The following is a 288,358-nucleotide window of genomic DNA, read 5'->3' on the forward strand; positions in this document are numbered from 1 at the left end:
CTGCCGTTTTCAGGCAGGGGTTGGCCAACCTTCCTCCTTGTAGGAAGCAGACTTTTCTCTATTTAGTCCTACCGTTTCTAGGCTGGAAAATAGACCCTTAAATGACCCAATGCTTCTGGTTACTTTCTTTCAGACAGCTCGGGATATCCCCATGCATCGCTCCCTAAGGAGCACATCCAGGGATATTCCGGGTCGGAAGAGGGGGTGGTTTTAGTTGGTAGGCGGCTGGTCATGGGGGGCATGCGGGACGCACGGGCCATACTGTGGTTGGTGCGCCCTAGCGTGTTCTCCTTTCCTGTCCGAGTCCAACGGTACTAGGAACACCTTCCCTAGTCTGCTAAGAGCGTTCCACAGTCCACAAAAAAAAATTAGACCTATATTGACAAATACGGTGGATATAAGACCTGACACCTCTAAAACGAGACGACAATTATAAATAATAGAGATGAAAATACTTCGACGAATATCAGGGAAAATCTCTTGGACAGGGAGAGAAGCGAAAACATAAGAAGAGCATACAATGTAGAAGACATAAATTGATACTAAAAAAACGGAAACAGGAGTGAAACGAACACAGTAGAATGGCAGAAGAGACGATAGTACGAATAGCACGAGACAAGTCCCCAAATGGACGAAGAAAGTATTGACAGACCAAGAAAAAAAGTGGTGCGATATTTTAAACAATTTAGGAGGCTAATATTGAAGAAGAAACAGGCTTTAGAGTCTACATGCAAGAAGGAAGAAGAGGAAGTTGTTTTCAGTCACAATGTTATAAATACAATACAAATAACTACATTCTGCCTTGTAGAACTTTTAACACCAATTATATATTATAGTTATCTAATTATTAAAAAGTTTCCTTTTTAATTTGCTTGTTAGTGGTAAAAATAACTCATTAACTCTTCTTTAGATAATTTTTGCTTCATTAAGTGTTTTTAAACGTTTGTTTTCTAAACACTTAAATGAAATAAGCTAACAAGGACTCGTATGAATATTATAAGCTCCACTTCATAAGAAAGTAATTCTGTTCAGAATGGCTTTCACTGTATACATCGTCTGTGTCATTGCAATGGCAAGTCTTGTAGGTAAGAATAATTATTTATGAGAATCTAGTATGTAATTATCTATAAAATAATATTGATATACGTCATTCACATTTTTTAATTTGTACCGAGCCTTGAATTTGCCCCTAATTTTTAGGCTTAGAAATAAAAAAAGCGACCATGATGGGTGAATGGTAAATTTTATTCATTCTTTATATTTTCAAGGTCGCTGAATCCGAATATGAAGTTTATTTTTATCTAGAGTTGGTGGAACATAATGCGAAAAATTAATTTTGATGATTTTTCATATTTACTTCGCTGTATCTTTGGTCACGGTAAATATTTCCTATTGAAAGTCTTACTGTGTCATTTTTAAGGTATTTAGACAACAACGAGCTTTGTCCAAAATGTTGGAACACATCAAAAGAGGAGTTGTTAATTTTTAAATATTTTGTCGCCAGATTTCGTTCGTTTCATGTTTAGTTAAAAAAGTTGAATAACAATGTTTTACTTAAGTTTATAATTTTTTCCAACACAGAAATATAATATAACTGGTGAAGATGGTTTATGGAAAATTTCAAGTCAAAATATGCAATACGAAAAAAGTTATGTGAATTTATATACGAGTGGCACTGCTCCAAAAAACTCTTATTTCTCGAGATACTGACCACGGTGTGGTGAATAGCTAATTTTGGTCAAACTTTATGTTTTTAATGGTGCTGCTCCGTTTCCTTTCTACAAAACATTTTATTCTTTGTACCCTATATTTTAACATACACTTAATTAAAAAGCTAAATTTCACATTTTGCCACTCAACTTTTGCGATTAAACTTTGGAGTTCAGGAATCTGCAGCTTTTAATTTAAACAATTCATAACTTTTATTAGAATAACACAGAAAGACTCAAACAGGTTCCATTATCTTCATTATTTGTATAAAGTATTGTTCTACTTACTTGAAAAATTCCAGAAAAAATATTAACATGGAACAGAGTTGTAGCGAGTTAAAGGCAGAAAAAAAGTGATTTCATTTTTTTTTTATTTGTAGGGCATAATTGCGATTTTGCCAATGTTCCAAAGTTCCAATGATTTTAAAATTCAAAATAAACCTAATTTTGGTATTGAGCACAATCAAAAATATACAGAATGAGCAAAATTTGCCATTCACCACACCGCACCATGGTCATCACACCACACAGTATCTAGAGCAGTGGTGCTCAGACTTACACTGCATGGGATCTATCACATAAACTGCAAGCGTCCAGCAATCGACTGCCAGTAAAAAAATTTTTTTTGAAAATAAAAAACTTTATTGCACGTTTCACTTTGATAAAAAGTTGTAACTACCGATAGTTATAATTAAAGTCATGTTTTTCATCTTAATTTTATTTTAATGTTGATGCATGGCACTGCATATCCTCCATAAGTTTTTTCATATAATGGTACGTAATTACCGAGGACCAAATGTAAGCATGATGAGAGATGTTTGTCAGCCGATTCGTCATCAGGGCTTTTCATTCCGGGTGGAATGTTTGCCGCTCTTACTAAGAGCTCACTGATTCGCTTATTGCGGTGAATCACTCCGCATTCCACTTATTCATTTTGATATGTTTCTCCAGTTTCTCACTTCCAGAATTTTGATATCTCTCATGGGTCTTTCGGTTTCTGGTTTCTCTGTATGTGTCCCATCCATCTTAGTCTCTTCTTCTCATTAATTCTTCTTCTTGCAGTACCGTCTCCTATCGGAGGTTGGCTACCATCACAGCAATCTTAACTTGTTGGCTGCAGCTCTGAACAACTGTATTGAACTGCACCCATACCACTCTCTTAAATTTCGCAACCAGGAAATCCTCCTACGTCCCACATTTCTCTATCCCGAGATTTTTCCTTGGATGATGTCTTAGCAGAGAGTACTTTTCTCCTCTCATTATGTGGCCTAGATATTCCAGTTTTTTTTTGTCTCTTAGTTCATGGTGCATTCTTCTTCTCATTTCTCGGTTGTCCATTCTTATTGGGCCCATAATCCGTCTGAGGATTTTCCTTTCGAATATTCTCAATTTTTCTTCATCTGCGTACGTAACTACTGGTCTGATTACAACTCTGTATATTTTCAGTTTTGTATTTCTGGATAACTTCTTGTCCGTCATTATCCTATGATATCTCCAGTGTGTTTTGCTGCCTGCTAGTATTCGCTCCGTTATTTCTTCACTTCTCTGATTTTGACCATTTACTTCTACTCCCAAATATTTTAATTGTTGAATTATTTCAAAAGTGTAGTTTTCTATTTTGATTTATCTCATCCTGTTATCTTCTCTTCGAGAGCAGATTAGATATTTTGTTTTTCCTTCGTTAATTTCTAGACCTCTTTTCCGTGCTTCCTTTGACAGGATTGTTACGGCTTCTTTTATTCTTTCATTGTCTCTTCCCATAAGAACTATATTATCTGCATATGCAACTATTTGTGTTAAGGAGTGGGCTATAGTTCATTTAATTTTGCTGGCCTTGACTGTACTTTCTACTGGTCAGCTGATTACGCTACTTTAATTTCACTACGTATATTTGGAAAAATGCAGACTCACACAAGTACGTTGATGCAAAGAATGCTGTGAGCTGCAGATATACTTGCCTCAAAGATGAATATTTGTCAGACGATATAAAAAAACAAAATGTCGTATTGGTCGCTGTGGACTTAAGGTATATATCCGAAATTATTTTCAGTGTCTCATTTTGGACGGAAATGATCTCCGTTTTGAAATTAATGGATATTTCAGTGACAAATTTTCCACGTATTCACAAGAAAATGGATTAGACATGAATGTTACGATATTTGTCAGTTTTTTAAAATCAGTCTTTCAAACTTGCTATGAATTTTTTGCAGCTCCGCGATCGACTTCAAAAACTTTAGCGATCGACCGATAGATCGCGATCGACCCTTTAAGCACCGCTGATCTAGAGAAATATGCTTTTTTGGGGTGTGCCGCTCGTTTATAAAGTGACATAACTTTTTCCCTGTTGCATATTTTGACTTAAAGTTTTCCGAAAAACTTCTTTATGAACTATGTTTCACTGCTGTGTTCGTTAAAATTATAAACTAAAAAGTTTGTCATTCAACTTTTTTAAGTATAATGAAACTAACGTAATAGGACGACAAAATTTTTAAAATGTGTAAAAATTAACAACTCTTTAGACAAAGCTCGTTGTTATCTAAATACTTCAAAGATAACGCAGTAAAATTTTAAAATGAAAATTTTAAAAAGAAAATTTTTACAGCGACCAAAGATACGGCGACGTAAATATGAAAAATTAACAAAATTTATTTTTCGCATTATTGCATAAAATTTAATTATTGAACATGTTACACCAACTCTAGATAAAAATAAACTTCATATTCAGATTCAGCGACCACGAAAACATAAAGAATCACCAAAATTGGGCATTCACTTTAAAGTTGATTTTCGTGGTCGGTATATCGTAATTTTAGGGGTTGCTGCCGCTCGCCTACTATATTTTGTGTGATTTTTACCTTCTGTTTTATTTGTATATTAAGCATTATATATGAAAATTTAAATATAATTTAATCTGCGAAATTGTATTAATACTAAACTAGACTGGCTAATTAGCTATGCCAAGACCATAAAGAAAGAAGAACTTCTGTTTTGTTCAATTTATAAACGTATTGGGTGGAATACACTTATAGAATAAAATTACTTCTGATCTTGTTTTAAAAGATTAATAACGCTGAGACCCGTCAAATATTATAAAATATGTACCTATATAGATTTTCTCTATTTAGATATAAATTTAAATCTACAGGGTGATTCACGCAAGCCTAGCATAATCCATAAGCTTTATTTTTAATGGGACACCCTGTATATTTTTATATTTCTAAAAGCTGCTTAACAACCTGACTTCAACGAACTATATCATGTACATAGTTTGCTATATGAATAATACAGGCTGAAATTTTAAAATTATAATGTATGGAAACCACTTCTGGGATAAAAATTTTTGTGTCCTTATTTTAGAAACTTATAAACAACGCTAGGACATGTGAACTTTTAAATTCAAATATGCACCATCTAAACAATAATTTAAATATACAGGGTGGTTCACTCAAGTCCAGCATATCCCATGGTCGTTATTCTTAATACAAAACGCTGTAATATATTTTTTTTGTGTTTTTGGCGTAGACTTTTAGTCATACCGCCAGACTCAACATGGTAGAAATGGTTGTCACCTGTATATTTTTAGCCTTGTAGAAGCTGCTTAACAACCTCATCTCACAAAAGTATAATATGTAGGGTATATTATGACTAATGCAGGGTGACATTTTAAAATAATGTATAATTTTCGTCATGTTAAATACCTACATAAAACTTCAAAATTAATAATTTTTCACATTTTAAATGATGGTTTTATTTTTTAAATTAGTTACATAAAGATATACATTTTCTAAATTAAGTGTCAATATATTGGGTTTTGAAAGTCTTGACAAAATTTGTAAATAATTTTAAAATCTAACCGTCATTTATTCATAAATGACCCTACATAATATACCTTTTTGAGATAAAGTAGTAAAGTATCTTCTAGTGACATAAACATATACAGGGTGATTCATTAAAACCAAAGATCATGGACTATGCTATACTTGCTTGCATCACCATAATGTATAGGTATTTAAATTTATGTTTATAAAGTGTCCGTTTGAATTTAAAATTGACGTGTCTCCGTATTGTTTACAATTTTACAAAATAAGGACAAACAATATAGACAAGGCGAAAACGGCGGGTTCGAAGGGAAAAATATTCCCATGAGATTTTTTTGCATAATCACATTCGTGAGAGATCCCAGAATAAGGTTCAAGAAGTCGCCCAAGTGGAAAGTGGGCCAATTTTTTTTTAACAATTTTTTTTTAATCAAATTGCAAGCATCAATATTTTTGGCCCGAACAATTTTTTCTTTAATTTTTTGGACCATTCTGGACAAAAAAGGTCTCTTATAATTTTTCTCTAAAGTTGATCGTTTTCGACTTATAAGCAATTTAAAATTGAAAAAAACGAAAAATGGCGATTTTCAAGGTTTAATAACTCGGTTAAAAGTTATTATTATGAAAGTCAATATATGACTAAATCAAAGTTTGAAGCCCCCCTACAAGATTCTGAAGAAATTTTTGTCATTATTTTATTACTAAGCTGTTATTTTTAAGTAATAATAATAAGCGCCATGCACGTGTGCCGGGCTGTAAATGCTGAGTGCGAGAGAGAGGCTATTCCAGCAGTCCAATTGTGCATCTTACTCGCACTCACATTTACAGCAGTGTCAATACGATAAAACCACTCATTGTTATTAATTAAAAATAACAGCTTAGTAGTAAATTAATGACACATATTTCTTCAGGATCATGTAACGGCGACTTTAAACTTTGATTTAGTCACTTTCTGACTTTGAAAATAATAATTTTTGACCGAGTTATTAAGCCTTAAAAATGGCCATTTTCGCGTTTTTCAAATTTTAACTTGCTTATAACTCGAAAAAGATCAACTTTAGAGAAAAATTATAAGAGACCTTTTTTGTCCACAATGGTCCAAAAAACCTAAAAAAACATTAGTCCGGGCCAAACAATTGATTTTTGCAATTTGATTAAAAAAAATTGTTAAAAAAAATTGGCCCACTTTTCTCGTGGGCGACTTCTTGAACCTTATTCTGGGATGTCTCACGAATGTGATTATGCAAAAATATCTCATGGGAATATTTTTCCCAACGAACCCGCCGTTTCCGCCTTGTCTAATATAAGGACACAAATTCCATGAGTTGTTTCCATTTCCATACTTAATAATTTCAAAATTTTACCCCGTAATATTCATAATGCATATTGTACATGATATACTCCATTGAAATCAGGTTATTTAACAGCTTTTAAAAATATAAAAATATGCAGAGTGTTCCATTAAAATAAAGCTTACGGACTGCTATGCTGGAATGAATCATCTTGTATATTGAAATTTATATTTAAAAAGTGCACATTTATTATTATAAAAATCGACGGGTCTCAGCGTACTGTATAATTTTTTGAAACAAGGACACAAATTATTTTATTCCAAAAGTGCCTTCCACACTATATAAAGAACTTCGTTGACATCTGTCTTCATTTTCTGACTGTCTCTTATTAGTATTCCTCTTGTTGTTTTGGTGCCACCTACTAAAAAGGTTGACTGTATATTTTCTGGATAAACTGTGTACTAGTTCTTTCCATTTCATTCAATTTCTTGTTCTATTTTTAATTTTTTACCCCATTTTTGTCCAATATTGCTGTATTCGTTAGTTGTAGTTTTTCAGCTATTATCTTTTCTTCCGCTCTTTCTTTTTCCCTTTGGGTGGTATTCAATTGCTTATCCTGCTATAGTAGTTTGATCTTTCCTCAAAGTATAAACAATACATTTCTTTTTTTCCCATGACTGTAGTAGATTTGTTTGGATAAATTTCTCTTCTTGCAGTACCGTCTCCTATTGCAGGTTGGCTACCATCACAGCAATTTAACTTTGTTGGCTGCAGCTATGAACAATTGTATTGAAATGCACTCGTACCACTCCCTTAAATTTCGCAACCAGAAAATCCTTCTACGTTCCACATTTCTCTTTCCCGAGATTTTTCCTTAGATTATGAGCCTTAGCAGGGAGTACTTTTCCCCTCTCATCATGTGGCCTAGATGTTCCAGTTTTCTCGTTTGTATTGTTTTTATGACTTCGCATTCCTTCCCCATCTTTAGCAAAACCTCTTGATTTGTTACTCTATCTCTCCGTGGTATTTTCCACATCCTCCTTTAGCACCACATCTCGAATGCCTCAATGTGTTTAATGTTTATCGTTTTAAGTGTCCAAGCTTCCATGCCGTACAACAGGACAGAGAAAATATAGCACCTTAACATTCTCTTTCTTAATTTTAAATTTATGTCCCTAGGAGCATAGGAACTTTTTCATTTTGACAAATTAATGATTGTCTCGCTATTTCTATTCGCCTCTTAATTTCTCTTGTCTGGTCATTAGTATCAGTGAACCAAACTCCTAAATATTTGTAGGACATAACTCTTTCCACTTGCTACGCCAATGGTAGCTAACAATTTCTACTTTCATAAAACTTGTGCCGGGGAAAACTCTATTTTCTCGCCAACCCCTTGGTAATGCATAGTCATTACAATTACAATTTTAAGTACATAGTCAGTATCAATTTGTTGTCCAGAAAAGTTGAACATCGATTTAGTTTAGAGGTTTAGACGCAAATCTCTCGCGTATTTGTAGTGAAAAAGTATCTTGTTACTATACGACCAGTCTCTTTTCGACAAATTTCTTGTATCAGAGTTTTCAACTCTCTCGTATTTAGTATAGTTATTGTGTGTATGCATAGCTTAAAGTTTAAAAGCTACATGTTTTGCAAATCAACAATATTAATCAAGTTTATTAATACTAGGAAAAAATCATTAGTTCATGTGTCATAATTAGTGACATTTAAATTCTAACAGTGCCCTCGTGTGGCGTTTCACAAACTAGTATAAATTGGACAGTAATTCTAACCGTTTATAATAAGAAATTTATGCAAAAACTTTGACCAGAGCTTGACTAGTTATAACAGCAAAGTTAGTCATTAAGTTATAAACCTAAATCGTAAAAATCATAAAAAACCAAATTGATGTTATCAACATCAACAAACGGTTTAGAAATTCTGCCACCTCAACAAAAACATGTCCACGCGGATGTCTTCTCAGATCATAGTCGGTAAGTGCAAATATCAACATACGACTCAAAATAATTCATAATGAAATGAGGCCAAAGACAGATATAAAACTACTAAAAGAAAATCACATCCAGGAAAAAGTAAATACAGAGATTAATAAGAATTTTGCGAAAATAGTTGAAGATGCTCCTAGTGGCATAAAGAACAATGGAACGAAATGAAGACATCTATTACCACACTTTCGCATAAATATTTAAATTCAAAAGAGAAAAGGAACAAGATTGGATGACAGATAAAATATTGCAGATGATGGAAGAGCGAAGAAAATTAAAAGGTACAAAAATGACAACGAATACAAAAAATTGCTTAAGAGTATACTAAGGGAAATATATGTATAACAGCACTGCAGGCCTCAGGGGCCCGTGGCTTGAAATTTTTCAACTATCTTTCTCCACTTTACTCTGTCCAGGGCAGGTGCCTTCCAGTTTACAACGCTTGCTATTTGTAGATCCTCTTTGGCTGCTTCCAGCTACTTTTTCCGCGGTAAACCCCTCCTTCTTGTTCCCTCACCGCTTAACAATATACTCTTCGCCCATCGGTCCCCTGACATCCTTTTCATTCCATTCTTTCTCCATTCATTCTCTACCACTTTCACATCACCGAAAATCTTCCTCAGCACACTCCGTGCCCATCTTTCCAATGCATTTTCTTCTCTCTAATTCAGAACCCAACATTCACTATTATAAATTACTGTAGGTTGTATCAACGTATTATAAAACCGCAATTTTGCTGCTCTTGATATAAGACTACTTTTTAGAAGTACTATGCTAGTACAAGAAGAATATGCTCAATGCTCCAACTGCTCGTCTTCCCTTCGCAATTCTTTTTTCATTTCCTCGCACTTCATCTCCTTTCTGTGTTACAGTCTCCCATAGGTATTCAAATTCTTTTAATTTCTCGAAATAATATTCTTTTACATCGTTATCTATTCTAATTTTCAAAACCTGTTCTTCATTTAATGTATCTCCCATTTATTAGTATGCTTAGTTTTTCTTTTAAAAGGTTTAACATTCCGAGCAGTTCTCTTTCTGTTCTTGTTATCAATACTATGTCGTCTGCAAATGCAAGTACCTGAGTTCTTCCATCATGGATCGTACCTTGCGTTCTGATCCGCTCTCCCTGAGAAATGCCTCTAATACTCTAATACACAATTGAAAAGGACAGTTGATAAAGGGCTCCCTGCATCAAACCCCTTCGCACTTTGAACTTTTCTGAGAGGCTACTCTCCAGTGCTACTCGATTTTCTATTCTCTCCAGTGTCATTTTCACCAGTTTGACCAACTTCTTCGGTATCCCAATAATTAACCGAAGTGCATGATAAAGACGTTTCCTTACGATTGTATCATATGCCTGCTTGAAGTCTATAAATAGGACCTTCATATTTACCTGTTGTTCGAAGGTACCGCTCTGTAACATCATTAGCATGAAAATCTGATCGATGGTAGATCTTCCTTTCTTAAAACCACCTTGATATTCTCCTACCTGCATACTAACATATCTGTCTAATTATTCTCTTATAACCTTGGCAAGGATTTTATAAATTACATCAAGCCAAGCGATACCTCTGTAACTTTCACATTGAGATTTATCTCCCTTTTTAAATATCGGGCATATTCTGACTCCATTGTCTCGGCATTTCTTCCTGATCCCATATCAGCTTTAGTATGCTACATATCTGGACCTCGGAGGTAAACTACACTGTGTCGACATGGCGTTGTTTTGTTTTTATTCTTTTAATTCACTCAGCTCTCCAAGAGCTTTCTAGTAAGGATGGGAAAAACCTACCGGTTTTAACCGAAAACCGGTTTTTTACTTCGCAATAACCGGTTTTACCGGTTGTTTTTTTTTGTCCCGGTTATAACCAGTTTTTTATTTTTAAAGTAAAAACCGGTTATTAGGTTTTTACGGTGATTAGGATTGGGTTAGGTATTATTTTGGATCCCAATCATAACTATTATTCTTAAGTAATTATTCCAAACAAAATCATAATTCAAATTAAATTTTATTTTATAAATACAGAAGCAAACTGAAAGTGGAAACTAACATCCGCCAGAAACAATTAAGTTTTGTTATAACATTTCGTTGGAAAGGTATTTGTAATCATAATATTTACATAAGAAGTGATCTGGTTGAAGTAGACGCAAAACATCATCTATTTTTCTCACTTGACTCTTGACATTGAAAGTGGGTGAATGACTTTTTCTGATTACCAAAAATAATGTTCTGACTGTGAATATCGAATTACCGATTACGAATACGAATCTCCAAGGATTTCCCTTTCACGTTTTCAAAACGATACACCCATACAGGAAGTATTAAATGAGTTAAAATGTAGGCACCTATAATACAAAAATATACAAACGTGTTAAAAGAAATACATGATAAATTTTTTTGATGGTAGTAAAAATAAAAGATAAATTGCATTATCCAATTTATTTTTAAGTAAAATATTTATGTTGATATTATTTTTTTTAAATCCCATTTAAAAGAGACTGGGAAATTTTTTATAAATTGAAATGGTTTTGTTATATTGTATATTATTGCAATATTTATATAATAATCTTACGCTATATTATATTTAATAATAATCAATAAATATATAATAATAATAAAATAAAAAATAAATAAAATAATTAATAAAATAAAATGGTTTTATTAAAAATTGTGTTCTATTTATATTGATATTGATGTTCTTTCGATAGTACTAATTTTGATTATATTGATATCGAATATCGAGTCTAGTGGAGTATCGCAAACTAAAGTGCATTGTAAATGTAACATTGTAACCTATTAGATTAAAAAAACCGAAAACCGGTTTTTTCAAAAACCGGTTTTTTGGCCGGTTATAACCGCCAGGTTAAACCGTCAGCAAAAAAAACCGGTATAACCGAAAACCGGTGTTTTGTCAAAAACCGCCATCCCTACTTTCTAGAGGTATACTACATTTGGTATTAATGACCACGAAAACGGAATTACCGAAAAAATAGAACACTATGTTCAAATAATTTGAGAGGTAAAAAGCGCCGTGTAAACTTGGGTGTTTTTACCTCATTTAATTACTAACTGAGTGTTGATCGCAAACAACACTATGTTGACTTAGTGCGCTGAGCACCTAGCGGCAAACTGGTCATAGATAACTATTCTTCTGAACAGAAATAAATCTCTTTGTTTTCATCTATTCTTTTTCTATAGTTACCTAGTTGTTTTTATAAAAATCATGGTTATTAATACATTGTAATAAACATGCAACAAATATTTTGTACCTTCTCTTAAAAATTGGTGTTTCTATTTCGAATGGTATTATTCTAATTATACATATAGTTTCAAAAGTTATGTATCACTTAAAATTATGCTAAATTTTAAGTGATGTAGAGAGTGTATACTACGGATAAAACAGAATATGTTTAGATTTTTATCAAATGTTAGCGTTTAGTGAAGCGTTTTAAAGAATTTTTTAACCTACTTTTATTTTTTTTTATAATACTGCTTCATAATTTTACAACACTATATTTTTCGGCAAACTTTTGTAAATTTAAACCAGACTTTTCACTTTCTCAGCTATTATAATATTTTTATTATGTTTCTTAACGACAAAGGTTTGTTATTTTACGACATCCTTTCTTCGTGTTCGCCGACACCAACCCTTATGCAGGGTATTTTTAATCTCATTATAGATAAATACGAAGTAATAAAATAGTATTGGGTATTTCGCAATACTGGATATTATCAACAAGTACCCATACAAAAATATTTTGGCCGATAGTGACTGATAAATTTATATAAAATGAGTTTTAAAAACAATGAGATTATTTGGCCGCGTTAATTACCTAGGAAGTATACTGAACACGACAGAAGGAGCAGAGGAGGATATCCAGAAACGAATTGGCAGAGCACAGACAGCATGCTATGTTAAATATTATATGGAAATATAATGAGATAAAACTGGACACCAAAGTAAAAATCTTCAATAGTAATGTAAAGGCAGTACTACTATACGGATCACAATCTTGGAGAATAACAAAAAACACAACACTGGAAAGATTCAATCCTTCATCAATAAATTTTTACGAAAATTTCTAAGAATATTTTGGCCCAACACGATCACAAACTCAGACTTATAGAAAAAAACGAAGCAAGAAGCAATACATAAAAAATAAGAAAGAGAAGATGAAAATGGGTAGGCCATACTCTGCGAAAACCAGGCACAGACATAACAAAACAAACATTGGAATTCCAACCTCCAGGAAAACTCAAACAGGGGAGGCCGATAAATACATGGAAGAAAACAATTATTAAAGAAGCAGAAAACGTCGGCCTAACCTGGAAAAGAGAAAAAGCACAAGATCGGCAAAAATGGAGAATGACAGTAGATGCCCTATATTCCAGTGGGAAGGAAGAGGATAAATAAGTAAGTAATGACAACATTTAAATGCCCACTACGACATAAAATCGAAATTGATGGAAAAATAATAAAGAAGGACGCAAAGCTTAGATATCTAAGAAGAGACATAACTAGTTACGGAGATGTTGAAGAAAAAGCACGACAACAACACTTAAAGGCAAGTAAAGCGGCGGAACATCTTAATGACACAATTTGAAGGAACAAACACCTAAGACAAGAGACAAGACACAAGAGCAACAATCTATAATGCAGCAATTAGACCTATATTGACAAACACGGCGGAGATAAGATTTGACACCTCTAAAACGAGACGACTATTATAAACAATAGAGATGAAAATACTTCGCCGAATATCAACGTTCGACTTTCGACTTCTTAGCGTTTAGTGAAGCGTTTTAAAGAATTCTTCAACTTACTTTTATTTTTTTTTATAATACAGTTCATAATTTTACAACGCTATATTTTTCGGCAAACTTTTGTAAATTTAAACCAGACTTTTCACTTTCTCAGCTATTATAATATTTTTATTATGTTTCTTAGCGACACAGGTTTCTTATTTTACGACATCCTTTCTTCGTGTTCGCCGACACCAACCCTTATGCAGGTTATTTTTATTCTCATTTTAGACAAATACGAAGTAATAAAATAGTATTGGGTATTTCGCAATACTGGATATTATCAACAAGTACCCATACAAAAATATTTTGGCCGATAGTAACTGATAAATTTCTATAAAATGAGTTTTAAAAACAATGAGATTATTTGGCCGCGTTAATTACCTAGGAAGTATACTGAACACGACAGAAGGAGCAGAGGAGGATATCCAGACACGAATTGGCAGAGCACAGACAGCATGCTATGTTAAATATTATATGGATATATAATGAGATAAAACTGGACACCAAAGTAAGAAAAAATCTTCAATAGTAATGTAAAGGCAGTACTACTATACGGATCACAAACTTGGAGAATAACAAAAAACACAACACTGGAAAGATTCAAACCTTCATCAATAAATTTTTACGAAAAGTTCTAAGAATATTTTGGCCCAACACAATCATAAACTCAGACTTATAGAAAAAAACGAAGCAAGAACCAATACATAAAAAAATAAGAAAGAGAAGATGGAAATGGGTGGGCCATACTCTGCGAAAACCAGGCACAGACATAACAAAACAAACATTGGAATTCCAACCTCCAGGAAAACTCAAACAGGGGAGGCCGATAAATGCATGGAAGGAAACAGTTATTAAAGAAGCAGAAAACGTCGGCCTAACCTGGAAAAGAGAAAAAGCAAAAGATCGGCAAAAATGGAGAATGACAGTAGATGCCCTATGTTCCAGTGGGAACGAGGAGGATAAATAAGTAAGTAATGACAACATTTAAATGCCCACTACGACATAAAATCGAAATTGATGGAAAAATAATAAAGAATGACGCAAAGCTTAGATATCTAAGAAGAGACATAACTAGTTACGGAGATATTGAAGAAAAAGCACGACAGCACTTAAAAGCAAGTAAAGGGGCGGAACCTCTTAATGACACAATTTGAAAGAACCAACACCTAAGACAAGAGACAAGACACAAGAGCAAGGATCTATAATGCAGCAATTAGACCTGTATTGACAAACACGGCTTAGATAAGACTTGACACCTCTAAAACGACACGACTATTAAAAACAATAGAGATGAAAATACTTCGCCGAATATCAACGTTCGACTTTCGACTTCTTAGCGTTTATTGAAGCGTTTTAAAGAATTCTTCAACTTACTTTTATTTTTTTTTATAATACAGCTTCATAATTTTACAACACTATATTTTTCGGCAAACTTTTGTAAATTTAAACCAGACTTTTCACTTTCTCAGCTATTATAATATTTTTATTATGTTTCTTAGCGACACAGGTTTCTTATTTTACGACATCCTTTCTTCGTGTTCGCCGACACCAACCCTTATGCAGGTTATTTTTAATCTCATTTTAGATAAATACGAAGTAATGAAATAATATTGGGTATTTCGCAATACTGGGTATTATCAACAAGTACCCATAAAAAAATAATTTGGCCGATAGTAACTGGTAAATTTCTATAAAATGGGTTTTAAAAATTATGAGATTATTTGGCCGCGTCCGTATTATATAAATGGCCGTTAGTACAGATTGCCGATTTTGACAGGTGGCCGTTAACACAGGTTTTAATATATTAATATTTAACTAAAATAAACATTTGTTTCATGAGAAGTACCTAGCTATTTTTTGCGCTTAAATACCTTTAAATTCAATAAATATTTTATAAGTTTAGATCAAACCTATCAGAGGTAAACTGCACCATGTCACTGTAAATTACCATTAATAACAGTAATTAGGGCAAATTTTAACGTTTCATTAGTTGGATTGTACAAATTAGTTATATGTTATAATTAAAATACGATCGCATTGTTTTTCAGAGCGAAAGGTACCTAATTATGGGAAATATAAGATTTTTAAAATACTCAAACGGCCCTACTAAAAAGTTGCTTAAAGTGACATAGTGTAGTTTACCTCCAAGGTCCAGATATTCTCTCTTCTAATATTTTACCTCCGTGTTTAATTATTTCTCCACTAATGTCGTTAATACCCGCACTCTTGTTATTCTTTATGCTTCTTAAAACTTCCATTATTTTCTCGTCTGTCGGCGGCTCCACTACATCCTCTGGGTTGTAGTTTTCTTGTATCACTTCCATCTGAACCTCGTCATTACCTTTCTGTCTCTCATTTAGCAGTTCCTCAAAATGCTCTCTCCATCTATCCAGTTTTTCTTCCTTGTCGCCTATTAGGTGCCCCTTTTTGCTTTTGTAAAATTTTTGTCCTCTTGAATATTGTTCTTTACTTCTTTTTGCTTCTTGGTAGAAATTTCTAATGTACTTATTGATATATTGTTGCTCAATATCTACAAAATTTTAACTCATGTGTTCCCGATTTTAAGAACCTAATTCTAAGCAAAAATTGTTCTATATTTTTTTTTTTTCGAAAACTCAATACTTTTTGAGTTATTCGTGGTTGAAAATTGGCCATTTTCATTGAAATATAACACCTTTTCAAACGGTTTTTGCGAATACCTTAAAAACAATGCATCTAACTAAAAAAATTATATAAAACATTTTTGTAGCTCATAAAAAAAACAAAGATATTCGTTCCTGCTTCAATTTTCTAGTTATAACACAAAGAGAGATATGGTAGGTAAAAAGAGTTTGTTTTTTTGTGCATGTTCAAATCAGTGTATTCAACTTGAAATAACAGAGAAACGGTCGATTTTAAGTGTATAATGCTACCAATACCTTTTATTGTGCTTGAAAAGTCCTTTCAAATAAGCAATATTAAATGTCGATTACATTCAAACTAAGCGGGATATGCTGCAAAAAATTGATGACTAACGAATTTAAAAAAAAAATTGAGAAGTGTATTTAACTCATTATCCACAATAATTTAAATGCATCGTTTTCCTTCGACAATACATTTTACTACAGTGTTATTTTTATGTTCAAAAAGTTGAGCAGGTTTAAAATGAATGGTTTTTGAAAAAATAAGATCAAATTATAGAGCGCATATTTAAATTTTCTTAAAAATCTTCTTTTTCTCCATGTTACTCGAAAATGATAAGAGATACTGTTATAAAAACTAAACTCAAAATGTTTACCTAGAAGAAACCTACATTTTTGTATGGCATCTTTTTTTTTGCATTTCTTATCATTTTCGAGTTACATGGAGAAATAAGAAGATTTTTATGAAAATTTAAAAATTCGCTCAATAATTTGATCTTATTTTTTTCAAAAATCATTCATTTTAAACCCGCCCAACTTTTTGAACATAAAAAGAACACTATAGTAAAATTTATTGTAGAAGGAAAACGATGCGCGATGCATTTAAATTCTTGTGGATGAGGGGTTAAACATACTTCTCATTTTTCTCTTAAAATACGTTAGTCATCCAATTTTTTACAGTTTATCTAGCACAGTTTGAATATAATCGACATTTAATATTTCTTATTTTAAAGGTCTTTTCAAGCACAAAAAAAGTTATTGGTAGCATTATACACCTAAAATCGACCGTTTCTCTGTTATTTCAAGTTAAATACACTGATTTGAGCATGCACCAAGAAAACAAGTTTTTTCACTTACCATATCTCTTTTTGTGTTATAACTAAAAGATTCATAGAGGAAAGAATCTCTTTGTTATTTTATAAGCTACTAAAATGTTTAATATTGTTTTTTTTAGTTAGATGCATAGTTTTTAAAGTATTCGCAAAAAACCGTTTGAAAAGGTGTTATGTTTCAATGAAAATGGCCAATTTTCAACCAGGAATAACTCAAAAAGTATTGAGTTTTCGAAAAAAAATTATAGAACAGTTTTTGCCTAGTATTAGGTTCTCTAGCAACTTCCGTAGTTATTTAAGCAAAAATTTTCCACCCCCGAGAAGGGGTGGGAACCGCCCCCAAGACAAAAGCACACATCGGCATAGGGTAAACTTTGTTTCTTGGGCTATTCCCTACTTACTGTGAAAATATCACGTAAACCGATATAGTAGGATGGAATTCGGAGCCACATACCCCCATTGACTGCCCTATAATATGAGAACGGGGTTCTATTCTCGTTATAACTTTACCACGCTGAGGGACTGGGACGTGAATTATAAATTGTAAAATTTCGTCATCTTTCTTTCTCAGCATCCGTTATGGCTTGCGTTTTTAAAAGCCTCGGAGGTGTGACCAGAGGATGCTTTCATTGTTTTTAATCTGGTAGGATATAAAATGGTATTTTCAATATTATTTTAACTGATGTTTGATAAAAAACTTAAACACTTTTCTGGCAGATGTCGCTAGGCATCCCTGCCATTTCGTTCGTTACAGTTCGTGACTGCACACCGGGGGTTATTCTGGTTCACTCAGATAGAGCTGCATATGTACCTCCTAATGAGATACTAATAACTCTCGAAACTGGTAGAGACACTTGCAGTGCTATCTGATTAAACTAAAATATAATGCGGCTTTAGTTTCGTATTACAACGAAATTTTAAATCGTTTATACATTTTTAATTTTCATTTTTACTCTAATAGGAGTACGGAGAAACATTCTCGTTGGAAATTAACCACGCTGAGCAGATGGGACTTAATTATTGTAAAATCCCTCAGCTTCCGTTCTCAGCATCCGTTATGGCATGCAGTTTTAGATGTCTCGGAGATGTGATCAGGGAACGGTTTTATTGTTTTTAATCTCGTAGGATGCCAAATGGTATTTTTACTATTATTTTATGTCCCTTTAGATTAAAATTTTTTTTCTAGCAGATATCGCTAGGGCATTCCTGCCATTTCGTTATTTGCAGTTCGTGACTGCCTGCCGGGGATTACTCTGGTTCACTCAGAGAAAGCTGCATATGTGCCTCAATGCGGCTGTGGGTTCCTATTTCAACGAAATTTGAAAATGTTAATCCATTATTTTTCATACTTACTTTAATAAGAATATGGAGATCCATTCTCGTTGTAACTTTACTACGCTGAACAGATAAAAGGGACATAATTTACAAATTGTAAAATTTCCTCATCTTCCTTTCTCAGCATCCTTAATCTTGCAGTTTTAAAATTTTCGGAGATGTGACCAGGCACTTTGTAACAAAATAGATGTGTGCTTTGAAGGGGGTAGTTTAATTAGTTACTAAAGTTTTATAAAGGTAGGCTAGCTGGATGTCATAAGACTTTGTCAGTGGGACTCAGGATAGGATCAGGCCGAATTTGCACGGCCGAGATAAGACGGTACCTTATGAAGTAAGTACTGGAGTGTTCAAGAAAATAACTTTAAATAAGCAGGGATGAAAAGAAAGAGAACTACTGACCGAGAAGATATTCAGAAGAACGGTTTAGGGCGCCAGGGAAATATTAAATAGATATTTCGCTGAGTGACTTATACTACTGCACCTAACTACTACTTTTATATAGATACTAGAAATGGTAGGATAATAAAACATATAAGTATGTACAACCAAATTTAATCAAATATACCTATACCTCTATATACAAATTTATACAATCTACCCAGTACCTATTCCGTACACTAGAAGAGTACGCTCCTGTCGACAATGAGCTTTACAGTGAAAAATAAAACAAAAATTTAATTAATTAGACCAAGACAGTTATTTGGAATTACAAGTTATGTACCTGAATAAAAATATAATATTGATATCGGTCACAGTATCGGTTGACTATTTCGTATCTGACCTAAAGGGATAAACCTAAGTACAATATCTAATAAGTGAAATGAATGTTATGAAACAAGGAAATAAACCAAAGTCTATTGTGCACAATAATTTTGCAGATTATTTATGTTATTTATTCAAAAGTTATTGACAAAAAATTTAAAGTTGGGAAAATATTATTAAAAGAATTGATATGCAAATTTAATTATATAAAAAAAAACCTGTCACTACTCCAGGAGTGAGAGCCTAGATCCTCGCACCCTGACGGCCAAGCTGATGGTGGGTAAGACCAGTTAATTTCCAGTTTCCCCAACGCTGGGGGGGGGGGGGGAATACTTGTCGGCACAAAGGAGGTGAGGTACACGCCTAGTACAGTAAAATCAATACGCATTCCATTTATCCAAAACCATTAATAGATTAATCCAAAACTCGACCAAAAAAATTTCCAAAATTATTATTTTTCCATTAAAAAAAATTAATCAAAATTGTGACTCAATTTTCTTCTTCTTCTCCAATGACCGGTGATCCTGTAAAAACAACGAAACTCCTCCTAAATTTCACCAAAACCAAAACCCAACTTCTAACTTAATTTATTCTAAAAAAAAAAAAAAAAATTCCAACATAAATTATATTCTAAAGTCACCGGTCATTGGAAAGTACAGCTTTACCGAAGGCTTCAAAGGGAGTGCCAAGTGAAAGTCTTTGACATTGTCAAATGAGTGCCGCAGACATTCCTTGACAGATTGCCAACTTACCAATTTCAATGTTAACAGATATTCCATCAAGTCGTACCCAAAATTAACGCAACACCTCAAACAACTAGCGGCATGTTTGGTTGCATACTATTAAGTTCTATCTGACTAATATTCGGACTTGCATATATCGTAACGATGAACTTATCGTTACAACTTGTTGCAATATTTTTATTCTTATTTGGTGGGTTATAAAATAGTATTTTAAATGTTATTTTTGGTGCTATTAGATTAAAAGCTTAAAATTTTTTCTAACAGTTGTCGCTAGGGGATCCCGGCCATTTCGTTAGTTGCAGTTCAGGACTGCACAACGGGGGTAATTTTGATTCACATTTACTGAACTTTATCACGCTGAGCAGGTGGGACGTTAATTTTAAATTGTAAAATTCCTTCATCTTCCTTGCTCAACCTCGGAGGTATGACCAGAGAATGGTTCGAATGTTTTTAATCTGCTAGGACAGAGGTCAGCAACGTTTTTAATGTATCTAAAGAGTGAAATACTGAATTAAAAATTCATGGCGGGCGCCAACTATTTTTTGATCTAACAAATCTATATAAAAAAATATGCTTATTTATAATGTTCATTTATTAATTTTAAAACGTATGTTTTGAATTTGTTGTCTAAATTAACAATAGTTTAAGGGCACACTAAAATTTATTGAAGGGCGCAGTGGCGCCCGCGAGCGCTGCGTTTCCGATCTCTTTGCTAGGATATAAACTGACATTTTCAGTATTATTTTATGTTACTACTATTAGATTAGAAACATACTTTTTTCTAGCAGATGTCGCTAGGACCACCCTGCCATTTCGTTGGTTGAAGTTTGTGACTGTACGCCGCTGGTTATTTTGGTTTACTTAGAGAGAGCTACATATGTGCCTCCTGGTGAGTACTAATAAGTTTTGAACCCGGTAGAGGTACCTGCGGTGATTTCTGATTGAATTAAAATATAATGCTGCTGTACTTTCGTAGTGCAACGAAATGTGAAAGTGTATATTCACTTTATATTGTAATATTGTTGTTGAATAAAGCATCTTCTACAGAGGTGTAACAATATAGCTGACGGTCAATCTATTTCCAGATTCCGATTACTTTAGTGACTTAAGCGGTGAAGAAGATGGTGAATTTCTGTCTAAAAATACAAAGACTATGTTGGGTGTTGATGAGGTTAATGCTGGCGAAGTCTTGTCCGGAAACAAAACTAGAGGTACAGGTAATTCTAAATGGATTCTTATAAATAAAGGTCCCGTTAGACGTAGTAAAAGTTTACCCAATAATTATGTAATCGAAACGAAAAGCAACCGAGGGTAAGTAATATACATAATTATTATATAAAACCATTGTTTAGTTGCAACCTAAGATTTTCCAGAATATTAACGAATTGCTCTAGTCTGGTGTCATTTTTTTAACAACTTCGGCAGTTTGCCATACAACCAGTTCCATGACCTTTATTTCTTTGCGTCACAATATAAGAAATTTGGCCTGACGCTGGTGGGATGTCCCTACCGATTTAGTATCATAGTAACAAACAACAAACCCTCCAGGAGCGGATTCGCTAAAACTAAGGGGAAAGGAACAAAATGCAAAATCTAGACGCCTGTCAAAATTTTCAATGTGTTTTAAGTGTAATCATTTTTTTCGAATCCTGAGAAAACTAATATGTAAGTATTTTTGAAAAAGTTAAACGCAGAATGAAAAGTTACTTTATTACCGAGGGCCCAAAGTCCCTTGGAACGAATTAGAGTTTCCGTGGCCAAAATTAAAAGTTTCTTTTGAATGAGATATTTGAAATTAAAAATCACACTAAATTTTCTCTTAGTTTTTCACTTTGAAACTTATTAAAATAAACATTATAGAAGTTTTCAGGGACTTTCGGCCCTCGGTAATAACGTAACGGCTTAAATCATAAAGTTCGTACCCATCCCCTAAACAAAAAAGTTCAAGTTTTCAAGTAGATATAATATTTTAATGGGGTTGGAATAATAAATATAAATTTAAATATCATACCATTATATTTATTACGTATGTATATCTATCTATGTAGTTATAGGTATATTATTATCTACAATAAAATAAGAGAAATGAACAAATTAAAGAAATTAAGGAAAATAATGATAATAACAGTAAAATACTAAAAGCAGAATTAACAGTAAAAGATTAAAAAATTTTAATACGAAGCATTGTCTAGAAATTTTAATTTTAATAATTTATTTGGATTGGCAGGTAACGAGCCAGTTCTGTAAATAATATAATGTCCGGCCCTAGTAAGCTGTTCCAAAACTATTGCCACCCGTTGCAAAGATAATAAAGGGGTTAGTAACATTAACTATTTATTATGATACTAAATCGGTAGGGACATCCACCAGCGTTAGGCCAAATTTCTTATATTGTGACGCAAAGTGTACATTACGGCGCGTCCGCATTGGTAAATTTTTCGTGCGTACCAGCTGCTCGTCAAAAATATTTGCGTGCTCTAAGTAAACTGTGCTAGTGTGGACGTGTTCGTCGCATAAACTGAACACAAGAATTTTCGACGCACATAACGCACACGCTCCATCGGTTATCGTTTTCGAGCGAAGATAAGATGATCTGAGCACAAAGATCTTATACATATAGATTTGCCCAACTCCGAAAAATAGCGTAACGCGGAGCAGTTCGGTTCGGTGGTCTATCTATCTCTCTCTACTGGCGCTTATCTTTCTCTCTCTAGCATATGATGGCTGCCGCCTCTGTGTAACTGTCGTTTCATTACTCCCACCTCTTGGTAGATACGCCCACACTCGCACGACAGACAAAGATAGCTGGACCACCGTACTTGATATCGATGTTACATTCCGATGCATTGTTTAGAATATCCCTAGCCAGATCTATTCTTGACATATCTCTGTCCTCACTGGTAAAAAGGGCCTAGCCGGGTAAGATGATGAAAAGTGCCCCCAACTCGATTCGAATTCCATATAGGTCACCGTTTAGCATATATAGTGAAACTAACTTTCTTAAATTTTTAGCCCTCTAGGTGGTCATGTGACCCACCTAGAGCCTAATTAGGGTTTCTATGGTTTTAGTTTTTGTCTGAGCCGCATCGAGAAATAGCGAAAAATTTTGAATAAAAGAGTTGTAATATTTAAAAAGTTCTGTCCGAAATTTTTTTTAAATTTTTGGCGGGAAATTAAAATTTTAGAACGATTTAAAAATTTTAAATGAATATAAAACAATAAATAAGACATTAGTTTTCACGAAAAAAATATATAACGTGTATTTTTGCATAATGTTTCACACTGAATTTTTTCAAATTTTTAAAATTGGTGAAACGTACCTTTAAAAATAAAAAACCGTATTTTTTCGGTTTTTTTTGGACAATTTTATACATGTTTTTTAAAAAAGGCAACACCGTCACTAGAATAGGTAAAAAACTGAAAAGTAATTGGGGTTTGCCTAATAAAAAAATTTTGTAAAGCCATCCATTTTCAAGATAGAGTGCGTTGAAGAAAACAAAATTTTACACATTTTTTACGATTTTTCGGAAAATACTGGCAACATTGTAATAAAATTTGGCGAGTTTTAAGAGGCAGTTGTTGTGCATTTTTTGACATACAATTAAGAATTTTATATTTATCATTGGCGTGCACAGGGGTAATGGTCTGAACTTTTTAAAGAAAAAAGCTAGTACGCCACTGACATATTCCAAATTATCAATCGTTTTTTAATTTCTCATTCAATTTGTGGAGAAAAAATCTATCTTTCAATTTTTTCACACGACGCGCCATTTTTGTTCAAAAAATAAAACATCTAAACCCTTTCACAATATTCGAACTTCTATGAATTAAATACTACTATTAGTAGTTTTTTTCTCTGATTTAGGCCTTGGTTTAGAACTAGAACCTTTAGCCACGTAATTGTATAGCTTATCACTAACTCAGGTGTAATGTGTAGTGTGTGTGTTGAGTAAGTGTCTTGTTACTTTGCAAAGTCGACAAAATTGTCTTTGCAAAGAGACGCTAATTGTATCCGAACGGCTGCTATTAGTAGTTTCTACATCTACATAAGCTCGTACATCCATTACAAAAATTAATTCGAATACTTTGGAAGCGTTAAGATATTTTATTTTTTGCAGCAAAACGGCGCCTCGTATGAAAGAATGAGAAGATAGTTTTTTTTATCGCAAATTGAACGATGATTTCAAAAATGATTTTTAATTTGAAATATGTCAGTGGTGTACTATCTTTTTTTTTTTGAAAAGTTCAGACCATTACCCCTAAGCGCCCCAATGATGAATATTAAATCCTTAATTGTATATCAAAGCATTCACAATAACTACCCCTTAAAACCCGCCAAGTTTTATTACAATGTTGCCAGTAGTTTCGGCAAAATCGTAAAAAATGTGTAAAATTTTGTTTTCTTCAACTTGTCTCCAGTATCTTGAAACTGGATGGCGTTACAACAAATTTTTATTAAACAAACCCCAATTATTTTTCAGTTTTTTACCTAATCCAGTGACGGTGTTACCTTTTTTTGAAAAATATGTATAAAATTGTGTCAAAAAACCAAAAAAATGCGGTTTTTATGTTTAAAGGTTTTCACCAATATTAAAAATTAAAAAAAATTCCGGGTGAAGCATTATGCAAAAATACACGTTATATATTTTTTCCTAAAACCGAATGTCTTAGTTATTTTTTATACTCATTTAAAATGTTAAAATCGTTGTAAAATTTTAATTTCCCGCCAAAAATTAAAAAAAAATCGGACAGAATTTTTAAAGATTTCAACTTTTTTATTTAAAGTTTTTCGCTAGTTTTCGATGCGGCTGAGATAAAAAATAAAAACATAAAGACCCTAATTAGGCTCTAGGTGGGTCACATGACCACCTAGGAGGCAAAAAATTCCAGAAAGTTAGTTTCACTATATGTATATGCTAAACGGTGACCTATATGGAATTAGAATCGAGTTGGGGGAACTTTTCATTCTCTTCCCCGGCTAGGGCCTTTGCGACGAACCATTAGTTTAACCCCTATCCGGGCAAGATGGGTCCAACAGGTCCGAGACGCTAATTATTTTATCATAAACTGTTAAAAAAAATTTATTAAGCTTTATGCATCACTGAATTTGTTTAGAAGTATGTTTCCTTCAACATAGTCATGAGCTATTCAAAATACTCATTATCGTTTTTGAAATTATTGCGTCGAAAGAATTTTGTCACGTAAAGGGGCAACACGGGCCCGTCGAACCCTATTTGTATTTATACCTAAAAAAAATCTTTGTTACAGAAGTTAATCTGGCAGTCAGGTAATGTTTTCTTGGATTATCTAAACGACTTTTATGATTCCGGAAATCCACTAATAAAGTCTAAACCTGTAACAAAAAATGTAAACATCTCTTTGATGTAAACGTTAAAGAAATGCTTACAATAGGTGTTATACAAAAATGAATTTTAAAAACTGATAATTATTATTATTGGAATGCAATAATATTGTTAGGTAGGTACCTATACATATTTTAAAATAAATAATGCATCTGCTATCAATCGTTTGATATCGATGTTAGTGTCGACAACTAAGCTCCTAAAATTATATTGAATTACAGTGAAAGTAGATATTGCTAATAAAATGTCCCGAAAATCATTATTAGCTGCAGAACTGCAAGATATTGCTAATATTTTATGGGATCTCGATGATGAAGAATCCGCTGAAGTAGGTGGAATTAAAAGTGACTCTGAAATTCAAGATAATTCTTCGGAAGCAAGTGAAGAGAATGTTCATCAAGTAGTATTGAGTGATAATAAAGAAGAAATGTGTAATTTTTGAAACTAAGGATGGAATTAACCGGAAGAGTCAACAACAACCGACAGGACGTATATAATATTGCGACATAATAAAAAGCAAAGTGCACAAAGCCCCTGGTCAAAATGTAGATAATCCTGTTAATTCCTTTTGTTTGTTTGTGGACGAAAAAATTGTGAACGAAATAGTAAAGTATACAAATGAAGAAGCCGAAAGGGTCCTGCAGATAGAGAACTGGAAATATTGCGACTCTACAGAGCGATATGCCTTTATTGGACTACTACTAACTGCAGGGCACCTGAGGGCAAACATTAATCATGTAGATATACTTTGGGTAACTTTTATGGACCTACTATATTTAAAGCTACCATGGGGTTAAAACGACTCAAAAATTTGCTGAGATTTGTTCGATTTGACGATAAGGACACGAGGTATGAACGAAGAAGGAACGACAAATTAGCAGCAATAAGCGATAAGTCAAACAAAACTTTCAGAAATATTATTTACCAGGAAAAAAGATAATGGTAGATAAGCAACTTGTTACGTATCGAGGTAGGTGTCCTTTCAAGCAATGTATGCCTTCAAAGCCATTTAAGTATGGCATGAAAATATGGCAAATCCTTCAGTTAGATAGCACCCTCAAAGTAGACCGTATACTATAGTAGCACATTTTATTAATCTAGACAATTTAAATTTAACTTTAGTAAAAAATAAAAAAAGAATATTAGAAATATATGGGTAAATAAGAATAGTACATTCACGAACAGTGGTGGGCCCAACGGACCCGAGTTGCCCGCTTACCTAAGTAAAATGCATTGCCCGGATTAAGGTTAATGGGCACGATAAATTAACCAATGCGAACGCGCCATTAGGCGGAGTAAAAAGTTTTACTGCTTTTCACTATGTATATGGCTTAAATGAATTATTTGAAATCGATTAGACTTAAATAAATAAATTTAAAGTTGGAAAATCAATAAAACCCTTAATAAAAAGTAAGGAAAATATTTATAAAAAAAATGAGGATGTACGACGCTATTCTGAAACCAATGTTTTCTATGAGCGCGCAAAAATGTCTACTTTTCCGCACGCGCTTCTTTGGAAAGTTTTACTTTTCCGCATTACTTTTCGGAATTATTTTCCGCCCTAATTTTCCGCACTGAATTTAGATATTTTAATACGGCCTTAAAATAATTATAATACATGCAATAAACTAATATTTAGATATTATTTACTAATTTATTTAAAATGTATCTTATTGTGTTCAAGTTTTAACGCGACAATTCGATGAAATAAAATTATTTCGACGTAATATTCAAAAGTCAAATCAGTAGACTTTTTGTAATAAAAGTAACATGTATGTAAACCTGTATTGCCCCAGTTCCCAATCTATATTTTCACAACTGTAGTAGTTAGTGCTAGGTTTGTTCTAGTTTGTTCTGTAATTTTGAAGTTTGTTCTAAAAAAATAAATGATTTATTGAAAAAAATATGTGGCATTTTAACTTTACATAAACTTGTACGGCCCAGTTGAAAACAAAAGAGGCTGGAGGTAGAACAAACCTAGCACTAAGTGGTTATATGTTTGAATATTTCGGAAAGTTTTTGTTTTCGAGTGGGCAGTACAAGTTTATGTAAAGTTAAAATGCCACATATTTTTTTCAATAACTCTTTTATTTTTTTAGAACAAACTTTAAAATCACAGAACAAACCCAGCACTAATTGCTACAGTTGTGAAAAGATATATTGGGAACTGGGGCAATGCGGGTTTACATACTAGTCCAGAGAAATAAGATTTTTCTCGTGATACATCCCCCTCCAGGCCGAAACCAAATTTTTTGAGTAGTATGGACATCTATATTAAAAACCTATATGTTTCCTGCAGCCGATTTTGATGATATACATAGTTATAAACAAATGAAAATCAAAAAACGCTAAATTTTCGCTTTTTTCGTCTATTACTAAAAAGTGAAGCATTTTAAACGAATTTGAGAGTAACAAACTAATAAACCATATAAAAAACTTCAATATGGCGTTCACTGCATATCTATATCCTTATTTGTTGCTTAGAAAATTGCAAAATAAATCATAAATTTTGAGATTTTATAATTGTTCATAACTTATGTAAAAATTAAGTTAGAACTTTCTTGTTTCACATAATGCTGAGACTTCTGGTGCTTAAATTATATTCTAAATTTCAAAGTAATTGGTCAAATAGTTTAAAAGTTATTTAATTTGTTTTTCCCAAATTAATGTTTTTTGCGACACTATAAGTCAGAGAACGATGAGGTTATAGTAATACTTCTTACATTTTATGAAAGAAGAAGATTTATGCTATTAACTTAATTTAAAAAAAATGACAAAAAATAATTTTAAATAGTGTAAAATTATTTTGCAAGAACATGTCGATTTTTTGCTTATAAACAATTAAAATAACTTTTTAACCGTTACCTGTAGAAAAATTATTTTTCCATATTTAGAAGGACTGAATTTTTATACACATTCATAAAGAAAAACAATTGTCCTAGCACAATTAGGGACGAAGTTAGCACCCTTCATTTTTAATTCACAGCAGCTTTGTTTTTAACAACTAAAAAATAAAATTAGCCGCATTTGAAAGATCATACTTCAAAGTTTTAACTTACCAAGTATACAAAAGATTTACTTTCAAGGAAATCGTCCACAAAGTTTAAAAATGTGGCCCTTAAAATCGGCCGGCGTTGAAACTTAGGATAGCGATGAGAGGGGGGAAGGAGCTGTTAACTGTATCTCTGGTTCTCGATTATTTATTTCGTTGTTTCTTTTTTTAATTTGTATGTACTTTTTACGTACATTACGAATAGGCGGTATTTAAATAAACTAATTGTTATATACACCATCAAATTTGTTTAAACAATTTTTTTTCAATTTTTTAAATAATATTTGATGTAACTTTTATTGTAAAATGCACATATTAGTTATACAGGGCGTAACAAAAATACAGGGACAGGGATAAATTAAATCACATTCTGGGATCAAAAATAGATCGATTGGACCTAACTTACCTTAATACAAATGTGCACATAAAAAAAGTTATAGCCCTTTGAAGTTACAAAATGAAAATCGATTTTTTCCAATATATCGAAAACTATTAGAGATTTTTTATTGAAAATGGACTCATTCTTATGACAGGAACATAAAGAAAAACTATAGTGAAATTTGTGCATCCCATACAAATTTTATGGGGGTTTTGTTCCCTTAAACCCCCCAAACTTTTGTGTACGTTCCAATTAAATTATTATTGTGGTACCATTACTTAAACTCACTGTTTTAAAACTTTTTTTGCTTTTTAGTATTTTTTCGATAAGGCAGTTTTTATCGAGTTGCGGCTTCTTTTTTAATATGTTTACATAAAAATTTTATGGGGGTTTTATTCCTTTACACCCCCCAAATGTTTGTGAACGTTCCAATTAAATTATTATTGCGGTGCCATTAGTTAAACACAATGTTTCTAAAACTTTTTTGTCTCTTAGTATTTTTTCGATAAGGCACCTTTTATCAAGATGTGGCTTCTTTTTTAATATGGTTCAAAATATGCCTAAAAATGTAAATTATAAATAAATTTTCATACGATTACCAAGTCTCCATAATCGTACTTAACCATATTTACAAATATGTGGTGGATTTGACTAATATTCAGAATATCTCAATAAAAACTGACTTTTCGAAAAAGTACTGAGAGGCAAAAAAGTTTTAAAAACATTGTGTTTAACTAATGGTACCCCAAAAATAATTTAATTGGAACGTACACAAAAGTTTGAACGTACACAAAAAGAAACCCTATAAAATTTTTATGGGGTGTCAAAATTTTACTATAATTTTTTTGTAAGATGCTCCTGCCATAAAAATACCACATGTCTATTTTCAATAAAAAATCTCGCGGAATTTTCGATATATTGGACAAAATCGATTTTCATTTTGTAACTTCAAAGGGCTGTAACTTTTTTTATGTGCATATTTATACAAAGGTAAGTTAGGTTCAATCGAACTATTTTTGGTCCCAGAATATGCGATTAAATTTATGACCTGTATTTTTGTACACCCTGTAATTGTTATACACTAATCCTATTCAATTATTCCTAAATCTAACATTGGCTTAAATATTGAATTAAAAATAAAAAATCTCAAATAAACTACATTTTATTTATTGATGAACATGCTACTAGATATAAACGAAAAATGAAATGTAACAAAATTAGAGAGAGGATACAAAGAACAAAATTATTTTCAGAAATTTTCTACAATATTATTATAATTGTATCTCACAAGATTGAAAGTTATAATTTTAAGATTGCAAAAAAACAAAAATTAAGATATTTCATATATTTTGGTATTATAACAAGACTATTAAAATAAAATTAAAGGAGATTTATTTAGGAATACTTGTATTTTTATGAAAAACGTAACAATTATCAGTTACCTATTTATTATAAGTTATTGTAAAGTCAAGTGCATATGATCCAATCCTATGATTGCCAACAAAATCATCCTAAAAATATCGTAAAAGAATTTCCAAAAATTGTTTACACAATTTACATAGTTATTTAAATAACCACTTTATTAACAAAAAACATATCCGTAACGTACGCAAAGAGTACATACAGGTTAAAAAAAGAAACTCCAAAATAGATAATAGAGAAAGATAGAGGTTTTGGTTATCGAAGTCCATAAACTATTTATTCCGATGGGTGAGTTGCGGAATTTAATTAAAAATGGATATAATAAAACAAACGGTAATTTTATTTTTGCAACGAAAATGTGTTCGTTTAGGTCTCTCGGAGAGGGTCGCGTCGGTATGTGTGAATGGTTCGCATGCTGCGTAGTGACTAAAGAAAGCAACCACAAACGATGATCATGTTTGTATTCCTTTTCCCCTGACCAGATGATCACATAAATCACTATCAAGTCTGGCGTCTACTTTTACGGTTTTTAAGAAAAACAATTTCGAATGCATAGCTAGCTGTTGACACATTAACTGTCTGATAAAATACTTAATTAATGAGGGTGCAGTTTGTTGCCGCATAGACGAACAACAGATGTCACAGGGTAAGGCCATAACCTTCGTATTTGAATATGCAGTTTGAATGACTAACGTTGTTTTGTTTTTGAGAAAAAATATTAAAATTATAATTAGCAAAAATAGTAATTAAAGCGTATCGCTATATATTTATATCTCTGTACTAACAAGTACTCGGTGCAACCAGTTTTGCAAGAGCAGATAGTTTATTTTAATAAAATACCTGCTATAAAGATATGCCATGGGCAGGGGGGGCGTGGCCCCCCTAGCTTTTCGGGTGCTATTAACTATATATGGTTATCCAAAGTATACAAAATATAATGTGCAACATCTTCACGTCTGCCCCCCCTGAAAATTTTTATATGGGCGCCCGTGTATAAAGAAGATCTGTTAATCGGATTGATACTAACGGTTCTTAGCTTAATTTCCAACCCCAATCAATTACGTTTATCTCTTGTTTGGTGGTTCTGTAACTTCAGTTTTTCATTCATCTAATAGCATGTTTACCAAAAAATAGTGTACCAAAATCTCATTTGAGATTTTCTGATTTCCATAGACCAATACTATTTTTAGAAACAATTGAATGGGATAATTTGTTTTTTCATATTTTAAATTATTACTAAGTTTAATAAAAAACTATGTATTATTATATTATTCATAAATATTCATGTTTTGTGATTAAAATTACTTAAAATATTATAAAAAAAATTGTTTAAACAAATTTGATGGTGTATATAACAATTAATTTATTTAAACAATGCATACTCTTACTGTACGCAAAAAGTACATACAAATTAAAAAAAGAAACGTCGAAATCCATAGGCGAGAACAAGAGATACAGCTAATAGTTCCTTCCCCCTTCTCATCGATCTCCCAAGTTTCAAAACCGGCCGATTTTAAGGCTCACATTTTGAAGCTTTGTGTAAGATTTGTTTGTAAGTATATATTTTTTATATTTGGTACATTAAAGCTCTGAAGTATGTTCTTTCAAATGTGACTGATCTGATTTCGTAATTGTTATAAAGAAAGCTGCTGTGACTTAAAAAAGGGGAGGGGGCAACTTCATCCCTAATTGTCCTAAAACAATTTTTTCTTTTTTTAAATTTGTATAAAAATTTAGTCATTCTAAATATGAGAAAATAATTTTTCTACGGGTAATGGTTAAAAAGTTATTCTAATTGATTATAAGCAAAAAATCGACATGTTCTTGCAAAATAATTTTGCGATACTTAGAATTATTTTTTGTCATTTTTTTTAAATTAAATTATTAGCATAAATCATCTTCCTTCATAAACTATCCAAACTATTACTGTGATTTCATCATTTTCTGACTTAGAGTGTTGCAAAAAAAATTAATTTGGGATAAACAAATTAAATAACTTTTAAACTATTTGACCAATTGTTATGAAATATAGTGCATAATTTAAGCACCAGAAGTCCCAGCATTCCATGTAATAAAAAGGTTCTAAGTTAATTTTTACATAACTTATGAATATTTATAAAAACTCAAAATTTATGAATTATTTTGCAATTTTCTAAGCAACCAATAAGGATAGACATATTCGGAGGACACCATATTGAAGTTTTTTATAGAATAGAATAGAAATATGCTTTATTGTCACTGAAAATACAAATTTTATGGACAAAGCTTAATTAAAATCAGAAAAAAATAAATAAATAATATCTAACAATAACAATAACAAATACAATTTTCTGAAATTTGATAAATCGTCAATATAAAAAAAATATACATAAATACAAAATATAAGTTAATAAAGTAAAGAAAAAAAAACAAAATCGATATATACTTATACGATTTATAAGTTTCTCACTCTCAAATTTGTTTAAAGTGCTTAACTTTTTGGATATAGACGAAAAAAGCTAAAATTTACCGTTTTTTATCTTCATTTATTTATAACTATGTATATCATCAAAATCGGCTGCAGGAAACATATAGGTTATTAATATAGATGTCCATACTACTCAAAAAATTTGGTTTCGGCCTGGAGGGGGTTGTGTCACCAACATGATATTTTTTTTCCTTATTTCTCTGAACTATACATAAAAGTAACAAATAGAGGTTTTGAATCGTAGTCATGGAAACCAAGATCGTCGTCATGCTAACCAATTATATTGAAAGTTTGGTTTTGACAACCTTGTCGAAGTAATAATTTGTGTATGTATTTTCATATTAAGAAGATCGGTACGTATTTTCGGCTGCAATGCTAATCAAATGGGGATTCATTTTTTTCAAATCCTGAGAAAACTAATAAGTACTTTTGAAAAATTTAAACGCAGAATGAAAGATTTAGTTACAGGGGTGAAAAACTAAGAGAAAATTTAGTGTGATTTTTAATTTCAAATATATCATTCAAAATAAACTTTTTATTTATTCTAAGGGACTTTCGGCCCTCAGTAATAATTTAGTCTTTCATTCTGCGTTTAAATTTTTCAAAAATATTTATTGGTTTTTTCAGGATTCGAAAAAAATGAACACAATGCCGTGGTAATATTTTCCAAATCTATCTTTGTCTTACAACGCACTCAGCCGAATATAATATTGTCAGCATATATTGTCAGTCAGACACTGACAATCAGTGACAATTTTAAATATTTGACATTGCATCGGGAATATGTTGAGTTATTGATTAAATATTATTGATATATAGTGTATTTGATAAATAATTGATTTAAGACGTGAACTTAATAAAAAGTTATTTATTGTGTATTATTTGTGGAAGATCCAAACAGAGAATACATCAGGATAATATATTCTGTGATCCAAGTATTTTGTTGTTAAAGATGTTCAAAATTGTAAGCGTTCCATAACAATATATTATTAAAAAATCACTTTAACACTTTTCCTCTTTTCTCGATTGAGTATTAGTCTTTGTTGTACAAATAAATTATTACAATCACTGAATACATAGTTAGTGAAAAAATTATCACATTTATTAACTGAATTAATAATTTGCAATTATAAAAATAACAGTTATCCAAGAACGTTCAAAACCCATCTCTTTAAATTAATGATGACATTTTCAAGTGGAATGACATTCTAGTAATGTTTACATATCCATACAAGTGTGAATTTTACTACACGTAATTTGCCGTGTAAAGACAAAAAAAGTAGGGATACAAGTAAAATATTTGCGAATTATGTACCCATAGCCTTAATTCAATTAATTGATTAGGATTGGGTCATTTATTAAACGCTCGTAGAAAAAGTATTGTTCCTAACTCTTGCGGAAATTCTATTTTCTTCACTCGACTGCTTGCCGAACTCCGCTTCGCGTCGTCCGACTACAGACTGTTGTTTTTTATAACTTTGTTAATTTTTATTATCTTGTAAATGGAAGGGAATACAGATTTGATATTTTGCAGTTAGGCATAACCGCTGTATAACTTTACACACCTATCAAAAGAGCTATCAAAATACGGTGTTACCATTTAAGAAAATCAACGATGACTTCATATCTCTGAATTGGGCACCATGAATATGTTATTATTGCACGCAAAAAAATTCGATTTGAAATAATAATCGACAGGTCTGACTATTTTTCAAAGAACAATTAGTATTTGAACTATTGAACTTTTCTGTCACACAATACACCATTCGCTTCTTTCCACTTCATCCATACAGCCCTAATTCTACTGCTTGCATCTCCATCTATTTCTCCATTACTCTGTAATACCGATCCCAGGTACTTAAAACTATTGCTTTTTACAATAAGTTCACCATCCAAAGATACCATTTTATTTGTAGTAACTCCATCTTTAAATGAACGTTCCAAATACACTGTGTTTGTCCTACTTTGAATAGTATTAACAGGATTTAAATAATAATGGAATAATAATGTCCCAATCTTAAAAAAATGTGTTTTATCTAATATTATTAGTAGGGGAGTGCATATAGATTTTCACTTCGGAAAAAATCAAACAAGATAGAACTTTTTGTAATTTGATTAAAAAATGTTTAATAAACAACATCAAAAAGTTCTGCTCGAGAAGTGGGTGCTTCATTTTTTATTAAACAAATGAACTGCGAAACTAAATGTTTTTTTAAATAACTCCGAAAATATAAACTTTAGAAAAAAACTGACATGACCATCGAAAAATTCAGAAAATTTTACAAAAAAAAACCTTATATAAAGAATTTTCTAAAATTAAATCTGTATCTTCTATAACTTTTTATTTATAACGCTAAAGTCACCCTTCTCACAAACATTGGCGCACTGTAAACTAGCGTTCGGAGAAGTGCACGGTTGAGTTATTTTAATGTAATCTACATCAAACTAAACTAAAATTTTTTATTTCATTAGTAGTTCCACAATGACACAAAATCTAGGCATCGGATAATAAAAAGTTTATTTGAAGAAAGTGTATTTTTTTGTTCTTCTTAATGGCGGTACAGGCTCGTTTTTTAATATTGTATTTAATTACAGAGTAATCTCCACATATTAACATATTTTTTAAATTGGGCTCTGTACCGCCATTCTTCATTATATTACGAATACGGGTGACAAATATCTCGAAAAAATATTCAAAATTACAGCCGCAATCTTGGAACGCGTTTTCGCTACCTGTTGATCGCTACTGTTTCCTCTTAAGGCGGTATTACTCAAGTTTGAACAGATTTATTACAATTTAATAGGTGCTTTTTTAAAGATTGAGATATAATATTTAAAATGCACTAACCTATTTAACTCTAGAAATGGAATAATCTCTTTCTTTTTGAGAAAATTAAGAAATATAACAAAAATGTAATACAAAAACCGAAAATTACCAGCTAAAAAAATGTTTATACAAAGTGATCAAAACTTTTTTCTGTAAAACTTACTTAAAAAACATTTTTAATAATAAGCGTCAACAATAATAATAGTTCAAGAAAAATTTTTTTAGCACTTATACAGTATGTCTGCGTAACTTAAAACCTATTAATAACTTTTTTTATTATCAGTTTTACGAAAAAAGTTATTCTTTATGTTGTTCTGAAGCTATTTCCTTGTGGCATTTTAATGATTAATTATTTATATGGGAAATAAGCCACAATTAAAATGAAAAAAAATAATTTTATTAACGTTTCGACGCCCAAATCGGGTGCCGTTGTCAAAATACAAAATATTACTGATTTTTGTAATTTTAATTTTATTTTAATTGTAATTTAATATTAAAGTAATATTTTGTATTTTGACAACGGCACCCGATTTGGGCGTCGAAACGTTAATAAAATTAACATATAAATAATTAATCAAGTTATTCTTTATAAAATACTCTGCAACGTATATAATCTAAGATGCCACTATTAAATATCAAATTTTATGAATTTTATACGATGTATGTCAAAAAGTATGAAATTCACTTAAGAGTAAAGTAACTTTATATTTCACAATATCAAAAATTTTTATTAAGGAATTGTTGTTTCTAAATGAAAAATATGTTTCAGTGTTTAATTACATCCTTCTAATTAAAATATTGTCAATAATAAAGGCACTTCACTCTTAAGAAAAATTCAATATTTTTTACATACCTCGTATAAAATTGAAAAAGTTTGATATCTGATGATTGCATCATAGATTTTAGACCAGATAGAGCATTTTACGAAGAATACTTTTTTTTCGTAAAATTGATAATAAAATAGTTATCATACATACTTTTAATAAAATAAACGATGATTGGTGTCCGTAGCCTAATTTGAGAAAAAAATGACTTTTTTTTTTTAATTAGAATGATGTAATTGTATACTTAAACATAGTTTTTAATTTCAAACCACTTTTCCTAATAGCATTTTTTTTAATTCTGGAATAAAAAGGTACTTTACTCTTTAACGGAATTCATATTTTTGATACAACTCATATAAAATTGATAAAATCTGATATCTGATGGTTAAGTTTTAGATTTTTGACTATCCAGAGCATTTTATGAAGAATAACTTTTTTTCGTAAAATCGATAATAAAAAGGTGGTTTTCCATGTGGTTCCTAGCTACGCAAACATACTGTATGTATAAGAGCATCTGTATAAGAATTTTCAAATTGTAATGCCATATTCGGGTTCAGCATATTGAAAAACAAAATAAAAACATATTTGATCAAACTAAAATGATGAATTCAACTATATCATTAAACTTATTTATACAAAACAATTGTTATTGTTTGAACAATATTAATAAACAATTAGCGGCCAAATCTGCGAGTAGAACTTTTTTACTTTAACATGTATATAAACTAACAAAACAAGTGTTAGAAAAATATAAGCCTGTTTAAATTATTCCGAAACAATGCATGTTTTCGTTCTAATTGCACTCACCTATACGCTCTGAGCTTCGCTGGTGTCGCTCCTAGCGATTACTAATTCAACTTTCACCGGTAATTTTTAAATTTATTATTTAATTGTTATTGCTTATTATTTACAACGCTAAAAAGTAATTAAATTGTAATAGATTGATTTTGCTAATCATTTTGACGTTGTATTGATGAAATATTAATTTCTTACTTCGGATACTTTCACAATTATCGTGTAGATGGCGCTAAGATTAATAGATTAATTTATAATTACATATTCATCATCATCAACCCGTACGCGTCCACTGCTGGACATAGGTCTCCCTCAGCTCTTTCCATTCATCTCTATTTTGTGCGGCTTGCATCCAGTTACCGACAACATGTTTCAAATCATCGGCCCATCTGGTTAGTGGGCGTCCTCTGCTCCGTAGTGCTTCTTCTCGCGGCCTCCACTCGACAATACGTTTTGTCCATCGGTTGTCTGGCAATCTGGCGACGTGTCCTGCCCAATTCCACTTAAGCGACGCGATTTTTTCGACAGCGTCTGTTGTTTTTGTTCTACGGCGTATTTCTTCGTTTGGGATTCGGTCTCTCAGGGAGACACCCAACATCTGGCGCTCCATAGCCCTCTGAGTTACGCGAATCTTGTTCACTACCTTTTTTGTTAGTGTTAATGTTTCGGCTCCATAAGTGAGTACAGGCAACACACATTGGTCAAAGATTTTCCTTTTGAGGCATATGGGCAAGTCCGATTTAAATACATAGTTAAGTTTACCAATTACATATTACAGAACATTAAAAAAACGTAAATTCAGTATTTAAAACGTAAGTATATTTAATGTAAAAATATATACCACAGCTTTGACCAACTAATATTTTTTTATAATTAATGTTTTTAATTTTAATTTTAAATTAATCATTTTGACATTTATGTCAAATTTCCGGTAAACGTTTACAGACTTGCCACTACTGGCGCTCGCGAATTTATAAATATCCCCTCTACGCACAAGCTCACAGCGTGTAGGTACAAATTATTTATTTCATTTACCATGGACTCACACAGGCAACTTATAGTCTAGGGTAATAAGGTTTTTTCAATGACACTCGAGCAGCCAGGGTAATGAAGCGTTTTTTCGACAGGCAACAACTATAAGAGCAAATTGTAACTATTTACTGCGTAGGATCTGGTGGCCATTTTATTTATAAACAATTAAGTGTCAAAAAATGACATTTTTCCCTTTTTTTAAAATCAATGGAAAACAGTGAAACGTATGGTCTTTTTAGTACAAATATCTTTGAGATTATGGAAAAAGCTTTAAAATGACGTATTACAAAGTTTGATATACTCATTTATTGTTAATATAATTGCGAAAAAGTTCGGAATTGAAAAAAAAATAATTTCGCAATATCTGTTATAAAAATTAGTATACAGCTTTGAAATATTTGTCATATTATAAGGGTTCCTTGGCGCTTAATATGTGATAAAAATTTCAAAGCGATTTATTCAATTGTTTAAATTTTATTCAAATTGTGTATCCCAGAGAGCATTTTTTGCAATAACGTAACTCAGAAAAAATGACGTTAGAACCATTCCACAGTTGTCGAATGAAAAACATGATCTATATTTTCAACTTGGTTTAAAAAAGGCGAATAAAAAATGCATTTATTAGTAATAAATACTTATGCAAAAGTCTCGTAGATCTTTCCTTATAACATTTTTATTTTGTTATATAAGAAATTACATATATTTATTACAATTTATAATCAATTATGATAAAAATATCATTACTTGGTAGGTGTGCACTTAAAACAGGGTAAAAAAGTTAATTTTTTTGGAAAAAGTTATTCAAAAAGTTTATAAGGAAATATTTACGATACTTTTGCATAATTATTTATTATTAATACATGCATTTTTTATTCGCTTTTTTAAACCAACTTGAAAATATAGCTCATGCTCTTCCATTTGAAACCTGTGGAATGGTTCCAACGTCATTTTTTTCCGACTTATGTTATTGCAAAAAAATGCTCTCTGAGATAAACAATTCGAATAAAATTTAAACAATTGAATGAATCGCTTTGAAATTTTTATCACATATTAAGCACCAAAGGACCCTCAATTGACAAAACCTGTACACTATGTAATTTTTACAACAGTTATTGCGAAAATAATTTTTTTGCAATTCCGACCTTTTTTTGCAATTATATTAACAATAAATGAGTATATCAAACTTTGTAAAATATGTCATTTTAAAGCTTTTTCCATAATCTCCAAGATATTTGTACTAAAAATCATAAGTTTCACTGTTTTCCATTGATTTGGAAAAAAAGAAAAAATGCCATTTTTTGACAGTCAATTGTTTATAAACAAAAATGGCCGCCAAATCCTACGCAGGAAATAGTTACTTTATTCCGATAGGTATTACCTGTCGAAAAAACGCTTCAGTACCCTGGCTGCTGAAGTGTCACGAACAGGGTATATTTTTGTCTTATGACCCTGGCCTATTATTCAACATTTGATTTTAGACGAGGCAATAAAGAACTGAACCTCCGAAAAAAAAAGCGACAAGACGGATCTCTTTTTTATTATTATTATAATAACGCATAAACCACTCAGGGTCATTTAGGTTAATGTAACAATAATTTATAATATAAACAATGTATATACTGATGTGATCTTGATTATTGATATGAGATAATATTCTTATATGTTACTTAATTTAATCAATGTATTAATACTAATCTAATTAATTAACCAGATCACATATCAATATGTTTTCAATCTCAGGGCGAATTATAAATTAATTACTTACTTCCGTGGCTTCTAAATATTTCTTAATGGTTCCTAATCGGGATAGAAAAGAAAAGAGTAAAAAAAATACACATATGGGTTACAATTATAATCAAAATATTTTTTATTTTATTTAAAAGGCAATCAATGCTTAATATTTGCTATTTCTTATTATTCTTAAACATAACATTTACAAATGGGAATCTTATTTCCTTTTGGTTTTCAATTGAAAGTTTTTATTAACATTTAACTATTAGGAGTTATTAGGAACAACTCTATTTAAGTTTGATGAAGCTTTTCTGATATTATTGATTATGTTATTCAATTTTTTATATGGAATTTAATACGAAAAACCCATACATTCATGTCCAAACAAATGAGACTGACATTTTCCTGGTGAACTGAAAATGTCCTCACACAAGACCCTTTCCTGCTATCCTTGGCTGCGATCAAACCTCGTCCTGGCTTCCAGTGATGTTCTCCTTTGAAAAACTAGCTCGAATAGCTCTCGTTCCTGCTTTTGTCGTGATGCTGTGTTCTACCTTTTTCGAAACTGCTATCAGCTACCGGGACACTCTGGGCTCAAGGAGGTTCTTTTACTCTCGACCTGGCCTACTTCTCGTTCCACGATAGATACTCCACACTCACGGAACTACACCGGCTTTCTCATTCCTCGAACACTACCGTCTACTACTCGACTTCACTTCTCGACAGCTCAAAACATTCTGCTCTCACTTTGTCATCCATTCCCCTACTTTCTAAATATCCCTTCCAGATTCACAAATCAATCTTCCACCACCAACTCTCATTCGTAATATTCCTCAAAACCAATTTTTAATCTTTCTAAATATGCTTAATGGATTTCAAAAGAAAATATTTAATTCCCATTCTAAAATACTTTCTAACTATTTACAAATTTTAATGACCTATTCTCTCTTTCAAATGAGTCTTATTTAGCATAGGCTAATGATCGAAACCTTCCGCGAAAAACGATAATGAATTATCATCTATTTCACTGAGTTTTATTTAGCGTAGGCTAATGATCGACCTTCCGAGAAGAACGATAATGGTACGCGTCATTCACTTTGTTTATCTAAGCACATTGTTCCGAGTTTCGTACGCTTATTCTAATCACTTCTTAAAATTACATATAACAATTTGTTGTATACAGGTTGTTTTAAATTTATATGCCCGTGGTTGAGAAAATTGAAAATATTTTATATTAAATTGAATTTTGTTTATAATTATCAAAATTTAATTTTCATATCAAATAGAAATATAACAATACATAATATAAGTTAATAATGATATTATGTGTGTTACAATGTGGGTTTTAGATCTTTTGAAGTATTTGACAGTCTTTAAGGTACGAAAATATTTTTTTAGTATCTATATTTTCTTCTAGGGCATCTTTTAGAGAGTCGGGTAGGTTATACTTCCGTAGTTCACTGTTATATTTGGGACACTGTATTAAAAGATGTTTTACCGTTAAATCACTGTTGCACACTTCACACACTGGTTTATTTTTGCGTTGTAGTTAATAGTCATGAGTGAGGGATGGGAAAAACCTACCGGTTTAAACCTAAAACCGGTTCTTTTACTTCGCAATAACCGGTTTTACCGGTTGTTTTTTGTCTCGGTTATAACCGGTTTTTTCTTTTTAAAGTACCTTCAATACCTCTCAGTAACTTTAAAAAGAAAAAACCAGTTATTAGGTGTTTACGGTGATTAGGATTAGGTTAGGTATTATTTTGGATACCAATCATAATTATTGTTCTCAAGTAATTACTCCAAACAAAACTATAATTCAATTTTTTTTATTTTATAAAATACAGAAGCAAACTAAAAGTGCACTCTCACATCAGCCAGAAACAATTATTAAGTTTTATTATAATATTTCCTTGAAAAGATATTTGTAATCATAATATTTACATAAAAAGTGATCTGGTTGAATTAGAAGCAAACATCATCTAATTTTCACACTTAACTCTTGACATTGAAAGTATGTGATTGACTTTTTCTGATTACCAAAAATAATGCTCTGAATATGAATATCGAATTACTGATTACGAATACGAATCTCCAAGAATTTCGCTACGTTTTCAAAACGATACACTCATACAGGAAGTATTAAATGAGTTAAAATGTACCTGTTCTACAAATATACAAACATGTTAAAAGTAATACATGTTCTTTCGATAGTATTCATTTTGATCATATTGATATCGAGTCGAATGGAGTATCGCAAACTAAAGTGTATTGTAAATGTAACTTTGTAACATATTTGATTTAAAAAACCGAAAACCGGTTTTTCTAAAAACCGTTTTTTTTGGCCGCTTATAACCGCCAAGTTAAACCGTAAGCAAAAAAAAACCGGTATAACCGAAAACCGGTGTTTTTTCAAAAACCGCCGTTCCTAGTCATGAGTAAATCTTGTATGGCCGATACGGAGACGGGTAAGTATAGTATTTTTACTACAAAAGCGATATTACGTAGGTCAAAATTTTTGATGTAAGAGAAATGTCAAAACATTAGAATGTGACTTTTCATTATTGCCATGTTTATTATAAACATGGCAATAATGAACAGTCATATTCTAATGTTTTGACAGTTCTGTTACGTCAAAAATTTTGACCTACGTAATATCGCTTTTGTAGTAAAAATACTATATCACTTGTTCTCTTCTGTCTTTTATTTTTGGTTTCCAAAGATGTGGATGTTTGTTGACTTCGTATAGTTTTGATGGGGTGTTGTTCCAAATTTGTTACCATTTTTGAATTATTTTTTGTTTTAAGAGTGGTTTTGAATCATTTTGTACCAATTTGTTACTTTCTTCGGACACAGTGTTAGTTGAGGCCCTTTTAGCTAATTTATCTACAACTTCATTACCTTCAATTCCGGCATCAGAAGGCACCCATAAAAAGTGAATTTGGATGTTTTTATTTGAAATGTTTTTAAGTTACTTTTTAATCAAGTACTAGGGGGTTGTCACAATATAATTAGTTGTAGTGTTAGGTTAGTGAGGATAATGAACTTAAGAATCTGTGATTATTATGCACTTTTCTCTGTTTTTGTTTTGTATTAACCATATAGACCGGGGAGTATCGTCACCCCCGCTAGCGAAATTATTCCGATCCGATTTTTTTGCACAAACTTACTCAAAAAAAGTCCTTATAACATATCCACAGGGTGCCGGGCGGTGCCGTGGTCGAAAAACTGTTTAAACAATTTTTTCAATAAATTTACAAATATAGTTTTTGCATTTCGATTAATATTTTTGAGATAATTTGGGTCATTCTGAGCAAAAAAGTCTCTTGTCATTTTTCCCTATAATTAAAATCATTAAAAATGATTAGTATAAAATTCAAAAATTGATCAAATCAAGTTTCAAACCCCTTCTTCAAGGTTCTGAAGAGACTTTTGTCATTGTTTTATTACAAAGCTGTTATTTTTCATTATTAACAATTAGCGCTATAGTCCAACTGTATCGTTGCTCCCGTTAGCGAAATTATTTAGATTAGATTTTTTTGCACAGACTTACTCAAAAAGAGGTCCTTATAACACATCCACAGGTGCGGTGCGGTGTCGTGGTCGAAAATGTGTTTAAACAATTTTTTTTAACAAATTCACAAAAATAATTTTCTCATTGCAAACGATTTTTTTTAGATAATTTGGATTATTCTGAGAAAAAAAGGTCTCTTGTGATTTTTCTCTAAAATTGATTGTTGTCGAGTATATGGCCATTTTCACATTTTTCAAATTTTAAATCGCGTATAACTCGACAACAATCAATTTTAGAGAAAAATCACAGGAGACATTTTTTGCTCAGATTGTCCCAAATTATCTTAAAAATAATTTGTTCGAAATGAAAAAATTATTTTGTGAATTTGTTTAAAAAAATTGTTTAAACAATTTTTCGAACACGGCAGCGCCCGGTACCCTGTGGATATGTTATAAGAACGTTTTTTTGAGTAAGTTTGTAAAAAAAAATCTAATCGGAATAATTTCACTAGCGGGAGCGACGATATATCCTGGACTATAGCGCTAATTGTTAATAATTAAAAATAACAGCTTTGTAATAAAATAATGACAAAAATCTCTTCAGGATCTTGAAGAAGGGGTTTGAAACTTGATTTGGTTACTTATTTAATTTTATAATAATAATTTTTAATCGATTTATTAAGCCATGAGTATGGCCATTTTCGCATTTTTCAAATTTTTAATCGCATATAACTCGACAACAATCAATTTTAGAGAAAAATGACAAGAGCCCTTTTTTTCTCAGAATGACCCAAATTATCTAAAAAAATGTGCGAAATGAAAAAATTATTTTCGTGAATTTGTTTAAAAAAAATGTTTAAATTTTTCGACCACGGCACCGCCCGTCACCCTGTGTATATGTTATAAGGACCTCTTTTTGAGTAAGTTGGTGCAAAAAAATCGTATCGGAATAATTTCGCTAGTGGGGGCGACGATACTGTCCGGTCTAATAGGGCTTTTAGGATTGCGAATAATTCAGCCGAAAAATAGTGGTAGTTGGCGGCAACTTGAAACTTCAGGAGTCTTCAGTAAAAATTGCCGCTCCAACTCTGTCTTCATTTTTTGACGCATCGGTGTATACGTTGTAGGTATTATCGCCGTATCTATTTAATAGTGTTTTATGTGCTTTTGTTTTATGACGATTGATGATATCTTTTTCTTAGGTTTGTTAGACTGATATCGATAATAGGAAGAGGTATTGTCCATGGTACAGGGATCTGGATTGCAGAGGTATCGTAAGTTTTTGGAAATTGGAAGTTTAATTTGGATAAGTATAATTGTATACGGAAGTAAAAAGGATGATCAATTTGATGTGATTATTGAAATTTATTTGTAAATCGATCACTGAAAGCGTTATGCAGTACTGGATTATTAAGGTGTGATAACACTGCAACTGCGTAAGATAGGCTCAGATATTGTCTTCTAAAACAAATAGGAACTTCTCTAGTTTCCCAATAGAGACTTTGAATAGGACTTGTATAGTGAGCGCCTAAACAAATACGTAGACAAGTATTTTGGATAGTATCTAGTGACTTTAAATGGGTTTTTTGGAAGAATTACAGACAATGGATCCATAATCGAGTTTTGATCTAATTTATTATGGATTTGTAAATAAGTATTAAACTTAAATAATCAGCACCCCAGTTTCTGTAGGCAAGTGATCGTAGTCAATTTATACCACCAGGTAGCCAGGATTTTTTTAGATGTTAAATGTGTATCTTCCAAGTTAACTTTTTATCAAAAGTCATACCTAAAAATCTGATTTCTTCTACATAATCGAGTTTTTGTCCGTTTAGATATAATTCTTTTATTTGGATTTGATTTCTATTTGAAAAACAGATTGCTTTTTTTAAGTGTTAAACTGAAGACCATTTGTGGCTGACCATTTTTCAATATGTGTTAATGCTTTTTGAATATGATTGTGAATTATTGTTGTTATGTTTTCCTCTACAAAAAATAACTAGGTCATCAGAGTACTGGGTTTTCAATCTGTGTTAAGATCGAATTAGTTGCTACTAAGAATAAAGTTGTGCTTAAGTTTGATCCTTCTGGATCCATTTTGTTGAATTTTTGTTTGAGAATATGTTCCGTCAACTCGAACTTGAAATTGTCTGTTTTGAAGAAAGTTTGAAATGTATTTTAATATGTTACCCCTTATTAACCAGTTGCTGAGAGCTTTAATGATTTTAATATTTCCAAACTGTGTCATAGGCTTTGTTTATATCAAAAAATATTCCAACACAGTGCTGTTTTATTGCGAATGCTTCGTGAATTTCTGATTCTAAATCAACAAGGTTGTCTAAAGTTAAGCGATGTTTTCGGAAACCACATTGTTCTGGAATAATTAATTTGTTTAATTCTAAGTACCACATAAGCCTGTTTTTTATTATATTTTCTAATAACTTACCTATGCTACATGTGAATGAATATCGGTCGGCATGTCTGTGGATCTGATTTTGATTTAGTTGGTTTTGGAATAGGTATTATGATTGAGTTTTTCCATGACTTTGGAAACACGTTCCTGGCAGGGCCGGATTTAAGGGAGGGCAGGCTGGGCAGCTGCCCGGGGCCCCCACATTCCGTGGGCCCCCACAAAATCCCAAACATAAAAAATTCAGCACATTATTCACATAAAATAATTTTTGTTTTATGAAAACATGATTATTTATATCAAAAATAATTTTTTATTTATCGTTATCTTGACTTGGCACTACGCCACTGAGTATAATAACATTGATCAAAACATTGCTTACTCCACATTTACAAAGTTTGAACTTAAATTTGTGCCAAACTTGCCTCCTACGCCTACAATAATTTATTTGTCTTCTAAATCATATTCTACATCATGCATATTTTTTAAATAGAGTAGAGCGTCGATTATCCGAACTAATTGGGGGACAGGGGTGTTCGGAAAATCAATTTTTTCGGATAATCGAGCTTTATTGATATAACAATACTATTTATCCGCAGGCGAATGAAAGCCTTATTTACATACAGCTTTACATAATTACATACATCCGTGTATATCTTTAGTGACAAATAGGATAGAAATTAAACAAAAAGTACTGTATGTGCAACAAAATGGAGATTTTTTAACCATTAAAAAATCTTCAATTTTCTTCTGCCGAAGCAATCCTACCCGTTTACGAGCGGCTGCGTTACGTATTTTTTAAGCATGTGTCTGGCAAAGCATTTCAGAATGGATTAAAAAATATGAAAGTTGATTTTCGGTCTCAGTTTGGCATCACAAATTATATGCAACAAAGCTAAAACTCTCTGGGATCTAGGGAGGAGAAATAGGTTCTCCCCGGGATCTTTTTTGAGTAAACCGCTTATACACAGCATCATCTAAATCTCTGTTTAAGGCAAGTTTTATCGTATTACGGTTTGTAAATCCGTCAGAAGAATTAATTACAAGTTCACCTCTCTCTAACCGTTTGTTAATATCTTGTTTATTTTTTATAGAAAAAACAATACGCTTACGTTTAGGCATTTTTAATTGAGTTTTTACACGACAAGTCGGGAGTTCGGATAAGCGGTCGTTCGGTTGATCGACGTTCGGATAATCGACGCTCTACTTTACCCTTTTTGCATGGATTGCAAAATAATCAGAACATAATCAAGTGGAATTCAGTCTTTTTTGTTGTCATAATTTGGTTACGAGTTTGACCTTAAATTATCCCGTTGACCAAAATTGTGGTATAAGCAAATCTGAAAATCTGGCGCTAAACCACTTATTTGTTTTGTGACTTTGTGACTTTGTTGCTACTGGCAGAAAGAATAATAATTGTCAGCTGTAATACAATTTACGATAATCTAGTAAAACAGCAATATTACTCACCTGTTTGTATTATTTCGTCCTGTTACCCCTGTTGAAAAAGGTAAGTTTTTACTTTATTTTTGTGATAGCCTAGAAGTTTTCTATCTAGTATTTGGAGGTTTGGGGACTTTTAAAATATAACAATTTAAATAAAGTCATGCTACTCATACAAACATGGTCAGGCCAGGCGGGAAAATATTTAAGTTGTACATTGGATTTTTAACTGTTAAATATAATTGGGATACAAGTTTAAATGCTAATTTCTAAAATCATTCAAAAGGTCCGTATTAAATAAAATTGTGCTGTGTGCTCTCATTGTTACTGGTACCTATAATATTCCATTGACTCACGGTTTTTCTGAAAATTTTAAAGAACCGCTAGAATTGACATGAAATTTGGCATACACATAAATAATAACATGTCAAAGAAGAAAATTGAATTTTGCCGATTTGTGCTTTTGCCCTGGAGGTGAGTTTCACCCCTTCTCGGGAGTGAAAAAATATAAGTTCAAAATAAGTCCGGAAATGGATAAACTGACGAATTTTAAGCAACTTTTGTCCTATAGCATTTTTTCACAAGTTAATACTTATGTAGTGTTATTATTTTAGTTATTCATCATCATCAGTAGCTCGACAATCATTTTCGGTCCTGGCTTGTTCTAGGATTTTCCGCCATTCTGTTTTGTTTCCTGCTTTGTTTTTCCAGTTGGTAATCTTAAGTGTTTTCAGATCTTGTTCCACTTGTATTTTATCGAAAAAATATTTTTATCAAAAATATAAGTGTAGCTTATGCTTATGAATAAGTGAAAAAAATGGTGTATGTATGAATTCTAGACAGCAAGTCCAGCCTCGCTGTCTCTAACTACAGTGGAGAGTGATCATTCTCAAAACTAAAGTTAATTAAAAATCGCCTTCGGTCTATGATGGGCCAAGAGCGTTTCATCTCTCTATAATGAGCATTAAACACGATGTCTTAAAGGAACTAAATAGCTATGTCAGACATAATTAAGGAATTTTCAATTCAAAAATCTAAAAAATACCCAGACTTTAACCATACATTTTACAATATTTATTTTTAATATTTTACCGTAACAAGTTACACCTCTTGTATTTTTATTATTTAAAAATATATTTATAAATGTAAATCAACATTTTTTTTTTAATTTTTAAAAGGGAAAATTCCATACTTGGCTGTATAACAACAATTTTTTAAGGCGTAGGAGGGTCCCACACCAATTCTGCCCAGGGGCCCCCACACCAATTCTGCCCAGGGGCCCCCACACCAATTCTGCCCAGGGGCCCCACTGCCTTAAATTCGGCTCTGGTTCCTGGATAGTATTATGTTATAAATTTTGAATAGATATTCTTTAGCTTGAGGGCGTAAATTTTTAACAAAAATATAAACGGTATATTATCGGGCCCAGGACAAGTTTTCTTACCATTCTGAAGTATATTTTCTAATTCTTCATCTCTTATAGGTATATGTAGATTGTTGTTATTCTGGTCGTAATATTCTATAAGTTTCTCTTTTTCTTTATTTCGATACTGAAGAAATTGGTGGTATAATTTAAGTTACTTGAGTTATATTCATAAGTAGATGCTAGTAGGTTGGATATTTCTCCTGGGCTTTTATAAATGATGTTATTTTGAGTTAAAAAGTTGATTGATATATGAGGTTTCGATCTAGACATTTTGTTGACTTTTTCCCATATGGTTGTTATAGGGGTTGAACTATCTATTGTGGTAGCATATTTTTTTCCAAAAGTCGCGTTTGGCTTTTTTAATAGTGTACCTAGTAACTGCTCTTAATTTTTTAAATTCAATACATTTTTCTTGAGTTTTGTGTCGTTTGAATTTATTAAAAGCTTTTTTCGATTGATTTAATGCTTCTTTGCAATCATGATTCCACCAAGGTAACGACCGATGTTTGTGATCGTAATTAATTGTTCCAACATTTTTATTTGCAGATTCTGTGATTAGGTTTGTTAAAGAATGTACTATTTTGTCTATATCTACATTTTAATTTAAATTTTGCAGATCATTTTCAACATATTTTGAAATTCTGTCCAATTTGCACCTTTTAAGTTCCATTTGGTTCTTGTGGGGTTGTTGATTGTGGTTCATTACTTATTATGAAAGTCAGGCAAATATTCAGGCTGAAAAGAAAGATATATGCGCATATATATGCATATTATGCATATTATTTATGTCAAATATGAATGTATATGCAGTTAAAATAAGAATGTATACCTTTTTTATTCAGTTGCAATGCGAAGGCAAAACAATCTTACTTTTCAATTAGAATACGGAGCGCAGTCCAGTCCTCTGAATCGCGAGTTTCGGTTCTTATTACTTATGTCAAATATGCATGTATATGGATGTATTATTTTTGTCAAATATGCATGTACTTATGTAGATAATATTTTAAGTATGAAAGTTGCTGTAGAACTATTTTATTTTTGACCAATTCTGTCAAAAGTGTAAGTAGTTCGGAAGAATCTACTGGCTTCAATTCAGCAAAATTTTCTGCATAAAACATTGCAGCCTCTAATCAAGTTCTCATCTAGTAACAATAGGTTTTGGTGGAAGAGGAAGATTCGGCAAATGTTCTTTATACAACTGATATCTTATAGGTGCTTTAAGAAATATTTTGTTCATATTTGAATTAAAATTATTAGTCCATTGAAATGTTACATGTAGTGTGCATTTCTTAGAGGAGTCAATTTTATTTTTTTAATGTGTAGGGGGGTTTAGTAGAAGCTTAAGATCAAGTTTTTCGGGTTGAGGCCCTTGTCCCCCGGCCGCCATCTTAGAAAAAGAGGTGCAAAGGGCTTTCGCGCTGTAACTCGTAAACTAGCTACCCTACAGAAAATTTAATTTCCTTTTGGAGTTTATAACTTTTTTTACGTTCATTTCACAATAAAATAACATCATAGCGATTTTGTAGAGGATTTTTCACTAAACAATTTTCATTATAAAGTTGTTTAATTTTATTTATTATCTAGGTTTTACAGCGCTCCAAACTTGACCAGATTCTCGAATTCTCGTAGAAAAATAATGCTTTTATATTAGACGAGCGGCATTAACCGTTATGCCAACCACGTCAAATTTAAGGTAAATGATCAATTTTGGTCTATTTTTATGTTCTCGAGGACGCTGAATCCGAATATGAAGTTTATTTTTATCTAAAGTTGGTGGAACATATTAAAAAAATAAATTTTATACAAAAATGCCAAAAATCCATTTTGATGATTTTTCAAATTTACCTCGCTGTATTTTTGGTCGCTGTAAATATTTCCTTTTAAAAATTTTACTGTGTCATCTTTGAGGTATGTAGATAACAATGAAATTTGTCCAAAATGTTTAAACACATTAAAAAAGGAGTTGTTAATTTATTAACATTTTGTCATCATATTTCGTTAGTTTCATGTTACCTAAAAAAGTTGAGTGACAAACTTTTTAGTTTATAATTTTAACCAACACAAGAATAAAATATAGTTCATAAAGAAGTTTTTTGGAAAATTTTAAGTCAAAATATATAATAGTAAAAAAGTTATGTTACAAGCGGCACACCCCAAAAAACGCTTATATCTCGAGATCCTGACCACGGTGTAATGAATGGCTAATTCTTATCATACTTTATGATTTTGATATCAAAAATGTTTTTTTTGCTCTGCTTAAGAATTTTGCATTTTGCGGTTGCGTCATTCCTCTTATAAGTTTTATAGTGGGAAGAAAGGTCAAAAACAGATTAATAATAGCATAGGAATGTTAAAATCATAATAAATTGTATGAATATAATATATATATATATATATATATATATATATATATATATATATATATATATATATATATATATATATATATATATATGTATATATATATATATATATATATATATATATATATATGTATATATATATATTTATATATAAAGTAGTTTGGTAATATTGACTGATACTTTATATAATAGTTTTGTTTTGGGGTTGCAGTCACTTATTTTTTAGGGGCAGGATAAGTAAAACTCTTTGTTATTATCGAGCTTTCGCAAAATTTATTTGCTTTTTCAAGATAAGCTAAAATAAGTATATGATAAATACAATGAAATTAGAGATAAAGTACATTGTATATAAAATATAATAAATAATATAATATAAAATATAATACTAGTTTTTAACAACTTCAAATAAACAGATATTGGTATTCTTTTTGACATTACTTGAAATGTCTTTCTGGCATTAGTCAAATTTAAAACTAAATTAAATCAGATCTTTCCTTATATTTTTTTTTACAAATTGAAACATTGTTATTTGGATTATATAAAATAGAAATTTATATACATTATGTTTTGTAAAAAGGTTTACTTTATGGAATAACCTCAAGTTGTAAGTTTTTTATGCTTTTATATACAATGTACTTTATATCCAATTTCATTGTATTTATCATATACTTATTTTAGCTTATCTTGAAAAAGCAAATAAATTTTGCGAAAGCTCGATAATAACAAAGAGTTTTACTTATCCTGCCCCTAAAAAATAAGTGACTGCAACCCCAAAACAAAACTATTATATTTATATATATATATATATATATATATATATATATATATATAGAAAATTAAGCCTAACTTTTGTTTTTATTATATCCCTATGAGCATTCGAGAATCTGGTCAAGTTTGGAGCGCTGTAAAACCTATATAAATAAATAGAATTAAACAACTTTATAGTGGAAATTGTTCGCTGAAAAACCCTCTACAAAATTACTATAATGTTATTTTTTTATAAAATGAACTGAAAAAAAGTTAACATCCAAAAGGAAACTTGTTAAAAAAATTTACAAATTTTTGGTTATATTTTTTTTGTTGGTCACTTGGCGTAAAAAGTAATAGAAACAAAATTGTGGAAAATTTAATTTTCTGCATTTTATGTTTAACTAGATTTTCCGTAGGGTTGGTAGTTTACGAGATATAGCGCGAAACCCCTTCGCACCCCATTTCCAAAATGGCGACCGGGGGACAAGGATGGCGACGCCAAAAACTTGAACTTAAGCTTCTACTGATCTCCCCTACACACTAAAGAAATAAAATTGACTCCTCTAAGAAATGCAAGGTACGGCCTAAAAAATGTAACATTTTAATGGTCTATATTAACAAGAGGAAATTTATTTCTAATTTCTTCTTCGACCCTATTTAAACCATGTTCTAGGCAAGTTGCATGAACTAAACATGGATAAAAAATTTCAAATCGTTTCCTAATAACCATGTAAGGTACAGCATCTGAAAGAAAAAGAAAAATTTTTGATTGGGAACAGCTAAAAGAAAAAAAATGCTAAACTGTCTTGCAAAAACCTTAAAACTGTCTAGTGCGTTGGTTTTATCCAACTGCTTGAAAGTAAGTAAATGAGATTTACAAGCTTGCTAATTTTTAAGAGATCCGATTAATAAATGTGCGATGTAACATTCAGAAGAATCAATTGTTTCATCCACGCATACATAAAAATAATTGTCTCCTATATCTAATTTTATTTTACTCAGTACGGCAGAATATACCGACAGAATCGACCTCGTTTCTTCTTAAGCTTATTTCACTTGGAATATTCCATTTGCAGTATTTTCCAAGAAACATTCGAAAATTTTCGTTTGATAATTTGGACAAAGATATATTTTAGCTTAACAATGCTTCGAACAAATCATGGTTAAATGTTTTTTGCTCACTTGATTTCCGATTAGTTGATTTTAAGAATCTAGATACCGAATCTTGCTTTTTCTCTCCCGATCCTAATTTCTTTTTTTTTTTGTAAACCCCCAAGTAATGAGTTTTGACTAATTTGCTAATCAATTTGCCGAAAACACCAGGAGACGAGGTAAAGGGTAGGTACGCTAGGAACCAGATACTCCGGAGGTCACTTCCGACGTCATATTCGTTTACAGCGACCCCAAAAACAACCAAATAATGATTTTTGACTAATTTTTAATGAATTTGCCGAAAACTTCAGAAGACGAGGTAAACAGTAGGTATCCTGGGCACCAGGTATTCCGTAGATCACTGCCATCGTCATATTCGTTTTCAGCGACCCCAAAAACATCCGAGTAACAAAATTGAACTTATTTCCGCCGATAATTGACGAGCTCTAAATTTTTTATTGTTTGTTTGAGATGCATTATAAGAATACATTTTATTTATGCAGTTTCTCAATATTACCTTATAACTGGGGGGGTCACAAAGTTTCCTGGCGTATTCACAAATCAAATTCAAAAAGAATTATTAAGATACATCATGTCGTTTTTATTTTCCGAAGTAAGGCCGATTTTAGTGCTTTATTGCCTCGCTTATTTATATTTTTGTTAATAGATTTTAAATTTATACATTTTTTAGATTTATTTGGGCCCTCAAGTCAGAATCATGTAAGGGTATAAATGAAATAGAATTAATTAAGAAACCAGAACAATTAAGAAAGCGTCATTTGTTTTACTTCGACAATACCAGTAAAAAGAATACAAGAATTTACGCCCAACAGTGTAATCAGCAGTGTCTTTACATTGACGAACTATATGAAGTGAAATTCGGCAAGAATTGTGACAGCCAAAATAATAAATTATTTGATGTAATTTCGTCTTAATTCAAATTAAAATTTTTAATTTTTGGTATGTACTAATAATTAAAAATCATAAAATAAATATATGAGTGTATTATTATTAGATAACTTTTGTTGTATTATTTTTTCATATGAAACTACTACATCAAAGATTACACAAAAAATGTGAATGGGACATCAGTGATTCTCAGTTTGGGTTTAGGCAAGGTTTGGGAACAAGAGAAGCAATAGTAGCAACACAGGTGTTGGTCCAAAATTGCTACGATCAGAGGAAGGACGTATTCCTGTGCTTTCTAGACTACGAGAAAGCGTTTGATCGTGTCCAACATCACAAGTTAATGCAGCTCCTAAAGAAGGTTGATATAGACCATAAGACATAAGATGAATTGAAAACTTGTACTAGTATCAGGCAGCACAGTTAAAAATAGACAATTCTATATCCAAATCCATACATATAAGAAGGGGTGTTCGGCAGGGATGTGTGCTTTCCCCTCTTTTATTTAACAATTATTCGGAAGCCATATTTCAAGAGTCTTTGGAAGATGCAGAGATGGGAATCACAATGAATGGAGTATTGATCAACAACATGCGATATGCTGATGATGCTGTCTTAATTTGCGACAACATAGCAGATCTTCAACAACTTGTCAATATAATCGGAGAATACAGTAAGCGAATGGGATTAGAGATTAATACCAAAAAGACCAAATTCATGACCATCTCCAGAAACTTGGATACATTTGAAAACTCCACCATAACACTGAATACTAAATCCATTGAGAGAGTGAGCAAATTCAAATACCTAGGAACGTGGCTTTTTGAAGACTGGGCATCGGACAGGGAAGTAAAATGTCGCATTCAGCAAGCTCGACAAGCTTTCGTAAAATTCAGAAAAGTACTGACCTGCTCAGAGTTCGACCTTACACTGAGACTAAGGTTTACTAAATGCTACATGTGGTCGGTGCTGTTATATGGCATAGAGGGCTGGACACTCAAAACGAGGGATATAAACAGATTAGAAGCTTTCGAAATGTGGCTTTATTGCCGTATCCTAAAGATACCATGGACGGCGAAAGTCACAAATGTGGATGTCCTTAAAAGAATCAACCAAGAACGTCAGCTTTTCGAAAACATCAAGAAAAGAAAAACGGCGTATTTGGGTCACATCATGCGAAACGAAAAATACCAGTTCCTTCAACTTATAATCCAGGGTAAAACTGAAGGCAAGAAAGGAATAGGACGCAAGAAAATGTACAGCAATTACAGTCATGTCGGAATTCATCGTTGATAATAGTATAACTTCTTTATTTTTCTTCGGTACCTAGGAGAACATCGATATTTTTTCATCCAAATGCGAATCCAAATCCGAATCCAAAAACACTAGAGTAGGTATACATCTCTCGATTTATTTGGAGCCATCACACTTAGACTGTACCTAAGGTGTATTTTTCTTCAAGTGCCAACTAAGTTAAGTTCCATGAAACTAAGTGTTTGGCAAGATGTACTGTTTTAAAATATTTTTTGTCCATGGCAATATTTCTACCACTATCCTAATACGCGGCTGCAAGTACCTTTATCGCTCTTTCTCCTTGATTTTTCTCTTAAACGTTACTTATTTTGCCTGCGTAAATGATGCCATGCAAGGAATACGCATTTTCAATTTCAAACGAAACCATTTCAATTGCATAAATAATGAAAAGCATTGAAAAAATGAGAGGGGGGCACCAGGGATCCCGGTTATGTGAAAACGTTGGTAAAGTTTGGTGGGCACACAAGGGTTAAATGTGATTTATCTTGTAAAAATGTTTTGATTACCGTCGCAAAAAAATAATATCTAATATCATTGCTGAAGAAAGCAGGCGCGAAATCTAGGGCCAATGCTTTTTAAATACATTTGGTTTTTCGAATCATGGGAAAACTAATAAATATTTCTGAAAAATTTTAACGTAGAATGAAAGATTAGATTATTACCGGGCGCCAGCCCCCTAGAATAATCAAAAATTTTTTTCGAATGAGATATTTGAAATTAAAAACCACACTAAGTTTTCTCTTCTTTTTCACCCTTATAACTTATTAAAATTAACATTAGAGAAGATTTCAGAGACTTATGCCCCTCCGTAATAATGTACCTAATGTAAAAAATGTAAAATTTTCATTCTGAATTTAAATTTTTCAAAAATATTTATTAGTTTCTCAGAATTTGAAAAAAAATGACTGCGTTTGAAAAGCATTGGGCCAAAAGTTGGCGATTACGCTCTTAATATTCATATAGATCGTACAGGTAGAATAAAGTTGAAGACTAAAGTATATTTGGCTAGATACGAATATAATAATATGGATATAAACTGCTCGTCAAAAGTTAGGGATATAGAAAATTATGCTCATTTTCATAATTGATTATTTCTTTTTTTTTTAGTATTTACACAGTTGTGCAAACGTTTACAAACTTCTTTTTGGTACTTATACCGGGTGGAAGAGGAGAAATGGTTTTCTTATGTTAAGGTTGAGACACCCTGTAGGAAGGACGAGGTACAAATATAAGTATACATCACAAACAAATAGTAGTCTGATGTTCTGTGAACATTTTGTTTTTTTGAATGTTCCTGATATCTTTGTATATGTATATAAGCTGTACACTCCCGTGGAAGTTATAGCTATTTTGCACTTTAATGATCCGTTAAGACATGGGGGATCAGTCCACTTTTCTTCTAATCTGTCTCTTCAAAGCTTCTGGTATATCTTCATTTCCTTCAGTACTTTTCTCCTCTCATTTCGGTTCTCAGTCTTTTTTTCCAGTTTCGAATTCCCATAACTCTTAAGTCGTTTTCAACTTGCTGTTTCCATCTTGCTTTTGGTCTGCCTCGTGCTCTTGTCTCAGGGGGTATCCAGTTGGTAATAACTAATGGAATTATCTTCACTTTTTCTACTTATATGACCATACCACCTTATTCTTGGTGCTTTTGCTTCTTTCACTATGTTTTCTCCTTCCATCCATTGTTCTATTTCGTAGTTCATCCAGGGTCTTTTTTCGTTTTCATTTATTACTTTTGGTCCCAGAATTTTGCGCATTATTTTTCTTTCAAATTCATACTTTCAGCTGTTCATCTTCTTTTAACGTTAGGGTGTTGGTTTCTATGGCATACATTACCACTGGCCTTATGGTAGTCTTATATATTTGCATCTTTGTATTTCTGCTTAATTTTTTATCTTTTATTATTTTTTTATTTTTGTGGTAAGCTCTATTTCCTGCTTGTAGTTTCTGTTTCAGGTCTATTCTTCCATTATCTCTACTAGTCATCCTTCCCAAATATTTGAATGTATCTACTTCCTCAAATGTGTAATTATCTATTATCAATTGTGTTAGTCTTGTTTTGTTGAATCTGCTTGCGTTCATGTACTTTGTTTTTTCCATATTTATGTCTAGTCATCTTCTTTTTGCCCATTTTTCTATTTCAGAGAATGACTTAATTAATGATATTTTGTCCCGGGCTATTATAAAGATTTCATCTGCATAACCTACTATTTGTACTGCATTTTTATTAATTATTCCGTTATTTGTTGCTTCTTCTATTGCACAATCTAGAGATGTAATGAATAACTCAGTTGACAGGGCATCCCCTTGTCTGACTCCGTTTTGGACCCTGTTCTTCTCCGTTGTCTTTTGACTTAAATCTATTACTGCTTGTGCCTCTTTCATTGTCATTTTTATCAACTGTATTAATTTGTCTGGTATTTTATACGTGTTAGATCTTCTATTAGTTTTCCTCTTTTTAGTTTATCGAAGGCCTGTTTAAAATCCACAAAAAGCATATGCAGTTCCATGTTGTGTTCATATGCTTTTTCCATGATTTGTCTTATTATGTGAATAGCGTCTATCGTCGATTTTTCTTTTCTGAATCCATATTGGTAATTTCCTATGATTTTTTCAGTATGCTTTGCTAGTCTGTTCTTTATTATTCCCGTCATGACCTTATATGTCACATTTACCAAGGTGATTCCTCTATAGTTTTTGCATTTGTTTTGGTCTCCATTTTTGGTTATCGTTATAATTATTCCCGTTTTCCAGTCTTCTGGCATTCTTTCCTCTTTCCAAATCGTTACAATTAATTCATGTATTTTTCTAGTTAAAGCTTCTCCACCATATTTGATGAGTTCTCAGTTTATGATGTCATAAACCGCTGCTTTTTTGTTCTTGATCTTCTTGATACTTTCTGCTACTTCCTCGTATGTAGGTTTCTTGTATTCCTCCGCGTCCTGTCTTATCCTTATTATGTCTCCTTCCTGTGTCATCTTACCTGTTGCTTTATATAATTCCTCGAAATGTCTTATCCAAATGTCTTCTTCTATGGCTACCATCGGTTTTGGTTTTTTCCTAATTTTGAGTAATTATATAGTGGTTTAGAACTATTTCTCGTGTCTTCTCTTTCGATGTCCATCATTATTTCTTCTAAGATTCTTTTCTTTTTCATGTTTGCTTTGCTATTGTCCTTGCTCTCCTATATGTTTCCATATCTTCTGCTGTTCCTGAGTTTATCCATTTCAATCTGGCTTTATTGTTTCTTTCTATTTGTTCTCTACGTTCCTGGTCAAACCATTCATTTCTTCTGATGTTTCTTATTCTGCCAATTTCTGTATCCGCTGCCTTTTCTATGGCTTCTTTAATTCGTTTCCATTGTTCTTCTATTTCTTGTTCTTCGTGTTGTATTCCTCTTTTACGTTCTTCTTTGTATCTATCTTTTATTTCAACCTCCTCCAGTTTTTGTGTGTTCCATTTCTTTTTCGCTACTCTTGTTTCTTTTGGTTTTGCCTTAGTTTTGCATTTTGCAATCACCAGGAAGTGGTCTGAGTCTATGTTCGCTCCTCTATATGATCGTACATCATTTATTGACTTCGCTTGTTTTTTTCTTGATCAGAATGTAATCGATTTGGTTTCCGGTATTAGCTCCAGGTCTTAACCATGTTATTTGGTGTATATCTTCCTGATATCTTTAGAGGCAAGAAAAGTAGACGGTTTTATATTTTAAAATGCCTTTTAACCGAAACAAAAGTTTGAGACATCTTGTAGGGACGAAAAGGTACAAAGTTGCGTATACTTCGATACTATGTTGTAGTCTCGTATTTTGCGAATATTTTATTTGTTTAATTGCTCTGATATATTTAATAATAAAGAAACTAGATGGTTTTACTTTTAATGTGTGTTTAACTGAAGACATGCGATATGTGAGGAAGTCATGTCTTATCATACTACTAAGATGAATTTATTCCTTACATATATTTCGACCGGAATACAGTGTTTAAAGAAAAAAAATTCGTGTATTGTACCCCTTGCTATTTAAAGAGCCTCGACCTAGACACCAAATCCGTACTTATTTTTAAGGAAATTCCACCCTAAAACATCACAGAGCCTTTACTAAAAAATCCCGTCTCTCTTATCTTGCGCTATACATACCGCTTACCTGGTCGACAAATCACTCTTAGAGATGTCGATAATAACTGTTGACCTTATGTGCCTTTCTGTTTTTAAAGCTTTGTTAGATGTTATTTTTTATTGTTAATTAATATTGTTTCAGTTAAAACACATGTTAAACAGTAAAACGAGATATCTTCTTTGTTTCAAAAGATATCAGGGACATTAAAAAAACAGAATGTTCACAAAACATAAGACTTTAATAAGATTCCGATGTATACCAACAGTTGTACCTCATCCTCCCTATAGGGTGTCACAAATTTAACATAAGAAATACATTTATTTTCTTCCACCCGGTATAAGTACAAAAAAGATGTATGAGAAAACCTTTGCACAACTGTGTAAACACTAAAGGAAATCTAAAATAATAAAAAAAATTAGCGGAATCTGTTAATCTGTTCACGAAAAAATCAACTATGAATATAAGTTTTTGACGAGCAGGTTATTTTATAAATACCTAATATATAATAATATATGGACCGTTCATTCTTATTAGAGTATAGGTTGACAAATACTATGAGCTCTTTTAATCCATTTCACGCGGTGGATTAGTCTGCAGTTTCCTTTGGGTCGTCGTCCATAGGTTGTGATTTTTTTTGCCTTCTTTACTATCCTCCTTCACTCTTTTTGGTCCTGAATTTTGTCTCTCCAGTTTGCAATTTACATCTTTGCCATATCGTCTAGCAGTTGAACTTCCCATCTTATTTTTGATCTTGTTTTTGGTATTTTTTTACTGGTTTCCAGTTCATTATCTTCCTGATCGGTTCTTCTACCCCTCTTCTTTGTGTATGACCAAATCATCTGAGCCTTTGTGCTTTAATGAATTTCATTATATCTTCTCCTTCAGTTATATTTATTATTTCCTGGTTCATAACCTTTCTATATTCCCCTGTTTCTATCTTTACTTGGCCATGTATTCTTCTCTTTTCTTCGTCTTTTTTCGTAAGGCACATTACTTCTGCTCCATAGGCTATCACTGGTATAATTGCTGCTGTATATATTTTTGATTTTTTTTTGCTCAGGTTTTGTCCTTGAGTAGTCGGTGATATTTTAAATATACTCTATTACCTGCTTTAATTCTTTCGTTTATCTCTATAGGTACTCCTTCCGTTTTTGCCGTCCATCATCACCCCCAGGTATTTGAAGCAATCTACTCTCTGGAATGTATTTTCACCTATTTTTATTTTTGTTATTCTGTTTACATTGTCTCTTGTGCTTATACGGTGTTCTGTTTTATTCTAATTGATTAATAATCCTCTCGTCTTTGCGTCTCTTACCAGAGTTAAAAGTGCCTCTTCTAGTCTTTTTTTAGCTCGTGCTGCCAGTCCCAAGTCATCCGCATATCCTATGATCTGTGTTGAGCTTTGAATAATTGTCTCTTTTAGCCATGTGTCCCTAATAACTCCTTCTAGAGCGATATTAAATAGTGTCGTTGACAGACTGTCTCCTTGTCTTACCCCAAGTTCTATTTTGATATCGTTTGTATCTCCCTCATTTGTTTTAACTTTTGCTGATGGGTCTTTCATTGTCATTCTAGTTAGTCTTATTAATTTTGCCGGTATCTCCAATTTTTTGTCCTTTAATAATTGTTGTCTCTATATGCTGTCGAAGGCCTGTTCGAAGTCGATGAAGAGTATGTGTAATTCTATGTCATGTTCATAGCTTCTTTCAATTGTTTGTGTTAGTACGTGTATTGCATCTTTTGTTAATCTTCCTTTTCTAAAGCCCTGTTGGTATGGTCCTATATTATTTTCGGTGTATTGATTTAGTCGGTTTCTTATAATTGTGGTCAATATCTTATACGGTGTATTTAGTAGCATAATTGTTCTGTAGTTGCAGCACTTAGTTGGATTCCCTTCCGTAAAAATTGGTGCGATATATCCGTTTCTTCTTCTATGGGCACGCTTCGTCCTTTCAAATTGTAACCATTAACTTATGCATTGGCTTCGTGAGCTCCTCTCCTCCGTTGATGATCAGTTCGTTGTTGATTTCATCTGGCCCTGGCGTTTTGCTTACTTTTAGTTGTTTTAATACCTCCATAAATTCCTGATAAGTAGGTGCGCCTTCCTCTTCATTTCTGTTATCTCTTATATCATCGTCCTCTGAATCTGCCTTGTTATTGTTTCTATATAGGTCCGTGAAATGTTTTTCCCAATCTCCTTTGTTTATTTTTGTGACGTTTTTTGGTACTGTATTGTTGTTTTATTTATTTGCACAATTTCTTGTTGTCTTTATTATTCGTTTCTTATTCTTGCATTTGTTCAGAGATCCATGTGTTTTCTTTATTCTATAGAGTTTCAATGCTTCTTGTTTTTCTTTTCTATATTGGTCCAGTAGTTCCTGTTCGGCACTCTGTAGCCATTTGTTTCTTGCGAGGTGCTTCAGTTGGCTTTTTTGATGACATTCCTCATCAAACAGTTCTTTCGATTCTTTGTTTTTTGAAATCCTATTCTTTCTTCTGCTGTCTCTATTATGCTGTTCTTTATGTTTTTCCATTCCTCTTCTATTTCTCTGTTCTCGTACAGTATTTCTCATGATCATTTTTCAGTGCGTAACAAATGATAGGAAAAAGGGTAAGTCCGTGATAATACACATTTTTGACATTTATTCTAACATGACATTTTAGTTAAATCTGACAGTTGTCACATTTTATTTTCAATTTGGAATAAAAACAAATCAAAAGTGTTTCTTGCATTTATAAAATGGTATTTTCTTTGATTTGTATAGTCTTATAAATTATACAGATTATATTTGTAATATTATTATCTAATTAAAAAAAAATTATTTTTTTATTATGGCGCCATCTATCGACAACTAGAATAACTAGAATAAATGTTATAAAAATGTCACCGACGAAATGTAATCACCGACGTGCCTTTTTTTCTGTCACATACAATTTAATGCGTTAGAAAGAAAACGAAAAACTGTGACGCACTGAAAGATGATCATGAGAAATACTGTACCTACCCAGTTTCTGTTCTAGTTGTTCTGTATTGTTGCTTTGTTTCTTGCGTTTTCAGTTTATATATTCTATATTCCAATTTCAGTTTCTATATTCCCATTCCTCCTTTTTTCTTCCTTACGGTTATTTGATTTGATTATTTTCATCTTGAGTGTTGCTATCAACAATATGTGATCTAATACCTAATAATACCTATAATCTAAATTAAACAAAAAACTGCCAAACTGTAACAAATATAGCCCATTTATAATACCAAAATCGTATTAGTAACTTAAATTTTTAATTTTATATTAAGGGTGACGCTGACGCTAATTAAAGAAAAATATTGGCATGTTATACTAAGAAGCAATAGGCAGAATAACTGATTTAGGTACCTCTTAAGAATTTATGGATTTCATAGGCATTATTTTCAACGAAGGACTACTAGAGATTCAAAAAGCAAATAAATTTTGTTTGTGCTTATAAATGAAAGCAATGTGGCACTTCATTTCTCATCTGCTTATTATTAATATTTAAAATATTTACAAAAAAAGCTTGCTCAAAAAGAAATTTTTTACAAATATTACATGCCTAAAGTTAATTCTAAGTAACACGTCACCCTTAGCCTCACATCACTTTAAGATTTTTTTGACACTTACTTCCCGACGGAATTTTTAACTTCGCCTTATTTTTTGGTCATAACTGTTTAAAATAAGCGAAAAGCGTAGTTTATTTCCAACGATTCTTTAGAGTAACTATAAATCTTATGGTGTATTTAACACACAATCGTTTGAATTACATTTGAAGTATTAAACTTATTTATTCTTACTCCGTGGCGTTACAACCCTTCGTGGGTTTTAGCCGACTCGACAACATGCCTCCACTGTTTTCTGTCTTGAGCCACCTCCATCCAATTCTCCACGCCCATAGTGTTTAGCTCTCCAGCTATACATATTATCTCGCGGTGCCGCCCAAAATCCCGACAGCCAAAATCCCGACAGCCAAAATACCGAGGGTCAAAACACCGACACGCCAGAATCCCGACACGCCAGAATCCCGACAGGCCAAAATCCCGACATGCAACAATCCGCGCATAAGCAAAAATCCCGACAACTACATTTTGAATATTTATTGTTTCCTTTTCAAATGCAATACCAAATCATATTATAAAGTATGTGTTATAAAAGAAAAAATTATTAAAGACTTTATTTTATAATATAAAAGCTATAAATACTGAAATGGAAGGTTGTAAGTGACATGATAATATCTTTGATTATACAGAGTTAGGATAAAGTATGGAACCAAGCAAATATGAATAAAGTATGAACCAAGCAAAAGAACAATATTTTTATGAAACTTTGCATGCAAGTACAGTGACGCAAAAGGCATCTGATGCCATATTTTTTGTTACTACTCCACTTCCGGTTTCACCGGAAATACCCTTAACTTATTTACTTTAAATGGGACACCCTCTATATTTTGCAGATTTTAAAAGAACTTGTTATCTTTAATTCATACATACCAAGTTTGGAAGAAAAAACTATTAAAACAAGAAATAAATCTCTTTGCAGTTAAAAAATAGGTTAATTTATTTACGTTCGACCAATGATATTATAAATAAAAAAAGTACTTTCAAATGTTGAAAATGCTTGCCGTTCACCTCCTGACAACGTGCAGATCTATAAATAAATTCGTGAGTATCTTTCTGCAAGATTTCTCCACGTATTAGTTCCCATTCATCAATTATTCTTTGTCTCAAATCCTGCAAGCATGTTAGTCGCCTAACGTAAACACGTGATTTTAGATAACCCCAAAGAAAAAATCTAACGAGTTGAGGTCCGGAGAACGAGCGGGCCACTCTATGAATCCTCTACGCCCAATCAAATGATTTAGATTATTTCATTCATAGGAGATTCTGACCAATAGAAAGCTACATAAATCTAAATTAAACTGATAATATTTTTGATAGTTGCCCGTCGTCAAGCATATTACGTCAGATACCCTTCGTTGCTACGAAAAAATACATTCAGTGACATTAATGACAAATGTTTTAAAAATTATAAAATTGATGACTTTCAACCGTCAAATACATATTTATAACAACTATGTGTTTAATTGTACTAATTTGTAATTACATAAATAAATTACAATAAAATTTTGGTTTTGAACAGTTTTATTCATGAAATAATCGCAACAAATTACACTCGATCTCTAAAATGAATATAGAATTTCTAAAACTCAATAATTTTAGAGCTCTTGTGCAATTACTACTGATAATTTACCTCCAAAAAATTAAAATTCACCATAACCGATTTATTATTAATATTTCAAGACAATTTTTTCACTTAAATGAACTATTTGTAATACAACTTATTTCTGTTAATTAGTTTAGTAACGGTTTTACCTACTATATTAAATTCAAATAAGTCATGCAGTGCACGTAAACAACAATTTTAGTCTACAGTATAGATAGTACTCATTTATTTCCTACTCTCATTTATTTCCTACTACGTTGTATTAATACAAAAAATTACATATCTAGACACTTTTAACAAATTTTTTCTTCCAAATATGGTATGTATGAATTAAAAATAATCAGTTCTTTTAAAATCTGCAAAAATATACAGGGTGTCCCATTTAAATTAAATAAGTTATTTCCTCTTTTTAAATAGGGTATTTCCTCTAAAACCGGAAGTACAGTAGTAACAAAAAATATTGCATCAGATGCCCTTTGCGTCACTGTACTTGCATGCAAAGCAGGACCGCCGCCAGAAAAAATTTAGGGGGGGGGGGTCAAAATCTTTAAGTTGCTTTTCTATTCTAGAAATGAAATAACAAGGAAAATTTATATTTTAAGAATCAAATATAATACAAAAAAAGATTAATCGGTAAATAAAAACTGTAATCTCCTTCGATATTGACCAAATTTATCAATAACCTTGTTTTATCTTAAGCTGTAATTATCTAGGGCGGGTCCGCGCACCCTCCCTGACCCCCCTTGCCGGCGGCCCTGATGCAAAGTTTCATAAATATTGTTCTTTTCGTTTCAAAGATATTTTCTTGGTTCCATTCTTTACCCCAACCCAGTATATGTACATATTTATATTATTGGACTATACAGGGTGTAACAAAAATACAGGTCATAAATTAAAGTACATATTCTAGGACCAAAAATAGTTCGAATTAACCTAACTTACTTTAGTACAAATATGCACATAAAAAAAGTTACAGCCCTTTGAAGTTACAAAATGAAAATAGATTTTCTCGAATATATCGAAAACTATTAGAGATTTTTTATTGAAAATAAACATGTGTCATTTTTATGGCAGGAACACCTTAAAGAAAAATTATAGTGAAATTTGTGCACCCCCTAAAAATTTTATGGGGTTTTGTTCCATTAAACCCCCCCAAACTTTTGTGTACGTGCTAATTAAATTATTATTGTGGTAGCATTAGTTAAACTCAATATTTTCAAAACTTTTTTGCCTCTTATTATTTTTTCGATAAGGCAGTTTTTATCGAGATGCGGCTTCTTTTTTAATTAGCTTACATACAAAATTTATGGGAGTTTTGTGCCTTTAAACCCCCCAAATGCCTGTGTACGTTCCAATTCAACTATTACTGCGGTACCATTAGTTAAACACAGTGTTTTTAAAACTTTTTTGCCTCTTTGTATTTTTCCGATAAGGCCCCCTTTAGCGAGATGTGGCTTCTTTTTTAATATGGTTCAAAATAGACCTAAAAATATAAATCATAATTAAATTTTCATATTATTACCAAGTTTCCATAATCGTACTTAACCATATACAAATATGTGGTGGATTTGACAAATATTCAACATATCTCGATAAAAACTGACTTTTCGAAAAAGTACTGACAGGCAAAAAATTTTTAAAACATAGTGTTTAACTAACGGTACTACAATAATAATTAAATTGGAACGTACACAAAAGTTTGGGGGGGTTTAAAGAACAAAACCCCCATAAAATTTTTAAGGGGTGTCCAAATTTCACTATAATTTTTTCTTAAGATACTACTGCCATAAGAATGCCACATGTCCATTTTCAATAAAAACTCTCTAATAGTTTTCGATTTATTGGAAAAAATCGATTTTTATTTTGTAATTCAAAGGGCTGTAACTTTTTTTATGTGCACATTTGTACTAAGGTAAGTTAGGTTCAGTCGAACTATTTTTGGTCCCAAAATATGTGATTAAATTTATGACCTGTATTTTAGTTACACCCTGTATATTGGCAAAAAAATAATTTAATTCATATACCCATGTTAGAAATTTTATTTAGAAAATTAGTTCATATTAAATGGTAAATACTTTTGTAACTTTTATTTGAAACATTTTTTCGAATTATGGATAAATGGCGCTATAATCGGAAAAAACGGTTGTTGGAAATGGAAAATTAAATTAAAAATGGAAAGTCCCCACCTCACTAAAATGAAAATTGTACCTAACTTTTTTGGGTTTAAAACCTACTCTTCACAACCCAATAGGTCCCCAAAGCGCTCGAGTGACTGCACATTTAGCATACTTTCCTCCTCTACTATAATAAATGATATGTAACCGAACATTTTTTTAAGAAATCTACTTTAACATTTAGGATATAAGGGTACCCGAATTTAGTGGTATGTACTTAAAAGTGCCGTCGGGAGACTAAGGGTTCGAAACTATTTAGTCACACCATGAAAATATGGGACAGGATAATTTTTGATAGACGGATACGTGAAGAAACTGAAAATATCCGATAACCAATTTGGCTTTATGCAGGGCAGATTAATCACAAATTGCAATTTTCATTACAAGGCACTTAATGGAAAATACTGGAATAAAGAAACAAACTCTCATATTATTATGGTCTTCATTTATCTTGAGAAAGCGATAGAGTTCCTCGAGAGATTCTGTGGTGGGCACTAAATAAGAAAGGAGTCCCCGGTAAATATGTAAAGATTGTGAGAGATATGTAAAGGTTGTGAGAGATATGTATGAGGGAATAACAACTAGTGTTACGACAAGTGTGAGAGAGACTGATCAATTTCACGTGAAAGTAGGATTACAAAAATCGGTGCAATGCAAAATACACATATAGATGGCTTAGTGTGAAAACCTCGTATCTCATTAAATTACAATTTTTTACAGGAGAAGCAAAAAACTGATTTTCTGCATAATATAACCTAAAAACAAAAATTACGTTACGTATGTTTAATTCGAGCACATTGAGACAAATATCTGATATTGGCACAGAGCTAAAACTGTTAAATGTTGCTATTAAATTGTAAATACAAATATTAACTATGAAAAGCACGTAAATATCCTTGCAATATATAGAGCCTTTGCTCAAGTAACTATGATAACCTCGTATATCTTAATACACGTGTTTTTCATCTCAAATGAGGTTGTGTTTATTATTATTTACAAGGTTTGCATGTTTCATAGCTTATTGCACACCTGCAAATACTAGGTTGATACAATACAAATCTTTTGATTTAAGGTTCATAAAATGTTCCTTTATGCCGGACTACCTTTTGTTGTTCACAAAAAACATTTCTGCAAGTCGAATCTCTCAAACAAACACTCCAAATTAAGCACCAAATTCTTGGTTATAAATATATGTGGTATTCACACTAAATCAAAAGAGCAATAATTGATATACGTGGTTTCTTTTTTCGGCTGTAGAAAATATTCTAGTGTATTTGGAATTTTTCTAACAGTTGTAAATCGTGAGATACAAGGTTTTCAAAGTAAAACCACCAAAATGTCATTTTCGAAAAAAAATGAGATAAGAGGTTTTCACACTAAACCATCGATATACTACATAATATATATATATATATATATATATATATATATATATATATATATATATATATATATATATATATATAAAACTAATAAAATACATTATTTACTCTAAAATCCGCTTTTTTATAGACTGGAAAAGCTTATAAAATCAAAAACTCTAACAGGGACAATCACCAATAATTGACAATGACCAAAGCAAATTAAGAAAAATTACGTGAGAGAAAAATACTTCGGAATATCTTCGGTCCTCAATTCAATATGACCGCACTCTAGGTAAAGAGTAAGGATGATTATAAACATAAAGGATTTTATAATGAACTGTGTTGTTAAAGGAGATGAAATCTCAACAACTAAGGCGAACATATAATATATATACTGCATAATTTGGAGTGATTTGTTCATGTATAATAAGAATTTGTATAAATTAAAGAATACAGAAGTCGTCATTTTTTAATTTATCTGTACCAATAATGTTTAAATAAAAAATTATATTTTATAATTATTATTATCAAATGAATTTTCCTATCTCCGAGTCCAGTAAATCAGCGCTGTTGATAATAACAGAAATTGTTATAATTATAACAATAAATAATAAATTTCCGCACAAAAGATAACAAAACCCTGTAAATCTGGTGACAGTGGGTGTTAAAAAATTGATTAGAATGGTAAATTCTGATCTTCTTTTCCTGTGTAATCAAAATTATAAATAGCCAAATAATATGATTTTTGTTTAGTAAATCACAATGATTTCATCTATTGTAGTTCTTCTCATACTCGTTTACTCGAGTGAATATGTTGTGTCAGAAAAAGTAAGTTGTTTCTTTTATTAATCTATTTTTTAAATTCCTTTTTGTTATTAATGCTCTTCAAATGGCTTAATAGATTCTATCATTCTACAGGTATTATATTATTACTGTTTTGTTATATTTTTGAAATAACTGTTACTCTAATAGCATATTTTCTTGGAAACATATTACTATCTATGTCATCCTCATTTTAATACTTGTAGATTGTATAATTTACTTACTTACTTATCCTTGGATATACACAGCATATTCTGTTGGCCGTGAACCACAGCCCAATCCCAATCGTCCTTTTTTCTTGTCATATAATCTTCTTTAGTGAGGTCTCTTTCTTCCATTGATGTTTTTATTTGATTTTTAGTTTTCTTTTTTCGATTTCATCATTAGTGTCTCTTTCATATTCATCAGTTCTCTAACTCGTTCATTACTTACATTACTTTTTCTATTAGTGCTCATTTTGTTAGTTTTTTGTTTAATTTCATACTTAATTCTCTTCTGGTATTCTCATCTTTAAGTTTAGCATAGTATATTGTTGGATCTGGTTTGCGTATCCTCATATTAGTGATTTTCATTTTTATTTCTGCCAAGAGAAGGATATGGTCTGATGGGTTTTAGCTATTGATGATCCAAATCTTTTGTTAATCATTATGTAATCGATATGGTTTCGAACTATACTCTCGGGGCGGTTCACTGAGGATTTACATGCGTATAAGCGTCTAGGTGGTAGCTTGAACCAGGTATTAGATATTTTTATATCTTCCTCTTGGCAAAATTGATATAGTCGTTCGCCTCAGTCATTTCTCTCTTCCCGGCTGTACGGGCCTACTAAATTGTCGTCTCTACCTCTCCCTATCTTGGCATTAAAGTCTCCCATTATGAGGTTTACTTCATGTCTTTTAACGTTACTAAGCAGTTGTTTAAGTTCTGCGTAGATCATTTCTATATCTTCTTCTGTTGAGTCCGATGTTGGGGCAAAAACCTGAATTATGTTGATATTGACTGCACTGTCTTTCAGTTTGAGTAAGGCTATACGGTCTGAGAGTGAGAAGAACTATATTACCGATGCAGATAATTTGCTCGTGATTATTATACCTACTCCCTTTCTGTGGTTTTTATCCTGGTGTCCAGAATAGTACTGCCCCTTCGACAGCACACCTTCCTACATCTGACCACCATATTTCTGCTGTCCCAAGACATCTATCTTCAATCTCTTTACTTCTTGGATTACGTTAATCAGCTTCCCAGCTTCATACAAACTTTGCACGTTCCATGTTCCGATCTTTATTTTATTTCGTAAGTTCAATTAGGTTAGGCCAACGATTCTAAACTTGTGGGGCGCGCCCCCCTAGGGGGGCGCGCTTTTAGTAATGGGGGGGCGTGAGCATATTAAAAAATACACCAACATCATTAACTAAATTACTAAAATCAAAATAAAACAATTTCTGACAAAATAAAATATAAAATACACATGAACACTGAATAGGAGTTATGTATAATCAAAAAGAGCACTTAATACTAAAAAGTAAGATTTTACTGTTTTTTGTCAAAATTATTAAACGAGGGGGGCGCGGTGAAAATAATTATGGAAGATTGGGTCGCAAATGGTAAAAGGTTGAGAAACGCTGGGTTAGGCTTTTATCATTTAACTGTGTTCCCCCGGAGATCCGATTGGGGAACTGTTTATAGCTCCGGAAAATTTATAATTAAATGACGTCATTGTGATTCTCTTGGGATAATAAATAATGAAGGTGGTATCCCGTTGCCTTCCTTCATGCCATTTCTTGGCTTGAGTTTGGGCCGCCCACTCTGGATGCAGACGTTACAGTTTCACTATATCTAGTTACCCTCACTTAGTTTATCCTGCAGACCAATGCAGTTGCCCGGGGTGTGGCACGTGGAGCCGTAAGTGAAAGTAAGGTGTCTTGCGAGGACCAGTTATCAAGAACCATCTCCTGTCTATGACACTCGATGTGGTCGTTCCGATAAAAGGTACTACCTCTGCAACACAACCCCTCTTTCCAGTCAATACAACCCTACATCCCCTTTTTCCCCCAAATTCTCTTAACCAGTCTCTGAATATCTTCAATATTTTTGGCTAAAACTACAGTGACATCCGCATATCTAATGTTGTTAATGGGAACTCCGTTCACCTTTACTCCAGCTGTTTCACACTCAAGGGCTTTTTAGGATCTCTTTCGAATAGGCATTAAAGAGAACAGGCGACATTACTCATCCCTGCCTCACCCCACGTCTAATTTCAATTTCCTCTGAGAGCTGTTCGTTAACACGTACTTTTGCTCGGTGCTTATTAGTATATAGTGTTCGTAAGAGTAAATATGTTAAATTTATTAGGAGTATAGTAACTTTTATATAGTTTTATTAAAGCAATTATATTTCTCACTTCCTCATTTGTCATCTATTCCACAAATGCCATCTATTTTATTTTCTTTGTAGTTTTATATATATTAAAAATTCACTCCAATTTTTTCTAGTTATCTGTTGCTGCCCCTGCCGATGTCAAATTCACAAAACTATTGGACGTTAAGTTTGAAAGTAGAACCAGTTCTTTGAGGAATGATTTTGGAAGGTTTCTCTATCCTCAAACTGAAGATATCGATTTAGGTAAAGTTTGTGTTTGCTGTTGGAAAGAACATAAATTTGCGTTTTTTTCATTAAAAATTTATAAAATTTTATTGCTACTCGTCTTATCTAATGCAAAATATTCTTAGATTGTGCACACCTGAAGCAGTAAAATTTTACAATAGAGATATTATTACCACTCAGCTAATGCGCTACAATAGTCTTCAAAATAATTATTTAAACTATTTAAGCTTTTTTGGTAATGACTGATGACTTTTTTTGATAATGGCTGGATTAATTTGGCCAATTTTTACTAATGTATGAATTGTTTTTCACAAAAACAGTAATGAAATTGTTTTAGGAACGAAAGAAGAATATTGGCAAGTTCCTTTAAAGTTGTCGTTTGGGATAGATAGGCAAAATAGCATTCAAGAATACGAAAAGACCATTTTAAATGTGTTTGACCAATGTAAATATTTGGTAGGTAGAAGTCAAATACCGTTATGTCGTTTGAATCCAGTTGAGAAAAATTCAGAAAATAATCATCCAAGGAGTTGCAGAGAAATTCTAGAAGCTGGTGAGCCACCATTTTTTCATATTCATATTTTTCATATTTAATTCATATTTAATTGATTTATTAGGTACAGCAAATACTAGTCTAAGAGCTAGTGAACTCTCCAAGTAACCGTCTTCCTGTAAGGCTAGAAATTTGTATAGTGATAATTCATAGCACACCAAGGCTAAAAACCATGACCTGGCAGGCATTAGCCCTGCACGTGTATCTACCAGGTAAATGAAAAAGTGCGTAGTTTAGGGGCAAAATAAACTTTCTCCTGTAATGTTTAAATTTAAGTATGTGTTTCAGTAAGTCATTTAGAAGAAATGTGTACAATGACAGGCGATTCTGAAAAGCATAACACCCTGGCAGGCGAGGGGAAAAATTAGGGTTTTTCCTAAAATTATTTTTTTTGCATCGAACAAAGTTTTTATATGTTTTTTAAATCGTTCCAAACAGAAAAGGTCTTTAGAGACTTTTTTCTTAGGATAATAGTTTTGGACATATATGTATAAGCGATTAAAAATTTAAAAATTGCGAAATCGGCCATTTTTAACCCTGAATCGGACATTAAACTGAAAATTTCAATGTTGCCAAGGTAGGTAGATATTCTCTAAACATCGATTGATGAAATCCCGAACAGTTTCTTGCAATGCAATATCGAAAACCCCTTTGTTTTTTATTTGCTAATCAAGCGGACGCGACACTGTAGTATATTCATAAATTCATTATCTCGAGAATGGGCAAATTTGAACAGAAATCCTTAGGCAGGTCGATTTTTTTTTGAAATTAGGAATTTTTGGCATCTATATAATAGTAATGACGTCATCCATCAGGGCGTGATGACGTAATCGATTATTTTTGAATGGAAGTAGAGGTTGTGTGAGAACTCATTTGAAATGTTGTTTAATTCTCTATTCAGTTTTATAAATATTAACATAATTATTTCTACAGGGTGTACAATTTTTTTTTTATTAAATTAATTTACACAAAAGAAGAAACTTTTTTGCACAACTTTTGTAAATATTTATGTTAACGTTTATATTACTGAGTAGAGAATTATGTATAACCTTTCAAATTTTCCCATTCTCGAGATAATGAATTTATGCAAAGTCAAACGTCCTTACTTATATTACAGTGTCGCGCCCGCTTATTAGCAATTAAAAAGAAAGGGCTTTTCGATTTTGTATTGCAAAAAACTCTTCGGGATTTCATCAATAGATGTTTAAAGAATATCTACCTACCTTAGCAACATTGAAATTTTCAGTTAAATTCCCGATTCAGGGATAAAAATGGCCGATTTCGCAATTTTTTAATTTTTATTCGCTTATATGTCAAAAACTATTAACCCTTAACTACAGACATCCCAATATTATCACGTAACTACAGACTCCCGGTATTTTTTACCGGTCACTATAAAATAGAGTCAAAATATAAAGTTAATAATAAAAAACAAAAACGTTTTGCATTATGTGTTTTTATGGAGTCTCTAGATATGGGAAAAATGGTAAAATGAGTGATTTTAATAATATAATACAAGATTTTTGAAGAATAATCTATTAAACCAGAATTTTGGTAACATTTTTGGTCTATTGAAACAAACGGCCATAAATGCTATGGACAAAAATTTAAACTTTTTTTTAACAAACAAACGTAACAAAGAATCACAAAGGAAATATAAAACAGCATCCACGAAAATTTTTACATCCATGAAAAAAAATCTGCAAGGGGTAAAATTGTAATAAAATTAAACGGCAATTCCATTTTTGCAAAGTGGCCTCAAAATTTTTATCTTCAAATTTAACCTTCATTGAAGGTCCAGGATGTCTTCCACAGTCCATTTCTTTACTTTTTCCCCAAAAACACAAAAAAATAATGTAAACATTTCAGATTTACAAATATAGTACGCATATAAAAATACTCCCTTAACACAGACATCCGGTAATTTTTACCGGTTAAGATTTTTGATGTGTACCAGAAAAGAAAATATTGACAATACACAATACACGCTTTGACTAGCATTGTTATACAAACTGCCCGAGAGGTACAGAGACACATGAACTTGTAAGTTGTGAGGTTACCACGAAATCCACATTTTGGGAACGCCCGCCGGTAAAAAATACCGGATGTCTGTAGTTAAGGGTTAACCTAAGAAAAAAGTCACTAAAGAATTTTCTGTTTGGAATGATTCATAAAACCTAAAAAAAACTTTGTTCGATGGAAAATAAATAATTTTAGGAAAACACCCTAATCTTTCCCGTCGCCTGGCAACGTCTTATGCTGTTCAGAATCGCCTGTCATTGTACACATTTCTTCTAAATGTCTTACTCAAACATGGCATACTGTAGTTTAAACTTTACGGGAGAAAATTTATTTTACCCCCGAAACTATGCACTTTTCGATTCACTTGGTAGATACACGTGCAGGGCTGATGCCTGCCAGGTCATGGTTTTTAGCCTTGGTGTGCTATGAATTATCACTATACAAATTTGTAGCCTTACAGGAAGACCGTTACTCGGAATGTTCACTAGCTCTTAGACTATAATTTCAGCTGTGTCTCTCTCGACATTGTTATTTGCTTTATTTAATTTGCAGAACTGAATATTTTATATTTATGACCAGTTTCACCAACGAGAAATAGTAGTTTATTGTATGAATAAAGTTATTGCACCAATAAACTGACATTTCTCCATTTTACCGTTGATTGAAATATTACACTGGTATTACATTGAAATTATTGAAATATTATTGAAATATTACACCAGTGTAATATTTCAATCAACGATTTTACTAAGGTCAAGTAAGACTTATTTTATTTATTTATCAAATAAATATTTACTCTTCGAATAAACTGGCAAGTTTATCTAGGTGAAACTATTTATAAGAAAGCAGATTCATCAGTTTAACTACACATTGTCAAAATTATAATGAAACAAAATAAAAATAATACGTACGTCTAATAAATTTTATTCGACAAATAAATATTCATTAGTTTATTTGTTTTTGGTGAAACCAGATATTAGTAGAATTAATGAGGATTCCTATAAATATTAATATTTAGGAAACAATAAATCTGGTGTATACCAAATTAAACCACGTACCAGTAGCAAACAATTCGCTGTACTGTGTGATATGGAAACTAAGGGTGGTGGCTGGACTCATATTCAAAAGAGATTTGACGGATCACAGGACTTTTATCTACCTTGGAGAGATTACAAATTCGGCTTTGGTGACCTAGTGGGTGAATTTTGGATTGGACTTGAAAATATTTATCACATGACAGGTAAGGCTTAATATAAGATCACCTGCACATGAAAGTTATCAACTATGTTACTATATGCTGGTAACTAGACTATTATAAAACTTGGTCTACTTTACACATGAATACAATGTAGGTAAAAATGAGTAACGCACACAACTACAAAAAAAACTGATACGAATATTACGTGGCGCAATACTTGTTAAGGTACCAAGGGTATTATAAGGATAATAACGCTTGAGGTCAATGGTGTATTTACCGAGGGCCTTCGGCCCGAGGGTAATACGTTGACCGAAAGCGTTATTATTATAATACCCATGGTGCCTACAACGTTTAATGTCCGACTAAATTTTTCTTTATATGCGAAAAATTTGAATGAATTTTGAATTAATTAGTTTTCAAATAAGTACATTTACCAGTAACAGTAGTAACGTAATTGTGATAACCATAGTTTTACTTAGGTTGATATTTGTCAACTTGACTATATCTAAGTCGTTATTTAAATCTTATGAATAAGTGCGTTATTATTTTGAAAAATAACCCCCTAGGGCGTTATATCGTATTTAACAGACTTCGAAATAATGTTATTATTTGTCAAATAATACAGGGTGATTGATTAGTGGGGTAAATAAAGCTCAATAGATCTGCTATAGTAATAGATAGCAATAAAAGTTAATAACAAAAATTGTAGCAGCTTCACATTACATAATTAGTTAGAATGCTACAGGGTGTTCCATAACACAGTGGCAGACCAAACCATGTTTTTTTTTAAGTGGAACACCCTATATTCTATTTTATATTCGAAATCCTGGTAACTTCTCCATCACAAAAATATAAAAGTTTGTTATGTTTTACAGGGTATTTACAAAGTTATATCCAGTTTTATATGAAAATCGTAACAAGTTCAACTTCCTGTATTAATAAAAATAAGCAAAATAGCAATGGTTGTTTAATGCCATATTTTTTATTTTTTGTTAAAATTTTCAAAAATTATTGACATTGCTAATTTTCTCTATATCAAATACAGGGTGAGTCAACACGCTAGTACATTATTTTCTCAGTAATTTTAAATGGAACACACTGTATTTTATATCACTATTGAAAAGTACCATTACCGTACCTTTATTTTTTTATAACATTCCCTATATCCAAATTTATCAGTTTTCGAGATATTTTCATTTTTCTGAGGAAATTTTAAGTATCTAAATTTATCAAAATTTTAAGTAAGCCATGACTGAATTGGCAATTGACGATTACTGATTATTAATCCGGTAATCAATATAACAATGTAGCAAATAAAGAAAAAAAATAATTTATTAGTAATACATTTTACAAAAAAAACACAACCACAACATGCAACATTTTTGAAACAATTAAAGACCACGTTTGTGTGTAAATGTAACAAAGAAAGAAAGAAAAATAATTTATTCGTAATAAATTTAAACAACACACACAAATACAAAATACAACATTTTGTGAAGACAATTAAACACTACTTTTGTATGTAAATGTAACAATGTAACAAATAAAGAACAAAAATAATTTATCAGTAACACATTTTGTAAAAAAACATGTTTGAAAAAATTTAAAGCAACTTTTAATAAAATATTTTTAATATTTAATTACATAAGGTGTTCAAAATTACCTCCTAACACATTTATGCACGCTTAAAAATAATCATTGAGTGAGCTACTTACACTACGAAGAATTTGTAAATTAATACATCGAAATACACTTTATATTCTATTTTTCATCTCATCCCTTTTGGTTGGTGGTATTATATAATCTTCATTATTAAGGTAACCCCAAAAAATCAGTCCAGTTTATTAAAATCTGGTGATCTGGGTGGCCACGCTACTGGTCCATTGAAAAATGAAAATATCTCGAAAACTAATAAATTTAGACAGAGCGCATGTTATCTAAAAATTAAAGTAAGAATGGTACTTTTCAATGGTGATATAAAATACAGGGTGTTCGATTTAAAATTACTGAGAAAATAATGTACTTGCGTTTTGACTCAATGCACAAAAAAATATGGCATCAATAAACCATTGCTGTTGTGCGTATTCTTATTTATACAGGTAGTCGAACTTGTTACGATTTTCATATAAAATTGGTTATAACTTTGTAAATACCCTGTATAACATAACAAACCTTTATATTTTTGTGATGGAGAAGTTAACAGGATTTCGAATATAAAATAAAATATAGGGTGTTCCATTTAAAAAAACAAAATTTGGTCTGCCACTGTGTTATCGAACACCCTGTAACACGCAAATTAATTTTGTAATGTGAAGCTCAAATTTGGCTACAATTTTTGTTATTAACTCTTATTACTATCTGTTACTATAGCGGATCTATTGAGCTTTACCTCACTAATCAATTACCCTGTATACCAGTTGAATAATAACAATATTTTCATCTATTTAAAAAAATGGAAATTTCACTACTTTAAGAAGGAACATTTGACTCATTGGAATTATCAAGGAAAATAAAATAATAGTTTTATTTTGAAAAAATTTCCATAATACCTGATAAAGAAGTACAACGCGCCACAAAAAATACCTTTAATAAAGTTTGCGGTTTTAGGAACTTTTGTGGCGCGTTTTACTGAAATTTAGCAAATATTATTGAAAAATCTTTTAAAACAAAACTAAAATTATATTTTTTATTAAAATGAAAATACATTTTCGCACCACGTAATATCCATATTAACTCTTTTGTAGGTAGGATAGTGTGTGCGCCACTCACTTTTACCGCGTTCAGCGGTTTTGTATTCTTGTATCAGGAGTTTTCAAAGTTTTTTTTTATAAATTATATGTATGAACTGGAATGTGATGTTTGTCTATTAGACGTTAAGCACTCTAAACTACTACACTAAACATGTGATGGGACAAACCGAGTTCACATCCTAGCAATCCCAATATTTTTTAAATTTTTTTGTGTACACTAGATATTTTTAAATTCGGAATAGATGAAAAAAATATACTGGGATGCCTAGTAAATGAGCTCGGATTGCCGATCACAAGTTGCAGTCACAAACAGTAGCGATCAACCGGTAGCAACAAACGCGTTCCAAGATTGCGGCTCTAATTTTGAATATTTTATCGAGATATTTGGCACACATATTCGTAATATAATAAAGAATGGCGGTACAGAGCCCAATTTTGGAAATATGTTAGTATGTGGAAATTACTCTATAAATAAATAAAATATTGAGAAAAGGAGCCTGTACCGCCATTAAGAAAGACAAAAAAATACAATTTCTTCAAATAAACTTTTTTATCCTGTGCCTAGATTTTGTGTCACATTGGAACTACTGAAAATCGATTTTTTTTATAACAAGAAATCGAACGTCACTGACTTGGCAACATTTCGCGCCTATGTGTATAAAAATTATTAGGTTTGTTCTAGCATCAGTTTCAAACGGTTTGAAACCATCAGCGAATAGTGGACCAGCAGCGCGAGTAGAGGGGATAGCACTGGTGACTGTATTATGTTCTCTCACTGACCAACTGTTTGCTGACTGTTTTTGACTAGTTTGACTGTTTGCTAGAACAAACCTATTGTTTTTGATAGTATAAACGTCACTGTCAGTGTCGAATTACCGACGCACTGTTGCTTCACTTTTGAAAGTTCGCAGAACTTTCGCAATCTTGGACCTCGTTTGTTGCTACCCGTTGATCGCTACTGTGTGCTCTTAAGTGTATTATAATTTTGGAGCTCGATAACTTGTAGACTAATATTAGTTTTGTACTTTAAACTATAATTTCCATAAATAATCACGCATTTGAAAGGTATTGATAAGTAGTATCTAATCTTAACCAAAGATAAAATATTATATCTGAAGGAATTGCGTAATTTCTTGAGTTTTAAAAACCGTTATTCCTCATATGATATGGATTTGATCACGTTTATGACGCCTATAAACTTAAAAATTTCAATTTTCCAGATATAAGATATATACGTTTATGACTCGTCTGGTATACTCCTGCAAACGCTCAGTTATTGGCGTAATTCGTAGGTTGAAATTTTGAGTAATTGTCGAAAAAACAAAATTTCCAAAGTTCAATTTTTCAGTTTTTCGGCTACACTGGGCCGTGTTTATATCTGATCCTGACCACTTGGCACCGTTTGAAATCTGAACTCAAGTGATACCGATTTGGTGTATTTGCTGTTTTCCCGTCTCTTTTTGAACCTGAGATACATTTACTAAAATGATATGCCCTATTTTACCTACCCAGTCATAGTATAGCTAAAAGCTAAACCTAAGTCAAAAGTCAAAAACTACACCGGTTCTAAATTGGTCTGATTCCCTCTCTAAACATCAGATCGGTGCAACATTTCCGCAAGCATCTAAACATACCCACGAATATTTTCCCCTTTTTAAATAGAAATTGGATCAAATTTCTGAGCTCGGTAACTTTTGAACGGTATAACCCATTTTCAACATTAGACATGCGTTGGAAAGGTAAAGATGAATGCTACTAGAATCCGCAGAGATCGGAATTAAATTTTGGGAAAATTTTTGGAACGAGACCGAAAAACAGACTCCAAATGAAGAGGACTGTAAAATCCACACCCTCGCACCAAAATGCATGGGCGAATATTTTCGTAAATTTTAAGATGGAATTTGGCCCATTTCTCAACTCAGTTAGATTTAGAAAATCGAAAACTTCGCGTATTATATAGTGTCGCATGTAGGGGCAGTTAAAACTCCAGGAGTTGACGTACACGCTGGGCACCAGCTTCGCCTACACGATGTTTCTGTTAAGCGATCTCAAAAACCCTTGTGTATGATAATTGAACTTATTTCCATGATTATGTCTCGAGTTGTAAATTATTATTTTTTAAACGCTTTGATATCGTCGACCTAATGTGAAAAGTGCATAAGTCCAAAATACCTGATTTTTCAGAAGAGACAAAAAACTACCTGTGCATAACTCCACTTGTACAAAACCAAATATAATGTGAAAATTACACAAGTCCATTTTAGTAATCAATTTGTTTAATTGTCAAACAATATGTTGTGTCAAGTTAACCTGTACCCTGTAGGTCTTCTTCTTCACGTGTCATCTCCGGGACGGAGGTTCGCAAACATCATGGCTATTTTGATCTTAGATGCTGCTGCTCTAAACAGTTCGGTTGATGTGCATCCGTACCATTCCCTCAAGTTACGCAACCACGAAATTCGTCTCCTTCCTACACTTCTCTTGCCCTGGATTTTCCCCTGTATAATCAACTAAAGCATGTTGTATCTCTCATTACGCATAACATGCCCCAGGTACTGCAGCTTTCGTGTCTTGATGTTTTCCAATATTTCCAGTCTTTTGTTGACTCTTCTCATGACTTCGTTGTTTTTTGTATGCTCGGTCCATGATATCTTCAGGATTCTTCTATACACCCACAGTTCAAATGCTTCCAACTTTTTAGTAGTCGATGCGTTAAGAGTCCATGCTTCTATTCCGTAAAGCAGAGTCGAGAAAATGTAACACCTTGCCAGCCTAATTCTCAAGTCTAATTTCAGTTCTCTTGCACAAAGTACCTTTCTCATTTTATTGAAGTTTGTTCTTGCTTTCTCTATTCGAACTTTGATTTCTTTGGAGTAATCGTTTGTGTGATTAATTATTGTGCCAATTTAGTTATAGTTTTCTACTTGTTCTAAAGTTTTACCCTTAATTGTCAGGCTTTCATCATTATTTTGGGTTTTTGGTATCCTCATAAATTTAGTTTTCTTGATGTTTATTGATAATCCATATTCTTCTCCATACTCAACTATCTTGTTCATTAGTTTTTGGAGGTCTTTAAGGTTGTCTGCTATTATGATAGTATCGTCCGCATATCTAATGTTGTTAATTGGCGTTCCATTTACCTTTAGTCCTGCTGTTTCTCCCTCTAGAGCTCTTTTCATAATTTCTTCAGAGTATGCATTGAATAGTGGTGACAATACTCACCCCTGTCGCACTCCTCTTTTAATTTCGAACTCTTCTGATGTGTGTTCGTTAATGCGTATGTGTGCTTGCTGTTTATAATATAGATTTGTTATAATTCGAAGGTCATTGTATTGTATTTGTTTTGCTTTGAGGACGTCCATTAGTTGTTTGTGGCGTACTATATCGAAAGCCTTGTTGTAATCTATGAAACAGACGTACATATCCTATCCTGGTTCACGTCCAAGCATCTCTGGATTAGTACGTTGAAGGCAAAGAGAGCTTCACGGGTACCTACGCCTCTACGGAATCCAAATTGCGTTTCTTCAATATCCATATCAAGTGTTTGGTAAATGCGTTTATGAATGATCTTTAAAAACATTTTAAGTGTGTGAGACATCAAGCTTATGGTACGGTGGTCGGTGCATTCTGTAGCATCTTTCTTTTTTGGGTGACAAATAAATACATAAAATCCTTTATAAAAGGTATATTTGTTAAAATCCCTATACAGGGCTACATCAAAGACAGAACTAGTTTTCAATCGGTTGACCGATCATCATCAGTGCAATCTTAGAATCTACATGCAAGCCACCAAAGTAAAAATAACAGGGTAAAAACCCTTTACAATTGATACGTCATCGGAACATATGACTAAGATGTGAATTATAACATGGATGATTAAGATATCCAATGTTTTTCGCCCGAGGTACCAATGAGCTCTATCTGACAAGTTCACATCATGACTGTATGGAAGCAAGCCTTGCTTCCATACAGTCATGATGTGAACTTGTCAGATAGAGCTCATTGGTACCTCGGGCGAAAAACATTGGATATCTTAATCATCCATGTTATAATTCACATCTTAGTCATATTTTCCGATGACGGATCAATTGTAAAGGGTTTTTACCCTGTTATTTTTACTTTGGTGGCTTGCATGTAGATTCTAAGATTGCACTGATGATGATCGGTCAACCGATTGAAAACTAGTTCTGTCTTTGATGTAGCCCTGTATAGGGATTTTAACAAATATACCTTTTATAAAGGATTTTATGTTTTTGTAATGGTATACAGCCAACTACAGGAAATTTTCCTCGTGGATTTGACAAATAAATGTTGAGGTCAACCATTCATTGGGTATGTTACCCGACTGATAAATTTCATTAAATAGCTTTACGAGGACATCTATGTACTCATTTTCTATTATTTTAAGAATATCAATAGGCAGTTGATCTGGCCCCGGGCTTTTTCCGTTACTGGTGTTGTTTAGTACATACAATATTTCTTCCTTTGTAATTTCTACACTTGTTTTCCTGTTTTCGAAAGATATGTCTTGTAGGTTTCCTCTTTCGTCGTCGAAAAGCTCTTCCATATATTTTTCCATCGTTTTAGCTTTTCGTCAGTCGTTAGAATAGTGTTTCCATTTTTGTCTAAAAGAGTTGTGTTGTAGTTTCTTTTTTGCAGCCCTGCCATTTCTTTAACCTTTCTATTCAGGTTGAATAGATCGTATTTGTTCTGAAGATCTTCTATCTCTTTACATTTTTCCTCATAGTAAGTTTGTTTTGTCTCTCCTATCTTTTTTCTGATTTCATTGTTAATTATTTTGTAATTGTGATTGTCTTTGTTCTTGGCTTGTCTTCGTTGGTCCATCATGCCAAGTATTTCGTTGGTCATCCAGCTGTCTCTCTTTCTTATCGGTTCTTTGAATATCTCTTTGCATGGAACAAGTAGGCAGTTTTTTAGTGTTTCCCATTGATGGTTTACCTCGTAGTTGTTAGTATCTAATTTATCCAAGTTTTCGTATATATTCTGTTGAAGTTTGTTTTGTATATCAACTTCTTTCAGTTTGCTAACATCTATATTTGGAGTTCTTTGGGGTTTTCTAATACGTTTAAGCTTAAACGTGACATTAGCGATTAGTGGGTTATGGTCTGATGTGACATCTGCTCCTGGATATGTTTTAACGGATTTGATGGTATTACGATATCTCCCTTTAATCAGTATATTATCGATTTGGTTTCTTACCACTTTTCGGTTTATCTGCTGGTGAGCGCCATGTATATAACCGTCTCAAAGGTAATTTAAAGAACGTGTTTGTGATTATTAGATTTTGTTCTTGGCAGAATTGTATTAGACGATCACCTCTATCGTTACGTTCTTCTAGTCCTTGATCTCCCATTATTGTTCCAGCACTTCCCTTGCCGATTTTTGCATTAAAATCGCCCATAACTACCGTGATTTCCCTGCTCTTTGTCATTTTCAGTGCATCTTCAATTTGTTGGTAGAATGTTTCTACTGCATCTTCTGTTGCATCCGTCGTTGGTGCATATACTTGAATCAAATTTAGTGTCGTGTGTGATGTCCTTATTTGTAGTAGCATCACTCTTTCTGAGATTGGGACAAAACCCTCTATTGACTTGTTGACTTCTGTATCGACAATAATTGCTACTCCACGTCTATGTTGGTTGTCAGTGTTTCCCGAATAATATAAGGTACCGGTTTTAGTCGAAATGCATCCTGAGTTAGGTCACCATGTTTCGCTTACTCCTAGTATATTTATTTTCAGTCTTCTCATTTCTTGGAGGATGTTATGCATTTTACCCGGCTGATACATGCTTTTGAATACCCTGTAGGTATTCACCCGTTAACAGTGAAAAGACTTATTATTGTATAAACATGCAGACAACCAGAGCAGACTTGTGGAGCTTGTGCAGGTTTCATTTGGTTTTCAACATTAATGGACTTATGCAGATTTCATCTTCAAAATTTTAGCAAAATCTAGTCAACTAAATTACAAGAAAACAGTGCAGTATATAGCTTTTGGATAATGCTAACAGTTACCATCAAAAGTCTAAAATTAAATATTTTGGACTTATGAATTTTTCATATAACGCCGACAAGATACACTTTGGAAAATACATTTTCCGCCTACAGCAATGTAATTTTCATCTGTCACTCATGCCAATTATTGGTCAACTTTTTTTCTGAAACTCTCCCGAATTGAATGCAAAACGTTTCATAACGATCCGTCTTACCTTAAAAAGTTGAGGTGTAACTAATGCTTTATTTATTCCCCTAGTATGAACGTTTGTAATTTAATTTAATGTAAATTTGTAGCATTCGATAGAAACGAACTTCTTATTGAAGTAACAGACACGGACAAAAATATTAGTTATGCACAATATTCTACGTTTTCAATTGGCTGCGAAAAAGATGGCTACCCGCTCAAGGAACTTACTGGATACTCAGGAAATGCAGGGGACGGCTTAAAATACCATATCAATGCAAAGTTTTCAACGCTGGATGTGGATCAAGATACAAATGGCGGACATTGTGCACAAGAATATGGTAAATGTATTTTTGTTTTTCTTAAATAGAAATGTTGGAATATATTGGTAATTTTGTGAGTTGTGAAAAAGTTTATGTTATGTATTTAAGTTTGGTTACCAAATGAATTTTGAAATCTAAGAAAATTGAAAAAAATAGGTGAAAATGATATTCAATATTTAAAAAAGCATAAAAAATCGTGTATTTTTTCTGGTTGGTATTGGTTATCGTGGCAAACATTTCTCTATGTTCAGGTGTACGCATGGGTTCTTCAAAGTCTAGTTCTTCAAAGATCTTGCTTAGTTTGTTTTATTATACAGCTAGGATAGTTTTTTCTGTCAATCAACTGAGGAATGTGGTACTTGTTCTAACATGGCCGATAACACAAATAGTTGGTTCTTTTTGTATATAAATGAGTTGTTTTTCTATATTTATTTGACTCAGAAATTTTCTGTTTGGTCTTTATGCAGTCCAACGTCCAACCAATTTTTTAATTTCTATAATACACCCACGTTCTAAATATGTCTTACGAAGCCATACTCTTTATCATTAATATCCACGTTTCAAATCCATAGAGAAATTTTATAAATTTCAGTCTGCGTTTTATATCGTCCATGTGAATTTGATGTCGAATTCGATATTCGATAATCCTATACAAATTATATTTACAACAGATTCACAAATTTTAATAATCAGTTTGATAGTTTTGTGTAAAGTTTGAGTCCACTTGTTTTAAAGGAAACATCTGCTACTCTTGTGTTGTTTTCGTTATTGCTAAGTTATAATGTTTTTAACAAAAATATTCAGAAATTAATGACTCATTCATTTTTACCATCGTCATTCTCTTCACCTTTAGGTATATGCGGGGTCGACACATTTAATTATTACATTTCTCCATAAGATTCTATCTTGAGTCACACCAAGATCAACCCCCTTTAACGATGTGTCCTACTTAAGCTTCTCTTGCATGATCTTGTTCTCCTATGTCATCCAAAAACCGGCAGATAAGCAATTTTTCATGTTGAGTACTAGTCTTTAAATTGTTGTACATCTTCTTTGTTTTTGTCAGCAGGTACTAATATACTGTTTCTCGATTCATGTAGCTTTTATTCTTCTTGCATAATTCTATTAAATGAACCTGTTACCTTACTTGCTTCTGTCTACCTTAATGCTGCCCACATATTCCCAGGAATATCAACTGGTCTTCCAGATAAACCGTTCTTTATTTTAGAAACTACGTAAAACAACACGTGAAAACGCGTTTGTTATTTTGGTGACCATGTCTCCGTTAACTCATCTGGTTTTCTGTCAAATTTTTTTATTTAATAAACGGTTAAATTGCTTTTCCATCTATTTTTCACATACTTTTTGTAAAATAGTATTTGATGACTTATATCTCGGACTCCGATTAAAAATCTGATTAAAATTATTACTTTCTTTGTCCTATACTTGGCTATTTTATATACTTTTGTTTTCACCTTCCCTGGTATCAAGTTATTTGTATAAATCGTATACGCTTCGACTTTAGTTCTTTCTCCTGCTATTTTCACTTCACTTGCTTTTGATGACTGTAAAATTGGTAGATCTGTGCCCGACCTCTTTTATTGCCTCTGTTTATACAGGGTGTTTCATTAATAATCCATATAGTAACTGGAGAAACATTAGCACAAAATACGAAGATTTTAACACTTAAATAGAATATGGTTCCTAACTGAGTTACAGGGTGTTTTATTTAAAAATTTAAAAATTATTTTTGCTCAGCATTTTAAACCTATTCGACGTATCCTTTTCATACTTGGCAGAAAGTATAGGTACTGTACAAACTACTAAATTATGTTAAACAGACGTTTCTGTCTATTACCAGAGGCGTACGACGGGGAAAAGTGAATGGTTAACCCTTTCCAAATTCTACGCCACTGGCGGACTTGCTATTTTAGTTCAATTTTTGTATTCTCCAATACTTTATATGAAAATAATATACCCCTCATTCGTAACGATAAAGTCATTAGTTTTCGAGATCTTTGAAGTTAAAATGAAACGACACGGTTATTTTGATTAATGTATTGTGTCGCTTAATTTTTAATTTCAAATATCTCGAAAACTAATTATTTTATCGTTACGAATGAAGAGCATATATTATTTACATAAAAAGTATTGAAAAATCAAAAAATTACACTAAAATAGCAATTTCGTCAGTGGCGTAGAATTTGGGAAGGGTTAACCAGCCCCTATCCCCTGTCGTATGCCTCTGGTAGTAGCTAGAAACGTTTATATATCTTAATTTAGTATGGTGTACAGTACCTACACTTTCTGTCAAGTATTATAAGGATACGCCAATATAAGGATAACCACATTTTATTTAAGTGTTTTAGGTTAAATCTTCGTATTTTGTGCTCAGGTTTCTTCAATTACTATATGGACAATGTATTATTATTAATGAAACACCCTGTATAATTTCTCTTTTTTCTTTTATTTTTTTTTTTAACTAAATTTGACCGCCACCGGCCTTTTTGTCTCAAACTTCTTTCCAGACGTTTTTCCACGTATTTAAATGGCAGTACTGATACTGGTCTCTTTCCACCAGATGACATTAGGACTTCATTCCAGATTTCAAAACATTTTTTCCACTATTCTTGCCCTGAATAAACCATCTTTCTCATTTTTTTAACACACACAATACTGTATGTTTTGACCAGCACAAGCAACTTGTTGGCTTACTGTCTAACTATAACTGTTATCATGCAATCCATACTTCACGTTTGTGTTCTTTTCTTGTCATGCAATAATCTAGATGTGAGGGATTTTGTCCACTCTGTACGTAGTATGTTAAGTTTCTCTCGTTTAAAGTAATATACAGTGGGAAAATTAAATATTACCCATGAAAGATCACACCAATCATTCATTTTGTATTTGCTGTCTTTTTCTATAAATAACAAACGTTCGAATCAGACCGAAGAAATAATAGGTCTGGATCCAGCGTATGAAAAAAAAGTTGATTAATAGCAAGCTGAAAATTTGTTAATAGCTTAACCCATTCATGCCCAGCGTTGCGTTTTCGCAACAGTTGACATAGCCCACTATGGCGTCATCTTTTGGAAAATGACATGACTTATTCGGGCGGTCAAGGTTCAGATTTATTTCACAACAGTTTCCTATGTATGTTTTAGTGGGAATTGGTCGCAAAGTTTAGGTTTCTATTAACAGATGGTGTATTGAAAGTGGTAGGTTAACTTTGACTTCTGTAAACACATGTTTTTAGTTAGTAGTAAGTCGTTTGTGTATAAATTAACTGGATAAAAATTTGGGTTTTGATAGCAACGTACTGTTAAATCATTGAAGAGGATATATCTATCAGGTAAGTGCTATTATTTTATCTGTGTTAGTTGGTACAACTGCCCAATTATCAGTGTTGCGTTTTCGCGACACTGGGCACAAGGCATATTATTAGTACAAAAAATCATTTTTGTTCTAGAAGGTGGAAATAAGATGTCAAATCAACTTGGCTCGACCAGTTTCGGTCGTACTAGTAATAATAGTCGTCCTAAAAAAATTTATACGAATCAAGAGCACATAAAATTATGTCCATGCTGGAAGAATCGAATCTTATGGAGTCGGCTTCCAGTGCAGATGTTTTCCTAGCACCTCCTGACCCCACTGAATTGACTGATGAAAACAGTGGAAATGAATACTGTGGAGGAACATTCAATAACCTAAACAAAAATATGTTGGATGCGGAATCAGAAGCTGTAATTCATCAAGAAGAAGAAAGAAGGATCGATGAAGAAAATATAAATCTATATGAAAAAGAGGCCGATCTTCAAAGAGTGACGCAAGTTCAGGAAGAAAAAGATACGGAAGAGATTGAGATGGAAATAGAAATAGAGACGCAAAATGAAGAAAATCAAGACATTCAAGTGGCATCTATTCGTGCAAAAAGTGTAACTCTCCTACCACGGAAATGGATTCAGGGAGATTTACCAGATGAAAATTCCCTTTATTTGGACATTGAAAATAAAAAAAAAACTGAATGGAACACATACGTTCCTTCATTTTATTCACGACCACTCACTCCTTTACAGATCTTTGATTTTTTTTTCAATGAAGAGCTTTTAACAAATATTGTAAAGGAGACAGTTCGTTATGCTCTTCAAAAAGGTACTACTTTAGAATTTGGAGTAGACGAGTTAAAAGCCTTTATAGGGATTTTACTAGTTAGTGGGTACAGCACGAATCCAAGAAGACGCATGTACTGGGAAGAATCTGATGACGTTAAAAATATACTGATTTCAAGTAATATGCGTCGTAACCGATTTGAAACCATTATAAGATTCCTCCATTTTAACGATAACCTAAACATAGATCGTTCAGACAAAACATACAAAATTTCTCCGTATCTTGAAAGCCTCCGCAAATCATTTACAGAATACACTGTATGTGAAACCGAATCTAGCGTGGACGAGGCCATGATACCATACTATGGGCGTCATGGTACGAAACAACACATAAAGGCAAGCCCATACGCTTTGGATATAAATCGTGGTGTTGGAATCAGAAATCTGGTTACCTCATAGATTTCAATATTTATCAAGGATCCAAGGGAAAACCCAATGAATACAAAAAAGAATTTGGCCTTGGAAGTGGAATAATATTGCAGTTTGCTAACTTATTCCTAAAATACAATGCGATAGGGTTATGCCTCATTGCTTATATGCTGATAATTATTTTACCTCTATGAAACTAATTGACTTTTTAACATCGAAGGGAATAGGTTACGTAGGAACCATACAATCAAATAGAACAGGAAAGTGTCCATTCAGTGAAACGTTCAAAAAATCTATACCTGGAATTTACGAAAATTGGTACGACGAGAAAAATAAGGTGCTTTTATGTAGGTGGAATGACAACAGCATAGTTACTTTGGCATCGAATTACCATAAAACGACGCCAGTTTATCAAGCGAACAGATACTCCTTTGCCCAAAGCAAAAAAATCAAAGTAACACAACCACATCTTATTCGGGCTTATAACGAAAATATGGGAGGAACTGATCGGATGGATCAAAATGTTGCCTATTACAGAACAAAAATATAAGATCCAAGAAATGGTATTGGCCTTTATTTATCTGGGGTCTTGATGTCTCCATACAGAATGCTTTGTTAATTTACCGTAGAATGAGACAAATTATCCCTGAACAACCCGAAATGGATTTGCTGCAGTTTCGTCGAAATATAGCCAAAACCTTGTTGACGATGTTCGGAACTCCTCCAAGAAGACCTGGTCCATCTCAATCTTCCATAAACAACATTACACAAGTTGTTCGATTCGACAACATCGGCCATCTTATTTCTACCCAAGAAAAAGGAACCCGATGCGTCTGTTGTCACTCAACAACCAATAAAAAATGTACTAAATGTAAGACTGCATTACATGAAAAATGTTTTATTAAATTTCATAGCAATACGCAATAATTTTTTTATATTATTTTCATGTCAGTTTATTTAAAACGCTTTTATATGATTTAATAAAATATTCCAAACAACGTATTATTAAAAAAAAATTTTACATCCTAACTGCCCAGTGTTGCGTTTTCGCAACAGCCAATTGTCAGGAAAGAAGAAGTTTTTCATTTTTTAAACATATATTTTTGTTAATTTTGTGACTTTTAGAACATAAATTTTTCAAAAATTAAAAAAAAAATAAGCATAAATAGTTCTGGGCATTAATGGGTTAAGGGTGTCTAGTCGGACAAACTTTGATATATGCGAACACTGGAACAGGAGAAGTTTTAATTGTGGAACAGGTTAAAAATTTGGAACGGTCAGACCACGAAAACGGCACATGTATTTCAGCCTCCATTCAGCTCCTAATTAGTCCAGAGAAACAAGATTTTTCTCGTGACACATCCCCCTTCAGGCCGAAACCAAATTTTTTGAGTAGTATAGACATCTATATTAATAATCTTTATGTTTCCTGTAGCCGATTTTTTTTTTGTTTTGATTCTGGCCTTGGTTCAGAACCTTTAGCCACGTAACTACATATAAAATTATTATTCGTTCATAAGTATAAAATTGCCCAGTAGCCGATTTTGATGATATACATAGTTATAAACAAATGAAGATCAAACAACGGTAAATTTTCGCTTTTTTCCTCTGTAACCAAAAAGTTAAGCATTTTAAACAAATTTGACAGTAAGAAACTTATATATCGTCTAAAAATTTTATAATATGGCGTTCGCTGAACATGTCTATCCCTATTGGTTGTTTAGAAAATTGCAAAATAAATCATAAATTTTGAGTTTTTATAAATATTCATAACTTATGTAAATATTAACTTAGAATCTTCTTATTACACGAATTGCTGAGACTTCTGGTGCTTAAATTATATTTTAAATTTCAAAGTAATTGGTCAAATAGTTTAAAAGTTATTTAATTTGTTTATCCCAAATGAATTTTATTTGCAACGCTATAAGTCAGAAAATTATGAGGTTACAGTAAAACTTCTGACAGTTTATAGAAGAAGAACATTTATACTATTGACTTAATTAAAAAAATGGCAAAAAGTAATTTTAAACAGTGTAAAACTATTTTGCAAAAATACGTCGATTTTTTGCTTACTTATAAACAATTAGAATAACTTTTTAACCGTTACCCGTAAAAAAATTATTTTTTAATATTTGGAAAAACTGAATTTTTATACACATTTAGAAAGAAAAACAATTGTCCTAGGACAATTGGGGACGAAGTTAGCCCCCCCTTTTTGTAATTCACATGTTTTTGTAAAATAATTTTGCAGTATTTAGAATTATTTTTTGTCATTTTTTTTAATTAAATTAATAGTATTCCGATGGGTGAGTTGCCGGAATTTAATTGAAATAAATGTAATAAAACGACCAAGAAATAATGTGTACAAACGAACGGTTATTTATTGTTGGAACGAAAATGTGTTTAGGTCTCTCGGAGAGAGTCCAGCCGGTGCGTGTTTACCGTTCGCATGCTGAGTAGTGACTAAAAAAAACAACCACAAACGATGATAATGTTTGTGTTCCTTTCCCCTTGACCTGACCAGATGAGCAAATAAATCACTAAGTCTGGCGTCTACTTTTACAGTTTTAAGAAAAACAATTTTCTCTAATGCATAGGGAGCTGTTGACACACTGTCTGATAAAATACTTAATTAATGAGGGTGCAGTTTGTTGCCCGCATAGACGAACAACAGATGTCACAGGGTAAGGCCATGTCTTTCTTAACCTTCGTATTTGAATATGCAGTTCGAATGACTAACGTTGTTTTTTTTTGAGAAAAAATATTAAAATTAAAATTAGCAAAAATAGTAATTAAAGCGTATCGCTATAATAGTATAAATTAAATTAATAGTATAAATCTTCTTCTTTCATAAACTATCCAAAATATTAGTGTAACTTCATCACTTTCTGACTTATAGCGTTGCAAAAAAATTAATTTGACATAAATAAAATAAATACCTTTTAAACTATTTGACCAATTGCTTTGAAATATAGGGTTTCATTTAAGCACCAGAATTCCCAGCATTCCGTGTAATAAGAACGTTTTTAGTTAATTTTTACATAAGTTATGAATATTTATAAAAACTCAAAATTTATGATTTATTTTATAATTTTCTAAGCAACCAATAAGGATAGACAAATTCAGCGAACGCCATATTGAAGTTTTTTATACGGTTTATGAGTTTCTCACTCTCAAATTTGTTTAAATTACTTAACTTTTTGGTTATAGACGAAAGCGAAAATTTACCGTTTTTTGATCTTCATTTGTTTATAACTATGTATATCATCAAAATCGGCTGCAGGAAACATATGTATAGGTTATTAATATAGATGTCCATATTACTCAAAAAATTTGGTTTCGGCCTGGAGGGGGTTGTGTCACCAAAATGATATTTTTTTTTCCTCATTTCTCTGAACTAAATATCCCATCTTAAATTGGCCCACATGTGCATTGAAATCTCCTAATATTATCACTTTCTCTATGATCTACATGTACGGGGGGGGGGGAGGATCAGTTTTCTGAAGGGGGATAAAATCTAATCGAGGGCTTACTTTGCTTGCGGAACATTTTACTTCAGGAGATCCCATCATTTCTGTTTGATTTTTATTACATTTTTGATAATCCTACAAACATTTTCGGACATTTAATGTCTGAATACATTTTTATTTACAAAAACTTTACCATAAGTTAAAAGTAGAATTTTTTCAAAAATGAATTTCTTCGCTTTGGGAACGATATATTTTATTTATTTTTGTTTCACCTAAAACTTCCTTAACGGAGGTTAAGATATTAGACATAAATTTTGCCCAGATTGCCTCCACTCCACCACTTTCTGTGATATAATAATGTAGTGTCATGAACAAAAATATGGAATATTTTGAAATTATCATGTGCAGTGATTTGTTTTGTGTTGCAATCCCTAAGCCTTCTCAGTGTCATAGGAATAGTATTTTTCTGAGTATTTTCCTATAGTATTTTCCTTTTCGGAAGGCGATGTTTTAAAGTATCATATAAATGCTGGATTATTCTTCTTGTGGTGCTGTGGTGATGCTTTAGTGGAGGTTATCGACTACACTGACAGATCTGTCTCTGTCCAATGTGACTGTAAACAAAAATATTGAATCAAGGCCGGTCCAGTCCCTAATGTTTCTAAGCCATGAAATCTAGCGCCTACGGGGACCCCGTTTTCCTTCAATCCTACCCTGGATGATAGTTGCGCGAGGCGTTACTTTTCTTTTCTCAGTATGTGTCCCAGGTAGCTAACTTTTCTAACTCTGATAATCTTTAGCAGCTCCCTATCTGTGCCTATTCTCCTCTTCTCCTCAGAACATTTTGTGGAGTATTCTGTGGTTTGTGCAGGGTATTTTCAAAATTATTCCATAAAGCCAGAGTTCTAAGGCTTCTAACGTATGAATCAGATTTATGTTGAGTATCCACACCCAGGCTTTCGTTCCATACGAAAGTATTGACCATATATTATAGCAATGCAGAAAACGACTTCTTTTTCTTTAGGTGCCATCTCCGCTACGGAGGTTGGCAATCATCATAGCTATTTTAAGTATTGAGACAGTAGCTCTAAATAGTTGTTTTGAGCTGCATCTAAACCATTCTCTCAGGTTCTTCAGCCATGAAATTCGTCTTCTTCCGATGCTTCTTCTGCCATCTATCTTTCCTTGCATTATGAGTCGCAGGATGCCATACTTCTCGCCCCGCATCACATGTCCGAGATACTGTAGTTTCCTTTCTTTAATTGTAAGTTCAACTTCCTTCTCTTTACCTATTCTTCTCAGTACTTCGTTGTTCGTAACTCTATCTACCCAGGAAACCCTCATAATTCTTCTATAGGTCCACATTACAAAGGCGTTAAGTCGTCTCATTGTCTCTACATTTAACGTCCATGATTCCACTCCATAGTATAGTACACTGTATACTTAACATTTTGTTAGGCATACTTTAAGAGCTAATGTTAACCCTATATTGCATAGCGTTGCTTTAAGGCAACACCAAAATTAACTTCCGTTAGAAAACTAACCTTCAATTATTAAGTGAATTTAAACTGCATATTTTGTTCTGAAAGATACATTATATCTATATAATCGCGCAAACTTCTACGTCATTATGTCAAGACAAGTTTTCGCGCCAAAAGTTCGCGGGCATTGCCAGTCGTGTGTTATAAGCAAGAGGTAAAAGATCTTTTAACTTGTTTTCTTGTTGTACACCATTTTTGAACGTAAAATTGGCTGCTTTTTGTAATACGCTTATGTGAGGGAAATAATTCTTAGTAATTTTATAATTCTGGACCTCGGAGGTAAACTACACTATGTCGACATGGCGTTTTTCTGAACAAGTTTTTTTAATCCACTAGTTTTATTAGTTAAATTATAGAAATTGATTATATATTATCATTAAAATATAGACATATTGTCTGTCATACAAGTATGGCATATATCAGATTTTTATTACCATTCTAAGTGCTCTAAACTTTGTTGCAAACACACGCTAAACACAGTTGCTCGAAATGACATAGTGTAGTTTACCTCCGAGGTCCAGAATTGTAAATATAAAATAAGAATCACAAATCAAGTTGTAAACAGGTGTTTCTTTGAGGCAACTTTATGCACTTGAATCATGGAACTATCTGAAGTTAGTGTAAATCGATTCTGTGGAAATCGGAGTAACAGAAATGAAAATGTTGTTATAAGACCAGTGCCAGATGATTTTGATGACAGTAAAACAAATCCTGCTTGTATAAAACCTATTTTTGTAAAACAAAAATTGCATTACCTGTTCCGAAGTGGAAAGGTAATGTATCTACGACAAATGAAATAAAAAAAACCAATAGAATACTTTACTAAATTTTTTGATGGCGAGTTGATTGGAACTCTAATAGAGCAGTCAAATTTACATAGAATTCAACAAAGTCCAAATAAGCCACTTGGTGTAACAAAAAATGAAATTGAACAATTTATTGGTATGTCATGCAACATGTCTACCTATATATAAACTACCACAACAACCAATGTTTTGGAATCCAAAAACGAAGATTACCCAAGTAGCCGATGTAATGTCTGTGAATTAATTTGAGGCTATAAAAAAATTACTATTGGCGACAATACTAGAGAACCATCTAAATAATCTCCAGATTATGACTATTTATAAAAAAATAAGACCGTTGATCACTAAAGTGAACGAAGTATGTTCTACAATTCCCCTTCGAGGGTTCTTGTCAATAGATTAACAAATTATTCCTTTCAAAGGACGAAGCAGTATAAAGCAGTGTAATCCAAAAAACACCGAATATGTGGTGATACAAAATTTTTGTTTCATCTGAATAATGTAGTTTAATTGCATATTGTTGCTTACAGTACACATTCCGAATTTTCCAAAAAAGGGGGCCAACTCAAAAATTAAATTAGGGGAACATTTACGTTCATAATTAAAGCCATGAAAATGAAAAAAATAGTTTTAGTTTGCATATTTAAAATTCATGCAATATAGGGTTAAATCTTTGCTACATAGGACCTTTTTCATTTTCATAAAATTAGAACGTGCTTTTTCGATTCTGACTTTGATTTCTGCAGTGTAGTCATTATTTTCTGTTATAAATGTTCCTGGTAAGTGTACTTTTTTACTCTTTCAATCTGTTGGCCCTCTACAATTAAGATTTCGTTAGTATTATGGTTGTTTTTACTAATTTTCATAAACTTCGTCTTTTTGATATTAAGGGAGAGTCCGCACTCCCTACTACACCTTACTATTTTACTCATGAGTCTTTGCAGGTCTAAACTGTCGGCTATTATTACTATATCATGCACATATCTGATGCACAAAACATGCACAAAAAATAAATGTTTTGAGTGAACTTTACATTTTATGTATTTAATTTTTATATTTTGTAGAAGGGGCTTGGTGGTATGTATCTTGCCATTACAGCAACCTTAATGGAAAACATATGACAGTAGTACTTCCTGATGCATACAAAGCACATGGTCTTGATTGGCATCCTCTGAAAAACGCACACGTAAATTTGGCTGGTTCCAGAATGATGAACAGACCAGTTGGAGAATAAATAGATATTAGATAGTAAAAGAATATGTATATTACCAAATGTATCCCTCTGTGTAAAAAAATATTTTAGTATAATTCTTATGCATTTTTAGTTGTTTTATTTTACCTAATACACCTTTGCAATATTGAAATACAAATACAGAGTGGGCCAAACAAAAGTATCCACCTCGATATTTGGCAGTATTTATTAAATTTTAAGAAAATAAAAAACACGTCAATTTTTGGTCTAAGGGAGACACATTTTTACGGTACAAACATCTGTCATTTGTCCACTCCCTTCCTTCCACTTCCCCCACCACTTATTTTTAAATAGAGAATAGGGGTCGTGTGATAGCTCATTTGAAAGGTTATTCAATTCTCTATCCACTAATATCAACATTGACATAAACATTTATACAGGGTGTCCAAAAAAATTATTTTGAATTTAATTAATTGACATAAAAAGAAGAATATATGTAATTTATTTAATTCAAAATATATTTTACTGCTGTCACAAAACAGAAAAAAATATTTTTTGATAAATAGACACTGTTTTTCGCTCAATTTAAATGTTCAAGCTTCCACCCATTTGTCTCTTGGTTGGTTGAATATTGAATTTAAGCAAGAAACAATGTTTATTTATCAAATAAACATTTTTTATGTTTTCTGTCAGCAGTAGAATGTTTTTTGAGTTAAATAAATTACATACATTCTTCTTTTTGTGTTAATTAATTTTATTAAAAATAATTTTTCTTTGACACTGTATAAATGTTTATGTCAATGTTTATATTACTAAATAGAGCATTGAATAACCTTGCAAATGAGCTATCACACGACCCCTGTTCCCTATTTAAAAATACGGGTGTAGTATTATAATATCACTGTACAAAAAGATGATTTTATTGAAAGTTAATAACCAAATTAAATAATATAATCGTTCGCGCATGATCGAGGCCGCACGTGATGTTGAAATAGTTTATTCTATATAAAAGTGAATGTCCCATGATATAGATATTATTATTGTACTCAGTATTTAGTTAATGTAAGGTAGGTCGTTACTGTTTAATGTGAACAACTTGTTATGGTTAGTTATTGATGGAGTTGATTGTAAATATAATGCATCTGAACCAAGAAAGAGAGTTTTAATTAATTTGGACCTAGAAGGCATTAACATCACACATTTTCTTACATGGCGACCTCTGCGAAATAGGCTTTTGTGAGCAGTAAGATGGCAACAACAAATTGGAAATAGCGGCGGAAAATGGACCAGGACCCAGAAACTGAACAGAAACCCAGTGAAAAAGACACAAGTGTTAAAATGTAAGTAAGAAATTTAGTATATCTTTATTAAAAATGCTTCCCTCGTTTTTTATATATTGAACATTGAATATTTGAACATTGGAATTCGATAGCAAGAGTTTTATTGAATTTTGAACTTTTATTGAATTTATTTGAAAATTTGTATTTAATTGCGATTTTTTGGTATGGTTATTTTTAAATTTTTTTAAGAATATCTATCGAATTTTGAAATATGAACCGATTTTGAATATTTTTATCTAAGTTTTGCATATGCTATTATTAAATTTTTGTCGGATATGTATACTATTATTGAATTTTTAGCCAGTCGTTTCATTATTGATCTTTTAGATACATTTTCATCGATTTTGTATTAAATTTTAAACCTGAATTAATAATTTTTTGTGTGATAAAAAATGATATATTATAAATGATTTTTTTAATGATTAGTGCTGACATACATTGATATAAAAGCTTTAAGACAAACATTGCTATAAGCAAGTGTCATATTTTTAACGAACCGACCTGATGAGTCGAGATAAGGAATTTGGAGAAGAACTCTTCAGATTAGAAGAAGAACTGACAATATAAGCTGAATATTATGAGGCCATTTAAGACAATAAGAAACCCCCTGCTCTTGTCAAATTAGGAAGGTACTAAGGGATTAATAGAAGCTTAAAAGCTTATTAGAGACCCACTCTGTGTTTTGAAGGGTACCTACCTACCTATTTTATTCATGATTATTCGTGATTAAACAACGGATTCAAACCGAGGGATTGAGGTTGTAATATATGTAGAAAAATTTGATCTATGCAACGAAGTTATACCCGCTTTTATTTAGGTAAAATGGAGAGGTTTCGTGTCTAGTATTGAGTATTATGATTTTATATGGAATATGTAGAAGAATTGGAACTGTCATCTCGAGTAAAGCCACTTTGATTAGTCGAACGTAGGCATTGAGGGATAGGTAAAGGAAGTGATTATTATGATGTTATATTATGAAATGATATATTGATAATTAAATGACAAATGATTGTTATATGAAAATGAACTATGTACACTGTAGAAGTGCTATTATATGAAGAAAAATAAAGAAATATATAGTTGTAGTACGAGACAACAAGAAGAAGAGAAAAAATAGGGAATTTTTAGTAAAATATGTGGGAAAATTGGAAGAAGAGACATAAAAATTGTCAGAAAACAAGCAAAATTAAGAAGATACTAGTCAAATAAGTAGCTAATTATTTAATTATATTTAAGAATTAAGCTTAAATTTTTTTTAATCTCTAAAGTAACATAAATTATAAATGACTTAAATTTTAAATGTAGATAATGAATTCAGGTTAAATTTTCGCGAAAAATAATGGAAGTGTTTGAATTAAGGTTAGACAATATCTTACACTGTTAGTTACCTTAGTGTTAGTATTAGAAAAAAAAGAACCCTTAAAGAAATTTTCTTTAAACTTGATATGATGAGAGAAATAGATTCAAAATATTATATAATTATTCACTGCTTATATGACGTAAATTAGTGTAGTACAATAAAAAGACTAAAGACTAGGTTAAAAATTAAGATAAGTTTTAGTTTAAGTTTTATTCATTGTTTTACGAAAGTAAATTAGTAAACGAAAAAAGACTAAAAGACACGAAGGAATAGTACGTGATTTAGTGACAATTATTTCTAGTTTTATAAAATACCAGTTTAGTATAGGGAAAATATGAACTTTTGTGTATAATAGGATTTTTGTTAAGTGTCTGATAACCGCCAATATAGGACCTTAACTATATAAGTGATATAAGGTCTATCTTCTAAAAGGCGATGATGGATATATTTTATTTTTAAACACAAAGAGAAATATATAATTTTAACAAAGGGGAGAGATGTAATATTATAATATCACCCTCTACAAAAATATGTTTTATTGAAAGTTAATCACCAAAGTAAATAATATATTCGTTCGCCCATGACCGAGGCCGCGCGTGATGTTGAAATAGTTTATTCTATATAAAAGTGAATGTCCCATGATATAGATAATATTATTGTACTCAATATTTAGTTAATGTAAGGTAGGTCGTTACTGTTATATGCAAATAGGTTGTTATGGTTAGTCATTGATGGAGTTGATTGTAAATATAATGCATCTGAACCAAGAAAGAGAGTTTTAATTAATTTGGACCTAGAAGGCACTAACATCACACAATTCCTTACACGGGGTGGGGGAAGTGGAAGGGAGGGAGTTGACAAATGACAGATATTTGTACCGTAAAAATGTGTCCCCCTTGGATCAAAAATGGACCTGTTTTTTTATTTTCTTAAAATCTAATAAATACTGCCAAATATCGAGGTGGATAATTTTGTTTGGCCCACTCTGTATATCTAAATGAGTGTCGACAACGATTCAAGTAAACTGTTTACATAGATATAAAAATACCAAACGGGAGACGCTTAGGAAAATATTCCAACAACGCATATCAGTTTACCCATATGAATCGTTATCATTGTGTACTCTAATACAGAGTATGGGGTAAAACAAAATGAAAATAAATGGTTTCGTTTTGAAAAACCTAAACCATTTGAGATTTGCCGATGATGTTACGCGAACAGCAAAAGTCAGAGAAGAATTGAAGGAAATGCTATTAGACCTAAATACCAAAGCAAAAGAAATAGGATTCAATATGAATCTAGCGAAAACTAAATATCTAACCAACAAATCTCTAGATATATCTGAGAATATTACTCTGGAAAATAATAAGATATAAAAGGTTAAATCATATTATACAGAGAGCGTCTGGAATTTGGAATAAATTCAATATCTCAAATACTAATTGTTTTTTTGAAAAATGCTCAGACCCGTCGATTATTATTTCAAATTGTCCTTTTTGAAATACAATAAAAATGTATACTGTAATGTAAATATTGGGTGTCCCAATACGTCATCGTTGATTTTCTTAAATGGCAACACTGTTATTTTGATAGCTATTTTGATAGGGTGTGTAAAGTTATACATAACTGATACGAGATAATAAAAAATAACAAAGTTAAGTCTGTAATTTGGAATAAATTGAATAATTCAAATACTAATTGTATTTTTGAAAAATGCTCAGACAAAAGTGTACCAAAACCAAACAAGTTCTAAAGTCTTTCTTCTGTTTACTCACAACGATCAAACTTAGAGATATATACTCACACAATAAAGTTAGAAAGGAATAAAAAAGTTGTACTTAGAGTAAATAACGAGACAATCAAATGCGTGTGCATAAACAACATTAGCCAGGAATAGAATAGGCCAGAACACATTACAGTATATCGTCGTCCTAATCTGTAAACTGCGTAACTCCACAATTCTCTGAAAATGAGTTATTACGGCCATCTATCCATCATCTAGGTACTGTTTTAGGCCCTTTATTGTTTTCAATATATATAAATGATCTAGCGGCAATGAAAATAAATGGAAAGATTATTTGTTTTGCTGACGACACAGTTATACTTTACACTAGTAATTCTTGGAATGAACTTGAAACTTTGGCAGAAACAGAAACTGTAAAGGTTCTAGATTGGCTAAGTAGGAAACTACTGACAGTTAATACAGACAAAACTTACTTTATACCATTTTCAATATATAAAAATAATTTACCCGAATTCATGGAATTAAATCTAAACTATAATAAGGCGTACATTAAAATAAATAGGAAAGAATACATAAAATATTTAGGCGTTTATATAGATTGTCACTTGAAATAGAATATACATATTGATATGGTATGTAAAACTCTAAGAAAGATACTATACAGATTTAGATATCTCAGCAACATTCTTGATTTATCTTACTTAAAGGTGGTATACTATTCCTTAATAGAATCACGTCTTAGATATGCCATTATAGCATGGGGTGGAACATATTCCTCACATTTGATTGAACTCGAAATACTTCAAAGGAGATTTTTAAAAATAATAATAACTTTTGTGTATTCTAAACTCGCTTATATTCATCAGAACTTCTTTATCAGCAAGCTGGTGTTTTTAAAATTAGACAGTTATATTTTTTTATTAAACATAATTTTGCATACATACAAAAATAAACAAATATTGAAATCGATAGATCATAATTACGACACTAGAAGAAAACTTCATGACTATGTAAAAATTATTAGAAATTTTAAATCAATTGGTAAACATAATTTCACATACTATGCTCCTAAAATATTTAATTATTTACCCGAAATTTATACAATATATTTGAGAAAAATAAACTCTTTAAACATGATTAAATCCATTTTTAAAATATTTATTAAGAACACTGGAACTGAATTTTTGAATGCGATCTTTAATTAAATTTATAATATAACTACTAGTATACATATAATATATTTGTTATGCATTATGAGTTGTTATGCGTTATGTATTGTTAATTTTTAATATTTGTTATGCGTTTTTGTATTGTTAATGTTTAATATTTAAATAATGTAATCCCTGAACACAACCTCTGGTTCTTCAGGGAATTTCTTCTTTTGGTTTATTTACTATTTATTTATATGTGAAAATATTTAACTTAAAATTAATTTGTGATTATGTTAGTGTTGAATTATTCTATTATAATATTGTTATAATATATGAGAGCATAATGAGAAGTAAATAAACATCCAGATTTAGCCATACGGCTCACACTCCCTCTAAGGGGAAAATTGACTCATCCCAGATACCTACGGTATCAAAAGGATTGAGCTCTGGTGGGACTCTTTCGGTGTTATCGAGCCCTAGGTGACTTGGTATGCAGGTGTATCTCCCAAAAAGTTTCGTACACATCTGGCCGTTGCGAGTAGTACTGCTTTCTGCATGGTCTTATAAAGATGTTCATTAAGACCAGCTTTTTTATGCTTTCGAGGAGGGTCTTCGGAATGACTCCAGTAGTAGACATAATAATCGGTATCGTCTGGGTACTTTGAATTCTCCATTGTCTCCGTATTTGAATTTCCAGATCTCTGTACTTAACGATCTTTTCAGTAAATTTAGTACGTAGATTATTGTTGTTAGGAATCGCCACATCAATGAGGGTTGTTTGTCTCGTTAATTTATTGACTAGTACGAGATCTGGTCTATTATGCGCCACTGTTTGGTCTGTGAGAACAGTGCGGCCCCAGTATAGCTTGTAGTTGCCATCCTCAAGCATACTCTCAGGGACGTATTGATAATATGGGAGATGGTCGGTTTGTAGAAGTCCCAGCTTGATAGCTATCTCCTGATGAAGGATTTTTCCCACTGCGTCATGCCGTTCCTTGTACTCAGTTGCAACAAATGCCTGGCAGCCTCCTGTAAGATGTTGGATGGTTTCTTGGGCTTGACATCCATATCGGCATCTGTCGTTTTGAACATGAGGGTCTTTGATAATATATTTCAGGTAATTTCTGGTTGGTATAACCTGATCCTGAACGGCTAGTAATGAACCCTCCGTTTCAGGGAACATCTTTCCTGATATCAACCAGTAGTTCGACGCTATATTGTCGACATAATCTTGGCTGACCTCATTGGGATGTCGCCCGTGCAGAGGTTTACCTCCAGGCGCGCACTTTTTCGTCCTTAGTAAGGTGGTTTATGCGCAGTTCTGCTTCCCTCAGTTTTATCGGTGTTGTGTCATCTACTGCGCAGATAGCGCGATGTAGAGTAGATGTTTCAGCCTGCATCTGAAAATAAGGTCTTAAATTAGCAATTTGTTTGTCTATTTGCTCACTTATATCCATAAGTCCTCTTCCTCCTAAATTCCGCGGTAATGTCGTTCTTTCTACTGCACTTTTTGGATGGTGGTTTTGTGCCTTTGTGAGGTGCGTTCTTACTTTTCGCTGAAGATTTTCTATGTCCGTTTTTGTCCACTTAACAATGCCAAATGAATAGCTAAGCGCGGAACATGCGTAGGTGTTTAGTGTCTTAAACAAATTTCTACTATTAAGGTGTGAGCGAAGCAGCTGTTTTACTCTTCGTATAAACTCAGTAGTTTTCTCTGTTTTCATTTGTTTATGGTTAATTCCCCGCGCTTGCTTTACTCCAAGATATTTATACATATCCTTTTCACCCATGGCCTCGATGTTCTGGCCATTTTGCATATCGAATCCTCCGGGCTGTACTTTTCCTTTGACTATATTTAAAATACGGCACTTGTCTAATCCGAAGTGCATGCTAATATCATTAGAAAAAGTTTCTACAGTTTTTAGCATCTCATCGAGTTGGTTTCGAGTGGAAGCCATTAATTTCAAATCATCCATATACAATAAATGATTAAGCTTCGCCACCACATTGTTGTTATTTTTGATGCTAAAACCTGCGTCTGTGGAGTTCAATAGCTGAGATAGTGGGTTCATAGCTAGACAGAACCACAGTGGACTCAACGAATCTCCTTGAAACAGGCCCCGGCTGATTGCGGTATTTTCAGTTTCGATGTTACTTTCACCAGGTATTTGAAGGTGAATTCTAGTCTTCCACTCCGTCATTATATGCTCTAAAAAGGTCACTATATTATCATCGACTTTATATATTCTCAATATATCTATAAGCCATTCATGCGGCACTGAATCAAAGGCCTTCTTGTAATCAATGAAGGCAGTAAAAAGATTCCTCTTTTTGGAATATGCCTGGTTAGAAATCACTGAGTCGATGATGAGTTGTTCTTTGCAACCCATGGAACCCTTAGCGCATCCTTAGCGCAAATAAACATTATTATTATTGTTATTATTATTATCTGTTTCAAAAAGTCGCTACTTATCGTTCAAAAAAGGACGCACGTGCATATTTTTACCAGATGAGTTAACAGCGACGTTTTCATATACACCGTATCTCCCTTGCCGCCAAATTTAGTTTGAAAACTATGTAACTCCCTAGTTTGTCATACCACACGATTGACCTAACTATCACTGTTTAGAAAGCGAAATTTTCAAGAAAAAGTTGGTGGTAAGTAATATTTAAAAAAAAAACTAAAACGAGATAGTTTCCTAGGTTGGCTGTATACATAAATAAACTCTAACATCGAAGTAAAACAACTTCTAAGTATTAGCTACCTATAATTTAATAAAATGCTAAAAAATCCCATAGGATTGTATAAAATATGTTCAGAACGAACGGACCTATCAGTCCATCATCAGTGAACTCGTATACTTGCTAATTAGCTCCAGAACCAAACAATGGTAACAATTATCATTCATTATACATTATAAAGTAGTAAAATTGAAATGGCTTAACGCCAGTGATACCCACTAACACCTGGTGTCCACTAACATCGGCGTTAAGCCATTTCAATTTTACTACTTTAGAATGTAGATTGAATTATCATTATAAGCATTTTTTGGTTCTGGGACTAGTTAGCAAGTATACGAGTTCACTGATGATGATCTGATAGGTCCGAAAATTTTCGCTCTGAACATATTTTATGCAAACCCATGGGATTTTTTAGCATTTTATTAAATTATAGCTACTACTTAGTTAGTGTTTTCTTCGATGTTAGAGTTTAATATTAAATTATACAAAAATGTTAGTGATATGTTTTGTGTATCCATGAAATATTCCGTTTTACCGTGAAATATCTTTTAAAATGGGAATACGTAGTATTTGCATTAGTCGTATTTAAAGAAATAGTATTTTGTGTCTCCTGTAAAATTTGGATAAATGGAGTTACGCAGTTTACAGATTAGGTCGACGATATACAGTAAAGTATAATAATACAGCAAAACCTTTAATTTTGAAAGAGTTTAACGTTTCATATTTATCTACTGGATCAATAATTACTGCTGCTTATAAATGTATCAATATAGTATTAAAAAAAATTATATATTCTCAAAATCGCTTTTCCTATGGACTGAAAAAGCCTATAAAATCGAAAACTCCAACAATTGTGGACTATAGAATCAAAACCTCCATTTTGTGAAATTATTCTGGAGAATAAAAAAAGATTAAAAATGTAAATTTCCCAAAAATTTTCCGGCGTTTCTTAGTCAAAGTGATATCAACAAATGTCGTAAAATGGCACACTCATTTAGTATAATGCCAGTTTTCTACATGCCCCTTACATCTTCAGTTTGTACTTTTAATTCGGATTTAGCAGATTTTCATTTAGCCCACATAATATTGCTCATTTTTAACTGCTTTTAGGCGCAATTAATGCACTAAAAGTAGGTACTGGACCATTTTGATAGGGAAACATACAAAATATACAAGAAAAATAAGTACTTATTGTTCACAAAACTATAGATATAGTAGGGGTTGATTCTAGGTTAATATTTCAGTGGTATTTTGAAGGGGATTTAGAAAGTTTTGAGCCGAACCCTTATTCCTGTAGATTAGTAGATATTTGAATTTTGAAACTGTGTAAAAAAAGGAAAACGAAAAATTTAGGATTTAGCAGGTGTTGATTCTGATCAGCTCAAGTACAATAACCAATAATTGACAGTGACCAAAGAAATTGGTAATTAATTAAGAAAGCTTCAAATTAAATGAAAGAAAGATACTTCTGGTCCTTAACACGATATGGCCAGAATCTCGTATACACTAAGAATGAATACAAAACTAAAAGGACTTTATAATAAAAATCAAAGGATAACTATGTTATGAAAGACTGTATAATTTCGAGCGATTTGTCTGTATAGTAATAATTATGATTCGTTGAAATTATTGTTATTAAGGTACCAAGGGTATTATTAGGATAATAATAACGCTTTAGGTCAATGATGTATACAACGAGGGCCTTTGGCCCGTGGGATATACGTTGACCGAAAGCGTTATTATTTATAATAACGCTTATTACTTATTATAAAGGTATTATTATTAAGTTATTACTTATAATAACGAAGGCACCCGTGGTACCGTCAACGTTTAATGTTCGACTAAATTATTCTTTATATGCAAAAAATTTGAATGAATTGTGAATTAATAGGTTTGTTCTAGAATCAGTTTCAAACGGTTTGAAACCATCAGCGAATAGTCGACCAGCGCGAGTAGAGGGGATAGCACTGGTGACTCTATTATGTTCTCTCACTGACTAACTGTTTGCTGACGGTTTCTGACTAGTTTGACTGTTTGCTAGAATAAACCTATTAAAGAGTTTTCAAATAGTAAGTACATTTACCAGCAATAGTCGTAACGTAATTGTGGTAACCATAGTTTTTCTTAGGTTGTTATTTGTCAACTTGACAGTATTTAACTAGTTATTTAAATTTAATACGTTATTTTTCAAAATAACGCCCTAGGGCATTATTAACTGACTTATAGATAATAAATTTATATTAATATTAAAACAAATTTTGTTAAATAATATACCAGTCGGATATTAATGAATAAAAGAGTCGTGATATTTTTAAATTATCAAATTTTTTTAAATAAAAAATGATAGTTTATAATTACTTATCTAGAAGTTCAGTAAATCAGCGCTGTTGATAATTACAAAATTGTTATAATTATAACACTATATAATAATTTCCGCTTAAAAGATATCAAAACCCTAGAAATCTGGTGACAGTGGGTGTTAAATAGATTAAAGTGGTAAATTGGGATCTTCTTTTCCTGTGTAATCAAAATTATAAATAGCCAAATAATATGATTTTTGTTTAGTTCGTCACAATGATTTCGTCTATACTTCTTCTCATACTTGTTTACTCGAGTGAATGTATTGTGTCAGAAAAAGTAAGTTAGTTTTTTTTATTAAAATTATTAACGAGAGTTAATAATACTAATATTGAATATTATATATCCATGATTAAACGTATTTTTATTTAATTTGTTAATTCACGTTATTAGACCACTATAATGTTAGTAAACGACATTATTATTGGTTTGTATTTTGTATATAAATTTATTTTTTATTAGTGCTCCTCAAACAGCTTAGTATCTACATATATTCGAGCATCATACCTGTATTATATTATTGTAACTGTTTTATTCTATTTTTGAAAAAAAAAATTGTCCTGTTTTCCGTTTACCACATAGTTTATGTGGTGAGACCGCTCCGGTCTGGAAACATTTCTGATTCGGTTTCTTTGTGGCTTCCTATTCAAAAATGTCCCCTTTAAACAAATCTGAAGGGTGCCGGGCGGAATTTTTGGGCAGAAATTGTTTAAACAATTTTTTTAAACAAATACAAAAGATCACGTTTTTTTGCACCGGAACATATATTTTTGAGTTTTGTCGGTGATTCTGAACAAGAAAGGTATCTTATAAATTTTCTCAAAAATTGATAGTTTTCGAGTTATACGCGATTTAAAATCTGAAAAATGCGAAAATGCGCATTTTCGAGACTTAAAAACTCATATTCAAGTTAGTATTTTTGAGGTTTCCAGATACTTAAATTGAAGACTAAATATTCAGCTTCCAGATTCTGAAGAGTGATCGCGCCTAACATTAATTTATACCGTTGTTTTTTAATTGTTAAATATGCGTGTTTATCCGATTTTATTGCCGGTACGGCGCGCTCCGTTTCAAAAATCTCCTATTTTCCTCCGAAAAATATTTTTTCTAGATTCTTTGGGACATTCTAAATAAAACAAGTTTCTTGACATTTTTCTCAAAAGTTAATAGTTTTAAAGTTATAAGTGATTTTAAATCCGAAAATGCGTTTTTTGTCATTTTTCGAATTTTCAATCGCTTATAACTTAAAAACTAATAACTTTTGAGAAAAATGTCGAGAAACTTATTTTATTTAGAATGTCCCAAAGAATCTAAAAAAAATATTTTTCGGATGAAAATAGGAGATTTTTGAAACGGAGCGCGCCGCACCGGCAATAAAATCGGATAAACACGCATATTTAACAATTAAAAAACAACGGTATAAATTGAAGTTAGACGCGATCACTCTTCAGAATCTTGAAGCTGAATGTTCAGTTTTCAATCTAAGTATCTGGAAACCTCAAAGATACTAATTTAAATATGAGTTTTTAAGCCTCGAAAATGCGTATTTTCTCATTTTTCAAATTTTAAATCGCCTTTAAATCCAAAACAATCAATTTCTGAGAAAAATTACAAGATACCTTTCTTGTTTAGATTGACCCAAAAAATTTAAAAATATATGTTTCAGAACAAAAAAGCATGATCTTTTGTATTTGTCTAAAAAAATTGTTTAAACAATTTCTGCCCAAAAATTCCGCCCGGCACCCTTCAGATTTGTTTAAAGGGGACAGTTTTGAATAGGAATCCACAAAGAAACCGAATCAAAAAGTTTTTTCAGACGGTAGCGGTCTCACCACATGGACTAACATCCCAATCGCCAATTCTTCTTGTCAAATAGATCTTGAGTAAGGTCCCTTTCTTTCATTGCAGATTTTCTTTGTGTGTTCCACTATAATCTAGGACGTCGATTTTTCTTCTCCCATTTGGTTTCCAGTTCCAACTTCTTAGCAGTGTTCTTATCTTGTCCATTCTTCGCTACCAGGGATATTTTCTTATTTCAATGTCATCATTTAGTCTCTCCTTTACATTCATTAGTTCTCTAATTGAGGTATGCTCATCTGCAATTGAGGTCTAATTATTGAGGCAGGTGTGATGTTAAATTGTATAATACTTTGTTCTCCAATACATAATTAGTTTAATTGCATTTATATTGTTTTCCGTTCTTTAACTAGTCACCCATGCCTCTTATCCTTACAGTGAATCATTTTCCACAATATTTCCTTAAATATTTGCCGTTTAGTATTGCTTCAAACATATTCGCTCCATGTAATCGAGTGTAATTTTCGGGTTACGGTTGATACCTTTTTGTTTTATAAATTACTAGCTGACCCGGCAGACTTCGTACTGCCTCAATAGATAAAAACAAACTGTTGTATACAATAAACTTCAAGTAAACAAAAGGAATTCGTAATTAATAAACAAAAAATGCTCGATGTAAGTGAGGTTTTATTATTATTTTTAATGAATTACACATAAATATTATGTTTGAAGTAATAAAGTTTAGTTAGAAGTAATAAAATAAAATTTTGTAGTGCAACAGTTACAATCTTAAATTTGTTTATAATGAATATAACAGCTTTATTGTATCTACATTCAAAACAATCCTGTATTTGTGATTGGGTTCCGGGTGGTTCCAACTCTATAAGTGTTGATTAAATAAAATTAAATTAAATTAAAATTACGTGAAATTGAATAAAAGTAAATCAAAATATCACAAAATAATCACTTAAAAATTCCAAAACTGGAAAGGCAAATGGACCCGATGAGGTTCCTACTGAATTACTAAAGCTCTTGAATGATGAATCAATAGGTATAATATTGCACTTATTTAACACAGTGTACAATACTGGTATTATACCTCAAGAGTGGCTGCTGTCTACATTCGTTATACTGCCAAAGAAATCCAATGCAAAAGAATGTTCAGAACATCGAACAATATCTTTAATGAGCCATCTACTAAAGATATTTCTAAAAATCATCCACAACCGAGTTTATCAAAAGTTGGAGTCAGATATTAGTAATACACAGATGGGGTTCAGAAAAGGACTAGGTACTCGAGAAGCTCTCTTCGGTTTGAATGTTCTTACACAAAGATGCCTAGACGTTAATCAAGAAGTACATGCATGTACTATCGATTTTGAAAAAGCGTTTGACAGAGTACGCCACGATAGGCTAAGAGACATTCTTGAAAGAAAAGACATAGATAATAAAGATCTGAGAATAATTCTCAACTAATATTGGAATCAGAAAGCTAACATCAAAATAGAAAACGAAATATCAAAAGCAATAGAAATACGTAGAGGAGTAAGACGGGGATGCATTTTGTCAGCACTGCTATTTAGTGTATATAGTGAAAGCATCTGTCAGGAAGCCCTTTTGCAAGCAAATGAAGGAATCGTAATCAATGGAGAGGTTGTAAATAATATTCGATACGCAGACGACACTGTACTAGTTGCAAGAACAGTAGAAGAATTACAACGATTACTTACAAACATAAATATTGCTTGCAACAATTATGGCATAAACATTAATATCAAAAAAACCAAGTATATGGTCTTCAGTAAAATCATGACACAACCAGCACATATTAGTATAAACGGCATTCCAATTGAAAAAGTATCAAGTTATAAATACTTGGGAACTTTAATAAACGAAACTGGAGACAAAAACAATAAAATAAAAAGACGTATCGAAATTGCCAGGGCCACCTTCATAAAGATGATAAAATTCTTCTGCAACAGAGATATAAGCATCCCTCTACGATTAAGAATGCTAAGAGGCTACGTATTTAACACGCCATTATACGGTGTAGAGGCCTGGACTCTCAAACAGAACAACATAAAAAATATTGAAATTTTCGAGATGTGGTGCTACCATCGAATACTGAAGATAAGTTGGGTTGAAGGAATCACAAATCTTGAAGTAATACGAAGGATAGGAAGAGACCCAGAAATTTTGTTAACGATAAAACGAAGAAAACTCGAGTATTTGGGTCACCTGATGAGAGGTCGTAAATACGCATTACTTCAAAATATAATGCAAGGAAAAATAGAAGGAAAACGGAATCCAGGCCGTAGAAGAATGTCGTGGATGCGGAATTTGAGAGAGTGGTTTGGCTGCACCACTAATGAACTTTTTAGGTCAGCTGTAAACAAAGTCAGGGTAGCCTTGATGATTTCCAATCTCCGATAGGAGTGGCACAAGAAGAAGAAGAAATCAAAATAAATAAAACTGAATAAAATTAAATAAAATTTAATAAATTGAAATAAAATAAAAAAAATAAATGGAATTAAAAAATGAAGTAAAGTAAAATAGACGAAAATAAATAAAATACTTAAATTAAATAAAATTAAATAAAATTAAACAAAATTAATTAAAATTAAATAAAATTTTATAATTTGCTGCTTGTTCTTTTCGTGTGCTCAGAATTTTCTCCTGCTTACGGTTCGTCAGAAAAGTTCCGTTTAGAGATATTTTTTGAAAATTTCGCAAAATTAAAAAATTCATCATATTTTTCCCAATTTGAGTCCCAAAGTTAAACTGTTCCACTTCTTTTCCATAAAATTTGTCGCTCGTTCTTCTGCTGTCATCAGAATATTTCTACGGCTTAAGATATTGTATTTCGGATTGAGATAGAGATAACTGATTGAGGTAGAGGAAAAAATTAGTACGGTTCCGCTCGGAATTCATTAAGGAGTCTACCTACTTAATTTCGTATTTTTCACGTCATTATTGTGAGAAGGAGGGCGTCATGGGCAACCCCCTTATGACGTACGGATATGAAATATAGATAACAACCAACTCCCAGTCCGGTCGAATATACCTGCCAATTTTCATAACAATCACATGGTATGGTAACACACACTGCAACCGTAGAATTTTAAAATAAAGATGTAAAATATTTAAATGGCTATTAAAAAATAACGGTCTGAGATATAAAATTGAAAATTTAGAATTGTATGTATGTTTTGGTTCTACATGTCACAAAATTAGTAAAAAACGGTTTTTCCAATAATTAAAAAAATAAATAAGGGGGACAAGCTCCCTTATGACGTACGGGTATGAAACTCCATATTATCCTATTCCCAGTCCGTTTGAATATACGTGTAAAATTTCATAAAAATCTGTTCAGTCGTTCTGGACTTATAAATGGTGTAACTAACATAACTCTACTTTTTTTTTTATACATATATAGATATCCGTTTATATTTTTATGTATATATAGATATCCGTTTTATCAGATCCCGGATTTGTTAAAGTTACCTCCAAGTATTTATATTCAGTTGTTTGTTTTATGAAATTATTATTTATCCTCAGGTCTTAAAGTTTATATTAGTTGGCGATAGACAGTATTCTTGTCGAAGTCCTTTATTAACTTTAAACAGTTAAAAGTAGCATAACCGATTTTAATTCTACATTCATTTTATTTATTGTAAAGTTATTTGACGGCATTTATGTAGGTGCTTAAATTAAGACACGAAATAGAAGTCAATTTTCAGGAAGTAGAGATTGTCAAAAATTCACTCAAAAAAAAAGTCACCAGGACCAGATGGAATAACCAACGAGCTTCTAAAATACGGAGGAGAACGGAGGATATACATGATAAAACTTATACAAGAACTAAAATTCTACTGCAAGATACCAGACCTATGGAGAAACGGCATGATGGTACCATTGTTCAAGAAAGGAGACAAAGAAGACCCCAAGAATTATAGAGTAATAAATCTACTGAACCGCATTTAAGCTAACCACCAAACTCCTAACCAACAAAATCAATATCATAACAACTTTATAAGATGAACAACAAGGATTCTGTTTCGAAAGATCCTGCGTAGACGCCGTATTTGTACTAAGACAAATCACAGAAAAGGCCATCGAGTACAATAAACCAGCATCTCTGTGTTTTATAGACATCCAATTCGAAAACATCTTACGCTTACTGTATAGAAGAAACATATCAATCACTATTATACAAACCATCGAAAACATCTACTTCCATATTCGAATACAGGCAAAGATAAATGAGAAACTAACACAGTTTATACTAGTACAAAGCGGAATCAGACAAGGTGACTCGTTAAGCTCACTGCTCTTTAATATAATAATGGACGAAATAATAGAAGCAGTACGTAAAGGTCATGGTTACCGAAAGGGGAACAAAGAAATCCAAATACATAGTATGTTATGCAGACGACGCCGCATTAATCGCAGAGACAGAAGACCATCTCCATCTCCAAGGATTAACACACATCTTTAATATAACAGATAAAAATACAATATGATATCAGCAGAAAAATCCAAATGTATGACAACATCCTAATGAACCTGGATCCCACGTACCAAAAAAAAGTTTATTAATAGCAAGCTGAAAGTTTGTTAATAGCTTAACGGTGTCTAGTCGGACAAAATTTGATGTATGGGAGCACTGGAACAGGGGAAATTTTAATTGTGGAATAGGTTAAATATTTGTAACGCCAGACTACCAAAACGTTCAATGTATTTTGTCGGACAGAAGTTCCAATTGATTTGTTACCATTTCATTAAACTCTCATGCAAAAATCAGACTGGTGTTTATCACCAACTGGGCATTTTAGTGAGTGGAATACGAAGAATATGTCAAATTACAGGAATCATCTTGGTTAGTAATAGCAGTCTGAGTTTTGCATGAGATTTTAATGAAAGAGTAACAAATCAATTAAATGTTCTGTCCGACAAAATACATGGTATCTTTTCTTATAAGCTGACGTTACAAATTTTTAAACTGTTCCAAAATTAAAACTTCCCTTGTTCCTGTGTTACCATACATCAAAGTTTGTCCGACTAGACACCGTTAATCTATTAACAAATATTCAGCTAGCTATTTATAATAGTTATTTATGAAATAGTTCGTGAAGTAAGCTTTTTGCGAACGCACGCGATTTTTAGAGCACGAGCGACAACGAAGCGAGTGTTATACATCGCGTAAGTTCAGAAAAAGTACTTCGCGCACAGTTTCATACAATATTTTATCTACGATAAACAAATAAAAAAACTGTAACTCTTCGTCACTGGAATTCATTTCTATTCTAAAATTTTTAGAACTTTGACATTTAAAAATCCTAACTACTTTCAAACCACAAAACTGTCAAAAATTTTGTTGTAAGTCATTGCCCATAATATTGTCATCACCATGACAACGCGAAATTTAAGAATATTTGATTATATGAAAGTGTGCCAAAAAACCCACTGAAAGTGTGCGAATAAGTAAATCCCATTTAAAATATATTCTTATTTCACGCACTGCTATTAGTCTGGGCTGATTATCGGAGAATAGGCCATTTTTGGGAAAAGTTATTTACCAGCAATTTTATTGCTGAAATCGAAACTTATGATTGTATATATTAATAATATAGATATGCAAAGTCCGCAGATGGTGTGCTACTTTTTTTTATAAACAAAATGGCGCCCGAAAATAGCGTTTTTTTTTTCAATTTTTGCTCTATAACTCCAAAGATTTTAACTTTAGACAAAACACCCAAATAAAAATTCACCGCAATTAAATTCTGCATAGATACGTGTTTTTTCCGATTTACTTCGACGAAAACTTTCCCCGGAAAAAGCGGGGTTTTTCAACAAAATCTTTAATTTTCAACTAAACTTTTAGGTAAGTAGTTGTTAATCAATAATTAAATAACTTGGTAACGTAAAAGCCCTTTCCGAATATATTATAATTCCAGAAGCCGATGAAAATTTAATGAAAAGTTTAGCAACAATTGAAATGTTAATTAAAAATTTACGGCCGCTATAATAACGACAATAATTATGATGCATAAGACTAACTATGATTTTTTCATAAAAAGACATTATACCTATCTAATATACTTTACGGAATTGAAATTAGACTACTTAAGCGGCCTCAGGAATATTTTAAAATTATAAACAATTTTTTCGCTTATAAACAAATAGAATCTCTCGGGAAATGTTAAACTAAATTAAATTGTGAAAACGGTATTCGAAAGACAGTGGCAGGACGCTTCTTTTAAAAGAAAAAACGTTTAATTATAACGAGTGGTTCCTGAGACACAACCGGTCAAAGTTGACCGAAATTTACGGCAAAGATATAAACAATAGGATCATAATTTTCAAACCATCACCTTTTTGTTTTTGTCCTCTTTCTCCGCACCAATTTTAATATCTTTAAAATCCTCATAACATATATTATTATAATAAAAACTTTCGATAATACGTGTGAAAATTGCCAAAAATAGCAAAATTCCAATCAAAAATTAGGTTGGAGAAAATGTAACCCTCAAAGTTCAAAATCGGTATACGTTAAAAAAAATGCATTTTCTCGGCTTCCCATGGAGCAATTTCCTTCATTCTTTTTTTGTTCCCAAGTAACTCGAGTAGAGCCATCGAGCTAACGCATTATTAAATGTCAAACTTGCTTTTTTTTTGTTTTAATAAATTAATTTATTTATTATAACACAATATTTTAATTTGTTTAAATAAAAATTGTTTAAATAATTATACAGCTTTCAAATGAGAATATTTATGTTTTTAACTTTAAAAGGTACACTTGTAGTAAGTTTATCTAAAAAAAGCCTACAACTGGAAAAAATATGTAATTTTCTGTTCTTATAAATAAATTAATCTATTATAACAAAACAAAAGCAAGTTTGACATTTAATAATGCGTTAGTTCGATGGCTCTACTCGAGTTATTATGGAACAAAAAAAGAATGAACGAAATTGTTCTATGGGAAGCCGAGAAAATGCATTTTGTTAACGTATACCGATTTTGAACTTTGAGTGTTACATTTTCTCCAACCTAATTTTTGATTGGAATTTTGCTATTTTTGGCAATTTTCACACGTATTATCGATAGTTTTTATTATAATAATATATGTTATGAGGATTTTAAAGATATGAAAATTGGTGTTGAGAAAGAGGACAAAAATAAAAAGGTGATGGTTTGAAAATTATGATCCTATTGTTTATATCTTTGCCGTAAAATCCGGTCAATTTTGACCGGTTGTATCTCAGGAACCGCTCGTCATAATTAAACGTTTTTTCTTTTAACCCTGCTGTCCCGTTCGAGTCAACTACACAAATGTACTGTTCGGGTCAATATGACCCAACTATGGTTTACCCTCCTTAATCGAAATAAAATAAGCTAATGGCAATAAATAAAACTTTATTAACAAGAAACTATAGATAATTAAACAAAAATTATGTTTTTAATGTAAATTAGACCTTATTAACAAAAATAAAAGTTAGGTATTTTTAAACGCTTTTATTTAGTTCAATAGTTTGCGTCAAATTTTTAGACGTTAATGTGACTGCCTTTTCTTCAATGCAAATGAATGACAATTTGCAGACATATGCATTCACGGGAACAATACACGAATAGTCAATAAAAAATTTATGTTTATTAATTGTTTAAATAAAAAAAAAAAAGATTTTAATGGAAAACGCTTAAATTCTCTTGTTTTTTACAATGTAAAAGCTTGAAACTTTGAAACGTTGAAACTTTTACGGATTGTATAGCTAATGATATGAACAATACATAATTTCACTTTTTACGTTAATTGTTTACGTTATGCTTCATTAATAAACAATAAAGTTTCAAATTTTTTGCCGATTCCGACTACTTTTCATGTTAGTACATCATGTTTTATACATATCTTAATAAACATGACGATATATTTTAATGTTTGAAAAGTGTAATACTAAAAAGTAAAAAATAAAAAAATATGAAAAAAATTTTTTTTAAGTAACGCTTTTCTTTAGTTGCGAGTGACTTGAATTAAAAATATTAAAAAACAATAAACTAAAAAGCAAAAAATAAAAAAAATTGAAAAAATCTAACACATTCGTTAAAGAAAAGCGTGGGGCAAAAACCGTTTATTCGATGAACACGCGCCACGCTTTTCTTTGACGGATGTGTTAGATTTTTTAAATTCTTTTTGATTTTTTGCTTGTTAGTTGATTTTTTTATAATATTTTTAATTCAAGTCACTCGTAACTATAGAAAAACGTTTCTTAAAAAATTTTTTTTCATATTTCTTTATTTTCTTTCAAAAAAGCCTAGTAACAAATATCTACGAAAATTTAATTCAGTTTACAACTGGGACAGTAATAAAAAGAATGGATTTTACAAATATGTTTATGATATATACAACATAATAATTAGTGTTGTTTTTGTTTTTAGGGCAAGCGTATCCACTGCTCACTTATTGGAATAATTGTAATCTAAAATAATTTGGGGCTTTTTCGTTTGATGAAAATGACGTATGATGCATCGATTCATGATGCAAAGTACTCATAAGAACAACATTTTTATTATGTTTAGGAATATTGTCAACAACAGTGGTATCTTGCGTGAAGCAATAAAGACGAGCTATGAACTTCTTTATTCGCGATTTTTGCTATAAGCTCCGGTTTATTTTATCTATAGTCCCCGGCATTGTATCTACTTTGTTTTAGAAGAAATTGTCCTAAATTTTACGATGTAAAAAAGTTATTACACGTAATATTGTGGCCTTCCAAATCACTACTCAAGTCACACATCACATGCATTCCTGTATAGATCTGCAATTTTAGAGCATAAGAAGTTTTACTGTTCATAATTACATAAAACCCAAACTTTTGTGCCATATTTCGCTGGCTTGCTTGGAATGTACCATTTGAAGGGAGAGCGGCCTCTAAAGGCAACTAGTTGCTTATCGACAGCAACATTTTCATCAGGGTTAAAATATTTTGGTACATTTCCTACGTCTCCTCTCCTGTCTAGTAGTTTTGTTATTAAAACGTATTATTTGCAAACTTTTTGTAAATATATCAAACGACATTGTTGATTGAAATATACTACGACCCTTTTCTTCATTCCACAAACTTTTAGTTGATTCACCATGGGACTTATAAACCCTTATAATGTATGCATGGAAACCAACTTTATTCATGTCTTTCCAGTTGGTTATAAAGACATGCTGTTCGTCCATGTCCGTTATATTTATAATTTGGTTTGCAACCTCGTCCAGCTATACTACAGTTTATTTTAAAAGTTCCAGCTTGCAGAAACCTGTTTTTATTTACAAACGGATCCGGCTGACAAACACACAGGTACTGTCAATATAGAGTACTGCCAACTAAACACACATACACAGGTAATTTTTAACGGTTTAAATACGCGGGTCATATTGACCCGAACGTACTCTAGGTAACAATTTCATTTTTATCAAAAAAATCAGGAAGTTGATTGTATATCTCATATGCAATTGAAAGACCTCATATTAGGTAATAAAGTCACGAAACACCAAATCGTTACGCCGCGTAATAATTTGTAAAATAAGAAATAAATTATTTTTTGGGTCAAATAGACCCGAACAGGACAGCAGGGTTAAAAGAAGCGTCCTGCCGCTGTGTTTCGAATACCGTCTTCACAATTTAATTTTGTTCAATATTTCCCGAGATATTCTATTTGTTTATAAACCAAAAAATTGTTTATAATTTTAAAATATTCCTGAGGCCGCTTAAATCGTCCAATTTCAATTCTGTAGAGTACATTAGATAGGTATAGTGTCTTTTTATAAAAAACCATAGTTATTCTTATGCATCATAATTATTGTCGTTATTATAGCGACCGTAAATTTTTAATTAACATTTTAATTGTTGCTAAACTGTTCATTCAATTTCCATAGACTTCTGGAATTGTAATATATACGGAAAGGGTTTTTACGTCACCAAGTTATTTAATTATTGATTAACAACTACTTATCTAAAAGTTTAGTTGAAAATTAAAGATTTTGTTGGAAAACCCGCTTTTTCCGGGGAAAATTTTCGTCGAAGTAAATCGGAAAAAACAAGTCTCTATGTAGAATTTAATTGCGGTGAATTTTTATTTGGGTCTTTTTGGTCTAAAGTTAAAATCTTTGGAGTTATAGAGCAAAAATTGAAAAAAACACGATTTTCGGGCACCATTTTGTTTATAAAATATGTAGCACACTATCTGCGGACTTTGCATATCTCTATTATTAATACATACAATAATAAGATTCGATTCCAGCAATAAAATTGCTGGTAAATAACTTTTCCTTGTATTTTGCTAATTAGCCCAGAGTACATCTATAATGACGGTTTTCACAAACTAAAAACTTATACATAATATGACATAGAGTAGATAAATTTTTTTTGGTACGCGTAATCCATGCCTAATGGGTACATATTTGAAATGTAAATACAGTAACGTTTTTTAAAACTTTATTAGGGCAATTTTATTGCTAAGTACCTCATTTCTAATATAATCTAAAACTTCTACTACATTTTATTTCATTTAGAAATTCATTCTTTTTTTCTAGTTATCTGCTGGTGCCCTTGCCGATGTAAAATTCACAAAACTATTGGACGTTAAGTTTGAAAGTAGAACCAGCTCATTGAGGAATGATTTTGGAAGATTTCTCTATCCTCAAACTGAAGATATTAATTTAGGTATACATTTTATTTGCTTTTTCAAAAAATATATACCTTCATTATTATTATTATGCTGCCGTGCTAGGCCCAAAGGCGGTAACTAACATTTCACAAAATGGTGGCAAAATCGATTTCAAAATTGAGTGCTAAAATTTTGGCCCGTAAGGGATTTATGGACTAGCTAATAGTTTTTATGCATGGATATATGCCCCAGTTTATTAAGGGAACCATTAATTATATTTTAAAACAAAGTTTTATATAAAAAGAGGTAGATACCGCTAAAACGTTTTATCAAATCTTACTATAAAACTAAGCCTATTAGCGGTATGTGGTTTACAGTTGTGATTGATATGAAATAAAAAGCTTTTCTGTGTATTACAGTTTATTAAATTGAAAGAATTAAAGTACTATTAAATGTTATTATTTTGTTGAGCTACAATACGACAACAACAAATTGACAATATTTAGGTGTAGTTATATCTGTTTCTTTCAAGAGTCAATAAATACATATTGGTTCAGTAATATTAATGTTTTATTTGTGATTCAATATAGACAATTTAATAGACCACCAAACAACATAATTTGTGTCTGGTACATATACAAAACCTATTTAGTATTACAATACAATGGTATTACCTCATAATTAACATTTTTTATAAAATCTTTTATAGTGCATCTAATAATTTGGGCAGAACTGTACTTATACTAAACAGAATTCGTTCAGATTGTTATAGATGTTTAAACATCTGCTGAAGCGTTTTAAAGCATTCTTCAACTGTGAATGTGATTGTAAACCATACTTTTGACTTTCTCAGCTATTTTTATTTTGTTTCTTAGCGACAAAGGTTTGCTATTTTACGACAGGCCTGAGTTATTATAGAGCTTCAAAATTTTTATGATCGCCGACACCTGCCATATTATTGGGTATTTCACAATATTATATTTGGGAAAATACCATAATTTACAGTAATTAGGGCAAATTTTAACATTTTATTAGTTGTATTCTACAAACTAGTTATATGTTATGATTAAAATATGATGACCATTGTCTTTTAGACCGAAAAATACCTAATTATGGGATATATAATATTTTTGAAATATGCAAACAAATTTTTGGATTATTATCCAGGTACCTGACGCATTCTTAGAAAATTTATAAAGAAATAAAACCAGCATTTTTGTATAAAACTTACGTAAAGAATTCTCAAAAGATTAAATAAAGATATCCCAAATCTACAATCCCGTATCTATAATAGCATTGTATAACTAGACTACTAGACACTATCTAGTTAAACAATGATATTAGCTTGTATTTAAACAAAAAAAAAATGCAATCAATGGGACTGCTAATTCTAATCCCATGTACGACCAACAAAGGGTTTAAACATACAGAAAACTGAAACAAACCTTGAAACAAAGTATGAAACAAACCTTGCGCCTGCATAGGCTGAACATAGTTTTTTTTCACCTCTTGTAATTGCTTTACAATAAATTTTTCTCTTTCTACAATATTGTCTTCAGTGGTATCACCTCGTGGTTCACAACTCTTACTCGACTCTACTTGATTTTCTAAAAAAACATAATACCTATTTTAAGTCTCTATTTCTAAAAATGTTTGTGGACAGCGTGTGGATATATTATTAAGTTTTTAAAACCTAATTAAAAAAAGACATATTTTTTAAATATGAAAATCTCTTACTGCCTAATTCAAGATATAAAAAATCATCCACTTGGGGCAGATTCATATTGTTTAGGACAACACAATGTGGTTAATTCTTGAAATATTATAAACAAAAATGAAAATACATTTCAATAAATATAATAAACTCGAAAATTTCTTACCATCCTCGCTAATTATTTCTTTTACTAACTATCTAATGCCATCCCCTCTTTGTGAACACACACACAAAACTCTTTTAACTAACACAATAATTTATTGTAAAATTAGGCCGAATTTACTTTGTAATACTAAGGCGATTTGGCGGTTTCTAAATGTAGGCGTAGATTTCTTGAAAGTAGATTAGCGGTAAGTGCAATATGCTAAGGTATATGGACGGCAACTGTAGCAGATACCGTCAAAACGCCATAGTATTTAACATTTGCCGCCAAATGGCTTAGTATTTTAACTGAAAAATGTAGATACCGCTAACAAAATTGCAATTTTATTTAAAATATAATGCTTCTACAACTCCAAAAACTTTATAAATATATACTAAATACCCTATTTTAGCTAAAAATACAAACATCTCATTTTCGATAAAAAATCAGTTCCCGCCTTTGGGCTTAGCACGGTAGTATGAGTTTTCTTTCAATTATCTAAACTTTATTTATATATTTACCTATAATTAAAACATTTTTCTTCTTACTCTTCTTCGGGGCCTATCCGTTCCGGATGTTGGCGATCAGCATGGCTGTCCTAACTTTTTTTGCAACTATTCGAAATATTCTGATTGTAAATGTATTACAAAATTTTTTTAAAGCACTCTTGGGAGTGCCGACAGAAGTTAAAACTTCTTATATGTAGTATATAAATTACGAGAAGGCTTTTTCCCCATCCAAATAAAAGTGCTATACCTATATTATATACGCGTTGAGTACGTTGCTGTTGCTGTATATATTGGTACCAAGATATATGTAACTCTTTACCCTATCATTTGGTTGTTGATAAACTAAATCCCGTGTATTTTTTAGTATTTGGCGCTTACTAATTACAATTACCATGTACTTTGTTTTTTTAACCCTGCATTGGTCGCTAGGTAAATTGTTACGCGAGTGGTCGCGCGTGAGATTTTCTCTCACATATCCAACTTTTGCCTTTCTTTAGAACATTTTATAAGATGAGGTTTTATCAACGATAAAGCCATTTGCTTTAAAAAAGACACGACGTTTTTCTGTTTTATTATTATCATTATACAGTGCTAGTCAAAAGTCCGTACCCCCCCTCGTATCTTTTGAACGGTTATAGCTATAATAGTGAAATTTGGAGGGAGGAAATAAACGGACGTAAGCTTCTTAACTAGTCATGACAGGTGACGTAACAGTGACAGATGACTTTACAGCGCCACTGTGACAGATAATTTTAAATGGGACCTTGTGGCAAGTGATAGCTCGTTTGAAAGGTATTGAAAATACCTATTCAGTCATACTAATTTCGTTTGAGTTTAAGCTAAATTTGATGAATAAATTAAATAAATATAAAATTGTAGTTTCGCATTTAATTTAAAAAATTCAAAATTCCGCCAATGATTACTTGTCAAAAAGGTTGACGTTGACGTAAAAACTACTAGATAATTGAAAAACGTCATCTTTTTGACAAAAAAACCCATAGACGGACATTTGAATTTTTATTAATTAAATGCGAAAGTACAATATTATGTTTATTTAATTTTTTCACCAAAATCAAAATCAACTTAAACCCAAAAAAAAATAGTATAACTGAATAGGTATTTTTAATACCTTTAAAATGAAGTATCACTTGTCATAAAGTCCTATTTAAAATTATCGGTCACAGTGGCTCTGTAACGTCATCTGTCACTATTACGCCACCTGTCATGACTAGTTAAGAAGCTTACCTCCGTTTATTTCCTCCCTCCAAATTTCACTATTATAGGTATAACCGATCAAAAGATACGAGGGGGGTACGGACTTTTGACTAGCACTGTATAAAATGTGACTATTGATGTCGCCAATATTTAACATTGAAAAATATATGGTAAGTGAAAATCTACAACTAACCCGTGAAACAGAATATAAGATTTTCATATCATCGACCACATCCACGGCGCCTTTTATTACATCACAAAAGGATATTATTTCAGGTTTTAAGGGGAAAAATAAAATTAATTTTTATACACAGTTGGTGACGCCGGTGGTCGCTTGATGAGAGAATCTCTTACATGAAACGCACTGACTCAACAATATGGTGATACTAAGTAAGCTGAGTCACTATCTGAGCGGACGAGTCTATTAGATTGTCGAGGGAGGATAGCTAGGAGACTAGAAAGAACTACAGCGCGTATATTTTCTCAGAAAAAAAGTTGTGCGCAATTTTCTGAAACCGTGAGAGAAAATCTCATATAGCGACCACTGGCGGGTTAAGTGAATACCTGTTAGAGCTCAGTAGGCCTGTATGTTGTTAAACGGACTCGTAAGAAATCTCATCCGTGACCAAGACCCGTGTAGTAACCTTGCAGTATATTACAGTAATATCCATAAAATATTGCAAAACCGCCAAATTTTAAAGAACCGCTTGAATTGACATTAAATTCGGCATACACCAAATACATGCTGCCAAATATGCTGTGTATGTCAAATATACCAAAGAAAAATAGTGATATTGTGCCGATGTATGATTTAACCTGGAGGTGAGTTTTACCCCTTCTCGGGGCTGAAAAAATATACGTTCATAATATAACTCCGGAAATGGATAAACGGGCCAATTCTAAGCAACTTTTGTTTTAAAGCATCCTTTCACTTAGTTAAGACTTTTCGAGTTATTCTACAAATGAATGTGTCCATTTTTCAACAAAAAACTAATTTTTAGACGGTGTTTTGTAAATAACCCAAAAACAACTATTTTATTGCATAGTTTTTAAAAAATTAAAATAAATGGTGTATGTGTTATATAGTCAAAGCCCGAATTTCAGGCACTCCTAGATCTGACTAGGCAATCCTCAGGTTTGACTGACGGCCTTAGTCAAAGCCCGAAATAAATTACAGTTTCGGCTTTTGACTAGTCAAACCTAGGAGAGACTAACTTGGTCAGGCAAAGGTCGAAATTTAATTTTATGAAATCGGGGTTTGACTAGTCAAACCCCGATTAGCTATGTTGTAATTTGTTAGATTAGGTTTAATAAAACGTCATTTTTTAATTTTAATGTTTATTATTTTTATACCGGGTGTCCACTTATATTTTCCCCCATTTTAACTGCCTATAACTTCTAAACGACTCAACCGCATAGAAATATGCGGTTTTCGCTGAAATGTTTTATTTTAGTAAGAGGTTTGTCTGAATAGATTGAATTTTTATATCGCTTTCAAATACGAAAAGATAAATGGCGGATTTTTGAAAAAAACGTAGTTGACTTTTTTTAATGGAACACCCAGTATATTTTTTTGAAAATTGAAAGAAAGCTCATTCACCTATCCAGCAATATAAAGTTTTTCAAAATCGGTTGTCAAATCACTGAGTAATTAATTTTTAAAATGAGAGATGCAACTCTCTAACTAAGCAAATTGATATTATGTTATGTGATTTCCACATTGCATCTCTCATTTTAAAAATTAATTGCTCAGTCATTTGACAACCGATTTTGAAAATTTTTATATCGTTAGATAGGTAAATGACCGTTTTTTCAAGTTTTTATGCAAATGGCCATTCCTCATATCGCTTTTAAATAAAAAATGGCGGATTTTTGAAAAAAACACGTTGTTGACTTTTTTTATTAAAACACCCAGTATATTTTTTTAACTTGAAAAAAATGGTCATTTACCTATCCAGCTATATAATTTTTTTAAAATCGGTTGTCAAATAACTAAGCAATTAATTTTTAAAATGAAAGATGCAATGTGGAAACACATAACATAATATCAATTTGCTTAGCTATGTTATTTAGGTATGTGATACCCACGTTGCACCTCTCATTTTAAAAATTAATTACTCAGTGACTTGACAACCGATTTTAAAAAACTTTATATCGCTGGATAGTTGAATGATCTTTCTTTTAATGTACAAAAAAATATACTGGGTGTTCCATTAAAAAAAAGTCAACCACGTTTTTTTAAAAAATCCGCCATTTTTCTTTTCGTAATTGAAAGCGGTATAAAAAATGCAATCCATTCAGACAAAACTTTTACTAAAATAAAACATTTCAGCGAAAACCGCATATTTCTATCTTGAGCCGTTAAGAAGTTATAGGCAGTTAAAATGGGGGAAAATATAAGTGGACACCCGGTATTGTCGTAATTAAAATAAAAAATTAGTGTTTATTCTCACATGTTGACGCATTATGGCATTTAGAGTTGCATAATACGTTAAACCTTTTACACTTACGTAATTTGAAAGAGCATTTTTATTGCAGTAGCATTTTATAAATCTTTGTCCTCCGAATTTAGAATCTTTTGTATTAATTTCTCTTAGAGACAGAGAAAGCTTAAAGTCTGGAACATCTTCGAAATTAGGAAATTTCTCTTTGCATTCTCTTATTTGATTTCTTGAAAAAAGTGTGTTTATTATTCCGTATTTCGTACCAACTCTATATAAACCGTCAATTGTTTTATCTTGTATGATACCCAAAATATTTCAAGCACCTCCTTTGGCTCTATCAAAGCTGGGGATAGGTATTGTTACAGTTTTCCGATCGAAATCGAAGGGCTTTTTTTTCACTTAATTGTTTCATAGCATTATAGGCTGGTCATGAAGACCTTCAATCGCATTTCTGTGCACAACGCATACTCGAACGCGTGCCAAGGAGATGCTCGGAATATTTTGGGTATCATGCAAGATGAAGCAATAATTGACGGTTTATATAGAGTTGATACGAAATACGGAACAATAAATACACTTTTTTCAAGAAATAAAATAAGAGAATGCAAAGCGAATTTTCCTGATTTCGAAAATGTTCCAGACTTTAAGCTGCCTCTAAGAGAGCTGCCTTTCATTAGTACAAATTATTCTTAATTTGGAGGACAAGGATTTATAAAATACCACTGCAATAAGAAATGCTCTTCAAAACCATGTAAGTGTAAAAGGTCAAACGTATTGTGCAACTCTAAATGGAAATGCCATAATGATAATGCCTCAACATGCGAGAATAAACACTAATTTTTTAATTTTAATTACGACAATATAAAAATAATAAACAATTAAAAAGTGACATTTTATTAAACCTGATCTAACAAATTACGACATTTTAATAGCTGATCGGGGTTTGACTAGTCAAACTCCGACTTCATAAAATTAAATTTGGACCTTTGCCTGACCAACGTATAGTAGTCTCTCATAGGTTTGACTAGTCCAAGGCCGAAACGGTAATTTTATTTCGGGCTTTGACTAAGACAGTCAGTCAGACCTGAGGATTGCCTAGTCAAAACTAGGAGTGCCTGAAATTCGGGCTTTGACTATAACACATGCATGAGGTCTCAAAATATACATACTACAAGCACAGATGTCTTCTTCTTGTGATACCTTTCACTTTCGGATATTGGCAACCTTCATGGCAATCTGTACTTAGCACACCGCCGCTCTAAACAGGTTTGTGATTTTTGTGTTGAACCAAGTACGTAGATTTTTTAGTAAGAGAGTCCTTCGCTTTCCTGGCCCTCCTTTTCGTTCTACTTTTCCTTGCAAGATTAGTTTGCTGCAGTCCATATCTTTCGTTGTTCCTTATGATGTTGAATAGAGCACAGTTTTAGCTAATTAAAAATAGGTTTTTGGAGAAACCTCATTACATCTTTTTTAAAATCTTTAAAAGATCTTTATTTTTAAAGTCAAAGTCTTTCAACCTAATAAAATATTTAATAAATATTTTAAGAGAGATTTAATTGAAAAACTTATTGTACCATTTTCCTGATAACGCCTCCATGGCTTCTAAAATTTGCAAGCCAGATGGATGCGGTAGTGAAGACAAAAGGGAATTCTAAAAAGTTGCAATTCACAACCCCGTATAAGGCTTGGTAAAGTTCCAACGGAAAATGGACCTAGTTGCTCTATAGGAGTAATACTAATATAAAATAAAAAGGTATACCATTTTTATTCAGTTGAAATGCGAAGCCAAACCTGTCTTAACTTTTACTGAGTTTAGAGAGCGCAACCAGCACTTATATCGACGATTTCACCCCTTTTTAGAGGTTCTTCAGATAATTAAAGGCTCTTAATACAGGCTCTTTAAACTATGTAAAATTTAAGACAGTTTTGGCTTCGCATTGTAACTAAATACAAATGGTATAGATACATTTATTTTAACTTTATTTTTGTTTTTCAAAAAAAATTTACAGCATCAAAAGTAAGCAAGCTATGTTCAAAATAAAGTTATTCCCTTTATTTGTCGCAAATAAATCGTGAAAATCATCTCCTTATTAGTATCCCAAATGAAATTAGTCGTTACCACTTCACAAGTTGTTTTACTCTTGTATATATTGTTTATAAGATCTGTAAGTTTCATCATTATCATAAGTGCTTATTTTTTTTAAAGGCTGTAGTTGAAAGCACTTGAACGAGTCATTTATCACGAGTGTATGCAAATTGTGAACAGCCACATATTAACCAATTTTAGTCTTACAGAAAAATAAAAATCCAAAATATTCAGAAAACCAAAAACTACATTTTTTTACTATTTGAGATTTTTGGTATCACTAATGTTTCTAAAGTTATTTCGAAGAAAAAGCTTTTTTTCTCAAAATAAGAAGTTCATAAAATTTTAATTTAAAACCAATTTGTTTTAAAAATAAGCACTTTGAACCAATGAAACTTACAGATCATATAAATAATAAATTCGCAAAGCAACTTATGAAGCGGTAGCGAACAATTAAATTTGAATTGCTAGTTAAGGGGCGCTTTCCCAGATTTTTTTACCAAAAAAGGGACCAACTTTATTTTGAGAGTAACTTGCTGAATTTTTATACTGGAAACTTCTTTTACAAAAATATAGTATTTTTAAACAATTTAAAAAGTTATAATGAGTTTTCTTCAAGAAGTGCTTTATTTTTTTTGGTTTTTTGACGTTGAAATATTCGATTTGGAATTTGACGAATAAGAAACTATATTTCATTATCTACAACAGTTGTAGCTCAGAGTTACTCTTGTTCTACTGGGTTTAGAGACCTCTTGCACACACTTTTTTTAACTTTTTTTATAAGCTATATTTTTCCAAGAATTTTTTTTTAATACTTGCTTTTTAAGTATTTGCGAAACAGTTTAAAAACATAATTTTCTTTTTTAAAATGAACATTTTCACTTGCAAATAAGTCGAAAAGTATTTAATGATTGAAAAACGATATAGAACAAAAGTTCCTTAGATTAATCAGGTTACCCACATCCAGACTCATGGTAAACGTAAATTTTTTCACCCCCGAGAAGGGGTGAAACTCACCCCTAGGACAGAAGCACGCATCGGCACAATATCACTGTTTTTGACATGTTAGCTATGTGTATGCCAAATTTTCTGTTAATCCGACGGTTCTTTAAAATTGGGAGCACAAACCATGAGTAAATGGACTAACGGTCTATAATGTCTTTATAACCGTTTTATAGCAATTCGGGAACGACTGGTATGATTCTGCTAACTTTTATTAATTCACAAGTTATTTTTCACGAAAACCATTATGATTTTTTTAGGGACCAAGGAAGAAAATTTGCAAGTTCCCTTAAAGTTGTCCATTGGGATAGATAGGCAAAATGGGATTCAAGAATACGAAAAAACCATTTTAAGTGTGTTTGACCAATGTAAATATCTGCTAGGTAGAAGCCAAACACCGTTTTGTCGTTTAAATCCAGTTACGAAAAATTCAGAAAATAATCATCCACGAAGTTGCAGAGAAATTCTAGAAGCTGGTGAGGCAATATTTTTTCATATATTTATTGGTCCTGTAAAACACATGATTCTGGCGGTTTGTGTCTCGATATTATTATATTATTATTATATTATTTGCTTCATAGCCCAGAAGATGAACGGGAAATACGGCGATACCGTTAATTTTCAGGGTCACCACCGAATTGCATGGAAATTTGGATTCAGGTTATATTTACTATACACATCAAAGTTTAACTTGTGCCGTTGGTTGCTATTACTTGGGGGAGGGATCACCCCATACCGGAGGTGAAACACGTGCGTTTAAACAAAATCCGGAACTGGAGAAACTGACTAATTCTAAGTAACTTTCGTTCTATAAAGTTTTTTGACTAATTCAATATGTACTTTGCAGTTATTTGCGATTGAAAATGTTTATTTTTTGCCAAATAAACCCTTCTTCAGGCGATTTTTCACAAATAACCCAAACAGTAAGTATTTTATCAATAAAAAGTATTCATAGTAAAAAAATGTAATATACATATAGAAAAACGGGAAAGATTGAGTATGGGTGAACTTTATAGACCTAACAAAAGCAAAGTACTAGCTTATGAAAAATAATACTCTAATATTTCTACATGATATAAATCAAATAGTTCTGGATCCCGCGTATGAAAAAAAAGTTTATTAATAGCAAGCTGAAAATTTGTTAATAGCTTAAGGGTGTCTAGTCTGACAAACTTTGATATATGGGAACACTGGAACAGGGAAGTTTTAATTGTGGACCAGGTTAAAAATTTGGAACGGTCAGACCACGAAAACGGCACATGTATTTTGTCCGACAGAACAGACTTAAACTCTCCGAACAGAGATTAAACTCTCATGCAAAAATCAGACTGCTATTTATCACCAAATGGGCGTTTTAATGAGTGGAACATGTAGAATATGTCCAATGACAAGAATTGTGACAGGTGATAAAGCAGTCTGATTTTTGCATGAGAGTTTAATCTCTGTTCGGAGAGTTTAAGTCTGTCCTATCGGACAAAATAAATGTGCCGTTTTCGTGGTCTGACCGTTTCAAATTTTTAACCTGTTCCAAAATTAAAACTGCCCCTGTTACAGTGTTCCCATATATCAAAGTTTATCCGACTAGACACCCTTAAGCTATTAACAAATTTTCAGCTTGCTATTAATCAACTTTTATTCCATACGCGGGATCCAGACCTAAAAAAATTAAGCACTTTTCGGGAGAAAAACCCATTAAAACTTTTTTAAAACGTTATTAAATGGTATGTGGATGGTAAATAGTTCTAGTTTATGTGGTTAGATTAGTTCTAAATAGGGAGTTATGTGATAAATTAAAGTTTGTCCCTTTTTTGGGAAACACATCTTAAGGGTCTCTCCCTATTTAGCTCCCCAAATGAAATTAATCGTTACATCTTCACAAACAATTTTACTTTACTTTACTGTATTTTTTTATGATCTATAAGTTTTACCGGTTCAAAGTGCATATTTTTGAAAGGGTTATATGTGAAAGGACTTTTTTTTCTTTGGAGATATATTACTACGGGCCCTTCAAGGCTCATTCGCCGATTCACTAATTTTGCTCATTCATTTTACAATATATTTTCCCATACCTATCTACTAAATATTTTCTATCCTACTTATACTACATAATTTATAAGGATTGACCACTGGTCAGTGGGAATACCACATCAGGTAAAAAGGACTTGATTAAGTCACTAATCACGAATGTGTGCAAATTTTGAACATCCGTATCTTCACCAATTATTGTCTTAGAGAAAAACAACATGAAATTAGCAAAAGCATAAGCATTATAAAAGCAAAACGTACCTTTTTTTACTATTTGAGATTTTTCATATCACTAATACTTTTTCAGTTATTTTGAAGAAAGAACAATTTTCCAAAGTTATAAAACAAAGTTTTTTTATTATATTACCAAACTTTAAAATTAAGCACTTTGAACCGGTCGAACTTACATATCGTATAAACAATACACATATAAAATAAATTGTAAAGCGGTACCGATTAATTTCATTGGGGTTGCTAATTATTAGAAAGTTTTTAGATTTTTTTACAAAAAAAGCAAACCTTATTTTGGGCATAACTCACTTAATTTTTATCCCGGAAAACGTGTTTTTTTTGTTGAAAACTAACATTTTTCAGTCGCTAATAACTGCAAAAGTATTTACCTACTTAAAAAATTCTACAGAACGAAAATTGTTTAGAATTAGTCAGTTTATCCATTTCCGGACTTACTTTAAATGCATGTTTTTTCACCCTCCAAAAGGGGTAACTGTCACCCCCAAAGTAAAAGCAACCAGCGGCAAAGTTCAACTTCGAAATGGAGGTTAAGTAGAAACTAAATCCAAATTTTCATGCAATTCGGAGTTGACCCTGGAAATTACATGCCAAAACGGTCCTTTCCTGGGCTGTTATTTAATTGTTAGAATTGAATGTTCTATATTAAATTTATTAGAAAAAAATGGTATACTAATAAAAATTAATATTTAGGAAACAACAAATCTGGTGTATACCAAATTAAACCACGTACCAGTAGCAAACCATTCGCTGTACTCTGCGATATGGAAACTAAGGGTGGTGGCTGGACTCATATTCAAAAGAGGTTTGACGGATCACAGGACTTTTATCTACCTTGGAGAGATTACAAATTCGGTTTTGGTGATCTAATGGGTGAATTTTGGATTGGACTTGAAAATATTTATCACATGACTGGTAATATATCTTATTTATAGATCTATTTATATCAAACTATATTAAGGATTAATATAGGATTATCTGCACAAAATTATCAAATCTCTTACTTTGTATATGCTGGTAACTATTACTACAGTTGAGTCCGGGAATCTTTACCCGTGCCTCATCATTTAAAGCATACGAAATAAGTCAATGATAAGTTGGAAATTGAAATTTACTAAACGCAAGAGCAAGTGACAGTAGGTCAGTAGGACAGTAGTGAAAATTTGTATTTGCGAATAATTCTTCTGTATCAGTTAAATATTATCTATTTTATATCAGGTAAGTGTTATAGTATCATAAATTTAGTGCATTTTTGATATTTACTAAAGAATGTGTTCTAGTTTTAACAGTTTTTTTCATAACCTCATTTATGTTTCAAATAGTCTGGTTGGGGTTAGTTGAGCAATAGTTGCTCAACTAACGCAAAAGAGGAACAACGCAATAAGAAGCCAAAGAAGATTGATAAAAAAAAAGAGGAAAAATGTTTCTAAACAAATACATCAGTCCAGTGACGAAGATGACTATAACTGCCTGGTTTGCTGCGAAGCCTATACCGAAAGTTTACATTGTATATGTACAATGTATATACATTGTAAATTATGATTCAGGAGTGCTCCTAGTAGCATTAAACGTGTCTTGGTTTGTTTATTTCTACTGCATCTTGATTGTCAATTTAGTATAGTAAACATTTATGCCATAGTTTGGCTAAATTTTCTAACTGCTCAATTTGCCCCATACCCTTGCTCAACTTAACTCACCTATGGGGTACGTTGAGCAAGTAGGACTTGCTTTACTTAAACCGCTGTAGTTGTTAAATGTGATTTATTAGAAATATATTACTATGTAGCCTTTTAGAAAGGAATAAATAACTTTCCTTTCAGTATGCGTAACAAGCAATTTGAACTTATCGTTGATGAGCTATGATCAATTAAGTGAAAAATTGCTCAACTAGCCCCGCCCTACCCTAAGTGACTTGCTGTTGCGTTTAGTAAATTTCAATTTCCGACATATCAACGACTTATTTCGTATGCTTTAAATGATGACGCACGGGTAAAGATTCCCGGACTCAACTGTATATTATAAATTTTTACCTATTTTATATGCTTATACAGGGTGTCCCGAAAAGATAAGTCATAAATTATACCGCAGATTCTGGGGTCCAAAATAGGTTGATTAAACCTAACCTACCTTAGTACTAAATATGCCCATAAAAAAGTTACAGCCCTTTGAAGTTACAAAAGTAAAATAAATTTTTTCCAAGATATCGAACACTATTAGAGATTGTTTATTAAAAATGAACATTTGGCATTATTATGGCAGCAACATCTAAAAAAAAATTATAGTGAAATGTGTGCACCACATAAACATTTTATGGGGGTTTTGCTCAATTAAACCCCAAAATTTTTGTGTACGTTCTAATTAAATTATTATTGTAATACCATTACTTAAACACCATATTTTTAAAAAAAATTTGCGTCTTAGCTGTTTCCCGAAAAGCCAGTTTTTATCGAGATATTTTGAATATTTGACAAATCCACCATATATTTGTAGGTATATGATTAAGTACGATTATAGACACCTGGTAATAATATGAAAATTTATTTATAATTTACATTTTTAGGTATATTTTAAACCATATTAAACAAGAAGCCACATCTCGATAAAAGCTCTCTTATCGAAAAAATACTAAGAGACAGAAAAGTTTTAAAAACACTGTGTTTAACTAACGGTACCGCAATAATAGTTTAACTGGAACGTACACAAGCATTTGCGGGTTTAAAAGAAACGAGACCCCCATAAAATTTGTATGTAAACGTATTAAAAAACGCATGTCGATAAAAACTGGCTTATCGAAAAAATATTAAGAGGTAAAAAGTTTTAAAAATATTGGGTTTAACTAATGGCAACAACAATAATTTAATTGGAACGGACACAAAATTTTGGGGGGTTTAAGGAACAAAACTCCATAAAATTTTTATGGGGTCTACAAATTTCCATATTGTTTTTCTTTAGGATGTTCCTGCCATGAGAATTCAACATGTTCATTTTCAATAAAAAATCTCTAAGGGTTTTCAATATATTATGAAAAAAAATGCGATTTTCATATTGTAATTTCAAAGGGCTGTAACTTTTTTTGTGTTCACTATTGTTTATAGGTAAGTCAGGTTCAATCAACCTATTTTTGATCCCAGAATCTGTGATATAATTTATGACCAATTTTTTTGGGACACCCTGTATAAATGGTATCTTCTTATTAGATATTATTTAAATTAAATTGTTACCGACCGTTCGTTATGTAAGATCGCTGAACCTCAGAACGTGTCTAACTCATGTTAAAAATCCATGTTATTTAAAACAAAGTATGTCAATGTTTCCATTACTGTAACATTTTACAGGGTGTTTACCCATATACTTTCAATTTTGGTGCTTTAGCATGTAAAGATCCTATTCAGCACTGATGACGATCTGTAATAGATCGAAAACGTTCTGCGTTTGTGCTGTAGCGTTTTAAGTTAATGTTTTATAAATTATATACCATTTATGAAGGATTTTAATAAAAAATTTTTTTTCATAATATCATATTTAATATACACAACATTTCAATTTGTAGCATTCGATAGAAACGAACTTCTTATAGAGTTAACAGACACGGACAAAAATATTAGTTATGCACAATATGCAATGTTCTCGATTGGCTGCGAAAAAGATGGCTACCCACTCAAAGAACTTACTGGATACTCAGGTAATGCTGGGGATGGTTTAAAATATCAATTCAAGGCAAAGTTTTCAACACTTGATGTGGATCAAGATACACATTCTGGAAATTGTGCACAAATGTATGGTAAGTGAATTTTTATTCTTATTAGATATAAATAACGGAATATCTTAGTAATTATGGTAGGCTGTGGAAAAATGTATATTAGTAATGTAAGTTTGGTTACAAAGTGAAGTTTGGAGGCTAAGAAAATTGAAAAAATGAGTTCAAAATGATATTCAATAAATTAAAAAAAAAAATAAAAGCAATCATTTTATATTTCCCTTCCTTTATTAGTGGTTATAGCGCAAACATTCCTCTACTTCCCTCTGTAAGCATAGGTTCTTTAAAGTCTGGTCCTGTCCATTAACCCTTAAACGCCCAACCTTTTTTAGGTTCCATGTACGCCCAAGGGTGGGTAAAAAATATCCACCTCGAAAATAGCTAATATATTTATTGAGAGTTGTTGAAAATGGATTAAACTTAAGAATCTTATGCTTAATAAACACAGCATCTTCTAAAATATTAATATAAACAATTTACAAACCTTACAACAAAATTACAACGTACATCAAAATTAACATACCAGTAAAAGCCAGTAATTCAGATTTGTCGATTTTCTCCATATTCTTTCTTTCAGCCTCCTTATTGGCGGATAATTATGTAGATTATGTAATTATACATCGATAATTATACGGATTATCTTCCTACCAACGAGAAATTATATAGAAACCTTTAGTAACAAGTTTTGCCAAGGGTGTACTTTTTATGCCCATCCATATTTAACTCAAGATGCTGCTTTTATTTTCAAAAATATTGGTAGAACCAAATTAACATTCGATAATGGGCTGTCTTTTTAACAATAAATAATTAAAAAAAAAAATTAAACACGTAATAAATATGTTACAGGGGAATACACATTAGGTGGACATTTTTTACCCACCCTTGGGCGTTTAAGGGTTAAAATTTGTAATAATATGTAACCAGTGTGAGCTTAACAAAATAATAAAAATCACAATGTAATTCCGTACAGGTTGGAAAAAATTGTATATCAAAATTTAGGTAAATACAAAAAAAAATTCAAAAAAGTATCGAAATCATAAAAAGGGATCATTGTTAAATAATTAAAAAGGGTTCATTTTTGCACAATATTTACTTTTGTAACTGCTGAGGTTATAATTTATATTTTATATAAGGTCCTTAATATTTTTTCTGCAAAGTTGAAGGATAAATCTTTCACCTAAGACTTACCTAATTAAATTTGACTCCCTATTTACTTAAATAATTATATGTAAAATTTAAAAATCAAATTTGCAAAAAAATATTATTTACGTTTTAAATAAGTACCATAAATTAATTTTATTTAATAAGAAAATTTTGATATGTAATTAGTATTAAACAAAAAAAATTGGTGGAGAATATTTAATAATTTATGAGATATTTAATTTGTTTATTAAATGTTACTGTTATTTTCAATTGCAAAAACGCAATTGTTGCAAAAGAATATACATCTGTGTAAGGTCGCATTACTTTTGTTTTTATGTATATCTTCGACAAATGTATGTATCTAGACACGGCGGAAACGGCGGGATCGTTGGGAAAAATATTCCCATGAGATATTTTTGCATATTCACATTCGTGAGACATCCCAGAATAAGGTTCAAGAAGTCGCCCACGTGAAAAGTGAGCCAATTTTTTTAACACTTTTTTTTTAATCAAATTGCAAAAATCAATATTTTTGGACCGGACTAATTTTTTTTTGATTTTTTGGACCATTATGGATAAAAAAGGTCTCTTATAATTTTTCTCTAAAGTTGATCTTTTTCGAGTTATAAGCAATTTAAAATTTGAAAAATGCGAAAATGGCCATTTTTAAGACTTAATAACTCGGTTAAAAATTATTATTATGAAAGTCAGAAAGTGATTTCAAAGTTTAAAGTCGCCGCTACATGATCCTGAAGAAATCTGTGTCATTAATTTACTACTAACTGTTATTTTTAATTAATAACAATGAGCGGATAGATCGCATTGATGCGGCTGTAAATGTGAGTGCAAGTAAGATGCACAATAATTGGACTGCGCTGGAATGGCTTCTCTCGTACTCAGCATTTACAGCCGCCGCACACGTGCATGGCGCTTATTATTATTACTTAAAAATAACAGCTTAGTAATAAAATAATGACAAAAATTTCTTCAGGATCTCGTAGGGGGGGCTTTACACTTTAATTTAGTCATATATTGACTTTCATAATAGTAACTTTTAACCGAGTTATTAAGCCTCGAAAATTGCCATTTTTCGTTTTTTTCAATTTTAAATTGCTTATAAGTCGAAAACGATCAACTTTAGAGAAAAATTATAAGAGACCTTTTTTGTCCAGAATGATCCAAAAAATTAAAAAAAAAATTGCTCGGGCCAAAAATATTGATCCTTACAATTTGATTAAAAAAAATTGTTATAAAAAAATTGGCCCACTTTTCACGTGGGCGACTTCTCGAACCTTATTCTGGGTTGTCTCACGAATGTGATTATGCAAAAAAATCTCATGGGAATATTTTTTCCTTCGAACCCGCCGTTTTCGCCTTGTCTAATTGATAAATTCAAATTTCAATTTAACTCTTCTCTAAAACGGCATTTGAAAATTGTTCTAATTTGTTTATAATTTTTTTAATAACGTCGCGGAGATTAAACATTTTGAAATGCCGTTTCCAGTGGCGGATCCAAGGGGGGGCACGGGGGCACGTGCCCCCCCCCCCCCAGACGAAATAAAAATACACTAGATAAAATGGGTTCAAAAGTTATTTTATGAAACATATTGTACCTGATTCAAATAATTTATTTCGGGAACATAAATGCATTAATTGGTTATATTACAATATTATATTATTTCATAAAATACAATATATTCTGCTCTACACTTCTACAGTCAACATAATATGTTATATCTGCTCATAGAACTGATATTCATGTCAGTTTCGGTTTCTACTTTACCAGCACGGCTACAACTACGACAGTCGGCGCTGAGCTGAAAATCTTGCGCTGAAAATCCTCCACCAAGAGCAGTACAACCGCATAACAACTAGCGCATGCCCGCATCCACCCGCTATCCGCCATTTTACTAGCTCAGTTTCCCAGTTTGTGATCAGAGCTTATAAACGTGTTTATGCCAACGTGCCGTAATTCAGAACTCACAATAAAAAACTAAAATTTTCTCGTTTCTACTCGTTTTGTCAGTGTTGTGTTGTGTTGTGTAAAATGAGTTCTAGTGGAAAGAATAAAAGACAACTAGGCCTTGACTCCTTCTTTTCTAAAAACCCTAAGGTAAGTTCGATAAACATATTCATTTAGTTAACACTGTCTTCATTGCATTGGCTTACTGTTAAAACTTACTCCTGAAATTCCTAGATCATGTTGTTTTACGATGTTTAGGTCTACTATAGGTTCAAGCGAGAGCATAAATAATAGATTTCTTGTATTTTATTTCTGGATTTATAACTGATCATATTGATGATTTCGAACTTATTACTGCTAATGCATTTACATACTAAAAAGCACAATGAAGTGTTTGCTAATGCATTTACATAGTAAAAAGCACAATGAAGTGTTTTTATAGCAAGTTTATTCGAAATTAATGAGCCTAGTTTTATTAAAGATATTACTGTATACCTATGTTTCTGATTCTCTTTAAGCAAGTTTCTGGCAATTTTCCACAATCACACTAGATAACTAGATTCTCCTAAATATTGGACACTGTGGCAGTAGGCCTAGTTATTAAAGTTTAATAGTTTGTTGAATAAATATATGTACACCAAATTACAGAATATACATTTCTGAAGGTTTTATCAATTAGGATAAATAAAACATAGTTCAGAGAGGTAAAATTATTAATTCGAGGTAAAATATACAACTTTTTTATTTTAAAAGTTTGTCGTTTGCCCTAAAAGCTGTTTGTTTTCAAATGTTTATCGAAAAATGCCAAAAAAGGCATTTTCGACAGTTAGAATTATTATTTATTTTTAGTATTAATTAGGAATTATAGGAAATGCGACATATGACGGCAATGAAATGGACTGGCGATGAACCGGCGGCATCGAAACGTCCCATTCCGCTTAAAAACCATACATTTTACAAAAAATATACCTACAAGACGCAAAGATTTGAGTATTTTAATTTTCTAAACAAATACAAAATATTATTGAGATCAGGTTACAAATAACTGAGAACATTAAGTTTTTATTAAAGAAATACCAATCTTGCGATATTTTGGGTATGCTAAATTTTCATGTAATGTTTATTGTATTTTCGTAATTTTCAGGTGGACCATGCAGATTCCCAACCAGAAAATCAAACAACAGCTAACAGTAACATCCTTGTTAAAGAGGCTAATATATTTGGAGATAAGGAATCAGGAACAGATCGCTCTGCATCAGGATTATTAGTCAGCACTTGTAACTTATCTGTTCGCGATTTTGGTCGTCTTCTTAAGAATGGAGATGTCACACCATCACTTCTAACAGATGAAGAGAAATTTCAATGGGTAAAAAACCCTTGGGTGCCATGTCAAAGTTTCATATTCCCAATGGTCTCTGAAGGCAAGAAAAACCGCTCTTTTCAGAAAAGCTGGTTAGAAACACATGAATGGCTAGTTTACAGTAAACTAGTACATGGTGGTTTATGCAAGTACTGTGTTATGTTTGGTCGTAGAGAAGGTGGGAATAATGATGTTAAATTGGGAAAGTTGGTTGTTCAGCCAATGACTTCTTATAAAAAGGCTACTGAATTGCTGAAGAATCATGCAAGTACTGAATACCACAGCCGAAATGTGGTTGCATATCATAACTTTTGTTTGATTCATGAAGGCAAGATTAGCAATGTAGTAGCTTGTATGAATACAGCAGAAAAAAAAATGATCGAAGAGAATCGCAAAAAGCTGATTCCCATTATTAAGACAGTTATTTTATGTGGGGTACAAAATATACCACTTCGTGGCCACAGAGATGATGGTATAATTGATCTAAACACTGAGAGCTGCTTCCGGGAAGGTAATTTTCGGGCACTATTGCAATTCAGGGTGGATGCGGGGGATGAGGTTCTAAGCTCTCATTTAAAATCTTGTGGAAAGAATGCTAGCTACATAAGCAAAACAACTCAGAATGAGATAATTGAATGTTGCGGCGATGTGATCACTGACAAGATCATATCTAAAGTAAAAGAATCAAAGTTTTTTACTATTATGGCAGACGAAACGACAGATTTGTCGCTTAAAGAACAGCTAACCATCTGCATTAGATATTTCGACACCAAGAAATGCAAAATTGAGGAAGACTTTATCAAGTTCGTTGATGTTGTTGATCTAACTGGAGAGAACCTAGCAAACACTATTGCTCAAGAACTAAAAAAACTTAATGTTGATTTAGCTAACTGCCGTGGTCAAGCTTTTGACGGGTCTTCCAACATGAGTGGGGTTTTCAAAGGCGTACAAGCCCGAATTTCACAGATCCAGCCTCTGGCAATGTACACTCACTGTGCCAATCACAGATTGAATTTGGCAATTAGTAAAGCTTGCTCTATTGCTAGCATTAGGAATACCATGGGAGTTATATCTTCCGTAGCAGTTTTCTTCCGTGATTCTCCAGCAAGATTTAAAATTTTGGAAAATGAAGTAAGAGAGAATCACAACCTGAAACCAGGAACTCATGGCCTGAAAAAACTCTGTGAAACAAGGTGGATTGAAAGACACGATGCTATTTTGACTTTTGTGGAACACCTTCCTACACTCCCTGCTGCTCTAGAAACCATCGCCAATTCCCCTCAAGGCAAGGGAAGCAATGCATTTTCTTTCATGCACTCTATTCTTTCATCCGAGTTTTTGGTCAGTGTGGTAGTGTTAGCTGAGGTCCTTGGAATAACCTTACCACTAGCACGTAAACTTCAAGCTGAGTACATGGACGTACTTAAAGCAACTGAGCTTGTAGAAGCCACTACAAAAATCCTACAAGAGAGAAGAAACAACAGCACCGACACATTCAAGGAGTTATTCAGTCAATCAACAAAGCTGGCGGAAGAAATGGGTACAGATATTCAGAAGCCCAGGACAACATCCCTTCAAAAAAACCGAGCCAATGTCCAGGCTGAAACGGTTGAAGAATATTATAGGATGACAATTTACATCCCATTTCTGGATTTTGTTATCAATGAACTGATGGCAAGATTTCCCAAAAATGAAATGGAATGTGTAGGTAAGCTACAACATCTTCTCTCACCAGATCTCAATGATGATCAAATAAGGGATATTCTTCAAGGAGCTCGTAAATATGAATATGATTTACCGTGCTTCTCTGCTCTGAAAGGTGAGCTACAAATTTGGAAACACCTGTGGTCCAATTCTGCAAAAGAAATGCCAAAACATCCAGCACAGGCATACAAGTTGGCCGAACCACTGCCAAATGTACAAGTTTTACTGCAGCTGCTGTGCACTCTTCCTGTGACGACGAGTACAGCGGAGCGAACCTTTTCGGCTTTGCGTCGTATGAAGACATATCTGCGAACGACCATGACGGAAGAGAGGCTTAATGGACTGGCATTACTCCATGTTCACCAAGACTTATCTAGTGCATTGGACGCCGAAGAAGTCTTGGACGTGTACGCAAGGGAGCACAAGCGAAAGCTGTCTCTCAAGATTTTATAAGATTGTCGAAGAAAAAGTAATTTTATTCATGTTTTTAGCTGTATTATATTGAAATACAGTATACGTATACTTATGTGTTGTGTATTTTTATCATGTAAACAACATTTTGGAGATCTTAAATTCATGGTAACTAACAGCTTACAGGTCGAGGTCTTCTGACCAGTATTTTTGAATTAAAATGGTAATATTCGATATTAATAATTCTAAAGTTCCTAATAAAATGCAAACAAATAATTTTGGAACCAACACAATTTTCTGGATCCGCCCCTGGCCGTTTCGATAATCGGGCTCCTGGGAATTTTTCACTAATTAACAATTTTTTTTGTCGTTTTTTCTCTTTCTTTTTTTCCTTATGGTAGAAAAGAGTTTTGCTTATCTATACATGGTGTTTCATTAAGAATGTCCAATCTCTGAGTTGAAGTTTCTTGACCTTAAAATATTAAGATTTAACTAAAATCACTTAAATAAAATATGGCTCCTTATTGAGTTACAGGGTGTTTTATTTAAAAATCTAAAAAATAGTTTTGCTCAGTATTTTAAAACTATTCGACTCATCCTTTTCATACATGGTAGAAAGTGTAAGTACTATACACCCTATGAAATTATGTTACATACACGTTTCCGGGTATTACCAGAGGCATACGACAGGGGACCGTATATAGTTGACACTTCCCAAAATCTACGTCACTGGTGAAATTGCAATTTTAGCACAACTTTTATATTCTCCAATACTCTATCTATATGTAAATAACATGCTCCTCACTCTTAACGCTTAAGTGATTACTTTTCGAGATTTTCGAAGTTAAACATATACCGGCACAGTTATTAATGTATTGTGCCTCTTAATTTTTAGTTTCAAATATCTGGAAATAGTATATTGTACAACAAGTGAGAAAAACGACATATTTCTCACGAGCGCAAAACTTTGTTGGCACGAGCAGAGGCATGAGGTGAGTGCTGCAAATCAAGCGAGGAAGAAGTATGTCATTTTCTCATGTGTTGTAAACTATACTTTTTTAATGAATGCGGTTTTGTCAAGAGTTCTAAATTTCAAAATTAAATAATTTAGGTGCTTTTAGGTATATTATATGCATAAATTGAAATAAGATACAAAATATACATGTAGGTATTTAATATTTTTAAAATTTATATACATTATTTATTTAAAATTCTAATTAACAGTTATTTTTGAACAGCTTTGAAAGGTAATTCTTTTTAAGTTTTGCTTTAACTCATTTTGTTTGACGACATTAATAATTGTGCTTGTATTGTGCATGTTACCATGGAAACGATTATATGTATGGAAAACCGTAGGAGATCCCGTGAAAAAAAAATTAGGGCACTGGTGGGAGTGCCGCAAGAAGTGAAAACTTCTTATAGTATATCAATTACGAGCTCATTGCTTTTTCCTCATCCAAAAAGAAGTGATATGCCTATACATAATTATAACCGCGTTGCGTACGTCCTATGCTATTTATGTATATGTTATAGTCAAAGCCCGAATTTCAGGCACTCCTTGGTTTGACTAGGCAATCCTCAGGTCCGAGTGACGGTCTTAGTCAAAGTCCGAAATAAATTACAGTTTCAGCCTTTGTAGGTCTGGATCCCGCGTATGAAAAAAAAGTTGATTAATAGCAAGCTGAAAATTTGTTAATAGCTTAAGGGTGTCTAGTCGAATAAACTTTGATATGTGTGAACACTGGAACAGGGGCAGTTTTAATTGTGGACCAGGTTAAAAATTTGGAACGGTCACAGCACGAAAACGGCACATTTATTTTGTCCGACAGAACAGACTTAAACTGTTCGAACAGAGATTAAACTCTAATGCAAAAATAAGACTGCTATTTATCACCAAATGGGCGTTTTAATGAGTGGAACATGTAGAATATGTCAAATGACAGGAATTATGACAGGTAATAAATAGCAGCCTGATTTTTTCATGAGAGTTTAATCTCTGTTCGGAGAGTTTAAGTCTGTTCTGTCGGACAAAATAAATGTGCCGTTTTCGTGCTGTGACCGTTCCAAATTTTTAACCTGTTCCACAATTAAAACTGCCCCTGTTTCAGTGTTCCCATATATCAAAGTTTATTCGACTAGACACCCTTAAGCTCTTAACAAATTTTCAGCTTGCTATTAATCAACTTTTTTTTCATACGCGGGATCCAGACCTATTGACTAGTCAAACCTAGGAGAGACTACGTTGGTCAGGCAAAGGTCGAAATTTAATTTTATGAAATCGGGGTTTGACTAGTCAAACCCCGATCAGCTATTAAAATGTCGTAATTTGTTAGATTAGGTTTAATAAAATGTAATTTTTTAATTTTAATGTTTATGATTCTTATATTGTCGTAATTAAAATAAAAAAATTAGTATTGAATAACAATTTTCAATTTCGTTGCAAAAGGAAAATGCAGCCGAACCATATTCTAGTCCAATCAGAGAGTGCAGCAAGCACCTCTACCGGTTTCGAAACTTATTAGTCTCTCATCAGGAGGCACATATGCTGCTCTCCCCCACTAAACTAAAACAAACCCCAGGGTGCAGTCCCGCATTGCAACGAAAGAAATGGCATAGATGCCCTAGCGGCAACTGCTACAACAAGACTAAGTTTTCACTCTAATGGCATATAAAACAACATAATGCTATTCTACACCCCACCAGAATGAAAACAATGGGAACCTTCTCTGGTTACACCTCCGAGGCTTCTAAAATATGCAAGTCATACGGATGCTGAGACTAAGGAGCGCTGAGCAGATGGGCGTGAATTGTAAATTATAGAATTCCCTCATCTTCCTTAGTCTCAGCATCCGTATGGCTTGCATATTGTAGAAGCCTTGGAGGTGTAACCAGAGACGGTTCCCATTGTTTTCATTCTGGTGGGGTGTAGAATAGCATTATGTTATTTTATATGCCATTAGAGTGAAAACTTATTCTTAAAAAAATTAGTGTTTATTCTCACATGGTGAGGAATTATGGCATTTAAAATTGCACAATACGATAGACCTTTTACACTTACTTACACACTTACAAACGGAGTTTGATTATTATTTACACGTAATTTGGTTTGACTAAGTATATTAATTTAATTTTAACTCAAACAGATGGAATGTGAATGTCATCGTCAACTCTGAAAGAAAATATTGCAATCGCAATCGGGGAACAACTAAGGATCACCATAATACTAACAAAGCCCCTGTACCGTAGTCACTAGGAGAGGAAGAAAATTTTCAAACAATTCAGATTACTTCTTCAGATGTGGTTTTTTGTATTTGCCAAAAAGAGAGCTCTGACGCACATACGTGCATAATTTGTAATCAGGTGGTACATGTTGTGTCCGCTAACAGCACACTTGGTGCATGCTATGAAGGTTTTGAAAGAAAAATTACATGAATGCGTTGTAAATATACAGAAAAGATTAAAATAAATAAAGGAAAGGGGATTGAAAGTCTTCATGCCCAGGCTAATTCTATGTAACAATGAAGTGAAAAAAAGATGTCCTCCAATTTCGATCTGAAAAAACTGTTACAATCCCCAGCTTTGATACAGCCAAAGGAGATGGTCGAAATATTTTGGGTATCATACAAGATAAAATAATTGATGGTTTATATAGAGTTGGTACGAAATACGGAACAATAAACACACATTTTTAAGAAATCAAAAAAGAGAATGCAAAGAGAATTTTCTTAATTTTGAAGATATTCCAGACGTTAAGCTGTCTCTAAAAGAAATTAGTACAAAAATTTGGAGGACAAGGTTTTATAAAATGCTACTGCAATAAGAAACGCTCTTTAAAATTTTGTAAGTGTAAAAAAGGTCTAACGTATTTTGCAACTCTAAATGCCATAATGCCTCAACATGTGAGAATAAACACTATTTTTTTATTTTAATAACGACAATATAAAAATAATAAACAATAAAATTAACAAATGACGTTTTATTAAACCTAATCTAACAAATTAAATTTTAATAGCTGATCGGGATTTGACTAGTCAAACCCCGTTTTCATAAGATTAAATTTCGACCTTTGCCTGACCAACTTAGTCTTTCCTAGGTGTGACTAGTCAAAGGCCGAAACTATAACTTATTTCGGGCTTTGACTAAGACTGTCAGTCAGACCTGAGGATTGCCTAGTCAAACCTAGGAGGGCCTGAAATTCGGCTTTTGACTATAAACTATACATAATAATATAAATATATACGTACAACATTTATTTCGGCGAGGTGATGACAATTCAATATTTTCCCCATATAAAAAGTGTAAAATGTCCCTAAAGATGTTTTTACTTCAAAAATTTATTTCGTCGAAGCGATAACGGTCGCTAATTTAATACTTTTTCCCCATCCAGAAAGTGCACAACGTCCCTAAAGAAGTTTTCACTTCAAAAATATTTCTCACTGCAATGGCCGACTTCTCACTGCGTGGGAAATTGTTCGTTTTGAATGTATGTAAGCAGTGAGAGATGTTGCACATTGTATAGCATCCATAGAAGAACTAATGATTTTGCGTTAAGAATGAATAATATACTTTGCAATCTTGACGATAAAATCATTAGTTTTCAAGATATATGAAATTAAAAGTTAAGCGGTACAAAACGTTAATAAAGATAACTGTACCGTTGCTATAAAACTTAATAATTACTACTACTACTATCGGTTTACAGCGTGGGCCGACGCCTTCCGACTCCTAACCGTCATTTTTCTTTGTTTAACCATAGACCTGGAGTGATTTCTCTTTCCTCTAGTTCTTTTTCAATTCCCTCCCTCCAGCTTATTCTCGGCCTTTCTCTTTTTCTTCTCCCTTGTGGTGTCCATGCCAAAATCTGTTTAGGGATCCTGTCACCTGGCATTCTCTATACATGACCGTACCATACCAGTTGTTTTGTTTTTTTGTCATCAATTATTGTATGTGTTACTCTCATCATTTCTCGTATTCTCAAACTTAATAATTTATCTTAGGTACCTACTTATTTAAAAGGCAAATTATAATTTTTTGCAAATTTAATTTTTAAATTTTATATGTAATTTTAAATAACTAGGGGGTTAAATTTAATGAAGTAGTCTTAGGTGAAAAATCTGCCCTTCAACTGCGCAGAAAAAAATCCTAAAAACCTTAATAAAATTGTAAACTACCTCAGCAGTAAAAAAAGTAACTATTGTGCAAAAATAACCCCTTTTTAATTATTACACAATGATCCCCTTATATGATTTAGATACTTTCTTCAAAATATCTTTTGTACTCACTTAAACTTTGATATAAAATGTGTTCCAACCTGTACGAATTTACATAGTGATGTACATGTAATATAATTTTATTTTACTAGACTATAATTGGACGGGATTCTGTAGAAAGGGACCAATCCACAAATATGTATTTTGACCAAGCCACATACGATATATACCGTCCGCTATGAGCGAAAGAACCAACCAACATTATCGTTGCAGCATGACAGCGTTCTACAGAAAAGATCCATGTGGGTTGGTTCCTTTATTCAAATTCACTTTTTGTTATATACAAGTTATTTTGCAGAAGGGAACCAAGCTACAAAAAGGGATTTTTTTTAAAACAACTGTCTTCTTGAATTCACGGGACTTCCAGAACAAATTATTAAATCCTAGTAATTTCATAATAACATTTTCTTAGAATATACGCCCGATTTTGTAACTCAATAATGGAAAATAAATGTTTGTTAACTTAGAATTCACTTAAGTTGTTTTGCAGAAGGGACCCAAGCCACAAAAGTGGATTATTTTAAACAACTGCTTTCTTGAATTCACGGGACTTCCAGATTTTGAAATTGAACAAATTATTAAGTCCCAGTAATTTCATATTAACATTTTTTATATTATACGCCTGATTATGTACCTCAATAGTGGAAAATAAATGTTTGTTAACTTTTAATTCACTTAAGTTATTTTGCAGAAGGAAACCAAGCCACAAAAGTGAATTTTTTTATACCACAACTGTTTTCTTGAATCAAAAATATGTGTGAAATCAAATCTAATGCATATTTTCACGATTTTTATGTTAAACCATGATTATTTTTAACCCCTAATTACTAACATCTTAAATCAATGACGTAAACACTAACTAACCGCCTGACAGACGAGTTGAACATTTTAGTGGTAATTTTTGTTTTTGTTAAATATATTAATGAAGAAAAAATGACTTAATGAAAGTATTGATTATCTAAAAAACACAGTAATTAATCTACTTTTCTATATTTATTAAAATAAAAAACATTATAACAAGAATGGAAGGATTGTTTGTGTACCTTTTTATCCTGAAAAGAAGTGTGATAGAAATTATACAAATGAAAGAATCTTAATAAAAATTTATAATCGAATTAAACAAAGAGTAAAAAAAATGAAAATAAAAAGGTTTTTAAAAATGTTAAAACAAAAAAAACTGACAGGTACTATAATTAGTACAGTGTAGCAATGGTAGTGAGTGGCAACATTTTCATCACAAATTGATTCCACTTCGCTTATGTCGTCTTTTACCTCATCAAACCATTTTAAAAGAGTTTCCTCAAGGTCTTTATTCCCTTATTTGATGTTTTTTGAAGAACTGGGGCACATTATGTGTAACGACGAACTGGTCACAAACACTAGCACCCCGTCTATTAGACGGACATCACACTTTGAGCCTAAATATCTTTCGAATAACAACCTGCCGCAAATTGCCGATTTCAATACTACTAAAGAACTAGCCAACTTGAAAAGTTATAAACGGGTGACCTTCAAAATTTTCTAGAAATGAAAATATCCCACTTTCGACAAGAGACGGGCTGTTAGTACTTAAGGGTTAATAGAGAATATTAAATTTTATCGTAAAGTTTTTGGCTAATATTATACTTTTCCGTACATAGCAGATGACCCAATTAACTGGTTGTTCTTATTTTAATAGGTCTCAGTACGTACATCTATAAAAAAAGTTAGCGGTTGAATGTTTTGGGAAGAGTGAGTCCCATCGAAATGCTAGATGCGTGTCGAGATGAATGGCGTGCAGCGCGACTAGATGCGAGGCTTCACTATATTCGTGCACTAAAAGGAAACGTCAACAGGAGATCTACGACCAGGAAACTGGGCTGATAAACGTGAATGTAAATTGGAAATACGAATGCGCAAGACGCTGTAAATCGGATATTATATAAGCTGAATATGTCACAAAAATGTAGGTCATAAATTAAATCACATCTTCTGGGACCAAAAGTAGTTCGATTGAACCTAACTTATCTTTATTACAAATGTGCACATAAGAACTGTTATAGCCTTTGAATTTACAAAATGAAAATCGATTTTTTCCAATATATATATTGTAAACTATTAAAGATTTTTAATTGAATATGAACATGTGGCATTCATATGGTAGGAACATCTTAACAAAAAGTAACTTATTTTATTGGCTTAATGTCCCAGAAAATATTATCATGTAGGTATTCCTTACATTCACGTATATTTCTTTTTTTGTAACTCCTAATAATCTACTTCGGAGTGTGCTAAAAATTATATTTTTTTGTGTACTTTTGAATTTACATATATATTTAATTTATCTATGTTGTAGAAGGTGCTTGGTGGTATGCAGATTGCCATAATAGCAACCTAAATGGAAAGCATATGACTGTGGTACTTCCTGATACATATAGAGCACATGGTCTTAACTGGCATCCTCTGAAAAACGCACACGTAAATTTGGCAGGTTCCAGAATGATGATCAGGCCAGTTGGAGAATAAATAGTTATTAGTAAATGAGTATGATTGTTCATTGTCATTATTAAATGTGCCCCTCTGTGTAATAGTAGTTTAATATAATTATGAAGCACCTTTGTTGTATTTTACTTTTGCTAAATTACTTTTGTAATTTGAAAAAAATTTTTTTTTCTTTCAAAAAGTAAAGAGATGATACATTTTCTTACTTAACTGTGATTTTTGGCCTTATTTCTTCTTTTTTATGTACGGATGACTCTGTCTCTTTTTGAAAATGTACCTGCAATAATATAAATATATTATACTCACATAACAGTCGTACATCGTACTCGAACATCGAAATATACAATATCAGAAGGATGAGAATCAAAGCTAACCTAGAAGAGTTGCAAGAAGACTTCCAGGCCATAGATTGGTTCATCTTAGGCTTATGAGCTAAATTCAGAGCACACTTTTTACCAATACAATTCTGGAAATAAACAAAATACAGAACGCATAGGAGTTATGACGTGTATGAAAATTGAAAGTAGACTAACTAAATTAGAACTAGCACTCTATATTTTTGTATCCGGTTCGAAGATATGAACTCATTAAGTAAACTCCTTATTAAAATTGCTAAAGATCACTGCACCTTAAAAAGCCTGGGTGAAAGTCAAGTACAAATCCAACCAACTTTGAATGAACACAGCTGGTATACTACGGGTCTACCCCAAAATCCCGACAGCCAAAATCCCGATAGCCACAATCCCGACGGCCAAAATCCCGACACGCCAGAACAGGCCAAAATCCCGACAGGCCAGAATACCGACAGGTTTGATAAGTTTCTTTTTAACATATAATTACATTTATTTCTTGTTTTTTGTTTATGGCCATCTGTTTTTTATTTTTTATTACTAAGCAAAAGTGTTTTGTATTAAAAGTATTAAAAAAAAGTCGGAATTTTTACTTATGCCAGGATTGTTGCATGTCGGGATTTTGGCCTGTCGGGATTCTGGCGTGTCGGTGTTTTGGCCGTCGGGATTTTGGCTGTCGGGATTTTGGCTGTCGGGATTTTGGGCGGCACCGGTATACTACTATAGTGATAGCATTGACAAGTAAAAAAACAGAGTTTCATATATGTATAACAGGCTAACCAAAGCAAGTCCTTTAGAATAGTAGTAAGAGATATTCAGCAAAGCCTAACAAAACTTAGACATAAGGTTTTAACTATACATATATATGGGATGTTAAAAAAACCTGACAAAAAGGCATTGCATATGTTCTTTTTTAATCTAAAAATTATAGAAAGACAAAGACATCTATAATGTCAAGAAACTAGGACACTTAATAGTTACAATTGAACCCCCTTCTCTCTAGAAGACTTATTCCACAGTGCACTAAATATCGGAGATTCCGTCATATAAAAAACTTTTGCCATAGAGACCTTAGATGTGTGAAATGTACACGGCCACATCACACTTGAGATTGTTCCAGAAAAACAAAAGACGAAAATGTGATAATGTGTAAATTGTGGAGAACAACAACTCGCACATTACAGAGGGTGTACTATACATAAGCAACTTCAAGAGAAAATGCATCAAGGACATATAGAACGGAATGAAAATCTAAGGAAACCAGAGTACAACACAAGGTATGACATATGCACAGATAATCAATCAAAATAATCAAGAAAATGGTAATAATGTACCAACAAAACAATACAAGCCAACCTAATGACATCTCTGAACTAAGAACAATAATGAGGATCTCGTTACGCAAATGTGAACAATAATGAATCTTTATCACCGCTATTGTCTTAAATGGGTCATAATGGTTCAAATATTAAAAATAGCATTATGGAATGCAAACGGTTTAAACCAGCATTCTTATGAACTGAAACCATTCATTTCGTAACCAACAATGACAAAAATGTCGATGTCATGCTAGTTACTGAAACGCATTTCACAAATAAAAGTCTTCTAACAACATTTAACTGCAAAATTTACTTCCCCAACCATCCAGATGGGAATGAACATGTAGACACAGAAAAAAACTCAAAGAACTCAAAGAAACTCAATAAAACACCACGAACTAGAAAAGTATATAAAAAATCACCTACAAGCCACTACCATTACAATAGAAGGAGTTACTGGAATCACTAAAATATCTGGGACATCTTGGCAATTAGTGCACCCTAATATGTCTGTGTAGATTTTGGCATTGGATCCGACCATCACTAGTAACACCGTTGCCATTTCCTCTATTTTTTCATACTATCACGTTACAATTTTTTGTGATATTATACACGAGCGGGAGCATATTTACAGATGCTAGCGTGTGTAGACACCAGAGTGTTGAAATCAGTTAGGGTTTGGAAAAACAGTACATTTACAGATGCTAGCGTGCGTAGACACCAGGGTGTTGAAATCAGTTAGGGTTTGGAAAAACAGTACATTTACAAATGCTAGCGTGTGTAGACACCAGGGTGTTGAAATCAGTTAGAGTTTGGAAAAACAGTACATTTACAAATACTAACAAATTAGGACACCAGAGTGTTGAAACCAGCTAGCTTTTTTGGTGGTGATACATGCATAGATGCTAACGGCTATTGACATTGATTTTATATACCTACTTCTGTGAAAAAATATTAAAGTGATTTAGATATTAATACATAATTAAACGTTGTTAGGATATGAACAATATAAATATACAGGGTGATTCATTAGGAATGTCCAATCTCTGAATTGTACATTCTAGACCTCAAAATTCTAGACCTCAAAACCTAAAACTAACGACTTTATGGTTACGAATGAAGAGTACATTGCTTACGTAGAATGGATTAAAGAATCTAAATATTGAGTTAAAATAGCAAATCTGCCAGTTGCGTAGAATTTGGGAAGGGTCAACAATATACTATACCCTGTCGTACGCCTTTGGTAGTAGCCAGAAACGTTTGTTTACCATAATTTAATAGTACTTTCTGCCAAGTATGACAAGGATACGTAAAAAGTGTTAAAATTAAATCATCTTTTTAGTAAAATTGTGGCTTATTTCCCATTAAAAATAGTTACAAAGTGTTAAAGTACTGAGTAAAAATAGTTATTAAATTTTTAAATAAAACACCCTGTAACTCAGTAACGAGCCACATTTTATCTAAGTGATTTGGTTTAAATCTTATTATTTTGAGGTCTGGAATCTACAACTCAGAGGTTGGACATTCTTAATGAATCACCCTGTATTAACATAAAATAACAACATAAACATATTAGGTTAATGAGCAGATCCGTGCCCTTTAGCGTTAGGTTGGCTCTGTGTGATGTTTCTCATCAGGTTTCTACTTCTTTTTTTTTTTCAATCTGGACGCCCGTCCAAACCGAGGCAACAAAAGGAAACAAAGAAGTAGAAACCTATGAGAAACATCGCACAGAACCAACCTAACGCTAAAGGACATGGATCTGCTCATTAACCTAATATTTTTTATGTTGTTCTTTTTTGTTAATACAGGGTGATTCATCAAGAATGTCCAACCTCTGAGTTGTAGATTCCAGACCTCAAAATAAAAAGATTTAACCCAAATCACTAAGATAAAATGTGGCTCGTTACTGATTTATGTACAGGTTGTTTTATTTAAAAATTTAATAACTATTTTTACTCAGTACTTTTACACTATTTAACTATTTTTAATATGAAATAAGCCACAATTTTACTAAAAAAATGATTTAATTTTAATACCATTTAACTTGTCCTTGTCATACTTGGCAGAAAGTGTAAGTACTGTATACCCTATTAAATTATGGTAAACAAATGTTTATGGCTACTACCAAAGGCGTACGACAGGGTATAGTAAATGGTTGACCTTTCCCAAATTCTACGCCTCTGGCAGAATTGCTATTTTACCTCAATATTTAGATTCTTTAATCCATTCTATGTAAACAATGTACTCTTCATTCGTAACGATAAAGTCGTTAGTTTTCGAGATATTTGAAGTTAAAAATGAAACGGCACAGCTATTTTGATTAATGTTTGTGCCCTTCCATTTTTAAGTTCAAATATCTCGCAAATTAATTATTTTATCGTTACGAATGAACAATATATTGTTACATGGAAAGTATTGGAGAATATAAAAATTCTCCTAAAATAGCAACTCTGTCAGTGGCGTAGAATTTAGAGGGGTCAACAATTCACTTTCCCCTGTCGTATGCCTCTGGTAGTAGCCAGAAACGTTTGTTTACCATAATTTAATAGGGTACACAGTACTTACACTTTCTGCCAAGTATGACAAGGATACGTCAAATAGTGTTAAAGTACTGAGTAAAAATGTTTATTAAATTTTTAAATTAAACACCCTGTAACTCAGTAACGAGCCACATTTTATCTAAGTCATTTGGGTCAAATCTCATTATTTTGAGGTCTAGAATCTACAACTCAGATATTGGACATTCTTAATGAATCACCCTGTATATTTAAATTGTTCATATCCTAACAACGTTTAATTATTTATTAATATCTAAATCACTTTAACATTTTTTCACAGAATTAGATATATAAAATCAATGTCAATAGCCGTTAGCATCTATGCGTGTATCGCCACTAAAAAAGCTAGCTGGTTTCAACACTATGGTGTCCTAATCTGTTAGTATTTGTAAATGCACTGTTTTTCCAAACCCTAACTGATTTAAACACCTTGGTGTCTACACACGCTAGCATCTGTAAATGTACTGTTTTTCCAAACCCTAACTGATTTTAACACCTTGGTGTCAACACACGCTAGCATCTGTAAATGTACTGTTTTCCAAACCCTAACTGATTTCAACACCCTGGTGTCTACACACGCTAGCATCTGTAAATAGGCGAGCGGGATAGCCTCAAAAAAGCGCTTAGTTTTCGAGAGACTGACCACGGAGGGGTGAATGGCTAATTTCATGGCTTTTATTCATACTTTATATTTTCGAGGGTGCTGAAAACGAAAATGAGGTTTATTTTGAATTTTTTGTGGGGGAACATTGTCAAAATCGCAATTTTAACCTAAAAATAAAAAAAATTAAATCACGTTTTTTGAGTTTACCTCGCTACAACTCTGTTCCGTTTTAATATTTTTTCTGAAATTGCTACAATATATAGCTCTAACATTTCTGAAGACAAAGCTTTAAGTTTTTATTCTTTTCATGATAGAGGTTATGAATTTTCCAAAGAAAAAGGTGCGGATTTGTGCATTGCAAAGTTTAATCGCAAAAGTTGTGTGACGAAGTTTAAAATTTAGCTTCTTAATCACGTGTATTTGAAAGTAGAGAGTACAAACAAGTTTTCTGGTAAGTTTTAGACCAAAATGTTTTATAGAAAAAAAAATAGTGCAACTTTTAATGTCGACATTAGAAATCCCTAATATAACGCTTATTTTTTGAGGGACAGACAATCTAGGTCTAATTTTTCACCTTTAGTACTATCCTTGGATTATAAGCTTTCATTTTACACCTCATTTGTCATTCTACCTAGTATAATGACGGAGAAGTAAACGTTCTTATTCTATTATTCTTGTAGGTACATTTAACATTGCTTGAAATTATGAAAGAAATGGCATGGCAACACTATGACGCACAAACATAAGATTCAGTTGTGCGTTACATAGGGTGCACTAATATCCAAGATGTCCAATATCTGCTGTATACTGCCCTCCCAAGCACAATAATAAAATAGACAACTATGATGTTTTCTTCATAACGCTTGGCAACAAATTTATTGGGAGTGGCGATTATAACGCTAAAAATAAAGTATGGGGTGCGAGCGTTACAGCCTTCTTTACCTTTACACTCCCCCAAAGCACTTTAGATATAACTGATGTTTGTACAACTCTCTTGTTAAAATTTGAATTGCGATAACTTACCAATGCTTGAATCAGCCCTTATTTTCAGTTTTCTTAAATAAATAAATCGAAGGAATTCTCTCTAATTGTCTTATTATTAAATGCCCTACCACCAGACACTTATCTCGTCTGTTGTTATCTCTCGTGCCCCAGCCTAAATGGTGAAAATTCTAATCGCAGCCGATAATGTCGGTGTTACGGTTGCTGAATTTAAATGTAAGTGGATCTAATGCTATTATCAACTCTCTATTTTCGCCCTTTTCCCATAGGCATTTTAGTTAAACCTGAAGTTAAGTCTGAAGTACAAAACTGATTTGATTTTTCTGAGGACATGTGTATATGACTGTTCTCGATTGTTGGTTACTTTGTAAGTTGTAAATTTGACCATTTAGCCTACTAAAATCAATTATTTTTGTCGTCATTATCCAAGATTCTTGGATTAATACTATGGCATCCTATGTTACATCCAAGTGGCGGTAGAGTATCGCCATTTCAACCTTTTTGTGTTGGACGTTGCAATTAATAATAATTTCCTTTTTCCCGATGTCCTTGGTCATAAAGAAGGTGTTGTACTGGTTCTTTTAGGCGTCAATTTTGTTACTGCATCTTCCATTATTACCAGCTGGCGGGTTATAGGTCTAGATCCCGTGTATGAAAAAAAGTTGATTAATAGCAAGCTAAAAATTTGTTAATAGCTTAAGGGTGTCTAGTCGGATATACTTTGATATATGGGAACACTGGAACAGGGGCAGTTTCAATTGTCGAACAGGTTTAAAATTTGGAACGGTCGCACCACGAAAACGGCAAATTTATTTTGTCCGACAGAACAGACTTAAACTCTCCGAACAGAGATTAAACTCTCATGCAAAAATCAGACTGCTATTTATCACCTGTCATAATTCCTGTCATTTGACATATGCTACATGTTCTACTCATTAAAACGCCCATTTGGTGGTAAATAGCAATCTGATTTTTGCATGAGAGTTTAATTTTTGTTCGAAGAGTTTAAGTCTGTTCCATCGGACAAAATACATGTGCCGTTTTCGTGGTCTGGCCCTTCCAAATTTTTAACTTGTTCCACAATTAAAACTTCCCCTGTTCCAGTGTTCCCATATATCAAAGTTTGTCGGACTAGACACCCTTAAGCTATTAACAAATTTTCAGCTTGCTATTAATTGACTTTTTTTTCATACGCGGGATCCAGACCTATTACGTCCAGATGGCCGCAGAGTATCGCCGTTGCCATCCTTTTGTGTTGATGATTGCATTGAATAATGTTTACCCTTTTTCCGGCGCCCTTGCCTATGGCTTAGGTGTTGTTCTGGTTCTTTTAGAAGCTCATTACTTTCCTCCCTTGAGGAGGTGGCAGCCCTAGTCAATGCCCTTCATCTGCAGGGTTCGTCGACCATCATATCGCACCCTCAGTAATATAGAAGCACAATTCAAAAAGTAGATTTTTGGGAAATCACGTTTAAAGTGAACAAAAAACAAATAACATGCTTAGTTATAAATGTGAAATTTGGCAGATTTGTTAATTGATAATTATTGCACTACAAAGAGCAATGAAAAAAAATTATATAAATAAATTCCATTAATTACATGTAATTGAAGAAATTACTTACAAATTAGTCCCATATAGTACAAAAAACATAACAGAAATAAGGAACTTTTTAAGTTTGATCCCTTATATTATAAATGCTCTGTCACTGTTTATGCAAAAGAGCGATCTATTATGAATTATACCCATTTATTTATTATATTTTGCATAATATAACGGCTCAACTAAAAACTATCCTATATAATACAAAATGTTAAAACACGATCTAATCAGGATTTTCGTCATAGAAAGACATGTTACTGATTGCTCCCTTGTAGCAATAAAAACCAGAGGTGGCCGGGGACAATGAGAGAGAGGCACAAATATATTTACCGAACCATTCATGTTCTTTTTCTCCCTCTGTCAATGCTAACCGGTAGAGAATTTCATTTTGTGCCCATATAATTCAAAATCACAGATAACACAAATTTTGAGTTGAGCCCTTATATTACTGAGGGTGCGATATGATGGTCGTCACCCTGCTGTGGGAGCAGGGGTGTCTCAGTCTTAATTGCCGTATGATACTCTTGAGGTACTCTGACTGCTGAGTGTCTGAGGTTCCTGATCCGGAGGAGGTGCTCACCATTTTGTTAGAACTGCTTTTTAGAATCAATTAGGTGAACGGATAGCTTAGCCCCATTGCTCTTTTCTTAAAAACGGCGTCCGATTCATGATGCGACTTCATGATTGAAGCCGTAAGCCTCCGCAGCACTGTTTCTGGGTTATAGGAGGTGATAGTAATATCCTTCGAGATCCATAGAGAGGCTTTGGTAGGATTTGGAAGCTTATCCTGACTGACAATAGCCAGTGATGCTTCCTATCACGGTTTGTGATCAGCTATAACCTTTTCCAGCTACGCCAGCGCCCCATCGTCATCACAGACTATTGTCATGATCTCAACAGAGTAAGTCCACCATTTAAACGTGGGTGACTTTACTTGGCTGTTGGAGGTTGACAAGATTGCTCTGTCCAATTTCTCCATCAGGCTGCGTTTGATATCGTTGTCTCGGTCGGCAGTGAGCTTGCCGTACTGGTTTACGTTATCTATAATAGCGTCCTATTATACAAGGAGTAATAAAAATACATGTCATAAATTTAATCACATATTCTGGGACCAAAAATATTTCAATTGAACCTAACTTACTTAAGTACAAATGTGCACATTAAAAGAGTTTGAAGTCTTTTGAAGTTACAAAATTAAAATCAATTTTTTTCATAATATCGAAAATATTAGAGATTTTTATTGAAAATGGACATGTGGACCTTCTTATGACAGTAGAATCTTAAGAAAAAATTATAGTGAAATTTGGACACCACATAAAAATTTTAAGGGGGTTTTGTTCCTTTAAATCCCCCAAACTTTTGTGTACGTCCCAGTTAAATTGCTATTGTAGTACCGTTAGTTAAACTGTACCGGTTCACTTTTTACTTTCTAATCATCATCATTCTCTTTGCCTTATCCCTATGCGGGGTCGGCTTCCCTAATTGCATTTCTCCAGACAATTCTATCTTGGGCCATATCAATGTTAATCCCCTTTACCAACATGTCCTGCCTTATCGCCGCCCCCCAGGTCTTCTTTGGTCTTCCTCTCCTACTCCTTTCACTTTTTACTTTCGAATATTAAATAAATAAATAAATAAAATAACCAACATAAAATAATAATAATGATAATAATAATAATAATACTGAGCTTATAGATATACTGAGAATATATAAAGTCGATGATAATATAGTGACCTTTTTACAACATCTAATGACAGAGTGGAAAACTAGAATTCATCTTCAAATACCTGGTGAAAGTAACATCGAAACTGAAAATATCGTAATCAGCCGGGGCCTGTTTCAAAGAGATTCGTTGAGTCCTCTGTGGTTCTGTCTAGCTATGAACCCACTATCTCAGCTATTGAACTCCACAGATGCAGGTTTTAGCATCAAAAATAACAACATTGTTACCATTGAAATTAATGGCTTCCACTCGAAACCAACTCGACGAGATGCTAAAAACTGTAGAAACTTTTTCTAATGATATTAGTATGCACTTCGGACTAGATAAGTGCCGTATTTTAAATATAGTCAGAGGAAAAGTACAGCCCGGAGGATTCGATATGCAAAATGGCCAGAACATCGAGGCCATGGGTGAAAACGATATGTATAAATATCTTGGAGTAAAGCAAGCGCGGAAAATTGACCATAAACAAATGAAAACAGAGATAACTACTGAGTTTATACGAAGGGTAAAACAGCTGCTTCGCTCACACCTTAACAGTAGAAATTTGTTTAAGGCACTAAACACCTACGCATGTTCCGCGCTTAGCTACTCATTTGGTATTGTTAAGTGGACAAAAACAGATATAGAAGCTCTTCAGCGAAAAGTACGAACACACCTCACAAAGGCACAAAAACACCATCCTAAAAGTGCAGTAGAAAGAACAACATTACCACGGAATCTAGGAGGAAGAGGACTTATGGATATAGGTGAGCAATTAGATAAACAAATTGCTAATTTAAGAACTTATTTTCAGATGCAGGCTGAGACATCTACTCTACATCGCGCTATCTGCGCAGTAGACGACACAACACCGATCAAACTGAGGGAACCAGAAATACGCATAAACCACCTTACTAAGGACGAAAAAGTGCGCGCCTGGATAGGTAAACCCCTGCACGGGCGACATCCCAATGAGGTCAGCCAAGATTATGTCGACAATATAGCGTCGAACTACTGGTTGACATCAGGAAAGATGTTCCCTGAGACGGAGGGTTCATTACTGGCCATTCAGGATCAGGTTATACCAACAAGAAATTACCTGAAATATATCATCAAAGACCCTCAGGTTCAAAACGACAGATGCCGATATGGATGTCAAGCCCAAGAAACCATCCAACATCTTACAGGTGGCTGCCAGGCATTTGCTGCAACTGAATACAAGGAACGGCATGACGCAGTGGGAAAAATCCTTCATCAAGAGATAGCTATCAAGCTGGGACTTCTCCAAACAGACCATCTCCCGTATTATCAATACGTCCCTGAGAGTATGCTTGAGGATGGCAACTACAAGCTATACTGGGACCGCACTGTGCTCACAGACCAAACAGTGGCACATAATAGACCAGATCTCGTACTAGTTAATAAATTAACAAGACAAACAACACTAATTGATGTGGCGATACCTAACAACAATAATCTACGTAGTAAATTTACTGAAAATATCGCCAAGTACAGAGATCTAGAAATTCAAATACGAAGGCAATGGAGAATGGAAAGTACCCAGACGATACCGATTATTATGTCTACTACTGGAGTCATTCCGAAGACCCTCCTCGAAAGCATAAAAAAGCTGGGTCTGAATGAACATCTTTATAAGACCATGCAGAAAGCTGTACTACTCGCGACGGCCAGATGCGTACGAAAATTTCTGGGAGATACACCTGCATTCCAAGTCACCTAGGGCTCGATAACACGGAAAGAGTCCCACCAGAGCTCAATCCTTTTGATACCGTAGGTATCTGGGATGAGTAAATTTTCCCCTTGGAGGGAGTGTGAGCCGTATGGATAATAAATATACTTCATTTAAAACAGTAGTGTTTAATTTAAAATGCTCAATCTTTTGCCCATGGCAAAAGGGTCTTTTTTCCGTTTGAGCATTCAGTCAGCCACTCTGACCACGGCGCAACGATTTAAATGTCAAAAATCCGTTACTTGACCTTTCAAGGCCGTTACAACAGGTGATTTCCGGCAGGTTAATCCATCTTGGTTTTGTCACGTTTTAGGCGTAAGTCGCATTGTAAAATTTAGATTTTTTCCTTAGTATATTTAATGGATCTGTAGGCTAAAGGTTTGTTCAAACATGAACTTCTGGACGGTCCAGAAACCGTCACGAAACTTCGTAATTGTATCGCCCAGTTATCGTCCTATGATGGTAATTTGGAAACCGATGTTGGAACGGTTACCTGATTGATAACTGATTTATCCATCAACATGTATATTGTTGTTGGTATATCCAATGATAAGAACCAAAGACGTATGCCGTATATATATTAATATTATGTGACACATGACAAAAGCTAGAAACAAATGGCAATCAATGAAAAACCCTATTGCCTGATTACTGAAATGATCATCACGAAACCGTCACTAAAAATCACAATTCTTGTTGGAACAGTGGTAAGGACGATCTGATGACGATCATATTTTTGTTAGGACGGATTTTGTTTACTGCGCAGGAGCGTTACCGTTTCGTGACGTTCTCGGTCGTGTTGGAACAAACCTTAAGTAACAAACAGATCAGGGATTTCCTGAAGGTTACAGGATTCATGTTTTATTGATAAAAGCTCCCGATTGACATAAAAACCCCACTTATAGGTCACACACCATCTACGGTAATTCCTTCAGATTTAACCTACCCTAAAACTGTAAACTAGGCCGCACATCAAAGAAACATAAAACGTAAATCACGTTTCATGGAAATAAAACACTGCTAAACAAATAGACGTCCGGACATTTATGTAACTCTCCGAAAATAAAAATGTTTTATGAGCAAGAATCACACTCGTTTCATTGGTAGGCGGACTTCAAGATTTGTTTATCTGTGTTTTATTTTCATGAAACGTGTTTTATGTTTCATGTTTCATGTTTTACGTTTCATGTCTCTTTGGTGTGCGGCTTGCCTAAAGCCTCGGTTGTAACGGCAGAGTGTATAAAAATATTGTTTTTTGTTAGACCTTTTTTTCTTCCTTTACTTCTTCTTTGGGTTCCAATACCAATTAATTAACACCTTCCACAAGAACATATGGGACACATGGTATACATTTTTAACAGCATGTACGCTTTACTTTGGTCACCATCTTCCACATTACAATAATATTCAAGCCCAATACCGTCTATGATCGCAGTGGGTGACAGCTTTAAACAGGAGACTTAGCAAATGAGCAAGGAATAAAGCAATATATAACCAACCTAAATTCAAGTAAGACCTTTCCTGTTTTCGTGGTATAAATAGTACAAGATATATAGTGTGTGTTGTAAGCTTACACAGTGACAATTAGTGAAAAACATTTGGTTTACCTGGCCTATTATAGATATATTCTTATTTAAGTATTAAACATAATATAATTTGTATATTTGTGTTTTAAACTCATTTAGGTATAATATTAAATCAGTTTCAATAAACCAGTGTAATCCCAAAAGTACTTTTGAGGAACTTTCCACATTCACATAACCTCTTTCGTATGTAAACAACACTATACTATAAGGTATCAATCATTATTATTGTCATTTGTAAGCATGTGAATTACAAATAATATAGATCGAACGTTTAATATTGAACTACAAATCTTTTTTCCACCCACTCTTCGCGAGTAAATAATTCAAGTACATACATAGTCTAACCGGGAGCAAAAAACTGTCAGAATAATTAATTCTATTTTGAATAGTTTTCATTTTTGTTACTACCAATTTTGCCTAGGTAGTTTCCTAACGTAAAAAGAGGGGTAGCAAAACATAATGTTTTTAAAACTTTTTGCCTCTTAGTACTTTTTCGAAAAGTCTGTTTTTATCGAGATATAATTTGTCAAATCCACCACATACTTGTACGAGTATATTATGGTTAAGTACGATTATGGAGACTTGGTAATAATATGAACATTTATTTATGATTTATATTTTTAGGTATATTTAGAACAATATTAAAAAAGAAGCCTCGTCTCGATAAAAGGTGCCTTATCGAAAAAATACAAAGAGGCAAAAAAGTTTTAAAACACTGTGTTAAATGTGTTTAACTAATGGTACCGTAATAATAATTTAATTGCAACGTACACAAACATTTGGGGGGTTTAAAGGAAAAAAACCCCATGAAATTTTTATCCATTAAAAAAGAAGCCACAACTCGATAAAAACTTCTCTATCGAAAAAATACTAGAAGGCAGACAAGTTCTAAAAATATTTAATTTAACTAATGGTACCACACTGCTAATTTAATTGGAAGGTACACAAACGTTTTGGGGGGTTTAAGGGAACAAAACCCCCATAAAATTTTTATGGGCTGCACAAATTTCACCATAATTTTTCTTTAAGACATTCCTACGATAAGAATGTCACATGTCCATTTTCAATAAAAGATGTCTAATAGTTTTCGATATATTCGAAAAAATCGATTTTCATTTTGTAAATTCAAAGGGCTGTAACTTTCTTTATGTGTATATTTGTACTAAGGTAAGTTAGGTTCATTCGAACTATTTTTGATCCTAGAATATGTGATTTAATTTATGACCTGTATTTTTGTTACACCCTGTATATTAGGTGATTAACGAATATTATCCATAAGGTGTATTCAGGCAGCTTTAAATGCGAAGATTTGAAGGCGCACACATACTTTTTCATTTCCTATGCCAGATTACAGCCCCATCTGAACAGATAGCTTAAGCCCCCGAATCCACGTCAAGGTCCTGCAGCCACTATCGCGGAAAACATAAATGGTAAAAAGTGCCAAACTCTTGTTAGCTTACTTTTTTCAATAAGGTCGAGAAAGCATGAAAAGAGTTTTATTTAAAAGAAATGAAGAAAAGACCAAACTCAAGTACATAGATAGATTAGGCCAGGGATGAAATGATCCCATATTTTGATAATATGAATATGATATATAATGAATACCCATAATTTCGAGAGAGTTTGACGTTTCCTACCGGTCAAGAGTTGCTGCTTATAACGATAGAAATACAGTAATAAAAAACATTACTAACGTTAAAACAGCTATTTGCATAAACTGGAAAAACTTGTAAAATCCAATACAATACAAAGCACAATCACCAACAATTGACAATGATTAACGTAAATTAAGAAAAATTCCAACTACGACAAAGAAAAATATTTAGGCATATTTTCGGTCTTCAATACTGCATGACCACAAGCTAGTATAGACTAAGAAAGAATTTAAAAATAAAAGGACTTCATAGTGATAACTATGTTGAAAAATGAAATAAAATCTCAACCACTAAGTGAACAAGGTACGTATATTGAACACTGCATAATTTGGAGTGATTTGTCCGTATATTCCAACAATTTAAATATTTGGGACTAATAGTGAATGGCCAAAAAAACAGACAAGTGAAGAAGTAACGGAGCGAATACTACTAGGCCACAAAATATACTGGAGATATAATGGTTACTGGAGACATGAACTGAGAGACATAATGAAGGGAGAAGATATAGTTAGATTTATTAGAGCGCAGATGCTGAGATGGCTGGGACACACAGAGAGAAGGTAAAATGACCTACTTATTAAGAATAACAACAGATAGAAGCCAGAAACTGAAAGACCAAGGGGAAGACCCATAGCGAGGGGGAAGGACCGGGTCATAAGAGATACCAAAACTCTGGAAGTGAGAAACTGGACGAAACTATGCACATAATCGAAATAAGTGGAAGAAAATTGCAACGAAACCCAAGTACTACAACAAACTTTGACAACAATAATAAGATTCACCACAATAAGCCAATCAGAGAGCTCTAAGTAAGAACGGCAAACATTCCATCCGGAATTAAAAGCCCTGATGATGATGACGATGATGATGTCTGTATATAATTAGAATCCGTTTAAATTAATAAATATATTAGTCGTCATTTTTTAGTTTATCTGTGCCGACAATTTTTAAATAAAACATGATATTATTTTATAATAATTATCTAATGAAAATTCCTATCTCATAATTCAGTAAATCAGCGCCGTTGATAATAACAAAAATTGTTATAATTATATCACTAAAAAAAATTCCTCATAAAAGATATCAAAACCCTAGAAATCTGGTGACAGTGGGTGTTAAATAGATTAGAATGGTAAATTGGGTTATTCTTTTCCTGTGTAATCAAAATTATAAATAGCCAAATAATATGATTTTCGTTCAGTAAGTCACAATGATTTCGTCTATAGTTCTTCTAGTATGTGTTTGCTCGAGTGAATATGTTGTGTCAGAAAAAGTAAGTTAGTTTATTTTTGAAAATCAATAACGACTGTTAATAACACTAATATTGAATATATCGATGTAGTTAAACGTATGTTTTATTTAATTTATATTTTAGATTATCTCTTTTAGATCTGCATAATATTAAAAAGTGATATTATTAGACAGGTATTATATTGTTACTCTATTATTCTGTTTTGAAACAAGATGTACAATCAACACAAGTCTCCTTAGGGACCCTTCCTAACTACAACCTATAATATCTTTTGTGTGCACACATATTAATAAGCAGGTTAAAAGAACGTTTAAGAAAACTGGTTGAAACAACCTTTATTATTTCGTTGAACTTTGAGCTATCTTCTTCTTAACCTTCCGCAACTAACATATGTTTTCTGGACAAAGCTAACATAGGTGTCAGAGACCGACATAAAAAATATTTCCATTGACACAATTTCAAGCGGAGGGGTGTTTACTTCTTGAAGGACTGAAATACAACAAGAATTATACCTACTTTTAATTTATTAAGCCTCTTAAACATTAGCCAATAAATCAACCAATAAATAAAATATCAAAGAAAATAAAACAATTATATCACATCTCATTTGTGAAAAACAAGCTCAATTTTTTCACTGCTGTATTTTTGTACATAGCTTCACCTTACTTACCTAAGCTTACTTCTGGAAATTGGGTTACTAACTTACCAGCACTTGTTCGTAAGTTCTTTCGTTATATTTTCTATTTTTTTCATCGAGTATGTCACATTCAACATTCGATGCCTGAGACAAAATTTGCCGATAATTGCATAATCACTTGACATTGGAGACTCAAACTTCAACACTAAAAACAGGCACGTGAATCAGGCAGCTACTGATGGCGCCGAAGATACATAACGAAAAATTTGGATATACAGTAGAGCGTCGATTATCCGAACTAATTGGGGGACATAGGTGTTCGGAAAACCGATTTGTTCGGATAATCGAACTACAATATATTGATACATATTTATTGTCATACATATTTATCCACAAGTGAATAAAAGCCATATTTATATACCTACAAATTTATTTATATCTTGATAATGACAACTAGCAACTAAACAAAAAAGTGCAGTCTTTGCAACAACATAATTATTTTTGGATACAATATTGAAGAAAATTGAAGATATTTTAAGCGTTAATTACTAAGCTTGCTCGGTATTCGAGTGCGGGACGCGGGAGTCGATAGTTCGAATAAGCGGTCGTTCGGTTGATCGACGTTCGGATAATCGACGCTCTACTGTAATCGTAAAAACTCTAAGTGTCAGGTCTCACAGACCCATTGTTAGTCACGGAAGGTTAAGGCTCTGTGCATTTGTGCGTAGGCGTCCACCGTATATTGCCTTGTCAGCTGAAATGTTAGATTTTGAGTTATATAATGCATCAAATACTGCTGTTTATTATAAAAATTCTTATATACTATATATACTATACCGGGTGTCCACTTATATTTTCCCCCATTTTAACTGCCTATAACTTCTAAACGGTTCAAGATAGAAATATGCGGTTTTCGCTGAAATGTTTTATTTTAGTAGAAGTTTTGTCTGAATGGATTGAATTTTTTATATCGCCTTTAAATGCGAAATAAAAAATGGCGGATTTTTGAAAAAAACTTTGTTGACTTTTTTTAATGGAACACCCAGTATATTTTTTTGTAAATTGAAAGAAAGGTCATTCAACTATCCAGCGATATAAAGTTTTTCAAAATCGGTTGTCAAATCACTGAGTAATTAATTTTTAAAATGAGAGGTGCAACGTGGATATCACATACCTAAATAACATAACTGAGCAAAATGATATTATATTATGTGATTTCCACATTGCATATCTCATTTTAAAAATTAATTGCTCAGTCATTTGGCAACCGATTTTAAAAAATTTTATATCTCTGGATAGGTAAATGACCGTTTTTTCATGACACAAAAAAATATATTGGGTGTTTTAATAAAAAAAGTCAACAAAGTTTTTTTTTTCAAAATCCGCCATTTTTTATTTAAAAGCGATATAAAAAATGGTCATTTACCTAAAAACTTGAAAAAACGGTCATTCATCTATCCAGCGATATAAATTTTTTTTTAAATCGGTTGTCAAATGACTGAGCAATTAATTTTTAAAATGAGAGCTGCAATGTGGAAATCACATACAATGTAACTTGCTTAGTTATGTTATTTAGGTATGTGATATCCACGTTGAACCTCTCATTTTAAAAATTAATTACTCAGTGATTTGATAACCGATTTTGAAAAACTTTATATCGCTAGATAGGTGAATGACCTTTCTTTCAATTTGCAAAAGAATATACTGGGTGTTCCATTAAAAAAAAGTCAACAAAGTTTTTTTCAAAAATCCGCCATTTTTTATTTTGTATTTGAAAGCGATATAAAAAATTCCATCCATTCAGACAAAACTTTTACTAAAATAAAACATTTCAGTGAAAACCGCATATTTCTATCTTGAGCCGTTTAGAAGTTATAGGCAGTTAAAATGGGGAAAATATAAGTGGACACCCGGTACTATATTCGTATGTGGTGCACATAAGTTCAGAACTAGAAACAAAAACTATAGTAAGTCTTTTGTACACAATTTTGTGCTTATCGCAATTTTTCATAACACTATTATATTTGGATTAAAACAAACACACATTTTATCCTGCACAGTAAAAACTAGGACAGCTCCTGGTTACGGTTCCTAAATATTATAAGTTGTACTGGCTAGTAAATTCCATTGACGCAGGTGACGGACAGAACGTCTATTTATAGATGTCTTATTTTCCATTGATGTAGTCTATACATTTGTCGCACTGTCCGTCAACGTGTTAAAAAAATCCGTTATTGTAATATAGAACCTAAGACATGCTTAACTCTAGGTCTCGAACTAGGCCTGAATTAAAGGTCTCGATTTAAATCATGTAATTCGACTTGTTGGATGCAATAAGGTGCTTTTTCGTCGCACTGCACGATTTTACATATGCGAAATATACAGGGTAGGCCAAAGAAAAGAGTCCACCTCGATGTTTGGCTGTAGTTATTAGATTTTAAGGAATTGTCGAAACAGGTCGATTTTCGTTCTAAGGGGGACACTTTTTACGATACATGCATCTGTCATTTGTCAACCCCCTCCCTTCCACGTCCGCAATACCTTATATTTAAATAGGGGATACGGGTCACGTGGTAGCTCATTTGAAAGAGTATTCAATTCTCTATTAAGCAATATAAACATTATGATATTTAAAAAGATAAAAAAGATCAAGGCAGGTTTTATCAGGATTATCATATTTGTTTATACATGGTGTCCAAAAAATTATTTTTATTTAATTTAATTGACAAAAAAAGGATGTATGCAATTTTCTTTATTTAAAATACATTTTACTGTTGTCGGAAAACAGAAATAAATGTTTATTTCACAAATAAACATGCATTTCGCTTAAATTCAATGTTCAAGCCAGCTCCCGCCATTAACCCGCCTGGAAGTTTGCACATTTAATTTAAGCGGAAAGAAATGTTTATTTGTAAAATAAACATTTATTTCTGTTTTCTGACAACAGTTAAATGTATTTTAAATAAAATAAATTACATACATTCTTCTTTTTTTGTCAATTAATTTAGTTAAATTTTTTTGACACCCTGTAAAAATTATTATTATAATGTTTATATTACTGGATAGAGAATTCAATACCCTGTCAAATGAGCTCCAACACAACCCCTCTAATCCCTATTTAAAAATAAGGTGTTAAAAACGTGGAAGGGAGGGGGTTGACAAGTGACAGATGTATATATCGTAAAAATGTGTACCACTTAGAACAAAAGTCGACCTATTTCGGCATTTTCTTAAAATCTAATAACTACTGCCAAATATTGAGGTGGACTCTTTTCTTTGGTCCACCCTGTATTATGTTGTAATTAGTTTATTTTATTAATTAAACATTTACGAAAATATAAAACAAGAAAATAAATAGATATAGATTATCTAGATACTCTATTATTATGAATTAAACATAAATATTGATATTTTTTACTCGTTTATAAATATATAAACTAACAAAATACTAATAGAAATATTAAAAAAAAAACGACAATCTAATTTAATACTTTTTCCCAACCTATTTTATGTTCGTCCTGCAAAAAAAAATTAAAAATTATGAATTTTACTCAAAAAGTCTATAAACTTATAGGGTGGTTTGTACCTTGAAATTATTTGAAGACCGAAGTTTTTAAAAAATAGTCGCCCGCACGCACAATACAGAATAGAGAATTCATAGCTTGCCAGTGCCGTGCGCCGATTGAAATATTGGTTTTATTGTCAAACTAATTTTTTTTGGGTCAATATTAACCTACCGTACCACTTAAGGGTTAAAATCTATGAAGAGATGAATTCTTTGAATCGTTGAATCGATATTGAATTTGTTAGTTTTTTCCAGTATCTTCCTTAGCACAAAAATCCCGTCCGTTGTTGATCGACCAGCCCTAAAACCACCTTTACATATATTCGCCACAATCTTCTCTGAATAAGCAGTTAGAAAATTAATATGATAAACCAAAATAATTTGTATAATGTATTAAAAAAGATTGTACCACTATAAATTCTAAATTTCAAATGGTTAACATTTTTTGTTCAGGTTTTCTTCAAATTGTAGAAGGATCAGATTAAAGGTTTTTACCAGACATCTGCTTTCCGACCTTGGTTGAAAACTGATCTGTTTCCAACCCTATAAATTTCAAAGTGTTCGTGCAATAAAATCTTTTTTCGCGTTTTGTATATTTTATTGTGTGACGTCAGCATTTATTAACGTCACAGATCGAGCTCTGCGTTGCTAATTAGTTTATTTATTAACAAAAATCTATACATAATTGGAAAAAAGTCTGTCATTAGAAAAGTCTCACCGAAACATCTCCTCGCTCTCTGAATCTTAAGTATTAACATAGAAAAACCACAATTTGTCACAGCGATTGCGAAAATAACTTAAAATGAGTGTAACAACATATTCGATATTGTCAACTATACATGTTCCTGTTACCTATAGTGTGTAAACAAATATAAGTTTGTATCGTGTTACTATTATCTTTTACGTACTAAAAGAAATTCCAAATAATACAGTCCACTCAACAACTCCAGAAAATTCACTAACAACCCCAGAGAAGACAAGGTGGTTGAAGATCCACAAGAACGGAAAACAATTCAATCTCAAGCCTCCTGCCTTTCCTCCAGACCTGAATAAATCTATAGTACGTCTATCCTTTAGATTTCTCACTATTTAGATATTTTGAGATTAAGTGTAAGGTGCAGAGACTAAAATGGTCTGAACACATTGGATGTCAGATAATGATTACTCTCTCTCTCCTGTCGTTTCCCCATTACTGAGGATCGTGATTTCTTCCAATATTCCTAACAATGTTTCTCCATTGGTCTCTATCTTCAGCTGCTCTAAGAGCTGCGCAGAATGAGTTTCCAGCTGAATGCTTTATTTGGTCAGACCATCTAGTTGGTGATCGTCCTCTTGATCTTCTCCCCGGAACGTTTCCAGAAACAATTAATCTCTCCAAACTGTCGTCACCTCTGCGAACTACGTGACCAAAGAATTGCAGAATTCGTTGCAGACATATTGTGGACAGCCTTTTTTTAATATTCAGTTGGTTTAGAATGGAAACGTTTGTCCTATGAGCTGTCCAAGGTATGCGCAGCACTCTTCTCCAGCACCACATCTCAAAGGCATCAATTTTTTGGCGCTCGCATGCGCGAAGAGTCCAAGTCTCTGCTCCGTATAGAAATATTGAGAATACAAGGGCATTCACCAGTCTCATCTTGATATTTTGAGAGATAGATCTGTCTTTCCAAACTTTAGTTAGGCGACTCATCGCATTTTTTGCCATACCAATACGTCTCCGAACTTCTGCTTCACAGTTACCATCGTTAGTTATACTAGACCCGAGATAGACAAAGGTGTTTACTATCTGGTATTCCTGTAATATGTTAGTCAGTTGAATAGTGTCAAATCTGTCGACCACCATTATTTTTGTCTTAGCTTTATTGATTTTCAGACCAACTCTATTGCTTTCGTACTCAACTCTTCGCAGAAGATCAAACATTTCTTGCTCATTTGCTGCTATAAGTGTAGTGTCATCAGCAAATCTTAAATTGGAGATTTTCTTACCAGCTACTGTTACTCCACCGGCCCATCCTTCTAAAACCATCCTCATGACATGTTCACCATAAATGTTAAATAAGTCAGGTGACAACACGCATCCTTGTCTAACACCTCTCTCGGTCTTGAATTGGTTTGAGAACTTCTGATCTAGTCGTACTGTCGCTATATTAGACTGGTATAGATTTTTAATAAGTGTCACCAGGTGCATTGGTGCGCCCATTTCTATTAAAATTGACCACAGATTTATCCAGCTTACACAATCAAATGCCTTTTGGTAGTCAACGAAGCATATAATCATAGGTACTTGAAATTCTCTAGACTTTTCAATGAGTTGTCTCAGGTTCAGGATTTGTTCCCTTGTACCTTTACCCTTTACAAACCCCGCTTGTTCCTGAGGTATTTGGTAATGTAGATAGGTTTTTAATCTGTTTTTGATGATATGCAACAAGATTTTACTAGCATGTGTTATTAGTGACAGTGTGCGGTAGTTTTCACATCTGGTAGTAGTTCCTTTGTTGTGTAGTGGGATATAAATTGAGGTACACCAATCAGATGGCCATTTTCCTGAATTCCAAACAGCGACACAGATAGAATGGATGATATGTAATCCTTTGTCACCTAGTGACTGTAGTATTTCACATGGTATTGAATCAATGCCTGGGGATTTATTTCCCTTTAGTGATTTAATTGCATCTTTGCATCCTAGTCCTGTTGTAGGAGCGTATACCTGGACAAGGTGTAGGGTATTGGTGGATATTCTCATTTTAAGGGATATTATCCTGTCATCAATAGTATTATATCCAATTACGCAGTCGTTAAGTTTAGAGGGTACAATTATTGCGACTCCATTTGTACTTTTGTTATCTGGGCCTGAAAAATAGACGACGTTGCCAGCAGTTGTTTTAAAATGCCCTTTTCCTCTCCAGTGAGCTTCTGAGAGTCCCAGTACCGAAAGATTGTGGTCTGCCATTTCTTTTTCAATTATGTGTAACTTTCCAGGATTTTGGATCAGTCCCTGGACCATCCATGTACCAATTCGCTGACATTTTCTTAAATTAAATGAAAATTTGGATTCAGTCGCACAATTTCTGCCAGGTGCCTGATCCCTCACACCTTGGCAGCCGGTAGCAAATTTCACACCATCCGACCCGGAACCGAGATGGCGCCGAGCGTGAGTCGGGTCGCTACACATTCCATCTTCACTTGCCGAAATTGTCATCGTTATGGGAAGAAATTCTCTTGGGAAAATAGTGCAGTGGTTTCCCTTTGCCTTCTGCACCGCTGTATATGTGCCGTTTCTGTGGCTATCATTCTCGCCGCATGGTCAGTTTTGTAACAGCCAGCTGCCACTGTCCAACCTATCACCATGTCTGGCTACCCTCACTTAGTTTAGCCTGCAGACCAATGCAGTTGCCCGGGATGTGGCACGTGGAGCCATAAGTGAGAGTTGAGTGCCTTATGAGGACCAGTTATCAAAAACCATCTCCCGTCTGTGACGTTTGATGTGGTCGTTCCAATAAAAGGTGCTACCTCTATAACACACTCATACACCCCAATGATTACACGATGATTAAAAAAATGACATACTCAAATCCAGAGGAAATAAGAAGTAGAGGACGACCACGTATAAGATGGATTGTAATTGTTATACGATTGATACATACTGGGGTCTGCCCTATCACCTTTCTTAAACAAAGCTATCATTTGAGTGGTTCTCCATTCTTCTGGAATTTTTCCTGTATTTCTTATTTTACTTATCAAGATATTCAGTTCTTTGTGAAGTCTTCCTCCTCTGTATTTTAAAAGTTCATTAGCTATTCCATCTTTCCCAGGTACTTTTTGATTTTTCATATTTTTTAAGACCATTGGTGTTTCCAGTTCTTCTTGGTGAGTAGCTGTTTGATACAGGTTTTTTATGTAAGTTTTCCATGTATTTTTTTCAATTTGTTTTACTTCTGTCAAATCGTTCATCTCTGCTCTTTGAACATTTCCTTTTTCATTCCATGGAAGTGGTGCTCAATCTCTTTTCAAAATGCTTCCCAATGTTCTGTTTTCTGCGATCTTACTATAGAGTTTAACTCATTTCGTACTCTTTTCTATTCTAGATATGTTTGTCTCGTTCTTTTGGATTTGTATTCTAGATAGATTTTCTTTTTTTCTTGGCATTTTATTTTAGAAACGATCTACGAGCTAAGACCAAAGTCATAGACGTAATTGAAAGAAGCTCTAACTCAAAATGGAAATGGTCTGGACACGTTTCCAGAATAAAGGACGGAAGATGGACTCGTAAACTAGTTGAATGGAGACCAAGAGTCGATAAACGTAGCAGGGGAAGACCACCAATATGATGGCAAGACGACTTACGAAAGACAACAAAAAACTGGATACAAAAAGCACAAGATTGAACACTTTGGAGACAAACAGGGGAGGCCTATATCCAGCAGTAGATTGAGAGAGGGTGATAATGATGATGATAATGATGATTTTATTTTTATTTATTTATAGAACCACAGTCTTCTCCTTTTCTTTATATGTTTACCTATATTACCTTCTCCAAATGCTTCCGTTGCTGTCACTTTGATATTATTATCTCTAATCTTTCTCCAACGTTCTTCTATGTCTTCATCTGATGTTATGTAGTTTTCATTCAGTACTTTTTGTAGTCTTTTTGGTATAGATCGATCTCGCGTTGACAAGTCTCGTAGCTGTTCTACCTTTATTCTTGTCTCACATTCAATAGGTTCTTCTTTTCTGTTACTTTGTAGCAGCTGTATTCTGATTTTTCCACTTACTAGGTTGTATCGCTTTCAATTAGCCGGTTGTCTAAACGATACAATTCGGAAAATCAAACACCAAAGAGTGGAAACAAAGGCCTAAATATATAAGTTAGTTATTGGGCCAGTTATTACTTACACTTCCGAAACAAGACCAGATACAACCAAAACACAAAGACATCTGGATACCAACGAAATGAAGATCTTAAAAAGGATTTCTGGAAAAGGACTACAGGACAGGGTAAGAAGTGAGGAAATCAGACGCATATGTGGGGTAGACAATATAAATACCTGGGTAAAGAACAGAAAAGAAGAGCGAAATCAACATATAAGCGGGATGTCTGAATCAAAGTAGTAAGAATAGCAAGGGACACATCACCGTTAGGCAGAAGAAGTATAGGAAGCACAAGGAAAATATGTAATGACAATTTAGGGACAGAATGAAATGCACTGTTGAAGAAAATCAGGCAGTACTGCCTACATAAAAGAAACAGAAGAAGGAGATGATTAAGAAGCACACAGAGATAAAGCGGAGAGAGTGAAGATGATTTTGTGATAATATAAATAAAGAAAATCAAATGTCTGTTTTTATGGTGTGATTTTTTTCTATAGTCTTTAAAAACTTTTTGACGCGTATTGTAAATATTTTTTATCTCCTTTAGCATCAAACATTTAGATAACTGTAATATTTTTGTCATTTACTAGGTACATACATATATTTGCGGTGCCGTCCAAAATCCCGACAGCCAAATTCCCGACGGCCAAAACACCAACACGCCAAAATCCCGACATTCAACAATCCCCGCATAAGTAAAAATTCCGACCACTACATTTAGAATATTTATTGTTTCCTTTTCAAAATATAAAAAACAGATATAAACAGTCCACAAACAAAAAACAAGAAATAAATGTAATTATTATATATTAAAAACAAACCTGTCGGGAATCTGCCCTCTCGGGAATTTTGGCCTGTCGGGATTCTGGCGTGTCGGGATTTTGGCCGTCGGGATTGTGGCTGTCGGGATTTAGGCTGTCGGGATTTTGGGGTAGACCTATATATTTAAAATAAGATGTAAATTTTACACAGCTTTATTAAGGCAATTTTATTTCTGACTACTTCAGTTGTCATACATTCCAAAAATACTTCCTGTTATATTTTATTTATTCACAAATTATTTTTTTTTAGTTATCTGCTGCTACTCCTGCAGATGTAAAATTCACAAAACTATTGGACGTTAAGTTCGAAAGTAGAACCAGCTCTTTGAGAAATGACATTGGAAGATTTCTTTATCCTCAAACTGAAGATATCGACATAGGTAAAGTGTTTTGTTAGCTTTTTTTTAGGATACATAGATATAATTAATTTTTTCATTTAGAAATCATAATAAAATGTTATTACTACTCATCTTATCTGATGTAAAATGTTTTTATATGGTACACACTTAAGGAGGAAAATTTAAAATACAGATATTATTAAAAAAACCAATACAGAAGTAAAAACTTCGAGATGTATTCTGGTATAAAATCGTTTATTTAAAACTATAAAATGTCATCGATTGCAGAACGTTTTCGTTCTAAACAGAACATCTTCAGTGCCTAGAATGAAGTATTTCCACGTTAGTTTAAAGCAAAAGGTTAAAAATGTGACTGTTAAAATGAAAAATGTGGGAATACTTACATCCTGCCGAGTATTTTGAAACTAGCACACTGTAAATAGTGCTAACATCATCATATATGGTTTACATAATGTAATATGTTAAAATGTTATGACTACAAGTCGATGTTAATAGATAAAGTGGAACACATGCTAAAAGGGTGCCATGGTTCCCTGCTCGAAGATGCTAGGTACTTGCCAATTCAATGGGCACAGACCAACTGAGAAATTATGAAGTGGATATACAATTTGACAAGGGTGACATGACATGACAAGATAAAGCCAATTTTTGGTTAAAGTTATTGATATTAGTTACAGATATTATTCTTGATCAGCCCGAAAATAGTTTTGTTTTCACCCAACTTTCAAAAAATTTGAAAACGTTAAATCAATCCACGTCCGTCTGCCGTCTGTCTCTCTGAAAACTCAACTCCTCCGTCATTATGCCAGTTAAAATTTCAAATGAGGTTTCGAATGAAAGCTTATCAGTCTTATCACCCAAGGATGGTTATGAGAAATTTGACCTGGAACTTCCGGTTTTAGAGCTGCAATAGGAAGTACGGTTTTAATGTCAACGAAATAGTATAAGCGATATATTTTTCGACATGCCTTAGCAAGATAAGAACAAGTACCCTTTTAGTTTTTATATCATCTAAGATTAAAAAGTTCTAACCTGAGGTGCCATATTATAGTCGCAAAAATATGTCACATGGATCTTTATTTCCGGTTTTGAAGTCATTTCCGTTTAAACCATTTTGGTAAAAATTACTCATAATTTGGGAAATCGTATATCAATTGACGCAAAGTTACACGAAGATTTCAAATTTCGACTTCTGGCTCTAGTTCCGGACGTTTTGAGTGAAAACCTATGACTTACGTCCAATTACTTTCTTGTGCTTAAATTATTTTTTTCTACGAAAAATAATTTCTATGCGATGAAAATACTCTTACAGTATTGGCTGATCTCACTGGGATCAAAAGTTTACTCAACCAGGTGTACACTTTTCTTGCTTAAAAAGAGTGTTTTAGCTCAATTCTGGTTCCCTCAGTATAAGGAGTGTCTTCTAATAAGCAAATTACCCGACATAAAATGGGTGTCTTAGTGTGTTTTTAAAATGAGTTTAAAAATTTGTAACTTCTTTTTAACTGTTTACCTATGTCTACATATTCTCTTCTTCGTATAAACTGAGGTATTGTTTTTCTCTCAACAGCGCTACGTGGATAACTTTTTGGTGAGAACCTTTCTCACTTTCCGTTAAAGACGTTCTTCATTTTAAACACCATTACGATTTTGATTTATTATCAAGAATTCCTTACAATTGTTATTTACACTGTTGTCTTCCAAATATAAAAGATTTTAGCTAAAACTTTTATAGAAATGTAATCTAGTCCATTGAAATGTTACATTTAGGGTTGCGTTTCTTAGAGGAGTCAATTTTATTTTTTTAATGTAGGGGGACCTAGTAGAAGCTTAAGTTGAATTTTTTGGGGTAGCCACCCTTGTCCCCCGGCCGCCATCTTGGAAAAAGTGGTGGAAAGGGGTTTCGCGCTGTATCTCGTAATAAAAGTTATCGCTGTAAAAAACAACGCCCTACCGATGCTCCTGGACGATTATCCTTTATTTAACCCTAATTTTAAATATTGAAAAATCGTTTTTTGCTCTTCTGAAGAATTTTTGTATTTTGCGGTTGCGTCATTTTTCTTCTGGGCCGTCGAATTTGTCCTCAAACAGTTACTTGGGCTTTTGCTATATAAGATTTTGGTATATAGGGTTCTAAGTTTTTAGTGGGGAGAAAAGTCAGAAATAGTTTATTAATAGCATAGGAATGTTAAAATCATAATAAATTGTACAAATAAAAAAATATATAGATAGAAAAGTAAGCCTAATGTTTTGTTTTTATTGTATCGCTATGAGCATTCGAGAACCTGGTCAAGTTTGTAGCGCTGTAAAACCTAGATAAATAAAAAAATTAAACAACTTTATAGTGGAAATTTTTCGCTGAAAAACCCTTTACAAAATTGCTAAAATGAACTGAAAAAAAGTTATAACCTCCAAAATGAAACTTGTTAAAAAATTTTAACTTATTTTTGTTCATATCTTTTTTGTTGGTCACTTAACGATAAAAAGTAATAGAAACAAAATTGTAGAAAAAGTAATTTAATTTGCTACATTTAATATTTTATTATATTTTCTGTATGGCTGGTAGTTTACGAGATATAGCGCCAAACCCCTTTGCACCACTTTTCCAAGATGGCGGCAGGGGGACAAGGTTGGCGACCCCAAAAACTTGAACTTAAGCTTCTACTGAGCCCCACTACACATTAAAAAAATAAAATTGACTCCTCTAACAAATGCAAGCCATGGCCTAAAAAATGTAACATTTCAATGGACTAATAAAATATTCCCTAAATGGAATAAAATTCAAATTTTGTGTTTGTTGACCGGTAATATTTCCGAAAGTTATTTTTACAAACACAGAAATATAATTATTTCAGGAACAAGAGAAGAGTATTTGCAAGTTCCCGTAAAGTTGTCATTTGGGATAGATAGACAAAATGGGATTCAAGAATACGAAAAAACCGTTTCAAGTATGTTTGAGCAATGTAAATATTTGGTAGGTAGAAGTCAAATACCACTTTGTCGTTTGAATCCCATAATTGCGATAGATTCAGAAAATATTCATCCAAGAAGTTGCAGAGAAATTCTAGAAGCTGGTGAGACAATATTTTTTCATGTTTCATTTATTTATCCTTCATAACAGATCATTTTAGTGGTTTGTGTCTTGATATTATTATTTGCTTTATTTAACTTTTAGAATTGAATGTTTATGCCAGTCAATGACAGCAAGAACAGGATATTACTTCCAAATTCTTTCCTACTGCATGAATTTTAATGAAATTTTGGGAATAGCCTCTACTTATCTCCTAATTCAAAGTCTACCCTATATACTATGGCGGTTTTATCTTGGGGGCGGTTCTCAGCACTTCAAGTGGGTAGAAGAGTTTTTGGTAAAATTAAACACGGAAGTAGCTAGAGAACTTAATTCTAAGCAAACACTCTTCCACATTTTTTTTTCAAAACTCAATAAGTACTTTTTGAGTTATTCGTGGTTGAAAATTGGTCATTTACATTGAAAAATGACACATTTTCGGACGGCTTTAGACGAATACCTTAAAAATTATACATCTTACTAAAAAAACTATACAGTGATGAGCGTGCTAATAACATTAAATTGTGAGTTAAAAAGAAATAAAACTAGTAGAGTTGTTAAATTTAGCCATACTAACATATAAATTGACATTGTATTGATTCTTTCCCACCTTTAGACGTATCAGAGGAGTATGTCAACTAAAACTGTCACTGCGACAGTGGCATTACTCAAATTCGTTCGATAAATCGCTAATAACACCTCCACTAGGTTCATCTCTTTTTATCTCACAACTTAATATGTTTTCCATCTTTTGCATTATTTTGCCGGTTATTAGTGCGCTTTATTATAACTGTATACGCTGTGAGCTCGTACGTAGAGGGGATATTTATAAATTCGCGAGCGCCAGTAGTGGCAAGTCTGTAAACGTTTACCGGAAATTTGACATAAATGTCAAAGTGATTAATTTAAAATTAAAATTAAAAACATTAATTATAAAAAATATTAGTTGGTCAAAGCTGTGGTATATATTTTTACCTTAAATATACTTACGTTTTAAATACTGAATTTACGTTTTTTTAATGTTCCGTAATATGTAATATCTATTAATCTTAGCGCCATCTACACGATAATTGTGAAAGTATCCGAAGTAAAAAATTAATATTTCATCAATAGAACGTCAAAATGATTAGCAAAACCTTAAAAAAATCTATTACAATTTAATTACTTTTTAGCGTTGTAAATATTAAGCGATAACAATTAAATAATAAATTTAAAAATTACCGGTGAAAGTTGAATTAGTAATCCGCCAGGAGCGACACCAGCGAAGCTCAGAGCGTATAAAACATTTTTGTAGCTTATAAAAAAACAAAGAGATTCGTTCCTTCATAATATATCTTCTATACTCTGGGCTAATTAGCAAAATACAAGGAAAAGTTATTTACCAGCAATTTTATTGATGGAATCGAATCTTATGATTGTATATATTAATAATACAGGTATGCAAAGTCCGCAGATGGTCTGCTACTTTTTTTATAAACAAAATGGCGCCCGAAAATCGTGTTTTTTTCAATTTTTGCTCTATAACTCCAAAGATTTTAACTTAACACCAAAAACACTCAAATAAAAATTCACCGCAGTTAAATTCTGCATAGAGAGGCGTTTTTTCCGATTTACTTCGACGAAATCTTTCCCCGGAAATGCGGGTTTTTCCAACAAAATCTTTAACTTTTAGCTAAAATTTTAGATAAATAATTGGTAAACAATAATTAAATAACTTGGTAACCTAAAGCTCTTTTCATATAGATGATAATTCCAGAAGCCGATGGAAATTAAATGAACAGTTTAGCAACAATTGAATTGTTAATTAAAAATTTACGGTCGCTATAATAACCACAATAATTACGGCGCATAAGAATAACTATGATTTTTTTATAAAAAGACACTATACCTATCTAATGTACTTTACAGAATTGAAATTTGACTATTTAAGCGGCCTCAAGAATATTTTAAAATTATAAACAATTTTTTGGCTTATAAACAAATAAAATATCTCGGGAACTATTAAACTAAATTAAATTGTGAAAACGGTATTGAAAAAATAGCGGCATGTCGCTTCTTCTAAAAGAAAAAACGTTTAATTATGATGAGTAGTTCCTGAGGCACAGCCGGTCAAATTTGACCGAAATTTACGGCAAAGATATAAACAATAGGATCATAATTTTCAAACCGTCACCTTTTTATTTTTTCCTCTATCTCCACACCAATTTTCATATCTTTAGAATACTCATAACATATATTATTAAACAAACTGGAACATGAAGTAAAAACCACTTCTATGTAAAAGGTATATTTACTAAAAATTTTTAGAATCCCAATGGATTCAATAAAATAAGTTCATCAGAACGTTTTCAAACCTATCGGTCCATCATCAGTGATCTAAAATCAAATAAGTAATCCCACTATTAAAATTGAAAAGATGGTTGAAATTGTAAAAGTTAAAAAATGTGGTTATGATTACTTACTTGAATACTTGCAAAATAGCCCCAGAACCAAACAATGGTTGTGATTATAAATAAATCTACATTATGTTGAAATAAATTTAAAATGGCTAAACGCCGATGTTCAAGGATTAAACCTCTGGGAACATGGTGAAACTCTACCCGAGGACCCAATCAACCATCTTCGGTCAACGATGACTACTAAGTGTCAAAGTTATGTAAGGAAATGCTTGATGTGACATTGACAGTTAAGGAAGAAGGTAGTCGATTTTCTAGGAATTTTAAAAACAAAGTCATGATCCAGACGAAGATATGGTAAAGCTTTTAATATCTGAAATTGTCTGTTAATTAAATCTATTGTTTTTTTAAAATTAAAAGATAATGTGTTTTACAAAATAAAATTATTTTAACTGTAGGTAACTACAAATTGACTGTATCAAATAAAATTAACCTGATCAAAAAATTACAATATGATAAAGTGAGCTGATTAGTAGTAATAACAGAAATAAAATTAAATAAGTGGTGTTATAGAAGAAGTTTTAAATTTTGAAAAGGGATATTATTATATCAAGAAATTTATATGTACATAACATGTGTATTGATGGTTGTATAGGTAGTAGGGAAATTATTGTTTGGATGTAGGTGAAAATTAAAAAATTTATATAGATTGGAGTTACGATAAAGTCAATCTGATAGTAGAAAATGTGATTCAGGAATGCAATTATTATGGAACAATTTTAATGAAATTGAGAAAATTCTTGTGACAAACTGGTGAATATGTAAAATTGATAATAAATAATTGTAGGATAACAGGTTGCCCAGTTGATACAAACTAAAATTTAATTAGTATAGAAAACAATAGGTGTAATGAATAAAATAGAATTAATAAAACAAAATTAAGACAATGAATATTGTTATAATTTGATTAAAGAATGACTGAGTTTAACTGTGATAAATGAAATAAAGTGATGAAATGTTAGATGTGAAGATAAAAAATATATTTGGAAAAGGTCAAAGACAAAAAGCAAAGGAGTGTGATGTAGGCTCAAAGCATAGGTGAAATGAGTGAAAGAGAAAGATTAGAGAGTTGGGTATGAGGGTTGAACTGAATGAAGAAAAGAAATGAAAGAAGTGTGAAAAGGGGGTATGGTAAATTAATTAGGTTTTGATTAAGAGGAGTTCATGTGGTTAGTAATGATTAGTATGTGTAAAGGAGTTTGGAGCCAGTAAGGGAACGAAGAAGATAGTTGACAGTGGGTAAATAGGATGAGGAAGATAGCAGATAGGATAGGAAAAGGGAAGGTATAACAAAGTAATAGGAATTATGAAAATAATTGACGGTGAATGGGGACAAAATTGCGGTTAAGGGATGTTTGTCGGTTAACACAATTGGGACTTTTCTTTAGGTCTTTGACAATTTCCAAATCCTCGTATAAGTCTAAACGGAGTGTATTTTTTTTTTGTTGAATGTTGTGTATCAACTGGACCCCATCAGGAATCTTAAGTTCGTGTTTATTGACTTTTAAATGGTGTGAAAAAGCTGAAGTGGTATCTCTCTTACTGTGTTCTGCCGATCGGGTGGAAAGAGATCTATAAGTTCTACCAATGTAGGTAGCATCGCAGTCTGAACAAGAGAGTCTGTATATATACCCCACTACGGCTCATGTAATGGATAGGGTCTTTGGTGTTAGTTAAGCTTTTATTGAGGGTGTTATTGACTTTAAATGAGATTTTGATGTTATCACAAGAATTAGAAATGATTTGTTTGACTCTTTCAGATAATTTGAAGTTATTAAACGGTAAGGAGGCATAAATTGGAGTAGTTGTGGAAGATGATGAGAAAGCGGATTGTTGAAGTAACTTAAGTTCTCTTTTCTGTTGAAGTTTATGGATGATGTCTGGGTCATAACCATTGTTAACTGCAATTTGTTTGATGATGTTCAGTTCTTTGTTAAATTCAGTTGTAGATAGAGGAATAGAGTTTAATCTATGTATAAAACTACGAAATGCAGAAAGTTTATGTGAAAGAGGATGGTTAGAAGTGGAATGGATAACGTGATCAGTCTGTGTAGGTTTACGGTAGATACCAAAGTTGAAGTGGTCATCTAGTCTGGTAATAGATATGTCCAAGAAGTTAATGGAGTTAGAAGATTCTAGTTCCATGGTAAAAGTGATTTTAGGATGGATTAGATTGATTTTATGAATTAGTGATTTTAGTGAGGGGTAGAATTTAGTGGGGTATACAGACTCTCTTGTTCAGACTGCGATGCTACCTACATTGGTAGAACTTATAGATCTCTTTCCACCCGATCGGCAGAACACAGTAAGAGAGATACCACTTCAGCTTTTTCACACCATTTAAAAGTCAATAAACACGAACTTAAGATTCCTGATGGGGTCCAGTTGATACACAACATTCAACAAAAAAAAAAAATACACTCCGTTTAGACTTATACGAGGATTTGGAAATTGTCAAAGACCTAAAGAAAAGTCCCAATTGTGTTAACCGACAAACATCCCTTAACCGCAATTTTGTCCCCATTCACCGTCAATTATTTTCATAATTCCTATTACTTTGTTATACCTTCCCTTTTCCTATCCTATCTGCTATCTTCTTCATCCTATTTACCCACTGTCAACTATCTTCTTCGTTCCCTTACTGGCTCCAAACTCCTTTACACATACTAATCATTACTAACCACATGAACTCCTCTTAATCAAAACCTAATTAATTTACCATACCCCCTTTTCACACTTCTTTCATTTATTTTCTTCATTCAGTTCAACCCTCATACCCAACTCTCTAATCTTTCTCTTTCACTCATTTCACCTATGCTTTGAGCCTACATCACACTCCTTTGCTTTTTGTCTTTGACCTTTTCCAAATATATTTTTTATCTTCACATCTAACATTTCATCACTTTATTTCATTTATCACAGTTAAACTCAGTCATTCTTTAATCAAATTATAACAATATTCATTCTCTTAATTTTGTTTTATTAATTCTATTTTATTCATTACACCTATTGTTTTCTATACTAATTAAATTTTAGTTTGTATTAACTGGGCAACCTGTTATCCTACAATTATTTATTATCAATTTTACATATTCACCAGTTTGTCACAAGAATTTTCTCAATTTCATTAAAATTGTTCCATAATAATTGCATTCCTGAATCACATTTTCTACTATCAGATTGACTTTATCGTAAGTCCAATCTATATAAATTTTTTAATTTTCACCTACATCCAAACAATAATTTCCCTACTACCTATACAACCATCAATACACATGTTATGTACAGCCGGTTCCTAAAAAAACTGATACGACTCTTAGTAAGATTTGATCATGTTGAGCAGTGTATTTGATTGATCAGGGCCCGGATTACGTACACTCGATACGCATCGTATCCGCCATGTTTTCCCATAGCGCCTTACGGGAAAACATGGCGGATACGATTCGTATCGAGTGTTCGTAATCCCTATGCTGACATTATATTTATTATGACAGACAAATAATAAAATAAACAAACAATAAGCAACTGATTACATATTATGTTAATTCATAAATTGTACTAATTATTAAGGTCTAAATGTTTATATTATTTTGAATTCCTGTATTTTATAAAGAGTATATTATAAATGATAGTTTTTACATCAAATAGATCACATAATTATTGTAAACGTGGATTATACAACAAATTATACAACAAATACACAACAAACGTGGATTACGTTACGAGAGTACTGTCATTTGAATCGTAATATGATTTTTTTCGAATCATGAAAAAACTAATAAGTATTTTAGAAAAATTTAAACGCAGGATGAAAGATTACATTATTACCGAGGGCGGAAAGTCCCTTAGAATAAACAATCAGTTTCTATTGAATGAAATATTTGAAATTAAATATCACACTTCTCTTTTATTTTCAGCCCTGTAACTTATTAAAATAAATATTATAGAAGTTTTCAGGGACTTTCAGCCCTCGGTAATAATATAGTCTTTCATTCGGAGCTTAAATTTTTCATAAATATTTATTAGTTTTCTCAGGATTCGAAAAAATGAATACCTACAATTAAAATACATTGAGAATTTTGACATGCGTCACAATTTTGCATTAACTCAATGTAAAATTCTAAACTGTTGAATTCCAGCTTCCCTAATTATTTGACATCAAAAGACATTAGAAACTATTTGTAGAGTATTGAAAACAACTGTTAAAATTGGTCTACATAATTAAACATATTCCAAAATTTTGTAAAAATGTAATACATTTCAGTTTTCAGCCCAAACTTAGGCCACACACAATGCAATAATGTTCACATTTTTGAACTGTCAATATTTTTATTTTATCATCTATTGTTTAAAAACAATACAGTTGATAAGATACCCTCAGCTGAGGAGAAAGTATTCCTAATAATAAAGATTTATAATAAAGTCTAATAACCGTGGAACAGAATAAGCTATCTGACAAATTTTAAGATTTGGCAGTGACATTGACAGTATGTAAATATTTAGTATTTATCCTTCAAAATACACTGCTCAATTTTCTACAAAATACGCTTCAAGAGTCGTATCAGTTTTTTTTGGAACCAGGTGTACATATAAATTTCTTGATATAATAATATCCCTTTTCAAAATTTAAAACTTCTTCTATAACACCACTTATTTAATTTTATTTCTGTTATTACTACTAATCAGCTCACTTTATCATATTGTAATTTTTTGATCAGGTTAATTTTATTTGATACAGTCAATTTGTAGTTACCTACAGTTAAAATAATTTTATTTTGTAAAACACATTATCTTTTAATTTTAAAAAAACAATAGATTTAATTAACAGACAATTTCAGATATTAAAAGCTTTACTATATCTTCGTCTGGATCATGACTTTGTTTTTAAAATTCTTAGAAAATCGACTACCTTCTTCCTTAACTGTCAATGTCACATCAAGCATTTCCTTACATAACTTTGACACTTAGTAGTCATCGTTGACCGAAGATGGTTGATTGGGTCCTCGGGTAGAGTTTCACCATGTTCCCAGAGGTTTAATCCTTGAACATCGGCGTTTAGCCATTTTAAATTTATTTCAACATAATGTAGATTTATTTATAATCACAACCATTGTTTGGTTCTGGGGCTATTTTGCAAGTATTCAAGTAAGTAATCATAACCACATTTTTTAAGTTTTACAATTTCAACCATGTTTTCAATTTTAATAGTGGGATTACTTATTTGATTTTAGATCACTGATGATGGACCGATAGGTTTGAAAACGTTCTGATGAACTTATTTTATTGAATCCATTGGGATTCTAAAAATTTTTAGTAAATATACCTTTTACATAGAAGTGGTTTTTACTTCATGTTCCAGTTTGTTTAACTATAAGGTATACAGCCAATCCAGGGAACTACCCCTTTTTAGTATATATTATTAAAATAAAGCTATCGATAATACATAATACATGTGAAAATTGTCAAAAATACCAAAATTCCAATCAAAAATTAGGTTGGAGAAAATGTAATCTCAAAATTCAAAATCGGTATACGTTAAAAAAATGCATTTTCTCGGCTTCCCATGGAGCGATTTTCTTCATTCTTTTTTTGTTTCCAAATAGCTCGAGTAGAGCCATCTAACTATCGCATTATTAAATGTCAATCTTGCTTTTGGTTTGTTATAATAGATTAATTTATTTATACGGAAAGATAATTACATATTTTTTTCAGTTCTAGACTTTTTTTGATAAACTTACTTCAAATGTACCTTTAATGTTAAAAATACAAATATTTTCATTTGAAAGCTTTATAATTATTTAAACAATCTTTATTTAAACAAATTCAAAATTTTTGCTATAATAAATAAATTAATTTATTATAACAAAACAAAAGCAAGTTTGACATTTAATAGTACGTTAGTTCGATGGCTCTACTCAAGTTACTTGGGAACAAAAAAAGAATGAAAAAAATTGCTGCATAGAAAACCGAGAAAATGCATTTTTTTATCGTATATCGATTTTGAACTTTAAGGGTTACATTTTCTCCAATATAATTTTTGATTGGAATTTTGCTATTTTTGGCAATTTTTACTCATAATATCGATAGTTTTTATTATAATAAAAATATATATATGATGATTATTTTAAAAATATGAAAATTGGTGTGGAGAAAGAGGACGACAATAAAAAGGTGATGGTTTGAAAATTATGATCGTGTTGTATATATGTTTGCCGTAAATGCCGGTCAAATTTGACCGGTTGTATCTTAAGAACCACTCATCACAATTAAACGATTTTTCTTTTAGAAGAAGCGTCCTGCCGATTTTCTTCCAGTGCCGTCTTCACAATTTAATTTTGTTTAATATTTCCCGAGATATTCTATTTGTTTATAAGCCAAAAAATTGTTTATAATTTTAAAATATTCCTGATGCCGCATAAATAGTCCAATTTCAATTATGTGAAGGACATTAGGTATATAGGTACAGAGTTTTTTTTTTTATACAAAAATCATAGTTATTCTTATGTATCATAATTATTGTGGTTATTATAGCGACCGAAAATTTTTAATTAACAATTCAATTGTTGCTAAACTGTCCATTCAATTTCCATCGGCTTCTGGAATTATAATGTATACGAAAAGAGCTTTTGCGTTACCTAGTTAGTTAATTATTGATTAACAATTACTTATCTAAAATTTTAATAGAAAATTAAAGATTTTGTTGGAAAAAACTGCATTTTCCGGGAAAAGTTTTTGTCGAAGTAAATCGGGAAATATACGTCTCTATGCAGAATTTAATTGCGGTTAGTTTTTATTTGGTGTTCTTGGTGTAAAGTTAAACTCTTTGGAGTTACAGAGCAAAATTTGAAAAACACGATTTTTAGGCGCCATTTTGTTTATAAAAAAAGTAGCACACTATCTGCGGATTTTGCATACCTATATTATTAATATATATAATCGTATAAGCTCCGATTTCAGCAATAAAATTGCTGGTAAATAAATATTCCCAAAAATTGCCCATTCTCCGATAATCAGCCCAGACTACTAGTTATAATACAAAAAAGAGATATGGTTGTGCATGCTCAAATCGGTGTATTCAGAGAAACGGTCGATTTTAGGTATATAATGCTATCTACCAATACTTTGTGTAGGTAGTGCTTGAAAAGTTTTTTAAAATGAGCAGTATTAAAATGTTAATAACATTCAAACTAAGCGAGATACGCTTGATGACTATCAAGCATATCTCGCTTAGTTTGAATAAATTATTGATGACTAATGTAATTTAAGAAAAAATTACATGCACCAGAATTTAAATGCATTGTTTTACGTTTACAAAACCTTTTATTCAAAACTGGACAGGTTTAAAAGGAATGGTTTTTGGAAAAAAAAATAAGATAAAACTATAGAGCACATTTTTAAATTTTTTTAAAAATCTTCCTTTTTCTCCATGTAACGTGAAAATGATACGAGAAAAAGAAATAAAAAACAACAACAAAATTTTTATCAAAAAGAAATCTTACATTTTCGTACCATATCTTTTTTCGTATCTTTTATTATTTTTGAGTTACGTGTAGAAAACGGAAGATTTTAAAAAAAATTAAAAATCCGGTCTATAATTTGATCATTTTTTTTAAACAATTCATTTTATACCGGTTCAACTTTTTGAACGTAGAAATAATATTATAATAAAAAGTATGTAGAAGAAAAACGATTTATTTAAATTCTGGTTGATGAGGGATTAAATATACATACTTCTCGTCAAATTTTTTGCAGCATATCTCGCTTAGTTGTAATGTAATCGACATTTCATATTGCTAATTTTAAAAGTATCTTTTACTACAAAAAGTAACGGTAGCATTATACACCTAAAAGCGGCCGTTTCTCTGTTATTTTATTGAATGCACCGATTTGACCATGCACCAAAAATACAAACTGTTTTCACCTACCATAGCCCTTTTTGGGTTATAACTAAAAGATGCACAAAGGAACGACTCTCTTTTATTTTTTTATAAGTACAAAAATGTTTTATATAGTTTTTTTAGTTGGAAGCAAAGTTTTTAATTTATTTGAAAAGAACCGTCTGGAAAGGTGTCATTTTTCAATGAAAATGGCAAATATTGAACCACGAATAACTCAAAAGTATTGAGTTTTAGGAAAAAGATTATAGAACAGTTTGTTGAATTAGTATATATACAGAGTTGGAATAAAGTATCGAACCAAGCAAATATCTTTGAAACGAAAAGAACAATATTTATGAAACTTTGCATGCAAGTACAGTGACGCAAAAACAAAAGGAATCTGATGCCATATTTTTTGTTACTCTTTCACTTTCGGTTTCATCGGAAATACCCTTAACACGTTGACGGACAGAACGTATATAGACGTCTAATTTCCATTGATGTAATGTGACACAACGTCTATAGACGTTGCATTTTTCCCTATTCTACTTTGCAAAATACATATAGTGTCACAACACTTGCTTATATATTTGACGCACTGTCCGTCAAAGTGTTAACTTATTAACTTTAAATGGGACACCCTGTATATTTTTGCAGATATTAAAAGAACTTCTTATTTTTAATTCACAAATACTAAGTTAGGAAGAAAAAGCTATTAAAACAAGAAATAAATCTTTTTGCAGTTAAAAAAATAGGTTAATTTATTTACGTTAGACCAATGATATTAAAATAAAAAAAAAATAATTTCAAATATTGAAAATGGTTGCTGTTCACCTCCTGGCAACGTGCAAGCCTATAAATAAAGTCGTGGGTCACTTTTTGCAAGATTTCTCCACGTATTAGTTCACATTCAGCAATTATTATTCTTTGTCTCAAATAATGCAAGCATGTTGGTCGCCTAACGTGAACAGGTGATTTTAAATAACCCCAAAGAAAAAAATTTAACGGGTTCAGGTCCGGAGAACTAGCGGGCCACTCTTTGAATCCTTTACGCCCAATCCATCGATTTGGAAAATTCACTTCCAAAAAATGAAAATTTATCATAACCGATTATCATTAATATTTCAATACGATCTTTTTCACTTAAATTACCATTTTTAATACAACTTATTTCTGTCTAGTTCAGTAACAGTTTTACCTACTATACTAAATTCAAATAAGTCATGCAGTGCATGTAAACAACAATTTTAGTCTACAGTATAGAGTATAGATGGTACTCGTTTATTTCCTACTACATTGTATTAATACAAAAAATTATCTACAGACACTGTTTAACAATTTTTTCTAAAAAATTTTGTATGTATGAATTAAAAATAACAAGTTCTTTTAAAACCTGCAAATACATACAGGGTGTCCCATTTAAATTAAATAAGTAAAGGGTATTTCCGGTGAAGCGGGAAGTGGAGTAGTAACAAAAATATGGCAACAGATGCCTTTTGCGTCACTGTAGTTGCATTAGGGATGGCGGTTTTTGACAAAACACCGGTTTTCGGTTATACCGGTTTTTTACTTACAGTTTAACCTAGCGGTTATAACCGGTCTAAAAAGCCGGTTATTCTAAAAACCGGTTTTCGGTTTTTTTTTAATAAACAGCCAATGCCAAATAGGTTAAAATGTTACATTTATATTGCACTTTAGATTGCGATACTCCATTCGTATCGATACCAATATGATCGATATCGGTACTATCGAAAGAATATGTCGATACTAAGAGAATCAATCGATATATAAACTACAACTTTTTACCAGAAAATTTTACAACCTGTAGAGCCGTAACAAATCCCATGGTGCAACTGACTCTCATAGCTGGAGCTCGTTTTTTAATGCTGCAATAGCGTAATTTACTTTTTCGGTCTTAGAAGACGAGGGAGTATGTGACCTAGAACGGCTAGACCGATTTGATTGCTCGTGAACGTAGGTAATTGCCCCGAAGACGAAAGCAAAAAGAAAGAAACAGAACTCATAAAGATAGCAAAACAGAATTCCCCTATAAGTTTCTTTACTTAAATTATTCTATAAAATGAGCTTAACTTGGGCTTATTTTCTAGATATTTGCGTTTTCAGGTGCTGAGAGTTGCGTCACGCTTAGAAAATAAATTCCACAGAAGCGATTTCGACATGGAAAAAATGAGCAAACCCGAAACTTGCAAGGTGAATAAAAAACAGCGCTACTGTGTTAGTACAATACCCACCAATTTTCCTCCCAAAAAATTTCCCAATCATTCCAACTCATAAAAATTTTCCCAGCCTCTTTCTAGTGGCCCTAAAATTGGTGGGAAACTCCCCAATCTGGCAACTTTGTTCGCCACTCGTTGAAAACGGTGTCGGCGTGTATTCCGTTGTGCTAATTTTGATCAGTGATAATCCGTAGTTATACCGATTTTTCGGTAGATCTATCAAATTTGACACCTATTTGAATTAATATTTTTACCAGAGGTAACTTATCCGGTTTTTCACCGGTTATTACTTTAAAACGAAAAAACCGGTTATAACCGGGACAAAAAAACAACCGGCAAAACCGGTTATTGCGAAGTAAAAAAACCGGTTTTAGGTTTTAACCGGTAGGTTTTTCCCATCCCTAAGTTGCATGCAAAGTTTCATAAATATTGTTCTTTTCGTTTCAAATTTTTGCTTGGATCCATATTTTATCCTAACCCCGTATAGTCAATTATTATTCCTCGGTTATTTTGACCAAAAAATGTTCCAGCCCCTTGAAGGGATTTCATATTCATTTTGCATATTTCCCGAGCACTATTTATTAGAAATAGCAGGTATACTTAAAAATAATTTTAGGAAACAACAAATCTGGTGTATACCAAATTAAACCACGTACCAGCAGCAAACCATTCGCTGTACTGTGTGATATGGAAACTAAGGGTGGTGGCTGGACTCATATTCAAAAAAGATTTGACGGATCACAGGACTTTTATCTACCTTGGAGAGATTACAAATTCGGTTTTGGTGATCTATTGGGTGAATTTTGGCTTGGACTTGAAAATATTTATCACATGACTGGTAATATATATCTAATTTATAACTTTATATAAAACTAGATTGGATTAGCATATTATCAACTGCACATGAAAGTTATCTAAACTATATTACTCTATGCTGGAATATTATTATATTGCATAAAGTTTTGTCTATTTTATATAAATAAGTGTTACTTACATATTTTTACATATTTTTTTCGTTTTCACTCATTATAATAGTAAGGGAGGAAAGTATGACAAATTTGCTGTTACTCGAGCGATATGGGGACCTATTGGGTTGTGAAGATTAGGCCGTAAAAACAAAAAAGTTAAGTAAAGTTTTCCATTTAAGTGAAAACCTTTTATTTTAATTTAATTTTCCATTTATAACAGTCGTTTTTTCCGATTATAGCGCCATCTCCCCATAACTCGAAGAATGTCTCGAGTAAAAGTTACTTATTTTTACGTAAAGGATCCAAATCTGCAATAAAAAATGGGGCTCCTATTTAATATTTTAAAGTAACCCCCCACCTTACCTCACTGGGGGGTCGTGTTATATTGCATAAAGTTTTGTCTATTTTATATGAAATATGAATAAGTGTTATACAATATTTTTACATATTTTTTTCGTTTTCACTCATTATAATAGTAGGGGAGGAAAGTATGATAAATATGCAGTTACTCGAGCGTTATGGGGACCGATTGGGTTGTGACCATTAGGCCGTAAAACCAAAAAAGTTAAGTAAAGTTTTCCATTTAAGTGGAAACTTTATATTTTTAATTTAATTTTCCATTTAAAATAGTCGTTTTTTCTGATTATAGCGCCATATCTCCATAATTCGAAAAATGTCTCGAGTAAAAGTTACTTATTTTTACGTAAAGAATCCAAATCTGCAATAAAAAATGGGGCTTCCATTTAAGATTGTAAAGTAACCCCCACCTTACCTCCCTGGGGGGGGGGGGCGTGCTTGGTGTCATTAGATAGATTTTCAGAAGTACTGAATACGTGTCTTTTGCAGTTTTTCGATCTAACCTTCATTTCGCGAAATGTCGCGGCGTTCCCATTTAAAATTTTAAATTTACATACTTCCCAGCCGTCCCAATGTAGGGGTCATATTTGGTATCATTCGATAGATGTATGAAAAATACGGAACACGTATTTTCTAGTCATTCTAGATAACTTAGTGTTGCATTAATATTGACGACCAAAATGGGTAAATGACAAAATATAATGGTATGATAATAATATTATGTATGTTGTCTTAGTGTTACATTATAGAATTTGGGCTAAAAGGAATTAAGCTACACAAGGATATGTAATATTATGAAAAAGTATTAAGTATCACTTTTTATTTATCTTAGTGTTACACTCAATAGAAGGGTTTATTTCGAATCATTTGGCATGGATATCACAAAAGTTATTTTTTTACATATCCTACTGTTGCTTTGAGACAACGATATTATCAACCAACTAGATCTAGATTTTTATATTTTTTTCTCTTATCTAAAAGGAATGGTAAAATGCTGGTCTTTAAAAATAGCTTTAATCTTATAATTTCACTTGTCTTGCTCATGATTATTTATTCAAACTTTAAATCAAATCAGATATATCAGATTAAATCTGTTAAATTTGATCTAGTTTACTGTGCTTTTCTTCTTACGATGAGAATCTTCTCTGAATGTTGGCGACCAGCTTGGCTATTCTAACTTTGTCTGAAGCTATTCAGACTAGTCCGGTATATAGACGTATTGATCTTATCCCATATCTCACTAGTGCTCCCTTAGTAAATAAATTGCCCTGAGATTTGAGTTGTGATATTTCTGGATATATCTGTTTATCAATAAAAGACATTGTCAAGATATTCTGATTTATGCTCTTTTGATTATGTTAAAAATTTTGTGTGCCTTCTTCATTATACGTCGGACCTCAACATTAGTGATACGATTCAGACATCAAATTCTTAAGACACGTCTCTAACACCACATTTCGGAGGCGTCGAGCTTTTTCAAATAACCTTCAGAAAGTGTCCAAGCTTCTAGACCATAAAATAATGTAGAAAATACATAGTATCTGATGACAGAGATTTTGGTGCCGAGTGGGAAAGCGTGACTTCTGGAAAGGGACTTCATCTTTACAAACGCTGATCTTGCTTTTCTTGTGCGTTGGTTTATTTCAGTAGGGTGTTCCCATTGGCTGATTATGTTGGTACGATATTATTTAAAGCTATTTATTCTATCATTTACTTTTAATTATGGTTATCCAAACGCCATGTACTTAACCCTTAACTGGTGACCCTATTTTTAATTACATAAATGGTGACCATGAGTCTAACAGACTCCTGGCTAAAAAAGCTGTTTTTGTCAAGCTGGTACCTAAAAAATGCAATAAAACAGTTTTTAATAATAAAACAATATTGTAATGTCCTTTTTATTTAGCCAAAAAGAAAAAAATCAAACTGTAGGACTTATAACAAAAACAGAAAAAATGGCAACATGTTTTATAACACAAAATTTTTAAAGTCATATTCCAAAAAAAATTAAACATATACAAACAAATATAATATATGTATGTTTAAAAATAGGTATATTTCATATAAAAAAATTGTTAAAAACAACATAATTGCAATTCTGCACAAAACCTGCAAATCACAAAAAACGTTAAAAATCTATTCTACCCGGGTACAATTTATACAAATTTCATCACTTTCTATATAATATCCTTCTTCCACATCATCATCAGTAATGTCACTGTTCGCCTCATTATACCATTTTGTGCACACTTCTTCGAAATCATCGTCTAATACTCTTACAGCTTTACGAGAACTATCCATATTAAAATAACACTAATGGTGACCTTGCGTCTAGTGGACTCCGCGACGTAAATATTTCGAAAACGGGACGAGCGAGGTACCACTCATTAACACATTCGAATATACTCTAAAAGCTAGGAAGGTACACCGAATTACAGGTTGCTAGATATTTGTGGCGAGAAACGCAGGCGCGTTAATAAACGTGCGGAGTCTGTGAGACGCATGGTCACCAGTTAAGGGTTAATATTTAGACTACCATAATACATTCTATATTTATATCTAATTTGCGCGCAATATTTTTTGTACACCATCCAAGCTATCAGCAAAAACAACTGCGTCGACGGCATATCTATAATTTAGACACTAAAAAGTGCTTCCCCACTTCTCTATTTATGGAGACTGCTTGAGTCAACTGGTAATTTTCTGCAATTTTGGCAGTTTCGCTGTAATATAAATTTTACATGACTCCCAAGTGTCTATCATCTAAACCCATCTCTGTGAAGATATTTATGAGAGCTCATCATCATTTACCCATCAAATAATGTCTTTTTGTAGTCGATAAAACAGATGCCTATAAGTATGCGGCGCAGTTGAAATTCCTGCAACTCTTCATAAACACTTGTAATTTAATGAAAATATACCTATGAAATAAAGTACTTAATATACATATACATAACATTTTAATTTGTAGCATTCGATAGAAACGAACTCCTTATCGAGTTAACAGACACGGACAAAAATACTAGTTATGCCCAATACTCAACGTTCTCAATTGGCTGCGAAAAGGATGGTTACCCGCTCAAGGAACTTACAGGATACTCAGGCAATGCAGGAGATAGTTTAACATCTCATATCAATGCAAAGTTTACAACATTGGATGTGGATCAAGATAAGGATCCAGGAAATTGTGCACAAAATCATGGTAAATGCGTTTTCGTTTTTATATCAATCTCGGAATGTAGGTACTGGTAATTATTACAAAAAAAATGAAGTTAGGAGTGTAAGTTTGGTTAAAAATAATCCTTGTAAGCTAATAAAATTTAACAAGTTAGGTTAAAATGATATTCAATAAATCAAAAAGGAAAAACTCCTGTTTATCCTATCTTCTTGTTAGAAGTTATGGCGTCAAACATTACTCTATCATTAGCGCGAATAGAGGGGATAGGACTGATGAATATTAATGTTCCCTCAATGACCAACTGTTTGCTAAAGAGTACTAACTAGTTTGACTGTTTGTTATTATTCTGTTCTAGTCCTTTTTTGCAGATCAACTAAGGGATATAGTTCTTCTCTTTAAATAGCAAATGACCCAAATATCTGGTTCTTCTTATTTTACTCCTTGTCGGTCGTTGTATTTCTATATTATTTAATCTATTGTACTTAAAAATTCTTTACTTGGTTTTTTTGCACTACAAGGAATTTTTTAAATTATCCATTACACCAATGTCCTAAATACGTTCAGCTTATTCAAAGTCAATAACTTTAGAAGACACGTTTCAAACCCATGGAGAATAAGAGACAAACAAATTTTTTTGTAAGTTTCAGTAAAAGTTGTATATCATATCACCTACCTTAATTTGATATTAAATTCAACAGAATAACTTGGATATACCGTACTGATGACGACAGATGAGTCAAAAATACTACTCTGCGGTTGCATTCCATCTTATACATATTTCTTTTTCCTTTCCATCCCTGTTATAAGACATGCCGATATATGTTTCCTATCTTAATTTTACTATTAACCTTTCCTTGCTTGATTATTTGAAACGTTCTAAACGTTTGGCATTCCGTTTCTCAGGTGGCTGTAGCTTCCTCCATGGATATGTTAGTTGTTGCTGTGGAATCCTCAGGGTCTTCCAACGTTATTGCCACAAATTGGTTGCATTGCTCCTGTAGTGATTCTTTTCCAAGATAACATACACCTATTCTAACTTGGCTATGGCGCACTGATGGCGACTGATGACTCAGAAACACGTATGTGCGGTTAGGTTCCATCTTATACATATTTTGTTTTTCTTTTCCATCCTTTTCTGGTGAGCAGTTTTGTCGAGCTACTCAATCCACCTAACAAAAATGCAAACGGAGTTGTTGTTTGACTCCATAGATTAAAATAAATAACCTACCAATCAACAAAAGCTATATTTCACACCCAACAGTAGGTACGTTCTTATTTTCATAGTTCCATATTACACGTTAATTTTTATGAATAAAAAAATGGGTGATTACAAAGGCCAGTGTTGTTTGTGCGATACTGCTTTCATTGCCTTTATTATACAGGGTTTCCCGAAAAGATTGGTCATAAATTATACCACACATTCTTGAGTCAAATATAGTTTTATTGAACCTAACTTACCTTAACACAAATGTGCTCATAAAAAAAGTTACAGCCCTTTTAAGTTACAAAATGAAAATCGATATTTTTCAATATATCGAAAACTATTAAAGATTTTTTATTGAAATAGACATGGAGCATTCTTATGCCAGGATCATCTTAAAACAAAATTATAGTGAAATTTGTCCACCTTATAAACATTTTATGGGGGTTTTGATCCCTTAAACCCCCCAAACTTTTGTGTACGTTCTAATTAATTCATTATTGTGGCACCATTAGTTAAACACAACGTTTTTAAAACTTTTTTGCTTCCTAGTATTTTTTCGATAAGCGAATTTTTATCGAGGTGCGGCTTCTTTTTTAATATATTTACATACAAATTTTATGGTAGTTTTGTTCATTTAAATCCCCCAAATGTTTGTGTACGTTCCAATTAAACTATTATTGTGGTACCATTAGTTAAACACAGTGTTTTTAAAACTTTTTTGTCCTTAGTCTTTTTTTAATAAGTCACCTTTTATCGAGATGTGGCTTCTTTTTCAAAATATACCTAAAAATGTAAATTATAAATACATTTTCAGATTATTAACAGGTATCTATAATCGTAATTAACCCTATTAGTCTAGTAAAATAAAATTAGCCTACCATGTAAATCAAAATGTAAATTCGTACAAGTTGAAATAGGACATCGCACACATCTTATGGAAAATATAATGTCACTCAAATTCAATAAAATTTATACGAATAGATTCGTTTTAAATTAATGGTCAAATCTTATCATTGCGCCAACTCTTAATTATGATTAATTACGGCGCAAATTGCAATTAAAGTTTATCAAAATCATATTTTGGGAGTTCATAAAAATGTCAGTTACAACTACTATTACTCAGGGTGCTATTCAAAGCAGCTTAAACCCAGCGGGTCCTAAAAGCGCATTAGTGAAACTATTTATACTTTCCTACTTCTCACCAAATATTTATTTATTACATAGGCGTTCGTTAAAAATTATCAATGGTGAGTGGTTCGCCTGTTTAAATGTTGTGGAATACTAATCAATTTTTTATTATTTATGTATGGTAAGTATACATAAAATCTGTAACTAATTTCGATTAAATAATGCATTCATTAGTGAGTGGTTCGTCTGTGTAAATGTTGTGCAATACTAATCATTTTTAATTATTTATGTATGGTAAGTATACATAAAATCCAGTGGCGGCTCGTGGCCTTGGAGACAGGGTCGGCAAGGTTTTTTGTCTCCTCATATAGGTATACCATCAAACTAAAAGGCTTAATTCATCATAGGAGATTTTGTTGTTTTTTGCTTTTTTTTATTTGATGTACTTGACATTCTCTCTTGTTTCATGGTGTTTCGACAGTAAGTGTTGATTCTTTTGAGACAAGGTAAATCCCGTTTTTTTTAGGCAGAAATTGGTGGTAATAAGAAAATTGATAAATAGTTTGTTGTAATGAATTGCAGTACTTACTACATAGAATTATACATACATATTGTGCAACTTATCCCACTTTCTGAAAATATTTGGACCAGCATAATTTTTAAGTACCTAACTTGTAATAATAAATATCTTGGAAATTCTTTGGCGAACGAACTTTTAAATTTTAAATCGTCAAGGAGGTCAAAAATTTGCAAATCTTCAAAATTCGAAAAACGAGTATCTATTTGCATATAATAGTAGGTATCCAAAATTTCAAGATATACTTACTCGTTTTTCGAGATATGTATCATGTCGTTGTCTTTTTTGGGGTGGTTCGGAAATATCAAGCGAATCCAAAACGTCACTGCGTACAGTTGAGTCCGCGAGTCTTTACCCGTGCGTCATTAATACCTGGCGAGATAAAACACATACTTTTTATCTAGCATCATTCTCTTCCATGTATGAAACTCATGACAAACCAGCTGCCGTTTGTTATTAAGTAACAACACATGTTATTTTTATGAACCACCTAGACTCAGTGCATTGAAAAGAGATAGGTACAAAAAAAGACGATTCGGTATGTTTGCATATTTTAAGCACAATTTGTTTGACGTTTCTGATTTGTTTAATTTTGTGGCTGTCAGTCAGTTGAACTTTTTGCGGTTTGAAGTTTCTTTATATTACACAAACAGTTGTTTTCACAACTAATTTTATATTGGGCTTTGAAATTTTAAGGTAAATAATTATATTTAGGCAATTAATATTTAAAACATACAAAGCTAACGTCATTCACACAGTAAAGAAATGACTGTGTTTAGATTTCCGTCAAAATGAATAAAATAAAAAAATAAAATATGTTATTGGATTTTTTTTGTAAATTGTTTATTTATTTATTAATCAATAATAATAAAAGAATTTATTAAGCTACTTCAAATGTAGCTCTAATTCTGCGCAAAAATTTTGAAGCAGAACTTATATTTGACTTTCTATATATTTGATAACGTCAAATTTTATAATAAAACCCGTAATCGGAACAGTAGCCACTTTCTGTCAGTTGTTGTTGCGTGAAATAGATTTCCGACTTATTTCGTATGCTTTAAGTGATGACGCACGGGTAAAGACTCGCGGACTCAACTGTATATATTGGAAACTACTACCATTACGAAAATCTCTGAGATTTTGCACCAGCTTTCGTATTCTATTTTTAGAATAAATAATGTCAGTTGACTGATTTTGAACAACAAGGAATATCTTGGGCAAACTCTGTCTTAAAAATATTTAAAAAAATATTGAAAGAGTCATTAGTATTTAATAAAGTTCTCAAACCGATTGCTTCACGGATCGAGGTATCGCCACTTTCAAAATCATCACCTTCGATAATAAAATCAAAAACTTCCAAAAGCTGTTCACGAAAATCTGCTACAGATACTAAAATTATAAGAGATAATCTGCTTAGATAAAACTAACCGAGATTTAAAATTTCATCGCGTCTGACAAACTGTTCGCTTTTTTTTTCGAAACAAATTTGTTCTAAAGCAGTAATCCGTTTAGGTGAGCTAAACTGGCAAGAAAAGACGATATTCTTTATTTTTTTACACGTATCATGTAAAACTAAATTCATTATATGCGCATAATAGTGAGTAAATAAAGCTTGTGATGCAATAGTTTTAACTTTTGCCTGGAGACTATTCAATTCACCACTCATCACAGCAACGCCGTCATAAGATTGCCCCAGTTTGCATTACCAATTTAATTTTTGGTATCTAAAAATTTGAATCTGTTTTTTAAAACACCAAAAATATGCTTTTACTCACATCTCTAAAACCTAAAAACTTCTCATAAATATTACCACGTAACGCGTATCGAACAAAATAATTGATAATTGTGAATGACATGATAATCAGAAGTTTCATCTACTTTCAGTGAAAAGCAAATGGTTTTCTAAATCTCAGATTCAACAACGTTATTCAAAATTTAACTATTTGATTATATGTATTAGTTCATTGTGTGTTACGAATACACTTCGAATCAGAAAGTAAATAGGTATTTCTAAAACAATTTTATTAATTCTCTATAATTACTTTGATTTTCAACAAATGCTTCGATCCATCATGTCCACTAAACGATAATTCCTGACAACTTAAAAAAATTACAATATCAATTAAACGCCGTTAAACGGCGTGATAATTTTGACAATTTCTACCGATGCATGCTTCCAAATGAAACACCGACCGGCAGACCGAAATATGCCGTACTTGCCGCTTAACCTGCCATGACGTATCTGCTATTGCCCACGGAGAGAAGTAATGTTCGCTTGCTCATCGACTTGTTATGTCGTTGAGTTTTACGTGTAAATTGTCAAGCTACGGATGTTAGGGACGGCTAGCTGAAAAGTCAGATAAATGGCTCGGATCATTCATTTTTTGAGAAGTCTGTTATGCACAGGGATCACTTAACGCTCGGATTAATCAAATTCTTTTAAAAACCATGAATAAAATTTAGTCTGTATTACCTGATAGATTTTTTTTTTATTTCACAGATACAAATATTTAAAAAATCTATATCTATAAATGTGTGGGTCGGCACTGCCGACCCTGCCGACCCTGACCGGCCGCCACTGATAAAATCTGTAACTAATTTCGATTAAATAATGCATTCATTTCCCCACCACCATTGAGGTAAAATGCAAGACGCGTTTTTTTTGCATGGTTTCCCCATTAGGCCTAATTCATGTTGTCATTAATTATTAAAAATATATATAAAAAAATTAAAAACCAAGTTGTGGTATTCAAAAAGTCAACAACTACTGATTCAAATGCACGTCTCTATTAGGAGCGTCTAAGACAGAATGTAATAACTGTGTTGATGGATACCTTACATTTGCGTCATGCCTGGCATACCCTAGATACCATAATACGCTTGCAACATGAGCACAGCATCCAACAGTTCGTGCACCAGTTTTGCAAGTGCAGTAGTAGCCGTCGATTGGTATATTGTCACCGTCATTTTCTAGATGGAGCGGTTGAAAAGCTAGCCATAATTGATGTTTAGTCGCCTGACGAAATCTAGAGTAAATACGAGCTCTAAAGAGACCCTGCTCTTCTAAAAGTGTTTGAAATGTAAAATGTTCAATGTTTTCTCTCTGTAATTTATCTTGAATGTAACTGGGTGCAAGTTTTACTTGGTAGATTCCAATAGTCAAATCTCTAATCTGTTGTAACGACAAAATGGGAAATTCTGGTAAAATGAGTTCATTTAAATTCACCCATGCATCGTCTTTAATACGTTGTAAGTCCAAACGGTCAACTTCAACACGAGCTTTTACGACATTTTCATATGCAGCCAATTCCTGCATTGTTTATGCCAATTCTGCAGTTGCACCTTGCATTTGAATAGGTGGAAAATATTTATTAATTAAACTGCACCCAATTTTTAAAAACATTCTAATATTAGGCACATGATGGACCGGTATTAATCCACAAAACAATTTAAAAATACTTTTTAAATGTCCATTCCGAACTTCAACTATCCATCTTGTTTTAGTAATTATTCGCGCTTTATTAGCATCTTCATTAGACAACTGTCTTTGTCCTCTTGGTAGAAGTGGTGGCATATGACATTCTAGGCCTAAATAATTTAACCCGCCGTTACACGCGTCTTTTATTGTGACGTGGTTGCACGCGTATGAGCATCGCCCTCACCTACATAAATTCGACTTATTTCGAGGAAAAATGAATGTCAACATGTATAACCCGCGAGTAGTCGCGCGGTGAGATAGAATCTCAATTTTTATCCTTTTTCGCGATAACCTAATCAAAAATTTTGCAATTTTGAAAAAATTTCGGAAGTGCCTCGAGGAAGGGTATAGTAATGCGTAGGAATTTTTTTTCTTCTTTTTGTGGAATTTATGGCTTTGGGGAGAGCCAATTAGCTTTAACCCGCGAGTAGTCGCGCCGTTAGATAGAATCTCACATTTCATCCTTTTTCGTAATATGTACAGTAAAATTTGTCAGTAACGGCCACTAAAAATGGAAGAATTATTGGCCGATATAGAAAGGTGGACGGTATTGCCAGTTTTTGTAGTCTACATATAATTGGTTTGGGAAATTTTTAAACTGGCCGTTAGGACAGGTGGCCGATGTTGGCAGGTGGCCGTTAACACAGGTTTTTTTAATAAAATTGTTAGAAATATATATTTTTAATATAAAAAGTAGATAAAATAGTATAAAATAAAAATTTGTTTTAAATTCGTATTTTGAGATAGAATCTCACACGCGACTATCGACGTTACAGAAGTGAGCGCGACTACTCCCGGGTTAAATATAAAATGGGTTGTACTCACATATTATAGAAAGTCTCGTAAACCAATTTTTTTTATTAATTTAACAAAACAAAAGTAAAATTAATATAGATCAAAAGCAAGTTTTCTTAATTTTCAATTTCAGCAAGCCACTGAAGAATTTAACGTTCTTTACGCGAATTCATTTTACTAAAAATACAAATTAAAATTAACAACTGTTCTGAAGCTATTTCTTTGTGGCATTTTTGTAATTAACTATTAATATTTTGTATTTTGATAACGACGTCCGAGGTGGAATTCGAAACGTCAATAAAATAAATTTTTGAAGTTAAATTGTGGCTTATTTCCTAAGTAGAATAGGTAAATTTAAAAATGGGTTCTTAACCAGTGGCGCACCTAGAATTTTCCTCTGGGGGAAGGGGGGGTTTGCTTGGGCACCGAAAGTTTTTTGTATTATTTGTGAAAGACAAGTTACATTTTCCTACCTTCTTTTATATATATTTCTATATGCTCTGGGTGGGATTTTAACCCCCAAACCCCCCCTCGCTGTGCCACTGTTCCTAACCTAATCCAAACAATAATATTTTAATTAAACCTACCTAAATATTAAATAAAAACCTAAACGTTTCTTTGAGATAACAGAAACGTGATTTCACCGTGATTGCACGCGCAGTGAGGAATTCCCTCACTTGAAGAGGGATGTCTCTTCTTTCAACTATCACACAGCACACTGACCGCCTGAAATATTCTATAACTTTTTCATACCCTCTCATGAACCATGCTAAAGGCATTCCTGGGTGCTTAAGGTTATCGTACTAGTTTACACAATTTCATTGGTTATAAACAAATATGGTGAGGGATTCCCTCATAGCGCGTGTAATGGCGGGTTAATAAATGAATAGAATCACGATAGCCTCTATCTACAATTACAATATCATTTGGTTGCAGCCAGTTACGCAAGTTATTTACTTCGTCTTGTTCCTCATCTTCAAGGTGATGTTGTAAAATTGCAGCATCGTTATTTCTTGAATCAGAAAAATAGGGGCCTTGTACGTCCAAAATATATCCGTCAGGTCCGACTATTAAAACAGGTTTGATTAAATAATAACCCTTATGTAGACAGTAAGTTTGGCGAAGACTTCGAAAATTAGACGATTTGGGAATTTTGAGATAGGTTCCATCTATGTAAATAATGGCTTGAGGATTGTCAGGATTCGGATTGTACAAAGAGTTAGCAAAATCTGTAACATGGGTTCTAATAAATTATTGGCGACCAATTGCTTCTAAACCCAGATTTTCTCTAACAAATCGTTGACAAAGACTTGTACGTACTGCAGTTATTGTCAGACTAACGTTGGATCTGCTAGAATATGAGCACAAAATTTTTAATAAATTGTCATTTAAAATGTATTTTAATTTCATAAGAAATGTAATTAAATCCTTTTTAGTAATAACTCTAGTTCTATCATAAACTACGACCTCATCGCAATAAGTATAAAGATCTTGAAAATTATTTTTGCGTAAGTTTGTCAATGCTTTGAAGTCGTCCTCTTGAATACCCGTGTCTGTCTCGAAACGATTAGTAGTATTTTCGGACGGGGTCGAGTTCGCTCCCAATGGTAAGAATTTTACCTGAACTAAGAAAGGTAAAGTCCGAATTGGCTCCCATAGACAAAATTTATTTTACCTAAACATGTCGAAAATATCACCCAGCGTTGTCACTTCTTTCAAATTTTCCCTTTTTGTTAGAAACAGGTACCTTCCTAGAAATATCTATGGGAAAGAGGAAGACCTAACCCTTCGGTCCTAACTTAACTTTCGGGTATTAGAGTGTAGAGCGCAAACCGGCCGATTTCAGGTAAGAGCGCAAAACGGTCGAGCGCATACCGGCCGACACCGATAATTTGTGTTAAAATTGCCACATATGCCAATGTTGAACTAAAACAAACTCTAAAAGTATTTGTCTAAAAGTATAATTTTCCTATAAAAAGTCTATATCACTATGTAAATTTCCTAAGCAGTATAAATATTACACGATTTGGCAACAATGTCTAATGTTTCCGCGATTATATGAGAGCCTACCCGCATTCATGCGGGAGCCAATTCGTACCCTTCTAAAATATACCTGAACGAAGCGGAGCGAACTCGACTTCACCCGTATTTTCAATTGCTGTCAGACGTAACGCTTGAAACTACTCTGAAACTTCTTTCGGACTTAAGTTAACATTACGCATATTACCACGCAAATTCTCTATTATATTATGATCTAACATACTGTCATCATTTATGTGATCACTGCAACATAAAGCACCCTTTCCTACAAAAATCTCTCGTTTCATGTAGATATCTACTCTAGCTTCTAATGACAAACGTTCAAGATTTCTAGCTCTATCACATACAAAACATAAATTATTTCTTTGTAATACACACTTGAATCTACAAGCATTCACATTATCATCATTACCTTGTTCAATTTCTTCAATGATGTGTCTGTAGCAGTTTATGTGAATCACAATCCCAATATCAAAATTGGCTTCCGGTAGATTGTTGTTCATGCGGCGACCCAATGCAATCTCCTGAAATCTTGGTGGAAGATTATCTAAGTTCTCAACTCGACGAAAACTTCTAGCACGAACTCGAACATCACAAATGTAACACTGCATTTTCTCTAATTAAAATAGTTAATAGTAGAACAACAGTTCGACAAAAACTAACCATTTGGCGGAACGTAACGACCCTTTATAATAATTACTAGTTTACAATAATTACCAGATAAAGTTGACTAGTGACAAAAACTATTGATTCTTTCTAAAGCAAACGATTTGCCTAATTTTTTTTTAATTGATCGATAATGTTAAAACACAGTAGAATGCAATTTAAATCGTAATTCAATAGTGTTAATTAAATAAAATTATGTTAAATTCTCATTAGTGCGTTAAATACCCTTGTTTTACGGTGCGTCACTGGAAGTGCGTTGTCATTTATGATTTAAAAGGTAAGAGGCTTAATAATCTTAAAAGATTTATGAAGTCCCGATAATTTGGATATCTTAAAATATTTTTTCTCTCTCTAACTTATGTACCTACCCATTTGATTTCAGATTAATTTATATCAATTCCTGCTCTTATTACTGAAAATTCAGAGTTGGAGCAATGATAATAAGTGACCGTTACATTGAAACGAATCTATTCATGTAATGTGTGCGATGTCCAAAGTTTAGGTGGGCACAAAAAATATTTTCAAGAAAGTATCCAAATCATACAAGGGGATCATTGTTTAAATAATTAAAAGTGGTCATTTTTGCAAAAAAAATACTTTTTTAACTGCTGAGGTCATTTAATTACTAATGAAGGTCTATAGGATGTTTTCTGCAATGCTGAAGGGTAAATATTTCACATAAAACTGACTAAATAAAATTTGACCCCTCCTATTTATTTAAAAAATTATATATAGAACTTTAAAAACAAATTTGCAAAAAATTATATTTAGTATTTTAAATAAGCACTATAAAATATCTTATTTTACAGGAGAAGTTCCGCTATGTTATCAGTATTATTAAAAAAAATTGGTCCAAAATATGTAATATATTTTGAGATATTGAATTTGTTTATTAAATGTTACTATATTTTCAATTGCAAAAACGCGGTTGTTGCCAAAGCAATATTCACCTGTATTAGATCTCATTATTTTTATGTATATTTTCCATAAAAATGTATTGATAAATTCCAATTTCAATTAAACTTCCCCCTAAAATGGCATTTGAAAATTATTCAAATTTGTTTATAATTTGTTTTTTAATAACGTCGCGGGGATTAAATATTTTGAACTGCCGTTTCAATAATTGGGTTCCTGGGAATTTTTCACTAATTAACAATTTTTTTTGTCCTTTTTTCTTATTCTTTTTTTTTTCTTGGAGTTATATGTATTAAGGGCCCTTTTAGGGTTAAGTTTCATTAAGAATGTCGAATCTTTATGTTGTAGATAATAGACCTAAAAATATAAAAATATTAAGATTGGTCTAAAATCACTTAAATAAAATTTGGCTACTTACTGAGCTACAGGGTGTTTTATTTAAAAATTTTAAAGTTATTTTTAACAAGTACTTTCAAACTATTTGGCGTATCCTTATAATACTTGGCAGAAAGTGTGGCTACTATACAGTCTACTAAATTGTGATAAACAAAAGTTTATAGCTACTACCAGAGGCGTACGACAGGGGATAGTGAATGGTTGACCCTTCCCAAATTCTACGCCACTGAGGGAATTACTTAACGAAATTTTTCGATTCTCCAATACTTTCTATGTAAATAATATACTCCTTATTGGTAACGATTAAGTCATTCATTCATTCATTCATTTTAAACTTCCAATATCTCGCAAACTGATGACTTTACCGATACCAATAAAGTTATTTACTTACAAAGTATTGGAGAATCGAAAAATTTCGCTAAAATACTAATTCGCTAAGTTGCGTAGAATTTGGGAAGGATCAATCATTCACTATTCTCTGTCGTACGCCTTTGGCAGTAGCTAGAAACGTTTATTAATCACAATTTAGTAGGGTGTATAATAGCCACACTTTTTGCCAAGTATGATAACGATACATCAAATAGTTTTAAAGTACTTGGTAACAATAATTTTTAAATTTTTAAATAAAACACCCTGTAACTCAGTAAGTAGCCATATTTTATTTAAGAGATTTTAGTTATATCTTAATATTTTTAGGTCTAGAATCTACAACTCAGAGATTCGACAATCTTAATGAAATTTAACCCTAAAAGGGCCCGTTGTAATATAACTCCAAGAAAAAAAAGAAGAAGAAAAAAACGACAAAAAAAATTTGTTAATTAGTAAAAAATTCCCAGGAACCCAATTATCGTAACGGAATTTCAAAATGCTTAATCCCCGCGACGTTGTTAAAAAAACAAATTATAAACAAATTTGAATAATTTTCAAATTCCATTTTAGAGGGGAGTTTAATTGAAATTTGAATTTATCAATATATTTATCGAAAATATACATAAAAATAAAAACAACGGGATCTTACGCAGGTGAATATTTCTTTGGCAACAACCACGTTTTTTTCAATTGAAAATATAGTAACATTTAATAAACAAATTCAGTATCTCAAAAAATATTAAATATTTTTCGACAAATTTTTTTTGCTTAATACTGGTAACATAGCTCAACTTCGTCTGTAAAAAAAGATATTTTATACTGCTTATTTAAAACGCTAAAAATAATTGTTTGCAAATTTGTTTTTAAGGCTTTATATACAATTATTTAGATAAATAAATTTAATTTAGTAAGTCTTGTGTGAAAGATTTACCCTTTAACTTTGCAGAAAAAGATCATATAGACCTTCAATAATAGGTGAATTGCCTCAGCAGTTAAAAAAGTTTTTTTTTTGCAAAAATGATCCCTTTTTAATTTTTTAAACCCTGGTCCACTTGTATGATTTGGATACTTTCTTGAAAATATCTTTTGTACCCACCTAAACTTTGACATAAAATTTGTTTCAACCTGTACGAATTTACATTTTGCCTTTTTTTATTATATTAGGCTATATACAAATATGAGGTGGATTCGATCATTACTCAAAATATCTCAATAAACACTGGCTTATCGAAAAAGTCTTGAGAAGCAAAATGTTTTAAAAACATTGTGTTTAACTAATGGTGCCACACTAATAATTAAATTGGAACGTACACAAAAGTTTGGGGTAGTTTAAGGGAACAAACCCCCCATAAAATTTTAATGGTTTACACAAATTTCACTTTAATTTTTTTTTAAGATGCTGCTGCCATAATAATGCCACGTATCCATTTTCAATGAAAAATTTCTAAGAGTTTTCGATATATGAAAAAAAAAATATTTTCATTTTGTAACTTTAAAGGGCTGTAACTTTTTTTGTGTGCACTATTTTATACAGGTAAGTGAGGTTCAATCAACCTATTTTTGACCCCACAATCTGTGGTATAATTTATGACCAATCTTTTCGGGACACCCTGTATAATAGGTACATTCTTGATTATCCTGAAACTAAGTAGTCATAATTAAGTGCCTCAGTAAATTAGGTGACGTGAAGTAGACTAGTAAAGAAAATATCAAAAGTGGAATACTGTGAAATGATAATGTACTAGAAATATTTATATTTTGAGTGTAATATTGATTTCTATTCTAATAATGTCTGATATACCTCATTTTAATTTTTGTGCGTTGTAGAGGGTGCTTGGTGGTATACAGCTTGCTTTAACAGCAACCTTAATGGAAAGTATATGACACTAGTACTTCCTGGGGCATATTTAACACATGGTCTTAACTGGCATGCTCTGAAAAACTCATACGTGAATTTGGCTGGTTCCAGAATGATGATCAGGCCAGTTGGAGAATAAATAGTCATTAGTAGAACAATATGTGCATTATTATATGTGTCTCTCTATGTAAAAATATTTTAATATAGTCTTTGATACATATTTATTAGTGTATTTTATTTTGGTTAAAATATCTTATACCTCTTGTAAAAATTGTGGAAAAATTTGGTATATATATATATATATATATATATATATATATATATATATATATATATATATATATATATATATATATATATATATATATATATGGCTCACAAATGATAGGAAGCCCGCTACAACCTGCAGATGAATGGAAGCCCGCGGTTTACGGGGTAAGGGCATTGTAGCACTGTCTTATTCCTACAGTCTTACGAAGCCCACTCGTATAAACGCGTTCACAGTGTATATGGATTACGCATTATACGAAGCCCGACGATGTTGCCATGTTTTAATTTACGTTTAAATAATACGACTGTTCTACGAGATCCTTATATGTGTATATAAGTCGTCATATTGCCTGTTATAAGAAGCCCAATTCTATTCAGCAATCTATACGAAGCATTTTAGAAGAGTCAAGATAGAACGAAAAGATGCATTGTTTCGGATCAATTCAAACAAGATTATCTTTTTCTAAAACGTTTTTTGTTAGTTTATATACATGTTAAAATAAAAAGTTCTACTCACAGATTTTGCCGCTAATTGTTTATTATTTGTTTAAACAATAACAATAATTGTTTTGTACAGTGTGTCTAATTAACACGTTGACGGACACTGCGTCAAATGTATAAGCAAGTGTTGTGACACTATATGTATTTTGCAAAGTAGAATAGGGAAAAATTCAACGTATATAGACGTTGTGTCACATTACATCAATGGAAATTAGACGAATATAGACATTCTGTTCGTCAACGTGAAAAGTTGTGCATGGTCTAAATTAAAAATAGAACCATCAGTTCATTTTTTTAAGCCGTAGAGATATTATGGCAAAAAATATGAATTTTACTCAAGAGTAAAGTAGCTTTATTATTCAAAATATTGAAAATTGTTATAATGAAAAGTTGTCTGGAATTAAGAACTATATTCTAATATGCCATTTCATCTTTCTAATTAAAAAAAAGTTGAATTTTTTTTAATTATGGATATACAACATTATTTTCAGTTATTTCGATTATGATAACTCTTTTATTATAGACCAGTAAGGATCTGTGAAAAAACGTCTATTTTTGGATGTGAAAGGTGGCATTCGAATTTTTGCAGATAAAGTAAGGTGCTTCGTTAATAATAATTTACTTATGCTCCTTCTCAAATATGCCCGGAACATTAATAAAAAAAATAAAATATTTAAAAATTTCGAAAAACGTCGATTTTTTTCTGCTTCTTTGCTTATAACTTTAAAACGATTCGTTTTGGAACAAAGTCGTAGTGAAATAAAATAAAGATAATTGAATTTTGTATGATATCCAACTGGTCAAAAATGTCTTAACTTATTACCTTTTCTGCAATATAGCAATAAATACAAAATAAGGGGGCAAAATATGCCTGTTGTTATTCAATGTTTTTAACCACTTCGGTGGTATATAGAACCTTAGTAATTCGCTTTAATAGATTTTGCATAATAAATTTGCAATTTAAATGTTTTTAAAAAAGTTCAAAATTTTTTAAAATCTTTCTGAACAAAAAGTAGACCATTTAGAAGTTGTCTAATTTTTTCACATATAAAGAGGTGCTTTGCCTATCTAATACACTTTACAGAATTAAAATCGGATTATTTAATGGGCCTCAGCAATGTTCTAAAATTATAAACAATTTTTTGGCTTATAAACAAATAATAAAAAATTAATTTTTAGCAATGCAAATAATTAAAACTGGTATAATTTGATTTAAACCTTCAAATGCTGTCAGCATAATTGCTATTTTATTTTTTAATCAAACGTTATTCGCGTTCAAAAATTTCACTTTTTCGATTTTTTGAAAGTTCCACTGCGTTTATCTCGAAAACTATGCATCCTACGAAAAAATTTGTAAGAACATTTTTTGCTTAGACTTACCCAAGAAATATAAAAAAATGTTTTATTTTGCGAAAAATCGATGTTATGTAATTCCTCAAGTTCTTTGTTTATAACAATTTTATTGACATCCGGATCAACTGTTACCCAAAAAAATCGTGTTCCACGGGTCAAAAAATACATAAAAATCTTGGGTAAGTCCATCTAAATAAAGGAGCCCGCAGCACCCCCTCCTGGCCACAGGACTAATTTGTTTATAAGCCAAAAAATTGTTTATAATTTTAATACATTGCTGAGGCTGCTTAAACAATCCGATTTTAATTCTGTAAAGTGCATTAGATAGGTGGAGTGCTTCTTTATATGTAAAAAAATTGACAAATCTTTGTATGTACTAGTTTTTGTTGTGCAAGATTTTAAAAAATTTTAATTTTTTAAAAAAAGTTTAGATTGCAAAATTATTATTCAAAATCTAGTAAGTTAATTTTAATGAAATTTGGTGTACGGTTTTAGCACATTACAAAAATTTTCTAAGCGAATTAGGAAGGTTCCAAGTGTAACCTAAGTGATGGAAAATCATTGAATAAAAACAGGCTTGTTTTGCCCCCTTATTTTATATTTATTGCTATTTTGCAGCAAGGGTGATTAATTAAGAGATTTTAACCAATCGCATCTAATAGAAAATTTGTTAACCTTTGTTTTATTCCTATACGACTTTGTTCCAAAATGAATCGTTTTAAAGTTATAAGCAAAAAAATTAGAAAAAAAAAAACGAAATTTTTTGAAATTTTTAAATATTTTATTTTTTTTATTAATGTTCCGGGCATATTTGAGACGGAGCATTAATCAATTATTATTAACGAAGTTATCACCTAACTTTATCCGCAAAAATCTGAATGCCACCTCTCACATCCATCTAAAAACAGATCCTTACTAGTCTATTATTAATTATACGAAAAAAAGTTATCTTTTGTAAAAAGTTCTGCATGGCCAAAGACCTTAAATACAACCATCTTATATCAATTTTGATTAATTTTATACGAGGTATGTCAAAAAAGATAAATTTCGATCAAGAATAAAGTACCTTTATAGTTCAGAATATTTCAATGAGAAGGATGGAATATTGGAAGATGGTTTTTAGTGTTGTTCTGAAGCTATTTTCTTGTGACATTTTTATAATTATTTTGATTGGGAAATAAGCCACAATTAAATTGAAAAAATAATTTTATTAACGTTTCGACGCCCAAATCGGATGTCCTTGTCAAAATACAAAATATTACCGAGTAAATATTAGTAATATTTTATATTTTGACAACGACATCCGATTTGGGCGTCGAAACGCGAATAAAATTATTTTTTCAATTTAATTGTGGCTTATTTCCCAACCAAAGATAGATTCCCAACCTAGCGACCAGGCATTGGTCGCTAGGTAGATTGTTACGCGAGTGGTCGCGCGTGAGATTTTCTCTCACATATCTAAATTTTACCTTTTTTTACAAAATAAAGTTTTTAAAACAGTTTTTAAACTTTTTTATTAACTAATAATAAGAAAAAATGAATGTAACATAATATAGATAATAATATAATAAAATAAAAAGAAATAATCGGAATTAAACCAATATTAATCAATCTCCGTATCTTGATAATTTACGGCACAGCACACAAATATAACAAGAATGCTCTGGAAAAATTGATTGATGACAATTACAATTTTTTTTACATTATTTCAGGTTTTAAGTGCCAAAATAAAATTAATTTTTATGTACAGTTCGTAACGCGGGTGGCCGCTTGATGAGAGAATGTCTCACTTGAAGCGCGCTGACTCAACAATTGGGTGATATTGGGTCAACTGAGTCACTATCTAAGCGGACGATTCTATTAGATTGTCGAGGGAGGATAGTTAGGAGACTAGAAGGAACTACAGATCTTATAATTTCCCAGAAAAAAAATTCTGTGCAATTTTCTGAAACCGTGAGAGAAAATCTCATATAGCGACCACTGGCGGGTTAATTATGGTTTTTAGTTCTAAACAACTTTACATAAGCACAATTTTCAATATTGTGAAAAATAAGGGTATATTATTTAAGTACTCTTGAGCAAATTCATATTTTTTTTATATACCTCGTATAAAATTGACAAAATTTGATATTAGACGGTTGTATTTTAGGTTTTAGACCCTGTAGAACATTTTATAAAGAATAACTGTTTTTCGTAAAATGAATAATAATAGCTATTTGTATAACAAGGGAGGAAAGTGCTACTTTTCCTCCCGTGAATGAAGTTTACTGCCCGACGCGTAGCGGAGGGCAGTAATCATTCAAGGGAGGAAAAGGCACTTTACTCCCATGTTATACATATGGTTTTTCCACCTTCCTCAAATAACAAGTCATTTTTTCATTTTTACTTAATTTATTTATGTAACTAACCAACAAAATTTATTAGAACTCAAACTAACAAGTAGGTACAATATAACTGTCAACTGTCAAATATAAGTCAAATTATTAATGTAAACATTATTAAATCACAATAACAATTTACTGTTTTTTACCATTCTGCAAAATACCGACTGTTTTTAAATAAACGTTAAAATGTATAGATACTTACGTAATAGAAAATAGATATTGTACAGGGCGTCAATAAGTTATATTCCATGAATGAAATACCATGACGTCACTTTTACTTTTCCTCCCTAGGGAGGAAAAATATTTTCCTCCCTAGGGAGGAAAAGTACAACTTTGCTCCCTACAATCAGGTCCGGAAAGGTATACTTTCGGAAGAGGTAGGTGGAAAAAGAGTTTTCCACCTACCTCTACCGAAAGTATACTTTTCCGGACCTGATTGTAGGGAGCAAAGTTGTACTTTTCCTCCCTAGGGAGGAAAAGTAAAAGTGACATCATGGTATTTCATTCATAAAAATATAACTTATTGACGCCCTGTACAATATCTATTTTCTATTACGTAAGTTTGTATACATTTTAACGTTTATTTATAAAACACTCCGTATTTCACAGAATGGTAAAAAACTGTAAATTGTTATTTTGATTTAACAATGTTTACATTTTTATTTTGACTTATATTTGACAGTTGACAGTTATATTGTACGTACTTATTAGTTTTAGTTCTAATAAATTTTGTTGGTTAGTTACATAAATAAATTAAGTAAAAATGAAAAAATGACTTGTTATTTGAGGAAGGTGGAAAAACCATATGTATAACATGGGAGTAAAGTGCCTTTTCCTCCCTTGAATGATTACTGCCCTCCGCTACGCGTCGGGCAGTAAACTTCATTCTCGGGAGGAAAAGTAGCACTTTCCTCCCTTGTTATACAAATAGCTATATGTATCATAATTGAAATAAACAACTAAAAATAATGTTGATTAGAAAAATTTTCAATTTTTTTTTCCATTAGAAGGATGAAATTGCATATCAGAATATAGTTCTTAATTCCAAACAATCATGTTAAATTATATAATTTAAAATAATTTTAAAAATATCGTTGAATTTGGTTTCTATTTTGTTTTTGATTATGCTGAATCCGAATATGGCATTACAATTTGAAAATGCTTATAAAGAAGCTCTTCTACACTATGACCACAAGGGTCTAATCTTGGACCACTTTTGTTCTTAATGTTTATAAATGATTTAGCAAACGTCATCCAGTATTCAGATTAGGTACTTATTATTTGCAGATGATTTTAAGTTATTCAAAATAATTCAAACTGTTAGGGATTGCGTACTGATTCAAAGGGATATTGAGAACATTTTATTATGGGGTGACAATAATAAGATCAAATTCAATATAAATAAGTGCTACGTTATGTCTATTACCCGTAAAAGAGAACCAATAGTATTTGATTATTTAATAGGAGTTAATGTTTTAAAAAGGACCAGTGAGGTCAAGGATTTGGGTTTCATTTATAATAATCAACTGTCATTTGCTACACATATTGGTAAAGCTGCAAAACGAGCGAACCGTATGCTGGGTTTTATATGTCGACAAACTTGCGATTTTACTAGTATTAAGGGTATAAAAATATTATATAATACTTTAGTTAGACCAGTATTAGAATTTGGTTCCATTATTTGGGGACAACAACCTCAAGTACATTTAGAGGCACTAGAAAAAGTTCAGAATAAGTTTCTTCGTTATTTGTATTTCAAAAAACATCATCGATGGCCTGATTATGGAACCATAAGATCAACCATGCTAAGGGAAGAATTTGAAGTTTTGTCTTTGACTAGTAGGCGCAAATTTGTAATGGCAATGATTTTATATAAAATAATTAATAATATTTCAGGTACAATTGATTTACGAATGCGGATACCATTTAATGTTCCTCGAAAAGCAACGAGATATCAGTTGTTGTTTGGAAAAATAAGAACATCTGTTTGCTCTCCTCTAGAGGCCATGTTGAAACTAGCGAACAATATAAATTTAGTAAAAAACATTGATTTTACAATGTCAGTTGGTTGCTATAGACATATAGTGCAAGAGCACTTTAAACTAGTAGATGGATAATAAGATATCATTAATCTAGCTGTTTTTGTGTTAAAGTCTTCTATATCTGCCTATCAATAGTTGTGCTAATGACTGTATATATTAGTTATATTTGTTATATAAAGTTTATGATTATAACTGTCCATGTAAAAAGGTTTGGATTTTTATAAATAAATAAATAAATGTCTGCGTAGCAAGGAACCATATTTGAAAAATTTTTATTACAAATTTTACGAAAAAAAATTTATTCTTCATAAATTGCTCTGCATAGTCTAAAATCTAAAACCCAATCATCAGATATCAAGTTTTATCAAATTTATACGAGGTATGTCAAAAATACGAATTTTGTTAAAGAGTAAAGTACCTTTATATTCCAGAATATCAAAATATGGGTATTATAAAAAGTTGTTGGGAATTAAAAACTATGTTTTATTATAATTACATCATTATAATTAAAAAAAAATTCAATGTTTTCTCAAATTACGGATACCCATCATCATTACTTTATTTCAATTATTTCAACTATTTTATTATTAATTTTACGAAAAAAAGTTATTCTTCATAAAATACTCTATTCTGGTCTAAAGTCCAAAAAACAACCATCAGATATCAAACTTTTTCAATTTTATACGAGGTATGTAAAAAATATGACTTTTGCTTAACAGTTCAGTATGGTTTGTTCAACAGTAAATGGTTGAGTTCAATTAGTGCGGTCGTAAATATTATTAAATTTATCTGACCTGGCCCATTGTTAAGACCCACCCGGAGCGATAAGCAACCGAGGTAGACAGAGTTGGTCTTTTGACAATTAACACTGACTAGACGGTAATCCCATAATAAAGCAAAGAAATTGTACCAGAAAACATATTTAAATTTTACCTGAAACCGGACCTTTTATACTATTATCGGTTATTCCAGGATGTTTATAGTGGTAACTAATTGAACTCGACCATTTACTGTTAAACATACCGTACCTTTATAGTTCACAATATCTCATTTAGAAGAATGTAATTGAACAGTGAAACATATTTTGTAATTCCAAACAACTTTTTTTAATAACAATTTTCGATATTGTGAAATCTAAAGGTACTTTACTCTTGAGTGAAATTCATATTTTTTTACATACCTCGTATGTCAAAATGTAAAATCGTATGTAAAACCTCGTATGTAAAATTAATAAAATTTGATATTGGATGGTTGCATCTGAGATCATATACGATGCAGAGTATTTTATAAAGAATAACTTTTTTCGTAAAACTGGTAATAAAAAAGTTATTAATAGGTTCGAAGTTACGCAGACATAATGTTTAAGAGCTAAAAATATTTTTTTGTTGAAAATGTATTATTGTTCAAGCTTATTATTAAATTTATTTTAGGTAAGTTTTAGAGAAAATATTTTTGATCACTTTTTATAAACAATTTTTTAGTTGGTAATTTTCGGTTTTTGTATTAGGTACATTTTTGTTATCTTTCTTAATTTTTGTCAAAAAGGAATAGTTTCATTCATAGTTTCATAGTTTCATTTCTAAAATAAAATTATTGAGTAAATTTTAAAAAATACATCAAATGCTTTAAAAAACACCTATAAAATTGTAATAAATCTTTTCAAACTTGAGTAATACCGTTTTAAAGTGCTGGTAATTCTGTAAACTACGTTTTTACTTAAAACTTACGTAAAAGTTTTCAAAAATTGCATTTTTGCGTCATATCATTTGAATTAAATTTTTGGCATTTTTTTGAATGAAACATTGTTTAGTAAGATGTTTGAAAGGTAAGTTGTGCAAATTTGAGAGCTTTATAAGAAAAATTTTATTAGTTACACAATTTTAAATAATGTTTAAACAAAATTCAGCCCACACCGTACTTATGCCCATACATTTTATTTCTTTTTATTATAACCATAAGATAGCTTAATTGTTCTTCTTTCCAATTAAGCTATCCTTTCTTGTTCCTTCTCTTAATTTCCTTCTTTCTTGTCCAATTTGTAAAATTTTATTTGATCCATTAATTAGAGAAATACACTGAAATAACTCAGCCGTGCACTTCGCTAGTTTACAGTGCGCCAATATTTGTGAGAAGGGTGACTTATAGCGTTATAGCGTGAAGCGTTATAAATAAAAAATTATAGAAGCTACAAATTTAATTTTATAAAAATTTTAATCTTATATTTAGGTTTTTTTCAATAGTCTGAATTTTTCAATAGTCAAGTCAGTTTTTTTCTAAAATTTATATTTTCGGGGTTATTTAAAGAAACATCTAATTTCGCAGTTCATTTGTTTAATAAAAAATTAAGTGCCCACTTCTAGAGTAGAACTTTTTAATATGTTGTTTATTAAACATTTCTTAGGGCCATCGGTACATAATTCGCAAATATTTTAAGGCTATCCCTACTTTTTCTGTCTTTACACGGCAAATTACGTGTAGTAAAATTGTCACTGGTATGGATATGTAAACTTTACTTGACAATTTCATCATTAACTGTAAAGATGGCTTTTGAATGTTCTTGGATAACTTTTACTAGTATAATTATTTGCCTTAATTGTTAATTCAGTTAATTAATATGATTATTTCATATTTCCGACCAATAGAAAGCCACAGAAATACAAATTAAATTGATCATTTTTGATAATATCTCATCGTCAAGTATATTACGTCAGATGCCCTTCGTTGCTGTGAAAAAATACATTCAGTGACATTAATGACAATTACTGTTTTAAAACTTATAAAAATGATGACTTTCAATCGTCAAATATTTATAACAACTGTGTGTTTAATTGTACTAATTTGTACTTACATAAATAAATTACAATAAAATTTGGTTTTAAACAGTTTTATTCATGAAATAATCGCAGCAAATTGCAGCTCGATCTCTGAAATTATTATCGAATTGTTTCCCTCGTGCCACTTGACGTAATTTCACTCCCCTTCGGGTCGTGAAATTAATACTGTCAAAGTGTCACTCGGGAAAAATTCGATAATTTCAGAGCTCTTGTGCAATTACTACTGATCATTTTTTCACTACTTATGTATTCAGTAATAATTTATCTACTGTACAACAAAAGCTAATAATCAATCGAGAAAAGAGGAAAAGTGATAAAGTGATTTTTGAATAATATATTGTTACTATGAAACGCTTACAATTTTAAACATCTGTAACAACACAATACTTGGATCACTGAATATATCCTGGTGTATTCTCTGCTTTGGATCTTCCATAAATAATAAACAATAAATAACTTTTTATTAAGTTCACGTCTTAAATCAATTATTTATCAAACATATTATCAATATTATTTAATCAACAACTGAAAATATTCCCAATACCAGGTCAAATTTTTAAAATTGTCACTGTCTGACTGACAATATGCTGGCAATATTCTATTTACTACTGACAAAGATTTGGAAAATATTACCACGGACATTGTGTTCATTTTTTTTTCAAATCCTGAAAAAAAAAAACAATAAATATTTTTGAAAAATTTAAACGCAAAATGAAAGACTAAATTATTACCGAGTGCCGAAAGTCTCTTACAATAAATAAAAAGTTTATTTTGAATGAGATATTTTGAAATTAAAAGTCACACTAAATTTTCTTTTAGTTTTTTAGCCCTGTAACTTATTAAAATAAACATTATAGAAGTTCCCAGGGACTTTCGGCCCTCGCTAATAACGTAATCTCTTATTCTGAATTTAAAATTTTCAAAAATACTTATTAGTTTTCTCAGAATTCGAAAAAAAAAATGAATTCCATTTGAGTAGCATTTCAGCAGAAACTACGTACCCATCCCCTTAATGAAATTAAAAAACATCTATATTGTTTGATTTTTTCCGAAGGGAAAATCTATATGCATTTGTATTAAATATTTTGTATTTGTATTAAATGAGGCGCTCAGAGCAACAGTGGCACAGTCCACAAATTGAGCATTTTTAGATTAATACATCAATAAAAGCAGAAAAATTGGATATATGGTTCAACAGTGGTCTACACAATCTAGCTCTATATTTGGCAAGATGGCACTACATAATGTATTGTTGCCTTGACAAATACTAAAAATACGAATGAAACAGTGGCCTAACCCTCAATTGTGTAGCTCAGACCCATCAAACAAGTGTTCATCGTATCAGAATCAGAATAATACGCATAATTCATAAGAATGACTATTTTTAATTTTATAAAGTAATATTTAATAATAATAACTTTAACCCCGTCCTTGAATGAGTGGTAAGAGCGCCTACCTTTGGATCGAAAAATCCGAATGGTTGTGAGTTCGAATCTCACCAGGGTCAGAAATGTTTCATTTATTATAAATTAATAAATGAAAATAGTTTCTGTCCTTGTGGGATCGGTACTCACCGGAGGGACCGCAGACGTTCGGATACAGTTAGCGTCTCTTTGCAAAGACAATAACGTCAACTTTGCAAAGTAACAAGACACTTACTAAACACACACACACACACTACACATTACACTAGGTACCTAACTGTTAAAAATTACCGTACCTACCATGCCAATGGCCATTAGGTGTCGAGGCATTAACCTTTTTTAAATAAAAAAAAAACAATAATTTAGTTTGTCATATTAATTTCCTATTTGGTAGCAAATTTTGTGGCTTATTACAAACTAAAATAGTAAATTAGTAATAAAAGTATTAATTTGTATTCATTGTATCAATTAAAATACATAATTCTTTTGCGGTTCAATTTTTAAATCTTTTTTCTGTCGGTATCTTACTGTGTACAGGTAATGCTAAGAATTGCCATAATCTGTTCTCGGGAGTCTTAGTACACAAGATTAATGACGATGAACGACCCAAAAATACGAAAAATGTGCATTGCCAGGTAATAATAAAAATGTTTACAACCTAATAGTACTTTGAGAAATATGCAAATACGTTGCCAAACTTCAGGGCTTCTTATAATCGGTAGCTCAATGTGGGCTTCCTAACGCTGCTGAACTCCTACAGAGTATATACTTTTTTTCGCAGCGCAAACTGGTGGTAGATACCATGAACTACGAGTGTATGTTTTGATAATAATTCCAGGCATAAGCAGCCCGGGCTTCGTATTGTTAATCATGATTTCAGAGCTACCTATGGTACATTTCTAAAATTTGTCCGAATATATATGAAGCCCAAGCGTATTTACATGTTCTGAGCTTGGTTAAAATATCGAGAGATGGTGTAAAGTACGTTTTTTGGGGAAATAACATTAAAGAATTACGAAGCCCGAATCTTCGTAAGGAGGTATCGGGCTTCGTATGACCGGTGCGATATAGCGTTTTTGGCTTCCTAAAGTCGGAATCCATATATATATATATATATATATATATATATATATATATATATATATATTATATATATATATATATATATATATATATATATATATATATATATATATGGATTCCGACTTTAGGAAGCCAAAAACGCTATATCGCACCGGTCATACGAAGCCCGATACCTCCTTACGAAGCCCGGATTCGGGCTTCGTAATTCTTTAATGTTATTTCCCCAAAAAACGTACTTTACACCATCTCTCGATATTTTAACCAAGCTCAGAACATGTAAATACGCTTGGGCTTCATATATATTCGGACAAATTTTAGAAATGTACCATAGGTAGCTCTGAAATCATGATTAACAATACGAAGCCCGGGCTGCTTATGCCTGGAATTATTATCAAAACATACACTCGTAGTTCATGGTATCTACCACCAGTTTGCGCTGCGAAAAAAAGTATATACTCTGTAGGAGTTCAGCAGCGTTAGGAAGCCCACATTGAGCTACCGATTATAAGAAGCCCTGAAGTTTGGCAACGTATTTGCATATTTCTCAAAGTACTATTAGGTTGTAAACATTTTTATTATTACCTGGCAATGCACATTTTTCGTATTTTTGGGTCGTTCATCGTCATTAATCTTGTGTACTAAGACTCCCGAGAACAGATTATGGCAATTCTTAGCATTACCTGTACACAGTAAGATACCGACAGAAAAAAGATTTAAAAATTGAACCGCAAAAGAATTATGTATTTTAATTGATACAATGAATACAAATTAATACTTTTATTACTAATTTACTATTTTAGTTTGTAATAAGCCACAAAATTTGCTACCAAATAGGAAATTAATATGACAAATTAAATTATTGTTTTTTTTTTATTTAAAAAAGGTTAATGCCTCGACACCTAATGGCCATTGGCATGGTAGGTACGGTAATTTTTAACAGTTAGGTACCTAGTGTAATGTGTAGTGTGTGTGTGTGTGTTTAGTAAGTGTCTTGTTACTTTGCAAAGTTGACGTTATTGTCTTTGCAAAGAGACGCTAACTGTATCCGAACGTCTGCGGTCCCTCCGGTGAGTACCGATCCCACAAGGACAGAAACTATTTTCATTTATTAATTTATAATAAATGAAACATTTCTGACCCTGGTGAGATTCGAACTCACAACCATTCGGATTTTTCGATCCAAAGGTAGGCGCTCTTACCACTCATTCAAGGACGGGGTTAAAGTTATTATTATTAAATATTACTTTATAAAATTAAAAATAGTCATTCTTATGAATTATGCGTATTATTCTGATTCTGATACGATGAACACTTGTTTGATGGGTCTGAGCTACACAATTGAGGGTTAGGCCACTGTTTCATTCGTATTTTTAGTATTTGTCAAGGCAACAATACATTATGTAGTGCCATCTTGCCAAATATAGAGCTAGATTGTGTAGACCACTGTTGAACCATATATCCAATTTTTCTGCTTTTATTGATGTATTAATTTAAAAATGCTCAATTTGTGGACTGTGCCACTGTTGCTCTGAGCGCCTCATTTAATACAAATACAAAATATTTAATACAAATGCATATAGATTTTCCCTTCGGAAAAAATCAAACAATATAGATGTTTTTTAATTTCATTAAGGGGATGGGTACGTAGTTTCTGCTGAAATGCTACTCAAATGGAATTCATTTTTTTTTTTCGAATTCTGAGAAAACTAATAAGTATTTTTGAAAATTTTAAATTCAGAATAAGAGATTACGTTATTAGCGAGGGCCGAAAGTCCCTGGGAACTTCTATAATGTTTATTTTAATAAGTTACAGGGCTAAAAAACTAAAAGAAAATTTAGTGTGACTTTTAATTTCAAAATATCTCATTCAAAATAAACTTTTTATTTATTGTAAGAGACTTTCGGCACTCGGTAATAATTTAGTCTTTCATTTTGCGTTTAAATTTTTCAAAAATATTTATTGTTTTTTTTTTCAGGATTTGAAAAAAAAATGAACACAATGTCCGTGGTAATATTTTCCAAATCTTTGTCAGTAGTAAATAGAATATTGCCAGCATATTGTCAGTCAGACAGTGACAATTTTAAAAATTTGACCTGGCATTGGGAATATTTTCAGTTGTTGATTAAATAATATTGATAATATGTTTGATAAATAATTGATTTAAGACGTGAACTTAATAAAAAGTTATTTATTGTTTATTATTTATGGAAGATCCAAAGCAGAGAATACACCAGGATATATTCAGTGATCCAAGTATTGTGTTGTTACAGATGTTTAAAATTGTAAGCGTTTCATAGTAACAATATATTATTCAAAAATCACTTTATCACTTTTCCTCTTTTCTCGATTGATTATTAGCTTTTGTTGTACAGTAGATAAATTATTACTGAATACATAAGTAGTGAAAAAATGATCAGTAGTAATTGCACAAGAGCTCTGAAATTATCGAATTTTTCCCGAGTGACACTTTGACAGTATTAATTTCACGACCCGAAGGGGAGTGAAATTACGTCAAGTGGCACGAGGGAAACAATTCGATAATAATTTCAGAGATCGAGCTGCAATTTGCTGCGATTATTTCATGAATAAAACTGTTTAAAACCAAATTTTATTGTAATTTATTTATGTAAGTACAAATTAGTACAATTAAACACACAGTTGTTATAAATATTTGACGATTGAAAGTCATCATTTTTATAAGTTTTAAAACAGTAATTGTCATTAATGTCACTGAATGTATTTTTTCACAGCAACGAAGGGCATCTGACGTAATATACTTGACGATGAGATATTATCAAAAATGATCAATTTAATTTGTATTTCTGTGGCTTTCTATTGGTCGGAAATATGAAATAATCATATTAATTAACTGAATTAACAATTAAGGCAAATAATTATACTAGTAAAAGTTATCCAAGAACATTCAAAAGCCATCTTTACAGTTAATGATGAAATTGTCAAGTAAAGTTTACATATCCATACCAGTGACAATTTTACTACACGTAATTTGCCGTGTAAAGACAGAAAAAGTAGGGATAGCCTTAAAATATTTGCGAATTATGTACCGATGGCCCTAAGAAATGTTTAATAAACAACATATTAAAAAGTTCTACTCTAGAAGTGGGCACTTAATTTTTTATTAAACAAATGAACTGCGAAATTAGATGTTTCTTTAAATAACCCCGAAAATATAAATTTTAGAAAAAAACTGACTTGACTATTGAAAAATTCAGACTATTGAAAAAAACCTAAATATAAGATTAAAATTTTTATAAAATTAAATTTGTAGCTTCTATAATTTTTTATTTATAACGCTTCACGCTATAACGCTATAAGTCACCCTTCTCACAAATATTGGCGCACTGTAAACTAGCGAAGTGCACGGCTGAGTTATTTCAGTGTATTTCTCTAATTAATGGATCAAATAAAATTTTACAAATTGGACAAGAAAGAAGGAAATTAAGAGAAGGAACAAGAAAGGATAGCTTAATTGGAAAGAAGAACAATTAAGCTATCTTATGGTTATAATAAAAAGAAATAAAATGTATGGGCATAAGTACGGTGTGGGCTGAATTTTGTTTAAACATTATTTAAAATTGTGTAACTAATAAAATTTTTCTTATAAAGCTCTCAAATTTGCACAACTTACCTTTCAAACATCTTACTAAACAATGTTTCATTCAAAAAAATGCCAAAAATTTAATTCAAATGATATGACGCAAAAATGCAATTTTTGAAAACTTTTACGTAAGTTTTAAGTAAAAACGTAGTTTACAGAATTACCAGCACTTTAAAACGGTATTACTCAAGTTTGAAAAGATTTATTACAATTTTATAGGTGTTTTTTAAAGCATTTGATGTATTTTTTAAAATTTACTCAATAATTTTATTTTAGAAATGAAACTATGAAACTATGAATGAAACTATTCCTTTTTGACAAAAATTAAGAAAGATAACAAAAATGTACCTAATACAAAAACCGAAAATTACCAACTAAAAAATTGTTTATAAAAAGTGATCAAAAATATTTTCTCTAAAACTTACCTAAAATAAATTTAATAATAAGCTTGAACAATAATACATTTTCAACAAAAAAATATTTTTAGCTCTTAAACATTATGTCTGCGTAACTTCGAACCTATTAATAACTTTTTTATTACCAGTTTTACGAAAAAAGTTATTCTTTATAAAATACTCTGCATCGTATATGATCTCAGATGCAACCATCCAATATCAAATTTTATTAATTTTACATACGAGGTTTTACATACGATTTTACATTTTGACATACGAGGTATGTAAAAAAATATGAATTTCACTCAAGAGTAAAGTACCTTTAGATTTCACAATATCGAAAATTGTTATTAAAAAAAGTTGTTTGGAATTACAAAATATGTTTCACTGTTCAATTACATTCTTCTAAATGAGATATTGTGAACTATAAAGGTACGGTATGTTTAACAGTAAATGGTCGAGTTCAATTAGTTACCACTATAAACATCCTGGAATAACCGATAATAGTATAAAAGGTCCGGTTTCAGGTAAAATTTAAATATGTTTTCTGGTACAATTTCTTTGCTTTATTATGGGATTACCGTCTAGTCAGTGTTAATTGTCAAAAGACCAACTCTGTCTACCTCGGTTGCTTATCGCTCCGGGTGGGTCTTAACAATGGGCCAGGTCAGATAAATTTAATAATATTTACGACCGCACTAATTGAACTCAACCATTTACTGTTGAACAAACCATACTGAACTGTTAAGCAAAAGTCATATTTTTTACATACCTCGTATAAAATTGAAAAAGTTTGATATCTGATGGTTGTTTTTTGGACTTTAGACCAGAATAGAGTATTTTATGAAGAATAACTTTTTTTCGTAAAATTAATAATAAAATAGTTGAAATAATTGAAATAAAGTAATGATGATGGGTATCCGTAATTTGAGAAAACATTGAATTTTTTTTTAATTATAATGATGTAATTATAATAAAACATAGTTTTTAATTCCCAACAACTTTTTATAATACCCATATTTTGATATTCTGGAATATAAAGGTACTTTACTCTTTAACAAAATTCGTATTTTTGACATACCTCGTATAAATTTGATAAAACTTGATATCTGATGATTGGGTTTTAGATTTTAGACTATGCAGAGCAATTTATGAAGAATAAATTTTTTTTCGTAAAATTTGTAATAAAAATTTTTCAAATATGGTTCCTTGCTACGCAGACATTTATTTATTTATTTATAAAAATCCAAACCTTTTTACATGGACAGTTATAATCATAAACTTTATATAACAAATATAACTAATATATACAGTCATTAGCACAACTATTGATAGGCAGATATAGAAGACTTTAACACAAAAACAGCTAGATTAATGATATCTTATTATCCATCTACTAGTTTAAAGTGCTCTTGCACTATATGTCTATAGCAACCAACTGACATTGTAAAATCAATGTTTTTTACTAAATTTATATTGTTCGCTAGTTTCAACATGGCCTCTAGAGGAGAGCAAACAGATGTTCTTATTTTTCCAAACAACAACTGATATCTCGTTGCTTTTCGAGGAACATTAAATGGTATCCGCATTCGTAAATCAATTGTACCTGAAATATTATTAATTATTTTATATAAAATCATTGCCATTACAAATTTGCGCCTACTAGTCAAAGACAAAACTTCAAATTCTTCCCTTAGCATGGTTGATCTTATGGTTCCATAATCAGGCCATCGATGATGTTTTTTGAAATACAAATAACGAAGAAACTTATTCTGAACTTTTTCTAGTGCCTCTAAATGTACTTGAGGTTGTTGTCCCCAAATAATGGAACCAAATTCTAATACTGGTCTAACTAAAGTATTATATAATATTTTTATACCCTTAATACTAGTAAAATCGCAAGTTTGTCGACATATAAAACCCAGCATACGGTTCGCTCGTTTTGCAGCTTTACCAATATGTGTAGCAAATGACAGTTGATTATTATAAATGAAACCCAAATCCTTGACCTCACTGGTCCTTTTTAAAACATTAACTCCTATTAAATAATCAAATACTATTGGTTCTCTTTTACGGGTAATAGACATAACGTAGCACTTATTTATATTGAATTTGATCTTATTATTGTCACCCCATAATAAAATGTTCTCAATATCCCTTTGAATCAGTACGCAATCCCTAACAGTTTGAATTATTTTGAATAACTTAAAATCATCTGCAAATAATAAGTACCTAATCTGAATACTGGATGACGTTTGCTAAATCATTTATAAACATTAAGAACAAAAGTGGTCCAAGATTAGACCCTTGTGGTCATAGTGTAGAAGAGCTTCTTTATAAGCATTTTCAAATTGTAATGCCATATTCGGATTCAGCATAATCAAAAACAAAATAGAAACCAAATTCAACGATATTTTTAAAATTATTTTAAATTATATAATTTAACATGATTGTTTGGAATTAAGAACTATATTCTGATATGCAATTTCATCCTTCTAATGGAAAAAAAAATTGAAAATTTTTCTAATCAACATTATTTTTAGTTGTTTATTTCAATTATGATACATATAGCTATTTGTATAACAAGGGAGGAAAGTGCTACTTTTCCTCCCGAGAATGAAGTTTACTGCCCGACGCGTAGCGGAGGGCAGTAATCATTCAAGGGAGGAAAAGGCACTTTACTCCCATGTTATACATATGGTTTTTCCACCTTCCTCAAATAACAAGTCATTTTTTCATTTTTACTTAATTTATTTATGTAACTAACCAACAAAATTTATTAGAACTAAAACTAATAAGTACGTACAATATAACTGTCAACTGTCAAATATAAGTCAAAATAAAAATGTAAACATTGTTAAATCAAAATAACAATTTACAGTTTTTTACCATTCTGTGAAATACGGAGTGTTTTATAAATAAACGTTAAAATGTATACAAACTTACGTAATAGAAAATAGATATTGTACAGGGCGTCAATAAGTTATATTTTTATGAATGAAATACCATGATGTCACTTTTACTTTTCCTCCCTAGGGAGGAAAAGTACAACTTTGCTCCCTACAATCAGGTCCGGAAAAGTATACTTTCGGTAGAGGTAGGTGGAAAACTCTTTTTCCACCTACCTCTTCCGAAAGTATACCTTTCCGGACCTGATTGTAGGGAGCAAAGTTGTACTTTTCCTCCCTAGGGAGGAAAATATTTTTCCTCCCTAGGGAGGAAAAGTAAAAGTGACGTCATGGTATTTCATTCATGGAATATAACTTATTGACGCCCTGTACAATATCTATTTTCTATTACGTAAGTATCTATACATTTTAACGTTTATTTAAAAACAGTCGGTATTTTGCAGAATGGTAAAAAACAGTAAATTGTTATTGTGATTTAATAATGTTTACATTAATAATTTGACTTATATTTGACAGTTGACAGTTATATTGTACCTACTTGTTAGTTTGAGTTCTAATAAATTTTGTTGGTTAGTTACATAAATAAATTAAGTAAAAATGAAAAAATGACTTGTTATTTGAGGAAGGTGGAAAAACCATATGTATAACATGGGAGTAAAGTGCCTTTTCCTCCCTTGAATGATTACTGCCCTCCGCTACGCGTCGGGCAGTAAACTTCATTCACGGGAGGAAAAGTAGCACTTTCCTCCCTTGTTATACAAATAGCTATTATTATTCATTTTACGAAAAACAGTTATTCTTTATAAAATGTTCTACAGGGTCTAAAACCTAAAATACAACCGTCTAATATCAAATTTTGTCAATTTTATACGAGGTATATAAAAAAAATATGAATTTGCTCAAGAGTACTTAAATAATATACCCTTATTTTTCACAATATTGAAAATTGTGCTTATGTAAAGTTGTTTAGAACTAAAAACCATAATTAACCCGCCAGTGGTCGCTATATGAGATTTTCTCTCACGGTTTCAGAAAATTGCACAGAATTTTTTTTCTGGGAAATTATAAGATCTGTAGTTCCTTCTAGTCTCCTAACTATCCTCCCTCGACAATCTAATAGAATCGTCCGCTTAGATAGTGACTCAGTTGACCCAATATCACCCAATTGTTGAGTCAGCGCGCTTCAAGTGAGACATTCTCTCATCAAGCGGCCACCCGCGTTACGAACTGTACATAAAAATTAATTTTATTTTGGCACTTAAAACCTGAAATAATGTAAAAAAAATTGTAATTGTCATCAATCAATTTTTCCAGAGCATTCTTGTTATATTTGTGTGCTGTGCCGTAAATTATCAAGATACGGAGATTGATTAATATTGGTTTAATTCCGATTATTTCTTTTTATTTTATTATATTATTATCTATATTATGTTACATTCATTTTTTCTTATTATTAGTTAATAAAAAAGTTTAAAAACTGTTTTAAAAACTTTATTTTGTAAAAAAAGGTAAAATTTAGATATGTGAGAGAAAATCTCACGCGCGACCACTCGCGTAACAATCTACCTAGCGACCAATGCCTGGTCGCTAGGTTGGGAATCTATCTTTGGTTGGGAAATAAGCCACAATTAAATTGAAAAAATAATTTTATTCGCGTTTCGACGCCCAAATCGGATGTCGTTGTCAAAATATAAAATATTACTAATATTTACTCGGTAATATTTTGTATTTTGACAAGGACATCCGATTTGGGCGTCGAAACGTTAATAAAATTATTTTTTCAATTTAATTGTGGCTTATTTCCCAATCAAAATAATTATAAAAATGTCACAAGAAAATAGCTTCAGAACAACACTAAAAACCATCTTCCAATATTCCATCCTTCTCATTGAAATATTCTGAACTATAAAGGTACTTTATTCTTGATCGAAATTTATCTTTTTTGACATACCTCGTATAAAATTAATCAAAATTGATATAAGATGGTTGTATTTAAGGTCTTTGGCCATGCAGAACTTTTTACAAAAGATAACTTTTTTTCGTATAATTAATAATAGACTAGTAAGGATCTGTTTTTAGATGGATGTGAGAGGTGGCATTCAGATTTTTGCGGATAAAGTTAGGTGATAACTTCGTTAATAATAATTGATTAATGCTCCGTCTCAAATATGCCCGGAACATTAATAAAAAAAATAAAATATTTAAAAATTTCAAAAAATTTCGTTTTTTTTTTCTAATTTTTTTGCTTATAACTTTAAAACGATTCATTTTGGAACAAAGTCGTATAGGAATAAAACAAAGGTTAACAAATTTTCTATTAGATGCGATTGGTTAAAATCTCTTAATTAATCACCCTTGCTGCAAAATAGCAATAAATATAAAATAAGGGGGCAAAACAAGCCTGTTTTTATTCAATGATTTTCCATCACTTAGGTTACACTTGGAACCTTCCTAATTCGCTTAGAAAATTTTTGTAATGTGCTAAAACCGTACACCAAATTTCATTAAAATTAACTTACTAGATTTTGAATAATAATTTTGCAATCTAAACTTTTTTTAAAAAATTAAAATTTTTTAAAATCTTGCACAACAAAAACTAGTACATACAAAGATTTGTCAATTTTTTTACATATAAAGAAGCACTCCACCTATCTAATGCACTTTACAGAATTAAAATCGGATTGTTTAAGCAGCCTCAGCAATGTATTAAAATTATAAACAATTTTTTGGCTTATAAACAAATTAGTCCTGTGGCCAGGAGGGGGTGCTGCGGGCTCCTTTATTTAGATGGACTTACCCAAGATTTTTATGTATTTTTTGACCCGTGGAACACGATTTTTTTGGGTAACAGTTGATCCGGATGTCAATAAAATTGTTATAAACAAAGAACTTGAGGAATTACATAACATCGATTTTTCGCAAAATAAAACATTTTTTTATATTTCTTGGGTAAGTCTAAGCAAAAAATGTTCTTACAAATTTTTTCGTAGGATGCATAGTTTTCGAGATAAACGCAGTGGAACTTTCAAAAAATCGAAAAAGTGAAATTTTTGAACGCGAATAACGTTTGATTAAAAAATAAAATAGCAATTATGCTGACAGCATTTGAAGGTTTAAATCAAATTATACCAGTTTTAATTATTTGCATTGCTAAAAATTAATTTTTTATTATTTGTTTATAAGCCAAAAAATTGTTTATAATTTTAGAACATTGCTGAGGCCCATTAAATAATCCGATTTTAATTCTGTAAAGTGTATTAGATAGGCAAAGCACCTCTTTATATGTGAAAAAATTAGACAACTTCTAAATGGTCTACTTTTTGTTCAGAAAGATTTTAAAAAATTTTGAACTTTTTTAAAAACATTTAAATTGCAAATTTATTATGCAAAATCTATTAAAGCGAATTACTAAGGTTCTATATACCACCGAAGTGGTTAAAAACATTGAATAACAACAGGCATATTTTGCCCCCTTATTTTGTATTTATTGCTATATTGCAGAAAAGGTAATAAGTTAAGACATTTTTGACCAGTTGGATATCATACAAAATTCAATTATCTTTATTTTATTTCACTACGACTTTGTTCCAAAACGAATCGTTTTAAAGTTATAAGCAAAGAAGCAGAAAAAAATCGACGTTTTTCGAAATTTTTAAATATTTTATTTTTTTTATTAATGTTCCGGGCATATTTGAGAAGGAGCATAAGTAAATTATTATTAACGAAGCACCTTACTTTATCTGCAAAAATTCGAATGCCACCTTTCACATCCAAAAATAGACGTTTTTTCACAGATCCTTACTGGTCTATAATAAAAGAGTTATCATAATCGAAATAACTGAAAATAATGTTGTATATCCATAATTAAAAAAAATTCAACTTTTTTTTAATTAGAAAGATGAAATGGCATATTAGAATATAGTTCTTAATTCCAGACAACTTTTCATTATAACAATTTTCAATATTTTGAATAATAAAGCTACTTTACTCTTGAGTAAAATTCATATTTTTTGCCATAATATCTCTACGGCTTAAAAAAATGAACTGATGGTTCTATTTTTAATTTAGACCATGCACAACTTTTCACGTTGACGAACAGAACGTCTATATTCGTCTAATTTCCATTGATGTAATGTGACACAACGTCTATATACGTTGAATTTTTCCCTATTCTACTTTGCAAAATACATATAGTGTCACAACACTTGCTTATACATTTGACGCAGTGTCCGTCAACGTGTTAATTAGACACACTGTACAAAACAATTATTGTTATTGTTTAAACAAATAATAAACAATTAGCGGCAAAATCTGTGAGTAGAACTTTTTATTTTAACATGTATATAAACTAACAAAAAACGTTTTAGAAAAAGATAATCTTGTTTGAATTGATCCGAAACAATGCATCTTTTCGTTCTATCTTGACTCTTCTAAAATGCTTCGTATAGATTGCTGAATAGAATTGGGCTTCTTATAACAGGCAATATGACGACTTATATACACATATAAGGATCTCGTAGAACAGTCGTATTATTTAAACGTAAATTAAAACATGGCAACATCGTCGGGCTTCGTATAATGCGTAATCCATATACACTGTGAACGCGTTTATACGAGTGGGCTTCGTAAGACTGTAGGAATAAGACAGTGCTACAATGCCCTTACCCCGTAAACCGCGGGCTTCCATTCATCTGCAGGTTGTAGCGGGCTTCCTATCATTTGTGAGCCATATATATATATATATATATATATATATATATATATATATATATATATATATATGTAGTATATTAAAAAATTAGTAGCAGAGTGTGAAAACAACCTACAAAAATTACAGCACGAATTCAACATTGACGCAAAAGACATGAATATGGAAATATCCACAAAAAAAAAACAAAAAGCTTAGTAATAGCCAAAGAACCAATAAGATGCAAATTTGAGTTAGACAAGCAAATTATATAACTAGTAATGACTTTCAAATATCTGGGAATTTATCTATTGGCCGACAACATTATCGAAGAAGAGGTAAGCGATCAAATAATTAAAGACAGTAGAACGACCAGATGCCTAAACGAAAAAAGTTGGAAAAACAAACTCTTAAGAGTGGAAACAAATGCCCGAACATGTAAGTCAGTTATTAGGCCAGTTATGACTTACACGTCCGAAACAAGAGCAGACAAGCAAAACACACTGGCACCTGGAGACCAACGAAATGAAGATCGTAAGAAGGATTGCTGGAAACGGACTACAGAACAGGGTTAGAAGTGAGGAAATCAGACGTATTTATGGGATAGACAATATAAATGCCTGGGTAAACAACAGAAAAGAAAAGGCGAATCAACATATTAAGCATGATGTCTTAATTAAGAATATTAAGAATAGCAAGTCACCATTAGTTAAAAAAAGTACCTATAAGACGCATGAAGAAAAGATGGAACGACAATTTAGAGGCATAATAAAACGTACCGTTTAAGAAAAACTGGCAGTATAGTCCAGTCGGATAGCCGAATAACAGGCCTAACCTTGCATTAGGAGCTGCCCCAAATTTTATTTTTCTAATCTTTAGGGGGGTCAATAGTAGTGTAAATTTAAAATCTCGACTAAATTCCGCCGTTGCGTTAGCCGCCATCTTGATTTTAAACGAGAACCGTTTTTGCTCAATATCTCCGTCATTTTTAACTTTTGTAACGGTGCCAGGCCACAATGTAAACGGTGCCAGGCTTATGGTCATACACATAAATACTGCGCTAAGGAACCAAGATATGTCAGATGCACTAGCAAGCATCTAAAGCAGATTGTAAAAAACCTAAGGATGACAAACCTAAATGTGTACATTGCGGAGGTGAACATCCAGCTAATTATCGAGGATGTGTCGTTGCAAAAGAGATACAAAAACTCCGACAAAAGCAAACCAAAAAACCTAACCCATCTCAGCATCCACAACGAAATGCCATTCCACGAGTAGAACAACGGCGTGAAGAAAAAACACAAAAGAAAACGTATAGCGAGATTGCAAAAAACAAAAATAATTGTAATGAAAAATCGTCACAAAAAGAATCTGCAGCTACTGAAATACTATTGCAGCAAATACTAGACAGACTAAATAAAATGGATAACAGAATCCTTAATTTAGAAAAACGCGCCCAAGGAGCGATACCAAAAAACAAAAATGGCTAAACAACTGCGCATTATGCAATGGAACGCCAATGGACTCCAAAACCACCAACAGGAATTGCAAATAGTCTTTAACCTTGAAAAAATAGATGTTTGCCTTATATCCGAAACACATTTTACTAGAGAATCATATATCAGATTCCGTGGCTACAAAATATACCAAACAATACACTCAGATAATGCAGTAAAAGGGGGTAGTGCGGTTATTATAAAAGAAGCCATTAGACATTATCAAGACACTGGATACCAAACAGCAGAGATTCAAGCCACAGCTGTCAACGTAACCATGAAAGATTATAACGTTATCATAGTAGCGTTGTACTGTCCTCCTCGACATGCAAATTATACCAACTTCTTGATGAATTACGGTAAAAGGATCATTATAAAAGGCGATTTTAATGCAAAACATGTCCATTGGGGTTCCAGATTAACCACAAATAAAGGTAAAGAGCTACTCAAAGCAACCAAACACTTAAAGTGTGATGTTCTGAGCACAGGCACCCCAACCTATTGGCCAACGGACCCAAACAAGATACCTGATTTAATAGATTTTTTTATCATAAAAGGCCTTGCGTCTAATTTTGTACACGTGGAAGAAGCGTTGGACATGAATTTGGATCATTCTCCAATTCTTCTTACTCTCAGTGACACTCTCATACAGAAAGAAAATCCACCACGATTACCAAATAAATGTACAGACTGGACTAGTTTCCAATTGCAATTAGAAAGGACAACTGATCTCTCTGGCTCATTAAAAACCCCCGAGGAATTAGATGAAGCTGTAGAAAAAATTACGAATAAGATCCAGCAAGCAGCTTGGGATAATTCACCAACTATTATCCAAAGAACTAAAGGCAACAATTATCCTAAAGAAATAAGGGATATGATAGACGAAAAGAGAAAATTACGACGAAACTGGCACATGCCTAAAAATCCTGCAGATAAAACTATTTTAAACAATGCCACACAAAAATTAAAGCAAGAAATCAAACGCATACAACAAGAGTCCATAGGGGAGTACCTCAGTGAACTAAGCGCTGATAAAACGACAGACTAATCGCTGTGGACAGCAGCTAAACGGTTTAAAAGACCAATTATACAAAATCCTCCTATTAGCAATGGTACCTGGGCTCGTAGCAATGAACAAAAAGCTACAATATTTGCAGATCATTTAGAAAATACATTCAAACCACATGATGGAGAAGATCTTGAAGGACCAATTGAACTAAATGATGAAAACATAAAAATCAACCCTGTTACTCCTAATGAATTAGAGACAGAAATAAAGCACAATTTGAATCCGAAAAAAGCGCCTGGCTTTGATCTTATTACTGGTGAGATTTTAAAGCAGCTGCCGAAGAAAACCATTATAAAACTGACCCACCTTTTCAACGCTTCATATTTACTTAAATATGTTCCGAAGTTGTGGAAAGTGGCAGAGGTGATAATGATAACTAAACCTGGCAAACAACCTCATCAAGTAACGTCGTACAGACCAATATCACTCATCCCTGTGATAGCAAAACTCTATGAAAAAATGCTCCTAAAAAGGCTAAAGCCAATAATTGAAGAGAGACAACTAATCCCATCCTACCAATTTGGTTTTAGAGAGAGCCATTCTACTATTGAGCAAGTGCATAAGATCACTGACATCATAGAAATGGCACTGGAAGAAAATAAAGTTTGCACCACTGTCTTCCTGGATGTGGCTCAAGCATTCGACAAGGTGTGGCACACAGGATTAATACATAAACTGCGCTATCACCTACCAGAAAAGTTCGCCCAACTCTTAGAATCATACATATCAGACAGATGCTTCAGAGTAAAGCAGGAGGAAGCATACTCTGATTTGAGACAGATTAGAGCTGGTGTTCCACAAGGAAGTGTCCTTGGACCAGTTCTGTACATTTTATACACCAGAGATATCCCTCAACTACGTCAAGATACTATTGCTACATTTGCAGATGACACAGCAATTATCTCAGTTAGAAATAATCATGAAGAAACGGTACATAACTTACAGAACTCCATAAATGAGATATATAAATGGACTAAAGCATGGAGAATCAAGTTGAATGAAACCAAATCCATACATATTGATTTTACCAATAAAAGGAGGCAATACATACCAATCAGAATAAATGATATCCAGATTCCATATGAGAATACTGCAAAATATCTGGGTATCACTCTTGATGCAAGACTCAGGTGGAAATCACATATTAAAAAGAAAAGACAAGAGCTTGGAATCAGATATAAAAAAATGTATTGGCTGCTTGGACGTGGCTCCAAATTATCAATCCATAATAAGTTGCTACTCTACAATCAAATCCTCAAGCCTGTCTGGAGTTATGGCATACAACTATGGGGGTGTGCCAGCGAAAGTAACATACAAATAATTCAACGCTTCCAAAACAAAGTACTAAGGATCATCGTAGATGCCCCCTGGTATATTAGAAACAGTATCATCCACAATGATCTGGGGATCGACACCGTTAGACAGACTATATCTAGACTTGCCCGGAATCACGAAGATAGGCTCCATCGTCACGTGAATGTTGAGGCCCTCCAGCTACTTGACAACACGAACCAGACCAGACGACTAAAAAGAACCAAACCATATGAGCTAGTGTAGTGCGCATAGTGCGGTACTAAATCATATTATTATGAGATAGTGTAGTGCGCATCATGCGGTAGTGTACACGTCAATTGCAGTGTAAATAGGCGATATGCTAATATAAGCTAAAGAAATACTGATGAGTAAGGCTTTAGCTTAGAAAAATATAGTTAGGTTAGGTTAGAATTAAGTTACTCATTGTTCCAATAGTGAACAGATTGTAATGTTACTCCAAGTGGAGCATTAAAATAAAAAAAAAATAAAATTGTTTAACTTTTCGACATAAAGTATAAGAAGCAAAATTGTTGAAAATGTGATTTTCTATAATTTCATTTATTACAACTTTTTCGTGCGGTCGATATTTTACGAGTTATGGCGGAAAATAATGACAGTTAGAGCATAATTATTGAATTATCTCGTTCATTATTAGTTTTACTGCAAAAATGTTTCTATACAAAAATAGAGAGAATTAAATTCTACACAATTTTGATTCCTTCCATTTTTTTGCTAAATTTAAGGTAGTACGTATGCGGAAATGGCCCGAGCGTAAGACCTGATTGATTTTATAGCAATTATTTTTGTTTAATATCTACGCTATTTTCAACTAAAATTGTACCAAATATGATTTCCTAAAATTTCTTTTTAACAATTTTTTTCATGCAGTTGATATTTTCCAAATTAAGTGGGAAAATATTAAAAAGTGGGGGGGGGGGCATAATTATTGAATTGAATTTTGTTTTCGAGCTGAACCAAATTTTAAAATTCTATCCTTTAGGGAAGATCAATGGTAGTGTAAATTAAAAATATCGACTGAATTCCGCGGTTGCATTAGCCGCCATACTGATTTTAAAGGAGAACCGTTGTTGCTTAATATCTCCGCCATTTTCAACTTTTAGACAAAAACTGTGGGAACTAAAATTTTTGGAAATTCAATTTCCTATAATTCCTTTTGCATAATTTTTATATGCGATTAATATTCTCCAAATTAAGGGGGAAAATAGTGAAAGCGGAGGGGAAGCATAATTATGGAATTGTCTCATTTATTATTAACTTTTCGACATAATTGTACATAAACAAAAATAAAGAGAATTATATTTTATACAATTTTTGAAACTTCTAATGAAACACCAACCAAACTAAGTACATAAAAGACATAAATAATAACTTATGTATATGCACTAAGTTCACTTAATTTTATTAGCTAGCGGATTTTATTGGTTGAATTTGTCTGTCTATATCTTAAGCTTCATGTCAGCTTTTTTTTTTTTTTTTTTTTATTTAAACAATATAAATACACCTAATCTACAAGATTAATCAGTATTTTTTCTTTAACCTAATTTCCCTAAAAAATGTTTGTAAACTAGATGTCACCTGGTCCATCCTAGCTTTTTTTTACATGAAATATCCACTTCTTTGTTGTGGCTACACAGCACAGCACTGACTCTGCTTTTCACTAATTGCTCACGTATTTGTTGTGGCTACAATACAATGCACAATACTAACTAAGCCCGGCACAACTTCACACATTACACGAGCTCGAACGGTTTAGTCCTCTTGAGCCTTCGCATCTGGGGTTCGTTGACAAGAAGCTGAAGTGCTTCATGGTTGGGATGCTTATGGAGCCTGTCTTCATGTCTCCTGGCGACTTTCTTGATTTCATTTGGAATAGATTCGATTTTAAGATCTCTACGCAAATCGTCGTTCCGAACATACCAAGGAGCACATACAATATTCCTTAATATTCGGTTCTGGAGCGTTTCTAAATTTCGGTAATTACTTTTTTTGGTACAGCCCCATAATTGTAGGCCATAGGTCCACACCGGTTTCAATATCTGTTTGTAAATTAGTACTTTGTTCTGGATGGAAAGTTGAGAGTACCTACCTATTAGCCAATACATATTTTTGTACTTTATCTTCATCTGTTCAGTTTTCTTTTTAACGTGCTCCTTCCATTTTAGTTTGACGTCGAGATTTAAACCCAGGTATTTCGCTGTTTTTTTATTAGGAACAACGTTGTTGTTTAGGATAATTGGAAGATTATTGATTTTCTTGTTAGTGAAGTTAATATGAACTGACTTCTGTTCATTAAACTTTATACGCCATTTTTTGGACCAGCCTTCTATACCATTAATTGCATTTTGTAAGTTAATCGTAGATTCCTCTATAGTTGCTCCTATTGTCATGACTGCTGTATCATCAGCAAATGTGGCCAGTTGGATGTTTTCCCTCTCCGGAATGTCAGATGTGTACAAAAGGTATAGTATTGGTCCAAGAACGCTACCTTGTGGAACCCCTGCATTTATTTGCTTTAACTCAGAGTACTCGTTTTCCATTTTAACTCTAAATGTTCGCTGGTGTAGGTATGACTTCAATATTTCAACGAGTTGCATAGGAAATATTTTCTTTAGCTTCATTAACAGACCGTCGTGCCATACTTTGTCAAATGCTTTTGCGATGTCCAGGAATACTGCCGAACAAATTTTGTCCCCTTCCAGTGCTTTTTCTATTTCAGTTACTATTCGATGGATCTGGTCAATTGTGGAGTGTTTATCACGAAATCCAAATTGATGAGTTGGAATAATATTTTTTTGTTCAATTATATGGTTCATTCTTCGTAGTAGTAATTTTTCAAACACCTTTGAGATTATGGATAGTAAGGAGATTGGCCTGTATGATGTTAATTCATGGTTATCTTGTCCTACTTTTGGTATCATTATAACCTCTGCAGTTTTCCAAAGGATGGGAACATATCTAAGCCTAAAGGATGCATTTATTAGTGTAGTAAGCTTTACTAATGCTTTTCTAGGTAACTTTTTTAGTATCTCACCATTGATCAGGTCAAACCCAGGCGCTTTTTTTGTATTGATGTTTTTGATTAATTTTTGAACTTCTTTTGTAGTAGTCAGTTGTATGTTAACAGAATCAAAAGCTACTGGTTCATCGTCTACATGAGTTTCCCCAGGGTTTGGCTGAAATATGTTTTCTAAATAATCAGCGAACGCATCCACTTTCTCTTTGGGATTTCTTGCCCATGTTCTGTTTTCTTTTCGTAGAGGAGGTACATGCTGAACTGGCTTATTTATCTTTTTGGCTGCCTTCCAAAGGGAGTAATCGGTGCATTCATCATCAGTTAGTTCTCTCAGGTACTTATTGATTGATTCGTTTTTAATTTTCGAGATTTCCCTTTGCAGCTGTTGTGTGAGCCTATTAAGCTTATTTTTATTTTCTTTAATTCGAGTTCTTTGCCATATCTTCCGAGCCTTTCTTTTTTCCTGTATCAAGTCTCTAATTTCTTTGGGGTAATTGTTTCCTACTGTTTTTCTTTGGATTATAGGTGTGTTGTTCCACGCTGCCTGCTGGATGTTTATCATAAATAGATCGGTTTCTTGTTCCAATTGTTCTGTCGTTTGAATAAATCCACTGAACTCAATTTTCTCATTAATTTCTGATTGGAAGTTTACCCAGTCCGTAAACTTATTGGTCAACGCGGGTTTCATTTCAGTGGTAACAATTTGCTCACTAATTGTTAGTAGAATTGGAGAGTGGTCAGATATAAGCTCCTCTACATCCTCTACTTTTATAAAATTTGTTGCTACACCTCTGGATATGAAAAAATCTAGGAGGTCTGGGATTCTGTTTGCATCACTTGGCCAGTAAGTGGGTTTCCCAGTAGAGTGCCATCTACAATTGTGTCCGGTCACAACATGCTGCAATTCTTTACCTTTAGGTGTTGAGAGTCTGGAGCCCCAACAGGTATTTTTTGCATTAAAGTCTGCGCCAATTATGTATTTTTCACCCAAGGTTGACAAGAAGTTAGCATAGTCTTCTCTTTTGAGGTTATGTCTAGGAGGGAAATATGCAGCTGCAATGTTAAGTGTGTATTTCTTAGTTTTAACACTGATAGAGGCACATTGTATTTCTTCGGTTTCAATTTTTTCACGTTCCCAGTGGAGAATACTATTTTTAACAGCGACAGCAGCTCCGCCTCTGGCTGAATTTTGTGGGTGTATGGCATGATAGATTTGATAACCTTGCAGCTTAATAAATGATTGTCTAGTTAGATGTGTTTCTGCAATTAGGCATATGTCTATTTTTTGTGTTTGTAGGGTTACTAATAACTCTTGCTGGTGTTGTAAGAGTCCATTTGTATTCCATTGGAGTATCCTAAGGTCCGGGGGCATTATAGTCTTATTATGATCGGCTTCTGATATTTTCAAGTCTGTCCAGCCTTTCAAGTACTTTTTTGTTAAATTCTTCTTGTTTGCTCATTTTCTCCATTATTTTTTGCAGCATTTCAGTTACTGTGTCTGTATTATTTTCAGTTTCTGGTTGTGCTACTTGAGCATAAGATACTCCAGCTCTTCTTAAAGTTTGGTGTCTATCTTCCATATTTTCTATATTTAATCTGCTCTCAGGAGCCTTGTTATTTATATTTTTATTTCTTAGTGTTTGCAGAGCTTTTGCAGTGCTACATCCTCTATAATTAGCTGGATGGTCATTGCCGCAGTGAACACATTTTGGAGCTACATTTTTGGGTTTTTTACAGTCTTTTGTTAGATGTTTTCCAATGCATTTGACACATCTTGGTTCCCTTTTGCAGTAATTCTGTGTGTGTCCATATTCCTGGCAGCGCTTGCATTGGGGCAGTAATTTAGGTTTTCTGAAAGCCTCTATTTGTACTCTCATATTTAATATTTCATTAATGGCATATATTTTTTTTATATCTTCATCTTTATCAAAGGATAAAGTAAAAAGCGGAAGTGGCGTTTTATCTTTCCCGGTTAGTATTTGATTTACCTCCAGTATTTTGAAGCCTTTGTTCTTTAGGTCTTTTACAATTTGTGCAGCTTTGCATGACTGGTGTAAGTTTCTTGCAACTACCTTGACAGGTCTTGACTGTTTGTTTTCAAATGAAAACCATTCCATTTCCGTATTGTTTAAGACTTCAGTTAGACTCCTGTATGCATCTGAGTCAGTGACATTGATTTTCATATTCCCTCCAGCCAACATGGTTGCCTGGAATTGTATCTTGTTTTTATGTAGATAATCTGACAATTCGTCATATTTTTGTACTTTATTAATTATAATTGGTGGAGGTTTTATATTAACCGGTTGCAGTTTGTTACTTTTGGTACTCGTTTCAGGGGATTGTACCTGCGGTGAGTTGCTAGCTTTTCTTTTTTTTGAGTTTCTAACCCTAATCCATTCTGTCTCTCTGCTTAGTTCTTCATCATCTGTATGATATTCGGTTTGGTCTTTTTTAGTGGTCTCCTCAACTGGTTCTATTTTATTTTGAATTATCTCAACTTGTATTTGAAGCTGTTTAATAGTGACTTCTAATTTTTCTCTTAATTGTTTTTCACTCATCCAAGCATTATACAACGCCTGCTCATTTTGACTGCGGGCTTGATTTTCGTTGAACAAAGCTTGGTTTTGTTGAACTAGCAGCGCCTCGTTCGAGGTAGACTGCTGCGTGTACCCATCCATTTGACTATTCTGATTATCATTCTCAGTAGAATAAATAATGATTTAACAAATATTTATTAAATAAAAATTAACTACTTACTCAGTTTATCACTAATCACTTTCGATATTATTAATTACTCGATAAAAAAACATCCTTCACTTCAACGGTTTAGAAAAGATGTATTTTTAATTGTTTATAATTGTTTATTAATAGCCTTTAATTACAGAACTGAAAAACTGAGTGTAAACACGTCCAGTTCGTTTCGCTGCTCGATTAGGAATGATCATGTCAGCTAATATATTTTAATATTTCAACAATTTTTTTTTAAATTTTGGACTCTGTAGGGGAAATTTCCCCATCCCCACCCCCCTCGTAGACCCGCCACTGGTTCTCTCGAAAACTTGTAGTAAATCGTAATTGCAACAATTTCGGTCCTTACAGTTTTTATCGAAAAGTTGAAAATGGTGGAGATATTGAATAAAAACAATTGTCATAAAATCAATCATGTCTTACGCTCGCTCTTTTACCGCACACGAACTACATTAAATATTGATTTTATGAAAAAAATGAAAGTGATCAAAATTGTACAAATTTTAATTCTTCTCATTTTTGTATGAGTACATATTTGTTGGAAAACTGATAATAAACGAGATAATTCAATAATTCAATAATTATGCTCTAACTGCCACTATTTACCCCTCATAACTCTGAAAATATCGACCGCTCGAAAAATTATAATAAACGAAATTATAGAAAATCGCATTTATAACAATTTCAGTCTATACAATTTTTTCGAAAAGCTGAAAATGGCGGAGATATTGACCAAAAACAGTTCACGTTTAAAATCAAGATGGCGGCTAACGCAACAGTGGAATTCAGTCGAGATTTTAAATTTGTACTACCATTGAACCCCCCTTAAGATCAGAAAAATAAAATTTGGGGCAGCTCCTAATGCAAGGTCAAATGGTATCCCGACTGGGCTAGTAGGTACTGCATATTATATACATAAAAGATAAAGAAAAAGAAAATACAACAAAGCCCAAGAGGGACAATAATTTCTTGCTTAAACGTGATTTACCTTGTTTATAAAAATATAATATACAGAGTGGGGCATTAGTGTGACAAAGTCAAATTACTCGTTTGTCGTAAGAGATACGAAAAAAAATTATTTATGTAAAAGTTGGGGCACACATAGTACCATAATTTAAAAATATTTTTAAAAATACATAGGCGTGCGTATTGACAGGGTGACACAAAATTATGTTTTTTTTAAATGAAACACCCTGTATATTTTTACATTTTTGCATTTTCCTCGATGTTTCCTTTCTTAAAATATAAGTTTTGAAATATTGTGTGAGGTAGTTTAAAACTTAATTACGTTTTTTTGTTAATTTCGTAGCAATATCTACACCCTATAGAATTGTAGTGATTTAACATCAAATTTTCTATTTATATACAAACGATTTTTAATATAGCCTACTACTGTTAATCATTATCAGTATAGCGGTATGTTTTATTTTAGTATACAGGGTGGGTCGAAACTCGGAATGAGTATTTTCTGAGTGTTCTTAAATGGAACACCCTGTATTTTAGTATTGTAATGAAATTATATTTTACGGTACTTTTTCATTTCTTAAGCATTCCCTATACCTAAGTGCTTTAATTTGTCAGTTATTCGTGATTCTTTAAGCCAAACCTTATTTGCAATAAAAATTACGTGAAATTTTATTAGGTGGCCGTAAAAATATCCAATTAAAAATAATTTTTCGAAAAAAATACATAATAATCTAGCCTGATCTTTAATTTATTAATATTGGATGAGATATCCAAATACATTAGTAGTTAAGATTGTTGGTGCTTAAAATATTAATCAAATACACAAAATTCTCCCTAGTTGGCTATGACACAAAATTAGCTTAAACATTTAACATTATAATACCATCTATATAGTTCCAGTTGATTTGTTACCATTACTAATATTAAATTTTCTAATAACAAACTGATTAAAATGGCTTTGTGCTAGGAGAGTACATATAACAAAGATGAGCTACTTGCAATAAAAATTTATCATCAGCAATTCCCTGATAGACGACAACCAGAAAGAGAAACTTTTGAAAGTATACTAAAACGGTTTCAACAGACTAGATACTTAGATTGTAAGAACGGCTAAAACTAATTCTAAAGCACATTCCATTGATAGGTTAGTTAGACAAAAAGGTCAAAAATTAAATTTTTAAATATATTTGCAGTAGAATTTTTATAACTGGCGCACAAAATACGCCAGCGCGTGTAGTTAAAGTTTAAACAATACAGCCTTGTTTTCACTAGTAGAGTACAAGGTTGAGAGTATGTTTTTATAGCCGAGATCTTGAGGGTGAAACAGCTAGAAAAAAGGTAAATAGAGTTCCCATTAACAACATTAGATATGCGGATGACACTGTCATCTTAGCTGAAAATATTGGGGATCTTCAGATGCTGGTGACCAGAATAGCAGAGTTTGGACAAGAATACGGGCTAACAATGAATATCAAGAAGACAAAGTTTATGAGGATATCGAAAACTCGAAGAAATAACGAAAATCTCATAATAAACGGATCCAATATCAAACGAGTCGATCAATATGCATACCTTGGAACAATGATCAACTCCACAGGAGATTACTTACTGGAAATCAAAATTAGAATAGAAAAGGCTAAAGCAAATTTTAACAAAATAAGGAAAGTGCTCTGCACAAGAGATTTGAAGTTGGAGCTAAGAGTTAGGTTGGCTAGGTGCTACGTTTTCTCGACTCTGTTTTATAGAATGGAAGCTTGGACCTTAGATGCTGCATCAATGAAAAAATTAGAATCATTCGAGCTGTGGGTGTACAGAAGAGTTCTGAAAATATCGTGGAGACAACACGTTACAAACAAAGAGGTTTTGAGAAAGATGAATAAAGAAATGGAAGTCCTAAATACCATCAAAACAAGAAAATTGGAATAATATCTCGGACATATTACACGTGGAGAGAGATACAGCTTGCTCCAATTGATTATGCAGGGAAATATTTAAGGAAAGAGAAGCATAGAAATACGCAGAATATCGTGGCTGCGCAACCTGAGAGAGTGGTACGGATGTACATCAAATGAACTTTTCAGAGCAGCCATCTCTAAAATACGAATAGCTATGACGATTGCCGACCTCCGCCGCAGAGATGGCACTTAAAGAAGAAGATAAATGTATGGAGCCATATTCAACTGCAGGACCCGATTTTATGTTAAACCAAATAGGTGCGCATACTTTTGTAATAAACTAAACTAAAAGAAGAAAATTGTGAGAAGGATTAGTTGTGGCTTCATACAAGCGCAGTAGTCGGTTGGCTGTGGTTAACCACCGCGCATGATTGATTCTTCCAGGATCTCTTTTAGATAAATCTTCAGAACAAAAACCATTTTTAATAGTACAACAGATCTGATATAGATATCTCTGATCTGTGCTTAAACTAATTTTGTCACCTTCAGGTAATACGATGTCAATTGGCTCAAACTTTTGGATGGGTCTGGTTTCGCATTATGCCAGCAATAAACCAATTGGTCTCTAAAATGAGTTTGGTCCTTTGGTTTGTCCATTAAACTGTTGGAGCAAGTGACGTAGGGGTAACTCATTTGCACGTAACAAGCAAACAACTCATTGAGGTCAGTATCGTGATAGACTTCATAGGTACCGGACGTATTTCTATCAACAAAACCAGTGATAATTACCGATATCGGCTATTAATTATTTAATTTTTACTTTGTAAACTAGTTTAAACTCTTTTTGCGATAAAGTGTACGGAGTGTAAATAGCTCCCCCTAAATGGGGGAAGCTGTAAATATAAAGACGCCGTTAGGTGAAACGATTAACCAGACAGTGAGTGTAAATAACTCTAAAAGTGATGCGAATTATGAATCGGTCCCCGTACAAGAGATGGATACCACTGCTTGTTCTGTAGCAACAGCTGGAACCAGTCGTCAGCTCATTAGTGATAATGAAAAGGATATTCATAAACAAAACCAAATACCTAAACTTTTTAACCTAAGGAATGGAGATAAGTATAATTTGAATAATATTTGTGTTTATATCGAACGGAAAAATATTCAAAATGCAGGTCGGTTGCATCCTTTATGTGTGGCAGATATTTTGCATGAGAAATTGAACGTTAAGAATATTATTCAAATTCGAAGCGTTGGAAAAAATAGAATAAAAGTTTGTCTAAAAACATGTTCTGATGCCAATGCTTTGGTAAACAATCCTCTTTTATCAGAAAATGATCTTGTAGCGTTTATACCAAATCATTTATTGGAAATTAAGGGTTTGATAAGAGATGTTGATACTCAATACGATACGAAATATATTTTATATAACATAACATCTTCCGCAACAGTAGTTGATGTTAAACGTACACATCGTAGAATAGAAAAGGATGGTGATATACAGTATGTCCCCAAAAAAACCGTCATTGTAACCTTTGAAGGGAATATTTTACCCAATTATATTTCAATAAATAGTGTTTATTTTTCGGTAGAGCGGTTTTTCAGCAGAATTACTCAATGTTTCCGGTGTCTGCTTTTTGGACACATTTCCGGGAACTGTAAAAGGGTTGAGGAATTGTGCATTAAATGTAGTAACGTAAAAGGCGAAAATCACGTTTGTAACGATTCAGAAATTCGCTGTATATATTGCAAAACTAATGACCATGTTTCCATTTCAAGAAAATGTCCGCATTATGAGAAACAACGTAAAATTAAGAATATTATGGTTGTGGAGAATATTTCCTTTATTGAAGCAAGAGAAAAATATGAAATGTCTTATTCGGGAATATCTGTTAAAAATAGTTTTTCTATTTTGTCCAACGAAAATTTTCCGCCTTTACCAGCAGTTGAATCCAGGTCTGGAAATTCTAACTCCTTTTTACACTCCAATTTTAAGAAAAATAGCAATTATGTTTTGCCCACACATCCTACACGTAGTCCTACCGGCAACAGCAATAAAAAACGTCGAATTTCTAATGACACTCCTCCTCCACAACCGATGTTCCCTTTTCAGTTTGGCCCTAATCAACCACTGCCTCGAAATAATAATCCACCAACTTATCAAGATTTAAATAATAAAAACATTGTAAAGTCAATTGCAGATTGTATAGTTGATTTTTTAAAAAGTATTCATACTATTGAAGATATAAAAAATTTAAATGAAGGGGTCGGGGCAATAAGGGACCTAAGCCTCATTTGAAAAGTTTTGAGTAAATCACGTTTAAAGTTTTTGACAAAACCCTGAAATCACATTTTTATATTTTATAATGTTTACCTTAATTCCTTACATGCATAATAAATTCTTAAATCTATTTTTTCAAAGACAGATACAAAATGACACTGTATCTTTTAAGAAAAAATTTATTAAACAAATAAATGTGGCTTATGACCTTTTTGAAAATAACAAAATGAACCATTCTAAAATCAAGAATATACCTACAATATTATTTTTTATTAAAAAAAATCGGTTTCATCATCCCTGTCTACTTCCTCTGTTTCATCAACTTGGTTATAGTCTTGTTCAATGTTACTTGTACTGATTCCAACAATACTGAGATAAAACTGCTGGTTTGTGAGAGGAATATAATGTAAAAGTTTCTTTATATCCAGAATTTTTTTAATGTTCAGTATTATTGGTCCTCTATATGTATATTTTTTAAGCTTTTTGTTGTCACCAAACTTTACAACCCTCTTACCAATATTTACTTCATCAAACGCTGCATTTAGGGGGTGTTTAATGAATATGGAATTTGGGTGTTCGCTATCGAACCAAGAAAGGACCAAGCCACCTACTAAATAAAATACTTTTTTGGTCTTAAAACGTGTTATTGACAAACGAATTTAAATAGAATATTAGTGTTAATGGCTCTTTATCAATAAAAAAATTTAAAACAGGTTATTTGGGGCTACGTTTTACTAAAAAAGTAAATATAATGTTATTATAACTTATTAAGACAAAAGCCACATATTCTACAGCAAGAAGGTCTCAAGCCACTAAAATGTTTACTTACCTTTTTCGGAGAAGATTCATAACTTTCACTGGAACTCGTATGCGGAGAATATTCTCGATCCTTTACAGAATCGTCAGAGTCAAAATCTGAACCAGAACTACTGTATTTTTCCTTATAAAATAATTGTTTTTCTTTCAATACTCTCCGATCATGTGTCGCCATGTTGATTTTACTGTGGCTTATGACGTTCTTGCTTAAAAATTGTCCATGATTTTGCAAGTCGGCAACAAGGTCATTATAGCCTGGTGGCCACATTTATTGCCCAATAGCCGTAAAACTTCGCTGGTGGCTTGAGACCATTGTTACAGGGCCCGTTTTACTAAAATCTTCAAATTTAAAAAAATGTGGCTTAGGTCCCTTATTGCCCCGAGCCCTTCAAATAATGATTTAATTCAAACAAGAATAAATAAAGTGTTGGAGGACACATGTAAAAAGTAACCTTCACTCCATTACTAAAGACATTAAATATTTGTCAGTGGAACGCACGTTCTGCTGTTTCCAATAAAAATAGTTTAATGCATTATCTTGTAAATAATAATATTGATGTGGCAATAATAAGTGAAACATGGTTTAAACCCAACAAAGTATACAGTTTTGTAGGTTATAATGTAATTCGTAAGGATAGACAAGATGGTTTTTCTGGAGTTTGCATTTTGGTCAAAAAATCGATTTCACACCTAGAATTAAGCATAGTTTCCAATTTTAATGTCGACCTTCTTGTTTGTGGTATTAATATTAAATTCAACAATAAAATTTTAAGTATAGTTTCCGTTTATAGGGCACCGGACATTAAAACCAACACGACTGATTGGGTAAATATTTTTTCGCAATTTTCAACTCCATGTATTATTGGTGGGGATTTTAACGCGCATCATTCTACCTGGGGATCGCATAAAAACGATTCTATTGGTAAACAACTCATTGAAGCAAGTAATAATTGTGATTTTGTAGTTATGAATACGGGCGAACCTACGTGCATTACCCGGCCAGGCTGCAATGTTTCTATGATAGATGTTACCTTTTGCTCCTCGGATGTAGCTAGTGATATAGATTGGGCAGTTTACTCTGACACACTAGGATCGAATCATTTTATGATAAAAATAACTCTTGCAATGCAACAAATTCCGCAGGATATCACAGTTCCGCGATATAGATGGAACCTAAAAGGAGCTAATTGGGAGCAATATAAAGAGATTGTGGAAGACTATTTTTATAATTTTACTGATGCAGAATATCCAACCACCAAAGAAAAATATGCATTCTTAATCAATTGTATAAATAATGCAGCACAAAGAACTTTAAGAGAATACAGACCATTTAAGTGCAAAAATCGAACACCTTCACCTTGGTGGGATGCAGAATGTGACAACATAATTTCTGAAAGAAAACATTTACTGCGAGTATACAAAGAAACCCCCACAGAAGATAATTTTCTTGCTTACCAAAAATGTATGGCACTTACTAAACGAACATTAAAAGGAAAAGCTAAAAAAAGTTGGATTGAATGGTGTTCCAATCTCAACAAAAATACTCCAGCGAGCATGATATGGAAACAAGCAAAAAAAAATGAATCGTAAAGCAATAAACCTGGGTAAGCCACATAATGATGATTTAATAGATGAGTTTTTTAATCATGTAGCTCCCCAGACTGTTCCTTCCACTGTAAATATCGAACAAACGTTCTTAGATAAAAATCATTTTTTGGCAAAAAAATTTCACATTAATGAACTAAATTATGCTTTAATAAATAAAAAATGTACTGCCCCGGGTTTTGATCAAATAAAGTATCCAATGTTAGAGAACCTACCAATTATAACAAAAAGGTTTCTTCTACAAATTTTTGATGAGATGCTTGCAGGTGAATGCATTGAAGACTTTAGAAAAATTATAATCACACCGATTCCTAAACAAGGTAAAGACCCTAATTTGGCCCATTCGTATAGACCGATTTCTCTGCTATCATGTGTGCAAAAAACTTTCGAACGTATGCTAAAACATAGGCTAGAATGGTGGCTACATAAAAAAGACCTGCTTACGCCCTATCAATTTGCATACAAAAGAGGAGTGGGTACGCTAGATGCACTTACACATAGGCGTAACCAGGATGATCCTAAGGGGGGGGTTACAACTACCTGAAAGGGGGGGGGGGTTACAACTACTGGGAGGTCTCTGAGGGCTATGGTGTTAAGCGTATAGAGCTCAAAGTACATCCCAATGGGGGGGGTTACAACCCCCAAACCCCCCCCCCCTGGTTACGCCTATGCACTTACAACCTTAGTAACAAATATTCAAAATAATTTCTCTAGAAATAACTATCTTCCAACAATTTTTATTGATATTGAGAAAGCATATGACACCTTAAGCTTAAATATTTTGAGTAAAAAAATGATTATTGATTTTAAAATTCCTAAGGCAATAGTATATGCTATTGTCGGATTATATTCAGAAAGACATGTTTATGTCAGGGATTTTAACAACCATTTATTAGGCCCAAGATATGTTTTTACAGGAATTCCACAAGGAGCTGTCTTAAGTCCTTTGCTTTTCAATTTATACACAGCTGACCTACATAAATTAAAGTTGGAAAAATATCCTTTTAAGATTATCCAATATGCAGATGACTTCAGCATATACTGCGAAACAAAGAAGAGAGATGAAGCTTTTGGATTTTTAATGGATACTTACAATGTTGTAGAAATATGGTTGGAAGAAAATCACCTTCAACTGTCGACCACAAAATCAGTAATGACCATTTTCAGTAGACATAATATTCCCAATATAGAAACATTTATAGTAAAACAGCGAGAAATTCCTTTTAAAAAGGTAGTTAAATATTTGGGCATTATACTGGATCACAAACTCACATGGAAATTTCACATAGAATATATGTTAAATAGATGTAAAAAAGGCCTAAACTTTCTGAAAATGACAACTAAAACTTGGTGGGGAACAGATGTTCAGACTTCCTTACTTTTTTATAGGACGTACATTCGCTCTATCGTAGATTATGGATGTTGGTTATATGGATCTGCCAGCAAGAACTTACTAAACAAATTAAACATATTTATAAACCAGTGTCTGCGGATCTGTATTGGAGCCATGAAGACAACTCCTATTGAGCCCCTTTATGTTGAAGCACTTGAGCCTCCAATTTCTCTTAGAAGACATTTCCTGGCCGAAAAATTTTTACTGAAAATTAAACACCAGGACACTTTCCTTTATACCGAATTAATAAATTTAAACAATTATGATTTAACGAATAAATATTGGATGAAGAAAAACTCTCCAACCCTATGTGAAGCTCTTAGAGAAAACACAGTTTCTGCTGATGAAGCTATTAACTTAAAATCACACACAGATACAAATGATTTTGAAACATTTTTTTATGACGTTAAATTTATTAAACCAAATTATGTAAACACTGGAAGAGCAAATAACAACATTATAACAAGCATCTTATCCAATTGGGATTACCACAGTACTATCTACACGGATGCCTCCAAATCAGGAGACGGTACAGGATGTGCCTTTTACATCCCCATGGAAAAGGTAGAAAAAATGTTCAAATTAAAAGCAAATATTTCCATATTTAGTGCGGAAGCAATTGCCATATATCAAGCCCTAGTTTTTGTTTCTAACAGGGAATCCTCCGTTATTATTGTTACAGATGCGATGTCAGTTCTCACAGCTATTAACCAACCTACTTTTCCAAGCACATACTCCAATCCCTATATAATATTAATTAAAAAATTGGTGAAACAATTTAAAGAAAATAAAAAAATGTGATATTTATATGGGCAAAAGCACACAGTGGGATTAAACATAATGAGCATGTGGACCATTTAGCCAAATTAAGTATTTATTCAGGGGAAACCACAGAATATCTACCAAGTATTTCTGATTTGGTTGCCACACGTAAGGCAGCCTTGAAACATAAATGGAGTGACCTATGGTCTGAGTTTTGCTTTACCAACCCAAATAGATACACTTCTTTACACACAACTGTCCCTGTTTCACATTGGCATAGAACCTATAATGTCCCTAGGCGTTATATAACAACGATATCTAGGCTAAAATTTGGACATGCTTGCTTTCCTGCTCATCTTGCAAGAATTCATGTGGTTGAGAGTAAAAACTGTGTGGAATGTGGAGTAGAAGGTGACCTAGATCATGTAATTTTTGGTTGTGCCAAAAATAATCTGGAATCCACCTTATTATATAACAATATAGTTCACATTACCGGTAAATCTCCGTTTAACGTTTTATCTGCTCTAGCGACTCAAAACAGATTAATTTACGACTGCATAATCGATTTTTTGGCCAAATGTAATATTTTTCTTTAGTTAAAAAAAAATAATAATAATTTGTTTTTACTGTTTACCTTTGTTTTCTCTCCTTTATATGTTTAATCCTATTTACCGTGGCCTAGTTTTCCTGTATATGTTTTATATTATAATGTCCTGATGGGCCCCTGGACGTGAAGCGTGTGACCCTTGTTAATGTGTATGTATATATATAAAATTTTCTCTTCTTTTCACTAATTGTTGTATTGATTTCCAACTTTAAATTTATCTATTCTAGTCTATATTTAATTGAAAATAATTCATAAACTTTTTACTGCTCCTAATGAGATTAAAAAAAACATGTAACTGGCTGTATGGCAAACTGCCAAAGCCATATAAAAAAAAAAAAAAACTCATTGAGGTGGCTTTCCAATTTAAACTTCAACTGTTCTAATTACACCGCCCTTCCAGCCAGTGTTGACGTTCGTGCCATCACAGCCTATCGCTTTGAGGTTTTTTGGGTTAACTAAATTTTCCATCATACAAAATAAAATATTTTTCGCTATGTTGACAGCATTTACTGGTGGATTTATTGATAGGTGACCAAAATATATTTGCTTCCCGGCTCCTCTAATAAGGCTAAATGTTCCTCTTGTTAAAAATGTTACGGCGGCCTTCAACTAGTTTCATTGTTTGATATTTTCTACCATCAAAGTAAATAGCTTCAATGTCTTTTCTTTCCTTGGTAGGATTTTTTGTAAGTGTTTTCTTCTTTTTTGTAATTCTCGACGTATCACGTATCATATTTCTATTGCCGGTCGCCAACGCAGACCAATTTCACAGGGGCCGCCGTGCGGCTAAATATTCAAAAGTAGTACATAATCAAATTCTTCAAAGCTCCATGGGCGCGGTTAAATATTAAAATAATTTAACTAAATTATTTTCACATTATAATTGAATTAATATCTTGTAGTTTTTTGCTATACCACATTAAAAAAAATATTATTAAAAAAATTTTTTTTCAACCCCCTGGGGCGCGACTCTTTTTTAAAAGAAAATTTTTTTAAAATATAGGTTTAATTATTTACCCATTTTGCAACGTTTTTTTACTATACCAACTACAACTACTTCTAAAAAAATTTTTTTCGACCCACCCTACTCTGCAAGGTTCGTCGACTACCACGTGTTGGTCGTCACACTGCTGTGGGATCAGGAGTATCTCAGTCTCAGTGGTCGTATAATACTCTGCAGATACTTTGACTGCTGAGTATTTGAGGTTCCTATTTCCGAGGATGTGCTTTCTGTTTGGCTAAAATTTGTTTTTAGAGTCAATGAGGTGATCGGATAGCTCGGCCTCATTGATCTTTTCTTAAGAATGGCCTCAGATTCAGAACACCAATAGGTGTCATTTAAGATCGGTTTTTAACTCAGGATGGAAGCTTTTATCCTCGGAAGCACTGGTTCTGAGACATCGGAGGTGATAGTAACATCGTTCGAGATCCATAGAGGGGCTTTGGTAAGCTTCTGTAGCTTATCCTGACTGACAGCATCCAGTCATGCTTTCTCTCGCGGTTTGGGGTACGCTATAACCTTTTCCAGCCACGCAAGTGACCCATAGTGTCATTACAGACTACTCTCATGATCTCACCAGAGTAAGTCCACGAAAACGGCTTTCGCAAAGCTGTGAGAACGGATAGTGTTATTTTTACAGCTGCGTAGCTTCATATACTTCTATTTATTCACACACACATACTTTCTACACTTCCTATGCCAGAATACAGCCTTATCAAAAGAGTCAGCTTAAGCCCTCGAACCCACGTGGAGGTCCTGCAATACTGTAGCCACTATCGGGGGAAACATTAATCTTCTTCAACGTAGAATGAAGTAAACACTTCTGTTGTATATAGGTATATTATAAATTTATTAAAATTTTTTTTTTAAAATTCATCCACAAGGGAGTGGTTGTACAAAACGTTTTCGGTCAAACTGACCATCCTCAGTGTAAACCTGGAAATAAGTGAACCACTTAGATTGAAATGCAAAAGGGTGAAATTTTGACAGTTAAAAAAAAGAAAATGTGGTTACTTACGTCCAGTGTACAAGTAATTGAAACTAGCCACTTGAATAGGTGTAAAACCTCAAAATAACATTATTGCTACATTATGAGCTGTATAGTAATCGACAATAAGTCGATGTCTTAAGATTAAAAATGTATCACATGTGGATGTATGTCATCCTTGCTCGGAATTAGCACAAGGTTGTGATCAGGTGAGAGGTTAACAACCAACTGATTAGACAGATTGGTGCCTGAAAATTCATGACAAGATCTCAAAGAAGATAGGTGGATTTCTCAAATGTCAACCGAAAAATTTTTGACAATGTGCATTAATATTTAACTTAATTATTCAATTGTGAATATGCAACTATTAAATTTGTTTGATATGAATTCTAAATTGTAAATAAAGGTTAATAAGCTATAATAATATATTCATTAGTGCACCGTAAACAAAAGCAAAATTCTACTCATATGCTGTGACGTCATAGACTGTTTGTCTACTGTATAGGACTGATAATAATTATATTAATTTGAGCAAAGTTATAATGAATGAATATTATTGAAAATTATATAGAAAATTTTTAAAAATTTTTTTTTATCAAAATATGATATTTTAATAGAGTAGCAGCTGTAGAATTGGAAGAAATGCCAATAGGGAATGGTCCGTTGCATATGTTTCAGGGAACCAACGAATATAATGAGAAAATACCAATCTATAGATCTGTAATGTGAATTATTGGAGGTATTAAAGGAAATGATATTAAAAGAGGGAAGTGGAATTGAAAAAATGTATGTACATATCTTAATCAAGAAATCTTCTCTAAAAATATTTTGTTATGACTGAATGTAAAAAGTTTGTCCCATATAGAACTATTGAAAATCTAAATTTAGAAAAATTATTAAAAAAGGTGATAAGGTAAGTTGCCTATGTTCAGTGGACAAATAAATGAAATATAATTACTGTTTTGAAATTAAATTGTGTGAATTGTTAAATGGATAAAGACTGATATTAAATTAGGAAAACTGCGCTGAAAGAAATGTACATGTTTTGATCAAAGAAGAAAATTAATTTTGATTGTAAGCTCTAAATGTAAAAAGAATATGTCACATATTAAACTATTGAAATTCTAGATTGAATATTGTATTGACCAAAGTTGATATAAAGTAAATTTATTAAATGTTGATAGCTGAGATTTATTTTTTAATTTTAATCTAAATGAAAAATAGAGTGAATCAATTAAAATGTTGGAAATTCAACAAAATTTTTGGTTATTGTCTATATTAGAATGTCATATCCGAAAAGATCAAGGGTTCCATGGTGTGATTTTGATATAATGAGAAAATGATTTTGTTAAGTGAAAATAATTAAAGAATGAGATGGAAGAGATAGAGTCTTGACAGGAGCACAGAGTGAAAGAAACTGGAAGATACTAAAAGAATATTTGATTAGGTGTAATGTTTGGGTTTTTTGTTTATTTTGGGTTTGTAGTGGTATGTATAGGAAAAAAGGCCAATGTGAAGGTGAATAAAAATATAGAATTATGGAAATAATTGTCTATGAATGGGGGTGAAATCACGGTTAAGAGAAAGTTGACGGTTAACACAGTTTGGACTTGTCCTTGCGTCCCTGACAATCTCTAAATCCTCATATAGGTCTAAACGAAGGGTATTCTTATCTTGGATGTTATGAATCAAAGTCACACCATCTGGGATGTTAAGGTGGTGTTTGTTGACTTTGAGATGGTGAGAGAAAGCTGATGTATTGTCACGTTTAGTGTGCTCTGCTGCTCTAGTAGACAGTGATCTATAGGTTCTTCCTACATAAGAGGCATCACAATCGGAACAAGATAATCTGTAAACACCACTACGATTCATAAAGTTGATTGGATCTTTAGTGTTAGATAATGTTTTGTTGAGAGTGTTATTGACTTTAAATGATATGTGGACATTGTCCGAAGAACAGAGAATGTGTTTGATCTTCTCAGATATGACAGAATTATGAAAAGGTAGGGACCTATAGATTGGTGTGATGACTGGGTTTGAATTGTAAGCTAGTTGCTGAAGACGATTGGATTCTCTTTTCCGGATGAGCTTGTCGATTATATTAGGGTTGTAATCATTGTTGACTGCTATTTGTTTGATTATATTAACCCTTAAGTACTAACATCTTAAATCAATGGCGCAAACACTAACTAACCGCCTGACAGACGGGTTTCACATTTTACTGGTTATTTTTCTTTTGTTAAATATTATAATGCAAAAAAATATTTCGATGACTTACTGAAAGTATTACTTATCTAAAAAACACAGTAATTGATCTAGTTTTTCTGTATTTATTAAACTCCAAAACATTATAACAAGAATGGAAGGATTGTTTGTGTGACTTTTTATTCCTGAAAAAAAGTGGGATAAAAATGAAACAAATTAAAGAATTTTGATAAAAATTTACAATCGAGTTAAACAAAGAGTAATAAACATGAAAATAAAAAAAAATTTAAAAAATATTAAAACAAAAAAAAACTGACAGGCACTAAAATTTGTACAGTGTAGCAATGGTAGTCAGTGGCAACATTTTCATCACAAATTGATCCCACTTCGCTTACGTCGTCTTCTACCTCATCAAGTCATTTCAAAAGAGTTTCCTCATAGTCTTTATCCCCTTATTTGAACTTTTTGACGAACTGGGGCACATTATGTTAAATGACGAACTGGGCACAAACACTAGCACCCCGTCTATTAGACGGAAATCACACTTTGAGTCTAAATATCTTTCGAATAACAACCTACAGCAAATTGCTGAATTCAATACTAGTAAATAACAACCCAACTTGAAAAGTCATAAACGGATGACCTTCAAATTTTTCTAGGAAGGGAAATATCCCACTTTCAACAAACGATGCCGTCTGAGAGACGGTGTATTAGTACTTAAGGGTTAAGTTCCTTGTTAAATTCAGCTGTAGATAGAGGTAGTGTATGTAGTCTATGGATGAAACTCCTAAAAGCAGAATATTTATGAGACAGTGGGTGGTTGGATGAAGAATGGATAACATGATCAGTTTGAGTAGGCTTGCGGTAAATACCAAAGTTGAACTGGTTGTTGAGTCTGGTAATGGAAAGGTCTAAAAAATTAATGGCATTAGATGATTCTAGTTCCATAGTAAATTTGATATTGGGATGGATTTGATGATTCATCAAAGTAGATGATTTGGGATCATCTACGATGATTGTCTCGTTTTTGTGGATGGTCAGCAAGATAGCTGAGTCTTGCTGACCATCCACAAAAACGAGACAATCATCGTAGATGATCCCAAATCATCTACTTTGATGAATCATCAAATCCATCCCAATATCAAATTTACTATGGAACTAGAATCATCTAATGCCATTAATTTTTTAGACCTTTCCATTACCAGACTCAACAACCAGTTCAACTTTGGTATTTACCGCAAGCCTACTCAAACTGATCATGTTATCCATTCTTCATCCAACCACCCACTGTCTCATAAATATTCTGCTTTTAGGAGTTTCATCCATAGACTACATACACTACCTCTATCTACAGCTGAATTTAACAAGGAACTTAATATAATCAAACAAATAGCAGTCAACAATGATTACAACCCTAATATAATCGACAAGCTCATCCGGAAAAGAGAATCCAATCGTCTTCAGCAACTAGCTTACAATTCAAACCCAGTCATCACACCAATCTATAGGTCCCTACCTTTTCATAATTCTGTCATATCTGAGAAGATCAAACACATTCTCTGTTCTTCGGACAATGTCCACATATCATTTAAAGTCAATAACACTCTCAACAAAACATTATCTAACACTAAAGATCCAATCAACTTTATGAATCGTAGTGGTGTTTACAGATTATCTTGTTCCGATTGTGATGCCTCTTATGTAGGAAGAACCTATAGATCACTGTCTACTAGAGCAGCAGAGCACACTAAACGTGACAATACATCAGCTTTCTCTCACCATCTCAAAGTCAACAAACACCACCTTAACATCCCAGATGGTGTGACTTTGATTCATAACATCCAAGATAAGAATACCCTTCGTTTAGACCTATATGAGGATTTAGAGATTGTCAGGGACGCAAGGACAAGTCCAAACTGTGTTAACCGTCAACTTTCTCTTAACCGTGATTTCACCCCCATTCATAGACAATTATTTCCATAATTCTATATTTTTATTCACCTTCACATTGGCCTTTTTTCCTATACATGCCACTACAAACCCAAAATAAACAAAAAACCCAAACATTACACCTAATCAAATATTCTTTTAGTATCTTCCAGTTTCTTTCACTCTGTGCTCCTGTCAAGACTCTATCTCTTCCATCTCATTCTTTAATTATTTTCACTTAACAAAATCATTTTCTCATTATATCAAAATCACACCATGGAACCCTTGATCTTTTCGGATATGACATTCTAATATAGACAATAACCAAAAATTTTGTTGAATTTCCAACATTTTAATTGATTCACTCTATTTTTCATTTAGATTAAAATTAAAAAATAAATCTCAGCTATCAACATTTAATAAATTTACTTTATATCAACTTTGGTCAATACAATGTTCAATCTAGAATTTCAATAGTTTAATATGTGACATATTCTTTTTACATTTAGAGCTTACAATCAAAATTAATTTTCTTCTTTGATCAAAACATGTACATTTCTTTCAGCGCAGTTTTCCTAATTTAATATCAGTCTTTATCCATTTAACAATTCACACAATTTAATTTCAAAACAGTAATTATATTTCATTTATTTGTCCACTGAACATAGGCAACTTACCTTATCACCTTTTTTAATAATTTTTCTAAATTTAGATTTTCAATAGTTCTATATGGGACAAACTTTTTACATTCAGTCATAACAAAATATTTTTAGAGAAGATTTCTTGATTAAGATATGTACATGCATTTTTTCAATTCCACTTCCCTCTTTTAATATCATTTCCTTTAATACCTCCAATAATTCACATTACAGATCTATAGATTGGTATTTTCTCATTATATTCGTTGGTTCCCTGAAACATATGCAACCGACCATTCCCTATTGGCATTTCTTCCAATTCTACAGCTGCTACTCTATTAAAATATCATATTTTGATAAAAAAAAAATTTTAAAAATTTTCTATATAATTTTCAATAATATTCATTCATTATAACTTTGCCCAAATTAATATAATTATTATCAGTCCTATACAGTAGACAAACAGTCTATGACGTCACAGCATATGAGTAGAATTTTGCTTTTGTTTACGGTGCACTAATGAATATATTATTATCATAGATTTATAATACTCTAGATTGCGCCTTACGATCTTAAAATGGGTGACGGTTGCGACAGAGATAAATGAGCCTATTTGGTCGGTAGTCTCTTTCTAATTCAAGGGGAGTATCGACGACGTCACTGTCCTACTCTGTCGTCGAGTATTTTAGATGGTTTGACAGTTCGAGCGGATGGCGACGAGAACTGGTCGTTTGTCTTCGGACGTGGATAATCCTGGTTCGAATCCCATACCAATCTTTACTTTTTTATTTTTAATTTAATCAATATTGCGTTTATTAGATATTATTACATCTCTAAAATAAATCTATGCAAAGAAATATATAACAAATAAGAAAAACTGTGTAGGTACCTATAGATTTTAAAAAATATAAAAGCCAATGTTATTTTTTTTAATAAGTTAATGGTAGAATAGTATAAAGTAATTAAAAATATTCGTAAAAAATTACCAATAATTAATATCAACATAATGTACCATCGATTTATTAATTGAATCGGTCATTTCAAAAACAACACGAGTCACATAATATTCCTAATTTTACAGAAGAGCAAAGAAAACTTAACTATATAGTCGAAAGATGGATGAAATGGATGCCATCAAAATTCAGAGTTATATTGTAGTTTTGTTCCTAATGTTTTTACTGGACTGGTGTCGTTTTTGCACACAACGTTTATCTTAAAGGAGTCTATTCCTCTCAAAAAGTTAGTTTCTCAAAATTGTGGACTTTGCTGTTTTTGAAATGACCGATTCAATTATAAGTAATTAGACATTATTTTTATTTATGAAACTATTGTTACAATTTTTTAAAAAAGTAGAAGCAAAACAAATATTATTCACATCATTCGAATAAGGACGAATTTATATTAATAACGAATGACTTTTATTTTACTATGCAGTTCACAAATTATGTATTCCAATATTAACTTACTATACACAGGTACTACATTTATTATCTGCTAGATTTACTTAGGTCCATTTTTCAGAAGTAAAAATATCTAATAAACGCAATATTGATTAAATAAAAATAAAAAAGGTAAAGTTGGTATGGGATTCGAACCACCATTATCCACGTCCGAAGACCAAAGACCATTTCTCGTCACCACCCGCTCCAACTGTCAACAAATATTACTCGATAAAGTGGGATAGTCACGTCGTCGATATTCCCCTTAAATTAAAAAGAGACTACCGACCAAATAGGCTCATTTATCTCTGTCGCAACCGTCACCCATTTTAAGATCGCAGGGCGCAATCTAGAGTATTATATATCTATGATTATTATAGCTTATTAACCTTTATTTACAATTTAGAATTCATATCAAACAAATTTAATAGTTGCATATTCACAATTGAATAATTAAGTTAAATATTAATGCACATTGTCAAAAATTTTTCGGTTGACATTTGAGAAATCCACCTATCTTCTTTGACATCTTGTCATGAATTTTCAGGCACCAATCTGTCTAATCAGTTGGTTGTTAACCTCTCACCTGATCACAACCTTGTGCTAATTCCGAGCAAGGATGACATACATCCACATGTGATACATTTTTAATCTTAAGACATCGACTTATTGTCGATTACTATACAGCTCATAATGTAGCAATAATGTTATTTTGAGGTTTTACACCTATTCAAGTGGCTAGTTTCAATTACTTGTACACTGGACGTAAGTAACCACATTTTCTTTTTTAACTGTCAAAATTTCACCCTTTTGCATTTCAATCTAAGTGGTTCACTTATTTCCAGGTTTACACTGAGGATGGTCAGTTTGACCGAAAACGTTTTGTACAACCACTCCCTTGTGGATGAATTTTAAAAAAAATTTTTTAATAAATTTATAATATACCTATATACAACAGAAGTGTTTACTTCATTCTACGTTGTCTTAACAAAGGTATACAGCCAACTACAGGGTTTACCCTTTTAAAGTTTTAATTAATCTTCTTCTTCCTCTTTATAAGCAATTCTGCTTGTTCATTGGATTTATATCTCTATGGAAGGTTGTCACTCCATCTTTTGCGCGCTCGGCCGATACTTCTTCTACCGATTGGTGATTTATCTCGTACTATTTTGACCACACGTGTCTCCCCCATTCTGGTTATGTGGTTGTTCTATTCTCTTTTTCTATTTATTGTCCATTCGTTTATACACTGTACGTTATATTGTCTTCTAATATCTTCGCTCCTCTTTCGATCTCTCAGTGTATTTCCTATATTCTTCTCAGTACTCTCATCTCTGCCGTTTCCAGTAGTCTTTGTGTTGTGGCTATATCGGGTGTTGTTTCTGATGCATATGTCATTATTTGTCTTACACTGGCTTTATAAATTCTTGACTTCATCTCAGTGTTAATATGTCGGTTTTTCCATATAGTGTCCTTAAGTCATCCTGCCAATCTATCTGCTTCCTGTACTTGATTTTTCACTTGTTTGTCTAGGTCTACGTAACTCGACAATGTAATTCCAAGGTATTTTACTTTCATTACCTGTTCAATACTGATACCATCAATTTCTATTTTGCATCTGATTGGTTCTTTACTGATTACTATTGTTTTTGTTTTATGAGATGAAATTGTCATATTGAATCCTTTTGCTCTTATGTTAAATCTGTGGACTAATATTTGCAGAGTATCTCCATCGCGGGCTATCACTATTGCGTCGTCTGCGTAACAGAGTATTTTACTTCTTTGTTTTTCATTCTATATCCTCTTCCTTTGTTGACGTTTTTGATGATTTTGTCCATAATTAAATTGAAAAGCACAGGACTCAATGAGTCTCCTTGTTTTATTCCGCTGCCTATATCTATAGGTTGTGTAAGTTGTCGATTTATTTTGACTTCCATTTTGTTGTTTTGGTAGATGTTCTCAATAGTTTTTATGATATCTAGAGGGACTTCTCTATTATACAGAAGATGGATTACATCTTTGAGTCTTTCTCTGTCAAATGCTTTCTTTAAGTCAACCAGACATAGAAGTGCTGGTCTATTATACTCTAGTGATTTCTCAGTAATTTGCTTTATGACGAATACTGCATCTCTACACGATCTTCCAGTACGAAAACCCTGTTGTTCATCTGCTAAACTTATCCTCTGATTCATTACGTCTTGTAAGATTTTAGTTGTAAGTTTTAGGGTAGTATTTACCAAGTTGATACCTCTGTAGCTTTCTGGCTGCTTTTTTTCTCCTTTTTTGAATAGTAGAATTAGTTTTACTAATAGAACTACTAGAATAGTAGAATATAATATGCAAATGCACAACAGCAATAAACCTCTATACCCAAACTCAAAAAATAAAACTAAAAAGGGGAGTTAGACAAGGAGACAACATGTCACCAAATCTATTCAATGCAGTAATGCAGCATGCATTCCAGATGTTAGAATGGGAAAACAGAGGTTTTAATGTCGATGGCAAAAGGCTGAACCACCTACGATTTGCAGATGACATAGTTTTAATAACCGACGACTTAAAGTAAGCCCTCGAAATGCTGCAAGAACTACAACGAGTTTCTCAAAAAGTAGGGTTGGAAATAAACTTTGGGAAAACTAAAATGATGACCAATTTAGTACCTAGCGGACCTAGACACTAAAAAACTGCCATATCGAAACAGTTCACAAATACACCTATCTGGGCCACGAAATACAAATAAGTAGAGACAACCAAACATCCGAACTATCTAGAAGGATAGCTTTAGGATGGGCAGCGTATGGCAAACTAAGAGACGTGTTCAAGGAAAACATCCCAATAAAGCTAAAAAGAAAAGCATTTAACCAGTGCGTACTTCCGGTGCTTACTTATGGAGCTGAAACCCTGACATTGACTAAAACATCAATAAGAAAATTACAAGTAGCACAACGAAAAATGGAAAGATCCATGCTTGGTATAACTTTGAGAGATAGAGTACGAAATGATGAGTTACGGCGAAGAACTGGAGTGGAAGACATCATCAAGCGCATTACGAAGTTAAAGTGGAAATGGTCAGGACACGTCGCAAGACAGAGAGACAAGAGATGGACATGGAAGATCTTAGAGTGGCGGCCAAGGGCGGATAAACGAAGTCGTGGAAGACCACCTACCAGATGGACCGACGATATTAAGAGAATAGCGACAAACTGGAGTGCAGCTGCCCAGGACAGAGAAGGGTGGAGATATATTGAGGAGGCCTATGTCCGACAGTGGACAAATTTGGCTGTGTGATGATGATGATGAGAATTAGTTCGCTTGTTCTCCATTCTTCCGGTATTTGATTGTATTTTATGATTTTATTAATTAATGTTGTCAATTGTTCTGTCATTGCTGCTCCACAATTGGAAACATTAATGATAGGTACAAAGCGCCAAATTGTTGTTAGCATATCTTTTTCAATAAGGACGAAAAAGCAATAAAAGAGTTATATTTAAAGTAAATGAAGAAAAAACCATATACAAACAGATTGGGCCAGGGATAAAATAAGCTAAAATACATTAAATTTATAGAAAGAAGTACAATAATACAGTAGTGCCTATAATTTCAAAAGAGTTTAATGTTTCATAAATATAATTATAATGGGTCAAAATCTACTGCTTATAAAATTATGAATACAGTAATAAAACCATGATTTATGCTAACAACAGCTTTTTGTATGGACTAGAAAATCTTCTAAAATCCAAAACTCCAAGTACAATCACCAATAATTGACAATGACGCAAAGCAAATTACGAAAAATTCAAATTACGAGAAAGAAAACTATTTGGGATTATTTTCGGTCCTTAATACAATATGATCGCAATCTATTATTATATAGAGTGAGAAAGAATATACAAATAAAAGCACTTTATAATATGTAATAACTATATTTTGAAAGGCGATGAAATCTCAACTACTAAGGTTCCCCCGCCAGTGGTCGCTATATGAGATTTTCTCTAATGGTTTCAGAAAGTTGCGCACAACTTTTTTCTGGGAAATTATACGCGCTCTAGTTCCTTCTAGTCTCCTAACTATCCTCCCTCGACAATCTAATAGAACCCGTGTTGAGCTGCCCCCCCCCCCCCACTTGCAAAAATTAAAAAACAAATAGCCCTGATTTATGAGCTATTTATGAGCTCTCATATTCCGCAAACTAAAAATTTTGAGCTCGTTCCACTGAGCAGGAATTTGATACCCTAGTGGGGGGGGGCTGAGTCAGCCCCCCCCCACTACTTAAAAATAGGAATATTGAATCGGTTTTTGCGGCAGAATTACGAGCTATTTATGAGCTCTTGAAATTATATAGTTTCGATTTTTGAGCTCATCCCCTTCACCCCCAAACAACCCTTTAATTGATTTAACTTAAGAGAAAGATGCTGAGAAAACTTAAAATATATCGTATTGCGAATATAATTCCTATAGCTTATATACTCTAAGAATAAACTATTATATCAAGAGCATTTCGATTATTGAGCTACAACCCCTTCGCCAGAAAACCACCCTATCTTCCCGGCTTAAGAGAAAGTTGTACTTAAAATGCGTTAAACTAATTATTTGGCGACTACATATCATTTAATAATTTATAAGCTTCCAAATTACGCGCATTTAGATCAGTAAATTGCAATTTATTTTGTATAGTGCAGTCACTGAAGGTAAAAATAAACGATTACCTTCAATTCTGGTGAACCTTCATCGATTTTCACGAAAATTGGTCAGTGGTTAGAGGATACGTCAAGAAACAAAGGTGACATAGTACCACCTTGCGCCTTTACCCTGAGGGTGGATACCGCCCCTTCTCGGGGGTGAAAATTATTTTATAAAAAATAAATGCACAAATCAATAAAAGAACAAATTAAAAGCAAAATTCATTATATAAAGTTAATAAAATAAGTCAATACTTTTTAAGTTATTAAAGATCAAAGATTTTAATTATTTGTGAAAAAAATGCATGTTTTGGAGAGGTTTTTTGTAAATCACTGAAAAACTTTAAGTTTTTACAAAAAAGTTAATAATAGTTTAATTCGTATAGCTTATATTCTAAGAATAAACTCTTAAATCACGCGTCTTTCGATTATAGAGCTACAACCTCTTCGCAAGAAAACCATCCCATATTCCCGGCTTAAGAGAGGGTTGTACTTAAAATAATTTAAATTAATTATTTGTCGACTATATATTGCTTAGTAATTTATGAGGTCGCAAAATATACGCATCTCAATTATTGAATTGCCATTTTCTTTCTATAGTGCAGTCACTGAAGGTAAAAATCAACTATGACCTTCGATTTCGGTAAATCTCCATTCATTTTCACGAAAATTGGTGAGCGGATTTTGATATTATCAACTTTTTCTGGATCTTATTTTTCATAGGTATTTCTAAGTACTTTGACAAGTATTTAGTACCTAAGTGTTATAAAATGCATCTCTTTCCCGTTATTTAAGCTTGAACCCTTAGATTTGAACAGTCGCGGAAAAAAATATACATTTAATTACCAATAACTTACTTTAAATTAACATTAAAGGGTTTTTCAAGTAAGCAATTTATTATATTTTTTATTAGCTTCAATTTTAGTGATGAAAACTTTTTTGTAAAAACTTACAGTTTTTGAGTCATTTATGAAAAATCGCTCTAAAGCATGCATTTTCTTTCCAAAAATTAAAATATTTGATCTTTAATAACTCAAAAAGTATTGATTTATTTTAATCATATTATATAACAAATTTTGCTTACAATTTGTCACTCTCTCGATTTGTTGGATTATTTTTAATAAAGTAATTTTCACTCCCGAGAAGGGGTGACATATACCCCAGGCTAAAACCCCAAGTTGTTATTGTCAATTCGTGAAAATAAATGGCGATTTACCGAAATCGAAGGTAATAGTTGATTTTTACCTTCAGTGAATGCACTATAGAAAGAAAATGGCAATTCAATAATTGATATGCGTATATTTTGCAAGCTCATAAATTATTAAACGATATGTAGTCGAAAAATAATTAATTTAAATTATTTTAAGAACAACTCTCTCTTAAGCCGGGAATATGGGGTCGTTTTCTTGCGAAGGGGTTGTAGCTCTATAATCGAAAGACGCGTGATTTAAGAGTTTATTCTTAGAATATAAGCTATACGAATTAAACTATTATTAACTTTTTTGTAAAAACTTAAAGTTTTTCAGTGATTTACAAAAAACCTCTCCAAAACATGCATTTTTTTCACAAATAATTAAAATCTTTGATCTTTAATAACTTAAAAAGTATTGACTTATTTTATTAACTTTATATAATGAATTTTGCTTTTAATTTGTTCTTTTATTGATTTGTGCATTTATTTTTTATAAAATAATTTTCACCCCCGAGAAGGGGCGGTATCCACCCTCAGGGTAAAGGCGCAAGGTGGTACCATGTCACCTTTGTTTCTTGACGTATCCTCTAACTACTGAACAATTTTCGTGAAAATCGATGAAGGTTCACCGAAATTGATGGTAATCGCTGATTTTTACCTTCAGTGACTGCACTATACAAAATAAATTGCAATTTACTGTTCTAAATGCGCGTAATTTGGAAGGTTATAAATTATTAAATGATATGTAGTCGCCAAATAATTAGTTTAATGCATTTTAAGTACAACTTTCTCTTAAGCCGGGAAAATAGGGTGGTTTTCTTGCGAAGGGGTTGTAGCTCAATAATCGAAATGCTCTTGATTTAATAGTTTATTCTTAGAGTATATAAGCTATATGAATTATATCCGCAATACGATATATTTTAAGTTTTCTCAGCATCTTTCTCTTAAGTTAAATCAATTAAAGGGTTGTTTGGGGGTGAAGGGGATGAGCTCAAAAATCGAAAGTATATAATTTCAAGAGCTCATAAACAGCTCGTAATTCTGCCGCAAAAACCGATTCAATATTCCTATTTTTAAGTAGTGGGGGGCTGACTAAGCCCCCCCCCACTAGGGTATTAAATTCCTGCTCAGTGGAACGAGCTCAAAATTTTTAGTTTGCGGAATATGAGAGCTCATAAATAGCTCATAAATCAGGGCTATTTGTTTTTTAATTTTTGCAAGTGGGGGGGGGGGCAGCTCAACACGGGTTCTAATAGACTCGTGCGCTCAAATAGTGACTCAGTTTACTTAGTATTGCCACATTGTTGAGTCAGTGCGCTTCATGTGAGATACTCTCTCATCAAGCGACCACCGGCGTCACCAACTGTGTATAAAAATTAATTTTATTTTTGCCCTTTAAACCTAAAATAATATTCTTTTAGGATGTAATAAAAGGCACCGTGGATGTTGTCGATAATATGAAAGTCCTATATTCTGTTTCACGGTTTAGTTGTAGATGGTCACTTACCATATATTTTTTAATGTTAAATATTGGCGGCACCAATAGTCACATTTTATATAAAGATAATAATAAAAAAAAGAACAACATCATGTCTTTTTAAAGTAAATGGCTTTATCGTTGATGAAACCTCATCTTTTTTGTAATATTTTGTAAAGAGAGGCAAAAGTGGGATATGTGAGAGAAAATCTCATGCGCGAGCAGTCGCGTAACAATCTACCTACCGACGAATTCCGGGTTAACAGGTACCGACGTACTATAATACTATATTGTATAATTTGGAGAGATTTTTCCCCATATAATTATAATTTGTTTAAATTCATAAACACAGAAGTCGTAATCTTTTAGTTTATCTGGTCCAACAATTTTTAAATAAAAACATTATTTTTCAATTATGTAATGGAATTTCCTATCTCGAAATTCAGTAAATCAGCGCTGTTGATAATAACAAAAATTAATATAATTATAACACTAAATAAAAAATTTCCGCATAAAAGATACCAAAACCCTAGAAATCTGGTGACAGTGGGTGTTAAACTGATTAGAATGGTAAATTGGGATCTTCTTTTCCTGTGTAATCAAAATTATAAATAGAAAAATAATATGATTTTCGTTCAGTAAGTCACAATGATTTCGTCTATAGTTCTCCTCTTATGTGTTTGCATGAGTGAATTTGTTGTGTCAGAAAAAGTAAGTCAATTTATTTTTTAAAACCAGTAGCCACTGAATAACACTTATATTGAAAATATGTATGCAGTTAAATGTATTTTTTTTTTAATTTATATTTTAGATTGTTGCTTTCAGATCTCTATAATAATCAAAAATTACATATATTAAGAGTTTGCGTTCTGTACATAAAATTATTTTTTATTATTAGTGCCCTTGAAACAGTTTATTATTTTCTATCAGTAGACCGGTATTATAATTATTACTGTTTTATTTGGTCTTGAAACAACCGTTCTTTAAGCCAAGCCGCACACCAAAGAAACATGAAACGAAAAACATGAAACATGAAACGAAAAACATGTTTCATGAAAAGAAAACACTGCTAAACAAATCTCAAAGTCCGCCTACCAATGAAACGAGTATGATTCATGCTCATGACACATTTTTAGTTTCGGAGAGTTTCATAAATGGCCGGATATATATTTGTTTAGCAGTGGTTTATTTCCATGAAACGTAATTTACGTTTCATGTTTCTTTGATGTGCGGCCTGCCTAATAGCTTATTATTTTGATGGAGATTTATTGCTATGTACATATTTCATCCTCCGTGTTAGACCGTATTCTTGGCTATATATGGCTATTCTGTTAACTAGTCTCTGAAGATTTTCAATAATTTGACGACACTAAGACGACCCTCCACCCTTATTCCAGCTGTTTCGCCCTCAAGAGCTTTTTTAAGATCTCTTTCGAGTAGGCATTAAAAACAACTGGCGACCATACGCATCCGTGTCTCACCCCATCTCTAATTTTAATTTCACTCTGACAGCTGCTCGTTAAGGCTATGGGTACATAATTCACAAATATTTTACGGCTATCCCTACTTTTTCTGTTTTTATACGGCAAATTACGTGTAGTAAAATTCTCACTGGTATGGAAACTGCAGATGTAAACATTAGGTGGACAGTGATATTGTCATTAGAAAGGTAGAGATGGCTATTTCGGTTTCGTTCAGTTTTTGAATGTTCTTGGATAACCTTTTCTTGTATAAATGATAGGATTATTTTTTCACTAATTATGTATTCAGTGGATACCATTATTTATATACTATACAAATAGTCGAAAAAGAAAAAAGTTTATTAGAGGAAACAGAAGACCAACTTAAGATATGGATGAACATATTATCAGAAGAAAGTCACAGGCTATTAAAGTCATTCTTCAGAGTTCCCAAAACTTCAAATACCTGAGCAGAGAGCTAAATACTCAACTAGACCACTGAAAAGAAATCATAAGACGCATTGAAATAGCAAGGTCTGGTTTCATGAACATGCGTAAAATGCTCTGTAACCCCAAGCTATCAGTCACAATAAGATTGAGAAAACTAAGGTGTTATGTGTGAATGTGTGGTCTCTATTACTATATGGTTGCGAGACCTGAACATTAAAACAGTATGACGTTAACAAATTAAATTTATTCGAAATGTGGATGAACCGCCGAATGTTAAGAATAAGCTGGGCCAGCAGAACCACGAATGAAAAATTACTGAGAATAATAAATACACGTCGTCATCTGGTCAATACTATCAACATTAGATAGACGTCATATCTAGGACACATAATGCGCCATAGGGAATTTGAGCAGCTCCAGGTAATATGGCTCCGAAACATCAGAGATTGGACCCACACAACAGGAAATGACTTAATTCATCAAGCCCAGAATAGAGAGAAATTTGCCATATTGACCGCCAACCTCAATAGAGAAGTCACTTAGGAAAAGGAGCCGAAAATATCATTTTATTATTTTTCTTCGAGAAAAAAAAGCGTTAAAACTCTCCGTAAAAAGCGAAACCTTTAATTATAAAATCTTAAAATCATCTTTATTAAAATATGAAGCCAACATTTAATAATTCACTCAAGAAAATGGGCGGAATGCATGCATAAAACGTAGTAGATGCTATTGCTTTAGCAAATAGTCACTACTTTGTAGTATTTTCTTTTACATAAAGGTAGGTGCGTTTGTTGAGAAGAACTTACTACACAACAGAAGTACCTACTACTGACCAGAAGTATCTACTAAAAAGCGTAGCGCCAGCCGTGTCTTCATTACACCAATCGTGATGGAATTACATTTACATGTGCTTGTGACTTGTGAATTCACATTTGTACATACCAAATTATTAGAATTGTACATGAGTAAAAATGAGTGACTCAGATCCGAAGCGACAAAAGAGTTACGCGAGGATAAAAATGAACAATTGTTATTTGTTAATCTTCTTCACAATTACTAAATTATATTTGATAAAAGACTGACCCAAAAATAAAGAATCTTCTTTTTAGTTTGTAAATTTTTCTATGACACACATTCATAAATGCTGTAATATTGTAACAAAACAATACCTACGCCGAAGACGTCCACCCACCAACTTCACTTAAACTAAAGCAAAATACTACTAAGCAAGCACATACTTCAAAAGCGTAGTACATTCTTCTATGTAGGCTGGTAAATAGTATTAAATACTACGGAGAACAGCAAATGCTTTTTAAGTGTAGTGAAATCTTCAAAACTGTAGTACGTACTTGAAGCATTAGCATTTACTACATTTTATGCCACGATGGGCACTTTACTTTATAGCTAATCTCCTACCTATTTACGGTTATCGTAACAAACTCTTATAAAATAATACTTTTTTTGAACTTTAATGACATGAAATACTTTAATTTTCCCTAAATTATATATAAACAGTAAATAACTTTTTAATAATTGTACGCCTTAAATCAATTATTATTCAATTATTTATTTTATTTTTAAAAGCAGTATAGTCCAGAAAGTCACTGCACATCCGCTAGGAAAAATATTCTAATTCGGATTTTTTGCACAATCTTACTCAAAAAGGACTCCTTTTAACAAATTTGCATGTTGCCAGGACCAAAAGGTGGTCAAAAATTTTTTATACGTTTTTTTTTGTTTTTTTCCTAAAATTATTTTTTTTACATGGAAAAAAGTTTTTTTAGGTTTTTTGGATCATTCCAAACAGAAAAGGTCTTTAGTGACTTTTCTCTAAAAATGATAGTTTTTGACATATAAGCGATTAAAAATTGTAAAATTGCGCAATTGGCCATTTTGAACCCTCAAAAACTATGTGAAAAACTGAAAATTTTAATGTTGCCAAGGTAGGTAGATATTCTTTAAACATCGATTGATGAAATTCGGAAGAGTTTTTTGCAATACAATATTCAAAACTCCTTTGTTTTTTAATTGCTAATCAAGCGTGCGCGACACTATTTTCCACCGACAGTATGGTGCAAATGAAAGGAATAAATTCGTTATTTCGTAAACCGGCGACTTTGAAGAAAAATCCCGAAATAGGTCGATTTTTATTTTTCAGTTATGATATTGTGGCATATATGGTATACTAGTGACGTCATCCGTCTGGGCGTGATGACGTAATCGATGATTTTTTTAAATGAGAATAGGGGTCGTGTGGTAGCTCATATGAAAGGTTCTTCAATTCTCTATTCAGTAATGTAAACATTTACATAATTATTTATACAGGGTGTCCTTCTACTTCTTTTTTTGTCAAATAATTTAATTTAATAAAAAATTTTTGGCCACCCTGTATAAAAAATTATGTAAATGTTTATATTACTGAATAGAGAATTGAAGAACCTTTCAAATGAGCTAGCACACGACCCCTATTCTCATTTAAAAAAATCATCGATTACGTCATTAAGCCCAGACGGATGACGTCACTAGCATACCATATATGCCACAATATCATAACTTAAAAATAAAAATCGACCTATTTCGGGATTTTTCTTCAAAGTCGCCGGTTTACGAAATATAGAATTTATTCCTTTCATTTGCACCATACTGTCAGTGGAAAATAGTGTCGCGCACGCTTGATTAGCAATTAAAAAACAAAGGAGCTTTGAATATTGTATTGCAAAAAACTCTTCGGAATTTCATCAATCGATGTTTAAAGAATATCAACCTACCTTGGCAACATTAAAATTTTCAGTTTTTCACATAGTTTTTGAGGGTTAAAAATGGCCAATTGCGCAATTTTACAATTTTTAATCGCTTATATGTCAAAAACTATCATTTTTAGAGAAAAGTCACTAAAGACCTTTTCTGCTTGGAATGATCCAAAAAACCTAAAAAAAACTTTTTTCCATGTAAAAAAAATAATTTTAGGAAAAAAACAAAAAAAAAACGTTTAAAAAATTTTTGACCACCTTTTGGTCCTGGCAACATGCAAATTTGTTAAAAGGAGTCCTTTTTGAGTAAGATTGTGCAAAAAATCCGAATTAGAATATTTTTCCTAGCGGATGCGCAGTGGCTTTCTGGACTAGTAGCAGAATGAAATGCTATATCAAAATAGCGGGTCGGACATATCTCTACTTGTCACTGTCTTGAGTCTTGTCATAACATTATATTCGAATGAGTGCGTTGTATGACAAAGATAGCGAATGTTCGATTTCCACGTACATGGTGTCCATTTTTTTCGTATCCTGAAAAAACTAATAAATATTTTTAAAAAATTTAAACACCAAATGAAAGACTAAATTATTATCTAGGGCCGAAAGTCCCTTAGAATATATAAGAAGTTTCTTTCGAATAAGATATTTGAAATTAAAAATTACACTACATTTTCTCTTAGTTTTTCACCCCTGTAACTTATTAAAATAACCATTATAGAAGTTCTCAGGGACTTTCGGCCCTCGCTAATAACGTAATCTTTCATTCTGCGTTTAAATTTTTGAAAAATACTTATTAGTTTTCTCAGGATTCGAAAAAAATGAATCCCCATTTAAATAGCATTGCAGCCGAAAAAACGTACCGATCCTCTTAACACGTACTTTTGCTCGCTGCCTATAGTATTAATTAGCGTGACCCGTCAAAATGTCGCGGTCAAAACAGCCCCGTCAAAAAAGCCCCGTCAAAATAGCCCGGTTACAAAATAGTCTCGACCTCGACAAATTAGCCCGTAAACAAAATAGCCCCGACAAAAAAGATCGCACACAAAATAGCCCCGGTCAAGACCCCGGCGACAATACCACCAATAAAATGTTTCACCTTTTAACGGAGTACCATTTATTTTAAATTGCTATCCTAATAGTGAAATAAGCCTCAATTTAACTTAAAAAAATTATTGTATTAACGTTTCGACTTCCACTGCGGACGTCGTTGTCAAAATACAAAATATTAATAAATTAAACAAAAATGTTGTTGCTTAGTAAAAAAATTCTTCTAAAAATTTAATTTAATCTGACTCATTCATATCGGAAATTTAGACATAGAGTATGGTGCAAATGAAAGGAAAAAATTCGTTATTTCGTAAACCCGCGACGTTAACCTTCGTAGGGCGGTGCGGGGTGCAGGTGCACCCCAGACCTAGCTTTTCTCACCTATCTTTTTTAATAATTTTTTTTTATTTTTGTCAATTTTTTTATTCGCATTAAATTCACTTCTAAACGCACTCCACCCATCACAGCATTTAAAACTCTTTTAGTCCAGAAAGCCACTGCGCATCCGCTAGGAAAAATATTCTAATTCGGATTTTTTGCACAATCTTACTCAAAAAGGACCCCTTTTAACAAATTTGCATGTTGCCAGGACCAAAAATTGGTCAAAAATTTTTTAAACGTTTTTTTTTGTTTTTTTTCTAAAATTATTTTTTTTGCATGGAACAAATTTTTTTTAGGTTTTCTGGATCATTCCAAACAGAAAAGGTCTTTAGTGACTTTTCTCTAAAGTTGATAGTTTTTGACATATAAGCGATTAAAAATTGAAAAATTGCGAAATCGTCCATTTTTAACCCTCCAAAACTATGTGAAAAACTGAAAATTTTAATGTTACCAAGGTAAGTAGATATTCTCTAATCATCGATTGATGAAATCCCGAAGAGATTTTTGCAATACAATATTCAAAACTCCTTTGTTTCTTAATTGTTAATCAAGCGTGCGCGACACTATTTTCCACCGTTGCATGTGTATGCAGTATGGTGCAAATGAAAGGAATAAATTCGTTATTTCGTAAACCGGCGACTTTAAGTCAAAATCCCGAAACCGGTCGATTTTTATTTTTAAGTTATGATATTGTGACATATATGGTATACTAGTGACGTCATCCATCTGGGCGTGATGATGTAATCGATGATTTTTTTAAATGAGAATAGGGGTTGTGTGCTAGCTCATTTTAAAGGTTCTTCAATTCTCTATTCACTAATGTAAACATTTACATAATTATTTATACAGGGTGTCCAATAATTTAATTTTTTTGTCAATTTGCCAAATGATTTAATTTAATAAAAAATTTTTGGACACCCTGTATAAATAATTATGTACATGTTTATATTACTGAATAGAGAATTGAAGAACCTTTCAAATGAGCCAGCACACGACCCATATTCTCATTTAAAAAAATCATCGATTACGTCATCACGCCGAGATGGATGACGTCACTAGTATACTATATATGCCACAATATCACAACTTAAAAATAAAAACCGACCTGTTTTGGGATTTTTCCTTAAAGTCACCTGTTTACGAAATAACGAATTTATTCATTTATATTTAATACGGAAAATAGTGTCGCGCACGCTTGATTGGCAATTAAAAAACAAAGGGGTTTTGATATTGTATTGCAAAAAACTCTTCGGGATTTCATCAATCGATGTTTAAAGAATATCTACCTACCTTGACAACATTCAAATTTTCAGTTTTTCACATAGTTTTTAAGGGTTAAAAATGGCCGATTTCGCAATTTCTCAATTTTTAATCGCTTATATATCAAAAACTATCAACTTTAGAGAAAAGTCACTAAATACCTTTTCTGTTTGGAATGATCCAAAAAACTTAAAAAAAAATTTGTTCCATGCAAAAAAAATAATTTTAGGAAAAAAACAAAAAACGTTTATAAAATTTTTGACCAACTTTTGGTCCTGGCAACATGCAAATTTGTTAAAAGGGGTCCTTTTTGAGTAAGATTGTGCAAAAAATCCGAATTAGAATATTTTTCCTAGCGGATGCGCAGTGGCTTTCTGGACTATTTGCGTTTACGTGATTTTTTGGAAAAATGACTGTAGGGTACAAATGATGAAAATTTCATAATATCCTAAATTGGACGTTTCTGATGTTCCACCTGGAGCTAACAGAGCTACGAGACAAGGTCGGTGTTACTTATGTCAGAGAAAAAAGACCGAAAGTCCTGGCATAACTGTATTGCGTATAAAAACTGTGTGTTGCTCATCCTGTGAAGAATTACATGTGTTTGTCTTGCAACGATAAAAATTTTTTTTAAGAAGAAATGAATACTTTGTAAAATTACGTTTCATAGTATAATAAACGTCCTAATTATCATTCAAATTAATTTCCCAGACGTTCACATAAAAATATAGATATACGGATGGGGTGCAAATGCACCCCGCACCGTCATTTACGTATTAACGTATTAATCTAAGCACCGCCTTACGAGGGTTAAGGAAAAATCCTGAAACAGATCGATTTTTATTTTTGAAATTACGATATTTTAATTATATGCATACTATCCTAGGCACCTTTGTATTAGGATATTAAGAGAGAAAAGAGCTCCACACATGCCTAGGCCTTTGCGAAATCCAAATTGTTTATCATTGATTAGTTTGTGAGTTAGTTATTTTATTATTATATTTAATTATTAGTTTATTGACCAGTTTATGATATATTCGGTTATGGATGACTTTTAGTAGCAACTCTAGCACATGGGACATTGCTAGACAGTACAGTTTAAATAAAACAATTTGAGTGATTGTTTGAAAGCATTAAAAGTAATACATATTGGAAAGGAAATTTTCCAAAAATTTAAAGCAATTATGGAAAACACAGTGGTTACCAGGTTCTTTCTGAAGTAGTTCAAGTACTGGCTGGGACATTTTCCGAAACACTTAATTTAGAACCAACTATTTTCGTAAATTTGAAAAAAGCCCCAATCACATCAGTTGATGTCGAAAGAAGTTTTTCTATGTACTCAGATAGAATCCATAAGCTTTTGTTAAAAAATTTTGAACAGCATAATTATTTGTTGTTATCACAATTCGAAATAATATCATTTATTTATTTGTTAAAATACTTAAATATTTAATTACATAATATTCTTAGTTTGTTAAATATACATACGTGTCAATTAATGCACCATCTGGAGATATTGTAAATATGTTTTTAAATAAAAAATATTGTAAATATTTTTTATTACGTGCATACCTTCTGGATAAACATAGATACACATTTTTGGGTAAAATACTGCTCATTTATGCGCAATTACTTCATACCTTTTTATTTGCATATTTGCTAATTCTAGTTATCACTTTGCCATTATGTTTTATTTACAAATATCTACAAAAAGAGCCACTGTATAAATTCAAGATTGTTTTATTTAAATTTATGTGTCTCGGCAACAATGGCCATTGACACAAACAATATTGGTTATACAATAATTAATTACGATAAGGACTTAAAACTAATTATTATAACAGTTAATTTCTGAATCTTATATAAGATTAGGTAAAAATTATGAAGAAAAAAAATTGGATATACAATTATTGGATAATATAGAGACGTACAACTAATTATAAAATTGCTTCGGTCTTGTTTGGGTACTTCGGACGTTGTTTAGTCATAGTAGTAGTTGCATATGAACTAGTAAGATTACTGGAAGAATTGGATCCAAACATGGTGTTGCTAACCGTGGGGGAACATTAATTTAAATTGTTACTCATGTAGTCAAAAGTAACTTGAATTTGTTTATATTAACGCTTTGGATGTCTGGAAATAAGTGATAACCTTGGATACATCACTGCAATACTGATTGCCTAACCGTTGGCGTCCGTCGGGACGGGATACCAACAGTGAAAAACCATTGAGAGCTTGACACTGAATGTGTTTAAGTTGGAAGATTATTAAGTAAAACATCTCTTACTGACCAAAGTTACAGCTTGTTCTTGATGATTAACACGTCGTAACACAATTAATTGTTATTAGTCACTATTTGAGCGAAAACTAATTTTAATGAGTATTTAATATACAGATAATAATAACTAGTATTTACAGTAACAATTACAAATTTCGGCACCAATATACAGATCGATACAACACGTTCTGACCTTAGTTTGACAGTCTGAAATTCAAGAATTTAAATTAAATGATCTCGTGCATTTACTTTTATTAATTTTATTATATTATGAAAATATCCTTTGAATTTTCCGATGTATGCGTTTTGTATACTTACTGTGTTCAAAAGGATTATACCCCTATATGCTTCCGCAATACCAACAAATGATTAACCTTTTTGTTCAGGAGCTACCACCCTGAAACAAATTAAATTTTATTCTGTCTCTCGTTACTTTAGTTTTACTCACATTTAGAGTACTAGAAAGCAAAAATTTGTTGGATTTTTCTTTGAAAAGTAAACAAGTGTAGAAATCATATTGTAGATTCTTCCATGCCTACTATTTATCGGACTATGTCCCTTGCAAATTGTAGAAGGCTCATGCTAAAGGTTGTTACCACAAGTTTACTTTCCGATCTGAAGAAATCTCTAGTACTTCTGTCCTTTAGAATTCTGTTAATTTTAATATACCTTTGAATTATAGCAACAATACTCAGATCCAGCTATTGTGAAATTGAATATAAGGTGCAGAGACTAAAATGGGCTGAACATATTGCTACGATGTCAAAAAATGATTACACGAAGAAAATGACATTCTCAAACCCAAAGGAATAGGAAGTACAGGACGACCACGTATTAGATGTATTGATGATGTGGAAGAAGACCTTAGGTTTCTAAGGGTCATAATAAGGAGACAAGTTGCTGGAAATCGGTGTGGTGCCTTCGCTGTAAGCAAGCCGATATCCACAAGGGAATGCCAAGCCAATTATGATGATTATGTTAAAGAAGCACCTTGAGATAAAGGTGAAGAGAGTTACGATAATTTTGTGATAATTTAAATAAAGCAAATCAAATGTCTCTTATTAGCATACGATTTTTTTTTAAAGTTTTTAATAATATTTTGATGTGGAAACTTTTTAACTGCTTTAGCGTCACACATTCTGATAATTGTAATATTTGTGTAATTTACTAAGTACAATTGAGTCCAGGAATTTTTACCCGTGCGTCATTAATGCCTGGCCAGATAAAACACATATTTGATAACTGAACTTTTAACCCGTGATAGGACCAGGAGCTACTTAGAGCCGGCGCAAATTGATCCTAAGCGAACACAACCTGGCACCGGCGAGGTGCGTAGAGAGTTCTGCGCATCCTAATATCAGTGAATACAGTGTCAGGTCTAGCATGCGAACGCTTGTCATCGGCGTACAGTTTTCTGGTGTCGTGGGACGCGTGACTGATTTCTCAGTTGCGGTTTTGTTTTCGAGATGAACGTAGAAAAGCTAATAGAACTCGTTCGGAATTAATATTATTATAAACAACACTGATTGTGATTGGATTGCCGTTGCAAAAACTGCTTACCTATTACATATATTTATATCTTGTCTACATATTTTATTTTTAAGCATGAACAAGCCCGGTATGATGACACATTTTATTTGAGGGTTGTGCGATATTCACAGATATGCTTTGAACAGAACGGTTTTTAATGATAATGTTGTGTAGATTTAAGAAATGAATGATATTTACAAAAATTTTATACCTATAAAAAAGGGATTACGCCATCATTTGTGACATTGTATTTCTAGGCCTGGATCCCGCGTACCAAAAAAAAGTTGATTAATAGCAAGCTGAAAATTTGTTAATAGCTTAACGGTGTCTCGTCAGACAAACTTTGATGTACGGGAACACTGAAACAGGGGAAGTTTTAATTGTGGAACAGGTTAAAAATTTGGAACGTCAGACTACAAAAACGTTCCATATATTTTGTCGGACAGAACTTCCAATTGATTTATTACCATTTCATTAAACTCTCATGGAAAAATTAGACTGGTTTATCACTAACTGGGCATTTTAATGAGTGAAACAGGAAGAACATGTCAAATAACAGGAAACATGTTGGTTAGTAATAGCAGTCTGATTTTTGAACGAGAGTTTAATGACAGGGTAACAAATCGATTGGTTGTTCTGTCCGAAAAAATACATGGGACGTTTTCGTAATGTGACGTTCCAAATTTTGAAACTGTTCCACTATTAAACCTTCCCCTCTTCCAGTGTTCCTGTACATCAAAGTTTGTCCGAATAGACACCGTTAAGCTACTAACAAATTTTCAGTTTGCCGGATCCAGGTCTATAAAGTACGATTTGCTTTTAAAATAAAAGGTGTCCTTCATTTTGTGTAGGTTCATTTAATAAAAATAAAAGTTAAGTTTTTGTAATACTTAAGAGGCGGCATTTCGAAGACTTGCATCATATTGAAAAGATGTACCGCACGGCTCTGTAGTTAGTGTGGCTTTTACCAGTAAATCAAAGTTATGCGTTTACAAGAGCATATTATTTGAAAAATAAGGAGTACCATAATGTGTCATAATTATAATCTCCTTTATACAGATCAAAAAATTATTTAGTATGTATTTCTAAATCCACACAATCATTGGAAAATGATTCATGGTAAAAAATATCTATTAATGACACTGTTATCGACAAAGTCGATCAATTTTAAACTTGTCATCATATATTTATTAGACTTTTGTTTATCGTTAAAAATTAAATGATGGTTATGAATTGTATTTTTTGTGTTATTTAATATTTTAGCAAAAACATAATCAGCAAAAATCTTATTTAAAACATGCGAACCGTTTTGCAATCACAATCAATGCAGTGTTTAACTTATGCTTGTTATTATAAAGGTATGTAGAAATAGAATACTCAGTGTAAGATATCTTTTTATGCACCCCGCTTATGATAAAATTCGATGTTTTCGAAAGTCATACCGCTACGACTACTAGGGACGTGTAAGATATTTTTAAAACCTTACTAGTTACATGTACGGAACTACCGTTTTTTAGTTGCCTACTCAATTCAGTACAAAGATCAGATACATCAGTATTTTGTAATCAGTATTTGTACTCAGTACCACTGAGAACCGGTATCAATAGTAACCGTTACACGTTTGCACTTATTTTGCCCGTCTCTATTCGTTCCGGCGACAGCCGACGGTCGGGTTAGCTTGTGTTTAATATGCGGCACGCTAGAAAAATAACTGCATAGGTCACCCGTCTCACCGGCGCAGGTTGTGACTCGCTTAGGTTCAATATGCGCCGGAACTTTACTGTCACTTGCTGTTGCGTTTAGTATATTTCAATTGCCGACTTATCATCGACTTATTTCGTATGCTTTAAATGATGACGCACGAGTAATGACTCCTGGACTCAACTGTAGATACGTTTGAAATAAGATGTCAATTTTACTCAGCTGCACGGCAATAATTATTTGTGACTACGTACTTCATTTGTCATCTATCATTAAGATAGTCCCTGTTACATACAATATCATTTGCTTAAAAAAATCATTTTATATTTTTCTAGATATCTGCTGCTGCCCCTGCTGATGTAAAATTCACAAAACTATTGGACGTTAAGTTTGAAAGTAGAACCAGCTCTCTAAGAAATGATATTGGAAGATTTCTCTATCCTCAAACTGAAGATATCGACATAGGTAAAGTTTTTGTTTGCTTTTTTAAAGAATACATAGATACATTTATTTTGTTTCATTTGGAAATTCATAATAAAAGGTTATTGCGAAATGTTTTTATATGGTGCACACTTAAGAAGGAAAATTTAAAATATTGATATTATTATTCTTAATCATAGAATGTCCGAAAATAGTTTTGTTTCTATGGATGCTATACAATGTGCAACTTATCTCACTACTTTCATACATTCAAAATGAACAATTTCTCACGCAGTGACAAAAATCGGCCATTGCAGTGAGAAATATTTTTTCTCACGGGTTCTCCTACAGTTTTCCGTAGGTACATATTATGACCGCCGTTTCCATGGTAACATACACAATACAAACACAATTATTATTGTTGTCAAACAAAATGTGTTAAAGCAAATCTTACCAGGAATTACCCTCAAAACTGTTCAAAAATAACTGTTAATTAGAATTTTAAATAAATAACGTATACATATAAATTTTAAGAACATTAAACATCTTCATGTATATCTATAAATAGTGAGCACGTAAAGGTTGGAATAAATTCATTTTCTCGTGAACGGGCAATTTTGGAAATAAGTCCTGAAACAGGTTAATTTTTATTTTTAATTTACGTCTTTTTTGCATATCATACTAATGACGTCACCCATCTGGGTGTGATGACGTCATGGATGATTTTTTAAATGAGAATGGGGGTCGTGTGATAGCTCATTTGAAAGGTAGTTCAATTCTCTATTCATTAGTATAAAGATTAATATAATTAATTATACAGGATGTCAAATATTTCTTTTAATTTAATTTATTGACATAATAAGAAGAATGTGTGTAGGTAATTTATTTAATTTTATATAAATTTTACTGTTATCAGAACACAGGAAAAATGTTTATTTGACAAATAAATATTGTTTCTTGCTTAAATTCAATATTTAAGCAGCCACCCACCTGCCTCTTGACAGATTGAACATTCAATTTAAGCGAAAATCAATTATTCATTTTTAAATAAACATTTTTTTCTGTTTTCTGAGAGCAGTAAAATGTATTTTGACTTAAATAAATTACATACATTCTTCTGTTTATGTCAATAAATTTAATTAAATTTTTTTGATATCCTGTATAAATAATTATATTAACGTTTATATTACTGAATAAAGAATTGAATTATGTTTCAAATGAGCTACACACGACCCATTTTCTCATTAAAAAAAAATCATAGATGTCGTCATCACGCTCAGATGGGTGACGTCACTAGTATGATATATTATATGCCAAAAATTCGTAACTTAAAATTAAAAAGACTAAAAATGGTATATATTTTTATTTTTAAAAATAAAAATTGACGTGTTTCGGGATTTTTTTTTTTCAAAATGGTCCATTCTCGAGAAAATGAATTTATTCCAACCTCTACGTGCTCACTGTATGTATATTATTTCAATTTATTCATATAATATACCTAAAGCACTTACATTATTTAATTTTGAATTCTGAACTCATGGCAAAATCGCATCCATAGAAAAAGTACAGTGTACAACACATGAGAAAATAACATATTTCTCCCGCGCTTGATTTGCAGCCCTCGCCTCGTGCCTCGGCTCGTGCCAACAAACTTCTGCGCTCTTGAGAAATATGTCTTTTTTTCTCACTTGTTGTACAATACACTATTTTAAAACCTTTTAATATACTTGGCTTGGTTGGTGTCACGGACTCCGCAAATTTTATAATCCATTTTAAAAATAGTTCTAGGCTATTTTCAGGATAGCTTAGAACTAGCTAACAATGCAATAGTTTACTGCTATTATACAGGGTGATTATTAATTAGTGGGGTGAAGCTCCGTAGATCCGTTATAGTAATGTATAGCGATAAAACTTAATAACAAAAATTGTAGCGAACTTTGAGCTTCACATTACAAAATTAATTAGAATGTTACAGGGTGTTCGATAACATAGTGGCAGACCAAATTTATGTTTTTTTAAATAGAACACCCTGTATTTTGTTTTATATTCGAAATCTTTTCGATTACAAAAATATAAAGGTTTGGTATGTTATACGGGGTATTTACAAAGTTATAACCAATTTTATATGAAAATCGTAACAAGTTTAAATACAAATTTAAATGGATGTGTGAATTGTTCGTAAGGGGATTTTTCCACATTCTCTATTTCATCTGTTTGATTTCGTACGAGTGGTCGTTAAACCATTAACCTTGGATCTTTTGATCACTGAGTGTGTTTCAAAGATCTACATCTTATGTTTTAAAGTTTAAATACCTGTATAAATAAAAGCAAGCACAAGGTCAATGGTATATTGACGTCATATTTTTTATTTATTGTCAAAATTTTCGAAAATGGTTGTTTTGCTAATTTCCTTTATATTGAATACAGGGTGAGTCAGAACGGAAATACATTATTTTCTCAGTAATTTTAAATAGAACACCCTGTATTTTATATCATTATCGAAAAGTACCATTACCATACTATAATTTTTGTATAACATTCCCTATGCGTAAATTTATTAGTTTTCGAGATATCATTTTTCAGAGCAAAATTATTAATAATTAGGGGTCTAAAACTTACAATTTACGATTGCTGATTATCAATCTGTAATCAAAGTTGGCTACAATTTTTGTTATTAAGTTTAAATACCTGTATAAATAAAAGCAAGCAAAAGGGCAATGGTATATTGACGTCATATTTTTTATTTATTGTCAAAATTTTCGAAAATGGTTGTTTTGCTAATTTCCTTTATATTGAATACGGGGTGAGTCAAAACGCAAGTACATTATTTTCTCAGTAATTTTAAATAGAACACCCTGTATTTTATATCATTATCGAAAAGTACCATTACCATACTATAATTTTTGTATAACATTCCATATGCGTAAATTTATTAGTTTTCGAGATATCATTTTTCAGAGCAAAATTATTAATAATTAGGGGTCTAAAACTTACAATTTACGATTGCTGATTATCAATCTATAATCAAAGTTGGCTACAATTTTTGTTATTAAGTTTTATTACTATCTATTACTTATAACGGATTTACAAAGCTTTACCCCACTGACCAATCACACTGTATGGATAAATCGATTTTTTTTATTTCAAACTATTTTCAAAATGTGACTAATGCAATGATATCTTAAAGTACGTTAATAAATCGATATCTACAAATTGATGTCGCCTCAGTGGCATTAGACTGCAGATCGAAAGGTCCCAGTTGGAACCCGGCTGTTGCGTATCTTTTTTTAATTTTAATAAATAATTTAAAGTTTATATACTTAAAATTATATATACCATTTTAAACAACCGTGGTATTATAAAAAATACTATTTTATACTAGTGTAATTTTTGGAATCATAATTATAAATAACAGTTAATACACCTACTAAAAAATCATATTTTTTAAGTTAATTATTCTTTCCAAACATGTTGGGACCGTGCAAGTTCGGCAAAGCGACCCCTATTTCTACGCTCTGTACTTTTATTCGCACTTTTAATTATATTGGCCAATTATATTAGTCCTGGTTACTGGATAAGTGTCAAGGCCATAGTCCAAAAAAATAGTAAGAAGAAAAAATAAGATTCAGGTTATGTTATGAAAACGTGAACAATTGTATGGAGTAAATAAAATTCGTTATTAAAATGCAGTACTGCAAGCAAAATACAATTAAGTAAATTTACCTTTATATAATAATTGCATATAATATCAATATTGTGGAGTAATATATAATTTTTCTGCTTCAATGACAGAAGGTATGAAATATACGTCAATTTGACAATTTCAATTGACAATATGAATTATTTAAGATAGTTGCAATATTTCTCCGCGACTCGCGCACGGTCGTTTCTCGTTTCCCTTCCAAGTACTTGCACACCGCGGTACAATAACAAAACCGTGATATTATAAAAAGTACTTTTTTATTAGAGTGTAATTTTTGGAATTTTAAGCATGTTATCGTTAAATCGTTTATCGTTAAATTATTTTATATTCTTGCTTACAAATAATAAAAAGGTTTAAAGTATTATAAAAAAGTTCTGTTTTAAAAAAGTGTAATTATTTATTATTTAAACCGTTTGAGTTTCCTTTTTGTATTTTACGACGAAAAATAATTCCTATTTTCTTAAAATATTGACATAGTCTTGGCTTAGCTCACTGGAATCAAAGGTTTACTCAACCAGGTGTACACTTTTCTCGCTGAAAAAGAGGGTTTATGTTCAATTATGTTTTTTTTTCGAATCCTGAGAAATCTAATGAATGTTTTGAAAAATTTAAACGCAGAATAAAAGAAACGCAGAATATCTCATTAAATAGAAACCTTTTTGTTATTATCTTGATTTTTATTTTAATAATTTACAGAGTGAAAAAAAAATGAGAAAAATTAGTGTGATTTTAATTTCGAATATCTCATCCAAAAGAACCTTTTTGGTTATTCCAAAGCAAGGTATTTTCGGCCCTCGGTAATCATGTAATCTTTCATTCTGCGTTTAAATTTTTCAAAAATATTTAGTAGCATTTAAAACATATTGGCGCGAAATTTTGCGCTTACGACTTTAAAAAGACCATGATTATTTTGATTCATTAAGAACAATTCCTTACAATTATTTTTACACTGTTGGTTTTAAAATACAAACGATTTTAGCTAAAACTTTTATAGAAATCTAATAAAAATTTCTCTAAAATGGTATAAGAGTACAATAATTTTGAATTTGTTGGCCAGTAATATTTTCGAGTTATTTTTTTCTAAAGCTATTTTTTACAAAAATAGAAACACAATTGTTTTAGGAACAAGAGAAGACTATTTGCAAGTTCCTGTAAAGTTGTTATTTGGGATAGATAGACAAAATGGGATTCAAGAATATGAAAAAACCATTTCAAGTATGTTTGAACAATGTAAATATTTGGTAGGAAGGAGTCAAACACCGTTTTGTCGCTTGAATCTCGTTGAGAAAAATCTAGAAAATAATCATCCAAGAAGTTGCAGAGAAATACTAGAAACTGGTGAGGCAATATTTTTTCGTATTTAATTTATTTACCCCTACATAACAGATCATTTCAAATGTTATATTTATTTGAAATTACGGGTATACTTATAGGGCAGTCAATAAGGTTATGTGGCTCCAAATTCCATCCTACTGCCTCGATTTACTTGATATTTTCACAGTCAGTAGGGAGTAGGTTAAAAAACAAAGTCTACCCTATATACTATGGCGCTTTTTTTTTATCTTGGGCACTATTCCCACCACTTCAAGTGGTTGGAAATTTTTTTGGTCAAAATAACAACGGAAGTGGTTTTTTTGAAACAACGATTTTTTTTTTGAAAACTCAATACTTTTTACGTTTTTCGTGGTTGAACATTTGCCATTTTCATTGAAACATGATACCTTTTTGAACGGTTTTTTGTGAATACCATAATATATAAAACATTTTTGTAGCTTATAAAAAAGCAAACAGATTAGTTCCTTCATAATTCTTCTAATTATATCATAAATAGAGATAATATAATAGGTGAAAATAGTTTGTTTTTTTGGTGCATGCGCAAATCGGTGTATTTAACTGGAAATAACAGAGAAACGGTCGATTTTAGGTGTATACTGCTACCAATACCTTTTGTAGTACTTGAACGGACCTTTACAATGAGCAATATTAGATGTCGATTACATTCAAACTAAGCGAGATATGCTGCAAAAATTGATGACTAATGTATTTAAAGAAAAAAAGAGAAGCATATGTAACCCCTTATCCACCAGGCTTTAAATGCATCGTTTTCCTTCTATGTTATCTTCCGTTATTTCTATGTTTAAAAAGTGGGACAGGTTAAAATGAATGGTTTTTGAAAAAAATAATATCAAATTATAGAGCTCATTTTTAAATTTTCTTTAAAGTCTTCTTTTTCTCCATGTAACTAGAAAATGATAAGAAACACGAAAAAAAATATGGTACAAAAATGTAATGTTTTTTGGATAAAAATTTTGTTTTTTTTTTCATTACTGTGTTTCTTATAATTTTCAAGTTACATGGAGAAAAATGAAGATTTTTAAGAATATTTAAAAATGCGCTGTATAATTTGACCTTGTTCTTTTTTAAAAACCATTCATTTAATACCTGTCTAACTTTTTGAACATAAACTCTAATAGAAATAATACTCTAATTATAACTTTAAAAGTATTCATTTCGTAGAAAAGTTGTACTGGCATAAAAGTTGCGTAATTCAATTTACTACAATATAGAATTGACTAAAAATTTAAAAAATAGTCACCCTAGCTGCAAAATAGCAATAATTGCGAAAAAACCATACAAAAACAAGTATTCGAATTTTACGTTTTTCAACCATTTATGATACACTTAGGACCTTCATATTTCACACAGAAAAACTTTATGATACAATAAAACAACACTGTAAATTTAATTAAGATCGGTTTAATAGATTGTGCAAAATAAATTTTGCAATACAGCTCTCGCAAAAAAAATTCATTTTTTCAAATTGTTACAGGACTGAAAATAAAGCAGATAGCAAGTTGAACTTTTTTTTGCTTATAGAAGTGTACTGTACCTTTCATTTGCAATTTTCAAAATTAAAATCGATTAATTACCACGGCGTCAGAAAATTTTTGAAATAAACAATAATTTTTGGTGCTACGCGCAGGACAGCGGTGTTCGATTCACACAGGTTGATTTCCACCAAAATTTCTTCCAATCTTTATCTATTATATTATTTTCTTACTCTCTATTTTGTTGTATTTTAATTTTTTAATTCCACAAAAATCAAACTAATTTTATTATTGTTTGTGAAATATTGTTTAAACAATTGCATATGTTTAAAAATAATAAACTTTTATTATTTAAGTTAAAATATATGAACAAAGAAAGTTTTTGCTAATAAAAGTGTTATTTCAAAGGATAGAGTATGTGTTTTTATTTTGCAATAAACAAATTTATTTATTTATATCGAAATGTCATAAAAATTAAAATGTATCAATCATTATCAAAGGTCATTGGAATACCCAATCAGAGCAACCTATCCGATGTCCTGCGCGTAGCACCAATAATTAATGTTTATTTAAAAAATTCCTGACGCCGTGGTGTTAAGCGATTTTAATTTTGCAAAATTGCGAATGAAAGGTACAGTACACTTCTATATGCAAAAAAAATTTTCAACTTGCTATCTGCTTTATTTTCAGTCCTGTAACATTTTGAAAAAATGAATTTTTTTTACGAAAGCTGGATTGCAAAATTTATTTTGCAAAATCTGTTGAACTTATCTTAATGAAATTTACAGTGTTGTTTTGCTGTATCATAAAATTTTCAGGGTGAAATATGAAGGTCCTAAGTGTAGCATAAATGGTTGAAAAACGTAAAATGCGAATACTTGTTTTTATATGTTTTTTTCACAATTATTGCTATTTTGCAACAAGGGTGACTATTTCTTAAATTTTTAACCAATTCTATATTGTAGGAAATTTAATTACGCAACTTTTATGTCTGTACAACTTTTCTCGGAAATGAATACTTTTAAAGTTATAATCAAAAAACCAAGAAAAAAATCGAATTTTTCCTTAATTTTTTGACATTTTGATTATTTAAACAATGTTCCGGACCTTTTTGAGAGGGAGGATAACTCAAATATTATTATTTGATTTATTTTCAAGCAATGTCTGCAAAAAAATTTGAGTCACCTCTCAACGTCCAAATGTACTAATATTTTTACAGATGCGCCCTGGTCTATAGTACGGGATCCGAATATAGGTCGACCTGCACGCATCTGCTTTCCGGATAAAATATTTTTTTATTAAATTTCATACATAGACAAATTGCCTATCAAATTCGTGTAATAGCTATCCTTAAGGGGGACCATAGGGGTTGAAATCAATATTTTAATCACATTTTTTTTAAG

The 288,358-nt window shown here is 32.1% G+C and overlaps 2 protein-coding genes across 9 annotated transcripts; both read left to right on the forward strand.

The window, feature by feature from the left end:
- Nucleotides 1-945: 945 nt before the first annotated feature.
- On the forward strand, nucleotides 946-54,170 carry LOC114335142 (uncharacterized). Its single transcript, XM_028285311.2, has 3 exons — nucleotides 946-1,085; nucleotides 21,288-21,513; nucleotides 53,843-54,170. The coding sequence occupies exons 1-3, from the start codon at nucleotides 1,034-1,036 to the stop codon at nucleotides 54,084-54,086; spliced, it is 522 nt and encodes a 173-aa protein (XP_028141112.1). The 5' UTR covers nucleotides 946-1,033; the 3' UTR covers nucleotides 54,087-54,170.
- Nucleotides 54,171-68,917: 14,747 nt separating this feature from the next.
- On the forward strand, nucleotides 68,918-208,333 carry LOC114335140 (microfibril-associated glycoprotein 4-like). Of its 8 annotated transcripts, none has more exons than XM_050655945.1 (6): nucleotides 68,919-69,091; nucleotides 119,356-119,485; nucleotides 128,802-129,017; nucleotides 131,509-131,730; nucleotides 134,366-134,596; nucleotides 148,759-149,018. In XM_050655945.1, the coding sequence occupies exons 1-6, from the start codon at nucleotides 69,026-69,028 to the stop codon at nucleotides 148,926-148,928; spliced, it is 1,035 nt and encodes a 344-aa protein (XP_050511902.1). In that variant the 5' UTR covers nucleotides 68,919-69,025; the 3' UTR covers nucleotides 148,929-149,018. The 8 variants fall into 8 exon arrangements, with proteins under 8 accessions (XP_050511906.1, XP_050511902.1, XP_050511907.1 ...); XM_050655948.1 differs by lacking the exons at nucleotides 134,366-134,596; nucleotides 148,759-149,018 and adding exons at nucleotides 194,477-194,707; nucleotides 208,079-208,333 and having other exon boundaries at nucleotides 68,921-69,091; XM_050655947.1 differs by lacking the exons at nucleotides 119,356-119,485; nucleotides 128,802-129,017; nucleotides 131,509-131,730 and adding exons at nucleotides 71,578-71,707; nucleotides 72,027-72,242; nucleotides 75,283-75,504 and having other exon boundaries at nucleotides 68,921-69,091.
- Nucleotides 208,334-288,358: the final 80,025 nt, after the last annotated feature.

This window comes from Diabrotica virgifera, chromosome 7 (genome assembly GCF_917563875.1).
Source record: "Diabrotica virgifera virgifera chromosome 7, PGI_DIABVI_V3a".
NCBI lineage: Eukaryota > Metazoa > Arthropoda > Insecta > Coleoptera > Chrysomelidae > Diabrotica > Diabrotica virgifera.

Excerpts from the sequence above, each read along its gene's own strand:
- LOC114335142 (XM_028285311.2), top strand. The coding sequence starts at position 1,034 with ATGGCTTTCACTGTATACATCGTCTGTGTCATTGCAATGGCAAGTCTT. Across the intron at positions 1,086-21,287 it reads TGCAATGGCAAGTCTTGTAG|ATTCCGATTACTTTAGTGAC; the intron begins GTAAGAATAATT and ends ATCTATTTCCAG. Across the intron at positions 21,514-53,842 it reads GAAACGAAAAGCAACCGAGG|ATTTATTTGGGCCCTCAAGT; the intron begins GTAAGTAATATA and ends TACATTTTTTAG.
- LOC114335140 (XM_050655944.1), top strand. The coding sequence starts at position 69,026 with ATGATTTCATCTATTGTAGTTCTTCTCATACTCGTTTACTCGAGTGAA. Across the intron at positions 177,615-190,796 it reads CAGAGAAATTCTAGAAGCTG|GAAACAACAAATCTGGTGTA; the intron begins GTGAGACAATAT and ends AAATAATTTTAG. Across the intron at positions 191,019-194,476 it reads AAATATTTATCACATGACTG|CATTCGATAGAAACGAACTC; the intron begins GTAATATATATC and ends TTTAATTTGTAG.